Source organism: Camelus dromedarius, chromosome 5 (genome assembly GCF_036321535.1).
Source record: "Camelus dromedarius isolate mCamDro1 chromosome 5, mCamDro1.pat, whole genome shotgun sequence".
Classification (NCBI taxonomy): domain Eukaryota; kingdom Metazoa; phylum Chordata; class Mammalia; order Artiodactyla; family Camelidae; genus Camelus; species Camelus dromedarius.
The window spans coordinates 1,320,085-1,604,633 of record NC_087440.1 but is presented as its reverse complement, the minus strand read 5'-3'; the positions used below and the strand labels follow the sequence as shown (position 1 = coordinate 1,604,633).

Sequence of the window (284,549 nt, the reverse complement as noted above, 5' to 3'; positions counted from 1 at the left end):
TATCTCATTTCCCCTAAGCTTCACTGACCCGGCTTAGAATTGGGGAAGCCTGGTGCCACTGATTAAGACATTTCTCAGTTCCCAAGTGGAGAATGTTCAGTGAGCTTTTTGAGTCCATTCATCGTCTTAAGATACTGACACTGTGGCCCAAGGATAACAATTGAATTTCAACTTGTATCAAATTCCACCCACCGGTAGTAGCTACCTAGTGTGTCGTGTTGAGAAGGATTCTGAGTCAGTATAAGTGCCACGATTGACATTTTTATGTCGGCATCACGGTTGACTGTTGATGTCTGCCATGGGCAAAGGGTGTGTTTACTGTGCCCACTGTAGCCTCAACGTGCAGGTATTTTACCTGAGATTCTCTCGGCTGGCATGCTTCCTTGTGGAGGACACCAAGTTAGCACCTACCACCAGGGACCTGCCTCCTAGAATTTTGGACATTTGCTTGGTCAACACCAACACAAAGAGTGCAGCTTACCCTGCCCCTCATGTAGACCTGCCTTATTTGGTTCCAGTTTCTGTCTGAGAGCTTTGTTTCTTTTCCAAGTAGTGACTCAGATGACTTCTCCCACTCAGGTGCGACCCCTCCCGGTACATAAGGGCATAACTTTGCTTCTGCAAGCCCGTCTGTGTCACCATGCTTAGCACATTCATGCAGCAGGAATTACCGCCGGGCTGTGACATGAGAGCCGGTGATGGAGTGCCCGCTGTGTCACGTGCCAGGCGTTCTGCATAGTGCTTTGTGTGTGTCAACTCACCGGGCCCTCACCGGGCCCTCACCCACGACCTTGTTATCGCCACTTGTAGATACAGAAACCGAGACCCCAAGAGTTTATACAGCTGGCTACCTTGTCAGAGGCACAGGCACGATTCAAACTTGGACTCATACCTATGTTTTTCTTTCTCAGCCGCTGGAACTACTAGTTTGCCAGGTTAGTCAGCCACATCCCAGTCAGTTAACTGCTGTCAGCTTGGAATGTGTTCTGTAATAACCCTGTGACGATGTCATGTCATTATTTGACGTTATGCCTTTTGCTGGGGAAAAAAGGGGCTTGACGATTTTATGTTAACATATATATATATAAATCTGTTGAAGAAAGACCTGTGTTGTCTTGCTGCTCCAGCTCCGCGTTCATACAGCCCTTTTTCTCTTCTGTTGACCTCTGCCGTTCCAGACATCCTTGTTTGGGGAAGGGACCTACCTCACCAGTGACTTGAGCCTGGCCCTCATTTATAGCCCCCATGGCCACGGGTGGCAGCGCAGCCTCCTCGGCCCCATCCTTAGCTGCGTGGCCGTGTGCGAGGTCATTGACCATCCAGACGTCAAGTGCCAAACGAAGAAGAAGGGTGAGTGAGCATTTGGCCCAGACCCAGGCTGCCGGCCTCTGGGTGTCAGGCTCTTGCCTTTGGCCCAGCTGTTGGGTGGAGCGTGCTTTGCACACCAATGGGTGGGCTGCGTCCAAAGCAACGTAGAACAAGGCATAAGTTACTCAAGGAGTAAGTCATCTCCTTAGGGCCTGAACACACAATGGAAAGGACATCCCTTACTACAAGGTAGTCGGGAGGGCCGGGTGAGGGTGCTGATGAGGTCCTCGGGGGCAGCTCAGAGGAAGGAGCAATCCCGGTGGGTCCAAGTGCTCTGACAAAGCATTGGGCTGGAGGAGATGAAAACGAGTATGTGAGGCCAGAGCACAAGCTCCTCGAAGACAGAAACTGGGTCTCATTCATTCTTGGGCACCTGGTGTCAGCACGGAGACATTCAACATACATTTGCTAAACTGAAGGTAAAGATGTGGGTCCACACCCCGTCCCTCCAGGCTGTCTGCTGTGTGCTGGAGCCCCCGGAGGATGTGAGGGGCATCTGAGGCCATGGGAGTAAATCCCGGGCTCTCCAGGGAGCGGATGACGAGTGGGCCGCCTCAGTCCACTCCCTGGATATGTCCCTTACGTCTTCGCCCTGTGCGACCCCCTCTTCGGCCTTCAGAGGCAGAAGAGTCACAGAACTGTGGTTCTAATCCCCAGAGCTGGCCTGTGGGTTGCACTGAGAAAAGGAGAATTGAGAAAACCGTCTGTTCCTGGCGCTAATGTAAAACAACTGGAATCCCGAGGATCGAGCCCAGGTCTGACGCCACTCTCCCAAAGCAGAGCGTGTGAACGTTCGCATTTATGATTCCTGGGAAGTGTGCTTCCAGGGTGACATTAAACATCGGGACAGAACCTCCCAGAGTCTGCTGTTATGCAGCTTTGGTCTCTTGTGGTTTTTTCTTGTTGTTTTTTGGTTCTTTTTGGTAAAGCTCATGTTATTAAAAGAAAAGGTTTTGTTTTGTTTTGTTTTTTAAACAAGTCTTGGTACAAAGGGTGAGAGATAAGTGTTCTAAGAAGCTCAAATCCAGGATGGTTAATTTAAAATGCCTGCTAAAAGGCTCGTTTCAGACCAAGTCCTGTTTCCAGTCTCATGCTGTTTTTTTGTAATGGCCGTCAATCTGCTTCTTCCCTCTGCTTTCCCTACTCAGTTTTGTTTTGTGTTTTCTCTTGTATCCCTTATATTTTCCTGTTCCTTTTTCCCTCTTCCTGTTTTTTTTTTTAGGGGGAGGTAATCAGGCTTATTTTTTATTTATATTTGGAGGAGGTACTGGAGATGGAACCCAGGACCTCGTGCATGCTAAGCATGTGCTCTACCACTGAGCTATGCCCTTCCCCCTTTCTGTCGTATTTTTCAGTCCTGCTTCACGTACACACACGGGGCTTCTCCAACCTCAGGACCAGGAGGCTTGACCTGTTCCTGTTCAAATTTTGCTGCTTTTATTATTGAGTTTTTCCCCTGTGAAGTTGTGCTTTCTCTCCTTTTTCAGATTCCAAGGAGATAGACCGCAGGAGAGCGAGAATCAAGCACAGTGAAGGGGGCGACATCCCTCCCAAGTACTTTGTAGTCACCAACAACCAGCTCCTGCGAGTCAAGTACCTGCTGGTGTACGCACAGAAGCAGCCCAAGAGGTGAGAGGGATGGTCCCCGCGTGGGTCCAGGAGGACGACTGAAGGCTGGGCTCTTAGTTACCAGCACCCCGTCTCCCCCAGCCGTAGACGCCAGCATGTACAAAGTGTATAAAGCTCTCTGCTCTATGTGAGGGGTATGAGGTGATGAATACATGTTGAATGAAGTGTGGTCCTGGCCCGAAGACTGTATATTCTAGTGAAGAAGAGCTTTGTTAACACAAATAACTTGAGGGACTGAATGAGGCCAAACTGGTTGCCACAAACTGTGAAGCCCCTCAGCTGCCCAGGTTTCTGAAACCCACTGACTGGGGCAGGGCAGTGCCTGGGTCTGGCTGGGATTATGTGCTGCCCAGCTCAGTCACTTCCCACAGTGGCTGTCGGACCTCCCCCTGCTCCTCTCTGGCCCTGAGATGCCTCATCGTTATCCCTAAAATGAGTGTGTTGAGCCCAACAGCAGACGAGGCCCCTCAGCTCCTAAGGACCGTGGCAGATTTGCCACCCCGTCTCAGCAGTGTGGTGCTGGGGGCTGTGGCAGGGCTCTCCAGGTTTGGGGGTCACTTTGGGATCTTGCTGCATTGTTGAGGTCGATGGTAGAGTTCCTCGTGGGGCTGAGCAGCAGGTGAGCAGGTAAGACAGGAGTGGGTTATTTTTAATTCTCTTGACTCCTCCTCATACACACCAGTGGTTTCCACGCTCCAGGATTTAATAAACCAGTAAAATCCTCCCTCTCTTAAATCTGGGAAATCTGTACACGGTTCCTGAGTTTGGGGGACATTATCCTTTGGTCTGAAATCATCTGGCTTTTTCTACTTGAAAATTCCATTCCTTTCCCACTCCTTCCTGGAGTGTCTCTTCAGTGCACACTTGGATGGCTTAGATCATCTCCCAGCGGGCTGGAGAGGATTTCCCTCGCGCAGAACGATATCTGTACATGTCTGAAAGTGAAAAGCCTTCTGCTAAATACCTTGCCATCTGCTGCCATCTGGTCAGACACCCTTAACGAGGTCATTCTTCTGGATACCAAAGCCTCGCTTAAGAAAAGATGGGTTATAAAAGGTACAAGAGGGGCTATAAAAAAAAAGATCAGGATGAGCTCATTGCATAGCTGTCTTTGTACATTTAAAAAATGTTCTGGTGAAAGGCGTGTCAGCACCAGGGCAAACAGCCCCAGACTTTTTGAGCAAAGGAGCACGCACGAAGCTTCATTTCATGGCTCACCCAGAGGATGAAATTCATCATTTCATCTCCTCTGAGCCAGGAGTTGTTGCATACACTTAAAAAAATGTTTTTCTCTTTGTGCCAACATCATTCTTTCTTCCTCCTGAAGCAGGGCTTCAAGCCAGCTCTCCTGGGTTTCCAGCCATTGGTTTACGGTCATGATATCCCTGTATCTGCTGCTGCTGCTCATAGTGAGTGTCATCAACTCCTCAGCTTTCCAACACTTTTGGAATCGTGCAAAGTGATAATCTTTCTGGGCCTGGTGTAGGGGCCACCTCAACCACGTGCCTTAGGACAGCTCGTCCCGTACCTCCCGTGTCCCACATCCAGCCAGGCTGAGCCTGGGGGCCGGTTGGGGACCACAGGACAACGTTCACATGCCATAAATGTATCAATTGCCTTTGATGATGCTCTCAGCCATGCTCTGGTCAACAGGGGCTGCTGGCCCCTCACTCTTAGGTTTTGGGGGAGATATCCTGTCTGCTCCTTCCTAAACAAGTCTTAGGGAGGTGGCTTTTTTTTTTTTTTTTTTTTTTGCCAGGGCCAAAGGAGAAGGTCCTGCTGCATTTAAAAACAAAGTGTCCAAGCTGTCAGTGGGATGTTTACAATCGCTTCTGGCGGACGTTGGCCCTTTCTCTAATGCCTTCTGGAAGGCGGAAAATGTGTAGTGGGGACTATAAATCACTAGGCAGTTGCCTTGTTTTGACTTGAGACACCCAAGAGGAACAGTCATGTTTCTCATAAAAATCGGTGGGATCGTTTTGAATTCCTTCAGGCTTTGTATGTGAGTGCAAAACACTTTTCACAGTTTTCTCAAATCAACAAACAGCGTTCTGCTGCAGCTGTAACCCCTCCGCCCCAATCACGGATGAGAAAGGAAGGAGTCCGAGACCTGAAGAAAAAATACGAACTTAACAATGAGCAACTCAAGTCGTCTTTTTCTAAAAATTACCAACTGCTGATGACAGCTGAAACGGAACCAAATGTTTGTTTTCTGATTTTTTTTTTATATATATAGCTATTTGACAAATTCGTCTTTGCGAGCTGAGTAAAAGGGGAAATTTCTAAACCTAGAGCACCATTTGGCCAATGTCCGTGGCCTCTTTCCTAGCTGTATTTTAGAGAAAAGGACTTGAGCTGCAGGCCTGCCTCCTGCTCTCGTTCTCACGAAGCTGCCTTGATCGCGGCCTGTCGGCCACAGTGCCACACTGCAGGCCTTCTCCTCTGGGCGGCGGCCTTTGAGATACAGGCCTCCCTTAGTGTGCCACAGATGTGTGTGGCCTGAGCCTCCCTCACAGGGGTCACAGGGCTCTGGGACTCAGCCTGGGCTTTAGATGTGCAGGAAAAGCCTCTGACTGCCCAGAGAGGGCGGTTCCACCTGCTGTATCCTCTGCCCCTCCTTCCTGCCCCGTGTCAGCCCTCACAGAGCCCTGTCTGATTTAGGGGGGAGATTTCTGTAGAGAAGGTGGAAAGTCATATTTCTATAATTTGTAAAGTTGCGAAAAAGCCACTGTCGTGGTTTTTACATTGAATATTGGAACATTTCAAAAATAATAAAGGTATTTTCCTAATTTCCAAGTTGCCTTTGTGACTGCTTTCAGCCTCAGCATGAAACCACCGTGTATTCATTGCTGTGAGAACTCATCCTCTCTTCCTACCTTGTTCGAGGTGGCTGTTTGCTGGACAGTGTTTATCTCCAGGATATCTGTAGGCATTGGATTTCTAGTCACTGATTTACCAAATATGAGCACCTACAGTGTGCCAGGCACTAGAAATAGCAGGCTCAGGTCAAAATGCCCCTGCCCTCACGGAGCTGACAGTCTAGCCAGGTAGGCAGGTGGACAGACATGCTCCAGGAGTGAGGCGGCATTATGTGGTATTATAATGGAATTTTGGAAAATACTTGGCAAGGAATCTTAACATGGTCTGGGGTCAGGAAATGTGGAGGCGAACCATGCAGCACTGCAAGGCACCTTCCACGTACTGATTTCTTTAATCCTTACAACAGATAAGAAAGGCAAGTCCCAGAGAATAGCTTGCCCAAGGTTACATGGCTAGAAGTGGCAGAGCTGGGAGGTGACCCTGGCAGACTGGTTTCAGGGTCATTTTCATAACTACCATGCTGTCCAGCCCCTTGGGCGTCCCAGGAAAGGTGATGTTGAACTGAAACCTGAAAGAACAGTCGGTGTGAGGCTAAGAGGTGCAGGGGAGTTTCAGGCAGTGAAAACGGCACACGCAAAGACCTACAGTTCCTGTTGGAGAAGCTAAAAGTAGGATGGTCATGAAGGAAGAGGCTGTGGTGAGAGGTGGGCGGGGGCCAGATCATAAAAGACCTTAAAAGCTGTGGGCTGGGGAAAGCCCTTAGGTTTCAAGCAAGGAAGTGATGTGATCAGATTTGGTTCACAGAAAAATCATTCTGGCTGGTGGTTGGAGAATGGATTTAGGGTTATTTTGAGGATTAAGAGAACTGACAGTTAAAACAGCCCAGCACAGAGCAAGTAGCTGATATGTTTCAGCTGCTATTATTATTCTCATTATTACTTGCTTTTTAATGGCCCAGCAGAGGAGAAGAGCATGCAGAGGAGAGCGAGCAGCAAGTCCCAGGGACAGCTGAACAGTGAGGTGTCACAGAAGTGAAAAAGGACGTGGAAAGGCTTGATGAGCAATGTCAAACACTGCCAAGCAATCAGGATTGTTCCTGAGAAGTGTCTATTGGGTTTACTGAGTTGGAGATCATTGGTGAACTTGGCCAGAGCAGTTTCAGCAGAGTTCAGTGGAGGGGATGCAGGCAGAGTCCACCTGCACAGGCGTGAAATATTGTGTGCAGTTTCCAGGGGTTCTCATGCAATATTTATTTAAAACCCAATGCCCTTTTTCTGAGGATACACACACACACACACACACACACACAGAAAAGAGGCAATGCAATACCTGATATGACTGTGGGGCAGGTGCGGGGCTTATGAGGGGGGACTTGAGGACGGATGAAGAATGGTCCTGTCTTCCAGGAGCTGCCTGGCCAGTGGGGGCCATCGGACAGGTACATTTTGATATGGGGGGAGGAAATCTCTGGAGCCTAGAGGGTTGGCATGGACAGGAGGGAAGACTAGGACAGGGCCATATTGTGACTTCCACGAGCCCTGGGCACTTTATCTTTTATACTTTATGACTGTGTTGGTATAAATATGAATGCATTACTATTATGTACCAAAATGTTTTCTTCCACTTAAAAGCTCATTTTCCCCCCTTCTAATCTTAAATGGAAGAAAAACATTTTTGTAATGAAGACTTCAGGCCCTGTGCCTACTCTGCCGAGTGGATGAGACAGCCCTGGACTGGGGTTATAGGAGACAGTGTGAGATCCCTGGGTACCTGGGGATGGAGAGACAGGAAGGAGACAAACCCTGAAGACTTAGTTCTATTTTGCACCAATCCCACATCTAAGGCAGACCCCATAGGCCAACCAGCTCAGGAAAGGGCAAAATTGGGTTCTGGGTGTTGAGAGCTCAGTGGTTCATGCTGCAGACACCTTCACGGAGGAGGAAGCATTAGTCTCTTTGCTGACAAACTCCCTGTGGACCAAGAGCTTACCAGGCAGCTGATGGCAGAGGAGACCAGATGGTGGTTCAGGTGGAGCCACCTCACATTGGAGCCCCAGCTGCCTTGGTCTTGTCAAAGCAACCCCATCAGCCTTCTGTCACTAGTGTCACTGTCAGGGGCACAGTTTTGGGAGGTGGCAAGTGGACAGGCTAGGCTGGGAAGTGCCAAGAATCTCATGAGCTGTCAGCTTCCACCACAAAAGGAAGGATTTTACCCTGTGGGCTTTTGGATAAGTGTGCATGTGTGTGTGAGAGATGTGGTTCACTATTGTTTCTGATTAATTCATTTTATTATATACTGATTGCCTGTAAAACCAGGGGTGGGTGGGGAGGTTGTGATTTTAAAAGCCCAATTCAGATCTTTCTCTTTAGAACATGGCCCATGCATCTGAGCCCATTCCTGCCCAGGAGGTTTGTGTTGGCTTGGAATCAGCCATATTCACCCTCCCCATTGCCATGGTGATTCTTGGTAGGGGATGGGGTGGGGGCTGGATTCAGCTCCCCATAAAAAACCCAGGACTAGGTCCCTTCCACAGCCCCCACCAGTCTTTCCCTCCACTCCCCTCCTCTCCACCCTGCCCCACCTCGTGAGTTTTCCATCTCTTGGCCTTTGTTTGTTTTTACTTTTGTCAGTCTCTCCCCTGGATGAGATGGGTTTCTGTTTGTTTCCAAACTGTCTGGGGCTATGCACCATGGAGACAGTGTCCTGGCCTGCCTCTAGCCCTGATCTGGTTAGAATAAGCCCCTCTCCTGTGCATGAATCTCCAACCCGACATTTGGAACATCCAAAACAAATCATGACATTCTGAAATAAGATAGAAACCACCATCTCCACCCACTCCTGCTGGCACTCTTATCCACCTGGAAAGGATTTTGAGAAAATTTCCAGTGTTCTACTGCAGTGCCCACATAGTACAGCCCTGAGAAGGGGAAGCAGCATTCACTGAATACCTACTGTATACCAGCCACTGGAACAGACTTTGCTTGTATTAAAAATCTGATGGTGAAGGTGACATTTCCTGCACTAAAACTCAACTGCAATGCTTAAGGGCAGGGCCCAGATCATGTTAGTATCTAAATAAACCTGAGCATCTAAGATATGGCGGATACTCAGGAAAAGTTTGTTGAGTGAATAAATGAAAGTATGCAAGAAACTTCCTTGCCATAGTAGAGAGAAATGGCTAAATGTCAGCAAAGGTGACTGAAGTCAGACTTGAGAAAAAATTCACTGGCAAGCCAGTGTGGATGGGTGGGGGTTTCAGAGAAGGTGTGGACATTTGTTGCTTGATTTTAGGAAGTCTCTTTTGCTCTCTGTCACCAAAAATATGTTTTGGGAGTCGAGTCCGGTGGACAGGACAGAGTCTTTTAAAAGTTTTATTGAAAAGGCTCAGACTTAAAATACAAATGGTTCTGAGAGAGATGAAACTATTGATTTGATGTTTATTCATACACAAGTGTAAATGACTGATGATGAAGCCTTTCCTAAGAACAGGTATTGGTAGGAGTTTTGAAGGTGGTGATGGTGTAGGGGAGGTAGTGGTGAGAGAGAATCACTGGAGATTCAAAGGTAGGTGGAGCTTTGACCATGTGACAGCAGATGGGGAGAGGGCTGAGGCCACTAGAGTCAGTCTCCCTGCCCCATAGTGAAAACAGCCATGTAGTGCTGACAGGCCTTTCCAGCCCCGGCAACATTGTTCATTTCAGTCAAACTGCCTGCTAGCGGGCAGGAAGAAGGCCAAGTCAGTCTGAATTCCTGGGAAGTATGGTTTGCAGACCGGTTTAAAGATGTAGTTTTACCATTCCTAAGGTAAGTCCAGGCTGTCCCAAATGGGCCCATAACACAGAGGTTTGGACCCACTGATTTCCTGTGTTTGACATCTATTGTTCTTGTCGCCCCCAGTCTATTCTCTATCCTGGTACCTACCCCTGCTTCTCTGTGGGGAACCAGCCTCTCTTCGCTGTCGCTGGATCTCGCTAAAGCCGACCGCCCCTCCCCCCACCCCAGGCGGTGAAGCAGTGGCTCAGGCCGGAGCCAATCAGTGAGTCACATCCTCCCCTCTGCCTCAGTGATTGGTTCCGGCATGAGCATGTGACCCAATCAGAATCCACAAGGAGACTTTTGCTGGGGCTGCTGAGAAAGAGAGTGGCTTTCCTCTTGCTGCCATCTTTGCTGCCGCGTGAAGCCGCAGACTGACGCCAGCACGGTGGAAAGCAGAGCCAAGAGAGAAAGAGAAACACTCCTGGTGGTGGTGTTTGAGTACTGAATCCAGTAGTGCCTAAAGCCAGACTAATCACTTAAGTGACAGATAAATTCCTCTTTATTAACAGAGTTTAAATTGGATCTTGTGGTGAGTAAAAAAGGAGGGGGGAGTCCATAACTTAACACCCATTGTCATCCCGATGTTCCATTATTTTTGGTGTAAACATTTTATTAAATATAGAAATATGAGGTTTTGCAGACGAGTGAGTCTGGATTGATGAAGTTTGACTGTTTTCACCCCTGGGCTCTAACCACAAGGTCACTCAAACCCGTGCAAAATGAGAATTGGGCAAAACACCCAAAAAACCAGCATGTTCTGGGGCCTTCTGTAGCCTCAGCATCAAGGTGCTTCCTTGGGTCACCTTGGTCTCCTCCCTAAAGTCTTCTGGCCTGGGGTGTCCCAGAGCACTCAGGTAGAGCAGCAATAGGTGGATGTGACCAGGTTGGGGTGTTATAAACTACACTGGAGGGTTCTGGCCTTCAGGAAAACCGGAGGTTGGGTCTGTAGCAGTAGAAGGAGTGAGGGAGAAAGGCATTACCATTTATCGTGCCTCCTGTATGACAGGCATATTGAAAGAATTATTTCACCCTCACAATATCCTTTCAAGGCAGATCTATCACCTTTATTTTACAGGAGAAAAAAAGGCTTGGAGAGGTAACTGCCCAAGATGAAAAGGCCTGAAAGAGGCAGAGCCAAAGCTGACCCTAGAGCTGAAATCATAAGAAAAACAGGTAAATGCAAGGCTGAGCAAAAAGGATCTGGGCTGGTGGTGTTGGGAGGCTGGAGTGAGCAGTCCCAGTCCCAAGGCGTGCCAGATGAGCTCCCTTCCCAGGCCAAGACTCTTAGCTCTGCCATGTCTCATAAGCAGGGGTACCTGGATGCTGAAAGTGGGACCACGGAAAGTCCTCCCCCCACCCCCCCGACACCCACATTATTAATGAGAGCTCTGGGCTCAGCTCCATCTGCCTTTCCAGTCCCTTCACTGCAGACCCGGGAGGTGAGCTCAGAGGCGCACATGGCACTGAGTGTGGGGCAGGGAGGGGTGGCCTCTCCCTTCCATCCCCACTGCCTGCTCAGAGCTTGGGTCATCAGCCTGTTCTGATTAAGTTGACTTTTTCTAGGCCTTGCATCCAGGGGCTGCCAGCAGCCAATCCCCCTGATTGTCTGAGATGTTCCCGACATCAGAGAATAAACAGTCTCCCCTGTCCAGCCAGCTGCGCTGAGCAGCATTCCTGTCTCTCAGCCCGCTCAGCTGGGTGGGGCTGCAGCCCTGTGTCCACCTCCAGCAGAGGCCTTGGGGACCTGGTGGATGGCTGGAAGGGGGAGGGGAGGTGGCCATCTGTCTTCAGACCGCACAGGACATTCCTGTGCCTGCATCTCCATTTTGCTCCAGTGCCAGCACCTCAGCCTCAACCACTCCTGGCACAAGCTCTGTGTTTACTATAATGATTCTGTGACTTAAGAAGAGGTCAACACCAGGCCACCGTCCCTGGGTTTGGAGCCCCTTCACCCTTGCCCAGGGGCTGCCCAGGGAATTTGAGACTCCTACATCATTCTAGCTACATCTGAAGGCATCACACCCATGTGGCTTATTTTACAGCGGTGGATGCAGCGAGTCAGCTTAGAAGTGGGACTAGACCCTGGGTCTTTCTTGCAATCCACTACCTTGAGATGCTGTGGCTAGAATGACGTGAGCGGCTCTGAATGAGAGGGGCGGCCCCTGTTTTTGGAGAGGAACAGAGGTGTTTTCATCCTACGCCTGTTTTGGAGATCAGGCTTGTGGCCGAGCTATTTCCTGAGGAAGCAAGGCCTCTGGAAAAGCACTGTTCACCAGCCCCTCCTAAATCATCCTGTTGGAAGTAGAGCTGGGGCAGCAGGACCTGAGTGGGGCTGTGCTACCGTCCAGAGCCCAGTGCCCAGTCTAGGCTTGGCCAGGCTGTGGGAGGTGGCCACAGCCGGAGGGCAGATTACTTGGGAAGGGGGAGCCCCCCCAGCACACACCATCTGCTTCTCTACCCTAGGGCTCTGGCCTGGGACTGCGGGGGAGGAGAAGGAACAGCCTTTCTCAGCCAGTCTGCAGAAGGAATTCCTCTAGGAGCCCCTCTGGCCGCAGACAGGAGGGGGAGGGAGACAGACAGTGTGGGAGCCCAGGGCAGCCAGGGGGTCTCTGTGGACAGGTGGCTCACTCTCAGTCTGTCTTGGGCCTATGGCTTTGCCTAGCTGCATGTGTCAGTGTGGATTCGTGTGGCTGTTCTGTGTTTGTATGTGTAGGTGGCTGCATTTCTGGCTGGAGTTGGGTTCAGTGGGAAAGTTGTCCTTCTGTGTTTGTCTGCATGTGTGAGCTCATATATGTGGGTATCTTCAAGGCAAAGTGTGGGCTTCTGTGTCTTGGCATAGATGAGTGGGTCTACACCTGACTACATGTGTCTGTGGGAGTACACATGTGAGCATTTAGGTTATTTTGGTGTGAACATACACCTGTCTTTGTAGATGTGACTTTAAGCATGTGTGTCTTTGGGAGTGTGGGCATTTATTTGTCAATATGTTAGTGAGTCTCTGAAAGCATGTATACTTGTCTGTTTATATTTGTGCAGAAGGATTCATTCACTCAATCTTTGATTCATTCTTAAAGTGATTTGCTTATTTACTAACAGACATCTTTAAAGTGCTTGCGCTGTGACCGGCCCCACACTGGGCACTGGGAATTTAGAGACGTGTCTCAGGCAGCTTCTAACACTTGAAAGACCCAGGGCAAGAGTACTAATGAGGGCTTATATCCATATGTCTAAATATTTAAATGTTATATAAAAGTCAGAACAACAAACTGCTAAATAAAAGACTCAGTCCTAATACCTGGAGGGCTGGGTTTGATTTTAAATTCCTAACTCCTCCAAGTTTTGTGCTGGAGCTCAGCAACACAGAACGAGTGGCTGCTTCCTCTCCTTCCCCATCTCGGCTCCATCCTGTACCTCAAGGGGACTTGCCTGCATGTGTGACTCCTCACATGTGTCCAAACTCCATGCATGCACTCCACCCCTGGGCCGCCCTTTGGATCTAGGGGTGCCCATAGCATTGGCAGAGTCTGCCCAAATGGCTCCAAGAAGGAAATCATGGGGTCCCATGTACCTAGAATGGGCTGTGGGCTCCTGGTGGACCTATCTTTTTAACCCCAGGGACTTCTCACCGTGTGGGGTGCAGTGTGACCATCTAAAAAGTAGATCCCGTGTAAGGGCCCTTCTTGCTTGTTTCCTTGTGGAGCTATGTCTCTGCATGTCTGGCTGTGTGGATGTCTGGGTATGGCTATGTATGTGTTTCTCTGTTCATCTTTGTCTTGTCTTCTAGAGGGCAGAGCCCACAGGGTTTCTCCCACTCTTCCCTCACCTGGCTTGACTTAGGCTATGAGACAGGCTGGGGTGGTGGGAGGAACACTGATCTAAGTCTGAGTCTCTGTCGTGTGCTCAGCTCAAACGCTCTGTGATCTGGCCTCAGTTTCCTAATCTGTAGAATAGAGGGCGGTATGGCCAAGTCTTTAATTTACAGGCCTTGCTTGGTTTACAGAAGGAGTAATTGATTTCCTGAGTTAATTTCTCAGTGTTCAAATTGGGAATGCCTAATTGTAGAAGGTCTGGGTTCAGACAGAACCAGGTTTGAATCCCAGCTCTGCCATATATGAGTTGTGCCTCCTTTGGAGTTACTTAATCTCCCTCGGTGTTGTGAGGGTTAAATAAAATAACACATGTAAGCATCATACAGGGCTCACAATAGATGTTCAATAAACATTAACTTCTGTCCTGATCTGAGGTCTTTCCAGCTTTCATACCTTACAAATTCTGGGTTAGTAGACATGTTGACTAGTTGAATCATTGGAACCACATGTTTAGGGAGTTCTGGAGCTGTGTTCGTTGGGGGGGCGGGGGATAGGGACAGTTGGGTGAGAAAGTCTGTCTCTTTCTTCAGTGCCTCTAGGAAGCTGCCAACCCAGATCTGTGTGTGAGCCACTCCCTCCACCACATTCTCTGATGTGGACCCTTGACATTTTCGCAGTCTTTCGTAAAGCACTATGAAACACAGATTCAATGCCCTCTTCTGACCTGATTCTGCCACGAGCCCATCCCTGGTGCTGCAAGACGCTGAGCTAAGTAGGATCAGGTCACAGGGAGGAGCTGGGTCAGGTAAGGCTCCCTGACATGTCTGGGCCTGTCTGAGCAGCCCCAGTAGTGGGCAGATCCTGCTAGGCAGAGGGAGGGCATCTGTCTTCCATGATTGATACTCCTGGGAGGGCATCACTGCTCCTGGAGCAAGTGGCCTTTGGGTCCTGGAGCACTGGGGAGACTGAGGAGACCTCCATAACCCCTGTCTCCTCAAGTCTTCTTGAATGGCTAAGTTCCAGCAGGAATAACACAAGAGAGTTGGGGGAGAGCAGGTGACAGCGCCTCTCAGCCAGGGCGGTTGGGGGTGACCATCTTGGGAATCCCCTGGAGCCTGTGAAAACTGGCAGCTCTTAGGCTCTCCTGAAATATCCCTGACCCGCAGGGAATGAGGGAGGGGTCTAGGGCCTAGCCAGGGTTGCTGAGTTGAGAAATGCTCTGACTGTGACCTCAGGGTGGCTGAGGCCCTGAGAGAGGCCTTCAAGGAGAGGGTCTACCCTTGAGGTCATGCTGACCATCCCTCTGACCTTCCCCACACACGGGTGACTGAGACTTGGTTTGATGTTCTCCATCTCCAGGGATTACAGGGGAAGTGCGAGCAACTAAACCTGCAAAAGGCCTTCTGAGAGTCATTGTGATCTCCCCTCACCATCGCTGGGTTGCTCTGTTTGGGGCCAGAACTGGGAATTTTCCTCTTTAAAAAAAAAAAAATTGAAAACAAGGGCACAAGTGGGTTGAGTCCAAAGAAATGTGTTTAAGGAAATTTCTGCTTCATGCTGGCTAGGACAGGGAATGTCTGGTCAAAGAGCTGCTGACGGCCAGGGTCTCTGTGAGTAAACAGACCGCCTCCGTCGGCTGCCCTGAGCTCATTTCCCTCGGCCGTGTGTGAAGAGGATGATGTCACTGGAGCAGGGCCTCCTGGTCATGGAGTCTGCCAGTGAGCAGGATGGGGGCTCAGTGATTGTTGGTGGCCTGGGTGCTGCTGCTCAGTTATTGCAAACAGCTGCCTCCCTCACCAGAGGTTCTGACACCCTCCTACACATGCTCATCTGTGATGAGCGTCCAGCCACATCCCTGACCCCACAGCCAGGGTGTTCCTGGGGAAACTTTGGATTAACTGTGAAGTCTCCAGCTTCTGTTCGAGGCCTCTTCCTCACCCAGAGAGCCGGGACCCCTCTGGTCTATGGAGAGGGACACCTAGGATGGGTTCATTTGCACTGAGTGGCTCCCAGAACCACAGGCCCACATCCTACCCCCATGGAGAGCACCACTGCCTGTCTGCTGGGGCCAGACAGCCAGGTTCAGTAGGGGAGTTTCCATGAGCAGAGGGCCCAGGTCAGGGGAGGTTGGGAGGTGGGGTGGAGAAGAGGCCACAAAGCCCTCTCTGTGTCTTCTGCACAGGCTCTTAAGCACAGCAGACACCAGGTAAGGTTTTTATGGGGTTTGGAAGCCCTGCAGCAGAGTTGTGGAGGATCAGCTGCCAGAGATTGGGTCAAGCTCTGTAGCCTTACCCCTGTTTACCCTGTACCACCCTTGCTTCACCTCCTGGCTGGGCAATTGGGAGCAATGAGCCTCCAAGTAGACAGGTGGCCAGAAGCTTTCAAGGGTAGGCCTTGGCTTTTCATTTCTTTGTGGCCCCCAGAATCCAGGGCTGACTTCACAGGGGACTCTTCAGTCACACAGACCTACCCCACAGGGGGAGTTGTCAGTTGATTTTTGACAAAGGTGCCAAGGCAACTTTGGGAAAAAAATAGCCTGTCAACAAATGGTGCTGGAACAACTGGATATCTGTGTGTGGGAAAAATATGAACCTCTACCCTCACCTCATACCATACACAAAAATTAATTCAAAATGGATCACAAACCTAAATGTAAGAGCAAAAACTATAAAACTTCTAAAAGAAAACATGGGAGAAAATATAACTTTGGGTTGGATAAAGTTCTCAGATACGACCCCAAAATTGCTAATAAAAGAAAAAGGTGATAAACCAGACTTCAGTAAATTTAAAACTTCTGTTCTCTGTAAGATACCACTAGGAAAATGAAAAGATGGTCACCATTGGGAGAAAATATTGGTAATACATATGTCCAACAGAGGACTTGTATCTAGAAAATATTTTTTAAAAACCTTTTTATAGACCTAGAATACATGGAGAAAGAATTTGTATCTGGAATATTTTTTAAAATATGCAACTCAATAGGAATACAGAAAAAAATCCAAATTTTTTCAATATGAGCAAAACTTGAAAAGACACTTCTCCAAAGAAGATATACAAATAGCAAATGTGAACATGAAAACATGCTCCTTGGTTATCAGGGAACTGTAAGTGAAAATACAATTACACATCCACTTTTAGGAAAGCTAAAATTAAAAGACTGATCTTACCAAGTGTTGAAAAGCATGTGAAACATATATATACATAAAATATTATAACACTCCTGCCCTGCTGGTGGGACTGTAAAATAGTGTAAACACTTTGGGAAACATTTTGGCAATTTCTCAAAAAGTTAAACAAACATCTCCCCCTTGATTACTCTTCTAGGTATTTACCCAAGAGAGATGACAGCTTAATTCCACACAAAGTCCTATATGTGAATGTTTATAACACCTTTATATATAATATCTAAAAGCTGAAAACAACCCAAATGTACATCATCAAATGAATGGTTAAACAAACTGTGGCATATCCATACAATGGAATACTACTCAACAATAAAAGGAACAAATTACTGATATAGTGAAAAACATGGAGAAATCTCAAAATAAGCCATATAAAAGAGAGTATATAGTATACTGTTCAATTTATATACAAATTCTAGAAAATGTAAACTAGTCTATAGTGACAGAAGACAGATCAGTTGCTGCCTGGGGATGGGAGGTAGGGGAGGGAGGGTTCAATTTCAAAGGAGCATGAGGAACCTTTTTAGGGCAATAGGTATGTTCTTTATCGTACTGATGATTTCATGGAGGTATACATATGTCATAACTTGTCCACTTTAAGTATATAGTTACTTGTATGTTGACTGTACCTCAATACAGTTATTTAAGAAACTACAACCTGATCTAATTTTTTAAACTCACTCTGGCTACTGTAAGGAGAAGGGACAGGAGAGGGGATAAGAGTAGAAGCTGGGGGTTGTTAGGAGGCTGGTGCAGTCATCTGGGTAAGAGATGCTGGTGGCTGTAGTGACCATGGAAAGGAAGAGGAGTGGACAGATTTGAGAAATATTTTGAGACCTAAACAACAAGACTTACTAGCAGACTTACAAGATATGAGGGAAATAGAGAAATAAATCTAGGATGGCTACCATCTACTTCCAACTTAAGTGGCTGGGGATGCCTGGCCGGGAAAATTTGGGGATGGAGGTGGGAGTGGACCAGAGTCTTCTTTTCATCTGCATGAAAAGATGGCTGAACTTCATGTGAAGGCCCTAGGTGGAGATAAAATTTGGAGGATATTAGCAAATAAATGGCTTTTTAAGGCCACGTGAAGGGATGAGCTCACACAGAATAGACAAAGAAGTCTGAAAATGGAGCCTTGGGCGTTCCAACACTTGGAGGTTCCCTGAAGGAGCCACTAAAGCTCAGCAGGAAGGAACAACTAAAGAAGTCCTCAACTCTATTAATTTCTTTTGGTTGCTCTAACAAATTACCGCAAACTGGTGGCTTAAAACAACCAGAAAGAAATTTATTCTCTCAGTTCTGGAGGGCATAATTTCACAATCACATCACTGGGCTGAAATCAAGGCATCAGCAGGGCCGCATTCTTTCTGGAGGCTCCAGCTTCTGACAGCTGTTGGCATTCCTTGACCTGTAGCCTCATCACTTCAGTCTCTGTCTCTATCACTCCCCATTACTTCCTCCTCTTCTGTCCATGTCAAATCTCCCTCTGTCTCACTCTTTTAAGAATATTTGTCATAGGATTTAGGGACCACCCAGAAAATCAAGGATGATCTACTCTTCTCCAGATCCTTAACTAAATTATGTTCATATATGACTTTTTTTCCCCCAAATAAGGTGACATTCTCAGGTTCTGGGGATTAGCATGTGGACATATCTTTTGGAGGCCACTATACCACTGTACCAACTGACTGGCAGACTAAAGTGACTAATTGAGTAATGCAAAATGGCAGGACTTCCTGCCTGGGAAGAGGGACCAAAGAGGTCAAATACAGGGTGCAGGAGCCTAGCCTAGCCCAGGAGACACAGAGCCTAGCCTGCTGCGGCCTGGGCATGTGTGGGTGAGTCTCATGGAGAGGGGGAGTGCTGCAGACAAGAGTCTCCCAGTCCTTCCAGACCTGACTCAGCATCTGGCAGGGGCCACCCACACAGGAGCCAAAGTGATTTTTAGATGACAGATATGTTCATATCACTCTCCAATGAGTTACCCTTCAGTAGCTTTCTGCAGCTTTAAGGCCCGAAACTAATATTCTCACTTGGCCTGAAAAATCTGGGAGCCTGGCCCCAGCCCACCACTGCAGCCTTGTCTTACACCACCCTTCCCTGCTATCTGCCTCCAGACACACTGGCTGCCCCTCAGGCTACCTCGCCTCCTGCCCTAGGGCCATGGCCTAAGGTTCCCTCTGCCTAGAAGGCTTTCCCTCAGCTACTTTCATGGAATTAGCATCCACTCATGCTTCAGATCTCAACCCAGATGTCTTCTCTTCTTCAGGGAATTCATCCTTGGGTCCCTGGTCCAGGTCATACAAATGTGTAATACAGTTTCTCATGGTGGCTCCCTGTACTCATCTTCCAGAGCACTGTCAAAGTTTACAATTGTGTACATGTTTGTAATATTATTTTATTAGCATTTATCTCCACCACTAGACTGTAAGTACCATAAGGGCAGGATTTGTGTAACTCACCCAGTCTGTCGCAAGAGCCTTGTCCAGTGCTTGGCACACAGAAGGGACGTGTGGTGGTTTTAAAACATGTCTGCACATTTTTTGATACTCTTCCCATCAAGACGTAGAAGAAGTCCTCAACTCTATTGACCTCCCGTTAAATGCGGACTGGTCTAATAACAGAATGTGGCAGAAACAATACAGTGAGATATCGAGGCCTAGGCCGTGGAAGGTAATATGGTTTCCTCCTGGTGTGCTCTCTTCCTGAATCCTCCCTTTCAGTACTCAGCTGCTATGCTGCGAGGATGCCCAAGTCACGTAGGGAGGACACACATAGGTGCCCTGTCAGCTAAAGGCCCTGCTGAAAACTTAGCCTACAGCCACTATCAACTGCCAGACATGCACTGAGGGAGGCTTTGAGATGATTCCAGCCTCAGCTGACATCTGATTACAACCACATGACAAACCCTGAGTGAGAATTACCTCGCTGAGCCCAGTTACTCTTAGAGCCACGAGAGATGAGAAAATGAATGATTGCTGTTATTATTGTATAAGTCACTAAGTTTGGGGATGATTTGTTATGTAGCAGTAGACAGTAGGAACAGGATCCAATAAATACTCACTGAATGAGTAAATGTGGAGAGGTCTGGTTGACAGAATACTGCCTATGCTTTAGTCTGTGTAAGTGCTGGTTGACAACTGTCAAGTTTCTCCTTCCCTAAGAGGCCCCGGAGACCCTGGAAGACCCAATTCAGAAACTCAAAGGTCTGTACCCCTCATACTCACCCAAGAGAAGGCTCTTGGAAACTCTGCTCAGGGCAGAGAACATGGCGTGGCCAACAAAAGTTAACTTTGGCAGGAGCCTCAGAGAGCATTCACATCATTGGAGAGTCTTAATCTAGGGCCCGTGCGTGGTTTCAGGGGAGCAAAAACATAGATTTCCTCTGTGTGTATTTTTCTGGGGAGAGGGTCTCTAGGCTCTAATTTTTATCAAATTTTTTTAAGGCCTGTGTCTCCCAAGTGTTAAAAATCACTGATTTAGCACAACATTCTCAATTTCTAGGTTACGAAACAGAACAGTTCATTTCTGGTAATAAGGTAGACGAGGTACACTAAATAAGCTTCCTTCTGCAAACAATTCTGGATAAGATGAAAAAACCAACTTTGTAAAAATACTCTGATGAGCTGGCAAGAAAGTGAGGAATACTCAGGCCAAGAAACTTAAGAATCCGGAGAGGTAAGTTGAGCTATTTTATTCGTTCATTTGTTTATACCGTGGATATATATAGATAGATCACGAGATCTACCCTCAACAAAATTTTTAGTGTACAGCACAGTATGGTTAACTATGAGCACAGTGTTGTACAGGGTAGATCCCTAGGACTTTTTCATCTCAGACAACTGAAACTTTATTATTTTTATTTTTTAACTCAGTAAACTTGAACTTGGTCTCATAGGGGTGGGGTGATTTGAGAGAAACCAGTGGTGTACTAGTAACTGACTCTCCAGCAAAACAAAGTACCCTGTTTTTGTGTTTGCTGATTTCCATGGGGTAAATACTCCCACCATGACCAGTTTCAAGCTCCTGATGGTACCAAGAGGGCAGGCGCAATTCCTAGATATTTGGTGGTTCTGTGCTGGTAGGAGCCAGTTCCAGCACACGACTGAGAGACACTCAAGGTGGGAAGTCTGATAAGACCTTCCCCATGAAAGATTGGGACTTTAGAGAATGATTAACCAGAGAGAAGCACCACCACCTCCAAACAGACGGAAGAGAAAAATTCCCACCTTTATTTCCCTCTTCTCAGGAGAGAATAAAATAGCCCCTGCAAATTCAGAACTATACGCTCTACCTATGTCATTTGAAGCCCAAATGCACACTACTTAGATGGTCTGAAAAATGTCAATCCAGCATTTAATTTAAAATGGGCTCACTCTGGTAACACCATAAGCATCTGGTAAATCAAATGCAAACACTCCTGGAAAAAACCTCTCCATCCCAAGCCTCAAGGATTCCCACAGAGGAAGCTCCAAAGAAATAAGTAGCTCCTAGTTGAAAATTACAAAACACTCAAGGAAACCACAGATGGTGGAAATAAATCTGCATAGACTCAGATATTAGAATTATCAAATAGTATAAAATAACTGTTTAAAATGCTGAAAGAGTAGAAAAGAAGCTTGAAAATTTAAGCAGGGAACAAGAGACTCTGAAGAAGGACCAAGTATATTTGAACAAGAAATAGGATGTCCTTCTAGAAATTTAAATTATCACAACAAAATCTACAAATTCAAAGGTTGTGTTTAATGGAAGTTTATACACAACTGACTCTATCAGACACAATAAAATTAGAACTGGAAGACAGACCTGGAGAAATTCTCTAAAATGAAGCACAGAGAAATTTAAAAAAAAAAAATGGTAAATATGAAAGAGTAGTTAAAAGACATGGAGGATAAAGTGAAATGGTCCAAAATACATATAATCAGAGGTTCCAGAAGGAGAGGAGAGAGATTATGGGACAGAAGTAATATTTGACTAGTTAGTGACTGAGACTTATCCAGAAATCCATCAATTCATACATTCAAGAATCTCAGTAAATCCTACAAAGAATCAATAACAAGAAATCTACAAGTAGACACATAGTACAAATGCAGATTACCAAAGACAGAAAGTGTTAAGAACAGATTGTTTTCAAGGTAGTGACAATTAGACTAAAACAGCTGATTTCTTAATAGCTGGAAGATCGTAGAATTATATTTTCATTGTGCTGAGAGAAAGTGACTTTCAACCAAACATTCTAAAACCAATGGAAAGATATTTTAAGAGTAAGAAAAAATAATGACATGATGAGATGACAAAAGCTGTATTTGCCACCAGCAGAAAGAAAGTGATGGAGTGAAAGACAAGAAGAAATGCAGAGCAGAGAAAGTGGTACCTACATGAGTTAAAGCAAATATTGTATAAACAATACTAACAATGTCTTGTAAACTTAAAGATAAAATTCAAAGACATAAAAGCAGTGGTATATGAGCTAAAAGAGCGGTGATTAGAATTAGTTCCAAGTTCCTTTTTTATTTAAGAAAGATTTAAAGATACTGATTAACTTTAGGCTTAGACAAAATGTGCATATTAAAGTTTCTAGTATAATCACTAAGAATAGCAAAGAAAAGGTATAATTTGCAAACTAATAAAAGAGAAAAATGAGAAAAAATAATCAAGAAAGCAGGAAAGAAAATAATCAAGAAAGCAGAAAAAGAAATCAAGAAAAGGCAGGGAGAATACAAAATAATAGGGTAGAAATATATGTATACACACATAAATATATAAATAAATATATAAATGTATATATCAGCATTTTAATAAATGTGAATGGACTAAATGGTTCAGTTAAAAGAAGGCTGCCAAACTAGACAAGGCAAATGTATCCAGCTATAAGCAGTTTACTTACTTATTTTTGTGGAGGTACTGGGGATTGAACCCAGGACCTCATGCATGCCAAGCACGCACTCTACCAGTTTAGCTATACCCTCCCCCAGCTTTTAGTATTTTTATGGGTGGGAATTTTAGTCTCATTTTATAGATTAGGAAGCTGAGAGACTTGGAGAGGTTAAATAACTGGGATAAGGTGCTCCTCCTCAGAAATCTTTAATGTCAAACTCCACTGCCTAACACAGTCTTCGACAATCCTACTTGTGGACAACCTTAATGCCCCTTAACTTTTTTTTAACTTCCTGGAGACCTCTGGTCCAGTCTTTTCGCCCCTTCTCATCAGGCTTCCTCCTTTCCCAGCCTGAACCTCTGGAGGGTCATTTGAATCCTTCCCTCCCCAGTAGCTCTGATTCACTTGCTCCCCTGTCTTCCCAGGCTCAGCCTGTCCTTGAATCATGCATAGAGCCCACCTTTTCTGCTCCTGAGATTGGCTGGCCTGCTGAGCCCTGCTCCAGAAAGATGCCCATCTCTACAAATTCTCCCAGTTCCTGAATCCCATTCCCCTCATGAATTCTGGGATCTTGCCCTAGATCTATAAAACTGTGTTCTCTTAGCTCCTTCTCCTTAGGCCAAGAACTTGCTCAAGTCTCTTCCATTCTACAAAGGATCCTCTCGTCCTCTTTCTGGCCACCGTGTAACCCTTCATTCCTCTCCCCATCCAAGTTTCTCCAAAGAGTAATTAACAATGTCTCCACTTCCTCACCTCCTGTCCTTCCTCATTCTTTGTAGGCTGGCTTCAGCCCCCAACACCCCCCTGAAACTTCTCTTTCTAACATGATTCAGAATCTAATTATCAAGTCCAATAGGTATTTTTTCAGTCTTATAACCTGGGCTCCCCAGGCTTTAATAGCCTTAGGATATAAATGGAGCTACATGAATAAAAATGAAACAGTAAGCACCAATTCCACCTGTTGTTTGCATCCCCCTGCTGAGGTGGGTGAGGAGCCCCTCTAGCCCCTGCAAAGTCCACCCACATATTTCTGACAGTCCTCAGGTCATTGATCCTGTGGACTCACAAGCAGCCTGATCCAGTAGGCAGGCCAATGGCCCTACCTTTCCCTGCCTTGACTGAGTCAAAGAGCCCTTCTGAGGCCAAAGCTGGAAGGCTACCACTATGGAGGGGGAAATGTTTCTCTTTGCTTGGTGAGTTCCCAAAGTGGATTTGTTTGCTCTTTGAAGTCCTTTTTATTTTTTTCATTACACTAGCTCCCTTGGTGGGTCTCAGACATGAATGAGTCCAGTGGGCCAGATTAGGAGGTGAATCTGAATGCAGACTCAGAAGTGAACTCAAATTCGTCATCCTCCCACTCCCCTGCCTCCCCCTGGCACTAAAGCGTCTCCTCTGGGTCAAGTTCATAACTTGAGTTATTCCCTCAGTGAAGCAGGCCTTGCTGCTTGGCTACCCAATGGCCATTCCCCCTTCCTTTTGTTTAACAGCCCCCTGACCTTTCCTGGGCATCCACTCTCCTCTGAGAATGACTTTAGGGGACGTAGGGCCTAGCCCCATGGGGAGAGTCACCATTAGTCTATTGTCATCAAAGTTGTCCCAGTTCCTCCAGCTTGGGATTGTTTTAAGCATGGAATTCTTCTAAATCTTGTCCCATTTCCCTGAGGCTGAAAAACTGAGACTCATGTTTATTAAGTTCAAACAATGTCTTCAAGGTAAAAGCTGATCTCATTGCTTAGAGTCCATTGCCCCTAAATTCTAGCTTTTGTTTCTGTCTGGCCTGAGTAGTCCTTACTTCATTGCCAGCCAGTATGGGTTTTCACACAAAATTGCACTCCTTCTTGGCTTGTTCCCCTTCCCCTACTATCCTGATTCTTCTTCTCCCTTACCAGTTTCTTCTGGGGACGTTTCTTTACTAAGTCACTTACATGTGAATCTTCATCTCAGGACTTTCTTCTGGGAGAACCTGACTTCGACCTACAGCATGGGTTCCTTTGTGAATCCGATGAAAGTTATGGACCCTGTGCCCAGAAAAATATACATACACATGTTTAAAATGTTATACCTTTTGCTCTCCCCCCACCCCACCATCTGTGGGCCCAAGATTAAGAATTCTGGACACAATGATCTTTGGGGAACCTCCATACCTAACTTTGCCGTGTTCTCTGTCCTGGGTGGGTCTGAGCTGAGCTTTGAGTTTATGAATTGGGGCTTTCAGGAGTGGGGCATCCAACATCCCTTTGTCAATTTCTTTTCTGTTTAATTAGTCAGCATCAGTTTCTGTTGCTCTCAACTAAGAATCTTTCTTCCTTCTTCTTTTTTTTTTTCCCCAATAGTTCATTTCCCCAATAGGTTTATTTATTCTTAGAGGAGGTGTTGGGTATTGAACCCAGGACTTCACGCATGCTAAGCAGGTGCTCTACCACTTGAGCTATACTCTCCCTCCTCAACTAAGAATCTTGGCAGAGACACTGCCACGTGCTGCATCTTCCAGCACCTCCTGACTCCTCATTAGCAAAACCTCCACACATACTCATTTTGCTGATGTTGTCTTCCTTGCCCAGAGTGCCCTTCCTCTTCCTTTTTGTCTAATTGCCATTCATTTTTTATACTCAGCTATCATAACACCTCCTCCACGAAGCCTTCCCTGAGACTCACTGTTGGGAAGATGTCCCAGAGGGACCCCAAGACAGGTGGCCCACACCAACCCATGCAGTGGTCTCATCGTTTTGCAGGGTCCATCTCCCTATCTATGGGGTAAGTTCCTCAAAGGTTGGGGCTGTGCTTTATTGTTTTCTATACCCCCAGCACCTATCTCAGGGCCTGGTACATAGCAGAAGCTCAAAGTATTTGCAGGAGGAATAAATGAATACAGGCAGTTTATGGTGGAGACAGGGTTTAATTCTCCACCTTAGACAGCAGGGTGAGGGGGCAGACTTGTTGAGACTGGAGTTTTTCCTAACTCATAGTCCCCTGTTCCCCCTGCTGAGGCTGTGGATGCTTCTCTGGAGGCCACAGCCCAGCTCCAGTGTCCCAGAGCCTCACTGTGCCCCAGTGCCTACCTTAACATGCCTTCAGTTTGAAAATGAACCTGAGCAGGATGGCACTCCCTGAGGTGGTGGTCGTGGCCTCTGTTCTTCCTGGGCTTCCCTCTGGTGGGGCCCAGTCTGGCAGCTAAACCATCCTCTCCTCCTTCCTGACTTCTGTGCTGGACCCCCACACCTCACTCCCCATACCTCCTTCTCTCCCTCCCCCTCCCTCCAGCCAGGAGCCTAGGACCTGGGCAGTGAGTAAAGCCCTGAACAGGGTCTCCAGCGACCAGAGCTGCTGAGGACCAGCAGCCTCCTCTCCCCATGGCTGAGGTCTCCCAGGGTGGTCTAGCCCCCTGGCCTGTGTCCTGCCCCACTGCAAACCTGGGCGGGGAGGCTGAGGGTTCTGGCCTTGGTCGGGGAAGTTGGACTGTGGCTGTGCGGCCCCCTGGAGAGAACCCCTCCTCCTGCTTTTGTCCAAGGCCAGGCGCGTGGGGCCCAGGTGCTGGGGGGTGAGCACGGCCACTGTGAGAAGTGTGTTATTTCCACCCGCCCCCCACCCCTCCCCAGGCGCCTGACTCTCCAGCTGTTTTCTTCCTCTGGGCTGTGGAACCTTCTGCAGATCCTCTCCCAGGACGAGGAAAGCAGATGTCGCTCTTCCCCAGCAGGCCCCTGAACACCCTCCCCCTCTCCCCACAGGGCACCTGGCTCTCTCCCTGCTTAATTCTCCAGTGACTGCTGCCCTTCACTGCAGCTCGGGGGTCGGGAGCAGGGTGACCTTGGCCCCCAGCTCCACTCTCTGGGCTCAGGGCCTGTGTCTGGGGAAGGGAGGCTCGGTTCCCCTGGGGAGGACCTGGCTGCCCAGCAGAGGGGTCACCAGGCAGGTTTGCTGGGGCCTGGCCTGTGTCTGAGGAGGCTGGGGGCTCAGAGGCCTCTGTCTGCAGGCAGGACTGGCTTGGAAAGTCACAGGGCACACGTGCAGGGCCCCTCACCAGCATTTTCAAAGTGCTTTCTCTCCACCCAGATATATTCAGGAAAATGGGGTGCAGTGCCTTCCCTCATCAAAGCAGCAGCGGCACCTGTCAAGAGTCCCTTTAGAACGCGCCTTCCTTCCCCATCAGAGCAGTGGGTCTCAGCTACGAGAGAGCATCACCTGAGAGCTTTTAAAATCTACCGATGCCCAGGCCGCACCCACACCAGTTAAATCAGCATTACCAAGGGTGGGCGCGGCAGGGTGTGTTTTAAAGCTCCCAGATGATGTGAATGTGCAGCATTTGGGAGTCACAAGGACCCTGAAAGAGGTTGCTATCATCATCCTCACTGTATAGGCGGGGACCTTGGGCTCAGAGAAATGAAGCCACTTGACTGGGGTCAGAGGGCAAGTGGGAAGCGTGGGACTGGAGTTCTAGAGGGGCCAGGACAAGCAGGTGGTGCCCTTCTGGCAGTGGATCTGGGCTTCAAGTGGGGCTTCGAGTGGGACCACGAGGCCTCAGACCAGCCCGGGAGCTCGTCTCCTCGGGCTGGGGAGACATTTCTGCCACCTCTTTCTCCAAACTGCTGGGCTGGGCCTCCTTTAAGCCCCAGAATGAGGTGGGTCACCTCCACTCACCCTGCCCGGTTCCTCTCACTGGAAAGGCGCGCCCTTTGGTCAAGGGGAGGACGCATTTTTGAGGTGAAATATTGTATAACAGCCAGGAACGGAAAATATTAAAAGCCCCTGGGCGCCAGCAAGGTTCGCGCCAGGGCCAGAAAGTTCAGGAGAAAAGGAGGAAGTCTCCCTGTGGTGGAGGCCCTGGGGTGGGGCGGAATCAGCCAGGCAGTCCACACCCTGTATCCCAGGCTGCCTCCATCTTCAGGGTTAGAACAAGCCTTGCCTGGGCCTGGGGAAGGTCCTAGGGTGGTGACCCCAAGAGGAAAGCCCCACGGGTGTATTAGGTTTGATTTACCCTGCACTGCAGAGGGCATGGTGGGCGTAGGGGAGTGGGCCATTGAGGGGGCAATATCTTACTGGGCGCATGGGAGGCCAGGCCAGCCCAGTCCACAGACAGGTTCTGAACATCCCAGGTGCTGGGATGCTGAGGGGATGAGACATGATCCTTGTCCTCTAGGGGTTTCACCATAGAGATGGGGCAGGTGAGAACACAGACAATCTAAATAGAATGTGCTGAATGCTCTGCTGGAGGCGTGCATAGGACACAGGGCTCTTAGAAGACAGGAGAAGGGCAGTTAGCTCAGCGCAGGGCTACAAGGAAGGGTTCCTGGAGGAGGTGATACAGACTGAGTCTTGCTTACAAATAGATATTGTAAGAATGTTCACAAAGCTGGAGTATGGGTACCTGCCCTTAGGAGCCTATCTCTGTGTGTTTGGAAATCAAACACAGAGATCTAAACATAGGGACCCATTCTCCCTGTGGGGCCCCTGCCATCTCTCCCTTTCCCTCTGACTGTCACATGCACACCACGGTACAGACACACTTGTAGTCACAGACAGTTACACTCAAACACATACACGTGGCCAAGGTAGTGGAGAATGTACCTGCATTCTTCTGGGGAGAGAGCTGTTCCTGTAAGCGAAAGGCTTTAATAAGAGCTGGAGGTAGAAGATGAGGCCCCTGGTAAGCTGGGGATCTGCAGGGAGGCGGGTGTTAGAGGCTGGGAGAGCTGCTCTGCTGAAAACAGGAAGAGGGGTCTGGAGGGAGGTTTAAGGAGCAGTGGTGGCGGGGGAAGAGGAGGGAGCTCTGGAGCCTCACCCTCTTGTTTTACTGTGGAGGAAACTGAGGTCCAGAGAGGGAAAGCAAAACGCCTAAGGTGACATTATACTTGGGGATCAGAGCTGAGTGCAGGCACACACGCATCACAACGTGCCCACTCAGGCTTGCACGCTCCCTCTTGCACAGCCACACATGCTACACACTTGCAGAGGAGGCACACAGGCTGGGCTGAGCAGCTGGTTCAGCCTGCCTGTCTGCTTCCCTCTCCCACTGCAGCCCTCGGATCCTGAGGCCCATAGTGGGAAGCAGAACATTCAGGAACTTGGGGTCAGGCTGACTGTGGGTCTGCTCTGAGCATCCCCTGGAGGCTAACCTGAAGCAGGACAGGAGGTTCATTCCCAGGACTGACTCAGGGCTGCCCAGGTGTCAGGGGTCAGGGCTGGGGCTGCATCCTCAAGGGAGGATGTCTCAGTGTCTCAGGGCAGAGCCAGTGGCTTCACATCTCAGTGAGATGCCAGGGAGCCTACTGGAGGCAGACAGGAGCCTAGATGTGGCAGGAGACTTGGGCTCCACCCTGGCTCTCTCCCTCCTTCCATGAATGGCCTTGGGAAGCCCCTTCCCCTCTCAGGGATCGACAAATTTATGACATTGAGCCAGGTGCTGGGGCGGCAGAGATAAAACACAGCCCTTGCCTTTTAGAAGCTCACAGCCCAGTGAGGGAAGACAGCATTTCCAGGTGGAACAAAGAGCTCTTCAACTCAGGGTGAGACTAATTGGGAAATGGTGAGACTGGGGCCAGGGCAGCTCAGAGGGTGGAGAGAGCTGTGGGCTGGAGAGCTCAGGGCATGTGTCTGCCTGTTTGAGATATGAGGATAAGCTCCCGTATTGTGCTTGTAACCTTGAGGGTGCCACCACACCCCAGATCCCCTCCTAGGCATAATTGCACATCCATCGCTCCCTACTTAGGGAAGCACTGTTATTGTGGTATTTGGCTGGGAGTGGCCACTGATTGGCTCAGACTGAGCGTCCGACCTAAACCCAGGCCATCCATCCACTGGCAGTTGAGCAGGGCTTCTTGGGAAAGGCTCCACCCACTAGCTGAGCCAATCAGAATGACTCCTGGTGGAACGTGAACTAGGAAAATGCAGGAGATGGACCCACGAGGAGCAAGGGGCAAGTGGGGCTGCTCCATAGAAGCAGATACACCACAGACTCCTGACTTCGGCATCTTTACAAGCCTCTTTTTTTCCAGAATGGCCTGAGTGAGTCATGGTTCTTGTTCCCTGAAGTGCATAACCAGTTAAGGAGCCCCCTCACCTCCCTGGCATGCCAGAGAGCAGCCAGCTCTCTCCTCCATCCTGCATGAGAGGCCACTGTGAGAAATTGGAAGAGCAGAAGATGGGAAATTAGGAGACTCAGCCTGGGTTTGAGCCTGACTCAAGTTCCTAAGCTTCCCCAAGAGCCAGGTCTTGGCAGAAGTCTGTTACACCTTGCACAGAGTGCTTTCTCCTTCACTGGTTACGATCAGGCGCAAATGAAAATCCACAGCAACTCTGACAGATGAAAGCAGCCAGAAAAGCAAAGGCAGCTGCTGCCTCCTCAGGGCATCCTCCCGCTGTTTGATGGAGGCTGATTAGTTGGGTGTAGAGGATCCAAAACCTCTCTGGCCAAGGGGCCTCAGGAGAGATATGAGAGTCTTTGGAAAGGAGGGGCAGTTCTGGACCCAGAAATGTGCTTGACAGTCTTAGTCTCCTGGGGCAGTTCTTAGCAGACTCATGTGAGTCCTGGGGAGAGCAGAGGGGCTATATGTAAAAGCTAACATCACTGTTCCCCTGAAAAATCTGTCTTATTTGGGCATACGCAGTCCTGTTTTGAGATCAGGCAAGAGAGACATTTTTTCCTGCTATGCTTCTGACCTTTGTGCATGGAAAAAGCTCTGGGGTGCTGGCACCAATGCCTTGAAGACCCACTGTTTAAAAAAAAAAAAGGCAGGGGGAAGCTGGTCAATGGAGAAAAACAAGTCTTTTCAACAAATAGTGCAGAAACAATTGGACATCCACATGCAAAAAAAATGAACCTTGCACCATGTGCAAAAACTAGTTAAAAATTAATCCTAGACCTACTGGAAAAACTGAAAAAATTCCTAGAGAAAACATGAAAGAAAATCTTTGTGACCATGGGCTAGGCAAAAATTTTTAGATCCAACACTAAAAGCACAAATCCGTGAAATTAAAAATTGATAAATTGGACTTCATCAAAATTAAGAACATCTGCTCTCCCAAAGACACTGTTAAGAAAATGAAAAGACAAGCTACAGACTGGGAAAAAGATACTTTCAAAACACATATCTGATAAAGGACTTGTATCTAGAGTATATGAAATTCACTCAAAATTCAATAGTGAGAAAACAATAACCTAATTACAAAATGGGCAAAATATTTGAACAGACACATCATCAGAGAAGACATAGGAATGGCACATAAGAGTATGAAAAGCTGCTCGACATCACTGGTTACCAGGGAAACGCAAATTAAAACAAGACACTTTACAACCGTCAGAAAGGCTAAAACAGCCAAACGCGGACCTTTGACAGTATCAAGTGTTGACGAGCGCGCTGAGCAGCTGCAACTCTTGTATTGCTGGTTGGAATGTAAGTGGTGCAATCACTCTGGGAAACAGTCTGGCAGTTTCTTATAAAATTAAGCATACATTTAATGTACAAGCTAACAATCGCACACCTAGATGTTTATGCAAAAGACATGAAAAACATGTTTACACAAAAATCTGTATGCGAATATTTATAGCTAAAATGTAATTGCTAAAACCTGTAGACGTCCCACATGTCCTTCAGCTGGTGAATGGATGAGTAAATTGTGGCACATCCGTAGCATAGAATATTACTCGGCAATAACAAGGAACGAACTACTGACAGGTGCAACAACATGGGTGATTATACTTAGTGATAAATGAAAGAAAGCAGACTTAAAATGCTTGTTACCAAAGGATTCCTTTTATAGGACAGTCTCAAAAAGGCAGAATGACAGGGAAAGAGAATAGATCCGTGATTTTCAGCAGCTGGGGGTGGAAGGAGTGGCTGACCACCAAGGGAACTACTGAGGTGATGGAAGTATTTTTTATCTTGATAGTGATGGTGGTTACATGATTGTTTGCATTTGTCAAAAATCATAGGACTGTCCACTCTAAAGGGTGGATTTAACAAAATGAAAATTATGCTTCAATTTAAAAAAATTGTGGGATTCAAATTCCTTCTTCCCTTTCTTCGCCTTCCCTGTCACTGACCAACATTCTGTCCTGAAAGCTCTTGGTCTCCTTGGGGGGAAGAAATGCCCCAATTCAGCCACCCTGAACACTGCTTTGCTTCTGGGGGCAAAAAGTCAACCCACTAAGAATGGTCTCTGCGGCCTATGTGTCTCTTTCGCTCCATCCCAGCCTGTCTGGCTAAGCCTGCTCACCAAGGCCTTTCTAATGTCTGTTTCCCCTTCCCTGCCTGCTCACCCTGGCCATCTGGAGTCCGAAATCCTTACAGCTCAGGCGTCGTGTGATTGAAAGATTCTGCTTGGATAGAGGGAGGCTCCTCACACTCAGTTTTCCACAGCACTAGCCCATTAAACAGCCACATGTCCCGGGGACATGCGGCCAGAGTGACCGCCCCCATCACTGCCGCAGGCTCTTCTGGGCTGCCGGCATCTTGGTCAGAGCTGAAGCCACACCACACCCAGAGCCACCTGGGGCCTCTCAGGGGAACCATGGAAAGAGTCCTCGGGTCACCCGCAGCAAGCGGCAGAGTCTGGTAGATGCACTGGGGCAAGCTTGCTGAACAGCAAGGGTGAACACACCATGCCGAGTGTGACTAGTCAAGGAGGGGAGTGTGAACACTCCCTGGTAAGTGCTCACCCCCTAATCCTATGCAAAATCACGAATGTGGGTGTTGCTGAGAAACACAGGGAGGCACCGTGGGGACGCCATGATGTCCACATATGGAATAGTGTCACTGGTGTGTGTAGTAAACACTGCAATGTCCCTGGGTGGGAGCAAACTATGGCAGTGTGGTGAAGGCACTATGGTGACTTTGAGCGTGGCATGACAAGCTGGGGGAACAGCGTGGCAACATAGCAGGAATACCCCCATCAGTGGGGAAAACACTGGGGCTTCTGGGTGTGTGAGCACATTGTGGTAAGCAAGGTGAACACTAGAGATGCCGTGGGTGAACACAGACTGTGACCATGCTGAGTACACCATAGGGACAGTGAGGTGGCCTCTTTTTTTTAAGCTTTTGGAGCATTCTGTGATGACCGCAGTGAGCATATTACACAAGGTGGAGGGCTGTACCGGACGTGTTTTGGGGTATCTGCCAGACCATGGCCCATTCTCAGGGAGTGTGCTCCCACCTACAACCTGGGTGGAGTAAGCACACCCTTACAAGAGCAGGTGCTGACCTGCAGGCGACAGTGTGCGCAGCAACCAGCGTGGCATGCGTAGTTCCGAAGTTTTCTTTCTCTTTCTTCCATTTTCTAAGCTGGAGTTGTTATTAAAGTTGTTCAGTTTTGCTCACCTCTTCGGGGATGTGTTGATGTGGTTACGGGGTAAGGGGGAGTCATACATGGTGAGTTTGCAACAGAACAAAGTGGGGTCGGGGGGAGGGTATAGCTCTAGTGGTAGAGCACATGCTTAGCACGCATGAGGTCCTGGGTTCAATCCCCAGCACCTCCTCTAAAAATAAATAAATAAATAAATAAACCTAATTACCTCCCCTCCAAAATGAAATAAATAAATTTAAAAATTAATGTATAAAAAAGCAAAGGGAGGACGAATGCTGAGGTTGATAGCTATTAAAGTGGTCTCGACATCAAAACTCAACGGGTGGTATCAAGGTTAGTAGTTAGACATTTCGGCATGACTCCTACTAGGAAAGGGGTACTTATGTTCGTGGTTGTATTTTTAGTGGGCACATGTCATTTTTTGCTTCCTAGCATCCATTCTTCCTGCTTCTGGTGACAGCACCACAATTTTCCTTTGGGAGAAATCAGTCCATCTGATCCCAGTGGGATGACCTACCCCTAGCTTCAGAAATGGGCCAATCAGAGCTTTCCATCCCCACGGTTACAGGGACGGGGTCAGGAATAGGCCAATGAGAGCCCTTCCCAGGACCTTTCCTGGAACAATGAGGGAAGAGACAAGCTTTTTCCATTGGATGTTCAAGATTTGCTGGAAGGGGGTCTGGAGCTTCTGAAAGATACTACATGGGATCAGTGTCTGTTCCAGTTACTGTTGCTGTGTAACAAACTACCTCAAATCTTAGTGGCTTAAACATTAATCATTTTTATCATATCCCCTGAATTCTGTAGGTCAGGATTTCATTTAAGGCTTGACTGGGCAATTCTACTTTTTATAACCTTGATTTGAGACCACTCAGTGGCACTCATCTGGTAGATGAGATGGTTTAGTCCGGAGGGTCCAATACAGCTACACTCACATGATTGGTGCCTTGGTGGTAAGGGCTGGAAGGCTGGGCTCAGCTGAGACGCCTCACCAGAACACCTACATCAGGCCTCTCCAGTGTAGGGAGAGCTGCAAAGAATTTCTGGCCATATTTAATCCACCACAGTATGACAGCTGGATTATGTTAGATGGGGACATTTTTGAAATTAATGTGTATATAGGAAGCAGGATGTGTGTGCCAGGCAGGCAAAGCCAGAGTGTTCTAGCATGTTCTCACTGAAGAGCATATGATTGGAGAGGGATATCCACAGTGGGTCCTCTGAGCTGAGGGTGCCCCATGACAAGGTCTGTACTAGATCACGGATTCCCAGGGGGCAACTCTGAGTTGAAGGCTTGCTGTGTCTGAGTGACTTCACCTTTCTGAGCCTCGGTTTTTTTTCCTCTGTAAAATGAGCATGATCATCCCAGCCTCGCAGATCAGCTGTGAGGCTGAGGATGCGATGACCATGAATGTGCTTTGTAAATGACAGCACGCTCTCCACATAGGACTGAACATTGTCATCTGAGATCTGAGAAGGAATAGTTGAGGTGGGCCTGGGTGGTCAGAGAGGGCAGGAAGGAAGAGACCGAGATGGAGCATTGAAAGATGGGGACATTCACACAGGTGGGGAGGCAGGGCTGTGTTTCAACATGGGCAGCTGAAGAATAAAACTATAAAAGCATTGAGTTGGAAAAGTGACAGACTGTATCTGGGACAGGGAGGAGAGCGACAAGGTCAGAGAATAAGCTCTCCCACTGCTGGAGACTCTGGGTCTCTAGGCTCCCATACGCACTGGGTCAGCAGCCCCTGAGGGTCACTCAAAGCTGCACTTAAGTCCTCCAGTCTCCAGGAATCATCCATGGCCTGTCCCTACCGAGGCCTGCAAAGGCCCCTGTGGCCACGGGGGGGCGATGATGGGAGCATGGGAGAGTGGTCAGAGAGAGAGAGACAGAACACCTTCCTCTGGAGCCACTAGCATTAGGTCAGACCCCTCCCAGTATTCCCAAGCTTCTGTTCCCTCAGCAGGGTGGGGACCCCTGGCCATAGGCTTGGGTCACAGATGGCCTGGCTAAACTGGGCTCCAAGCCCCTCGATCCCCTGGATAGGGGTGGGGGTGATTGATGGGTTTCCAGTGTGTTCCAGGCAGGGGTTTGGAGCTGCTGCAGACTAGCCTGGCCTGCAGAAGCCCCAGATGGCCACTCGTGGCTGAGGCTGACCCATCTAGGCCAGGCCCTGGACAGTCCAGATCTCTGGCCACCTCCCAAGTCCTGACTATCCTAAGATCCTGGCTGCAGAGAGCAGCAGCCTCTCCCTCAAAGGAGTCCTGAGAGCAGGGGATGGGAGTGGGCTCAGATTCCAGCCCTGCGCAGCTTACAGCTCAGTCCCACCTGGGGACAGGAAGGGATTCTTTGATGGGGGGAGGTGGGAGGAGATGAGGAAGAGGGGCACCGATGGCTGGGACACACAATCAGCACACAGGGATTCTAGCTTATGGTTACTCAGCCCTGTGCCAACCGTGACAATACCCTCTGGCCATTTGGGGCCGGGTAAGTGGGGGCCTCATTGTGAGTTCTGGGCAATGAGACCCAGGCAGGAATCGTGGCCTGAAGGGCTTTACTTTGCCAAGCCCTCCCCACATAGGCTTCCCTGTCTCCCACACCGGAGAAGAGAGGGGTGCAACTGGGGGGCTGGGGAGGCCTCCTTCACACACCCTGGGGTTCCATGGAGAGGAGGCCTTGGAAAAGAGAAGATCACCCTGACCTTGACCTCTGATCCTATGGTTTACCTGCACCCACTTTCCTCTCCTGTCTACCTGGTTCTCCTTAGCCAGCCTCGGTGGGCACGTGGCTTCCCTGGCCTGCCTCCTGATCTCTGGCAGCAGGACTTTTTGGAGCTGTCATTCTTTCCTTTCTCTCCTCCCTGCAGTGTTTGTTGTCAGCATCTTACCAAACCTCGCAAGAGCCAGTGGGGGCCTGGGCGCTTGCTCAGTCCAGACTCCTGTTGCACAGGTGGGGACACTGATGTCCAGGGTCACTTGGGTTGTTACATGTCTAAGATCACACATCAGAGTTAGCAACAGAGCCAGGACTAGGCTTTTGACTCCCAAGATCCTGTTTTTTGCCTGTCCTTTGAACAGACTATTGTGGCTCAGCCTCTGTCTGTCTGTCTTCCTGCCTGCCTGTCTGTCCTTGGACCAGCAGAGTTCTTATGGGCTTCACTCAGTTCAGACTTTGCCTTCAAAACTATGGCTGGAGCTGCTTCATGGCTTGGCTCTGACAATACATGAACCAGACTGGGTCTAGCTACAGGATCTAGGGCTAAGAGCTGGGGGCCAGGAAGGAGACCAGGCTCCAGGAGAAAAAGCAAGCCAGCTCTGTGCCCCACATCTGCTTAAGGGCTGTCACCGCGCAGCATCTTTCCTCTACCCATCCACCTGTCCCCCATCAGCTCCTGTCCAGGGTGACGCTCAGAGAAACAGAGCTCCTCAACCCTTGCTCACACACACACACACACACACGTTCACACAAAGAGAAAGACACGGACAGCATATACACAGGCGTATACATACAGAGAAAAGCACACACACACACACAAGCACATACAGCTCTCTGGATGAGGGTCTGCACTTCCATCCAAGACTATTTCCTCTGAAAGCATGGATGTCACCTCCCTCTGGCATCTCAGTATCCAGCCTAGAGCCTGCCCGTTCTGGGAGCTCAATGAAGGTGTGTGGAAAGAGTGAGCTGACACTGGTGCGGAGGGCCACAAGGGCCAGGCCTCTGCCGCCAGGCCCGGGCATGAGGCAGAAGGCCCAGCCTGGGCCATGTGAGCCTGGGACGTGAGGCAGACCTTGGCAACTTCTGCTGTCTCCCTAGTTCACTCTCTCCTCATCTTCTGCCTCCAGCTGGGACTATCTCCTTGTGTGGTCCATGAACCAGCCCCCTCAGAATCACCTGGGAGCCTATTAGAAATGCAAGGTCTTGGGCCTCACCTCAGACCTACTGAACTAGAAAGTCTGGGTGCGGGGCCCAGCATCTGGTTTAACAAGCCCTCCAGAGGCTTCTAATGCATGCTGAAATTACAGAGCTGTTGCCTATGACGGCAGGCAGACTCATGCCGGGAGGGAGGAGGGAGAAGTCTGGAAAGACGGGCAGCTGCTTGCGCCACCTATGGGTAGGGCTGCCGTCCATCGCTGGTGGGTGCCCATACCTGAAGTCAGACACGCTCACACTCGCATATGTATGAGCATCTGGCAGGACCACAGAGAATCCACATGCAAGGGCTCCTCTGGGGTCCAGTGGGTACAGGCAGGTACCCAAATGGAAGTAGGAAGGGGTAGGGAAGAACTGTTCTCATCTCTGCCCCTCATTCCTCTGTCCCTTGTCCCTTCGGACGTTCCCTGAGTGTTCCCTCAGAGGCCAGAGAAGCTAAGGCATTGCCTAACTCAGATCAGGCACTCCCAGCTGAGAGGCCAGGTGACCTGTGTGCCTAAGAGAGTCTGGGGTATGTGCTAAGGCCAGCAAAATTTTTTCTCTGTATGGGCGGGCCAGGGCCAGGGGAATGCAGGGGATCAGCAAGCAAAGCTTAGGCAAGAGCATACCACCCCCTGAGCCCTGAAATGCTGCCCAGATGTAGAATTCCCCTCGGCCCCTTCCCAGGGCTGCTCCCAGCGCCCACCCCGCCTCCCCACCCATCCCTCTGCTCTGGCAGTTGGAGCCCCAGGCAGCTGCCCACCTGGCCCCTCCCCAGGCCCTGTGGCATCTCCCTCTGAGGATCTGGAAGTGAGATCCGGACCTCTGGAGGCTGCAGGGGATGTGGGGAGGGGAGTGGGAGGCTGAGCTTCCTCAGGCTCAGATCTGGTTTCACTGCTGCTTCCCGTGGCGCGCTGCCACGGGCTGAGCCACCAGCTGTGCTATATAAGGCCCGGTGGCCGGACCGCTGGAGAGAGGAAGACGTGGACCCCCCAGCTGAAGAGTCCCGCTCAGGACACGGTGAGCCCCACTCCTGCTCTCCTCAGCCCATCCCTGCACCCCACTGCCCGGCTCAGCTCTTCCTGCCCTCCCCTGATCACCCTGCATCTTCCCCTTCCTGCTTTGGAGTTCTCTCTTTTCCCTCTTTAGCCCACAGTCTTCTCCCTCCTCCACCTGGGGTCAGGGACCCTCAGATGGTCCCAGGCAGGAGCTCTGTACCTCTGGGCGCTGTGCTTGTTTCCTGCGGTCAGCCAGTCTTCTTTGTCCGAGAGCTCTGAGGTCCACGGGATGGGGAGTCTCACCAGCAGAGCATATGCTGAGGAAACTTCACTGGGCTGCCAGATGGGAAATGGTTTTTCCATAAGGTGCCTCAGCCACCTTGGCCTCCCAGACAGTCCCGGATGGGTCCTGGACTGAATGCTGTGCATGTCCGCGGAGCCTGCAGCTCTGCTCAGAGCCCGGGAGCCTGGGGTAGGATACGCAAGGGCTGGAGACCTTGGGGACCCTGGTGCTCCGTCCCCTTGGCTGAGAAACAGGTGGTGACGGAATTAGTGGGCTTAGAGCTGCATGGTCTGCAGGGTGGGATTGCTCTGTTCCCTTGGGACAGCTAAGTGCTTTTGAATCTTTCTTCCAGAAAGGAGGGATCTCCCTTTTCCCACCACACCCTGGACTTTGGAGGTTGAAGGAAACCACTTTCGAATCTCCGGGAACTGGTCAGATTCTGGGTTGGCCAGAGCTCTGGGGAGAGAGAACACTGAGCAGGAGCCTGGACCACTCCCTACGGGTCCTTGCTCTATTGCCTCTCCCTGCTCCTGCAGCCCCCAACCCGTGCTCAGCAGTTACTGGGGGGCCCTGGCCTCTCCCAGTGCACGCCCCCTGCTCTCCCTAGCAGGCTCCTGGCTGTGTAACTCCCAGCCAGGCCCCAAACAAACAGGCCAGAAATGTGTTCCAGCTGCAGCCTGTGCACATCTGGGAATGTGTTCATGGAGGTGGTGTGTCTGAAGCATCTGCACCCTCCATCCTGCCTGCCCTGTGAGGGGCCGCTGCTGTTGGGGTGGGGGCTGCACAGCTTAATATGTAGCCCTGTTGTGTAACAGCGTGAATCCCACCAAAGGGCAGTAAATCATGCCCCCAGGCCCAGGTCTGGGAAGTCCTTGGCTGCTGGGGGTGAGCCCAGGCCCCTCCTCATTGGCAAGGAACTTCCTCACTCCTACTCCCCCGTAAGTCCCACCTCGATGTGGGGCCCTGGCACCTGGACCCAGGATTTGAATCCAGGTCTGCTTCATTTGAACTCAGATTCTGACTCTGCATCTCCCAAGCTGCCCAGATTTGCAACTTGGGCAGATGTCACCTCTCACAAGACTTCATTCTGTCCCCTTCACCCTTGATAGGTCAAGAAATAGTTCTGCTCAAGCCCTATTGGATGTGGAACCTAACGAGCTTTGTTTCTTTGCAGGTCATTGATCTGAGAAACTTCTCAGGGGACCACATTCCAGGGACAACTGAGCTCTGAAGGAACCCTTGCTCATCTCCTGCCACCTTCCTCATGGGACCTGGGGGAAAGATGGTGGGGACCAAGGCCTGGGTCTCCTTCTTCCTGGTCCTGGAGGTCACCTCTGTGTTGGGTACAGGCTGAGTATCTACTATCTCCCAAATCCCCTGCTTCCATACTGAAGTCACATCTGGTCTGGGAGCCAACTCTGCTTCTGCCTTAAGCCACAGCAGTGGCACTCAGACCTGAGGCTGGTTTGTCTATTTATTCATAATTTACACCCTGTTTGTTTTCCTAGAGGATTTGAGATGGTTCCCAATATTAAAACTCACAGAACAGAACTTTTTAAATGAGGAGAGGGATAAACTGTCACTGAGAAGGAGGAAAAAAGATAAGAGGGTCACCGCTGCCCCTGAGTGCTAATTTTAGCTCTGAGCTCCCTGATAGCCAAAGCAAAAGGGAGTCACAAGGGATCGCTGTGTTTTCACAAGCAGATTTGGGATTTGATCTGGTTTCAGTTTCATGAAAATTCATTTAGACCCTGTAGCCAAATTTCACAGAGACACTAGAACCCTTTCTGGTCTCCTTGTCCTCTGACCTCTGTTGTCTGGTGACACTGAGTTCTCAAGGGAACAGGTAGAGAGAATTTGCCTGGTGGGCTCCCTGAGGTGTCTAAACATCAGAGCTCACAGCACTACCCCAAACACCCTCTGTCTCGCATCTCCCCTTCCTTTCCTGATTTCTAACCGCATATTCAGGTAAAGCAAAAAAAAAAAAAAAAAAAAAAGCTCAAAATCCTCCCTTAAAGCTGCACGCACTGCAGGCTTTGTGAGCACAGATGCAGGAACAAAGGCTGTCTCGGCATCAGGCCAAACCCTGTGCGTGCCCACCTCCCGCCTTGCTCTTTCTACCCTGACAGCTGCTGGTGACGAAGATGATTAACATTCAGCTGTCTGAGGGGAAATCAGAGAAGTTTGATTAAAAGAGCTCCTATCACCCCAATTAAGCAGCATAGAGAATTCTGATCTAGCTCCTCACATGAGAGTTAATTGCCTTTCAAAGCTTTTGCAGCCCTCCGCTCTCTTTTCTCCCTCCCATCTTGGAGCCCCCAGCCCAGCCACAGGTGGAGTGGGGCTGGAAGCTAGCTGCCTGTGGCCTGAGGTCCCTGTCCCAATTCTCAGCCAGACTCCAGCAGCCTGAGGTCAGAAAATTGAGAGCCACTCCTCCAATTAGGCCACATCAGCCCTTTAGGGGAGGGTAGACTCCCAAAGCCAAACTTCGCCCGGAGAAGGGAAATGGACGTCTACTGTCCAGGCCTTGAGCTAAGAGAACTGCTAACACTGAGTGCTAGGCATTGTTCTAAGTGGATTTTATGAATGAGCTTATTTAATCCCCATAATCCTCTGAGAGTGGAACTATTATCATCCTCACTTTATGATGAGGGAACAGGGGCCATATGAGTTAAGTATCTGGCCCGGGGTCACACAGTCAGAAAGTGTGGGCTCTGTCTTTGTATACTTCAGAGGTATTTACTTGTGTTATCTCTTGGAATCCTCATGCCAACTGGACCACTGCCTGTGTGGTGGAAATTCATATCTCCATTTTACAGATGAGGAAAGTAAGGTTTCAATCCACCAAAGAGGACAGGCCCAGACCCTGAAATAGGAACCCCAGCCCACTGGCTGCCCGGCAGCATCTGATGAGCCATTTCTAGAACAAAAGCAAAAAGAGAATCACCATTTGTTGAACATGCACCGCATGCCTGGTCCCTTTACCTTCCATAAGTGGCAGAGTGAGGATTTGAACTCATGCCCAGTGCTTATGCTCCACCCCTCAACATCACACTGCTTCCTTACGTCTTGAGGGACTGGTAACAGGACCCTAACAGTCTTGGCCCCTCACTTCTCCTCCTGGCCTTCAGGGAGACAGATGTTGCTCACTCAGTCGGTGAGAAGAGTCCAGCCTGGGAAGAGGACCTCCAGCACCTTTGCCAAGCCTGCTGACCCCCTGGATGGTAAGTTGTGGCTGAAGGAGGGGAGGGGTCAGGAGGGGGGCTCTTTACTGAGCTTGCTAAGAGAATCTCTGCAGCCAGGGAACAATGTCAGTGTTCCACAGAAACCCACTTTTAGAAGGCATTTGGCCTACATCTATGTCCAGGCAGAGGGACCAAGTATATAGGGCAGCTCAGAATCACGAAGCTGCCTGATATATTCCAGGAATGCTGTAGGGCTTGCTGGGGCCAGAGCACAGAATGACAGGGAAAGAGCGGGGAGGTGAGGATGGAGAGATAGCAGGGGGAGGCGCACCAGCATCTGAATGCCTGGCTGAGGGGGTTAAAGCCGGGAGTGATGTGGGCCAATCCACAAGGAGAAAGCTCACCCTGACGCAGTATCGAAGATGGGTGGGGATGGGGTGAGGGGAAGCTGGAGGTAGAGAGACGAGGCAGGAAGTTACTGACCTGGTACAGCAGGCTGCTGAGAACTTTAACAGAGCCTTTGGCAGTAGGCTGTGCAGAAAGGTAAGAGATTGGAGAGATGCTGGAGAGAGAGATGCAATGGGGCCTGAGACCAGTGAGGGTTGGGTGAGAGGTTTCAGGGATGACTCCCCGGGGTGGAGCTCACCTGGGGCTCTAGGGCCCGGCTCCCCTCCTACCTGGCTCTGTCTCTCAGGTCCTGGGGAGTGGACAACATGGTTCAACATCGACCACCCAGGTGGGCAGGGCGACTACGAGCGGCTGGATGCCATTCGCTTCTACTATGGGGACCGGGTGTGCGCTCGGCCCCTGCGGCTAGAGGCTCGGACCACCAGCTGGACACCCGCAGGCAGCACTGGCCAGGTGGTCCATAGCAGCCCCCTTGAGGGCTTCTGGTGCCTCAACAGGGAGCAGCGGCCGGGCCAGAACTGCTCCAATTACACTGTGCGCTTCCTCTGCCCTCTAGGTGAGCTCGCATGGCCCCCACCCCCTCTGTCCCAGCAGCCTGGGCACTGGGAGAGGCCAGGACCTGCCTGGGGCCCCGGGAGCTCTGGACATCACACGCTTCGCCTCCGTAATAACCCATTAGCGTCATGAGAACCATAATCTTCCCATGAGTGTTCTGTGTTTTGGGGTGATTTCCTTTCAGTCCACTTTATTTATGTGGCATGGTGGTGAAGACCTCAGACTTTGGAGTCAGGCTGCTTGGTTTCAATCCTGGACCTGCCCTCTCTACTCTTTTCCTTAGGCAGGTTCTCTGAAGCTTTCTGAGCCTCAGGTTTCTCACATGTAGACCATGGGTAATATTAGCAAATCTTCTTGGGGGTTTTTGTGAGGATTCAATGAGATAATGAAAGTAGAGGGCTTAATGCAGGTGAATGTTCACTAAGTGTTACTTTCTATTTTAGTTCCTCTGGGCCATACACTGTGCTAGTTATCTGCATGACTGAACTTTAACAACTGACTTGTGAGGAATCTCCATTGTGACAAGTTATTCCAGGTTCAGAGAGGTTAGGTAACTTCTTGGGACGACACAGCCGATAAGTGGAAGGCTGGGATTTAAACCCACGCCTGTGTTTGCAGAGTCCAAGAGTCGGTGCTCTTTCCGACCTCTCTCCCCACTCTGGGTAATTCTGAGCCAGCTGCAGGCCCGCCCGCTTCTTGGATGCGCACGCTCCCCTCCTGGGCCTCCGCCAGTGCACAGGGCCTGACCTTGTAGCGGGTCTTTAGTAGGAGCTCAGGCTGGACGGGGTCTCCTGGGCGAGGTCTCAGGCCCCTGTTCTCACACATAGGCCTCAGGCCAGAGGTGAAGACCGTGCAGAAGGGGGCTTGATGTAATTGAGGCCCCAGGCCCTGGCTTCCCAGGGGGCCCTTCTGGAGGAGCACGGGGTTGTTTCAACACTGGTGGAGGGTAAGATGGTGCTACCCCTGCACATCCTAGGACAGCACAGTGAAGTCCCAGCGCTCGGCCAAGAAGTCCCTCTCAGGGCCACCCCAGCCCATTCAGTATCTTTGTGAAAAATAGAGACGCTACCTCCTCAAGACTCTTAACTTCCATCTGTTGGAAAAGTTATCACAGGAAATATAAATATCAGTGACATCGATGACATAAACAGAGGCCTTGCTCTCTGAGAAAAAACAGCCTTAGGGTCAGATTTCCTGACAGAGTCCCCTTGGGAGGGAAGTCAGACCGTCTGCTGATCCTGCTTTGCAGGATCCCTGCGCCGAAACACACAGGGCATCTGGAGCCCGTGGTCCCCCTGGAGCAAGTGTTCTGCTGCCTGTGGTCACGCTGGGGTCCAGACACGATCACGTACCTGCTTGGCGGAGTCGGTGTCACTGTGCGATGAGGTTGCTGAGGAGGGCCGGCTCTGCATGGATCAGTCCTGTACAGGTACCTCCTCTGCTCCTGGTACTGGGCAGGGCATGGGGCTGAGCCTGGAATAGGTTGGTGGGTCAGACCAAGACAGATTCATTCATTCATCCATTAAGTGTTAACTGAGCATCTATTATGTGCTCTGATGGTGGGGGTGTAGAGGATAATATGGGAGCACAGAGCAAGGTCAATTATTATAGCTTAGGGGAATCAAGGAAGGCTTCCTAGAGGAAGTGTCTTGAAGGATGAGTAGGAATTAGTCATGCAAGCTGATAGGGAAGGGTAACAAAGGCCTAAGGAGGAGAAGAAGCATGTGTGAGTACACAGACTGGGACATGGCTGAAGGAGGACCAGAATTCATATAAGCCCTCCTGATGTGCCCCTTTCTTCCACAGCCTGTGACCTGACCTGCCCCATGGGCCAGGTGAACGCTGACTGTGACGCCTGCATGTGCCAGGACTTCGTGCTGCATGGGGCTGTCTCCCTCCCTGGGGGTGCCCCAGCCTCAGGGGCTACTGTCTACCTGCTGACCAAGACACCTAAGCTACTGACTCAGACGGACAGCAGCGGAAGATTCCGAGTCCCTGGCTTGTGTCCCGATGGCAAAAGCATTCTGAAGATCACAAAGACCAAGTTTGCCCCCATCAAGCTGACAGTGCCCAAGACTAGACTGAAGGCAGCCACCATCAAGGCAGAGTTCATTAGGGCAGGTACTTAAGTTCTCTGGGATAAGGCTGGGGAGGATGGCTGGACTTTTAAATAAAGGGATTACCGTGTTAACAGCTGGCTTCCCAGCTTGCACAGAGTAAAACTCAAAACTCCACAAGTTTCAACATCACATGCCCCTCCTCCATTGTTTCTCTCTTCTCTTCTCCTATTACAGTCCCCTCTGCCCCCACTGGGTCACTCTACTCCAGACGCAATGGCCTCCTATCTGTTCTTCAAACATATTGGCACATTCCTGGCTCAGGGCCTTTGTACTTGCTATATACTCTGCTTAGAGTGTTCTTCCCCCAGATATTGGCATGTATGTATTCTTTCCTGGTAACCTTATGAAACAGTCAATTATAATACAGTGAAATATTTAGAGGTCACAGAGAGAGAAGCGAGGGGAATTCAGAAACAGTGCAGAGTGGCCAAAAAATTCTGCTGGAGTCAGCAGAGCAGGAATATCACACTATTCAAAACAGCTAGCTCTGTCTCAGAGGCAGTGATTGGAAATCTTGTCTGGCACAAGGTCCCATTGGTTCTCCCCTGCCTCACCTAAATGCTACTTAAGAGGCCACAGGAGCAGGTCCCAGGCTGAACGGATGGAAGGTATAAACTCCATTCTGGACCATTTCCCTTATTAGGACCATTAGAGAGGGGCTGGTAGCGGCTGTGAAGCATACAATTTTAACACATGTCAAAGAATCTTAGGGAGCAAGGCTCTGGAGAACCTGTCACAAAGAGAAACCAAAACACCATTTCTCATCTTTTGTCTCAGAGACTCCATACATTGTGATGAACCCTGAGACAAAAGCACGGAAAGCTGGGCAGAGCGTGTCCCTGTGCTGTAAGGCCACAGGGAAGCCCAGACCAGACAAGTTTTTCTGGTGAGTATTCTGCCAGCTACCTGGCCCAACTGTCCTCCTGAAAACCAGCGCTTTCTTGCATTGGGTCTGGGCTTATTAGTTATGACAATAACCAACAGAATAAAGTTACAAATAAGGCCTTGGTGTGGAGCCCAGAAACGAGCACTTGCCAGTGGGAGGCAGCAGGGTTGAGGTCACCCAGACAACCAGTAAGCCGTGTTGTCCTGTTGAAGCTGGTGTCCTCACAGAGCATCCTGGGCTTGGGGTCCTGTCTTGCATGTCAGGACGCAGAACAAGGGTCTCCTGTCCTTTGCCCCAAGGGGGGCAAACAAGGTCAGAGTCCCCAGTGGCTGTGAGTCTTTTGTTCCCCTTTTTTTTCCCTTAATGGAGGTGCCGGGGATGGATCCCAGGACCTCGTGCATGCCAAGCACACGCTCTATCACTGAGCTATACACCCCCACCCACTGTGAGTCCTTTACCCTTCACAAACATTTCACAGCCATTATCTGGTTTGACCTTCTCAACAATTCTGTGGCGTCAGCTAGGAATCACTGCTCCCACTTCATAGAACGGGAAGCTGAATCTCAGAGGTGAAATGATTTGTTTCAGGGTCTACAGCCCATTAGTGGTGGAACTGAGACTCAGAATCAAGTCCCCTGACTCCCAGGCCAGTCACTGCTCTGGGATGAGCTGAGTCAGTGGTAGTGCTGGCATCTGCACGGACCCATCCACCATCTGCCTTGCTCCTGGCACTTCCCGCTCAGGCTGTCCCTCTCCATCCCTTGCAGGTACCACAACAACACGCTGCTGGACCCCTCCCTCTACAAGCACGAGAGCAAGCTGGTGCTGAGGAACCTGCGGCGGGACCAGGCTGGGGCTTACTTCTGCAAGGCCCAGAGCGACGCTGGGGCTGCAAAGTCTCATGTCGCCCAGCTGACTGTCATAGGTAAGCCTGTCAGGGCCCCTGGGGAACCCCTGCCCCAGGGCTGGGGAGCACCCCAGTGGGCATAACTGGGCAGTAAAAACTTGGGTTCCTCTGTGCTGTGCTTCCTGGGACACAGAGATGGCACAGACGTCCATTCTGCCCTCACACAGCTGCCACTCCAGGAGGGGTGAAGAAATGTAAATATGAGACAAATCGATAAAGATAGAAAAATGCAGCTAAAACAAGAATTAGGGGCCTTGGACTCTATAGATGAAAGACAGAGGCCTTCTGGGTGGGAGTGGCCAAGAATGGTTGCTTGAGCCTTACATAGCGGTTCTCAGCCTTGGCTGCCCACTGGGGTCACCTATTGAATTTTTAAAATTTCTGATGACTGAGTCTTACCTCCAGCAAGTCTCATTTCATTGGTTTGGGATGTGGCCTGGGCACGCACAGGTTAAAACTCCCTGAGGTGATTCTAATTTGTAGCCAATGTTTGGAAGTTCTGGTCTTAAAGAATAGCCAGGGTCAGTCTGTACAGAGATGGGGGGCGTTCCAGACCAAGGGGCCAGCCTGAGCAAAGGGGTAGAGGTAGGAACCTGGTTAGGGGGTGGGTGGTTATAGCTCAAGTGGTAGAGCTCTTGCTTAGAATGCACGAGGTCCTGGGTTCAATTCCCGGTACCTCCACCAAAAAAACCAAATAAACAATCCTAATTACCTCTCCCCTTACAAACTCCCCACAAAAAAAAAAAAAAAAAAAAAAGAAGAAGAAGTAGGAAACTGAGGGGGCTTTACAAGAAAGAGTGACCTAATTAGAGCTGGCTTCCAGAAGTGATCTGGAGGAGAAGAGCCCTGGAGGCCAAGACCAGTCAGGAACCTGTACTTAGACAGTGAGGGAGAAGGAGGATATCTTAGCAGTTGGCCTAAACAAAACCAAACCAAAGGCAGAGGGAGAGAAAATTTTGTTGGGAGGATTCTGGAATATTTCACAGACTCCAGGAAAGTTGAGTGACACACATCAGGACAGACAGGACACAGGACACTTGGATCCTGGTAGAGGAGATGTGGAGCCCCATCAGCAGTGGGTCCCAGGTCCTTATACCAATGCTCCCCGTTTGTCTCAGTTATTGTTCATACTTTAAATTTTTAATATTTTAAATTTAAAAAATAGTTTCACTATTGTGACATTCAATTTATAGATAACTAAGTGTAATTTCTAAATATATATGCACATAGCCCTAATAACATAAAAGGGAAATACAAAGAAAATAATTTCAATACAAAATAGTATGTATTTCAATACGTACATGCTTTGGCATAATGACACAAGAGTGCCAACCAAGAGATCGGACAATCGCACTTGCATCCAGCCACCATGCTTGTGACAGCTACAAACCCTGATGGGTACAGGGGCATCATTTCACATTCCATGGGCAGTGTCGTAGGTACGTCACTTTTCTGAGACAAGAAGCAATTCTTGGTATTTTTGCAAGCTAAACCAAGTACAGTCTTAACTTGATTTATACAGTAGTTATATTCTTGAAAAATTCAACATATGGTAAAACCATGTAGACAATACCAGGCAAAAATAAAAGAAAAACAAACCAAAAAATGAAAAAAACTAAAAGAAAAAATACCAGGCTCAGGTCATTTTAAACAAATTTTCCACCTACATGGATGTCTGGTAGGATATGTGAAAGTCAAACAGGATGCAGAAAAGTGCCTTATGTGGGCCATGCTGGGCGCTGTGGGAAACACAGCAGTGGTGCCCCCGCCCACTCTAAGCCAGGAGCACTCCCAATTTTGGTGGTAACTCAAACACCCTCACAAATTTTCAATACCCCTCCAAAAAGAACTATTACACGAGTGGTCTCAGCAACCGACTCTGCTTCCCCATGTGTCAGATGGGATCAGTCACAGCTGTTCTTCCTCAGAGGAGTTCCGTGAGAACTGGGGTCATGGATACGCAAGTGCCTTGAAAACCCTAACACACAGCAGAGAGGTGAGGGTGAGGTCCCCTTTGTACAGGATAGGAACTTACATTTAATATCCACACTATTTCCCTCCATAGCCCCTGATGAGGCTCCTTGCAACCCAATCCCCGAGAGCTACCTTATCCAGCTGCCCCATGATTGCTTCCAGAATGCCACCAACTCCTTCTACTATGACGTGGGCCATTGCCCGGTCAAGACCTGTGCAGGGCAGCAGGATAACGGGATCAGGTGCCGGGATGCTGTGGAGAACTGCTGTGGGATCTCTAAAACAGAGGAGAGGGAGATCCAGTGCAGTGGGTACACGCTGCCCACCAAGGTGGCCAAGGAGTGCAGCTGCCAGCGGTGTACGGAGACCAGGAGTATTGTGCGGGGCCGTGTCAGCGCTGCTGACAATGGGGAGCCCATGCGCTTTGGCCACGTGTACCTGGGGAACAACCGTGTGAGCATGACTGGCTACAAGGGCACATTCACCCTCCATGTTCCCCAGGACACTGAGAGGCTGGTGCTCACATTTGTGGACAGGATGCAGAAATTCGTCAACACCACCAAAGTGCTGCCCTTCAATAAGAAGGGAAGTGCAGTGTTCCATGAGATCAAGATGCTTCGGCGGAAAGAGCCCATCACCTTGGAGGCCATGGAAACCAACATTATCCCCTTGGGGGATGTAGCTGGTGAAGACCCTGTGGCTGAGCTGGAGATCCCATCCAAGAGTTTCTACAGGCAGAACGGGGAGCCCTACACAGGAAGAGTAGAGGCCAGTGTGACCTTCGTGGATCCCCGGAATATTTCCACAGCCACCGCTGCGCAGAGCGACCTGAACTTCATCAATGATGAAGGAGATACCTTCCCACTTCGGACATACGGCATGTTCTCTGTGGACTTCAGAGATGAGGCCACCTCAGAGTCCCTTAATGTTGGTAAAGTGAAGGTCCACCTAGACTCAACCCAGGTCAAGATGCCAGAGCACGTGTCTATGATGAAACTCTGGTCACTCAACCCAGACACAGGGCTGTGGGAGGAGGAAAGTGACTTCAAATTTGAAAGCCAGAGGCGGAACAAAAGGGAAGACAGAACCTTCCTGGTGGGTAACATGGAGATCCGAGAGAGGAGGCTCTTTAACCTGGATGTCCCCGAAAGCAGGAGGTGCTTCATCAAGGTGAGGGCCTACCGGAGTGAGCGGTTCTTGCCCAGTGAGCAGATCCAGGGGGTCGTGGTGTCTGCGATCAATCTGGAGCCCAGGGCTGGCTTCTCCTCCAATCCCAGGGCCTGGGGCCGCTTTGACAGCGTCCTCACTGGCCCCAATGGGGCCTGTGTGCCTGCCTTCTGTGATGACCAGTCCCCTGATGCCTACTCCGCCTACGTCTTGGCCAGCCTGGCTGGGGAAGAACTGGAAGCAGTGGAGTCTGCTCCTAAGTTCAACCCAAATGCAATTGGCGTTCCTCAGCCCTACCTCAACAAGCTCAAGTACCGGCGGACAGACCACGAGGACCCACAAATTAAGAAGACAGCTTTCCAGATCAGCATGGCCAAGCCAAGGCCCAACTCAGCCGAGGAGAGCAATGGGCCCATCTATGCCTTTGAGAACCTCCAGGCATGTGAGGATGCACCGCCCAGTGCAGCCCACTTCCGGTTCTACCAGATTGAGGGGGATCGGTATGACTACAACACGGTCCCTTTCAATGAGTTTGACCCCATGAGCTGGACTGAAGACTACCTGGCATGGTGGCCCAAGCCAATGGAGTTCAGGGCCTGCTACATCAAGGTGAAGATTGTGGGGTCACAGGAGGTGAACGTGCGATCTCGCAACATGGGGGGCACCCACCGGCAGACAGTGGGGAAGCTGTACGGAATCCGGGATGTGAAGAGCACACGTGACAGGGATCAGCCCAATGTCTCTTCTGCCTGTTTGGAGTTCAAGTGCAGCGGGATGCTCTATGACCAGGACCGCGTGGACCGCACACTAGTGAAGATCATCCCCCAGGGCAGCTGCCGTCGAACCAGCGTAAACCCCATGCTGCATGAGTACCTGGTCAACCACCTTCCATTGGCGGTCAACAATGACACCAGTGCATACACCATGCTGGCGCCCCTGGACCCCCTGGGCCATAACTATGGCATCTACACTGTCACTGACCAGGACCCTCGCACGGCCAAGGAGATTGCACTTGGCCGGTGCTTTGATGGCACATCTGATGGCTCCTCCAGAGTCATGAAGAGCAACGTGGGAGTGGCCCTCACCTTTAACTGCGTAGAGAGGCAGGTGGGCCGTCAGAGCGCCTTCCAGTACCTTGAAAGCACCCCGGCCCGGCCGTCCCCTGCAAGCACTGTCAGCGGAAGAGCGCCCTCCAGGAGGCAGCGGGCAAGTAGGGGTGGCCAGCGCCAGTGGCTCGGAGGGGTGGCCTCTCCGGGGTTTCCTGGGGTTGCTCAGCAGCCTCTGAGCAACTGAGGCTTGTGGTACTTCTCCTCTCTCCCTCCTCACGTGACAGCCATTGTGAGACTGACGCCCAAACTGTCACTCGGTTAATTTAAGCCCATCTGTTCTGGTGCAACTTGCTTGTTTTTCCTTCATGCCTTTACTTACTGTCCTTGTCCCATGATACAGACTGGCACGCAGCCTCCAAAGTGTCAAAATCAAGCCCCTTTGTCCTGTTCTTACAAGAAACACAAGAAATTGGCCATTGGCAAACTCTGTGGCTTTGACCGTTCTTCATTCAGTGCCATTGATGGAAATGTCCTTCCTTTTCTTTTCTTTTTTTTTTTTTTTTTTTTTTTTGTGATTTTGCCCACAAAAAAAAAATGGTAATCTGATGTTGAAGATTAAATAACCAATATAAAGCATATTTCTTGTCCTTGCTCCACAGGACGTAAGCAAGGCCTCCATCACAGTTCATACTTATAAAAGGTGGTGAAATAAAGGAATAAACTACGATATTATTACTTGAAATGTAAATAACTTATTTATTTCTTTGCTGATTCTGCAACTCTAGTGCAAGTTTAATGTTACAATGTTGAATATAGGGTAATCGTAGTTCCTCTGCCAAGTCTGGAAAAAAACATCTCCTGCTATCCTTGACTGCACCAGGTTGCTAATTATATTAGTGTGTTTCCCTTTATATTCGCTTTTGTTCTTGCTAGAAACCCAGTGTGGCCCAGAACAGATGTCAATAAATGCACATTTTGTACTTGATTTTGAGGCCACTGTCCTGTCTATAAACTATGAAAGTGAGCCAACTGCTCAGAGGGACAGAGGGGTCTTTGGAAAGTGGTCACAAGGTGGCGTGAGGCGTCACACCACCCACCCCCAAGTTACAGGGCTGGGTGACTAGGCACACACTCTAGTGATCAAGTTTGTTCTCATGGGTCACATTTTCCATTTGCAGAGAAGAACAGAGATTCTTGGAGTCTGAGCATGTTCTGGGCCCCTGAACAAAGCTGAAAACATGTCCTGATTTCTTTCTTTCTTTCTTTCTTTCTTTCTTTCTTTCTTTCTTTCTTTCTTTCTTTCTTTCTTTCTTTCTTTCTTTCTTTCTTTCTTTCTTTCTTTCTTTCTTCCTTCCTTCCTTCCTTCCTTCCTTCCTTCCTTCCTTTCTTTCTTCCTTCCTTTCTTTCTTCCTTCCTTCCTTCCTTACTTTCTTCCTTTCTTTCTTCCTTTCTTTCTTTCTTCCTTCCTTTCTTTCTTCCTTCCTTTCTTCCTTCCTTCCTTCCTTCCTTCCTTCCTTCCTTCCTTCCTTCCTTCCTTTCTTTCCTTTCTTTCCTTTCTTTCCTTTCTTTCCTTTCTTTGACTGGGGAGCTTATACAATGGCTTGGCCCAGGGTCCGGCAAACTGGCCAAGTGGTCCTTCAGCCACCCCCCGCAGCCTGCCGACTTCTCCAGCTGGGCTGGCTGAACTCACTCCAAAGTGATGGGATTTTTCTTTTTTATTCCAAGCTCTTCTAAACACGCTCAGCTTTTCCAGACTCTAGATATCTGTTGTGTGTAACAGCCTCTGTCCCTTGAGTAAAGTGACGAGTCCAAATGGACAAAGTTTTGTTTTTGGAAAAGGTGTTTGGTTTAAAATAGTAAATCAAAGGCCACTGGATGTTGCCAGAGTGACCTTGGAGGCTTCAACAGCCCGGGTGGTAGGGTGTGGGGTTGAGTGAGATGCACTGACTGCCTCTTTCCCAACCCCTCCAGGATCTATTAGGAAAGAGGCCAAGGGGGTTGGGGGGCAGAGAGGGCACCGCTTACAGTTAGAACAAAAAGCTGCCCTTGATCCCCTGGCTGGCACAGTGAAGCTCTTTTTGGCCACCTCTGGTCCAGCCTGGATTTGTACTCTTGGCTTAGCATCTGCCTAGCTCCCAGGGATTTTCTTCATAATCAATTAGAAATATCTCTGGCTAAGCACCCATCCCTATGACCTATAAGACAGTGAGCATATGCAGGGCTGGGGCCTGGTGGCCTTGTGATTGCTCCTTGACCCACCTTCAGACTGCACTTCCCAGGGAGTAGCTCCCACTGACTGATCGGGAGGGCTTGACTGCCCCTGCCAAGGGGTCAGTGGTCAGCTCTCTGTAGCACAGATGCCTCGCTGCTTCAGGAGCGAGTGGGTGCTGCTTCATCCTGACCATCCAGGTCCCTTCAAACTCACCAAAAGAGGCCGCTGGGAAAGGTGGGCTGACTAGGCTCCTAGCCCATGGCCTTCCCTTTCTGTTCTCCGTTGAGGGCTTGAATAAATGGACTCCAGCAGGCAGCGGCTGGTACTTGACTTTTTTCCTCACTCATCAAATATTTATTGAGTGCCTATTCTATGCAAAGCCACGTGTGCAAGTAGACAGGCCTTCATGAGTATATAACATATACTACACATCGTGGCACCAGACTTCAATGGGGTGGTGGTCAGAGGAGGCAACATTTAATTTGAAGTCTGAATGATACCTAGGAGCTGGCTTGCTGAAGGTGTGACTGTTAGGAGCAAGGGGCACAAGAAGACACAGCTTATGCAAAATCAGGGGGTGGAGGCTGGGAGGGGAATAACTCTCTTTTAGATAAGGAAACACTGTTGAGTTGAGCTCATCACATCTAATTTCTAAGCGTCTTGCATCCAAAGACAGCTGTGCTCCCTGCTGTTCATAATCAATTAGAAATATCTCTGGCTAAGCACCCCATCCCCATGTGTGACTTCGGTCATTTTCCTCACCTATAAATGAAGGGGTTGGTTGTACACCTAAAACTAATACAATGTTATACGTAAATTATACCTCCATTATAAGTAAATAGGAAAAAATTTAAATGAAAGAGTTGGTCTAGTTTAGAATTTAAACCATCTCTAAAGTACTTTCCATGATTTTCAGTGAGGCTAAGAGCACAGTTTCCACGATGCCTTTGCTTTACCCAATAGCTGATGATTCACCGGGTGTTCCCTTCCGCTGTGGAAACTCTGCACACCGGATGGACAAAGCGTTCACTTCAGAAAAGCCCCAGGGTTTTGATCTTAGCCTGCTGTACCCTGGCTGATAACCCAGTTACTGAGGGTGAGCTGTAAGAAGATGGACCCCAGATGGCAGGGAGGAAGGGCACAGGTAGGAAGAGAGAGGGACCAATCAGGCTGCTTCTGCTTCCAACCACGGAATTTCTCCAGGCAGAATGCTCTCTACAGTTTGGAGAGCTCTAGCCACTGGATTGATAGAGAAAAATGTCACCAAGATCTCAGGACAAGGACAGAGTCTTGGAAGACTGAGAGGATTTAGATAAGCCAAGATGGAGGCAGCGCAGGACAGGAGTTTCAGGCAGAGGGACTGGAGTTTCAGGCAAGGAGCAGAGGTGGGACTGCACACTTGAAGGCTTCTGGTTACAAGTTACAGAGGTGCCAACAGACATCAGGAAAGGCCAAAACCCAAAACTATAAAGTCATCAGAATTTAGGCCATCACTCTCTGGTTTTCCCCTCAAGTTAATTAGGACATAGCAATTTGGTAAATTATATTTTTGTAAGTAGAAGTGAAACATTTATATTTCTCTCTATCTGATGCTTCCAGAAATTGGAAACTGTTAGGTTCCCAGCAGCTTTACTGGGCAAAGAAAGAAGACTACTTCCTAACAGGTGTAGGAGTCTCGAGATATTTGGGGGATCTTAAAAGGAGAAGAATTCACCCAAATCTATAGATATCGTAGGCAGAGTCTATGACAAGCCCTTGGCATGGCTTTCATGCCCTTGAGAGGTCTTTTAAAAGTTCAATCTGAGATTCCTTGTAAAAATTTCCAGCACAGCCAACTTAAAAGAGCCTGTGTGATCAGTTATACTTATGTAAATAATCAGGCCACGTTTACTGAAACCTGGTTTACTTTGCAAACAAATTAGTCTTAATTTGACTATACTTGGTAGAAATGAGAGTAATTTTAGAGAGAAAAAATTATGTTTCAGTGGATATTAAATTCTAGTTTTGTTAATTGAGGTCTATATTTATTGCCAAAGACTCACTACTCAGATGGCTCCTTGTTGCTCATGCTACATAATTGTGAAGTTTGTTTCTGAAGCTTATCATAGTAACCTATCTTTGGATGAAGATCAGATGTGCCCTGACCTGCAACCAGGAGATTATGCATACTGGAAAAGACATCAGATAAAGGACTCCTTACAGCCACGTTGAAAGGGACCAAATCAGGCCTCCTCTCCTCAATCAGCTGCAACTCCTGTTTCTGACTCCTGATTTTGACTAACTAAGACCAACACTACCTATGAGACCAGGACAAGAAGATGACATCTGAAGTAGACAGCTGACACAAGCTGCTGGACCAGGCCTGTACGCTAATTACTTAGACAATTGCTCACACTTTTTGCTTATGATCCAAATGTATTTCTTCCTGGGGCCCAATCATTTGTAAGTTTCAAAAAAAAAAAAAAAAAAAATCTATCCAATTACTGGGTTGTGGCCAGTTGCCATGTCTAGTACTCCTAGGTTACCTTGATGGAGTTCTCCTCTCCAAGGCTCTTATTGGATTGCCCTTAGCAATTTTATTTTGCTGTCTGTCTGGGAGCTGTCTGGCCTTTGAGGCACAATTTCTCATCATCAAGTTGGTAGCCTAATTCAGAAAAGAGATACAATATGAACAACTTTCTGAGGACAGTGCAGTGGATTGGATGTGTGCTGCTTCAGAGTGTAGCTCCCCAAGGAGTTACCCTTGGGTTGGTTGACTATGTTACATGTCTCTGACAGTCTAAAAAGGTTGTGGGTGCTCGGTGTACAAGATGATCAGTTTTTATATCGTGTGTCCCCGGATAAGCAGTATTTACTTGTTGGTTGTAGTGGGCTTCCCCTGTAGGACCGCTGCAAGTCATGAGGATTGACCCTCAGTCACCTGACAACACGTTGTGGCTAGAAGAATCAGATGTCACTTGTTCTTTGGAGCTGAACTAATTGTCCTTCATTTCAAAATAGCAAATGTTTTGTTCACACCATGTACCAACCTTTTTTTTTTTTTTAATTTAAGCCAAATTTAATAGAAACCCAGCCATCTATGTTTCCCTGGGCCTCCTGCCCCAAACCCCCCAGGTCCCTGCCTAGGAAATTCACCAGTGGGTGCCCCTTAAGACTCCAAGTCTTAAGTAAAAACAGCTTGAATAAAATTTAGGGCATCATCACTTAATAGCAATGAGGTCCAGATATCAGGAGAGCTCACCAGAACACCTAAGGAGTACCGAGAAGACAGAGGGGCTCAATGGGTCTATGCTGGTACCAAGTGCCAGTCTAGGGGTAGACTCCAAGTGTCCTCTGGAGAGTATCTCTGCTATCCTGCCAGCTGCACCACGAATATGTCGATGAAAAAAATTAATTAATAGTTGATCTAAGAAGGAAGTGGAAAATTTCATTCAAGCCAACCTGAGGATTATAACCTGGGAGTCTTTCAGAAAGCTGCGAGGACTGTTCTGCCTGTTAAAGGTCAAAACACAGTTATATAAGTTTTAGAGACGAAGGTTTACACGTCAAATGATGTATTACTGATGTTTATACAATCCAGATCTACATGTTCAAAGCATGGTTCACGGGTCATTGCGGCCCCTTAAAAGATAAGAAGGAAGGTTACCTCCTAAGTCGTTGTGACCTTTTATGAGATTAAAAAGGAATGTTATCTCCTAAGAAGGGCTAGTTAAGCAGATGCACAATACATACTAAAGGGGAGGAAGGAGGCCCAAACAGGCAGAGAAAATTTTTATTTAAATTTCGTCAAGTCTGAATTTTATTTCGTTGTTGACAGTTTAACTCAGACTTGCTCTACGTGCTCTATTTCTCAAACTGTCTCTCTGACTCCGTTTCCCTCTCTTTCTAAGCCCCTCTCTCTAGTCAGTCTGTTTTTCAGTCTCCCTCTCACTATGTGGTCTCTTTTCTCTGCAGGAACCCCTGGTTTCTTTGCAGATCAGCTTTCTCTGTTCCCCAGCGTTCGCAGAAGAGGTGGCCATCTCTTCAAACTAATGAAGAGCCCTGATGGAAGCCTGGATTCCTTGGAGAATCTGATTGGCTCATTTTGAATTGGGGCCCCACCTCTAGACCAATCAACAGTGGCCATAGTGGGGAGTAGGGTATAAAGGGCAGCCTTATTATACAGTCATGGTTGTGAGGGAGGTGGTGCAATTCTCAGCGTTGAGAAGACGCCCCAGAGGTGAATACTTCAGTAGGACAGTGAGCAGATCATTGTGGGTGTGTGTTCAGGCCATTGAAGGTGGCTGTTCTCTTGCTTTCTGTCCATCCCCTGCTCATCCAGGCCCTGCTTCACTCTCATGACTATCCAATCCTCTTAATTATAGGGCTTAATTAGTAACTATCTACATGCTTGCCCACTGCCCCAGCAGCTGGTTTCCCTGCAATGAGTCAACCTGACTTTGATTCCTCCTGTACATGGTACCTCCTTCTCCCCTGAGTAGCGAAGATTGCTGCGGTGTCCGTACAAGGTGGGGTGTAGCTCCAGGACCCTTTGTTTTGGCCGTGTAAGATCCCCTGTCCAACAAACTGTTAATGTCTCTGTCACTGTCTCCAGGCTCTTGAGCTGGGTTACTACAAGGCTTGCCGTCCAACAGTGAGTTTACTGGGAGTTTAGTTTTTCATGACCAAGTATCAGGGGACATTAGATACATCAGATGAGATCTATGTGGTACCCATTCTTTGAAATCTGTCATATTACTTCGTGACCTAGTACTTGGTCAACTTTTGTAGCTTCTATGTGCAATTAAAAAAAAAATATATATATATATATGGTTTCTAATCATTGGGTGCAGGGCTCTATATAAGACCATTAACTGATACTTGTTTAGTTCCATAAATAAGAAGTGTGTTGAAATCATCCATTAGATGATGCACATCTCAGTTTCTCCCTGTGAGTCTTCTATTTGGCTTTATATATTTTGAGGCTATTTTAATAGATGCTCATTATGTATTGAAGTGTCATGCCTTCTTGTAAGTTGAATCTTTTATTATGTAGTTATGTTCTTTGTTCCCGTAATGTTTTGTGTGTGTGTGTGTCTTAAAGCCTATTTTGTCTAATAATATAGCTCCCAACTTTCTTTTGGTTAGTATTTGCTCAGAATGTCTTTTTTATCTTTTTTACTTTTAAGCTGATGTGTCTTTTTAAAGATATTTCTTGTAAATAGCATTATAGCTGAATATTAGCTTATTTTATTCAAACTTACAATCTGCTTTTTAGTGATTCAAGTGAATACTACATATGGTGCGTACAATTACATTTGGACTTGTTTTTACCATTTACCTGGTGGATTTTTAAAAAATCACTTTTATTGTCAACTTTTGGATTGACTAATATTTTTCTTATTCCAGTTTTGTTTCCTTATATTGATTTGAGTTTTATACTTTTTCTATTCTTTTAGTGCCTTCTCTTTAATTTTTATCATACATACCATTTCTAACAAAATCAAAAGTAAACAGTATCAGTTAAACCCCCTCAAACAATAATTCCTTTTTTTGCCCTTCAAAATATTTATTATTTTATACAATGTTTATTTAGATATATTTACATGTTTATCACTTCAAGCCTTGCTTTTAAAGTAATTTTTCTTCTTCCTAAAGAATATCTTCTAGAAATATTTTTGTGAAGGGCCATTGTTGGTAGAACTATCAGGTTTTAAAATGGAAATATAATTCATATAACATAAAATTCACCATTTTAAAGTATACAATTTAATGGCTTTAAAAACACAAAGTTGTAAAAACCACCATCACTGTCTATTTCTAGAATATTCTCATCCCAGAAAGAAACTCCATACCCATTAGCAGTCACTCTATCCCTCCTCCCCCAAGGCCCTGGCAACTACTTTATCTTTATGGATTAGCCTATTCTGGACATTTCATATAAATGCTGTCCTACAATATGCACTGGCTCTTTTCATGTTTTCATGGTTCATCCATATTGTAGCATTCATTGCTGTGCCATTACTTTGTATGGCTGAATAGTATTCCATTGTATGGATGTGCCATGTTTTATCTATTAATCAGTTGATGAACATTTGAGTTATGTCCATTTTTTGCTGGTTTTGAATAATGTTGCTATGAACATTCCTGGACAGGTTTTAGTATGAACATATCTTTTCAATTCTCTTGGTATTACAAGAGTGGAATTGCTAGGTCCTGTGGTCATATAGTAAATCTATGTTTAACTTTTGAGAAACTGCAAAATCATTTTCCATAGCAGCTGTATCATTTTACATTCCCACCAGCACTGTATGAGGGTTCTAATTTCTCTACATCCTTGTCGCCTCTTGGGTATTTCCTGCTTTTTTGAGTTACAGCCATCTAGTATGTGTGAAGTCACATCCACTATTTTGATTTGCATTTTCCTAATGGCTAGTGATGTTGAGCATCATTTTTACCTACTTTTTGGTCATTTGTATATCTTATTTGGAGTAATGTTTATTCAAATCCTTTGCTCATTGTCTTAATCCATTTGGGCTGCTATAAAAAAATATCAAAGACTGGGTGGCTTATAAACAACAGAAATGTATTTCTTACAGTTTTGGAGGTTGAGAAGCCCAAGATCAAGGTGCGGATATATTTAGTGTCTGGTGAGGGTCCACTTCCTGGTTCATAGATGCAAGGTGGGCAGGGCAAGAGAACTCTCTGGAGTCTCTGTTTTAAGGGCACTAATCCCACTAATTAAGGCTCCATCCTTATGACCTAATCACCTCCCAATTATCCCACCTCCTTATACCATCACACTAAGGATTAGGTTTCAACATATGAATTTTGGGAGGACACAGATGTTCAGTCTGTAGCACCCCCTTTTTAAAATTGGGTTGTCTTTTTACTGTTGAGTTGTAAGAGTCCTTTATATATTCTGAATACTAGGCCCTTATCAATGCTTGATTTGCAAATATTTATTCTATAGGTCATATTTCCACTTTATTGGTTGTGTCCTTTGAAGCACAAGTTTTTAATTTTGATAAGGTCCAATTTACTTATTTGTTTTTGGTTGCTTATGTTTTTGGTGTTGTATCTAGGAAACTGTTGCCTAACTCAAGGTCAGGAACTTTCATCTCTATTTTCTTCTAAGAGTTTTTATAGTGTTAGCATTTGCATTTAGGCCTTTGATTCACTTTGAGTTAATTATGTATTCGTATATAGGTAGAGATCCAACTTCATTTGTATGTGGACATCCAGTTGACTCAGCACCACCTGATGAAGCTTCTTCCTCCCACTGTATGGGTTTGGTACTTGTTGGAAATTGACCATAAAAGTGAGGGTTTGTTTCTGGATTCTCAATTCTATTCTCTTGCTCTGTATGTTTCCTCTAATGACAGTATCACTCTGTCTCAATTATTGTAGCTTTGTAGTAAGTTTTGAAACCAAGAAGTGTGTCTTCCAACTTTGTTCTATCAGTTTTTGTTACCTGAAAATGTCTTTTTTTGTCCGAATGCTTGAAGATAGTTTTGCCACTACACAAATATTAACTCAATTTATCCATATTTTACCAATTATATTTTTCATCTCAAAAGGTTTTTGTTGTGGTGGCTCTTTTTCAAAACTGTATGGTCATTTTTTGGTTTGGTTTTTTTTTTTTTTTTTTTAATATGGTCACTTTTGATAGCCTTCAACTGCTTGCTCACTTTAAAAACAATTCTTGAATTTGCTTTTGATTTTTTAAAACATTTTATATGACAAATTTCCATCCTTTATAGTAACATAAGAGTTTTCATGCATGTTCTTGGAAGTTTTTATACCTTTTAAAAGCTTAACATTGCAATAGAAAATTTATTTCACCCAAGAGGATCTAACAGTGAGCCCTGCAGAGTAGAGCACCGTGGTCAAATGCGTGACTCTAGAACCAGACTACCTGGCTTCAAATATGGGTTCTTTTACTTTTTGACAGTGCAGTCTTGGACAAGTTATTTAACCTCTGTGTGCTTCAGTTTCCTCAACTATAAACCTGAAGAAATAATATGTACCTCATGAGGCTATTATGAGGATCAGTTGAACATATGTATGAACACAGTATATGTTAGTAACTAAAGGTTTGTACCTCTTAATCCCCTTCACCTACTTTCCCCACCCCGTTGAACACCCTCCCTTCTGGTAACCACCCATTTGTTCTCTGCATCTATGAGTCTGTCTTCTTACTGAGTTCTTGCATCTATTTGTCTGTTTCCTCCCTTTTTGTCAGGCTCTTAGACAAGAACCCTTTGGCTGCTGTTAACATGCCTGCTTCCAGCACCTCTTTCTAATTTACTTACTCATAGGAAGGGGGTCCATATGCCCAAATCAATGCTTTAAGTGAGTAAATAGACAGTGAGATTCTGAAGGCTCAGGTATGAGCAAAGCTCATGAACTGTGAATTGCCAACTTTGCAACATCTATTTTGGTGGCTCAGAAGCTTTTCTCTTCATTTCTTCTTATTGACTAATTTACCAGTGGGTACTACTTTACACACAAAGCCCAGTGGATGCTTGTGTATAATAAATATTGCTTGCAAGTATAAATGATTACAATTGTTACTGAAGCATAAATATCTCTCATTTTCCAATATCATGGCTAATGCAAGTTAATTGCAAATTGTAAAGGACTTATAAACCAAGGGTCCATATCCTCTCTCTTTCATCTCTCTTTCTCAATTTTGCATTTGAAATCAAGCAAGCTCCTTCCAGTGCCAAGGTACAATGGAACAGGCTGATGTCATCAACAAGTTGGCCAGGAAGTACATAAAAAAGGAATTTTTTACAAGCCTAAAAGGAAAGCCATAAATAACAGCATTGTACAGTAAAACAAACAAACAAACAAACAAACAAACAAAAAAACACTTTATTTATTAAGAACCTACTTGGTACTAAGGGTCATAGAATCATTTATTCTTCACATTAACCAAAGGAGGTCAACAGCACTCCAATTTATAGTTGGAAAAACAGGCTTATAAAGTTAAGTAACTGGCCAGAATACACACTGATAAGTGACCCAGCTAGGATCCACACACCAGTCCTCCACCCGACATCTGTGCCCTTTAGAAAATACTAAACAAGAAGGGTGGGTATAACTCAGTGGTGGAGTATATATTTTGCATGTGTGAGGTCCTGGGTTCAATTTCCAGTACCTCTATAAAAAAATTTTTTTTCTTTAAAAAAAAAAAAAAACTAAGCAAGTATTTCCTAGCACAGTCTTCAAGATCTGGTACACCAAAAGCTAATGGATTAGCTTTAAAAACCCTTCACCTACCCTATCGCCCCTCTACCCTATGGATTCAGAGGGAAGCCATGGTGAATTAGTGCCATCTGCTGACCACCTCCCTGAACATCAGGGTAACGGACTGCTCCCTAATTGAGGATAAGGTAGTGTTGGTGGAGGGGCACTTGTGCTATCTCAGGTCACCACCAGTTCCCAAGGCCAGGCCCGGGAGGATGGTGAGCATCTTCCTGTAGAACTCTTGGTCTCCCTACAATACCAAGGCTGGGCAGTGACTCACTGAGGGAGAAAGTGGTGGTAATTAGAAGGAGCCTTAAAAAAAGGCCTTGAGAAACCAAGGTGTAGGTTTTTACCACCACAGTGAAAACAGTCTTTATTCATTTTTGCAAATAAACCTTAGCATCTCCTGATTCTAGTATTCTAGCAATATAGATTCCTGAACCCCATTCCAGACTATTTTATCAAACCATTTAGGGGAAGGGCCTAGGCATATTTTAACAAATACACTAGGTCAATCTTAAAAGAAGGAAGGATAGGGGCAAGGGTCGTCACTGCCTTAATAAAATGGCAGTGTTTGAGTCCCTGTTGTGAGATATTTCTGAGTAGGGAGTAGAGCTTCTGCAGACCCCTAAAATCTTACCAACTTATGGAGGAAGGCATAGGGAAGTAATAGAAACAGTAGTGGAGATTATTAGGGTGTGAATCCTGGTTCTGCTGGACTCTTTGGCAAGTCACTTAAACTCTCTGTGTCTTTTCTCAGCTGCAAAACCAGAGGGCAGATAATGACAGCACCTCACTGGATTGCTGTGAGAATCAGATGAGAAGCTGGGTGTGAAAGCACTTGTAAAATTCCATATGATGTTGTTAGTATTACTTTGAGTTTCATACTACCTACAGACATAGTCTTTATTTTTTTCTGTCTTTATCTTTTAAAATATAAGTGTTGAGTTCCTGTTATGTGCCTGGCAGGATCAATGTCTACTGATCTGAAGGATCAGTGTTCAGCCATGAAAAAAAAGTCTTTATTCAGAAGATACAGTGATTCTCAACAGAATTGTGCTCTCTGAGAGGCTGTACCAGAATCTCTGGTGAAGGAGAAGGTAAGATTTTTCCGTTTATCAAAAGGAGTCTTGGCTTAAAAAATGAAAATATTAAAAAACAGAGTTTTTAAAATTAGGAGACTTGGGCTCTAGTTCTCTTTTTGTTTCTGGCTTATGGTGTGACCTTGATCAAGTCCCTGCCTTCTTATAGGCCTGTTTCTTTATCTGAATAATCCAGTGCTATATTGGATGACTTGCTGACTCTAACCTATAAAAATACTTTTCACTTAGCAACTCACAATGTTCACAATCCTGGGAGGTAGAATCGAGTATAAAACATAGGCATTGTACTTTTAGCTATGTAGTTCACAAAAAGTAAGTAACTCAAGATGAGGAGTCAACTCAAGTGAAACTGCTTGAGCTGGAAAACTGCATTTGACTTTACTTTTTAAGCACCATCAGCCTATGCAGAAGAGAGATAAAAGTCGGTGTGATGTGGAAGTATTTTCTTCCAAAAAGCTGATAAGACCACGGAGTATTTGCCATCACTTTCCTGACAGAGGATTCATTTTATCAAAGAGAAAATCTCAATCGACTCTGCTTCCAGATCCAGAACTTGAGGGGTGGCCTGATAGGAACCTGACCAGAGGTTACCCATGAAGTGCCAAGTGAGAGAGAAGGGTCCTAGCGTGCATTTGTGTAGTGCCCCATTGCTCTTTGCCCAAACACACACTAAACTCTGCTCCATCTCATGGCTACCTGGCCATACTCGGGAGCAAAGACACTGTCCCAACCTGTGATTTTCATGTCAGGGAATGTACGCTTATAAAACTGAACATGCTCCTTTGTCAAATAGACAAGTGGTTCATGAAAAGTGATCTTTTACATGTGAATCCTTTCCAACACAGATGTTATTTAAACTTGACATTCCTCTGTGCTCAAATACCAAACGGAAGTCTTGGTATATCCCCATGGTACCAATTCCCCACTTTGAATTACACTATAAGATTTACACCACCAAAGAGCCTAGCACAAAGTTAGAGTCCCAATCCAGGTTTGTTGGGTACTGACCTTAACAATCCAGGTATATTGACCAACAGAGCATAGTTTTGGGGTGATGCATTTGAAACTACCAAATTCTTGTTGCCTGTGTGATGAAACCACTACCAGTCTGATGCCAAAGCCACCTGACCCTTGCTCACATCTGAGAAAAAGTTAAACTGAGTTGTGTACAGCTCCCTTTGTTTTGTACTTTCTAGGACAAAGTCTACACTCTGTTAATGAGGCATTTCCTGAGAATTCCTTCTGGGACACTCAATTAGTTGGATTAACCACTGTATAAATTTGTAGAATTTGTGTCTATTAACAACTTTTGTCAATTATAATTTTTTTCTGATTATATGTCAGATTTTCTGGAGACACCATCCCAGCTTTCTGCCAAGCAAAAGTATTGTTGGAAGGTAAGTACTTAATCAAGTATTGACTGAATTTCTACTGTGTATTCAGCCCATGTATATAATGAAATACCTGCCTTCAAAGAGATCAGAGTCCAATTGGGAATACAGGCTAAATACACAAAACATCAGCCCATAAATAAAATTAAATGCTCAGTTGCCATGGGAATGATATAAAAATATATTACAAAACAATATAGTGGTATTACCATGTCATCATACCAGTGGCACATATTTTTGTTTTACTTACTGTCTTACCTTTCCCTACTAGAATGGAAGCCCCATGACTGAAACTTTTTTTTTTTTTTTTTTGGTTTAGTGCAATTTCCTCAGTGCCTGGCATGTAATTGGTGCTTAATAAATATTTGTTGACTGAATGAGTGAGAAGTCAAGTGCTTAGAAGTGACAGAAAGGGAAAGCTCCATGGAGTGTCCCCAGATGAGCCTTGGCTTAATTATGATTTTTTTTGGCTTGCTTTGTATCAATCTGTAGATTTTAGCAAACAACTTCTTTATTTCTATAATAATAAGAAAATGTGTGTATAATTGAAATAGAAGGTGGTGTGAAATGAAAGAAATTTAAATTGGGTGTTTCAGTCCATGAGACCTGCTTAGCTTAAGGCTAAAAGAGGTTTGACCTAGAATCAGTAGTTTTCAAACACGATTTTACAGCAGAACAACTATATTTTCAAACAAAACCTCAATAAGTGAAATAGATAAAAGCAGAGCTGCTCTGGTTGACTTTGGGGTGGCTCAGAGGAAGAGGAGACAGGGAGGTCCACCCTCTTAGTCCCCTCAACTTCGCAAAAGACCTATGGCTTCTGAGGGATTCTAGGAACACAGTGTGAACTTTAGAGTCTCTCCTCTCTCAAAATTCTGTTAGTGAAGGCAGCTGAATAGGACCTGGACTCCCTCCTGGACTCTGTCACTTTAAGCTGAGGGAGTACCAGGAGTCAGCTCCTGGAGACACAAACAACACATGTGACCTGGGCCAAGGCCGATGCCCCTTCTCATGGCCAGACCCAGGGAACTAGAAGCCACATTTCTCTGATCAAAGATGCATTAGGGTTAAATAACTCGATTGTGGCTTGCATTAGCGCTCCCCTCCCCACCAGACCCTCCCGCCGGCTCAGAACTAAAGGTATCCAAGATCACTTGACAATTTCTCTGGGCTTTGGAGTTGATTAGAATCTTATTCACAAAGTAAATACTCAGGCTGGTGCCAACCCGGATGGGAAAAGAATCTGTTTCATTTCTCAACATCCTCCACCTTGTCAGCTAGCTGGTTGATCTGCTTTAGATATCCAGAGAGGAACCAGCCACACAGACAGATGTCCAAGGGTAACAGAAAAGAATTTAATGAAGGAACTACTAACCAGGGTGTGGTCAAGTTTAAGGGAACCGACAAAGGGTTGTAAAGCACCGAGGGGCTAGCAACGTCTGGAAGAGTCATCACCCCTAGGCTTGAAAGAACAAGTTAAAGAGTTGTCATGCAACAGTTGTTGCTCAGGTAACTTGGTAAAAATTCCACTTCCATGTTACAAGAGAAGTAACTAAAGATAAGGAAAAGATAAGGAACACAGGATGTTTAATCCCCGGGAGAAGGAACTTATTTAATTGGCGGCTTTCAAGACTCCTCCTGAGGCCGGCTAAGCTATCTGTCTCACGTTGAATTTCCCTGCCACCAGTCGAAAACGACCAGTTTACTGCGACAAGTTGGGACTACAACTCCCAGCACGCACTTCTCCGCTTCTACCCCACCCCCAAACTTTTCAACACTAGGCTTAAAGGAACTTCCCGAAGAATTGTATGCAGGGACTCGTAGTTCTCCATTTGCGGTCGGCCGTCCGCCTTAGCGCGCTCATTGGAGCCCGGGTCGCCGCCCCCTTCCCCTCGGCGCACATCGGTGTCTCACGCACGCACACGCCGCGCGTGCCCACGCCCCCTCCCTAGCCCTACGACGCAGGCGCGCGCACGCTCCTCGGGCCCGATAGGCGGGGAGGGGGGCGGGGGGAGGAGTAGGGGGAAGGGGGGGGGCTAGGTGTCTATTGAGTAGACGGCAGTGGGGCACTAAGAGCGCGAAGGCCTTGCTGCCAGGCGCGTGAACTCTGTACTGGGCCTACAGCAGGCAGGAGGTTCTGGAACCAAGCCAGAGAACCCTGCGAGTAGGAGTCGACCGCCGAGACCCGGAGGGCAGCAGGGGGCGAAGCCCCGGCCTAGGCCCCGCGGAGATGTCCGGCTGCGGCGCCTGTACTTGCGGCGCGACTGCCGCGCGTCTCATCAGCTCCTCGCTCGCTTCCGCGCAAAGAGGTAACGAAGTAGTCCCTCACCTGAGCCATTGACCCCGGAGGGTCCCGGCCGACGGTGGGGACCGCGGGGAGGGCAAGAGGCCTATACTATCTCTTCGGGGTGTGAGGGGATGCATGGCGCTTCGCTTCCTCCCCGCCCTTTCCCCCTTGGGATGGGGCTCTGCCAACCTCTGGAGCAGCTGTTTCTCAAATTTGAGGTGAACCCCTTGTGCTCCTCCGCCCGCGTGCTTTCAGGCCTTCTGACTTTGGGGCTAGAATGGGGCCGCTTCGCAGAAACCCCTAAAGAGGCACGAAATGCTCCGTTCGTTAAAAAGTGTCCCCAGACCCCACTCGGAACTCCGCCGGGGGCTGCCGCCTGCCCTGCCTGCGGCTCCTCTTCCAGAGCCCGGCAGGGTTCCCCTCGGGCCTGCGGAGGGCTGGGGGAAGGGCTCGGCTGAGGGGCTGCCACTGTTGGGGGTCCCGCGGGGCGAGGAGCCGGCCGTCCCGGACGCAGGCCGCGCGGGACCCGTCGTGTCACACACAGTCATTGTGCGGTCGCTTATGCCGGGACAGAAAGGGGACTCGCAGTACTTGTCGGGACCCGCAGGAAAGCGCCCGAGGAAATGGAAATTCCCGCAGAAGTTGTTTTTGAAATACTTCGGCGTCTCAGCAGCCGTTTGCCGGTTTTCCTAACTTGACAGTCCCAAATAGTTTTTTTAAGAGTGGCGCTTGTTTACATTTCTGTTTATCAGGAGCTGTGCAAGACTGGCACCCCAGCCAAGAGATTCCGGAAAAGAAACCATTTTTTCCCCCCTAAATCTATGAATATCAGACAGCGAGGCTAGATCCTGTTAGAATCACTAACTTGTAGACAAAATTCGTTTCATTTTGAATTATCCTCTTATGCCCTCTGGATGAAAAAACACCATCTTTTCCAATTTTTTGCTTCATTGTGAAATCCTCACCATTTACTAAATGTGTATTTTCTGACAGTTATTTCACAAAGAGGGATTACAAGAAGTAGTGTGGGCAGAAGCATTTTGTAAAATGGTACATAAATATAAAGGAGTGAATTTAGTCCCAAGACACTGTTAAACCTGAGCAAGTAGCTGTCCCTGTTCCAGGAATTTGAGTTGCAAACAATTGAAAGTGACAGATATTTAAATTAAGTTGTTTGACATATTTGTTGAGAATCTACTGTGTGTCAGGTCCTGTTTAAGTGCTGGAGAGGGAGCGGTGAGCAAGTCCTTACCTTCGAGTTTACATCTAGTGGAGTTGACAATACCGTTTCTGGTCGTTTATAAGGTATATGTGTGTTCTCTTTGGTCAGGAAAGACTTCTTTGACAAAGCTCTTCATCTCTTCCTATCATTTGTCCCTGGAAACTGAATTATAAGAGGCGTGCAGTTATTTCTTTATTTTTCTTTTCAAAACAACTACTGCTTTAAAAATTAAATCTATCGTGAGGTAGATAAACATAAATTAATGGCTTATTTAGGAATTACCTATTTGTTTTTCAGTTAATATAAGTTGGCTAGAGGTTTTCAGAAACACCAAACTGTAACTTCCACTGTAAGGGAGTAAATTAAGCTTAAAATATGAGACATTATCCAATATCACTATAGAATTTAATATTTTTACATGATACTAAAACAGCAACTAGCTTTCACATTGATTTAAGACTTTTCCAAGGCTGGTGGGAATGCAGTTTGGTGCAGCCATTGTGGAAAACAGTATGGAGATTCCTCAAAAGGCTGAAAATAGACTTACCATATGATCCAGTAGTTCCACTTCTGGGCATGTATCCAGAGGGAACCTTAATTCAAAAAGACACCTGCCTCCCAAAGTTCAAAGTAGCACTGTTTACAATAGCCAAGACATGAAAACAACCTACATGTCGATCGACAGATGACTGGATAAAGAAGTTGTGGTATATTTATACAATGGAATACTACTCAGCCATAATAAAATAAAATAATGCCATTTGCAGCAACATGGATGGCCCTGGAGAATGTCATTCTAAGCAAAGTAAGCCAGAAAGAGAAAGAAAAATACCACATGGTATCACTCATATGTGGAATCTAAAACAAAAAAGACAAATGAACTTGTTTACAAAACAGAAACAGACTCACAGACATAGAAAAAAACAAACTTATGGCTACCAGAGGGGAAGAGGATGGGAAGGGATAAGTTGGGAGTTTGAGATTTACAGATACTGACTGGTATATATAAAAGAGATAAAACAAGTTTATACTGTATAGCATAGGGAACTATATTAAATATCTTGTAGTAATTATGGTTTAAAAGAATATGAAAATGAATATATGTATGTTCCTATATGACTGAAGCATTGTGCTGTACACCAGAAGTTGACACAACATTGTAAACTGACTCTACTTCAATTAAAAAAAAAAAAAAAACCAAAAAACAAAGACTTTACCAAGGCTTAATTACATGAAATGTTTTTCCATGGTAGAAACTCTAAAAGTATATGTGAATCTACAAGAATATAGAGATACTTTCTTTAAGGATTTAAGAACCTCCAGGATGGTTCTTTTTCCTTAGGATTCCCAAAAAGAGGAAGAAAGATGAAAGATAGAAAAATCAGAATTGAACTTTAGTTAGTTTATTATTCTTATAAACAGTAGAGTTAACAATTTCAGCAACGTTAATTTAAATAAATAAGAATTTCATTAATATAGTCTTCTAATAAATTATACAATGAATTAAGAATAAAAGGGGAGATTTCAGAGCTCTGAAATACAGTGGTATTCTCTGTTTCTGTTGGCTTGTCTGTCATGTTAGACTTTAAAAATTTTTAACAGTATTTTGAAAGATTATTTGCTAAATTGTTGTACTAGACACTGAACCGATTTTCTTTTCCTGATGGGCTGTATGTATCCAATTTAATGTAGTTCTCCTCACTATTCCCTTTGAATATGAAGCCTACAGTAAAGTAAAAATTTAAAAAATTTTTTCTACTTGAATTCTGGCTTTCAATATTGATGTATAGTTTTAAAAATGTACTTTGCGTATATAACAGTCAGTTTGCAGTCTAAATATGTATATTCAGAAATGCTTGATTGCATTTCCAAGTGACTAGGTCTGAATTTGGCCTTGTGCAAGAATTTTGGGATCCTGTGTAACTCCCTTGATTTCTGGATGCTTTCTGTCCTTGTCCATTTGCAAGGGTGTCACTTCATGTGGGTGTAAATGAAAATTGAAGATGCTCAAACATGTTGGTTGGCGTCCATAATTTTTATGATAGTTACATAATCTGCCTACCTTAATAGTTTTTAGTTAGATTTTAGTTACCTCCCTCCCTCCATATCTCCCTCTCTCCCTTTCCCTCTCTTGTAGTTAAATCCAGAACAAATTAAATAAGACAAAATGTGTAAATGTTAGAGCATCTTTATTTCTGGAATTGCAGACTATTTCCTAATCAGCATTTCTCTTTTCTTGGTGAAAACCTATCCAACATTTTTAAACTTGAGGAAAGCGCTCATAGTAGTGATGTTATTTTTCTTTATTAAGAAGTATTCAGAATTGTTGAGACAGTAACTTGGGCATAAAATGAAAATTTGAGATTAAAAAGCAGTAAGCATCTAGTAAGTTGCCAGTATTGTTTGTGAGTTTTTGTTGAGTTTTTTTTCCAATTTATGTTAGAGGTTAGAGGCCAAGTGTTCAAGTGGGCATTTAACCTGATTTGCCATTTCATCAGTTATTATATACTTAACTATTGTCACTACAAATAGCTAATTTTTAATTTTCATTAGTTCTTTTGCTGTATTTCTAAAATGCAAATTAAAGATAGGTTTATCTTTTAAGCTGAATCATTTGTATATTTTTGGAGAATGCTTAGTTCAAGATTGAATATAGGAAGTCAAATACTTAAAAATAGAAAAAATTACTCTAGTTTTTTTTTTTTACATTTTTTATTGAGTTACAGTCATTTTACAATGTTGTATCAAATTCCAGTGTAGAGCACAATTTTTCAGTTATACATGAACATACATATATTCATTGTCAGTTTGTTTTTTTTTTTGCTGTGAGCTAACTCTTCTAGTTTTCAATAGTCCTAAAATCATTGTACCTTATTCTAATACTTTTTTTTTTAAAAACAGCTGCTCTGAAGCTCAGAGCTTTATTCATATGACAAAAGTTTTGTAAATGGTTTAACTTTTTAACTGTCTTCTGTCGTTGTTGCCAAGTAGTCTTTTGAAATATACTTTACAGAAATACTTCCCATTTTTGGCTTTTAGGGTGCTTTGTTTTGCTGATATCTCAAAATATTGTTTATATTTTCCACTACTTTGAAATCATGGTACTTATTTAAAAAGCTGTTAGATCTTATATAATCTTGTTAGTTAAGAAGCATATTTTTATAATATTTTGATAACTTCTTCAGTATAATTGGTTTCCTCTGTTATGTATTTTATTCTATACATTTAAAAACATTATTCTGAATAGGCTTCACCAGTCTGGCAAAGGGGTTCATGGCACAAAAAGGGTTTAAAAACTCCTGATTGGTTTCATGCAATGATTTCTATAATATAATAATATATAATAAATAATAACAAATGAGGATGTCAGATGATTAGTGAATGACTGTTCATTTTTTTTTTAGTAAAGTGGCTTTAAAAAGTGTGGTCCCAAGACCAGCAGCAGCATGATTACCTGGAATCTTGTTAGAAATACATTCTTGGGTCCCACCTCACACCTTCTGAATCAGAACCAGGGAAGATCCCCTGTAGTCTGTGCTTTAACAAGCCCTCAAGGTGATTCTAATGCATGCCCAAGTTTGGGAACCGATGGTTTAGTATTTATAGCATCTTGTTGGTATAGCCCATAGATTATAGAATGTTAAAATAGCACTACAGTACCATACCAGCAGGGCGAGCAAAGAAATTTTTAAATTTAGAAGTTTCAATGACATGAACATTTTTAGATAGTATTTTCTGTGATGACTGTATGGTTGCGTTGGCTTCATACATTACTTGTTATTTAAGGTGAAGGACTTAACTTTTCTTTCTATCAAGTAGATGTTAAAAGGATCATGCTCGTAATTTTTATTTCTCTTATTAAATTCCCAAAGGTAATTACTTTTTAGCTTATTTTCTAATAATACTAGATGCTGTGAATTGTTGAACACTATTTTAAAAAATGTATTTTATTGTAGGTGGGGCTAAAACATTGTATGTGATAACTTCAAGGCTAAGTATTGTTCTAAATAATCCAAGTACAAATAACCTCACATAAAGCTTGTTATAATTGTAGTTTTCTTTGTGAATACATCGTAATGGTTCAATTAAAAGGTAACACTTGTTACATAGATTATAATTATTTATTGTATCATGCTGCCTTTGATATAAATTTACTACGGATGTTTTTGAACATTCTTGATTTTATCTATCCCTCTTCCCCATTACTTTTTTTTTTGACTTGCTTTTTAGATGGACAGTCTTTAAATCACAATATGTCCTTGGAAAAACATTAATGTTAAGCTTCAAATTTGTGAACTACCTTAGATCTCATTCTAATGAGAGTAATGGCTATCATCATTTGCTGTAAGAAATGGAAATGTTATACTTGAGAAAATTTGAATTGTCTTTTGAAAACATTGCTTAGTAGGAAAACATCAAATGTCGTTTTTTTTTTCCTCATTAATATTTAAACTTAGTAGTGTTAAGCAAAATTTTACAGTCTTCGGATTGGGGCCAGGGTGTCATAAACCTTAATCCTTTTTTGGTGTTCTTTGTAAATTTATATAGAAATGAGACAGTTTGCTTCCTCTTATTTGTATCTTTCCTAAGTAGTTTGGTGGCTTCATTTTTGTACTTTGTGAAACTGGAGATGGCTTACCATGATAAGTAAATAAATAAACTACTTGTTCTAACAGTGTCCAGAATTGTGTTGGAAAATGGGAGTTAGCAAAACAGCGAATTATATAGCTAAGCAACTGTTTTTGAATTATTTGAAGTACATAACTTTCAACCAGTTTTTGCATTTGGATACAATATATACACATGTGCATGATCTCTTAAAAGCTCTTAATAGGTGTAGAAATAAAAATTTAAATCCTGAGTTGAGAATTTTGCAGGGAATAAAATGAGAGAGGCAGAATCAGTTTCTTAAATTTATTTAACTATTAACTTTACCCCTCCCCACTTTTGCTTGTTTATTACCTTCTAACAGCACTCAGGTAAACCGCTTGGAAATTTCCTTCTTGGCGATTCATTAATGTACTTTAGCTTATGCAAGGTTCTGAGTAACCCTACAATACTGAAATCTATGGAATTTTGTTTAACCTACAACCATTCAATTTTCTCGTGTAGAGAACACTCTTTTAAAGACACAGTTTGGGAAACGCTGCCTCACAGTATATAGTATGGCTTTTTTGCCATTGACTGTAATTTATTTGGGGGCTTATTTTGCATTTATAGAGAAAAAGCAGGGGTCAGCAAACAGTGACTCTGTGGACCAAATCTGGCCACACTCATTTGCTTACATATTGTTTACATTTACTTTCAGGTTACAGAGAGAGTAGTTGAGACTGAGACTACATACATGGCCACAAAGCTGAAAATACTTACTATCCTGGTCCTTTACAAAAAAAGTCTTCCAGCTAAGTCAGTGATCAACCTATATCCTTTTTAAGAATTTTGACTTCAAATATGGCAAAAGGTTAAAATGTTTGAAAGCAGGATAGTGGTTACACAGTCTGTTTTATTGAATTATATTTATTTTTTCTATAGGATTGAAATATTTCATTTAAACATGTGTTTTAATGAACAGCACATAACTTTTCAAGGAACATTTGAAATTTGTTGCCATTGTTGCACATATTATCCCCATATAACCAAAGAGACAAATAAGAGTTCAATTGTTTACTCTCATTGTTAGAAATAATATAAGAAGTATAAGAATATAGGGCATAAATGGTCTTTTTCCCCTGCAGATGAGATAGATGCTGAACTACTTATCTCTCAGACTTTGGAAGAGCCACTCATTGTTCTGACCTGGGTGGTCGCTCCTCACTTCCAAAGCACAGGTCTGGCCTATTTTTGAGGATGGTGTTACCAGTTTGTACTACTGCTGTGAAAACTATAGCTTTTTCAACCTCCTCTATGCTTAAGGAATTTTTGTTTCCAGGGGATTTATTGAAGGCATGTTAATATTTGATGTGTGAACTAAATAAATTTCATTATCTTTTCAGGTATTTCTTGTGGTCGCATTCATATACCCATCTTAGGAAGGCTTGGGGCGTTTGAAACTCAGCTTCTACGAAGAGCTCCTTTTAGAGCCTTTACAGAAACACCAGCATACTTTGCCTCAAAAGATGGAATGAGTAAAGATGGCTCTGGAGATGGAAATAAGGTATTTTATCTTTATTGGCATCCATACATATATTTGACTTCCCTCATTTAAACAATTGATTATAGTAATAGTACTCTGTATTTTGTTGGTTTATATGTTTTCTGTAGGAAATGTGAAATAAATAAAATGATCTAAAAAATTTTATGTAATTTTATTTTGTGTTTCAGTCTGAACCATAAAGTAGTTTGATAAGCATTGCACTTAGTAAGCAGTAGTTAAAATTTCTAACAACCCAAAGCAGTAAAGAAGCTTCATTAAATAATCTATGTAGTTAGTCTGTGATAGTTGGATTAGGAATAGCCATCATTTTCTGCTTCCACACAGCTCTCAAAACTCAGGCTAGTATTAGCCTTACTTCATCCTCTACCTGAAACTCTTGGATATCTGTATGACTTAATGTTGGGCTGCTCTCTAGCTAGCAAGTAGGCAATTGGTGATTGTATTGGGTCAGTGAATTATCAGGTTTTTTTAAATTATGTGTATTTGACTAACACTTGAGTTAATAATATGTGTGAGAGACAAAATGCTAGGTGATTTCATACCCACACTTAATTCTAAAAATGACTCTAAAGTAGGTAAAATTATCCCTATTCTAGAGATGATAAAAGTTGGATTCAAGAAAGTTAAGTCACTACTTGCCATGATTAATAACTCCTGATTCAATTTCTTTAAAATGTAGTTTTTTACGTATAGTAACTTTTTTTCCTAGAGCTTATTGATTGTCATTGAAAGAAAGCTAATTGTTATGCACTCTGGCATATACCATGGAAGGAAGGAGTACTGTAAATACGTGTTTACTAGAAATTATATTTTTTTTTTATAACCAGTGATCATAGAGATTTAAATTATACTAATAATTCTATTCTAGAAACTGTAAAGATTAGAAGATTGATTATAAACAGTAGAGTTTATATTTGAGTTATATGGTGGTTGCCTGAAAGTAATAATTGACACTTTATTTTTTTCTCCTCCACGAACATTAGAAATCAGCAAGTGAGGGAAGCAGTAAGAAATCAGGCTCTGGGAATTCTGGGAAAGGTGGAAACCAGCTTCGCTGTCCTAAATGTGGCGACTTATGCACACATGTAGAGACTTTCGTGTGTAAGTATTACTTCTACTGTTATTTTTTTCCCCTGCCTTTTATATAAATCATTAATTGCGTAGAAATATATAAATTATATAAAGCAGAATTATTTTCTTCCTGAGCTTACATGACTCTCTGTTATGTTCACCAGATACTAAAAATCCCCAAGACTAGTTAGTAATACTTTGTACTATCGTGTAAGAGAAAATTTAAGAAAACTATTTACTTCTTTATTTTGCTTACATGTGTTTATATAAAATTTGGATTTTGTGAGTTTTTATGTAGTAACCATTAAGCTGTAGGAGAAGCAAGGCTTATTTATTTTGTATTTATTACTTCATTCTTCAAATACCTATTAAGCATCTCATATAGCTAGAGAAGTCAGACATTCAAATATGAAGGTATTTTCCATCTCTGTATACTAATCAGGGGAGCTAAGCCCTCAATTTTAGGAAGTCTCTGATAGTGATTAGTGATTTAAACACTAGAGAAGGAAGAAATCAACAGTTCTATTTTTGCTGTTAGTGTCAGTGACTCTTTCTGAATTGCAGAGATGCTACTGCTGATACTTGATGAATCAGATAACTAATTTTCTACATGATTAGAATTAATGGTAGTGATTCAAGAGTACTTTGCACTACTGTGTCAGCATGGTACATGCAATACAGTCCAATTGTGAAAAGGTTGATGGTCAGGTTTCGCAGAAGTTTTGGTTTCTAATGACTAGTTGGAGAGGATTCTTTGTATTCTAACCCAAATATTGAGACTTCAGTTACAGTTTCACATTTATCATTAATGTTAATTGGTCACTATATGGAAAAGTGTTACAAGTAGCGTGTCTTTACAGCTTTGAAGAGACTTTTAAAATGTTTCCATTCTGTAGCTGGAATGTTGAGGTTCTCTTTGTGGTTGTGCCTAGTAGGAGATCAAAGAGAAGAATCAGTCAATGAAAATTTAGATTGCAGCATAAGATGAAAGTAGTAGACCTGGATGATATAATTTCTAAGTAACATTTGCTATTAACAAATTTCATGCTATATAATAAAATTTCAGTAAGTCTGAGGATTGCTCAGTTCATACTGGCAGTGTTGTATTGCATTTATTTTAATCAAGAAATTTTCCTCTTTTTTTTCCCCAAAGAAAGATTTCCACCTTTATTAGGCCTATAATTCTACTCTTCTTGGAGTAGAAAAGGAAAGAAACTAACATTTAATAAATGCCAGTATATGTAATTTTATTCTTGCAGTCTTATTTTTGTTAGGACAGAGAATATCCTCATTTTTATAAATGAAGAAGCTGAAGTTGAATAAGTTTCAGTAAATCATCCAAGGTCACAGAGCAGTGAAGATTTCCTGTTTAGAAGTTCCTTTCCTATTCAGAAATTCCTAAGTGATACCTTTCTACCAACGGGAATTGTTTCGGGATAAACTAGGTCTTCCTGAGATTAAATTTTTCTCTTATACAATGTTTTCAACTTCCCAGATTGTATAAGTCAGTGAGGGTGATTGTTAAACATACAGATTCCCACCTTCCCATTAAGATTATCTAGATGTTTGAAAACAATTATAGGTATGTTACATGTATGACTGAAACATTATGCTGTACACCAGGAATTGATGCACCATTGGAAACTGACTATACTTCAGTAAAAAATAAAAAAAGATTATCTAGATGTTGGATGGGGTCCTAGAATCTGATATTTAACGAGACCAACTGTGAAAAACACTATAGTTTAGTGTTATCTAATCAACTCAAGGCTGTTTGGAATTCTAATTAGGGAGGGGTAAGTGGGAGTAGAGAATGTGGAAGAAAAGAGTAAAAGAAGAGTACATACTTATACATAATTTAGTAAACAAATACCTGTTAAATCAGACGGTGCTCAGCTGAGACCATACACAGATGAGCATGACACTGTCCCTGTCGTCTGGAGCTTTGCTACGCAGGAGTAGGAGGCCCCAGCAGTGTGTTGAGGCCCTCTTCCCTTGGTTTTGCTGGTCCATAATAAAAGTCTCTTCAGAATACATCCCTTTTGAATACTGAGGATCTTCTGTGTCTGCTCATTGAAAATTGGGTCATCCTAGTTCTAAAGAGTTTTGTTTGAATCTGCATCTCTTTAGTTAATACTTCATAAACATCTTTTTATATGATTTTTGGTCCTTTGTAATCTTTTGTTTAGGCCTGTTTAGGTAATTATCTACTTTTTCATCATTTAAAATTATTTTTAATTACCTGAGAAATACATGTGTATATCTCCCTTTGTTAAAAAAGTAGAACGTTATAGTAATGCTAAAGATATATTTCTGTAATGTATCTTCATCAAACATGTAACTTTTAAGAAGCATAAGTGATTTAATAGTGTTCATATTTTTGCAGATTGCTTTTTTTCAATTCAGCAATGTTTTGAGAGCTAAGTATGTTAATACATACAAGTCTAGTCCTTTCCTTTTTAAAATTTTAAATTTTTTATTGAGCTATCATTCGTATATCATACAACTCACCCTTTCAAAGGGTACATTGCAGAGTTTTTAGTATATTCATGAAGTTGTACAATCATCACCAGTATCTAATTCCAAGACATTTTCATCACCCCAGAAAGAAACCCCATACCCCTTGGCAGTCACTTTCCACCCTTTCCTTTCCCAGTCTTGGCAACCGTTAACCTACTTGCAGTCTCTATGGATTTGTCTATTCTGGATATTTCACATAAATAGAATTATACATTATGTGACATTTTCTGTCTGGCTTTTTTCACTTAATGTGTTTTCAAGGTGATCTGTGTTATATTATGTATCAATACTTTATTGCTTTTTATGGCTGAATAGTGTTCCATTGCTTATTCATTCATCAGTTGATGGACATTTGAGTTATTTCTGCTTGTTGGCTAATATAAATAATGCTACTACAGACATTTGTTTATAAGTTTTTGTGTGTACATGTGTTTTTACTTTTCTTGCATATATGCTTAGGAATGGAATTGCTGGGTGAAATGGTAACTCTTTATTTAGCTTTTTAAGGAACTGCCAGACTTTTACACCGTGGCTGTACCATTTTACAACTTAGCTAATGAAGGGTTCCAATTTTTCCACATCCTCTTCAACATTTATGTTTTTTTTATTGTACCCACCATAGGGATATGAAATGGTATTTTATCATGGTTTTGGTTTATGTTTTCCTAATGAATAAAGATGTTAAGTGTCTTTTCATGTGCTCATTGACCCTTTGTATATCTTCTTTGGAAAAAAGACTTTAAATTTTTTGTCCATTGTTAAATTGTTTTTTTTTTCTATTGTTGAGTTATAAGAGTTCTTCATATATTCTGAGTACTAGACCCTTATCTAGATAGGTGATTTGCAAATATTTTTTCTCATTCTGGGGGTAGTTATTTGCTTTTAAATACTGATAGCAGGAGTCAGCAAACTTTTCTATAAAGGCCAAATAATAAATATTTTAGACTTTGTGGGACACATGGTCCCTGGTGTGACTTTTCTCCTTTGCTGTTATAGTGTGAAAGCAACCACAGACAATGTAAATGAATGGGGATGGCTTTGTTCCAATGATATTTTGTATATGGGTGCTGAAACATACAACTTTCAGTGTCATTTTTTTCTCAGATGTAAAAACTATTCTTAGCTCACTGATCTTGCTGTACGTACTTTATCTCACAAGTAATTTGTAATCATTTTTATTTTTTTTATAGTATTACTCTTGCTTGACTAACTTTGTTGAAATAAAATACCATTTTTATAGACACTGTTACGAATATAGAGAAGATCATTAGAAATTGAAATAAGAATAATACCTAAGATTGTTGATCACAAGGATATATACTATTTCTTTCATTTTCCCCTGCTCATTTGAAGAATAACTTGTCAAGGATGATTAGTTCATCTACTTTTATTTAAGGTAGAGTCTTAAGTAGTGGTTAAGTAGTAGTAGTAGGTAGTTTTTATTTTTTTGTGTCTAATACTTTTTGAAAGCTTACTATAATTGTATGTCTCATAGGTTAGGAATAAACTTTTCTGCAATGGCTTAGGGATTTTATTTTGGACACTGAAACTTGTTCAAAAGTGTGAAGAACTTTCATTTAAACAAATATCCTGAAAAAGTTCTTACTAAGGTAGTCTTTCTCACTACCAGTGAGGTATCACCTCACCAGTAAGAATGGCCATCATTCAGAAGTCCACAAATGATAAATACTGGAGAGGGTGTGGAGAACAGGGAACCCTCCTACACTGCTAGTGGGTATGTAGTTTGGTGCAGCCATTATGGAAGACAGTATGGAGACTCCTCAAAAGACTAAAAATAGACTTACCACATGATCCAGCAGTCCTACTCCTGGGCATGTATCCAGAGGGAACTCTTAATTCAAAAAGATACATGCACCCCAGTATTCACAGCAGCACTATTTACAGCAGCCAAGACATGAAAGCAACCTAAATGTCCATCGACAGATGACTTGATAAAGAAGTTGTGATATATTTATACAATGGAATACTACTCAGCCATGAAAATAATAAAATAATGCCATTTGCAGCAACATGGATGGACCTGGAGATCGTTATTCTAAGTGAAGTAACCAGAAAGAGAAAGAAAAATACCATATGATACCTCTCATATGTGGAATCTTAGAGGAAAAAGAGGGCATCTACAAAACAGAAAGAGACTAACAGACATAGTAAACAAACTTTTTTTAAAAACACCTTTATTGTGGTATGGTTCCTGTAAACTACACATATTTCAGATATACAATTTAATGAATTTTGATAGATGTATACACCCATGAAACCACCACAATTAAGATAGCTAATATTTCCAACATTCCCCAAGAGGTGCAATTTTTGAATTCTCAGTTTATTCCTTCCCACCGTCTTTAACCGCTGGTAACTAAAAGTTTGTTCTCTATGTCTGTGAGTCTGTTTCTGTTTTGTAGATAAATTCATTTGTGTTTTTTTTTTTTTAAGATTCTACATATAAGTAATATCATATGGCCTTTTTTTGCTCTGGCTTACTTCATTTAGAATGACTATCTCTAGGTCTATCCATGTTGCTGCAGAAGGCATCATTTTATTCTTTTTTATGGCTGAGTAGTGTTATATATATATATATATGGATATGTATGGAGATATATGGAGATAGATATATGTGTGTGTGTGTGTGTGTGTGTGTGTGTACATCTGTACACACCTTCTTTATCCAGTCATCTGTTGATGGACATTTAGGTTGCTTCCATGTCTTGGCTATTGTAAACAGTGCTGCTGTGAACATTGAGGTGCATGTATCTTTTCGAATTAGAGTTCCCTCTGGATATATGTCCAGAAGTGGGATTGCTGGATCATGTGGTGTGTCTATTTTTAGTTTTTTGAGGAACTTCCATACTGTCCTCCATAGTGGCTGCACCAATTTACTTTCTCACCAAGTAAACAATCTTACGGTTACTAGGGGAAAGGGATGGGAAGGGATAAATTTGGCAGTTAAAGATTTGCAAATATTAACTACTATATATAAAAATAAACAGATTTCTTCTGTATAGCATAGGGAACCATATTCAATATCTTGTAATAACCTTTTATGAAAATGAATATATATATGTATGATTGGGACATTATGCTGTACACCAGAAATTGATACATGGTAACTAACTACACTTCAATTTTAAAAAAAGGTAGTCTTTCTGTTGTTGGTAATACTATACATGCAGGTTTATTGGAATCAGTATTCTGTTTATAAAGAAATACAGGATGTGTGTAGTAATCGTTTAAAGGAAAGAGGTTTTTTAAAATCCCCTTATAATTTAACAGAATTAGATTTTTGCCCCTTGGTTTTAAGAGTAAAAAATACGCATTGCAATGTTTGTTTTTCTGACAGTGAAACTAAATCCTTGAACTTGGGTATATGTTGAACATGTTTCAGTGTAAAAGTGTATTGCAGATATTCAGGTAGAATTTAAGCAACTCTTCAGCTAAGCAAAGAGGAATGTTATTTTGTCAGTGTTTAATCTCTTTCCCTTTGACCTAATTTCTTCAAAGAAATATTTTGTTCTTGTGTTCCTAGGCCAGATTTTCCCGTCACACAGCCTAAACTAGATCAGAGGCTTCTTTGCCCTTTAATCCTTGCCCTGTTTACCATCAGTAACAATTATAAGCTGGTGCCTCATCATGAAATAAAGACACTGTCTTTCCCATTGATGGAAAATGGTGATAATGTATTTGGGTTTGTGTTAATTAGAGGTACTTGGAATAGCTTGATCTTTAGGGAAGCACTTTTTTTTAATAGGTGATCGATAAATAGAATAGATGAATGATCCCTTGTCTCGTTTAAAATTTGTGACTGGAATTTGTCTAAAATGTATTTTTGATTGGCCTTGTGTTTAAGAGCAGACATCTAAGAATTAAATTGATTGAATCAATAGTTAAATTTATTTTTTTTAATGTGACATTGTTTTTTAAAAATTTGGATTTTTTTTTTTGGAAGATTGAGATGTGCTTGCCAATGCAGTTTTTCCTTTAATCTGTATATAGGTAGTTTTAGTTTTCCCAAAGGAGAGAGATTCCTATAGTTTTAAAAATTCTTTTTCTTTGCCTTTTTTATTTGTTTAGTTAGGTTATACAAAGGTAACCCAAAAATGTATTACCTAGACTTGCCAGCGTGTGACTAATTCCTATGTATCTTTTGCACTGTATCTGTTAATAGTCTGTAATCTAATAGTCTAATAGTCTAATATGGGATTCTCTTCCCATGCTGCTTTCTGAGGTCCCTGGTTACCATTGATAGGATTAGGTTTAGAGAAGTTTAAGAATATATGTTCATATGTCTGAATCCTAAATGAGAGAAAAGAAGAAATCAGCTTTGGTTTAAACACAGGGTGCCCGTAGCTGAAGCCTTGGCATTGAGAAACCCTTTTTACCTTCACTTAACTCCCCTTGTGTTATTTTCAAAAGCTGTATGATTAATACAATATTGAATTAATAATTCAGTATGACTGAGAATATTGTTATTTTGTTTCTTAGTGGTTTTTAGGTCAAAGAAATAGGAATTAGTGAAGTAGTTAAAGTTGAAAATAAAGAAGGTATGATTTTATATATTTACCAAGTCAAGGTTTTAAAAATTCTTACAGGTTTGAAAAGAACCTTAAGAATATAGTTTTTAGGGATTAAAATTGATTTTTCTTTCAACTTTTGTATATGTTTATAATTTTTTGTAATAAAATATTGGAAAAATAGAATAATTTACTTGTACTTTGCTTTTTTCACAGTTTATTTGTCCAAGTATTTCAATAAAATAATTACTTAATATAGTGTTAGAGTTTAGAACTTAATTTTTAAAATTTAGTGAATGGGGAAGTTGAAAGGATTTCAACCAATCTTTTCTGTAGATGAAGTCTATTACAAGTGAAAGAACCTAGTTGAAATGAGCAAAATGTAGTTATCTGAACTCATCTTTATCATTTATCTAGGTGTAAACTAGGCTGTTTATTGTGGCTTGTGAAGTGAACTACAAGCATTCTGTCAAGTACACGGTTTTCATTTTCAGTGAATCTTTAAGGTTAAACACAATTTGATTTATTTTTCTCTGCTGACCTTTCTTTTACAGCATCTACCCGTTTTGTGAAGTGTGAAAAATGTCATCATTTTTTTGTTGTGCTATCAGAAGCTGACTCAAAGAAAAGCGTAATTAAAGAACCTGAATCAGCAGCAGAGGCTGTAAAATTGGCATTCCAACAGAGGCCGCCTCCTCCCCCCAAGAAGGTATAGCTCCAAGCTCAGCCTTACAAGCATTTTATCTTGAAAACATTTTATTGCTTCCCTCTCTCCAGTTTACATTAAATCTTAATACTAGTATCTAAATAAGTATTATAAGTTCTTAATATGGACTATATCTTGCGGAATTGTTATCGATATTTGATACTTGAAATTTAGGTGTGGAGTCCATTGCTGTTTTCCTGTGTCATGATGACTGTATTCAGTTATAATGAAATATAGCTGATGATGATTAAAGTGGTATTAATACTAAATAAATCTAGTGCTCACTTCAGCAGCACATACTCTGAAAATACTAAATAAATCTAAAATGATATCCTTAAAATAGAGCAACTATGGATTTATTTTTATTAGTTTGGGCCTGTAATACCAACCTGCAGCTTTTCATCCTTAGATTAATCTAAGGTAGATTTTTTTTATGGTAGAACAGCTTCAGGCGAACAATAAAAGCACACAGTTTTTTTCATAACCAATGTGCCAGGGCTCTCCTGTATAGCACTCTGGCTTGTGGTATGGGCTTTTTCTAGGAGTCTCAGACAGATTGTGATTTGTCCGTAAGAAACACAGCAGAGTGTACCACCAGCTCCACTGGGTCGTTGTCGTGCGCTTTCTGAGAAGGAGGAGCCCTGCTCCTGGGCTGTGTGCCCTCTGTTCTGGCCATACATCAGATAGTTGCACACTTAGTTATTTCTCACCTATGTCTGCCTCAGTGTGGCTTTCTTCTACTGTTTAGATGCTAGTGTATTTGTCTCTAATTCCAAATGTGCTGTGGCAGATTTAATAATTCACGGGTATAATTTGTGAGGAATGGCAATTTTTAAACTCTGTAATAAAATGCATAGAGTCAACAACTAAGGAATTTGTCGTGTAAAGATAATATAGTAGAAAATATAGCGAATTTGTGTAGACTTTAGACATCTGAGTCAAAGTTGTAGAAAATGAATAAGCAATTTTTTGCTTATAAATAATAAATAAAAAAGCTATTTTAAGGAGTTAGTGAATATTAACAGTTAATTTCTGTTTACTAAAAGTTGAAGGAATTCACCCCAGGTTCGAAACTGTAGGCAGTATCCAACTTTCAAATAAAGCTTTAGTTTCTACCAAGAATAGGTCTTTTAGATTGCCATGTAGATAAATGCATAGCTTTAAAGTGAATATCTGAGAAAAAGTTAAATTTTTGAGTATTAAAACATTTATACTGGTGATTTAACTTTTTATTATACTGCCTATTTTGAAAAAGGTAATTTTATATATTATCTTTGTGAAGAATATTATTCGTATGATTGTGAAAGGTGTAGAAAGGATTTTTTAAAGTAATTTACATTAATGATAATAACTTTATACCCGTGGTAGCAAGTGGAGGTGTTCTAAGTGACTTTAATATTAACTTTCAAAAATTAGGATTAATGACATTGTTTATAGAATAGAAACTGGCATAACACTATAAGAGTACAACGATACCTTTTTAAGCTAAAGAGCAAATAAACTGTGTTTTTGTTCCTTTAGGGTTCGGGGCCTCTGTATCATTGCTACCTGGTGTATCATGCCCCTGGCATTTTGTTTTGATGAGTCTTTGTTCAAATTTTAAACTGTAAGCAAATGAGCTCAGTATATGACTTTTTAATGTGTATTTTTGTGATAGCTCATAGTAAATTATTAATATGTAATCATTTTTCAGATTTATAACTACCTCGACAAGTACGTTGTTGGCCAGTCATTTGCTAAGAAGGTGCTTTCAGTTGCTGTGTACAATCATTATAAAAGAATATATAATAATATCCCAGCTAATTTGAGACAGCAAGCAGAGGTTGAGAAGCAAACATCATTAACTCCTAGAGGTTAGTGTTTTGATAATTGACCAAAATAGAGATTACTGTGCCTAGAGTGCAACTCCTTGCTTTTGTCTTAAAATACTTTTAGTATAGTATAACATTTTTCAAAATGCAGGTCACTTCCCATTAGTGGCTCATGAAATCATTTTGGTATGTTGCCAATAGCATTTTTAAAAGAAAGTAAGTGTCAGTAGAAATTACCAGAGTACTTAAAAACTTGTAGTTAAGTATTGTTTCTTAAAACTTTTGTTTTCAGTTTTATGAGCTTGGGTTCTTAATCACACAGTAAAATGTATCTCTCAACAAGTGTCTTAGTGAAAAATGAAAGTCACTGGGGTACAGATTGAGACATCATTTTTGAATTGTAGACTTCACTACAACTAGCTCCCCATGACTGGATCATTGCAGTGCTCTGTACAACTCTGAGTTCTTCTCTTTTGGGTTCAAGATACAGAATTTAATTTGCTTAAGGCAGAGGTATATGGAGATGATAATTTACAGAACATATCCAGCACTCTTTCCTTTTTGGGCCCTAGCTACAGAGTGCAAGGTTAAGGGCAAATTTGTAAGTGACTCAAAGTATAATTCTTGTTAATGATGGATTCTAACATACCAGTATACTGTGTAATCTCAATGTACCGTGGACAGTAACGTGTGTTATATTAGTATAATTTTATTTTAAAAATGTGAATATTAATCATTTGAAGTGTTTTTGTTTGGTTGGTTTTTTTGGTCAAGGAGCTATGGTTTCTTACTTAGTCCTACATACAGCCTATTGTTTTAAATTCTTTTAGTCATCATTTTACAATTTAAAGCTTTTTTATTGTTTGTGGGGGGAGTAGGTAATTAGGTTTATTTATTTATTTTTAGAGGAGGTACTGGGGATTGAACCCAGGACCTTATGCATGCTAGGCATGCGCTCTATCAGTTGAGCTGTACCCTCCCCCCCATCATTTTACAATTTGAAGGAGTTCTGCTAACTACTTTTCGTATTGAATTACTTTTAGTAGCTACTATATATATAACTAATTGGCTCAATGAAGACACTTGTTCACTGGTTGAACCTACTGCAAAATAGTTACGTAGTAGTATCAGTTACTTTATTTTTAGAAAGTGAAAATCACAATAACTAATGGAAGACTTGGAACCTTCATTTTTCTAAGGTCCAATAGCACTGTTTAGTCATGGAGCAAAATGATTTTTTCTGATTCCTTTAGTCAGCAAATCAATAGTTAGGCTGTTCTAGGTGCTGGAAAGCCAATGGGTATATGGTATTTATAGTATGAAGGATTTAAACTCTTACTGAAGACTTACATTATTGCTACTCTTTTCTTATAAATATCAACTTTGTATTTGACAAGTGTGAATATTAGCGACTGGACAGCCATCATTAAGCATGTTTGGGTTTTTTTAATTTAGAAAAGCGTTAGCAAATAAATTTGTTAATAATGTGAAAAGCTAAAAAAACGTTAATGAACATAGTCTTTAAATATATTTGGAAGAGGGGAAGAAGTGGGATGCTCCTTGTTTGTTCCCCTAAACTAAACAGATATATATTTTCATGTTGCCATTTTCATCCTCTTTCTTAGAGTTAGAAATAAGAAGACGAGAGGATGAGTACAGATTTACAAGTAAGTGACCTCTCCTCAGGTCCTCCTCTGTAATCATTCTTCCTTTTGAGATTAACCTCAGTGAAGTATGTCAGCAGTAGTAACAGTAGACATGCATTTGCTTGTGTTTTACCCAAAAAGATACTATATATTATCTAAAGCTATTTATCGGACATGGTATATATAACTTTGGAACAGTTTTGTTCATAGCTAATTTGTGTAGTTTGTAGATGTTGGGTTATTTTAGATATGTGATTTAATCTTTTCTGTTGTGATATTTCTTAAAAGCATAATGTGGAGAGATAAAAAGTATTATATATAGTTTTCCTTTGTAAATATAGATCTGCATATTAATGGGAGTTGTATTTTTAAAAATCCATAGCTTGAGTTTTATATCCTTTTTTTAACCATACAATTAGAGTTGGCCTACTTATAAGTGACAGATTTTGGGAGAGGCAGATTATCTTCCAGCTATTCTTTGCCAGGAACCACACTGTTTATTTTTTGGTGTTTGTGAAACATAGTATATAGACTTGCAAATTCTAAATAAGCCCCAACTCACTGTTGCCAGCCCTAGATTGCCCCATAAACATCAGATGGTCTGATGGAAGTTGTGAAAGACCTGGGACACTAAGGCTAATGGCTATTATGATATCTTGCACCCATTTCTTTGGAGGTGGATATAGTTGCTACACAGAGGGTAAAGGTTTCAATGGTGTCATAAAAAGATTCACATGGCCTTTTGTATTCCAGTAACTGTAGTAACAAACAAAAGAAGACAATAGATAAGCCAGCATGAACATTTTTCATTTAAAAGTTTGATAATTTTACATTTGCCTTTGAACCAAGTGGTATTATATATCGACTTTTTGAGGTGTCCTGTATATTCAGGGTGAGCCATGAGAACATAACTTGTATACCAGCTCTGGAATGAGATTTATTACATGTAATAAAATGTGCTGTCAATACTATATTCATAAATTTGAGCAGATGGCTAGTGAAACTGCTATGAATTAGTAAAGTCTATAGTGAATATTTTGAAACAAATATCATAAGTGTAGTGATGTTTTTAATGTATGTAGTGATTTAATGTAATTTAAATGTTAGCAAGTAACAGTATTTAAGAACTTAGGTAAAAAGCGAGTTGTAATTATATTATTGATTGACTTGGAAATTAATATTTTGAGAGTTTAAATAGAATTAATTTTCATGTATAGTTTAGTTTTGTCCTATGTGGGATTTTAAGTTCTAAAGTTAGGGCATTAGGCCAAAATCATATATAATCAAAATATTCTTGAAAGTTCCTTTGGAAATCACATGTTAGAGATCAGCGTGTATCTCTTTAACATGTTAAGACTGAGGGTTTTTTCCATTATCATTGGAACATAATGTTTTTCTTAAGTTAAACACTAAATTAAATAGTTGGCTTGTGCTTAAGGGCCATATTATTCAGATAGTTAAACAGTTGGAAAATATTAATTCTAATAGCAGGTGCTTCTAAAGCACTTAGAAAGCTATCTCCCAGGCACTGTTGTAAGTGTTTTACATGTGTATATACTCATTTAATCTTGCCCAAACCTGTGAGATAGAAACTAGTCTTTACATCACCATGTTAACTATAAGAAAACTGAAGCACAGAAATTTAAAGTAGTTTGCCTAGGGCCATATAGCTGATGAGCTCCACCCAGCCAACTGAGCTAGCCTACTTGCTCATGGTCCTTCTCATTATAGAGAACTGCTTATGCGGTGAGAGAGATGCAAGAACAGAGACAACTCAAAGAACAGGAAGTTTATCTCAAGTTTATCCTGAGGCATATTTTCATAAAATGGAATGGAATACATCATTTGTTTTGTATTCTTTTAATTATTCCTCTTTATTAAACTTAAATCATAGAGTAAGTTAAATATGTGTCTCATGTGATTGCATTGTAGTTAATATGCTTCTTGCAATTTTGTTCAAGTTATTCACCTAAATCATTTTTTCCCCATTGGGTAGACCTACACTTGAGCCAAGCACCTTTTATATTGTCACAATTCCTAACTAGATTTTGCTGAAATTTAAATTTTGTGTGTGTGCATGTGTATGTGCTAGAGACAACTAGCTAACTGAACTCATATAGAAGACTGCATTTTTTGCCTCATGTGGATTATAATGAGACATAGCATTTATTAGAAACAACCTAAAAATAAACCCAGAAAATACAAGCAACTATGTTATAAGCACAGATACCTTAAATGCTGAGAGCCAGAAGCAGTATCTATTTGAAAATTTGACTAATTGAAAAGACTATTGGGATTCTTTCCTTCAGCCAAGAGAGGGAATAAGATTTTTTTTAAGGGACCCAACTGATAAAATGTTAGTTCATGAGCAATGTCAATCCCATCTAGTTAAGATTATGTCTCCAATAAAAGGACTAGAAAGATCCAGTTGAGATTCTGTAAAATCAGAAATTCAGACAGGGCCAGGGATAGTGACTCTTTGCATAGTTGGTTTCTCTGGTAGACCCACAGGATCATTTTTAGATGTGGAGGAGACTGTAGAGGTCATATGTCTCAGTATTTTCACTTTATAGGTAAGGAACCAGGCCCAGTAAAGCTAAGTGACTTGCCATGGTCTTACAACACAATGATAGAACCGAGAGTAGAACCCAAGTTCCCTATTTTTCAGGTCAGTGTTTTCCCCTTTCTCTACAGCCCTGATTCTTTTCCTTTGTACTGAAAAAAATAATACACCTTTGTTTGTCTTTCAAAGTGTCTCCAAATCAATTGTGTTTTGTTTTTACACTTTACAAAGATGTGTTTGAAATTGATAGGATGGGTATTATTGCCATCTTATGGATTAGGACTCAGAAACACCAAGTTTATATGACTTGCTCAAGATTATAGCTAGCTATTTAGAGACAAAGACCAAAGCTAAAGCTTCCTGACTCGTAGCACTGTTCTATTATACTGCCTTCTTTTGAGTGAAAGGGCATTCTTCATACAGGTTTGTATAAATAAGGAGGGTAAAAAGAATGCATTTCTTTGCTTGGGATTCCCTGAATAATCATTATGTATTGTACATTTGTCACTAGATAAGTTGAGGTTTTCTTCCTTTTTAGGTAAGAAAGACAGTATTTAAATTTTTTCTCAATAAGTGGTTTGAGATGTAGGGTTTATTGGGCATTTTTTCAAATGAAGCTCTGGTAAATTCCTTTGGCTTTTTTTTTTTTTTTTTTCAGAATTGCTTCAGATTGCTGGAATTAGCCCACATGGTAATGCTTTAGGAGCATCAATGCAGCAACAGGTAAATCAACAAATACCTCAGGAAAAACGAGGAGGTGAAGTATTAGATTCTTCCCACGATGACATAAAACTTGAAAAGAGCAATATTTTGCTGCTTGGACCAACTGGGTCAGGTAAATAACTTCCTGGGAAAATTTACTACTCATTTAAAACATAGGATATAAATAATTTTGTAACCTGTGTCTTGTGATTGGGGGGGTTCTGGCTTCTAAGAAGAAAATCTAAGACCAATCTTATAGATACATTACCAGAATGTATACAAGGCTTCAGGCTGAACTTGAGACATTGGTATTGCCCTTTAGACCTTGACAGGAATAATAAAAATAACGTACCATTAGATCTAAATAATGGTATGGAAAAGATGTAACCATAATTTTTTTATTACATACTATTCAGATTTATTTTGCATTTCTGTAGAGAAATCGTACATCAATATTTTTAGTAAAGTTTCGGTTACTGGTTCTACTTGTAGGTAAAACTCTGCTGGCACAAACTCTAGCTAAATGCCTTGATGTCCCTTTCGCTATCTGTGACTGTACGACTTTGACTCAGGCTGGATATGTAGGTGAAGATATTGAATCTGTGATTGCCAAACTGCTCCAGGATGCCAACTATAATGTAGAAAAAGCACAACAAGGTATGTTTTCAGCACAGCTTGTCTGTCCACAGATGTAGTCCCCAAATGTAGGGAAGCAGTCTAGTAGTAAGAGATAATATAATTCTTAATTTTGAGTCAAAGAGTAAAATTCTATAATTACATAAAAGTAGCTGTGTTAAACATTTTCTAGCATACTGAATAAGGGCCACAAAACTTGCTTTGCCTTATTGATAAGATGGCTAGTAGGGTGAAAATAGGCCAGATTACTATTCTGTTAGATTTTTAATACTATCATTGTTTTTCCTGTTCTGATTCTCCTCCAGACTCCTAATGCTGGTGTTGGGATGGGGAGGGGATAAGGCAAGAGAGTACCAGATGAATATAGAAACAGATGATGAGCCTGTTGACCTGCAGGATGTCATAGATGCTACATTTCTCCTTTCCCCATCTCTTATCTGTCCTTGTTTTCATGAAGAACTTGACAGCCTCCTCTCTAGCTTCCTTTAAGACAAGGATGTAGATGGGAGAGAGTAAGCTAAAGTTTTGCTAGCACAGGCACTGTATCTACCTCCTGTTTTCACTCTATAGCTCTATCTCAGCTTCCTAGAATAAGGAACCTCAAAACATTAGTGAGGTAGATAACTGTGGTCATACCCATAGTTCGTTATCATACCCAAATGATATTCTGTGGAGTAAATTATAAAACATTTGTACAAAATGACGAGTGGAAAAAGTAGCAGTATATTTTTATAATATTAAGCCATTGCATATGTTAAATGTGAAAGATTGAATAACCTTGCTCTCTAGCTACCTAGTCTTTTAAAGCTGAGATTGTCTTGTGTATATCTTTTTCATGTTATAAATAGAATCCTCCTTAAATTATAGGAATTGTCTTTCTGGATGAAGTAGATAAAATTGGCAGTGTGCCAGGCATTCATCAGTTACGGGATGTAGGTGGAGAAGGCGTTCAGCAAGTAAGCAGTTGAATATTTTGTTCAAGCCCACTAAAAGGAAGGGAATACATCAACCTCCCAAATATTGTACGTTTGGTTTCACATTCAGTTAGATTGTTTTGTTTATTTCTCCCACCCCAAAACTCCACATACCATTTAGTTCAGCTAAGAGAAAGCTGTTGGTGATTTTAAATACCAAATTTCCTTTGTTAAGAAATTAAAAAGTCTTTAAAGAACAGAAAAAAAATTGAAGTTTAGTTTTTGTTGGTTTTATTCCTCAAAGGCCCAATTAAACATTTCTAGAGGACTCTTAAAGTTCTGGTTCCAACTATACATAAATGAACTACGTACAAGTATCTTACTGTATGCGCTTAGTTAGAAGGTAAAATAGTGTTTTATTCCTTGTAGAGTCATAATTAAGTCATAATGATCTTTGGTCAACCTGACCTTTTACTGGTAACTAATTATGACATAAACTGCAGGGTAAGGAAAATTGCTTTTAATTTTTTTGACCAGAGAGAGGTGCAATCACACTTATAAAATATGCTGCATAATTTCTCATAAAGGCATCTCAATAAAAGTATTCTCAAAGTTTAACACTAGGAGTAGAACAGAATTTTAATTTACATGAAATACAAATCTTCAAATATTTTCAAATTCTGAATGTTCCCACCATGGTTGGGTAACATCTTACAGAGTCATATTTCTCTTTATGTCAGAATTATGTCCTTACCATCAAAAACAACCTCTCAGGTTAATGGTAACAGTTTCCTGAATACATAAGGAGTCCAGTAACTATTCCAAATAAGTTTATGAATTATCGATGTGATTTGCACTTTAGTTGTGGAAATGTGGGAGGTTTCTTCATTTATGCTCATTGACCATAACCACATATTATTTTCCCCATTGAGTCCCGTAATCTTAAGTATAATAAATAATACACTTACATGATTATTCCATAAATCATTCATTTTTTATTTAGGGCTTATTAAAACTACTAGAAGGCACGATAGTCAATGTTCCAGAAAAGAATTCCCGTAAGCTACGTGGAGAAACAGTACAAGTTGATACAACAAACATCCTGTTTGTTGCATCTGGTGCCTTCAATGGTTTGGACAGAATCATCAGCAGGAGAAAAAATGAAAAGGTAAGTTTTTCTGAGAGGTTACTAGTAGAGAGAGCATTTTTAGTTACAGAAGATGGACCCTCAGTTTCTAACCTCATATCTGCTGGCCGCCAGCGGTGGATTTTTAAGAGTTAGGTTTTCTTAGATTATACCAGAAATATATTCCTAGTTATTTTTTAAAATCTCAGAGTAGTAAATTGGAAAATTTCTAAATATCATCTGTATATGAGCATTTTTAAAATATAACTTGACGATTTTGATTTTATATTTCACTTAAGGGATTCTTCTGTTATTTGAGGTAGCTGCTGAATCAGTAAAATATATATTCATTCATTTCTCTTGCCCAATTCACTGGAGCCCAGTAAAGAGCTTGTCTCCATTGCCCCATCCTTAGAGTCAATTGTAGATCACTGCTCACTTTCACAGATGGAGGAAAGCCCAAGGGTGTATATAAATAGAGAAATTATGCTAGCAAGCCTGCTTGTAACCCCTCAAGCTGAGTTGTGATCTCATCTAGTTTTACAGATGTTTCTTAAACATTCTTCTAAGCCTTGATTTTAACTATTTTAACTGGAACTTATTTCTTCATATCCTCAAGGTCTATGCCCAGTAGCTATTTGTTGGTACATTTGATTGATTACAATAAAATGTAATGCCAACATAGTTCTTGCCCCCAAAGTGCCTATTTTCCATGTTTTTCTGTTTTATGTAATAGCTAGCCACAAATGATCTCTTTTATATATTATTTTCTATTTAAATGAATATATCATGGATCCACTTTTTTCTGTATTGCTTGCTTTAAGTCTCGTTGGCCTTGCATGCACTAGTTTAAGTAGCAGTAATAGTTAAAAAAAAAAAAAAACAGCGCTGCTAATGGGAGGGTTGCCTGTGGTAATTCTTCTGCGTAACCCAGATGAGAAAACTCTTGTACAAGTACTGAGCCATGTAGTGCTCTTATTCCTCAGTGCCTGGCCTTACTCAGTGTGGATAAGGTTAGATTTTAATTTTTCATAGTAGTTAATTTATGTTTTTCTTGCTTTTGAAATTCTGCATAAACTAGCCTAACAAATTAGAAAGAAGAAATTATTTCTTTGCATGTGTGCACGTGAGAGAGATGAGGGGAAGAGAAAGAGAAACAACTTAATATTTGAAATTTGCAACCAAATGCAGGGACCATGTTCTGATATTTATTTATAATTCATACTTCCAAAAAGAATTTGAAGCTAGAAACTTGTAGAAAAGAACAATTAAAAGTAATGTTAGAAAAGAGATCAGAAACATATAGAAGGAAGGTTTAGGTCATAGTTTCAACTTAATGGAAATTGTCACTCCATTTAGCTTCAAACTTCTTAATGGAAAATAGGGAGAAATAGTGAGCTGGTTTTTATTGCCTGAAAGAGGAAGGGTATTATGTCTTTATGAGACATAAAGATTTAAAAACAGTTTGTCACATAGATTTTTATGAAAAGAAAATAGAAACATAAGAGAGTCTTCAGCAGTGATTTTATAAAGGATTAAACACATCCATTTGGCTGTTGTTTTTATCAAACCTTGTTGAAAACCAGGGGTACAATATTAAGTAATATATTCTAACCATATCAAACTGCTTGCAGTCCTAAGTTTTATTCCTATTGCCTTTGCTCATGCCCCTCCCTGCCTCAGTCTGGTTGGCAAACACTTGTTTATCTTCTAAGGCTCAGTCTGTTAAAAAAAAATTAGGCGACTCCTCTGTGAAGGCTTTCTTGATCACCTCCTACCCTCCCTCCCTAGTATGTGCCTGTTTTCCTCCTTTCCACTGCCAGGGTTTCCTGCACAGTTGTCCTTCATTACACCTATGATACTTTAATATCCTCGTGTGTTCTCACTGTAAATAAGCCCCGTTAAGGTAAGGGCTGTCTTCAGGTCTGTATCCTCAGTGTTTTACAATAATGGTTAATAAATGTTTATATATATATGTGTGTGTGTGTGTGCGCGCATATATGTTTGTATTACCATATGTGCTTACATGTGTATACAGTAAATGCTTAATAAGTATTTATTGAATGAAAGGTATTTTGTTTTCTGATACACTAACTGTCCGCATACAAAGCTTAGAGACTCAGGAATGGATTTTTAACTTAGGCTGTTTTTTCACATACCATGTAACTTTTCTTGTACTTTTGACAAGCTGTATGACATATCAAAATTAAACTTTCTGACAGTTGTCTGGAGTATGGTTCTTTTATATTGACTGAAGCAAGATCCATACACCTTGGATACCCAACCTTTTACAGCCAAGTTACCATTTTTGTTTTGTATAATCTTTAAATGTTGTTCTTTATAAAATCTAAATTATTCTAACTCATAGGGTAATGTATATAACCCCAAATCATGATTTTAATAGAATGCTTAGCAATGACTTAAGACATTTGTCGGTAATTTCCTTATAAGGCTGCTTATTCCATAGACCCTACTCCTGTTTAGAGTATTATAAAATTGACTCTGGTTATAAAAAAATTATAGCCTCCATTTTCACAGTTCTTACACATTTTGGAAACCACACTAGTCTAGAGGTCTTAAAAATCCTGCAACATTATTATCTGAGTTTAAGGGACTTCCCTTCACAGTTCTTACTTACCTACTTTTACTAGAATTCAGTCTTTGAAAATTGGTTAGGTTTTGAATTCTGAAGGCAGATAGACCTGAGTTCGAATTCTGGCTTTACCACTTAGAGCAGCAACAGCTTAGTCAAGGTACTCAGCCCCTCTAAGCCTGTTTTCTTCATTGTAAAATATGAATGATAGTAGACCTTCTTCAGTGGCAAAGATCATATGAGATATGCATGCAAAATGCTTAGCATGATGCAGCTTCATTCTGCTGTTTGTAATATCTGTCTTTTCTTTGGCAGTATCTTGGATTTGGAACACCATCTAATCTGGGAAAAGGTAGAAGGGCAGCAGCTGCTGCAGACCTTGCCAACCGAAGTGGAGAATCAAATACTCACCAAGACATTGAAGAAAAAGACCGTTTATTACGTCATGTAGAAGCCAGAGATCTCATTGAATTTGGCATGATTCCTGAGTTTGTGGGACGGTTGCCTGTGGTAGTTCCTTTGCATAGCCTAGACGAGAAGACACTTGTGCAAATACTAACTGAGCCACGTAATGCTGTTATCCCTCAGTACCAGGCCTTATTCAGCATGGATAAGGTTAGATTTTTATTTTTTATGATTTATGAGGTTTTTTGCTATTTTGAAACTCTGTATGTATCAGCCTAACAAGTTAAAAAGCAGTACTCCGCATCTGGAATACCAGCCTATTCTTCACTAGATACGGATCTGTTCATCTAGGAATCACAGAAGGCACATTGTGTTATATTAGACACTTAACAGTTAGCTGTATTTTTTTCTTCATTAAAACTGACATTGTAGCTTTTAAAACCCAAGGGTATATATAAATGAGAGAGAAATTATGCTAGCAGCCTGCCTGTAACCCCTCTAGCCAGGCACACAGGATTGTCTTTTTAGCCTTGATATTCTAAATGCTTCCATTGTGACATACTTTGTATACTTTTTTCTAAAGTTAGCTCTCACACCTACTTCTCTGCAGCCAGACCTGGAGATCACTTTAACCCACACAACCAATCAGATAGCAGATGTTTTGGGTTTTATGAACTTAGTGTCTTGAAATACCAGTCTCTCTGTGGCCACTGTCCCTACCTCAAGGCAAGCCCATTTATAATTCTTCACGTTTACCTGTTCCTTTACTTCCTACTTGATCTCCCTATCTCAAGTCTGTCTCTGACCACTGCCACCAAAATATCATTGTCTTCCATTTCCAGAATGGATCTTTTTAAAATTATTAGACACAGTGCCCAGCAAGTAGATATTAAGTTCTTAATAAATATTTATTGAGTGAATAAACACAAAGCTAATTATTTTACTCCCCTCCTTAAAATCCTCCAGTGGGCCCCTAGCCTTATTTAGGTGCCCCCACTCTAATGCTCTCTTAGCACTGTGTGCAAACACTATGCTGTAAATGCTGTTTTGTTAATTTGTCACCACCCAATAGACTTCAGATTCTTGAGGGCAAAGGTGATGTCTGATTCATCATTTAGTCTCTAATATATAAACACATAGAGGTTCAATAAATGTTGAACGAAGTCCTAGAAAATACGTGTTAATCTAGAAAACCTCTTTAGAGACTGAGGACAAACTTGTGATTCATACTGATACCTTCTCATAGGTTAACTGTTACAAATGCTTTCTGAAGGCAAGGTTCTAAAGCACCATGAGAGATAATTACCTCACTTAAATTTTACATTTTCTGCAGGTGGAAATTAATAACCAAAAGTTTAATACCAAGATCTTGTGAAGTCTAATGTTCCAAAGTATTTTGTTTTTTGGGGGGGGTGGTTGGTGTATTAAATTCTCAGTAATTTTTAAAATCTGGTAATTTAGAGAGGCTTGTCTAAAGTTTTATCTTTGTTCCATAGGATGAGTTGGTAACGCTCTTTAAAATGAATGTTTTCCAGAAAGAAAGTGATAACCTAAAAATGCCTCAGTCTGAAAAGGAATAGTGTCAATCAGAACATGAAGATTCTGACCCCATGTTTCTAAGTATTAGTGAATCAGTGTACTTAACTCTCTGAAACTTATATCTTTATCTGTAAAGTCAGGGCATTGGTCTCTTTTTGTTCTAAAAAGACCAGTAATAGTGGTAGGTAGTAATTGTTAATAGATCAAATGCTGTATGGTTATATTACAAAAGTAAGATTAAGTATTATCTGAGCTATTTCTTTTGAATATATTTGTAGTGTGAACTGAATGTTACTGAAGATGCTTTGAAAGCTATAGCCAGACTGGCACTAGAACGAAAAACAGGTGCACGAGGCCTTCGGTCCATAATGGTAAGTTGGCATTAGTATACAAAAAACTAGATTATTTCTTGGTCTGAATTTCGAGAATATTAAACTTACATGTCTTTTGTTTGGAAATACATGCAGAGAATTAGCCTAACATTTTTTTGTGATTTTGTTTTTTTGTTTGTTTTGGTCGCAGTAGATTATATTTTTCTTCTTTCTAAAAACTAACTTTAAAGGTGTTCGTAACAGAGGACATACACATAATATAATTAAAGAAATAGAGGAAATCAGGATTGTGGGAAGGAGAATTTCAGAAAAGTCCGCATAGGCCTTTTGACTAAGCCCCAGAGCACCTTCTCAGACTCATTGAAATCTTTTTTTTTTTAATTCTTAATTTTAATGAAATGTAGTCAGTTTACAATGTTAGTTTCAAGTGTACAGCAAAGCAATTCAGTTATACATATACATACATATATATGTGTGTGTGTGTGTGTATATTTAGATTCTTTTCTGTTATAGCTCTTACATTATAAGAAATTGTATATCATTCCCTGTGCTATACAGTAGGTCCTTGTTGTTTATCTGTTTTATGTAATAGTAATATCTGTTAATCCCAAACTCCTAATTCATCCCTTCCCTCCCTTTCCCCACTGGTAACTACAGTTTGTTTTCTGTGTCTGTGAGACTAACTGAGATCTTAATTCTTGTTTGTTTGAAAATAAATTGTAGATACCATGACATTTTACCCCTGAATTGTTCAGTATGGTATGAACTCACTTTTAATTTTGTTACAAATCCTAGAGACCAGCCTACTTTCAGCCACCACCCACTCTCTTAGCGTTCTCTCCCTGCCTACAGCTATGGCTGTACAGTGGGTTACCATTTCCCTACATGCTCCCCAAACAAACAAACACATGTTCCTGTTCTCTTTTAAGGATTTCACTGCTGAATATTACCTCTCTCATAAAAAGTAGGACTTTCTGATTAGATCTACACATTCATCACAGACAGTTTGAGATTATAGTCTCTCTTTTTTTGTGTGTTTTGTTATTTTTTAAATTAATTCTTAAAAATTGAAGTGTAATTGATGTTCAGTGTTGTGTTAGTTTCAGGTGTACAGCAGAGTGATTCAGTTATACATATCTATTCTTTTTCAGATTCTTTTCCATTGTAGGTTATTACAGGGTATTATAGTTCCCTGTGCTCTGCAGTAGGTCCTTGTTGTTGAGATTATATTCTTTAATGAAGGTCTGGACTTCAGGTGTTAATGACAGATTTATAAACATGCAAACTAGAAGAATAAATAATATAGTGGACATTTTTTTCCAGCAAATTTGGTGTACTCAACCAGTATTTTCCTTAAGATGGAATATAATCCAGCCCCTACTCGTAGGCAAAACTAGTTTTCTTTAGTAAATAACTTTAGATCTACTGCAGCACTTGAGACAAATACTGTTTGAAGTCATAGCTTGGTAGAGATGATTTAGGATTAAATCATTTCCAAATTAAGGATAGTAATCCTCCTTAATTGGTCCTCCTTTGGTCATAGCGTATATCAGATGCTTCTGAGTAATATCTGAGTCTCATACAAAATGAAAGTAGTCTTTTTGTATGTGCATAGTGACCCACGTAGGCAGAACTACAAATAGCCTTCCCTTATAGAGTCATTTCTCTCTGAATTTAGTTAGAAGCTATTTTAATATGAAGAATATGAAAGCTTTTACATTGACTTTTTCAACATTCAGTTCCTGGTGCATAATAGGGACTCAGTAATACTTGCTGAGTTAATGAATTTGATTGATAACCTGTAGAATACAAGTACTGTGTATGTAACCTCAGTTTCCCATGTAACTCATTACTTTATCATTTTAGGAAAAGCTGTTACTAGAACCAATGTTCGAAGTCCCTAATTCTGATATAGTATGTGTGGAAGTTGACAAGGAAGTAGTAGAAGGAAAGAAGGAACCAGGATACATCCGGTAAAGTGTATTGTCAAACTAGAACAGATGTAAAACTTAAAATCCGTTCTTTATTGCTACAGTCTATTGGTTGTCATAAAATTCATAAAGGAAGCAATTATCTCAAATTTTCTGTACAAAATTTTTTAATTTTGCTTATAAAATAATATTTTGAATCTTTCTGAAAATTGATCTTCAAAATTAGCCTCCACTTTTTTCTCTTAAGGATGAAGTATCAAAAAAGACATAAAAGTAATCCAAATGAAGAGATTCTAATGAACCTTCCTGCTAATTTTGTAATTTGTGAATGACTTGTTTCATGTCTTTCATAAGACCAAAACTTTGTTGACAGAATTTGTCATATCTTATCAGTTGACAAATTTGACGTATCTTTGATTGCTTTATATAACTATTCTAGGGGTCAGCAGGCTTTCCTGTACAGGGCTAAATACTTCAGGGCCATACAATCCTTATTGTAGCTACTCAGCAGTGTCCTCATAGCTTGATAGCAGCCAGACAATCCATAAATGAATGAGCATGTCTGTGTTCAAATAAATCTTAATTTACAAAAACAGATGATAGGCTTTGTTTGGCCTGCAGGTTGTAGTTTAGTGACTGCAATCTATTCAGTAAATATTAAACAGGGCTTGACTTTAATGTTACCTACACAAAAATTAGGTTTCTATCACAAAGTGCATTATGTTTTGTTTATCTTCTAAGATAACTTATGAGATGACTGGTTTTGAACAACGTTGCTTATTCAAAGAGACATAATCTTTTACTGTTGTTTGATACTAATAGAAAGGAATTGTGATGGTTTGACCATAATTTTCACTAATTTGAGTCATATTGGTTTGGTCAGAAGCTTTCAACTTCTTTGCCATTGATAGATGCTAAATGTTAAAGATTTGGGTTGAAATAATAGATTCTACTTTTTTGGTGAAGAAATGGATTTATTTTTAAGCCTTCATAATGGAAGCCTCGTTGTTGATTTATTTCAGTAAAACTTTTATTAGGGAAAATGTTAGAAAAATTACTTGCAACTTTTGGTTGTGTGCTCTAAATGTCTCCTGTATGTTATCAGTAAGCAATCTTAATGTTAAAGGTGCTCTTAATATTTTCTTTCTTTGGGTAGCTTGTGGATTAATTTATTATTTTGTTATTAATTTGTTATTTATTTTTTGAGAAGTTGTGTTTACCCATAGTTCTTTTTTTTAAAAAAAACGCATGGCTTTTCATTATAGGGCTCCAACAAAAGAATCCTCTGAAGAAGAGTATGACTCTGGAGTTGAAGAAGAAGGGTGGCCTCGCCAAGCAGATGCTGCAAATAGCTAAACTATCAGACTTCTGTCCTGTATATAAAGTTTTCCTTCTTTTGTTTAGGATCGTAACTGTCTCAGCAGTCTGACATTAAAAACATTGGATCTGTCTTGGATATCACACATGGTCAGAAGCTTTTAGGATAAAATTCAGATCATGTATATTATGTAACATCACATTGATTTATACAGAGGACATTACGTGGACTTTAATGACACAGTGTTCAGAGATAAAATGTACATTATTTTCGTTCGGTTTTTTAAAAATATGCTTTAACAAAATTCTTAGGAGTTCTTTTAAGCAATGCAGATGTTGCAGTAACTGTGGATTTTACAATAATGTTACTCTACAAATGGGAAAATAAATTCTTTAAAATTGAAGATTGAGATTCAATTCTTTAGTTTAATCTTCTCTACCCATACTTGTTTCCTGAAAATATTTGAATTTTATTCATCTTAAAAATTAGAACAAGTAGTTTCCAAGTAGTCAGAAATTTCATGGAAAAAGTACCCTGAAGAACCGTGTTTTGATGACTTGTTTAGTTGTATACTTACACATGACACTAACTTCCCAATTGGTACTATAAAAAGGCCATTCTCTTACTGACTTGTCTGATTTATTTGCCATTTTTGATCCATTTTCGTACCATAAGTGAGCAGATGGAACTGAAGTCTGCCTTAAATCTTCAGAGAAAGACTACATCTAATTCTAAATGTAGCTAGCATGCAGCATCAGTCATAGTGACAGCCATGTGCTGAGGTAAATAAAACATCCCAATGTTGTACACTTCCCAAAGTACCTAGCTAGTTTTCTGTTTTGTTTTTTTTGCTGGATATTTGTCCAATTCTTTGGCTTCATAGAACGTTAGAAAATCTATGCTTTGCTATCAGCAGAAGTGAAGTGTTCATACTAAAATATAAGTTATTAACTTTGATTATATAACAGAACTAAACAGTGGGGGAAATTTGGGGGCTTAACGATGAAAATTATTTTATTTGATTCCATGTATATTAAAATATTTAGGTACCTTTTAAGTTTTTTTTCTTTCCTTCTGTGTTGATGGAAGTTTCTGTACTATTCATTCAGTTCAGCCTCATTTGAAATTGTTTAAATGAGAGTACATTTAAATACTTGTTTTCAATTTTTGGCTTATAAATGCTTGAGTTTTCCTTTTAGCCCCTTTTTCCTAGGAAAAGAACCTTAAGCTATTAGCAAATTCTAAATCTTGTTGATGAAGAGTTGGACTTTCTGTGAAGTAATAAGAGACATAAGGTAACTACTTATGGCTGGGGTAGGACCAGAAATGCACTTTTGCAAAGTGTTTAAGCCTGGTTGCTCTAGTATGGAACAGAAACAGGTATCCTTCTTGGTCGCCCTAGCAATGGTTAAAATTCTCCTCAGGAAGTCTTTCATATTATAACTGTTCACTGTCTTTTTCTTACAGCCTCATGTTCCTTTTTGTAGAGTGAAAATTGGAGTAGCAACTAAATATATTAAGGGTACTTGTCCTGAAATAGACTGGGAGACATTTTAGTCACAACAAGTTACATTTGGTTTTGGAAGTTGTTAACAAAGCATAATCGATGTTTTTAAATTAAACACAACTGAGTATAACTACGATTTGTATCTTGAAACTTGTTTTGGCATTTGAATAAAACAAAAGGATTAAACGAAGGCCATTGTAGTGGTGTATCCATAATAACAGTACCATTTTTAAAAGGATGCAGATATCTGAGCTGCTTTAGTCTAGTGATTGGTTGATCCTTGACACTTTTATATTCCTCTAATAAATTCTAGTTGTAGATTCCACAGACAAAATGTCTGTTATTAAGGTTTATGTTAAACATTGATTGAAAACCCTTACTGAAATATCCTACATGGGCCCCACACTAGTAAGCTTTCCAAGAAGCACAGTAGTCTAGTAGAGGAAGCAAACACAAACATCAGTACATTATAACAATAGAAGTGAGATGCCAGGTATGGTGGCACAAAAAGGTGGTAGCCCAGATGGATCTGGAAGAACAAGTAGGAATTTGTCAGAAAGGAATAATGAAAATTAAATAAAAATCTCAAGAAATGTGATGCAACTAGGGAGCTTTAGGAGTTGAGAAACAGGCAACATATGACTTAAATATTACTCCTCTGACACGAACGTTGAATATGTTCTCTCCCCTCTACATCCAACTTTGCCTTTCATTAAGAAACCAAATGATGGAACCATCAAACCTATAAAACTATACGTGCTTCAGCACCCAACCTTTCTCTCCAATTACAGCTGAAGGATCCCTTTAATCAAAACTCAATCCCTCCACATCATTATGAGGGATCCCATCGTCCCTGTCATTTCTCAAGGCCTTCAGTTATTTTGTTAGTATCGTTACTACGTTATTGGTCTCCTTCCTTCTGAAACATTCCCAGCAGCATCTAAACACTGACTAGAATGTCTTGTCCTATAACAAACCTCCCAAGCTTATTTTTCATTTGTTTGTCTTTCTAACTACTATAGTCCCACTATGGTGAAGGCCATGCCTGTTTTCTTAACTATAACCAGTACCTACCGTAGTGGTTTGGTGTGCCATACATTTATTTTTTTTAGAGAGTATCTTTTATACCAGGTTAAGTTGTACTTTTATGCAAAAAGTAATAGGGAGCTATTAAAACTGCTTTAAGCAGGAAAGTTGGCCATCACTTGATGTGGGTCTTAGATTGTTGGGAAGGGAAGGCTTTGAGGAAAATGGAGGGAAACATGACTGGAGGCCTCCTTGTGGAGATTTCTTCAGCACTTGTCCTCTAACTCCTACCTCATCACTTTTCATCCCACTTTTCGGATCAGTTCTCATTAGCAAACAAAACAAACTCCCTTGAACCCCTAGATGTTGATCTTGCTGTTTCCAGTTCCCTTCCAGACTTTGATTTTGAATGAGGTGAGAAGTTGTTGGAAGGCTTTGCACAGAGGAAAGATAAAATAAGACAATGTTTTAAAAGGCCTCTGGTTGCAGTATAAGTGAACAGACTATAGACGAGCAATGATTGAATAAGGGACACTCGGGCGCATTGTAGTCCTACCAGAAGATGATGGATTAGACTAAGATGATAGCAATGTAAGTGGAAGAGTGGACGGGTAGGTATTTTTGCAAATGTGTCTGCAAAGTGGTATCCCATGTTCTTCAATGGGGAAACTCAATATTATAAAGATGTCTGTTATCCCTATGTTAATTTATAAATTTAATATGCCAATAAGATACCAATAAGTTTTAAAGCTAAACGAGGCAAAGGGATTCTAAAGTTCATGTGTAAAAATACACTGGTAAACAAGCAGAATGATAATGCACACTCATAGTGCTTACTCTGTGTCACTGTTCATTTTAGCACAACTATGAGGTAGATGGTATTATCAGTCCTTCTAGATGATGAAACTCAAGCCTAGAGTGGTAAGTAGCTTTCCCAAAGTCACACAACTAGTAAGTAACAGCCAGGAATTAACCTCAGGTAGATTGGTTCCAGAGCCTCTCCACTTAACACACCAAAAGAAGAATGAGGAGGGACTGCATCTTGTATTTTTAAAATAATGTAAACCTTTAAAAATTTAAGTGTGTACCAGTGTATGACAGATCAATGGAAAAGAATGTAAGGTCTGGAAATAGATCCCCCCCCCAAAATACACACACCCACACACACACATACACATACACACATATATATATGAATTTAGTATTAGAAAAATTAGAAAAAACATGCAATAAATTACATTGAGAACTGAGTATCCATCTAGAAAATAAGTTACATCCATACCTTACCTAATACATTTTAAGATGAAAACTGAAGCCTTTAAATATTACATACAGTATTACATAATTACTTAATATATAAGATATAAGTAATTACTATGTAGAATATTACAAAGAGTTTCTGAGAAATACTAGAAGTCCCTTGGGAAGTGGGGTCAGGCTCTGATTGGTTCTTCTCATGATACAGAGCTGGACTCTTACCCAGGGTATCATCTATTGACTGCTTTTAAAAAGTAAAGATCTAATCATGAGATGCTAGAGCAATTGGATATCCAAAGTTGGGGCGGGGGTTGAGGAGGACACCTCAACCAAAGTCTCACACCTCATACAAAAATTAACTCAAAAATGGATCACAGACTTAAATGTAAACCTATAAAACTTTTAGAAAAAGCACAGGAGAAATTTTTCAGGATCTAGGACTGAGTTCTTAGACTTGCCTCCAAAAGCGTGACCCATAAGAAGAAAGACTCATTAAGTTGGACTTCATAAAAATTAAGGACTTTTGCTCTGAAAAAAAGGACAAACCAAAAAGCATGTTAACAGGATGAAAAGACAAGCTATAAACTGGGAAAAATATGTGCAAACCACATACAAAGGACAAGTATCTAGAGTATAAAACGAACTCACAAATTTCAATAGTAGAAAACCAAACAATCCATTTAGAAAATGGGCAAAAGACATGATCAGACATTTTAATGAGGAGGGCATACATCTGGCAAATCAGCAAATAAAAAGACACTCAACATAACTAGCTGTTAAGGTAGTGTAAATTAAAACCACAATAAAATAACACTACATACCTATCAGGATGTCTAAAATAAAAAATAGTAACACAAAATGCTGATGAGAATGCAGAGAAAAGGGATGATTCATATATCTGGTGGGAATGTACAGTGCTGCAACCACTGTGGAAAACAATTTGGCAGTTTCTTTAAAAACTAAACATTTAACTGGCATATGATCCAGCAATTATGTTCCTGGGCACTTATTCCAGAGAAATAATGGTTTGTGTTCACACAAAAATCTGTATACAGATGTTTATAGCAGCTTTATTCATGATAGTCCCAAAGTGAAAACAAACCAAATGTCCTTCAGCAGATGAGTAATTAAACAAAGTATGTTTTCATTTTATCCACACCTTTTTTGCACACTTGATTACAATGATAAGGTACACTGATACAACCACCTGGATGTAGTTCCAGAGGATTATGCTGAGTGTGAACAACAAATCCAAGAAGGTTATGTACTATGTGGTTCCATTTATATGACATTCTTGAAAGGACAAAAGTTATAGTAATGGAGACCAGATAGTAGTTGCTAGAGGTTTAGGAAGGAAAGTGGGTGGGACTATAAAAGGGCAAATAAGGGATCCTGAAAGTTTGGAAATGTTCAGTATCTTGACCATCAAGGTCAACATCCTGGCTGTGATATTGTAATACAGCTTTGCAAGATATTACAATTGGGAGAAGTTGGGAGAGTACACAGGATTTTGCTGTACTGTTTATTACAATTGCACATGATCTACAATTATCTCAAAGAGCCTTCCGTTACCCTCCTACTAAAAACTTAAGATATGAGATCCTGGACGCTACGATCTCTGTCCAGCTCCCAGGATCACCAGGCTCCGGTCGGACTTTCTGTACTCTATCCACCCTGGCATTCTGTGAGTTTCCGCAGCAGACCTACTCCTATAGTCTAATAGGGGGCTTTTGTAAATGTTGTTCCCATCTGAACTGTGCCTCCCTCTCTTCCACTATTTAACACATACTTACCCTTCAGGCCTCAGATAAAGTCTCAAACAACATTCCCCAGCCTGCTTAACTCAAATTCTCCTTTAAGCTCCTCTTGCCCCTTTTTCCTCTTTGGTAGTATATATTCACTGTTGCACTTTTGCTTTTTTTTTTTTTTTTTTTCATTATTACTTGATTAATGAATTTTCTTTACTGGACAGGTAGTTCTACGAGGAGCGGAACTGTCTGTTAGTCTCACTGTAAAGCTGCTAGCTCCGCATTTGGACTGCACTGTAAGGACAATATTCATAAACGGAAGGATTGAATGAACGACCACCATTCGCCGGGCTCTCTGGGTCGGGTGCGTCAAACTGGTGTCGCGCGTGGTACTACGTCATTTCCTCCCGGAAGACACTATCTTGAGGAACCACTCAGATTCCTGTCACTTCTCAGAATCCCTTCGTCGTGGCCATGGCTCTGCCGCCCTTCTTCGCCCCGGGTCGCCCGGGCCCCCCACCCCCGCAGCCGCCGCCTCCCGCTCCCTTCGGCTGTCCGCCCCCGCCGCTACCCTCCTCGGCTTTCCCGCCACCTGTTCCCCAGCGGCCCGGCCCCTTTCCGGGGGCCTCCGCCCCCTTCCTCCAGCCCCCGCTAGCTCTGCAGCCCCGGGGCCCCGGGGAAGCCTCCCGCGGCGGCGGCGGCGGCGGCGGAGCCTTCTATCCGGTGCCACCACCGCCGCTGCCTCCGCCACCGCCACAGTGCCGGCCCTTCCTGGGGACCGATGCCGGTGAGCGCCCGCGGCCGCCGCCTCCAGGCCCGGGGCCGCCCTGGAGCCCGCGCTGGCCTGAAGCGCCGCCGCCGTCCGATGTGCTCGGGGACGCGGTCCTGCAGCGCCTGCGCGACCGGCAGTGGATAGAGGCGGTGTTCGGAACCCCGCGGCGGGCCGGCTGCCCAGTGCCCCCGCGCGCGCCCGCTGGGCCCAGCCTGGGCGAGGTGCGCGCCCGGCTGCGCGGGGCCCTGTGCCTGGTGCGGCGGCTGCGCGACCTCTGCCAGGCCCTGCGCGAGGCCGAGGCCGACGGCCCGGCCTGGGCACAGCTGCATGCGCAGGCCGAGCCGCTGCGCGCCGAGCTGGCCGAGAGACTGCAGCTGCTGACCCAGGCCGCCTATGTGGGCGAGGCGCGGCGGAGGCTGGAGAGGGTCCGGCGCCGCAGGCTGCGGCTTCGCGAGAGGGCCCGGGAACGCGAGGCCGAGCGGGAGGCAGAGGCCGCGCGGGCAGCCGAGCGCGAGCAGGAGATTGACCGCTGGAGGGTCAAGTGCGTGCAGGAGGTGGAGGAGAAGAAACGGGTAAGAACAGCGGGTGCACACGGGGGGAAGGGTAGGGTGTTTGGCACCTGATGGGGCGTGGGCTGTGCGCTGTCATTTCCCAGGTCTAAGCCTCTTTTTTCAAATTCGTAAAATAAAAACACAAGTTGCCTTTCCGACCTCGTATCTCCATAATGGTTGCGTGTTAATGGTGTGTAGTACACAACACAAATGCTTCAGGTGTTCTGCAAAGTTCTCTAAATTCGAAATGTAGGATTACACGGTCGTTTTTCAGGGATGACAGATCTGTCTCCTGCTCCAACGTTCTGTCCACTTGCTAACATTCAACACAAACGAGCATCTGGGTCCTTGGGTCTTGTACTGCCCTAGGTGATTTTAAGAATACAAAATAAAGAGAACTTGGAGTCTTGTCTCGAGGAACATATACCCTAATTAGCTGATGGAGTAAGAGGTGATTTCTCCAGGATTCCTATGTTTACAAGTTTTAAACCACATATTCCCCAGGTTCAACAATGGTGTTTTTGAGCACTTACTGTATACTAGGCACTATGCTTAGGTCCTTACATATGCCAGATCTCGAATTCTTGTCTACCCTGAGAGGTAGACAGTATTAATCCCAGTTTTACAGATTAGGAAATTGAGGCATAGAGAGATTAACTTTCCAACAATCCACACAAGAGGTCTGTGGCAGTTTCACACCTTATTTGAGCCCAGATTGTCACATTCTAAAGCTTATTGATCTCAGGTTCTTAAGTTGAGGGCCAGGGTGAAACTGGAAATTGGTCAAATATTTAAGGCATTCTCATTACTTTTGAGTGCCTCTAGGGACTCCCTCTCCCCTCCACTCTCCACAACCAGCTGGTGTTTCCTCCCTCTTCCCTGTGTCTGTTACTGCCCTAGAATCTGGTACAACTACCCTCTGAAGTCTATTGACGGCAAGCTTTCTCTTCATGCCTCCAGGAATATATCAGTACTTTAAAGGAAAATACTTGGAGGCAATACCTTAATCCAAGGGATTTTGAGTTGGTTCAACAGACTTAATGAGGGGCCATTATGGCAGACCCAGTGCTGGGTGCTGGAGATAGAGATGAATAGGACATAGTGCTTGTCCTTGAGGGACTTAGAACACTGTTGGGGGAACATGTCTGTATTGCATGGTGTGTATTAGGATTTCAACTATAGGTGCTATAAAGCCCAGAGAAGGAATTTCTAATTCATTAAGGGAAGGTATCAAGGAAGTCTTCCCAGATGATATGGTGATCTTGAACTGAGTCTTGTAGGAAATGTCAGAGCCAGGTGAATGCAACAGGTGCAGTTCCAGAAGAAGGAGTAATACAAGCAAAAGAGTGAAATAGCATGGTGTATCTGTAACAGTGAAATTACAGGCGTTTATTTGCCAGATGGGAAAGAGAGCTTTAGTCAAAAGGGTCCTTCCTGCCACTTACTGTCAGGGTACTTGGAGACAGAGTCCTGTGAGTAGCAACTTGAGGAACCAGGGTTGTTTAGTCTACATATGAACCAGCTTAAGAAGAGTAAGGTTGGGTCTTCAGATGTTTGAACAGCTGTCATATCAAAGAGATCCTTGGGACCTTAAAGCAGTGGAACATAAACTGTGCTTAAGTTGTCAGTGAGAACGTTATAGAGTTCTGGGCCTTTCCAGCCCCATTCCTTATCTTCCCTGCTAGTCTGAATCTTTGGATCCCCAAGTCTGAATTTTTAACAAGGGAGCCCCAGCTTAACAAGACAAATTGTATATAGATGTTCCTTGGACTACACTTGCAGAAGCTCTGAGGAAGAAACCGAGACAAGAGCCCACATGGAGGCTGCAGAGAAAATAATCCGTTGGCTGAACCAGTGTGGAGGGGAGTTGTGCATGGTCTGGGAAACTGGGATGCAGAGCCAGTAGAGTCTTTCTTAACCCTGGGACTGTCTGGTCCTCTGAAATCTCCCTTCCAAGCAGGGTTTCTCTGCTGAGATAAGTTGTTCCTTATACTAGATCTCATGGCCTCTCTTTGTCCCTCAGGAGCAGGAACTTAAAGCTGCTGCTGATGGTGTCTTATCTGAAGTGAGGAAAAAACAAGCAGACACCAAAAGAATGGTGGACATTCTTCGGGCCTTGGAAAAATTGAGGAAACTCAGGAAAGAGGCTGCAGCAAGGAAAGGTAACTATGGCTTTGCATTTCTTCTTCTGTTCCCCTGTTCCTTCTCTTTCTTTACCCTAGCATCCACCACCCTCTCAAATTTTTGAAGGAAAAATGCTTGATACTTCATTATTTTCACCCAATAGGGTAACTAAACTTGTCAGCAGTACCTCAGAACTTTTGAAGCAGGAAGCCTTAGAAGATGTTTATCCCTGGATAGCCAAGATTAAAAAGGATGTGGGAACCCACTGCCCTGTCTTCCTCTTGACTCATCATTCCCACCCTAGGCATTCCTGGCTACGCTTTTTGAGTGAGGTTGGCATGGCTGGTCAACTTTGCCCGTATGTTAAGGTGAAAGTTGTCCTTTCTTTACTTGGTACTTCAGAAGGTGTGGAAAACTTAGCATAATCCTTCAGATACATTCCAAACCTGAAACATTGATATTTGAAGAGGTAGGATGGTTGCATGGGGCAAGGAGTGCCCTGCAGACTGCATGGTATGTCACTTTTGGACTCAGAAAACCTCAGTGGTCTCCTCTTGCCTCTAGAGGGAGCACTGGTTTTCTAGAAGCTCCCAGCTGTGCTTTTTGTTTTCCTGTTTGGATCTTTGCTCTTGCCAGTTTGTTTGTCTGGAGAGTCCCGTCTTGGCCATTTTACGCTCTCACTATCCTTCAAAAGTAAATACAGATGCAGCATCCTCCATCCTTCTCTGATCTGGGCCGAGGTGACCTAACTGCTCCTTCTCATTTGCACCTGGCTTGGGACAACATGCTGCCTTGTTGAGTGGGCTGTCGGCCATACACATTCACCAGGGGTATTTGAGAGTACACAAATTAGCAAGTACCACAATAACAAATAATTTTCCTTGTGCAGTTTAAAATATAACTCCAATTCAGACCCTTAATAAAATTTTGTTGGGACATGTGCATTCAGTCAGGCTCATTCATTAGCTAAGTGATTAGCTTCTGCATGCCAGCCTCCGGACTGGCTGGCTCAGATTCAGTCTCAGAATCAGATGATCCCACAGGGCATTCATGAGTCAGAGGGATGTTTGCATCTACTGGGTCTTCCTATATCTCTTCCTTATAAGAATGCAAAACCTGAGGGCTGCTATTTAATATTCCCCTACTTCATGTCCTCCGTGAAGTGAATGTTCAGTAAACTTTTACCAAGTGAATTTACCAGCATAATTTTTCACTATTAGTCTTCCTCACTTTTGTCGAAAAGAAGGAAGAAATTTTAGGAGAAATTATACTCTAAAAATAAGCAGGCTCAGTAGAGTTAACTGACTAGAATGTGAAATGATTTAGTATCTAGTAACTGGTTTTGTTAGATACTTTAAAAAAAACAGAGCAACTTTCTGACTTCTCTCTTTAAGGCGTGTGCATCTCCAAGTAAGTGCTGAGAGAATGAGCTTGGATGTGTAAGAGGGCTATGTTGCAGAATGTCTTATGGGCTAGGCTAGACATCTCACCCATGCTTAAAGCTGAGTGGAAAATCTTCCCAAGGGGAAGATTGCAAGCAGAGAGTGAAACGATGACAAAGATCTGTGCTGGCAGAGCAGAGCAAAGTTTGGGGTTTCTAGGAGTGAGGAAGAAAGAGAGAGACTGATAAGGCTGCTGTAGTCTGGGCAGGGATAATAAGGGAGTGTGAGCTAAGGGTCAGATGGTGAGTTGGGGAACAGTAAGTGGATTTAAGAGATATGAGTAGTGTGTGTATGTGTGTATATCTAATGGGGAACTCAGCATGTGGGAGCTGAAGGAAAACAATGACTCAGGTTCTCACTTAACCTATTGACTGAATGATGATCCATTCTGACTGACTGACCAGCAGATCAGGAGGAGGAACAGGCTTGGGGCTGACGAGTTCAGTTTGAGGCCTGTTGTGTTGGTTGTGCCTGTGGTGCATCCTGGATAAGAGTTCATCAGGATGGACCCGTGAGGAGGAATGACCTTAAGGAGATTTTGTAGTGTGAGATGAGGGCCAAAAAGACAAAACCTAGGGAGTGTCAAAATCAAGATGGATAAGGTGAAGGCCACAAAAGAGATCAAGGGAGCTCAGAGAGCTAGGAGGAAAGGACCTTCTGGAAAGTGGTAGATGCTCAGAGAGATTGTGTGATCTTGAGCCTTGGTTTTTCCTCATCTGTAAGAAGGGAAAAAAGTACCTATCCATGGGGGTCTTGCGATGATTAAATTAGTAAACATGCAGAAAGTGTTCAAAATAGTCCCGGCATATAGTAAGTACTGTGTAAGTGTTACCTTTTTTTTTTTTTTTTTTTTAGTAATATAAAGATTAAGAAACATCATGGCATCATGGGAATTAGTACCAAATAGATCATTAGTGACCTATGTTAGGTGCATTTCAGTGGGGCGGTTTGAGTAGAAGCTGGACTACACTCAAAGAGGGAATAGGAGGTAAGAAAAGCAAACAGTGAGTTTAACTTATTAAAAATTTGCCTGTGAAGAGAAGCAGGAGGGACAGTTGATGGCTCAAGGTCCTGCAGGAGGTTGGGAGATTCAGATCCCAGGTGGAGGGGTTAACTTAAGTGGAGAAGGACCCATCTTTCACTGGAATGAAAATGAAGACAAGGGTGGGTAGTAATACGCAGATAAGTGAAGTCAGGGGCAGAAAGTTAAGGGATTTCCTGCCTGATGGCCTGTTTTCTCTGGGGAAAATGCTACATGGTTTGCTAAGAGTAGAGAAATAAGGCTTCAGGAGAGCAGTGAAGGTTTGAAATGATTGCTGTGAGGCATGAGTGAGAGCCAACCAGAGACGCACGGAGTAAGGCTGCAGGGAGGTGCTATTATGGGTCCAGCGCATAGAACTGTATGCTGGCACTAGGTCACATAATCAATTGACTCTGACAGGCGAACACAGAGCACAGGGCTCTGGGGTTTTGCTTTATGAGTGAGAATGAGTGGAAGAAGGGTGGAATCTGATATATCAGAATGGAGGTTTTAGTGACACTGACAGTCTTGGAAAAGAAGGAAGTTAAGTACCCAGAGGGTAGAAAGTCAGAGAAGAGAATAATTGGATCTGTGACTTCAGAGGTGGACACTTTTTTTCTGATCATGCCAAGGGCCACAGACTGGGTGAGGCCTTAAGTTCTGGGTGGCTAAAGGGGGATAAAGAAGAAGGCATTAGTACCCAGGAGCTGCAGGAAATAGAGAAGTTGCGGTTAGAGGTGGAGGGAACCTAGACCATGTCAGTACTGGGTGGGGGTCCAAGGAGGATTGGGTGAGGAGTGCCCTTTCCGAGAGAGTGTGTCATGGTGGGCAGGCGTGATCCCTGAAAGGTTGAGGGAAAGGGAGGTTGGGGAGCGGGGCGCAGGCCCAGCCGATCAAGATGGGAGCAGGCCACACCTTCTCATGGGTCTGGAGGCACTTTTAGGTTGATGGAGTGTCTGTATTTTTGCTGTACTGGCAGATTTTAGTACTTGCTACAGAGACCGTATGACCCACAAACCTAAAATATTACTATCTGGCCCTTTGTAGGAAATGTTTGCCCATCTCTGGTTGAGATAAAGAAATTAAACAAAACTATGCAATTATTATGAAGCAACATATTGGCAGCTTAGATTTCTCAGTGCATACAAATTTTATGTTTTGGAAGACATTGGCAACTTAGTAGAAGATGAATTTGAGTTAGTAGAGTTTCCATAGGTGGGAATGAGTGGATGAAAACTTGTTCAACCAAAGAAATCGTAAGAAAGTGATCTGGAGAAATATCAGCTTTGGAGGTAAAGACAGGAGAGCTGCAGTCTCTGAGGCAGAAAAGAATCAGACCTCCAAATCAAACAGCTTCACAAGACAGAACTGCTGTATTTAAGGAACCATTATTTTGTGACATTTATCAGCCAAAATTGAAAATCGAGTGCTCAAAGCTGGCAATATTGTACCTGACTGTGGCAGCATAAATTGCCAAAACTGTTGATAACCATTCATACCTTGAAGACATAAATGTTTATTACTTTCTCTGTGTCAAATGTTAGATACTGAGTAAATGTATAATTCTTTTAGGAAACAGTTTTGTACCGCATTTAAGTTAGTCTTGGAAATATCTGTAAACATTTCCACTCTTGAGAATTTCTTTTATGGAAATAATCCATGGGAAGGAAAAAGTAAACATGCCCAAGAGTATTCATTGTAGCCTTATATGATAACGGGACATTTGGAACAGCCTAAGTTTCCAGGAGTAGGGAGCTTGTTAAGTAAATTATGGTGCAATGATTTGTAATTAAGTAATTATAAAGATTGGAAAAGAGTGTAGAGAATGGAGATGTGGAAATTACACACATATCATGTTGAACTATATGGACAAAAACACCTGGAGGTTTAATGTGGGGAAATAAAAATGGTTGATTATGTTAGTGGGTTTAGGATTTATTTTCTTCCTTGTATCTGGTACTGTTAAAATGCTTTCCATAATAAATAGATTTTCCTTTATAATCCCCAAGGACTAGCAGGATGGACCACACCCATATTACTCCAGGATGAATCACCTCGCAGCTTCAGCAGCTTTTATCCTGCAGGGCCATTATGGTAATGAGTACACAACTGCAATCCACCTAAGTATTCATTAAATTAGAAGTTTTTTCCTCATGAAATTTTATGAAAAATTTCAGACGTGTACAAAAATAGAACACCTAAATAAAACACCCATCATCACCTATGATGCCATTATCACACCTAACAAAATTAGTGGTAATTCTTTGATATCACCTAACAATTAGTCTGTAATCAAGTCTTCCCATATGTGACTCTCGCCATGTAGACTCTACTGTTAGCTGACTTCACAGTTAAATCAGGGTGACCAGTCATCCCAGGTGTCCCAGGACACTGGGCTTTCATTCCTAAAACCAGGCAAATGAAACATTTGGTCGCCCTGCTCTCAGCAGCAGACTGTGAGGTTATTGTGGTTGGGTAAGTATATTTCTTCCTCATTGTCCAAGTGTCCAAGTTTGTACTCTGTCAGAGGAAGAATTGTTTATTGGTTGGGTCTGGGAGTCTGTGCTAAAGAAATTTTACAATAAAGAAGTCAATGACAATTCCTCCCTTTAGTGGAGGAACTCTCCAACTGAAGGATCTAAATCAAAGGTTAAGTGGTGTGATCCAGAAAGAGGAGTTAGCAAAAATCAGGTTAGAGTCAGATTAGTTGAAGACTCAAGAAGATCAAATCGAGCCTTTGAAGATTGGTTAGAATTTGTAAACTCTAGCCAAATTCATACTGAAAGTAGGACTTTGAGTCTGCTCTTTAGAGCATGAATTTGTGGACAAGAAAAAGTTTGTGTCTAAAATGCCATTTGGTTGTCTTTGCTCAGGGGTTTGTCCCCCAGCCTCAGCGGATGAGACTTTTGAGCATCACCTTCAGCGACTAAGAAAACTCATTAAAAAGCGCTCTGAACTGTATGAAGCTGAAGAGAGAGCCCTCAGAGTTATGTTGGAAGGAGAACAAGAGGAGGAGAGAAAAAGGGAATTAGAAAAGAAACAGAGGAAAGAAAAAGAGAAATTTTTCCTTCAAAAGCGTGAAATTGAGTCCAAGTTATTTGGGGATCCAGGTAAGTTCCTCTGTACCCAGTGGAGAAAAGGAAGACACTAGACTGACAGCTCTTTTCCTCATGGATGACTGTCACTTAAACTAAGAGGTGGTAGGTGACAAATGTTACCCTTAAGAGTTGAAATTCTAAACTGTACCCTGGAAATCAGGATTAAAGATGAAACACATTTGATCCTATTGTATAATCATAGGCTTGGTCCCCTTGCCTTGAGAAAGGCACTCTATATATGAAGTGTGATGACATGGTATTGTGCCTTTTCTTTTCCAGATGAGTTCCCCCTCGCTCACCTCTTGCAGCCTTTCCGGCAGTATTACCTCCAGGCTGAGCACTCGCTGCCAGCGCTCATCCAGATAAGGTCAGAGGGCCATTCTCCATGTCTTCTCTCCCTTAGGTAGCCAGAAGTAGTTGACAAAATGCTTATGTTGTGGAGGTCTACTGCTGTATCATTTTTTTTTTAAGTTCCTTGTGAGTTTATTTAATGTTTCCAAGTTTGAAGGATGCCACATACGTCTTATTTAATCCTCATCTATCCTTGAGAAGTAGATGTCCCTATTTTAACAGGTGAAGACGCTGAAACTCAGGTTGTGACTTGCCCTTTGTATTATCCCGTGCTGCAGTGGGTCTGTTGACTTAAAGCATTGGCTTCATTTTCCTGATTCTCTTCTGCTGCTACACAAACCAAGGAAGAGAAACCCTCTGTGTATACTTAGGTGTTTAAAGCTCACACTGACTTGTGAGTTCCTATGGGTCAGAGCCAAGAGAGCTAGGAACAGTCCCATCTTAATCTGCAGTTACTGGTGAGTTACTGGTAAAGTTTTCAGCTGAGTTTCATTTTCCTCACCTATAAAATGAAAATAGTGGACTAGAATGTGGCCTTCAAACATGAGCAGTAGGACCCTCCCCAAATGCAATCTTTTGAGAGATTAGTTTGTACGATAGAATGAATGAATGGGTTCCGCAGACAGTTTAAGTCTGTTATCAACTAGGGAAGCACTTTGTTGTTTCTAGACTCCCCAGAACATCTGCTTGGGGCTTAAGAGGTCTTAAAACTTGGTTTGAAAGACCACTGAGCTAAGTGATCTCTGAGGTTCCTTGCAGAGGTCCAACAGTGCTCTTTAGCAAACCAAGTTTATGTTCTGGGAAAAATGTACTTCCGGCTAGTATACAAATATTAGTGTTTAAATATAGTTGATTCTCATTATTCACAGTAGCTGTATTCTATAAAGCTGCAGACGCTGAATTGGAGAACACTGAAGTGATGCTCCTAAAGGAGATGCAGACTTAGGTTCCTGGGAGCCTACTGACAATTCGTCAGCCGATCAACACATAACATTGAACTCGTAGCCAACAGCACTATAACTCATGCCTGAAGGTCGCTTGTGTAACACATTCTCTGTAAGGCACATCACAGCCTTCTCATGCTAGCCAGCACTTCAGCACTATTCTTGGAGAAGATTTTAAACAGCAAAATGTCAATAAAAAGCACCAATGTGACTAATATGGTACTAGATAAACTACAAAAAAGACACTTGTTTACAGTCAGAGAGCTGAAAACCAGAAGGCGGGATGTCACCTTGTTCCGCCTCGGTTGGAAACATGCCGGTTGGTGACTGATTTTTCACTGCTCTGTGCATGTCAGCAAGTGACCACGGAAACACCATGAGTAGTGATTTTAGGCTTACAAATAAATTTTAGTGAATAGGCAAATTTGCAAATACAGAAGCTGCAAATAATGAGGATCAACTGTATATTCATTATTTGGTTATCCATAAGATTGTAAGTTCTTTGTAGTTTTTTCCTCTTTATATGTATATTTAAGAAACAGTCTTTTGCATAATTCCTAGAAAGCAAGTTCTTTAGTGGATTCATATCAGTCATTTGAAAGCTAAGTCCTGAAATAGAGTATTTAGTTGCTAACATCTTGCTTCGAATAAAACAAAAAATAAATAGTTGTTTTACAATATTCTTATTAAGGCATGATTGGGATCAGTACCTGGTGCCATCTGATCATCCCAAAGGCAACTCCGTTCCCCAAGGATGGGTCCTTCCCCCGCTCCCCAGCAACGACATCTGGGCAACCGCCATTAAGCTGCATTAGTAAAGATGCTCCAGGAGTGTGGTCCAGCCAAGGCTCTTTCCAGCTCTAAATATTAGTGATGGTGCCATCTTCTTGTGCTGTAGACTAAACCACAACCTTTAAACTCCATTTGGCATTGCCCAACCCAGAAGTTACATTTTCCTTCCGTGCTCTGTCCTGGCCAGAGGTGCCTCTTGAATCAGATTAATAAGGTTCTTCAGGAAAGGACCTAGTTGAACTGGGGTTATTATGACAGGCAGTGACCCTGGTTCACCGAATTCGCCTCTGTTTTGAGGGGCTTGGTCCAGAGTGACTTGTAAGTTTATTCTTATCTTCCTTGTGAGTTGATGGGTAAGTACACTCTATATACATATGCAGTCGACACAGGTGTGCACTGGGCAGATTTAGCAGGCCTTTCCCTAGTCCTGGTTGTGAAGGCAGGCTTGATGCAAGACCTCCTTACCGTTCTTGCCCAAACAGCCCTCTGACTTCCAGGAAGGGAGGTCAGAAATGCTTTATCTTTGGTTTTGTGAATCCCACTTTTGGTGCAGCTGGAGAGGCTGCAGGCTGGGCTGCCGGAAGGGCTGGTGGCCTCGTCTGGTAGTCATGTGGAGAACCTGGAAAACCTGAAGACTACCTGTACCCAGACTGGATCATGCTTTAATGGATGATGGCTGCATTTTCCCCATGTTAGATGGATCCTGATGAAAGCACCTGCTTTTTAAGTTCCTAGAGATCTGGTTGATCAGAATCCCCAAGGATAAAAATTAATTTCCCTATGGGAGGGGAACCTTGATTAATCTCACTCAGTCACATTGTAGGGGCTGGTATAGTTGTGGAATTTTTTTAAAGAACACAAGCTTCCAAAAATATACATGTAGTTTAAGCTGGGAGAAAGCAGATAAAAATAATAAAATTTATTTTTTATATTCATTAATAAATACTGTTGTGCCTGGAGCTGATCAGTCATATAACATGTCAGTTTTTTGTTTTGTTTTGTTTTCCTTTTTATCATTAATTGTTATTTATATTTCCAAAAAGCTAAATAAATGTCATTTTTATTTTTTAGTTTGAGCCTTTGCCCCCAGTTTGTTGCCTCCCAAATCACTACACATTCTTCCACGTTGATGAAACACATTTACACTGCAGAGTTCAAATTTATTAACTAGGCATTTGCTACAGGAAGGTGAATGACAAGCAGCAAACTTTGTTTGCAGAATCCAACTCTGGATAAACAGGAAAGGATACATCGACTTTGGAAATGATTCATGTAACTGGAAGTTCTTGGGTACAAGATGCTAACACCTGTGTCCTTTTTTTGTTTGTTTCATTTGCCTTATTAAGTTTATATATTATGCATTACAGAGTTAACAGATAGGGTATGAGGTCCAGCATGCCTCCAAGTGTGTCTAAACTCATAAGCCTTAGAATCTGATGTGATAAACCACATAAAACCCCACAGGCCTGTGTGCCCTTTTGTTGTAAATTGCCACCATTTGCTCTCTGATGAGATGCAGGAAGAGTAGAAATAAAACATGAATTGTATAATGTATGTTTGGTGTCCAGACAGCCTTGCCACTAAGATCCCTGCGTCGATGGGGCCAGGAGTGTGCAGCAGGGACTCAGGAAAACTCAGGCAGCAGAACCCGAGGAGAAGAAGGTATCTAACCGCAGGTGGAAAAAACCACTCCCTCTTTCCTCTCATTCAGCTTCTGCAGCGTTTTAATAAAGGAACATTATTTTTTGTTATTTGGTTTTTGTTTTGTAAGTTTTTGGTTTATTGCCCTAAGTAGTGGTGGTGGCAACTTTATAGGTTTAGAAAGAAAGACTTAAACAGTACTGTCTTCAACAAATTGTACTTCTGAAAATATGAACAGTATCATTATAATCTTATCTCACTATCTTTTATTTTAATTGTGGAAAATTTCAAACATATTCAGAGTAGTATAATTTTTTTCATCATCTGTCTTTATATAATTGTCAACTCATGGCCAATCTTGTTTCATCTGTACCCCTACCAAACACACTGGATTATTTTGAAGCTAAATCCCAGACATCATATTACTTCATAAGTGTTTCAGTATGAAGCTCTAAGATATTTTAAAAATTTAACCACAGTGCCATTATTGTACTTAAAGAATAACTCCTTTAGTATCATCAAATATCCAATCAGTGTTCAAATTATTTTACCTCATAACTGTGTGTTTCACACTTTGTTCCAAATCAAGATGTGCATGCAATCTATGCATTGTCAGTTGATGTGTCTCTTAAACTTCTGATAGCCCATAGTTCTCACTCCTTTCTCCTGTGCATTCTTGCACCCTTTCACTCCTTTGCAACTTATTACTTGAAGAAAATAGATCATTCTTTCCCCAGAGAGTTCCCAGTTTGGATTTTGCTAATTGTATCCTTGTGATGGCATGTTCCTCTGTTTCCATTATTTCCTATAATTTAATGATTAATCAGCTGTACTGTCCAATATGGTAGCCATGTATGGCTATCGGGCACTTGGAATTGAGAGTTTGAACTGAAATTGAGTTTGACTTGAGTGTACAATTACACATGTGGCTCACATACTTCTATTGGACTGTACTGATCTGGCGCTTTAGTCACATTAAGATTGGACTTTTCTGGCAAGAGTACTTCATAGACCTGGTGTGTATTCCATTCAGGAGAACTAACTGGTTGTCTCATTTTGTGGTCTTAGCAGCCATTGATAATCAAGACCTAGACTCATTCATGTGGGTTTGTAAAACAGTGATAGTTCAATCGTGGCATTGTTTCTTTCATTAGCTGGGATACTGAAAAGAGAAACATACCCTCATCAACTATTTGGTTACCCGACAGTATAATTTGTATAGAAAAGGTAAAAAGTAAATACGTATTTTTTCTTTATTTACTAGTTCTCAAAATAATGAGCTGGTTCCGTAGCACCCTTCAAAGGTGACCAGTGGATTTTGGTTTTAAGTGTCATTATGAACTCAGATCTAAATATATTTGTCTTTCAACCTATTGTTGGTTTTTTAAAAAATTGATTGGTTCATATTTGGCCAGTGGGAGCCTCTTTAACTCTGCTCCTGAGTTCCCCTCAATCCCAGTATTCTGTTCCTAGTGTATCTTGTACATTTCCTATCCCAGACCTATGCCTATATTCTCTATGTATTGAACATAAATTAATGAAAATAGAGAAATAAATTCCTTCAAAGACTAATCAAAAATGTGTTGATTCATCATGTCCTACATGCAAAAAATTGTTCATCTTATCTCTTAGTAGAGTAGACTTTGAATTTGTGAGAAACTCTAACAAAAGCATTATTTTCAAGAAATTAAGTAAATACAGGGAAGATTGGAAAATGAAAGAAATTAATTGTATGTTCAATACTAAGAGTGTTTCGCCGGACTGCCTGAGCTTATGACGTCAAAGAATTTGCTACAGCCAACCGACTTAATCACTCTAAAACCACTTGTGCTCCTATGTCCACATGACTTTCGTGCAAGGATGTATTGAGAAGCTTAGCTGGGATTATACCATCTGTGGCGGCAATTCATGTCTACAGGTTTTGTCCACAGGAACGCTGTCCTGGGAATCACAAGGTAAGTACAAAATATGTCTTGTTCCATCCAAATAAGTGTAATATGTAATATATAGAAGGAATGTGACTGCCGTGAAGTATTAGGAGTGATATTTTTAGAGGCTAGAGATTACATGAGTCATTTCCAACTCAATTTTTAATTGCTTCCAACAAATAAGCTGTTCCCTTATAATTAACTGTTAACTTCTGGGTGCACCCGTCAGTAGCTCCTCACTTGCCACACCTGGCTATCCATCAAGGATTTGTTTCCAATGCAGGCTCCATTTGCCTTTTGGAATAAGTTGGGTTTCTCATAGTCTCTGAAGCAAAGAATGAAGTCTTTGAGGCAGGTGGTTCTCAACTTCATCAATTCATGCTTGCCAGAATCTAGTCACCAGGATTTGAACTATGTTCTTGAAATGATTTTTATTTGCCACTTTTCCAGGTACAGTGTTAAGTGCTGGAGACATAAAAAGGAGGAAACAGACAGGATTCCTGTCCTCCTGGAGTTAGAGTAGAGAAGCTTAATGATTATACAGATAGAGTCAGTTTTAATTGTGATAAGTGCTACAGAGAAAAAGTGCCTCATCACAAATTTATATTTTTCATTGTTCAAATATTTATCAAGTGCCTGTTGAGGCTCAGATAACTTGCTAAATGCAAGGGCTACAAGTGAGCAAAATGTCAAATACTCCCTAATAAAAGTTTTGAGGGAGATATTAATCCAAAAATCATTAAAAAAAAATATGCCTTTAAAGGAGAGTTCTTTAAAGGAGAGGTATGGTTCTATAAGATTATTTAGGCTTCCTTTTTTTCCCCCAAGCTGAGTGTTCAGTACTGCTTTTAGGTGAAATAATACAAAATATCTATGTATCATGAAGTAAGGGTAAGAATTTTAAAATTATCATTCAGTTTATGTATGTATATGCTAGGTCACAAAGTCAAATGTATTTCACACTATGGGTCACAATAGAAAAAAAATTGAAAGCCACTGTGCTGGTTGGACCTACTCAAGTTTGAGGGTCAGGAAAAGCTTTTTTGAGGAAATGCTGTTTCAGCAGAGCTCTAAAGAATAAACAGCTATTAACTAGTGGGAAAGAGACAAGAACGTAGCCAATGCCCTCTGTTGAGACCAAGGCAATTGAAGGCCCGCATGGCTGGAGTAAGACAGTGGGTGAAGGAGTAGGGGCCTGATGCTGCACAGCTTTGGAAACCCTTGTCAGGAGTTTAGTTTTATTCTGAGAGTAGCTGGGAAACACTGGAGGCTTTTAAACAGGGGGATGACTCAGTTTGCTGTTTTGAAATGATCACTTTCATCCGAACATAATTACAATAATAAGGCATGAGAGGGTATAAGGACACTGTCCAAGTGAGAGATACTGGGGGCTTGGATCCCCATGGTAGCAGTGGAGGTAGCATGAAAGGGCTGGATTCCAGAGATTTTGGAGAGAAAACCCAGCAGGAATTTGAGATGGGCAGCAGGGAAGGAGAAGAAGGTGTCGGGGATGAGTTCCGAGCTTGTGTGCACCTCAGACATTCCTGGAGATGAGGAATCCTGGGGGAAGAGTAGCAGTTTGAGGAAGGGTAACAGCAGAGTTCACTTTGGGTATGTTGAGTTTGAGGCACCGTTCAGACATGTTGGAGGAGATGCTTTGTAGGCAGTTGTATTTATGAGTTTGATCTCAGAAGAGAACTGGAGAATTTAATGTATGAGCCTTTGGCACATAGGTTTGAAGCTATGGGCAAAGATGAAGTCATTTTGAGAGTATAGTGGAGACCTTTAAAAAATAATACTAATGGCATTGGCTGGACCCCATGTAGACCAATTACTATAATCCCCACCCACCCAGCCCTTGCCCGAGTATTAGGTACAGCCATATGGCCACAGACCTATGGACTGCTGTTGCAAAGATCCTGGATTATTCAGTTTGCTGAAGCATGCATAGACTGGCTTTACTAGTATCCCCACTTTCCCACCCTCACCCCACTGCTTCAGACCCCTTCAGTGCTTTCTCCACTGCCTACTGAATGGAATCAGCACTCAGCCTAAAAGTCAGCACCCTCCCCTGCTCCACCTCAATCTACCCCTTCAATCTTGCTACAGACTGCCGCTCAGCACAAAGGATCCACTTGAGTCAAGCATCTTGTCTCCCCTTCACTCTGCCCTGCCCCTGTTCCCTGGCTCCAGCTGTTCTGCCCCTGGAATTATGCTCTCCACCCCACCTTTTCCCCACTCACAGGCTGTTCCCCTACACTCCAGGATCCAGGTCAAGTCCCATCTTTCCCAAAGTTTCTCCAACCCCTTTAAGGACTAGAACACACCCCTTCTTCTGAAGAATATTATCAGTGATCGGAACCTGTCAGTTTGGGTTTAACAGAGGTGATCATCATTTTAGAATATGTTCTAACTAGATCATGGCTTACACTGTAGCACATGCTGCTATTAAGAAGTGTTTCCAGAATCCTCAAACTCTTAAATCACTCTAGAAGCAAGTGGGGAGCTGAGTAGAGAATACCTGTTAGGATGCAGGTGCCAGGTCAGAGGTAGGGAAACAGGAGGGTGGCCCTGTACTTGCCCATTGGAAAGACAGTTCACACTTGTGTCTCAACAAAACTGTGGTCCTTCTCCATAACTAAAAATTTTAATGATAGCTGAAAATGTGAACAATAAATCTGAGAATGCCACAACTTTCTAACTTTCCTGTGTCCCCTACAAGTCGCTGTGTCTCAAAGGTTCCCTGTAGGAACAAGCTAATGGGTCAGATAACTTACTGATCACACTGGGAGCTGTCTGATCTTACACATAAAGACCCACTCCCCAGGTGCTGGGAGACTGTCTCCCAGCATGGAGTGGAGAAGCCTTTTGAGTCTTACTTACAGTGAGACACTGACAAGAGTGGGCAGACAGCAGAAATGAGGGAATTAAAGGATTTGCCCATCTGGCCTCACTCGACCTCTCTGCACTCAGATTATCTACTGTATCTCTTAACATGATGCACTCGTGGGCATGGGGATGACCCCAGTGACCCCAAGCAGCAGGGCTTTGCACCAAAATGATAGGGGTGACATTGTATTGAGCCAGACGTACTCCCTGGTGTGGGCTCCTTGGTAAGCCCTGACTATTTGCAAAATGCCAGAGTATGCTCAGAAGTCTAGATTTAAGTGTATATCATAGGTGGTCATGAAATTGAATTCTGTGTGAATAGAGTTTTGTTTTCTGTATTAAGAAAATAGAATATTTAATGTGGTTTAAAATACATAAAATCAAATCCCTGGGTGTTGTGAATATTATTAAACTAATACTTGATTTTAGGGAAAAGGTTCAGAAGCCATGTGTCAATTTTTAATTCTTAGATTCCAGCTTGAGTAGACATTGTTGACTAATACTGGTTGGCTTTCTCACCAACAGTGCTTGAGAGTTCCAGATATTCCACATCCTCATCAACACTTGATATTGTCAGGCTTTTTCATTTTAACCCTTCCTGTGTGTGTGCACTTGTACGCGTGTAGTGATAGCTTACTGTTTTATTTTGTAGTTCCCTGATGGCTAATGAGATTAAACGACGTGTATGTTGATTGGCTATTTGGATATCCTCTTTTGTGAAGTGCCTGTTAAAATCTCCTGCCTATTTTTGTATTGGGTCTTTTTCTTCTTGATTTGTGGAAGTCCTCTGTATATATTGGAAACGAGTCCTTTATCAGATGAATGTGCTGCAAATGTCTTCTCCCAGTCTGTGATTTACTTTTTCACTCTCTTAATGGTATGTTCTGGATGGATGAATGGACGTTCTTAACTTTAACGAAACCCAATTTATCAGTATTTCCTTTATGGTTAGTCTTTTTTTTAACCTTTTAGGAAATGTTTGGCTTTTCTAAGACTATAAATATGTTCTCCTATTTTATATTCAAGCTTTTTGTTACCTTTCACATTTAGATCTACAGCCTACTCGGAACTGATTTTTTTGTATATTATGATATGAGGTAGAGATCAAGATTTTTTTTCTTCTAGGTGGATATCCAGTTGATCCAGAACCATTTATTAAAAAGACCTTCATTTTCCTACTGTTTTGCGGGGCCAATTTTGTCATAAATTAAGAATTTATGCACGTGTGGACCTGTTTCTGGACTTTCTTTTCTGTTCCATTGGCCTCTTTGTAAGCTCTCATGTACTGTCTTAGCTCATGTAACTTTAAAGTAAGCCTCCTGATATCTGATAGTATAAACCTTCCAACTATGTTGCTTCTCCTTCAAGATTGTCTTGTCCTTCCTCGGCCCTTTGCATTTCATTTAAAGTTTAGAATTAGTTTGCCCATTTACACCAAATGTGTTGAATTTTGATATGTGGGATCTCCAAATCAATTCAGGGAGAATTGACATATTTACAGCACTGAGTCTTACAAGTCATGAATGTGGTATATTCCTCCATTTAATCTAATATTTTATAGCTTTCTGGGTAGAGGTCTTATACATCTTGTATTAGATTGAGTCCTAGATAGTTAATGCTAATATAAATGGTATCTTTTAAAAATCTCTAATGAAATTTTTTAAAGATAACACTTGCATAGTTTGTTGTTTATATACATACAGTTGATTTTTTTGTATGGACCTTGTGTCCGATGACCTTGCTAAATCAATCTACTAATTCTAAGAGTTTTATTCATAGATTCTTTTGGATGTTTCTACATGTAATTATGTCATCTACAAATAATGGTGGTTTTGTTTCTTTCCAGTCCTTACACTTCTATTTTCCCCCCTCTCTTTGCACAGGCTAGTACCTCCAGTGCAATGTTGAACAGAAGAAATGAGGGGGACATCTTTGTCTCCTTTCCAATCTTGGGGGTATCTTTTAGTATTTCACCATTAAGTAGAATGTTTGCTTTGGATGTTTTAGAGATAATTTTTGTTAGGTTAAGGAAATTCCCTTCTATTCCTAAGTTGCTAAAAGGATTTTGTTTGTTGTTTCTTTAAATCATGAATGGATATTGATTTTATCAAGTGCTTTTTCTGCATCTATGAAGATAGATAATTATATGTTTTTTCATTTTTATTCTATTGATATTTATCTTTATTCCCCTTAATTAATTGTGGAATGTTAAGCCAATCACTCATTTCTAAAATAAACTCAGCCTGGCAGTGTTGTATTTTTCTATCCATAATTTTTTTTGATAAGATTTTTGCATTTATGTTCATGAGATATCAGCCTCTAATTTTCTTGTGAGGCCTGGTATTAAGGTGATGCTGAAATCAAAAGAAGTTAGGAAGTATTATCCCTTCTCTTCTTTTTTGGAAGAGTTTGTGTAATTTGACACTTCTTGCTTAACCATTTGGGTGAAAACTCTTGATGAAATGCTTTAGAACTAGTGTTATAGACCATGTTTTGAGAAACAGTGGTCTAGAGAGCAAGACTTCAACATGAAATAGTCAATTCCTGTCAGTTTGAATGCTCTTGTTTTCATTCCCTTCCTCCTTTCTGCAGCACAGGCCACTTCACTTGTTGCTTCCGGGCTGTGCGGGGCTCAGCTCAGTCACCACATAGAAGAGCACTGAGCCATTTGAGGACTCCGCCTGGTCCTCAGGGATACGCTCTCTCTGTCTGCCACCAGGCGGCCTGCCCCAGCCCTGCTCAGCCATCTCCACACTCCTCTGACAGAATGAATGCCCTGGAGGGTGTCCCCTTCAAGGTGCCCAAGGGCTTTGTGATAGGCACAGAGCCCCTCCCCGGGCCAGAGCTCAGTATCCCAGACTGCAGGGAGCTTCTGCTGGGTTCTATGGTAAGTGTATCTCTTGGTCTATCTCCTTGTCCCTGGGTCTGCCGTTCTGACATTGAGCCTCATGAGGCCTTGTTCCTTGATTTCAAATGGCAACCAATCCTGTTTTGGTATATTCTAGGAAGTCTGGAAATAACCCAAGAGAAAAAGATGTTTCATGAAGAAGACTGATGGCCTGCTGATGAGGGTTATTTAGCAGGTCTTATTTATTTATCTATTCATTTATTTATTTTTGGAGGAGTACTGGAGAATGAACCCAGGACCTTGGGCATGCTAAGCATGCACTCTACCACTTGAGCTATACCCTCCCCCGCAGTGGGTCTTATTTTAAGTTTAGAATAACTGGAAGATTGCCTATATGAAGTGACTGAGAGTCACTGCAAGGATGCTCCACTTCCTCTCTTCCCTATCAACCCCACTGCCATGTCTAAAATTCCTTTCCACCATTAAAAAAACTCCTTTGGGCTAAGACACTATCTGCAGAATCCTCTGTTAAAATGCAGTTACATGGGACACATCAGAAAGGACTACTATTCCACAGACCCAAAGCACATCTACCCTGGGGGCACCCTTGAAGCACCCCGTGCCCCATGGCTCACACACTGGGATATGCACCCAGTGTATGTGGTGGTATCACACACCCTCAGCATAAAAATGATTAACTTCCAAGTGAGTCAAGTTTACTTGAAGATTTAAGGGAAAAGCTATTGCATTCATACCGTAACACAGATGTATCATGAGGTCGAAGGCAAAATTCACGTGAATTTTTTTAATGAGAGAACAGGGTTTCAAAGAATGTGGAGCTGGCATTGGGCCTCCAGGGACGAGCCTTCAGACTCTTGTGTGCTCCTTCAGCACCGTCTGTAGGGTCCTCTGTAGGAAAGTTTGAAGATCTAGTTCAGCTCTCACTCATTTTGCACATGAGGAACTTGAGGCTCAGAGAAGGAAATGATCTGTCCAAAGTGAGAGGCAGTGGCAAGACTAAAACTCAGGCCCTGACTCCAGAACTTTTCACGTTAGCTGAGAGCAGGATGGGCACATGAGAGACACCAGGCAGGTGAGGTTCGAAGGCAAGAAGAAAAGGCTTGTGGGAAGTGAGGTGTAGAGGGCACAGTCCAGGAAGGAGAGGGCTGGGGAGGGTCAGGTAGAGGGGCTTGAGTGGCCTGGGGGCTCAGGAGCAGGGGACTCGTTAGCTGACCCTGGAGTTGCACTGAGGCTCCTCAGGACTGAGGTTTCCCGAGCGCAGCGTCCAGCAGCCCGTGCTCTGTGGGGCAGGAGCTCTCACTCTCCCCGGGCAGCCTGTGCTGCGGGCCCTCACTCTGCCAGTAGGGCCTGTGGGGTTGGAAAGAGGAACTTGCTTTACTCAGCTCCAGTGCGGGGAGATGATCACAGCTCTTCCCTCTCTGCTGAGCTCAAGCCAGGCTGGAAAGGGGCTATTCTGAAGGTGACATCTCCCAGAAGGCTACCCTTCTGCCAAGTTGCTGTCCAGGGCCCTAGCCCGAGTGCTGACCCTGCTTCTGCCCTCTGCTCTCAGGGCGGGCATCTGTGCTCCCTTCAGCCTGTTTCTTTCCTGAGCCTCCACTTCTTTTACTGCCAGGCCAAACTATCAAATAGAGAAGCATGAGACTCCAAGTATGATTTACAGCCTCTCCTGGTCAGTCTTCCCAGTTCACTAGGCTGTATTCCCAGTGTTTGGAACTTGAAACACATTTTCCCATAGCAACAATGCATAGATCATGCTTCAATTGCCAGATAAACCTACAGTGGTCTAAAGGGGAAAAAAACCAGCTACCATTTATTGAGCACCTGCTATGCACCAGGCCCATGCTTGATCTTCTTTATATGTCCGTCTTCTCTCTCATTTTTATGACCCTTTCAGCAGGTGGGTGTTCCTTCCCCATGGCACAGGAAACCAAGGCTCCCACCCAGGTGATCCACAGGGTCACATGGTTTGGGAGTGACACAGCCAGGACTCCAACCCTGGTCTGACAGGCCCCAGAGCCTATGTCCATCCCCTCCACCCTGCTGCCTTCCCAAGGAGACTTGGCAAGTCTGCGTTTTGTTGTTTCATCATAGTTTCCCTTTCATTAATTTCCCTTTTGTCATTTAAATTTTTAGAAAATATATTCACACAGTCTTAAAATGAAATATATATATATATATAATAGTATATATATGAAATATATATAATAGTATAGAGCAAGGGTCGATAAACATTTTCTGTAAAGGGCCAGGTAGTAAAAACTCCAGCAGTGACTCATTCTGCTGTTGGGAGAACCGCCACAGACATTATAGAAAGGGGTGGATGGATCTGGCTGTGTTCCAATAACACTATATTTATAAAAACAAGGTTGCGGGTCATTTTGGCCCCCAGGCAGTTTGCCTTCCCTGGAAATGTGAAACCCTCCCGCTGACACCTTCCCTTCTGTCCTTTTCTCCACCTTCACTCTCTCACTGGTGACCTCTGTTGCTCATTTTTTATGTATTCTTCTGAGATTCTTATGTGTGCATAATAGCAAATACAGCTATTTCCTCCTTTTTTATCCCACAGCTAGCATTTTATATACACTATCCTTGATTTTTTCACTCAATATATTTTAAGAGCTTCCATATCAGTACACAGAAAGCATCTTCAGTTTGTTTTCACTGCATAGTTTTGCATTATATGGATATATCACACTTTATTGAATGAATCATGTCTTGATGGATAGTTAGGTTCTTCCTAGTCTTTAGCCATTACAATGCTGCAAGGAAAGGCCATAGGCAAATGTCCTTTTGAACTGAAGCATACTGCTAAATTGCCCTCCATTGGGGTTATACTGATTTACATTCAACCAGCACTCTACAGGTTGAGGTACCTCCTCCACTCCCCAACAGAGTGTCATGAGACTTTGGATCTTTGCCCAGGGATAGGCACATGGTATCTCTGTATAGTTTTATTTTGCCTCTGTCTTATCATGAAGTTGAGCAGCTTTTCATGTGTGTAAAAACCATCTGCATTTCCTCTTCTGTGGACTGTCCATATCTTTTGTCCGTTTCCCTGTTGGGCTGTTGGTCTTTTTCTTATCTATTTCTAGGCACTCCTATATTAGGAAAGATAGCACTTTGTCTGTATTATCAGTGCTGTTTCCCCTCCAGTTTGTGATTTGTCTTTGACCTTGCTTATGGGGTATATTTGCCATGCAGATTTTCACACGTGCATGTGTGTCTTTTCATGGCTTCTCAATACTGATTCAGAATGAGAAGTGTTTTTCCCACTTGAGGTTATAAAGGATTTCTCTTCTGTTTTCTCCTAGTACTTTTATGTTTTCATTTCATACATTTGAATCTTCGATCCTTTTGGAATTCATCCTTGTATATGCTGTGAGAATGGATCTAACTTTATTTTCTTCCAGCTAGCTAACACCATTTATTGACTAGTTCCTTCTTCCCATTGCTTGAGATGCCACCTAATTATTTACTAAAGTCCCAGAGGTATTAAGGTCTATTTCTGGACTTTCTATTCTGTACCTTTAATCTGTCTTAGTTTTAATTATTGAAGTTTTATAATATATATTAACAGCTGGTATGGCCAGTCCCCCACTTCTCTTTTTGTCTCCGGACTTTTTCTGGCTATTCTTATTTGTTTGTTTTTTTCGTCTTGCTTAGTCCCACAAATCACAAGTGTTGGTATTTTTGTCAGGTCTTTGTGTCCTTTTATCCCCTAAATCCTATTGTCTCTTTATCTCTCAGTCTCTTTCTCTCCCTGTCTGCCTCATAAGTTCTGAAGTTGTCTTTTTCCCTCCTCTGTCCTTCACAACCCACTTATTTTGCTCCAGTTGCTTTCTCTAACCATTTATTTGGCACATACTTACGAATGTTCCCTTGGGGCCAGAACTGCCCTGGGCTCTGAGAATACAGAGAGGAATAAGACACAGTCCCTGACCTCTCTGTCAAGGAGCCACACTTAGAAGAACTAACTTACGTTCCTGTCCCCAACACAGGATCATGTCAGGGGTACGAGGGGGCAGTGCCTGCAATCTGCATCTGAGTGTCCCATTCTCACACACACCACTTCCTCCAGCCTCAACTGCCCATCACAGAGCACTGAAATTGCCTTTTAAGAATAGATATATTTTTTAGTGGAGCTTTATATTTCCAGTTCTTAATTTTAAAAGTAGGTAACCGGAATGTTTTATTTTTGCCTCAGTTATAAACTCTCAACTTAGATTATTCATGTTGGCTCCAGATTTCTTTTTCAGGTGGTCTGATACACAGTACAGAAAGCACCACAGTCAGACAGACCGAGGAATCCCAGCTTAACCACTCACCACTAACCTGACCTCAAGCAAATTAAATTTTCTGAGTCTCATTTTCATAATCTGAAAATAAGAATAACACTAGAACCTACCAAGTAGAGCTCAACAAAAGTTAGCAATTTTTTATATTTCCTGGGCCCCAAAGTAACCTCGGATGGCAGCGAAGGGATGGGGGTAAGTCCTACTCGGCAGAGAGGTTTGCGTGCCTCCAAGGCTGATTTCTGAGTGGCAAATAGTGCTGCGCTCAAGTGAAAGGTTCTTTGCTAAGAACAAATTTTGTTGGAGAAAATTTTGAAGCCGCTGTTTTTCAATTACATAATGAATGGCAAAGGGACTTTGATATTGGATTTCACTACATTTCATTCTATTAACCTATTCCTCATTTTGTCCTTCATGCGGCTTGCCATTAAATTGTTATTGATAGCTATCGACCCCCGTGCTAGCTAAACCCGAAGATGAGGACAGGCAGCGATAGATGCCTGGGGCTTAGAATCAGAAACAATGCAGGGCTGGTGAGTCTCTGGTTGAGCAGGTCTCCCGGAGGCCAGGGGTAGGGGTGCTCCCAGACCCTAGTTTGCCTGGTGGAGCCTCACTCTCTCCTTCTTTCTGCAGCACGACTTCAGCCTGGAGAGAAGGACGCTTTTCTGGGTGGAGGCTGTGGTCCAGGGACCCTGCCCGGTCCAGTGCGATGCCCCAGAGGCAGCTTCCGCCCCTCCCGCCTGGCTCTTGCTGGTCAGCCCCGAACAAGGGCTGGTGCCCACGCCTGCCGCAGCCGAAGGTTCTGAAGCGGGGCCCCGGGAGCAGCCTGTGGTGCAGGAGGAGGAGGAAGAGACGGAGGAGGAGGAGGAGGATCAGGAGGAGGAAGAACCCTCCTCTGCCAGGGAGGAAGAGCCGGATCCCTGCAGCCCCCAGCCCAGCTCCCCGGGGAGCCCCAGCCCGGGCCATCACCGGTGCTCACTGGACGTGCTGCGCGGCGTGAGGTCGGAGCTGGCCGGGGCGCGGAGGCGGCTCTCCGAGGGCAAGTTGGCCGCCCGCCCCCGCGACCTCCTGCACCGCATCCGCCACCGAGCATTGAGCCTCTGTCCCGAACCCGCGGCACCCCTGGGCCCGGTGCCCCCGCTCCCCAGCGCCCCCACGCCGTCCCCAGGTCCCGCACCATCGCTCCCCAGCACCCCAGTGCTGCCCCCGCGGCCCTCCACGGCCGGTGCCATGCCCCCACTGCGGAGACACAAGCCCACGGTCGCGGTAAGGAACCTGCCCTCTCGGCCAAGGCCACAGCCTCAGGCCCCTTCTCTCCGTGCTCCACCTCCCTGCCTGCTCTCACCTGGCCCTGCCCCACACACCCTTCCTGCTGCCTTTTGCCTAGAATATTCCCTGCTCGGAGGCCCCATTCCTTCTATTTCTCAATATGCCTCCTTTGCTTCTATTAGGGCGCTTGTCACAGTAATTGTAATTACCCAGTATCTTTCTCTAGCGAGTTCTTTAAGGGCAGGGACTGGATCGCATTCATTTTTATTCCTAGAGCACCCAGCAGCTAACTTGGCCCCTAGAGGGTGCTCAGTGAATGTCTGTTGAATCAGTGTCTGTGGCTCAAATATAAGGCTTGCCACCCGGCAAGACTTTCTGTAGGATGAGGGAGCTGGAGGTTCAAGGAATATTCAGTGTACTTCCTGCAAGAGACTGGATTGGAAGAGATAAGGTCAAAAGCACAGGACAGGGAGAGTTGAGCAAGGGAGTGTGAGACAAGGCAGCACTGTATAGTGGGAAGAATCAGGTACTGAGAGAGAGGGGTGAGGGTTGCTGCAGGCTGGGAAGGCTTCAGGACAGAGGATGTGCACCAGGAGGAACTCGGAGCAGAAATGAACATATGGTGAAACCAATGAAGCTTAAGCCTTATGCCTTTCACGTGGCTCCTTCCAAGGCCTTGTACCTAATTTTATATCCATAACTGTGTCTTTTTTTTTTTTTTTTAAGAGATCCAAATGGTGTAATTATCAAACTCCATAAAACCTGGATCTGGCGCAGATGGGGTAGGTCAGGATTAGCAGCAGGAAGCAGCAGCTGGGCACAGCTTTCTGCTCCCCAGCAGTCCCACAGTCAGGCCAGGAGATGCAATAGAATAAGGCCAAGGTGAAATTAAATCCAAAAGACAGACTCATGGTCTAGCTTTTCCCACTCACTGAACATATGAGTTTAAGCAAATCAGTGAACTGCTCTGAGCCATCCCTTCCCTACCTGTAAAGTGGGCAGCAAACCCTCACACAGGTATTTAGACGAAACAGACAGGTTACACTCACATCTCAGACTAGATGTAGATGGTCCCCATTAAATTTAACTCTAGCAACTGCCCTGTAGTGGGGTGGGAGGGATGGGGCAGATGGGGCAGATGGGGCAGCTGTTCTATAGAGGAGGAAACTGAGACAGCAGTTAAGAATCTTTTTTCAAGGTCACAAGAGTAGACTCAGATCCTAAGATTTGCATGTTTTTCACTCTAGGGGTAAAAGGCAGATCCTAGGGTGTGGTCATGGCAGGGATACCCCTGAGAAGATGAGGATGGGTAGGGCATTCACATGTCACACGTACTCTGCTTTAGGAGCCAGGCAGCAACGAGGCTTTCCTTGGGGAGGAAGGGACAGGATGGTGTGTTCAGGGTTAGCAGATGGAAGCTTCTTCATGGGGGAAGGGGTTGGGGTGATACCAGCCAAACCAATTGAAATGCCTTCAAGCCACCCTCCTTAGTCCAGGGTCTGTGTGGGTCTCCCAGCACCACAGCTGTACCCAGTTCCTACCCTGCTCCAAGCCGTGACCCAGCCAAACTTAAGAAGGAGGGTCTGCCTGGGAAGATCACCCCTGCATCCCCATCACTAAGGTGTGGGATGGAGATCCCTGGATTTGATTCTGAGTAGGGTTCAGGTCCCAAAAGTATGTTGCTTACCAGGTCACTAACTTTTCTGAACCTTGGTTTCAATATCTGTAAAATAGGATGGACCTATATTTCTCTTGCAGGGTTGTTTGAAGCAGTGTCACCTACTGGCGGTTTCTGTACACCAGGCCCTTTTGCTAATCACTTCTTTCACCTTGTCTTTAAGCCTTGTAACAACCCTGTGAGGTGTCTGGTATAACTGCCTCCGTTTTACACATGAATAAACAGTAGAGAGCTGGGATTTGAACCCAGGTCTGCAGGACTCCAAGCCCCCTGCAATGTGAGCCCTTACTCTCTATAGACAAGGTGGTATAGAAAGTCACCTTTAAAAATGTCCTACCCAGCCAGGTGTCACCTCCAGTGATAACTGACACTCCAGCTTGTCTGTGTTTCAGTCCCTCAGCCCGCACACCTGCCTGCCGCCTCCTGGGCAGGCGCCGCAGCCTCTCAGTGCCCACAGGTTGCACCCTGATTCTGCTGACCTGCTGTCCGCCCTGAGCCAGGAGGAGCAAGATCTCATCGGGCCAGTGGTCGCCCTGGGGTACCCCGTGCACAGGGCCATCGTGGCTCTGCAGAAGACGGGGCGGCAGAGCCTGAGCCAGGTGAGTGGGGGACCCAGAGCTGGGGTGCTGTGGAGCTGGAGCCAGGTGAGTGGCCACATTGTTTTTATCTTCAACTTGAAGAAATTTTGTGTTTTTCTCTAGGGGCAGAATTTCAGCCTGGAATTAATTATGGAGGGGTTGTGAGCAAGTTTCTAGATGGTAAATCTACCTTCTCCGTAGAAATTTGTCAGGATCATGGGGATCCATGCTTATTTGGAGAGTCTCAATATTCTACACCTGCCGCAGTCTCTGCCCCAAATACAAGGACTGGAGCCTCGGGCAGCCAAGGATCTCTCCAGAGCTCCTCAATAGCACTTTCCACAATGAGAGAGTTTTATACCTGTGTTGTCCAATACGGTAGCCACTAGACATATGTGGCTACTTGAAATGTGGCTAGTGTGGCTGAGAACTTTAATTAATTGTAGTTACTTTAAATTTAAATGGCCACATGTGGCTACTGGCTACCGTATTGGATGGCACAGCTCTAACCACTTCCCTCAATGAATAGTTTATCCATACGCATATCCATCTCTCTCTCTCTCCATCTACCCATCCGTCCACCTAGTCGGCAGTACTTATTGGGCACTTCCTGGGTGTTTAGATGCAGCTAGGACCTATGTGAAAGTTCAAGGTAAATAAAAACCAGTATTGTAGGTTGGGTTCCCCAGGAAGCAGACTCCGATTGAGCTTGGCATACAGGATATTTATTAAGGAGACCCTTGGGATCAACTCCTGGGGAAGGGAGAGGACAGAAGCAGGAATGGGTAGAGGGAGAAATGGAGCTCTGTAGACCCAATAACAGCCAACCCCACAGTTCTGGAGCATATATGGCCCTTCCGCATTGTCCTAAGAGGGGTTGAGATAGTTGGGCCTTTATATCTCTGCCTCTGTCAATCACTGGACATGGGAAGGGGGTGACTTGAGAGAAGTGATTCTCGGCAGTCCTGGAAGGGACAGTGAGCTGAAGGGGTCTACCAGCTCTCCCAGCGTCTGCAACAAGACCTTCAAAGAAGGCAAATCTGGAAGGTGTATCACAGAGTCTACCACACCCAGATTCTATTTTTAAAGACTTCATTCTTATAGAAAGAAGGGTGGACACCCATGATGGCATTCAAAGGGTAGCACCCCAAGCTGCCCTAAGGTTTGGGAGCAGATCTTGACCCCTAGTACAAGCCAAGAATGTAAGAACACCCACAGGAGAGTAAGAGCCCCTGAGTTGCCAAAAGAGAGGTGCTGGTGAGAAGATGTCTGGGAGCAGAAGGGATGTGCATGCTGCAGGGCTGCTTCAGTTATCTACTGCTGGGTGACAGTCACCCCAAAACTCAGTGGCTTGATACTATAACCATTTGTTGCCCATGATTCTCTGGGCTGGCAGTTTGGGGTGGAGTTAGCCAGGTAGTTCTTTTGCTGGTTTCACTTGAGTTCTCTCATGTGGCTACAGCTTGGTGACTCAACTAGAGATGAGTGGTCTAGGATGGCCTTACTCACAGCCCGGTGATGGGTGATGCTGGTCAGCTGGACCACATATCTCCAGCAAGCTAGCCCACTTGGTTCCAAGAGTACGAGAGTGAAAGCTGCATGGTCTCTTGAGGCCTGTGTTGGAATTATAGTCACTGCCACCTCATTCTATTGGCCAAATGCATGTCATAGGCCAGCCCAGATGAAAAGGGTAGAAAAATAGACCCTATCATTTGATGGGAGAGGCTGCAAAGAATATATAGACACAGAAAGATTCCAGTGATCAAGAAAGGCTTCACAGAGGTGCCATGCCTTGAGCTGGACTTCAAGGATGGATAAGATCTGAATTCGAAGGAAGGAGAATGGATGATGTTCTAGGCAAGGGGAACAACATGAGCAAAGGAGGAGAGGCAGGAAGGGCTCGGGAGGCCCTGATCCAACAGTCTCACTGAAGGCATGATGCAGGCTGGTGGGAGGTAAGACAGGAAGAGGAATTGAGGGCAGATTAAGGGTGCCTTGAAGGCTGGCCTGAGAATTTTATCAGTGACCCAGTAGCAAAAGGGAGGCATGGAAGAACTGTGAGCAGGGGCAGGGGGTGACATTGAATGCCATTCCCCCACCTGAATGTAACATCGCCCTTTGCAATGTTTTCTACACACTGGGCTCTTTGTGGTTGGAAAGCTGGGCCATGGGTATTGAAAGACCCCAAGGCAGTTGGTGCTTATTCCTTTCTCCTGTCTCTGCCCCACCACCATCAGAGGGCTTGGACGCCCTCTCCATAATCACTGATGACTGCCATATGCTGAGTCCCCGAGGTCTGGAGCTGCCTGCTCCTGGGTGAGGGAGTGACAGAAGGCCAGTGACTCAGGAACCAAAGCAGGATGTGCTGCAGGGTGAGGAGGTGGGAAATGCACCCTTTCCCACCCACTCCTGCTTCCTGCTCTACTTAGGGTTCCTCACTCCATGCCTTGTCCTAGAGGAAAACTTTCAACATGGTGACCCCCATGTGGCTAACATGGTGGGGGGGGGTAGTTGGTGAGGGTGTTGCTACCATTTATTGAGCACCTTTGGTTCAGTCCCTCAATCTGAGAGTATTCAATTAGGTCTTCTCAATTCTGCAAGGTTGCTTTTACTGTCCCCACATTGCGGATGGGGAAACTGAGGCCAGAGAGGTTCATATAACCAGTCAATGGTGGCACCAGGGTTGAGGCCAGGCTGGTTTCTTTCTGAATCTTTGTTGCACAGCACTTTTCTTTCATTTTCTGTTTGAGAACTTTCCAGGGCAGCACCCTAGGCTGATCTGATATTTAAGAATAGATCTAAAAAAAAAAAAAAAAAAGATCTAAAGTTGCCTCTGCCTTTAGCTGCTGCTGAAAAGCCAGGACCTTGGCCAAGAAGCTGACCAGGAGGGCTGTGAGGGGTCAGGCCCATGGTGGGGGCTCTGACATGCCTCCTCAGCCCCTCTAGACCCTGTGACAAGGCTGAGGTCTCAGGCCATCTCTTTGGGGGTCTGAAGATTGGTTGGAGCCAGCACAGGGCACTGGCCTCCCTGTGGGTGGGCTGGAAGAATCTCACTGCATCAGGGACATGGTGTTTCCAGGCATAGACTGATCTGTGGGCCTTCTCTGCAGTGAGCAGTCGAGGGCCAGGCCCTAAGGGGTGAGTGTGAAGGGCCACTGGATGACTTCATCTATCCTCCCCCACCAAGTTAGTATTCCTCTCTGTTCCTTGCAGTTCCACCAGTAACTGAGCAACTCCTTTGGGTTCAGATCCTTCCTCCCCTTACAAACACTCCAGTAAATCCTTTTTGGTCAGAGATAAATGACAGATGGTCCAGGAGGGAGGGCATCAGGTGATGGAGACAGGGCACCTGGAAAAACCAGGGAGGGAGGAGAAGGTACACAAGGTAAGCTTTGTCCATCATGCCTTCCTTCCTTCCACAAGGATCGACTTGTCAGTGTGTCCACTGACTGCCTACAGGACAGGCGTGGGTAGCATGTGTGAAGGTCCATAGGCCAGGCCCAGACTTGCCATGGGACTCTAGGCACATCAGGGCCCCTCTCTCACCCTACTTTCACCAGTCACAGAATGGAGGGGGAGTATGTGTTTACAAGCAATGACTGCTGGGGGCCCCATCCTGGGGTCTGAAGGTGACATCCTCACCCACCCTGGGGCTTGAGGTAGACCTGGTAACTGACCAAGCAGCAGTATCTTTACAAATGCTTGTCCCCAGGACCGACTCTGCAGGGTCCCAGTCAGTGGGTCTGGAGTGGGACCAGGGGCCTATCACTTTAAAAGAACTGCGGATGGTTCTGATATGCAACCTGGCGTGGGTCTCCTGGTACTGACTGAGGCAGAGATTCTCTGCTTTGGCTGCACATGAGAATCACCTGGAGAGCTGTAAAAATTGTAGTGCCCAGGCTTCCCGCAGCCCAGTCATACCAGGGTCTCTGGAAGTGGGCACCAGCAGTTTATACTGGATGCCAGCAGTTTTAAAGCTCCCAGGTAGCTACAGTCAGCACCGAGGCTGAGAACCTTTGCTGTAGATGAACCAAGAGGTGAAGGGAGCATCCTCTGCCCTCCCCTGTCCGGGTTTTCACTTTCAGAAACCCTGTCTGCTTTCAAGCCAGCTCACAGCCCCTCCTCTGGCAGCTGACCCCTGATGGACAAAGCACTGGCCAAAAGGTCAGGTGATCTAGGCCCTAGTCCTGGGGCCCTGGGCAAGCCGCACACCCTGCCTGGACCTCAGTTCCCTCAACTGTGCAAGGAAGGCTTGGCCAGGTGGTCTTCAAAGTGTGCTCAGAGCAAGGTCCCTGAGGTGGGCGCAGTGGACTCCGGGCTCCCTCCATGTCCTGCCCCCAATTCTTCAGAGCACCTCTGACCTGACCCTATTACTACTGAAGTCCTCCTGTGCTTGGACAGTTCAGAGGCTAAAACAGCTTGAAAACCATTAACCTATGTGATCTGTGTCTTCTGCCCAGTTCTGAAGGTCTGCAGAAACCTGACCTGTTTCTCCTCCACTCATCCCCCAAATTCTGATCTTCTAGAGCCTTCCTTTGGCACTGACTCCTGATCAGTCCTGCTTTGATTGGCCTGGCATTCATGTTTTCCTGTATCTGGTTTATCTCCCCCACTGAGCCGTGAGCTCCTGGAAGGTAGTTCTTAATTCATTTTATAAACATAGCACGCATTTACTGAGCTCCCTCTGCCTGCCATGCTGGGTGGTGGGGACACAAAGGTGAACAAGACGGACACAACCCTCCCCTCGTGGAACAAAAAGTGAGTGGATGAGGGAGATGAGAAAGACAGTAGAGCAATTACAAAGTTGTGTGTGAAGGGATGCACGAGTGCTGGGGGAGCCCCAGGGAGGCAGGGCAGAGCGGCTCCCCTGGGAAGAGGGGTGAGGCTGGCCTTGGCTGAGGAGCGAGCCAGATATGCAGGGGCCTGGGGGTGCTGAGGGAGCAACTGAGCTGCTGACTGGGGCAAGCAGGCCTGTGAGCCCCGGTTGGTAAGCAGCACTTTATCCTGACAGCAAACGCAGCCCCGATGACTAAGCAGGGAGTGGCCAGAACAGGTTTTCAGCCCTGTGGGTGTTTTCTGTTCTCTCCCCTTTCCAGCACTGGTGTAGGACTGTTGCAGAGTGGGGCCCGCAGAGTCCTGGATCACAGAGATGTTACGTGTCTTGGGGGTGGGTGGGGTGCACAGGTGTGGGCGGGACAGGAGGCACCTTCACCCAGGTAGGTGCTCACCAGGGAGGGTGAGCAGGCTGGGTGGTGGGTGGTCACTTATGTTTGAGGCTTGGCCCGTTCCCTTATCCCACCTTGACAGCCCTGTTCCTGGATTCCAGTCCCCAGCTTGGGACAGTTGGTGAGGCTTTGCTGTCCACCTGTCCCCAGGTCCCCAGAGGGCCCCTGTTCTGTTGGCTCACAGGTCTCTGGGGCCACGTTGTGTGTGATGATTTTACCAGTCAGCCTGACCCTGAGCTCAGGCTTTAGTGAGGCCCTTGGGTGCCTCCTTCACCCCATCCTCTACTCCTGCCACGCGTCTTACCATCCTTCCCTCTGCCCCTTTCCGGCCCAGTTTCTCAGCTACCTTAGCGCCTGTGACCGGCTGCTGCGACAGGGCTACGAGGAGGGCCTGGTGGAGGAGGCCATGGAGATGTTCCAGTTCTCCGAGAGCCAGGTCAGCAGGGCCTCCTGCCTGGGCCCCCGGGGAGGGGAGGTGTGGCGTGCACACATGAGCCTGGGGTGCAAGCGTGGACTAGTGCCAGAGGCAGCCTGGGAGCCACAGCAGACAGCCTGTTTTCTCTGCTCTGAGAAGGAGACAGCCCAGCGAGATGATCCAAGGGAGGGGGAGGAGGTGGGGAGGAAACAGGAGTCAGGGCGTTAGTGTTATTTAACTGAATCCTCACCACAAATACTGATTGCCCACTCTTGGTCAGACACCCACTTAGGAGCCAGATAGGCGGCACAAAGATGCTTGAACTCTCTGCTCCGGGAGTTTGCCACCTGCCTGGAAACCCAGAGTGCATGCCACTGTGGTCCCAGGAGGACATTCTAAGTGCCCAGTGAATGCGACGTGTCCACAATTGGCAGTTGGCCCAGGCAGAGCAGCTCTTCACAGAAGCTAAGGGAGGGATGGAGGGGCAGCAGGGATGCTGAGGAGGACTGGGGAGAGGCAGGAAGTTTCAAGCACTGAGGCCGGAGGAGGAGGAAGGCAGGCAGAGGCCATGCTGTGCGAGACCTTGGCAGACCAACCTGGACAGAGACCCCGGGCTGTGTATCCTCTGGGTACCAGTATGCAGCCTTCCTCTTCCTGCCCTAGTGCGGCGCCCGAGCACAGGGAGTCAGCAGTGAGCCAGCAGTGAGCCGGACTGGGGTAGTAAAGCCAGGACAGAGAGCCGTCGGCCAGGCTGGGGCCTCCTTCCTTGGCATAGGAAGGGAGGTCTGAGTCCTTGTCACCTTGTGTCACCAAAAAACCACAAGTGCTGCCCAGGGTCAGGCTTACCTGGCCTAGGGGGCGGGGCAAGGCTTTCTGGGAGTCTGTACAGTGAGCACCAAGGAGGGACTCCCCAAGGCGGAGACCCAGCCTCGCAGAGTCCCCAGCACCGTCTCTGCCTCCCCTTTCTCAGGCAGGGGAGTTCTTACGCCTCTCGGAGCAGTTCAGCGACATGGGCTTCCAGCAGGACCGGATCAAGGAGGTGCTGTTGGTCCATGGCAACCGCCGCGAGCAAGCCCTGGAGGAGCTGGTGGCCTGTGCCCAGTGACCCTGGGGGCAGCTTGCAATGCCCGTGCATCCTGGTCCCATGCTAGACCTGGCAATCCATCCTGGCTGTATTATGAAGATCATGTAAGGATAACAAAGCAATGCAAGCTCGCTGTCAAAATGCAAACAACGCCAAGGGTGGGAGCAAATACTGTAGGGGAGGCAAAAGTTTACCCACCTTAGGATTTCAACTGGGGCTCTTTAACGAAAAGACAGATTAACAAGAAAAAACCAAAAGTTTATTAATGCATGTGGCACACATCATGCCCGAGAAACTTCAGTGAAAATAAGAACTCTGGCTTATATAGCAGCTTCAACAAAAGACAGTCCATTCGTAGAGAAATGACAGGTCAAAGGAAAACAGTTTTGGCTTCCAACGATAGCAAACTGCGAAGGTAAATATGTGGGAGGAAATTAATGGAGTAAGTTTTGTTTGCATCTTCCCCTGGTGTAATTTTGGGCTGACAAGAATCTGTCTCCTGAAAAGAATTTATATACTGCCTTGAGGCAGCAAAGAGGGGAAGGATAGAGAGAGCTTGTCCCGCACTTGCTGCTTCTTAATTGCCTTCAGTTCAGAATAACTGTTACATCAAAGAGGCATGTTTTGGAGTGACATTCTGGTTTCCTTCAGTACCAAAAAATCAGCTCAAAGAGATGAATGTGGTTCCTTATGGGGAAGGGCAGACGGGGGTACAGAGACAGGAACTGTGGTTTTTAATACAAGCTTTGTAAAATGACTGATATTTGACTCTTTGAACTGTGGGCATTAGTAACTGAGTTTAAGAAAATCAAAACAAATAAATGATGGAAGACATCATTTCTGATTTTGGTTCTGCTGATGACTGGCTCAAGGCCTCTGTGGGCCTAAATTTCCCCAGGACAAGTGGAGTGATCAGATCTGACTGACCTGGGGAATTTGTTAAAAAGAGTTCCCGGCCCCACTCCTGGATAATCTGGTTCAGAAAGTCCAGCTGGGTAGCCTGCACGAATCTGATTTGTTTCTGTAAGAAGCTCTCTGGAGATTCTTTTTCCTTTTCCTTTTCTTAATTGCTTTTTTTTTGTTGTTACTGTTGACCCCCTTCACCCATTTCTCCGCCCATCCCTCACCCCCTGCCTCTGGCAACTACCAATCTGTTCTCTGTATCTATGAGCTTGGTTTTTTGTTTTTAGTATTCCACATATAAAAGAGATGATATAGTATTCGTCTTTTTCTGTCTGATTTCTTTCACTTCTTATAATGCCCTCAAGGCTTATGCATGTGGTCACAAATGGCAAGATTTCATTCTCTTTTTTAAATTGCTGAATAACATTACAGTGGATGTATATGCCACAGTTTCTTTATCCACGCATCCTTAGGTGGGCACCCAGGCTGTTTCCATATCTTGGCTATTGTAAATAATACTGCAGTGACCGTGGGGATGCAGGTATCTTTTAAAATCATTGTTTTGTTTTTTCTTTTTCCCCTTTGGGTAAAATCCAGAGGTGAAATTGCTGGGTCATGTGGTAGTTTTATTTTTAATTTTTTGAGAAACCTCCACACTGTTTTCCATAGTGGCTGCACCAATTTACATTCTCACCAACAGAGCACAAGTGTTCCTTTTTCTCCACATCCTCACCAACATGTCATTTGTGGTCCTTTAGATGATGGCCATTCTGACAGATGTGAGGTGGTATTTCGTTGTGGTTTTGATTTGCATTTCCCTGATGATTAGTGATGCTGAGCATCTTTTCATGTACCTATTGGCCATCTGCATGTCTTGTTTTTTGTTTTTTGTTTTTTTGGCGGGCGGGGGGGAAATGTCTATTCAGATCTATCGCCCATTGTTCAATTGGATTTTTTTTTTTTTTTTTTGCTGTTGAATTGTGTGAGTTCTTTATGTGTTTAGATATTAGCTCCTTATCAGATGTATGATTTACAAATACCTTCTCTCATTGTATAGGTTGCCTATTCACTTTTTGGATGGTTTCCTTTGCTGTGCAGAAGCTTTTTCAGTTTGATGTAGTCCTGCTTGTTTTTGCTATTGTTGCTTTTGCTTTGGCTGTCAGATTCAAAAAACCATCAACAAGATTGATGTCAAGGAGCAAAACTTCCTATGTTTTCTTCTAGGAGTTTCACAGTTTCACAGCTGGCATTCAAGTCTTTAATCCCCTTTGAATTATTTTGTTTGTGTGGTGGAAGATAGGGGTTGAGTTTCACTCTTTTGCATGTGGCAGTCCAGTTTTCCCAACACCGTTTATTTCCCCCATTGTATACTCTTGGCTCCTTGGCTGTAAATTAATTGTGTATATATATATATGGGTTTATTTCTGGGTTCTCTATTCTGTTCCATGGATTTATGTGTCTGTTTTTATGCCAATAACTCTGGGGATTCTTACTCAATGTCATGGGCCCATAACCAGTATGTCTGACCCTGAGGGCCAGTGATCTGGGCCTCTTCTGCTCTGACAATCTGTGGTCCTGTGTCAATCTTTCCTCATTTGGGGAGTGGGCCGGTTGGGACCACAGTTGTCTCCAGTCACCCCAGGCCTCTCTTCTGGAGGTTCCCAGGGACTGAGGCGATGAGTTGCTGGAGCCCGTGAATCAGGCAAGCAGAGGTCAGAAGACAAGATGCTGGTGTCCCCGCCCTTCCCAGCTGGCCCTGTGCAAACACCTGCAGCAGTTAGCACAGACTCAAAACCGTCAGCCCCTCCACCCAGCAAACAGGGCTGGACCTGGAGCTGAGGCCTGTAAAACAAACAAACAAACAAATGAACGAATAAAATCTTCCATGTTTCTGATGGCTTCAACCCAGTCACCTTCTTTGAATATGTAGTGAGGACTTCTGCAGGCCGACACAGGCCTGAACAGCAAATTCGGGACCAGAACCCAGGTCTCCTGAGGCCCCTCCAGCCCCTGCGTATTTTCCACTAGCCCCAGTGCCTGCCAACTTGAAATTACATTAAAAATATTCTTTGGCCTTAAAACTTGCTTTAAATAACTTGCAGGCAACATTAAACTATTTGAGAAATCAGCAAGATGACATTAAGTTAGTCAAAAATAAAACTGCACTTGGAAGAGACAGTAAAATTCAAATTCAATTTCTAAGATGCAGTGTTAAATCCAAAGTTATTTACGTTTTGATTAAGGAAATCTGGCCTTGGTCTGCCACTTTATTAAATCCCCTTGATTAGAGGCGACCAGTTAGCGGGCCCTCACTCACATGGCAGGGCCTTCCCCTGTGTCACTCCTCCCATCCATCTCCCAAAGTTTCCCATCCCTAGAAAACTATCACTTGATTAAAAATGAGATAGCAATGGGCACATTGTTAGCTTAAATTATTTTTTAGGAGGTAGAATAGTGTGGTAGTTTAAGGCATGGACTCTGAAGTCAGATCTGGGCTGAAACTACAGCCTTAGTACTAACTAGCTGTGTGACATTTTGAAAGTCACATAACCTCTCTGTGCCTCAGTTCTTATCCATAAACTATGGCTACTAAAACTTCCCATTTGGGATGGTTGAGCAAGATAGTGCACAGGAAGCTTGTGGCATGGTATCTAGTCACTATTTACTTATTTATTCATATTTCTATCCTGCCTCATTCTGTAAGCACTACTACCTTTACTCTACCATCCTTCTCATTACTGTTATGGTTAACAAATCTCCAGCATTTATAATCAAACTCAGAAAACCTGGGAGAACCTCTCCCCCAGTGACTTCGCCTCTTTGGTCAGCAGGGTTTAAGAAGGTGGCCGGAGCAGAGGATTCTAGGAATGCCACCCGGGAGAAGGACAGTCTCTGCAGCTCATACTAAGGGTCATTGGTGGCCCCTTGAAACAGCAGCAGATGACACACGTAGCTACCTGAAGGCAGGGTCTAGACAGGATGACCCTTGGAGAGGAGGCCGGGGGGATGGTGAAGTCGGAGGACCAGGTGGTAAACCAAGGCCTGGCCCAAGGATGCAGAAGGAAGCAAGCTCTGCCTTAGGTTTTCCTTTTACTTCTGTGCCTGTATACCCTGTCTCCTCTTCTGTGTCTCCCTCCTCGACCCCACCCGTGCTCCCTCAGAGACCCAGTACCAGCAGGTTAAAGAAGCCCTCCTGACTTTGATGGGGAGGGTGCAGTGTTGGGTCAGGCCCGGGAGGGGACCCTCATCAACTTTTTCAGGCTGAAACCTCAAGACCTTTGTGTGTTTCCTTCCCAGGGATATGTGTGCATTGCCGTCTAGCTAGTTGACCCTTTTGCCTCCTTCTTATAAGGACGTTTGTGATTACATTGGACCCACCTGGATAATCCAGGCTAATCTCCCATCTCAAAATCCTTAACTTAATCACAGCTGCAAAGTCCCTTTTACCATGTAAGGTAGCGTTTAATTCCAAGGATTAGGAGAGGCACGTCTTTTGGGGACCATTATTCAGCCTACCACAGAGGGGCAATGCTTAAGCCAAAATAATATGTGACTGATGGTGGAATTTCTGAGAGTCATATAAGGGAGTTTTGTTTACACAAAACCTTGTATATTCTCTCTTTATACAAGGGACATTTCTATTTTGGAACAGCGTGACAGTGGAGCAGGCCTTCCTCAGACAGAGGTCAGGGTGTCAGGCAAGTCTGGGCCCTCACCAGGCTCAAGCCAGCACAGCTGGCTTTGCTCTTCTCATGCCTCTGGGGCTCTTGCTTCAACTTGAGTCAACCTTCTTCAGCTGACAACACTCTCCTGGCAGGAGGAGTGCCAGCTGAGGGGGCTGTTAGAGGCTTCTCTTGGCCCTGACCCTTCCCCTCTGAGGAGAGCGGAGGAGGACGCATGCTCAGGTCACAGTTGTCCTCCGGGGATCCCTGGAGAGGTCAGGAGCTTCCTCTTCCTGGACCCTCCCCCTCTCACCCCCTTCCTTCCACTCCCCCTCCCTGCCCCGCTCCCCAGACATCTCTCACCTGGTGATCAGAGAGGTGATAGGCGGCCCCTGCAGAGAAACTCCCTTTGCCTTTTAAAAAAGGATTTAGGGAGATGGCAATGCTTACCTCACGAATAGTGGCTTGTAAATGACAAGGTTTAGGCCGAGTAAAAGCTGGCACAGGACCTGGTGGCTGTCTGAGTTTTCACCTCCATTGACCATCCATTCTGTCTCTTTTATGACTCGTTTTGAGGAGAATCTGGGGCTTTCGGGAGCTCTAGAAAGAGTCTTCTCCTAATGTGAAGTGGGGGAGGCTTCCAGAGCCCCTCCCTCAGGACAGGGCCTCCAGTTGCTCACCTCTCCTCACCCTCCCATCCCAAGGTGGGGGCGACGGCTTTATTCCCAGATGTGCTGGGGTCAGAGGAATGCCTCGACAGCCAGGCCTCTCCCAGCCAGGCCTCTCCCCGAAACTCTCTCTCTCTTACACACGCGCACACGCTGTCCTCAGGAGGAGTGAGGCCCTTGCCACAGGGATGCTCTGGAGGAGTTGTGGCATGCGTGTGCATTCATGTTGGGGACAAAGATGATCCTGAATGAGGTGGGAACTGATGGCTCAGCTCTACTCAAAGGCAGGGCCCACACAACCACCCAGCCCTCTGTTAATCCTACTAAGCTATGCGCTGGTCTCGCCGAGAAGGAGCTGCTCCTGTGTTCCAGGTACCACTGTCCAGTTGATGAGCCGAAACCACCACCAAAGAACCATTCACTTACTAATTCTTCCACCCAGCAAAGCTTTACCGCAGCTGGGGGCCCAGCCCTGCTGGGCCAGGAAAGAGGGAAGGTGGGAAGAAGAATGAGAAATGGCCTGTCCTGGGGCGGGAGGGTTCTCAGTGCGAGGCGGGGCGGGGGGTTGCTCAGCGTGGCAGCCGCCTGAGAGCAGGTCAGTGCCTGTGCTGGTGACAATGGCAGGGAAGGCGGAGGGACCGGCGGGCTTTGGCCCCACTAGGGCCTGCGGAGGTGGTACTTTTCCAGCTCCTCTTGCGGAACTGGGTCCTGGCCAGCACCCCTGCTGGCTCCACTCCCAGCCCAGCGGTGGGGCACCCACCCCCTCTCTCCTTGGCGGGTGGCTCTGCCTCCTGCCCATTCTCCTCCTGAACCTGTCCTTATAAGGCCGCCCGCTCAGGAGACGTGTGTTCTGTGTCCTCTGGGAAGTTGCCCACACAACGTCATCTGCTGTTTTACTGCTCAAGATCTGTAACCTATGATTTTATTTATTTATTTATTTTTGTCATTAAGAAAATGTTTTTAGGCTGAACGGAGACATTCACTGGGTGCCGGGTGAGGGTGGAAGGATGGAAGCCAAGGGGGCTGGGGAGCCAGGGACCCAGGACAGACCAGCCCCAGGACATGACTTGATCACAGATTCTGAAACCCTCAGCAGCTAAACAATTCCACGAACCTCAGCCGGCCCTGTGCTGGGCACCAGGAGGAGATAAGGGATGGAGGGGAGGGCATCAGGGGCTCCACCATGGGGACAGACAGCTCATACGCCACTGACTCTGGTGCAGTGAGGGCAGTCTCCAGGCAGAGGTGAGCCCCCACCTGCAGCAGCTTGAGCCAGGCTGAGAGCTGAGCCTCAGGCTGGCACGAGGTGTCTTCCAGGAGGGGGCACAACTGAGCTGGGCCTTGCAGTGTGGGCAGGAGTTCTTCACGTGGAAAAGGAGAGGAAGGACATCCCAGGCAGCCGTCACCCAGGCATTGTTAACAAGTCCAAACTTGTTCTGCTCGCCACATGACAGGCCAATAAATCGGGAGATGAGGTGTTGGGGCAAAGAAAAACAACTTTATTCAGAAAGCCGGCAGACTGAGAAGATGGGGGACTAATGTCCTGGAGAACCATCTTCCCCAAGTCAGAATTCAGGGTCCTTTTATACTAAAGAGGGTGGGGGGGGGTGTGGTTGGTTGTTGCAGACTTCTTGGTGTCAGAGTCCTTTGTTCTTGCAGCTGTCCATGTGGGTCAGGTCAGTGTCCCTGCAAACCTCCAACAAGACAAATGTTATTTTTCCTTCTGCAACTTTTATCTTTATATGAATGGGAAAGTATTATACTCTTATTAAAGGTCAGAGCCTTGAGAACAGGCTCTCCTGTATATTTCAGGCTATAGGCAACATTCTTTTACAAAAAGTGCAGAGCCAGCAAGACTAAGCACAGGAGACAGAGCACAGGGTTAGAGCCAAAGGAACAGATCTAGTATGGAGTCAGATTTGTTCTTCCCTGTGAGACGTGCGACAACCCGGGGTGGGAGGGGAGTGGTGAGCTCCTCCGTGTGCCTGGAGGGTTGTGGCTGCACCTTGGAGAGTTTGGACTTGACTCTGCAGCCAGGGAGCGATGGAATCGACACAGCAGTGCCAACACGAGGGATGGAAGGGAGACCATAATGGCCGCTGCTGTTTTCTGGCCCAGCTAAGGGTCATTCCCTCTTATTCTTAAGTGATAGCCGGTGAGCCTGGAGGAATTACCTCCCCGAGCTGTGGGCCATCTCAGTGTGTTGTAGTCAAAGTGCCCTGTCCTCTCCTGACCAGGGAGGGGGCATAAGTCACCCACACAGGGCCAGGCCGACTCTGGCGTGGAACCTTGGAACCTCGAGCACATTCATTCTGTCCTTTCCCAGCTGGTGCTCCAGCCTTCCCTGGGAGCCTAGAGCTACCTAAAATCCATCCACTAGACTCCTGCTCTCCTTAACTTAGCTAAAGGCTATTTCTCTTGCTGACGACCAAGGCACCCTCCTGGATGCACTGAGAGAAAATGAGCAAAGGCAAGTGCCAAGACGGGGCAGAGTGTGTCCTTTCCACCCCTTGAACCTAGAGAAAGATCTGAAACTGTAAAGCGGGATGAGAGAAAGATGGGCCGAAGCGTGGGCTGCCAGGAGGTGTGGAAGTCCTGTGTGTCACCGAGGGGCTCATCTCCAACAGGGACACCTTGTGGTCCTGTGATTGCTGGCGGGGGGGGGGGGGAGGCGGGGGGGTCCTCCATCATTCCATGTGAAGCCCTAGGGGCAGGGACTGAACCTGCTTTGTCTCTCTGCCCCCTGTGCCTGGCACAGCTTGTGGTTAGAGGAGATGCTTGGAATGTTTGCTGAATGAAGAGGGAGGAAGGGAGGAAAGGAGGGAGACCATGAAAGTTACCTCTCTCCAGGGAGGCCATGCAAGTGTAACTGGCTTCCGAAGAGGTTTCACTGAGTTGCAAGGTGACAGACTCACCAGAAAGGATTAAGGGAAGCTCTGGGTACTTGAGACGACACTGTCAGTTAGAATCCAGAAGTCTGAGCTAGAGGCTGGAGCACCCGGCTCCCCTCACTGTGGGCCTGCCTTCACGTCCCCTCACTGACCACACAGCGAACGTGTGCGCTATTGCCTTCACTGACAGATGCAAAGTGGTGTTCAGAGAGGTAGTGCAACCAGCCCAATATCACCCAGCAAATGGGTGGCAGGGCTGGGCCTGGAGAAAAGGTCTCTAGGGCTCCGTGTTGACTCCTGCAGGACCCCCTGGTTAAACATGGTAAAAGTCAGGTCTGACCAGGGCAGTGGAGAACCAGACCTTACCTAAAGGCCGGGGCTGCAGACCTGCCTGGTCCCTCACTTGGGAGGGGGCAGCAGAAGCTGGGCTCCCTAGAGCCCACGCATTGGGTTCTGTTTCCATTCCCAGCCAGTCCTCAGAGAGCTTCTAAAGGTCACTTTTTTCCCCTCCAATTCAAGTGGTTTGGAAGACAAGGAAGCTTCCGGTCACTGAGGCACCACCCCTTCTGGTAAGATGTTTCTCTGGTTCCCATCACTGTGTAATCAGGCCAAGATACTGAGATGGACATTTTCCAGTACAAGCATACCTCAGAGATCTTGTGGGTTCAGTGCTAGACCACCGCAATAAAGCAAGTCACGTACAGATTTTTTTGTGCATATGAAAGTTATGTTTACACTATATAGTCTATTAGTGTGCATCGGCACAATGTCTTAAAAACAATGTGCATACTTTGATTAAAAAGTACTTTATTGCTAAAAAGTGCAGACCATCCTCTAAGCCTTCAGCAAGCCATACTCTGTGCTGGGGTTGGGGGGGGGAGGTCTTGCCTCAGTGCTGCTGGCTGCTGTGCTTAGGTTGGTGATGGCCCAAGGATGGGACGGCTGTGGCAATTTCTTAAAATAAGACAACAATGAAGTTTGACACATCGATTGACTCTTCCTTTCATGAATGATTTCTCTGTAGCATTTCGCCCACAATTGAACTTCTTTCAAAACTGGAGTCAGTCCTGCTGCTGCTTTATCAACTAAGTTTATGTAACAATTTAGATCTTTTATGGTCATTTCACAATCCATTAAGTTCGCCGTCTTACATGGGTGCAGTTCATGGCATCCCCAAACAGTTCCCACAGTAACATCAAAGATCACTGACCACAGATCACCACAGCAAATATAATGATAAAGTTTTGAAATACCGCGAGAATTACCAAAATGTGACACCGGGACGCGAAGATGCTGTTGGAAAACGGCGCCGACACTTGCTCGACGCAGGGTTGGCACAAACCTCCAGTTCATAAAAGACGCAACGTCTGGGAAGCAATGTGCAATAACACGAAGTAAGCCTATATCATTTGCTGGACCCAGACCAAGCCACTCAGTGACAGATGCCCAGAGAGACGAGAGCCAGAGGCACAGGGCACGTATCTTGGCAGGAAAGAAATGGCACAGTCAAATCAGGTCATTAGAGGAGACTTGAGGAAAGAGGCTGTTTACTAAGGGTGGAGGCTGCCATGGTAAGGATAGTGCGGGGCTAGTGACGGGGGGTCTCGCCACCCCCAGGCCTGCAGGGTGAGGGGAGAGGTGGACACCGCATCCTGGAGACTGAGAGGGCGGCACAGAAAGGGCCACGTGACTGGAGCTGTGACTCTGGCCAGTGGAGGAAGAAAAGTCAGTGTGAGGGCAGCCCTAAGGGGAGGGAGAGAGCAACGAGGACCCCTGACCTCCCACTCCCATTGGGAGCCAGCGCCAAGAGCCAGTGATGTAACCCAAAAGATCGGCCTCCTGGGGGAGGCGGGAGCAGGAGAAGGGGAGAGTGGATCTAGAGGGGCCGACAGGGCGGGTGAGGGGCTTGGTTCCGTCTTGCATATTCATCACCTCAAACGCTTGCTGGGACTCCCCACTTCCTACAGAGTAAGGCCCACATTCTCAGCCTGATTCAAGGCTCCAAGCTCCCTCCTTACTGGGAGAGCTACAGGTGCTTCACGTGATCTGTCTGCATAGCAACTCTGTATACGGTTAAGTCTTATCATCCTCAGCATTTTATAAAGAAACCGAGATTGCCCAAGATGACTCAGCTGGCAAGTGATAGAGCTGGAAGAGGAACCCAGGTCTCCTGATGCTAAAGCCAATGTTTACCCTTCTGCCAACCTGCCCCCTCACTGAGTGACGAGTACACAGACTGCAGGACCGTGTTCGGCTCATCCAACCTGTGCCTGCTGCACGGACAGGGTCTCAATGCAGAGGGAAAAGTTGGGGGGGGGGGGTGAAGAGGTGGGGAGGAGGAAGGAACATGGATAGTGAGCATAACCTGTAGTTAGGTTCTCATTCCACTCTCGTAACCATCCTCCAGGGCAAGAATTATCCTCCCAATTTAGATTTGAGACACCATAATATCAGAAAGGTTAAGGAACTTCCCCAGGGTCAGAGAGCAGTTACTGTCAGAGCCAGGGTTTGACTTCAAAACCAGCTGGCTGCCTGGTGGGCGGAACTGGCCCCAAGGGACTCAGATCCTCAGTCCCTTGCTTCCATCCCAACCCAATGCTGGCTCCCTTTCTGAGCACCTGAAATTCCCTCTGTGGGGTTAGGCCCATTCATGGAAGGCCCCAGGTAGAATGCAAATATGTTACTGGAAAGAAAACCATACTGGATCAATGTTGTCAGGCCATGCTTAGAGTTGTCAAAAGTGTGAGTGTGTGTGTGTGAGAGAGAGAGATGTGAAGGGCCCAAGTGCTCCAATACCACCATTAGAGACCAACTTTTTGTCTCTATCTGCTGAATGAAAGCAGAGTGCTGAAATAAGGTGCCACAAGAGGGGTGAGGTTTCCGGGAAAAAATAAGGATGGAGGTCTGGGATCAGGGAGGGCAGGCCTGATGGGTCATTCCGGGGAACCTCCCTCACAGGTGTCCTGGAAGGTAGCACAAGAGACGCAGCATGGTGTGGTGGGAAGAGGATTCTGGAGATGTGGGTTTTAGCTCAGAGTGGTCCATGCATTGCTGTGTGTCTCCAGGTGAGTTACTTGCCCCGCCCCCAGCCCCGACTTTCCTTTCCTCCCTGTAAAACTGAGGGGTTGGACGAGACGCTTATACCCTGCTCCAAGACCCTGTGGCCCTACAAAAGGCCCCTTGTACCTTTTGTTAGTTGCTGGGGCGCCAGTGAGAGGGGCTCCCCACTCCAGGTGGGGCAGAATCATGAGGGATGCGGAGGACCCTGCGGGGATGAGTCCCGGGAAGTCTCCCCTCCCTGGGGGTCCCATAACTGTGCCCATGATGGGCATGCTCAGAGGTGGCCTGTCTGCCGACAGCTGTGTCTCCCACCAGCACAGTTTACTTGCCACCGTTCCTGGGAAGTGACAGCAACTTGAAGCAAAGCAATTAGGATGAAAAAGAGGCCCAGCTGCTTGGGGCCAAAGAAAAATAAACAGACCAGCCCTGTGTGTATTCCACCGCCAAGAGGAGCAATTTTTCACAGGATGATTAGCACTTCCAATCCCAGCCTCCTCCCCTCCACTGGAGCCAGGGAAGCGGCCTCTGAGAAGCTGCTGCTCTCAGACCCCACTCTTCCCATGGTGGACTGTGGACCCCACAGCCCATCACCTCTTCGTGAAGGTCTCCCCAGTCACCTGCCCACCCCGCCCCCTGCCAGCAGTACACCCCTCTCCTCTGAAATCCGACAGCCTCTCTCCATGGCTTTCTCCTTTGATTGATCATTTGAGTCCTTCATTCATTTGACATCCATGGAGCACCATTCATTCATTACATTTTTATTAAGCCCCTGCTATGTTCTGTTGACTGTCCTGGTGATACAGCAGTGAACAAACAGACAAAAAGTCTCTGCCCTCGTGGCGCTCAAGTTTTACTAGGAGACACTAAACAAGTGAAAACATAGCATGGGAGGTGATGCTAGATGCTAGGGAGATAAATAAAACAGGAAAAGGAGTAGGGAATGCAGAAATGGGGGGGGGGGGTAGATTTTAAGGAGGGTGTCAGGAAAGGCCTCAGAATGAAAGCAGCATCTGGGCAAAGGCCCATAGGAGTGAGTCAGGCGGCTGAGGGAGTCAGGCGGCTGAGGGAGGGAGGTGTGCCCAGCAGATGGGCACCATGCAAAGGTCCTGAGGGGGTAGTGTGCCCAGTGTACTTCAAGAAGGGGCTTCTGAAGGGACTTTGGCTGTCACTCGAGTGAGATGAGGAGCTCCCAAGGGTCTGAGCGCAGAAGCAACAAGGTGTGGCTGGCATATCATGAGGATGGCTCCGACCACGTGAGCAGACAGAAGGGAGGCCAGCAGGGGAGCAGGCCCTGGCTGGAGGGCGGATAGGTCTGACGTCTCCTTCTGCCTCTGTCAGGCAGGTTACATAAGCAAGCCAGGATAATTCCCATGGAGAGGATAGCTTGGGGTGCAAGGTTTCCAGAGTCAGGGTCAGGGTTTAGTAACCCCTAAGTATCGCTGTAATTTGCCCTCCTGCACCTGGCTTGTGCTCCCAAACATCTTCATGCCATGGTTAAGTCTGGATGCCAGAGGCTGAGAATCCCAAGTCCTGGTCCCGGGTCCTTGCTCTTCCACATGGCTGGCTGTGTGACTTTGGGTAACTCATTTCAGCTTTCTGCTGACCTCCTCACCCGCAAAGCAGGTGTCATAACCATCCTTGCTGAGGGTGGCGGGCTGGAGGAGGAAACAATGTGGCCTGACCTGTGAAGCCAGGGGAGAAGGTGGGCTCGATTATGAAGACCTCCCCTACACTCGTGAGAGGCAGGGAGTATCTGTGAAAGTGCAAACACCCCCCAGGGTGTTGACCAGTCATTTACACCCTCGTGAAGGAGGTCTTTTGTCTCCCAGTTAGATCCTAAGGCAAGAGAACCCAGAACAGTTAATTTACTGTCCAGGGGAGCAGATGAACCCCAAGAGGAGGTGCAGAGAGAAGGGTGCCAGGAAGGAGCGTGTAAAGGAGACTGGCAGAACCACCCTGTCCATCCCAGAATGTCGGCCAAGCAGAGAGGCAGCAACAGAAAAGAGCACGTGGTCCTGGTTTCAAAGCCGGGTTCTGCTACTTCCTCCTCATGCCTCTTCTAGTCACGTGTGACCTTTGGGTGTTTGGGATTTTTCTTCTTTATCTTCAGGAAGGGAGTGGGGATGTTGCTGAGCTCCTTACCACTAAAAATTCTTACAAAGCTTAAACAAGTCAACTGTGGGAAAGCGCTCTGTGAACACTGTGTTATTATCACACACAAAAGGCATCTCAGAAAGGGTTGCTCTGGACCGAGGAACGACTGAACCCCAGGAGCCAGCAGGCCAGTCTGGGCTGATCCACGCAGCCAGCTGCAAAAGCCGACAAAGAAAGCTCTGTGGGTTGAGAGAGAGGTGAGCTGATGGATCTCGAGATTGCAAGTGTGATCAGCACTGGTCAGGAGGCGTGAGCAGGGAGAAGAGTGCTCTGCGCTGTTGAGAAAAGTTATCCATAACTTGGAAATAGACAAAAGGAGGACTGTCTGTCCTTTCAGTGTCATTCTGGGGCAGGGTTGAAGAGCTAAGAGTTATTTTTCTAGGGGACTGTACCTTTGTTCTACAACTTACTATTGATTAGGGTCCTGATTTTGTGAAGTCACATGCTAACTTGTAGCTGCACGTACAAGGATGTATGTGCATGTACGTGAAGATGAAAAGGACTTTAGTCCAGTAGAGAGTCACGAAAGTTATGGTTTTATTGCCCTGTAAGACATCAAGCAGCCTCATCTTTACCTTAGCAAACTTATTTCAGTATATCTTTTCCAACAAAATATACAAACACCTCTTGTCTCTCAGACGCTCCTTTGAACCAGCTTTACCATTCTTTTGGTTCCCTTATTAACAAGTTAAATACATCTTTTGACATGTGAATGAAATTACACTTTGACAGAACAAAAAAGTGAGAGGCTCTGCCATGCTTTGGCATTGCACCCGGCCTCTGAACCTCACGTATGTCATCAGCTGGGAGGAGGTACCCAATTCCCAGGACTGAGGTAGGGCTGGAGTGGGACCAATGTGAAACTACTTGGTACATTGTTCACAGGATGCAGAAGTTAAGATTTATTATTATGACTCCTAAGATTAGGTTACTCCAGGCCTAGAAGGCCCCAGGCTTCTGTGGGCAGCATTCGCCAGGGCTTGGGACATAGGTCAGGGGAAAAGGCAATGAGGGGCAGCCCAGACACTAGGCTCCATGCCCAGGAGGTGCCAGGCTGATGCTGCATTCTCCACTTGTGATGAGGCCAGGATTTCCCATGGGCTTCAGGTCCCGGAGGATGGAGACCATAGGACCACTCAGAGAAGTCTGCCCAGGAACATGGAAAAGCTGGAGGACTGAGCTGGGCATATGACTAGAAACCAGGGTGGGGGTAATCTAAAGCTAAGAGACCTCATCTAACACCAGAAGTCAGCACCAGGTCCCTAACTAGTGGTCTCTATCTCCTGGGGTCTTTCAGGACCTCATCATTTTATTCAGTAGGTGAGAAAGTGCCCCAGCTCAGCTGACAGCACGACTGCTATCTGCATATGTGCATGGCTGCATGCACGTGCACACATGCAAGAAAAATGACGTCAGCTAGGGGTCCACCGAGCAAAGCAGGCAGCCAAGGTCGGGAACAGCCAACCCTGCGCAGAGGAGGTAGGCAGAAGAGTCAACAAAGAGAGAGGAAGAGGAACGGCATTCCAGGTCCAGGGAATGGCAGCAGCAGAGGCTAGGAGGTGAGAATTCACCTGTAGAACGTAGAGGAGGGGATACACTGAGGAAAATGAGACAGTTAGACCTGGCCAGGATTAGGCTCATACCTTGAGTGACCTGAAGTCATGGAAGTTAACAGTCCACTCACCCTAGGGTGATGGCAAAAAAAGCAGTGGACAATGGATTTCCAACTGGGTTCCCCTCTGCGGGCCCACAACCCATAAGGAGGCGTGGGAAACCCTTTCTCCCTCACGGGTCTCATTCCAGATTCAGCTCAGTTTTTGTCTCTACAAGCCAGTCCACCCTGCCCCCGTCCCAAAATGCCTCCATCTACAGCTGCTCTGCCTTAAAGACAGGGCTCACAGAGACTCTCCCCATCTGCTCCAACTTTCCCCATCTCTCCTCTTTGAATCTCTCTTTTCAGCAACTAATTATGTTGCCTATCTTCTGCATACACTTTGTATATTATTCTCCTTCCTGGAGTTAGATTTTTCCTCTCTCTATTTTCCCTTTGCCCTGATTTCTTTAGCATTTTGTTTCATTATATTGTGGGGGTTTAGGGGGTTTTTGCTTGTTGCCTGGAGGCCTCTGTGAATGAGGACATATGTGTGTAAACCTTTTGTCGTCCTGGGCTAGATGCTAAGCTTTGTGGACCCCTGTCTGGCAACTACAGCCATATTAGGCCCACCACTGTGCTGGGCACACAGGAGGTGCCTAATTCTTGCCTACTTACTGATTGGCAGTTTGATTAACATCACTTAATCTACTCCCAGCCAGTGCTCAATTACTGGCCCATTCATATACAAGCCTGGATTTCTGAAATCTTACTCCCCAACCCCTTCCACTGACATTGTGACCCACCAGCTTTCAAAAGAGCCCAAGTATTTTAGGGCTGAGACCTCAGAGTCGTTGCTCCCTGAGATTCTTGGATATGTTCACACCACCGGAAGGCACAAGACGCAAATGTCTCAAAGGGAGGCGGGGGTTAGGGAGAGAAGTTCCCAGCACCTCCTGAGGCCAGCCTCATAGACTCAGCCATGGCTCAAGGAAGGCTCTGGGCATCCCATCCTAAAGTCGAGCCCAGGGGTCACAGTTCCGGCGTCGTCGATGCCACAGGACCCCGGGAACCAGGAGGCAACCTCAGGAGAAAGGTCTGCAAGGAGCCGGGCCGTGGGAAGCCTGCCTGCTCCCTGAGCAGCCGCCAGGTGCCGTCCTCGATGGCATAGAGCAGCGTGAACATGCGGTTGACCGTATACACGGTGTCACCGCGCACCACGGCCGTGAAGAGCGCGCCCTTGCTGTTGACGAACTGGCCGGGCAGCGCTGTCCACTGGCCGGTGGCCAGGTTGAGGCAGTCGATGGCGCAGTGCAGGAAGTCGTCCTTAGGCCCGTTGCGCACCACGTAGAGGCTGTCGCGGTGGGCCACCATGCAGTGGCCGTAGCTCTGCGGACGCCGCAGCTCGGCCACGGGCAGCCACGTGTCGCCCTGTACTGTGTACTCCACCACGGCCGTGGTGTCCGCCGGCCGCCACAGACACACGAAGAGGCGGCCACGGGCCTGGGCGCAGGGCACGCCCGCAGCCGGCTGCGGCAGGTCGGCCACGAAGCTCCAGCAGCCCGCAGCTGGGTCGTAGCGCTCCACCGAGCTCATGGGCATCCTCTGGAACTCGCCGCCGATGGCGTAGAGGTGGCCATCGAAGCCCACCAGCGCCGTGTCGTAGCGCGGCTGGTGCGGGCTGGGGAACTGGCGCCAGGAGCCGCCGTCGGGGTCGTAGCAGAAGCCCAGCTCCACCACCTCCTTGTTGGGGCCCCGAACGCCCCCCACGATGTACAGCTTGTTGCCCAGCGTGGCCACGCCGGCCAGCAGCGTGCTGGCCTCCAGGGGCAGCGCGGCCAGCGTGCGCCAGGCGTCCTCCTCCTCGTCCAGGTAGCACATGGTGCGCGACGCGTCCTCCAGGAAGCCGGGCGCCGGCGCGTGCGTGCTCACGGCCACGTAGCTGCTGGGCCGCAGCGCCGCCACGTAGGCGCGGGCCTCGGGCAGCGCCAGCTCGGCCGCCAGCTCGCGCGCGCCGTCGCGGATGAAGAGCGCGGCGCTGCGGAACACGTCGTGCAGGCCGAAGGCGGCGGCGGCGTCGCACAGCAGCGCGCAGTTGTCCGACGTGAGGCTGTGCTCCAGGAAGCGCGCCAGCGCCGGCGCCTGCAGGAAGGCGGCGCACTCCACGGCCTGCAGCAGCTCGTCGGCGGCCTCCAGCGCCGGCCGCTCGCCCCGCAGCACCCGCAACGCGGTGCAGAAGCCGTCCGGGCTCAGCACGCCCAGGCGCACCTCGGCCGCGCGCGCCTCCCGCATGCCGGAGCGGAAGAGTCCCCGGAAGAAGCCGCAGTGCTCCACCAGCAGGGCCCGGTCGGCCTGGAAGAGCTGGCTGCCCACCCACACCTGCACCGAGGCCTCCGAGGCCTCCGGGCCCCGCGGCATGGCGGGCCCGAGAGGCAGAGGCCGCCTCCGGGGGCCTGGAGGCGGCGGCCACCCACTCTGGGGCTCCCCCGTAGCGGCAAAATCTTTCCCAGGGGATATAAATATCTCCCTGGCTAAAGATAGTACGGCTCATGTGATGTGGTGGCCAGCAGGCTGGATGGCTGCTGGCCTGGAGGGCATCCGGAGACATGCCGGGTCACTCACTTCCGTATGAGAAATAGCAATAATAGTGACCATATACAGGGCATCTAGTGCATGCAGGGCATTGTGAGGGCAGCTCGCAAAGCTATCCCATTTAACCTGCACTAAAGCAGCTGTAAGCCCTTGTGCGGGCACCCTAACTCTGACCGTCTGTTTTCTTGAACGGGGCCAATAACAACACCTATTTCACGGTACTTGGACAATATCTGTAAAGTGTTCGGAATGAGGCTCAGAGAATTTACATGACTTGGGCAAAGTCATTCACCTGGGAGAGTAAGGACAGGATTAATACTTAGTCCGCCCCATCGGTTCGTGGGGCAGGTGTACTTGGGCAGAGGGAAAGGCAGAGGTAGAGCAAATAGAGTGGGTCAGCCTGGAGTCCAGAGCAGGTTCCCTTTTTGCCTGGGCCTCTGCCCCTGACTCTGACCTAGTCCAACCTCTTTTTGAGCCTTGATTTCCTTCTTTGTAAAAATAGGTGGGTAGCAGGTGAACTTCCAGGTAAGTCCCTGAATGGGGATGTATTCCCTGACTCGGGATGGGAGTGAGAAGCTGGTGTCTGTTCCCCACTTGCTACTCTCCATCGTCCATTGCTGCATAGCTCAGACTCCGGGAAAAGGAAAGCAGGGCTGCGGAGGGGATTCTGTGTCTGTGGGTGGGAAGGAGAAGGGGATTTTTGAAATAATAGTTAACACTAAAACTGCACTGTCAGGGATTTTTGTGAACAATTTTAACTCCGATAATCCTTGCAACAGTCCCATGAGTACCGTTATTTTCCCTCATTTAATAGGTATTACCATTTATTGCTTACAGCACACGTGAGTCAGATATGATTGATTTCATAGATGTGAAGACTGAGGCACCAAGAGGTTTACCCACATGCCCAAGGTGACATGGCCACAGAGCAGCCCAGCTAGGACTGGAGTGCAGCCAGTCTGACTGCAGAGCCTGTGTCCCTAACTGTTGTGCTCTCCTTCCTCCCTGTGCTACAAATGCTGGACAGTCACTTTGTGCCAAGATTGGGTCATAGTTGGGAGAAACTTCAGTCTCCTATGGTTCAACCCCTTCCATTTACAGTGGAGGATCAGAGAATTGCCCAGGGTTGTGTAGCTGGAAGCAGGCAGCCCCAGGCCTCCTGCTGCCCACCTTGCACAGAACTTTCCTGGGTGACCAGCTAAGTCTCTGGGTTCCAAAATGTCAGCTGGAAGGGAGCTTAGTGATTAACTTCTCCTGCTACCTTGTTCTACAGGTGGGTTAACTGAGGCCCAGCCCTGTAAAGGGTGATGTCTGCCATTCAGGGGATGTTCAGCTGCAGGCCTTCTTCAGGAAGATGGAGTGGCTCAGTGCCTCCCCCCAGGACACACGCATGCAGATTCTCACGTATGAATCTGTAGAGTCAACACAAGTGTGCCTCTCTTGCCAGGGAACTCCCACCCAGTTTACCCCCATCAAAGCAGGGCTGGGATGTAGGGACCACTTGTGTGAGCCTGGGAAGCCAGAGGCCTGAAGGCGGCAGCCAGAAATATCCAGGATGCTCTGCCCTAGAGATCAGACAGGAAGAGGAGGAGGAGATAGAGGGGGTGGGCAGGAGTCCCCATGGATACTGTCCCAGGCCCTCGGCCAGTTTTTCTCCTTCCCTGAGGCTAAACGTTGGCTGAAAACATGACAGTTCCCCTCTTGGAGAAAGGTGGGCTCTGCAGTGCCCAGTCCTGATTCTGTCCTTGCTGGTGGCCTCAGGGCTAGGGAGAGGGTGTCTAACTATTCTCATTTCACAGAAGAGGAAAGGGAGGCCTAGAAATGGGATGGACTTTTCCTTGGTTATGAATGAAATGTGGGATGGACTGAACCCTGCCGGCTGACCCCAGGCCCCAGCCCAGCTGCCCCTCCTCACCTGCACTAGCCTTGTCTTACGGAAGAGAAACAGCTGCCTCCTGTCAGGCTCAAGCTAAGGGGCAGAGTGGGGAAGCAGCTGACATCCTGGGGGCCACAGTTTCCTCCCACATGGCCTGTTCCAGGCACCTCGTAACGGGTAGACAAACAAAACCACTGCCTGGACCTCTCCTGAGAGCAGGAGTGGGAAGGAGAGCAAATGCCTTGTGGCTGAAGTTTGCTCCCAGTCCCAATTTTTCATAAGCCCAGCCCGGCTTCAGTGGGTTGGGGCGCTAGTGCACACACCCAACTCCCACCCTTGGCAGTCAGGAAATGGGGGGGGGGTAACCCAAGGTAGGGGGGTCATGATTCTAAGGCTAGACCGAGGATCAGCACTTTGGCCCCGCTCCCAAGGCCCCAGTGGGGTGTTTTCTGCAGCTGGTGAGAGTTTCCTCCACCAGGACAATGAATGTCCCTCTGGGACTTGGAGAGGACAAGGAACTGTCATGGCTGTGGGCAGCCCACGGAGTTCCCAGGCCCTGCCCGACCCCACACCAACCTCCCTCTCCACTTTGCAAGGCTGGGGGTGGGGGCAAGGAAAGGGACTCTGTGTCAGACTCTGAGCCTTACTAGAGCACACACTCAGCCTTGTTCATCTCTCTGTCTGTAGTGACTGACACACTAATGGGACTGTTAAGTGGACTCCTGGGCCCTAACCTAACCTAACTGGTGGACTCACCAGTCTGAGGGAGGAGATACAACCCCTGACCCGGGAGAGCTTGCAGTCTGGTAGAGGACTGGGCCTGGCTACTTGACCCTGGGCAATTCCTTTTCTGATCCTCCACTGTAAAGGAGGGGCTGAACCATAGGGGACTGAAGTTCCTTCCAACTGTGACCTCCTGGCTCTTCTGTCAGATGGTGATCCCTGGCCTTTGCCTCCCATAATGGTGTTTCTGCACACACGGTGCAGGAAGGAGCTTGCCTGGACTTGAAGAAGAGCACTGGACTGGGAGTCAGGGTTCCTGCTGGGCTCTGATGCTGGTACTACCACTGACTTGCAAATCTACCCAACCTGTCCAGGCCTCAGTTCTTCATCTGTTAAGAGGAGCTTGGATCTGACTTCCAAGGTTCTGGTCAGTTTTGACATCTGAATTTATCATTGAAAAATCACAGAAGTCATATTGTGCCTCCAGGGAATTCAGGGACATCACAGACGGGTCCAAAAATGTTAGTTGTATGTGGAATGGCTTCTGGGAGGGGGTGGTTGGCAAGGGTAGGACCTAGCATCCAGAAATCCTCCCCAGCCCTAGACCTGTATATGCCCCACTCACTCACTGTAGAGACATCTATTGAGTACCTGCTGCAAGCCCCCTGCTGGGCGAGGCGCCACACCCTCTGCATTTCAAGTGCTTGAGGGTTCCTTATAAAACCTCAAAGGTGGGGAGGTGGTGTTTAGGAGGGTTGGACTCCTGGCCCTAGCAGAATAACCTCTGTTGACCGAACCTGCTCAAACTTTTGGTCATTAAACAGTGGTGGCTTCTTAGTAGGTGGGTGAGAAATGTGAGCTGTTTGTGTCCAGGGGAGTGGAGGGAACTATCATTTGCTATTTTGGGCTACAGACCACGCTCTGGGTAGAACATTTTCATATTGTCTCTTTGAATCTTTAATATCATCCCTATTTTAAAGATGAGGAACTTAGGCTCAGATGGACATAGCTTATTCCAGGGTCTAGCAGTAAGTGACTGATTCCAAGGGCCTTTCTGGTCCACAGCAGGTGGTTCTGGGTGCTGGACAAGCAGCCCACAGATGAGGCTGAGGATGGGGAATGGGAGGGGTTGCAGTTGTGAGGTGGGCCCTGTTTTCCTCCCAAGCCTCTTAGGAGGGGCAGACTTTGGGCATTTAGCAGTCACAGCTGAGGGCACGAGTAAACAGCAAGCAACCAGTTCAGATAATCTCTGAACTAGAAAGGAGTTAAGAGTCATCTCGTCCCATCTTGCATCTTGCAAATCATTATGGTGTTTCCTTACAACACCTCCTTGAAGTGATCACCCCCTTTGTTGCCTTCAGTGTCAGGGGTCTCACTTCCCCCAAAGACAGTCCCTTCTAAGTATGGACAGCTCAGATAGAGTTCACACTCACACTGAGCAAGAATCCACCTCCTTGCAGCTCCCATCTACTGGTTGGTCTGAGTTTTAAAAATAAGGAAAGTAACTCCCCCAGCATCCCACAAGTGGGGAAGTAGCAGAGCCCAGGTTTACTCCTGGTCGGGCCTGTGGGGATCCACAGCTTGCCCTCTCTCCAGCCGTCCTCCAGTGAGACTGGGTTTCCTCACAGACCCCATCCAGAACCAGTGTGTCCTCCCAGGACTGGGGCCAGCCTAGGGATATGGCTGGCACTTGGCTCCCACTTTTTCTCCTTCTACAGCTCAAACGAAAACCCTTTGCCATTAGCTCTGTGAGCAATTCTGGCCTGTGGGTGTAATCTAAACAAATTCCTCCCAACACCTTAGAGTCTTAATAACACAGCTGGTTTACCATGATCTCCCAGAAACACAATTAGGCTGAGTCAGTATTCATATCCTGCCCTGGAAAATGATTTTCCCTCTTGGCTGAGGAGACGATATTACCATCAGGCTCTGACTCCAGACCCTCTGCCTGCTGACCTGGGTTTTCCTGGATTCTTTTGCACGTGGGTGGGTAGATTAACTTGGGATATTGGGTAGGGGTTTGGGGTTGGAGGGAGAAGGGCTGCAGTGAGAAGTCTCTGAGACTCCCGTATCTTTCCCTACTCTAGCCTAGAGTGTATTCCAAAAGAGAGGTCCTACATGGTTCTAGAAAGTACTCAGAGCTCTAACCCAGGGCTGATTTTGTCACTCTTTTAGGCCTGAATCACATATGGAATTTTGGATTTATTTTCCCCTTCCTTCAGCATTATAGATGGGCACACCAAAGCCCAAAGAAGTGAGGTGACGTGCCCGAGGTCACCCAATAAAACAGCTGGCACTAGATCCTAGATGTCCAGATTTCCCGTGTCAGCCCTTTGCCCTGCCTCCTGTCTGACCAGATTTAGCATGGGTTTCAAGTGAAATGACAGGTGACCCCACCAGGCTCATCCACCAATCCCAGAATCATAGGCAAGAGGGAGTGCTAGGTTTTATAACAAATAAAATGCTCCATTTATACACAAGGCACAAACACATGTGACTCATTAGCTTCCATCAGGAAGAAAACAGCAGTCTAGGATGGGTTAGGTTTCTGGAAGCTGGACCCAGTTTGGCCATGAAATCTTAGTAAAGAGGCCTCTCCCTTCCCTTCCCAGAAACTAGAGTTCTTTCTAGGTTCTGCAGTGATGCCTGAGAGTCCCCACACCGAAGGGTAGGGTAATGTGTTCTGGGGATTGTGTGCCAAGGCTGAGCTGGCTTGTGATCTACAGAATGGGCAAGGCTGAGAGTTGAACCCGGCAGGCTTCCCGGAGGAGGAGGTGGTGCCAGCTGGGGAGAACAAAGGGAGGGGTGTATCTTCTTGCTGTTGGGAAAAGACTGGAGATTTCATACAAGGCTGGAAACATCCCCTCTATCCCCCCTACTCCTGGCCTCCCTCTCTCCAGTCCTTGTCCCTTCCCGCGGGGTCTGGGGGCGCCCCCGACGGTGACGGCACCCCGGCCCTCGAGGCCCCCCGTGTCCGTGGGGTACGCGGCGGGCCGCGGCTCCCCTCTGCGCGCCGGGAGCGGGGTGAGCGCGCCCCGCGGGGGGCTCCGCGGCCCTTACAAGGAGTTCGGCGGCGCTCGGGGCGGCCCCGCCCACCGGCCTCCGGCGGCCCCTCCTCCCCGCCCAGCCGGGCCGGGCCGCGGGAACGCTGCCCGCTCGGCGCTCTGCGCGGGGCCCGGGACGCGGACGCCGACGCGGCCGGGTCCGCGAGCGCCAGGGAGCCCGGCACGCTGCTCCGGGCCCTTCGACCGAGGACCCGTGTGCCTCACCGCAGCGTCGCCATGTCCTCAGTGTTCGGGAAACCCCGTGCGGGCGGCGGGCCGCAGAGCGCGCCCCTCGAGGTCAACTTGGCCATCCTGGGACGCCGCGGGGCGGGCAAGTCCGGTGAGTGGGGCGCGGGCGGCAGGGATGGGAGAGACGGGGACTGGCGGGAGGAACCGGGCGCTACGGGCTCGCGGGCAGGCTCTTCCACTGGCTTCGGGAGCTTTCTGCGCCCAGGTGGGTTGGGTGAGTCACCATGATTTTCTTTGCCTCAGTTTCTCTGTGCTTGGCTCTCTCTCTCTGCTTTGTTCTGAGCTCCTCCATCTCTCAGCTGTCTTCTATTCCTTGTCTGTCTTTCCCTCTGTGTCTCCCCAGTGGGTCTGTGACCTCTGCTTCTGTGACCCACGGTCTGTCTTCCGCTAGTCTCCCCCTTGCCGTTTACCACTCTCCATCTCCTCTTCCCAGGCCAGCCGTCAGCCCTGGTGACTGGCACAAAAGGGACCTGTTAGGCACTGATCCCCAGCGCCGGGCCCCTCTCAGCTTAGTCGCTTGCTGCTCCTTGATTTAGGCCGAAGTGAAGGAGCCTGTGGCCCATGAAGGGAGGTGGTAAAAGTCACTGGCTTTTGGGATTTCCCAGGGAGAGGCCACTACCAACTCCTCGTCCCAGTTCCCTTGGATTCTGGAACAGAGTGCAAATTCTTATCAAATGTATTTGTTTCAACCCAACCCCTGTCTTGACTTTCTGGAAACACGCTGGACTGTGGTCCCAGGTGCCTGGGACTTGTCCTTGATGAACCAAGATCTTGGACTTCTACTGAGACCATTTCTGTCAACACTGAACTCTGCCTTCACCATTCTTGGCATCTCTCACCCAGCTGGAGCCCAGGGGGTTGAGGTAGGGGTGTCACCACAGGCAGAGACCCAGAAAAAGGGTTCTGCATTCTCCCCGCCACTCACAGTCCCAGGCAGCTGAAGGTGGGAGGACAGAGGGGGCACCTCCACTGGCTGTTTTCCAGTTACAGCCATTAGTGAATGGCCATTACTCAGTTAACTGTGGATTTCCTTCACCAGAGTGTTCTTTGAGACTTGCAGGGGGCCAAGTCTCCACTTTGAAGCCAGCTCCCTGGCCCAGAGAGAGGACTCTGAATCATGCTTTCCTACAGAAAAGATTTGCCCTTTTCCCTTTGAAAATTAGATTATTATCTGTAGCTCTGTCACTGGTACAGTTTAGCCAGTGACTACACGAATGAAAGAATTTAAATTTTAAAATATGTATTCCCTGGGCATTAGTTTACAGACTGACATTGTTATGAATCCTGGGAAAGAATTTTAAGGATTTTCTTTAAAATATTGCATTACTTTTTAAGAGTTCAATATAATAGTGGGCTGGCACTTGGCTTTATGTGGCTAAATTCTGAACAAAATCAGAGTCCTGTTAATGCATTCCACCTGGAGAAGACTTCATTTTAGAGTTTTTTATTCTGTGAGACCCCCATGGTGAGTGCAGAGGCCTTAAAGCCAAGACTTGAGGACTGAGGACTAGAGTATGTTTACTTGGGACTCAGGGGTTCACACCCCTCCCAGAGATTACCCACTGATCAATTCAGCTCTTACTCTCTGTTTTGTAGCCAAAATGGGAATAAATGCCCCCACAGTTCAGAGTCTTTGTGTCTTGTCCAGGGTGGGGGATGTCTCTCTCCAATTTGAGTCTCACCAGGCTGACCCTAAAGTAACTGGTTGCATGAGTCCAGACCCCTTGGTTTGGGTCTTCACAAACACTGCATAGGCTTACCTCTCATTTCTTTTCTTGTCTCCCTTTCCCCCAACAAAATCCCAGGATTCAACTGGGAAGGACATGGTTCCCCATATTTCTGGTTTCCTCTAAGCCTCTCAAATCAAATTCTCAGCTCCCCAGCCACATTCCACCAGAGAGCAGAAGCTGGTGTCAGCCAGGGGTCACAGAGGCTAGATAAGTCCTCCCTAAAACGAGAGGGGCAGCCTCCAGGGCCCGCAGCCAGATACGATGGGGAGGCTGAGCTGACGTCTTTCTGCTTCTTGCAGCCCTGACCGTGAAGTTTCTGACCAGGAGGTTTATCAGCGAATATGACCCCAACTTGGGTAAGGACCCACTCCTCCCCACTCCTCCTCCTGTGCCCTTCTTGGGTCTTCCCAGCACACACACCTATGCCGCTGCGATGGGACCAGGCCTGACGAGGACCGCACATCTCAGGGCAGAGGGGAGGAGCCAGCAGGATGACTCAGCCCATGGGGCAGAAAGTTCCGGAAATATACCCTTCCACAGTGCACCCCAGACAACCGGGAAGTTGGCCCAATTAAGAGAACCTAGAAAAGCCAGTGTGTGCTAAAATATGAGTTATAATGAGACTAAAAAAAAAAAAAAATCAAACATCATAGAACAACCACATCCATTAAGTGTTATTCTTTAATGTAGTCACTCAATGTACTTTTTCAGAAAAGCTGGAAGACATTTGGGAAATTCCCTAGTGATACTGGCTTCTAAACCAGTTTTATAACCACACAAGAAAACTAGTCTTGTTTTGTAGCTATATCATGGTATATTGGGGGAAAAAGGATGCTCTGGTGTCAGTCAGAGCTGAGTTTGAATCCTGGCTCAGCCACTTATGGGCTGTGCCTCTTTGAAGGAGTCACCTAACCTTTCTGAGCTTCTGCTTCCTTATCTGTAAAATGGGACTAAAAATACCTATCTCAGGGAGTTACTGTGAAGATTAAAGAAATAACACATGTGAAAGTTCTAGCCTAGTACTCGCCCCCCAGGAGACGTTCGGTATATATTCACTCCTTTTTTCTTCCTCCTCACATGGCTTCCCATCTGTGGTGGCTGAGATTCCCCCAGGTTAATCAGATCAATTTCTTAAAACTATTTTTAGCAGCAGGACATTTTCCTCAGTACCCTCCTACATGGAACCCCAGTATCTGAAATAAATCAGAGCAGAATTTTATTAATGTAAACGTAACTTAAAGCTCACATTTATAACATCTGTTTCTTGCCAGCCTTCCACTGAGAAAACTCGGGTGTCTGGATGCTCTTTGCTTTCTGAAAATGGGGATTTTAGTCTTAGGTTATTTTCTCCATTCATAAGACTTGAACAGAGCATAGGTGGGACTCCCCCACCCCCAAGGGCCCTCTGAGGAAACCCAGGGCTCCGGGAGGACCCTCGGGGGTCCTACAGATTGAAACCTCTGCAGTGCATCACTACTGCAGCAGGTCTCTGTTGGAATGCCCCCATGACACCTGGAGGAAAGAGGGCCTTAGCCCACTGGTGCCCATCAGCCCCAGTAGAGGGGCTGGAATGTTGAATCCCAGTGTTGGAGCAGGAAGGGACATTAGGGCCTTTTAGCCCTATGGTTTTTAGAATTTGCTCCTTAAGTAGCAGAATCCCTTCTTCCAAAGAGGTCTTACACATGACCCAGGGTGTCAAACAGCAAAAGCAGCGGGGGTCCCCTGGCTAAGTCAGGAGTGCAGGGCAGGCAACTCACTGGCAGTCCCTAAGGGGTTTGTTCCTCAAAGCTTAACTTGACCATCTGTGTTTTGACATCACCCCTCAGCTACAGTGGAGGAAGTAGGCCCAAGGACCTTTCTGGGCCAAGGTCACCCAGCAGGTCTTAGGGGAGCCCATTTGATTAGCAGAGGTCAGTGCCCATGGGAGTGGGACACAGGATGCGATCGTGTGCTGGCCCCGGGGGAAGTGTCGACAGAGGCCAGAACATGAAATCAGAGTAGGGACATCGAAGATGGGGAGGGGTGGAGGGGTGGAAGGAAAGGCCCACAGCAGGGATGTCGGGGAAGGGAACGTGGACATTCCCCAGGCTGCTGCTTCACAAGACAGATTCTGCCTACTTCAAATATTGCATGAGGCATACATATACTAAAAATCATTAGCTGTTTATCTGCAATTCAAATTTAATGTGTCATCCTATATTTTATTTGGCAACCCTCCTCCAGTCTCTCTTCTTCCTGTCCCACAATCCATACCCTTCGTGCAGGGTCCCACCACTGGAGCCCATTACAGTGCTGGTTTGAGCCTTCTGATTGAGCAATTTTGGAGTTCTGAGCTGGTAGGGAATGCGCAGTCAGACTGTCTTGCAGGGTGGTGGCAGACCAGCAGCAGTTAGTCACCTTAGCCTTTGGGCTCTCACCCCATCCTGAGAGCTTCTGAGCTGGAGCGATGACCAGACGCTCCCCTCTCAGCCATTCTGGGAGGCCAGTGCTGCTCCTCGGGGGTCCTGCCCACTGTCTAATTCCGGCCACTATCCCATGGCTGGTTTCAGTAACAGCAGGACTCTTGGACAGAGCCTTTCCTTCTGTGGAGAAGTGAGTGAGCATCCAAGGAAGAGTTAGCCATCAGGAGATGGAAAACAACCCTCTCCCCTCTTCAAAAGGTCTCCCAAGAGCTAGAGCTCAAAGGGAGCCTCTTGAGGGTGGAAACCTGTGTGGTTCCTTCTCATTTCTAGCTCGGAGTGCAGTGCTAGGCACAACGTAGATGCTCTTAAACATGGGATTGCATTTTGGTTTTAGGATTACCCTTTAAAGAAGCACTCCTATTATTGCCATTTTACAGGTAAAGAAACTGAGGCAGAGAGGGCTCAGTGACTTGCCTAAGATCATGGAGAAACTCGAGTACAAAAGAAGATGAGACGCCACTCCAGTTGCCCTCCACTAAGGGTAGCCTTATGCTGTACAGAGCCTGGAGTCAGATGTCTGCGTGACACTGGGCTCTCTGAGCCTCAGTTTCCCCATCTGGAAGATGGGACTGATGGACTGTGCTCTGTCTCTGTATGAGTTGTGTTATGGATTGGGACTGTTAGAGCTGGTAGGAGCTGAGAGATTCAGTGCCTGTGAAAGGGCTTTGCCTGTGCAGAGCACCCCAGGAGGGGTGGGGGTCTCCAGGAGAACCCGCTCCTCTCACAGAGGGGCTGGAGGCACCTCACATGGTTTGCCCAGGGCAGAATGACAGCTTCTCATCTCTCTTGTCCCGCCAGGATAAGGGCGCCATTTCTGAGGCATCATCCTACACGCACTCCTACCGGAGCTCCTTTGGTGACATTTTAAAAATTAATACTGCAAATAAGAGAAAAATACTTTGGGGAAAGGATCTTCTCTATGCATTAAAGTCTTCAGAATGTTATTTGGAACTAGGAGTGATGAAGCCCACATTTATTAAAGGACTCCAGAATGCCCCGAGGGCAGGGACTTTGTGATGGGGAGGCAGGCCATTATTATGACTTGGAAAGGTGCCCTCCCCACCAAGACACCTCACTTACAAAGGGGGAGGAAGCTGAGTAAGAGAATCTCATGATCTCTGAGGGGATCCCAACGTAGAGACAGCCCAGCCTAGAACCTAGCCCTGAGTTCCTGTTCCTTCCCATAGGGTGCTGTGTGGCCCAGGACAAGTTCTCTCCGTCTCTGGGCCTCACCTCCTTGTCATCTCTGTACAGCGAAGCTAACAGCAACCTCAAAAGGCTATTTATTGTGCTATAGGGGACTGCAGGAGACCAAGGCTGGGCTAATATTTTCCCTTGGGCTGATCACAGCACGGTGCCTGTGTGGGTACAGGAGCTGTGGCGTACCTCAAAGGCGTGCACCAGACAACTTTGGCAGGAAGATAAAGAAATATCTGAACAAGATGTAGGCATCCAGGGGCAGCCAGCTCTTCTTGCACCAAATATAGTTAAACATTTAGGGCATATTTTCCATTAGGTTTTTTGGTTTTTTTTTTTTTTGTCTTTGAATAAGAGTGGCTATTTATCCAAGTCCCCAAAGCAGGCTGGAGACGGGAGCTGTCTGTGATTCCTGCTGGCTGCTAGTGGACCTGGCGTGGGTCCAGGCCTGGCTTGGCTGCCAGTGGCCCTTCAGAGAGAGGTGTTTGTGAACTCTGCTAGGGTTGGGGGATACTCCTCTCACAGTACCAGCAAGGCAGAGAGGGCCCCCATTCTGCCCAGGCCGTTCTTCTTTGGGATCACTTGGGGCCCAGGGACACCCACCCCCCCTCCAGGGAAAGGTGAGGGCCAAGTGCATTCACACAGGTGGGCTAGTGGCAGAGGGGAAAGTTAGGGTAGGGAGAATGATTACCTGTGACAGTGAGGTCCTCTTTGCAGGCCTGGCCGCTTAATGCTTCCTCAGGTTTGAAGTCATGAGAACTTTGAGGAAAAAAAAAAAAAGTAAAAACTTACGGAATCCAAATAAGGTCAGTGATTTAGTTCATAGTATGGTACCAATGTCAGTTTCCTGGATTTGATCATCGTACTATGGTTATGTAAGGAGCTAACACTGAGGGGAGCAGAAGGAAGGATACACGGGAACTCTCTGTACTATTTTGCAATTTCTACATGAGTCTAAAATTATCTCAAAAAAATTTTTTTAAATCACCCAGGAACGTGAACCTGCTCTGAAAACTCTGGAGCACTATGTCCCCACTGTCCTTTACCACGCATTTGTGGAGGGCCAGGCCCCACGCCTAGGGGCCCATCCAGTCCTCATGCAGCCCTGTGACATGGTGCCGGGATAAGCATTTAGCACGGTGCCTGGCACGGAATAAAAACTTGTAAACTGTTAGCCAGTGTTATCATATTATCCTCATTTTAAAATGAAGAAACAGCCTCAAAATGCTAAAATGACTTGGCCAAGTCATACAGCTAAAAAGTAGCTGAAGTTGGGTTTGATTCCACATCTCCAACCTAAAACTTCACACTACACCAGATTCCTCTGCTCTTATTTTTTTTTTTAAAGCATATGTTTTGCTTTTTTGTTTGTTTGATGGTGGGAAGGTAATTAGGTTTATTTATTTATTTCTATTTGGAGGAGTTACTAAGGATTGAACCCAGGACCTTGTGCATGCTAAGCATGCGCTCTACCGCTTGAGCTATACCCTCCCCGTTCTTTTGCTCTTATTTTGACAAGGTAATTATTTGTAAAAACTTTCTTGAGACATCTGAACAGGGTGTGACCCCTCTCCCTTAGTCACATTGTATGCTGCTTCTTTCCTGTCCCTTCTCCCACTGGGGGCAGGAGGATTGTCCTGATTGTCCCTGGGGGCTTCTGGTGGGCCAGGTAGTGGTTGGAGGAGAAGAGGGTGGAGAACCTTGGGGTTCAGGAGGGAGGAGCCATCAGTATCTCTTCTGCTCACTGGGCCTGCGATCCACACACTCCATCCATCCTGCAGGCCTGGTGGGTGGACCCAGAACACAGTCCCGTCCCCTGCAGCGTGTTCTGTGAGTCACCTCTGACGTCCTGAGCCCTGACAAGTGAAGTAGCATGTCCTTGGTGGGAGGTTCTGCCCATGTCCTCCATGTGAGGGAGAGCCAAGGCCTTTCCAGTGGTCCTGGCTCAGCCAACCCCAGAGCAAGTCCCCCAGGGGTACACAGGGGTCCAGCACAGAGAGAAGCAGGGACTCAGACCCAGCCCACCATCGGTTGGCCTGCCCTTCCACCGACCATGCTGATTGTGTGTTGCAGAGGACACCTACAGCTCAGAGGAGACCGTGGACCACCAGCCTATCCACCTGAGGGTCATGGACACTGCGGACCTGGTAACATTTCCCCCATTACCCATGAAGAGCTGAGAGTCAGTTTAGCCTCTTGAGAAATCCTGCTCCCAGAGTGGTGGTGGCCGCAGGGAGAGGGTCTCAGATGGCAATTTGTAAACCTTTTAAGCTCCAATTTGCAATGTGACCCTGATTGAGGCACTGACCTTTCTGGGCCTGAATCTGTTCATTTGCCAAATGAGAAGGGATAGGACAAGGCCTGGGGGTGCCTGGGGAGACCTGATGATTGCTGGCGTCAGCTCTGCGGTGTTGTGCTCTGGAGCTCGATGCCTGCATACACATGGAGACAGGTGCACAAACATGTGTTTACACAGAGGCTCCCCAGGCCCAAGTGCCCCCGCCGGTGCATATATCTCCCTGTGGCCAAGGCTGGATGCCAGTTATTCTTGGAATCCAAAGGGGCTCCATGAAGCTGACCCCAAACCAGCGGTGCTCAGGCACAGCCAGGTCTCTGTGGGGGCCATGCCAGAATCTTGGCTCTGTGCCCCAGAGGCCAAGGTCTCCAAGTCTCTGGGTGGTGGGAGTGAGGCTCAGAGACAATGTCTGCTTTCACACCAAGCCAAATCCACAGTCAAGTGCCCCTTTGAAAAGGGCCCTGCCGGGGAACAATATACAAAGACCCGGGGAGCAGGGAGGTGAGATGAGACTGCTCAGGTGAAGGCCTTTCCCTCGACCTCCTCTGCCCCTGACTGAGGCTGCCCTCCTTTGCCCCAGGACACGCCCAGGAACTGCGAGCGCTACCTGAACTGGGCCCATGCCTTCCTGGTGGTGTACAGCGTCGACAGCCGCCAGAGCTTCGAGGGCAGCAGCAGCTACTTGGAGCTGCTCGCCCTGCATGCGAAGGAGACACAGCGCGGCTACCCTGCTCTGCTGCTGGGCAACAAGCTGGACATGGCCCAGTACAGGTGAGCGCGGCGCTCCGTCCCACATCTGGGGCTCGCCTTCCTCGCTCGTAAAGGCCAGTGTTTTCAGGGATTGTCCAGCTGCTAAGAAGAGTAATCCCCTCGAATGTAGGGGAAAGGGGATGTGATGTAAGGGAACAGGGAGCAAGTTTTCCAGGCAGCCAAGGACAGGAAGGGAAAGGCATCTGGGCTGCACAGAGGCTGGACCCCAAAGTCAAAAGAGAGGTCACTCCTTCCACCCTCCTTAGGCTCTGAGATCTCTCAGCCCCACCCTTTCTTGCTTGAGACTGTATGGCCTTCCATTTCCACTCCCCACAGCTGGCTGGTCATTCAGTGCCCAATTCCAGTTCCGGGGAGAGAGGCTGTCATTGGCTGCTTGGGTCAGGTGTCTGCTCTGTTCCAAGCGGCTCTTTCCTCATCCAAGTGAGGTCCCAGGCTCACTCCCACAGCTGGCTGTGCTGAGGGCAGGTTCTCTTACAAAGAGTTGGACTTGAATCAGAGGTCACAGACTGGGCCAGAGGGCAGGAGACCACTGAATACTGCAGCCGTATTTTGCTTGGCTGGCACAGTGTTCTTAAAAGACCTGGAATTGGAATGCTTTGAGGCGGGGTGTGTGTTCTCCAGCTAACCACAGACCTCGCACTCCCCATGGCTTGCCTCCACCCTCCCCACACATTCAAGTTGTCCAGCTGGCCCCTGAGGGGTTTGGGACTGTGATGCCTCCACCTGATGAGTGATCCCACTAGCCGTCTTAACACTGACGTCCTTTCTGTGTGGCCAGTCCACGTACGAGGTAGGCCACCTTCCACCAGCCTTCCTCCCATCCCTCCCTGCTCAAGGCGGGTCACTCTTGCTTCCCCAGGCCCCAGAGGCTCATTGACCTGTGTTAGCAAGAAGGGGACCCTTGGTATAGGACAGGTCGGATGGGCATTGGGAAAACGGGGCTCATGGTAGGGGCCTTCAAGGCGGGCAGGCCCTCAGACCAAGACAAATTACATCTCGGGGAATGAGGCAAGTGTGATCTTAAAGCCAAAAGGCAGTCTGTGAGGTTTCACAGAGATGCTAGAAGCTACAAGAGGGATCGGAAGACTGGATTGTGAATAAACCAGTTTTAAATATGAGGAAAAAACTAGGCCACTGTTTTGGTTCCAGTATTTGCCAAAAGGATTGTCTGAATATGGTTTGGGAGCAAAGAGCAAAGCAGCATCAGTTCCCTAAGAGCAAGTCCTTACAGTTTATCCCCATTTCCTTCCTTGATCAAGTCCCAAGGTTAGTAGATCAGGGTTTGATGGGCACACAGTGAATCTAACTTTTAGCTGAGCGTTGGTCAGTGTCTCTCCCATGACTGTCTTGTAGCTAAAGGGTAAAATGTGGGTTAGAGGAGAGGTTCCCAAACCTGACAGAATTTTCACTAGGCTGCAACAGAATAAGAAAAGGGATACTGTTACCTGCCTGTGTTGCCCGTTCACTCATGCATGCACATACGGGGTCCTCGTTTCTGAAAGCTCATTATTTACACCCCACAGTGACAAAGTATTCTTCAGAAAGGAGTTTCTCAGGAGCTGACAGTCAGGGCACCAGCCCTGGGTGGGGACTGGCTTAGATGCTCTGCCCTTTTTTGCCCCAGTCACTCTCTGTCTCTGATACTCCCCTGGACAGCTGGCCCGCTCCCAGCCTTTGCTCCTGCCAAATTAACCTTGGCTCAGAAACCTTTTCCCGCCAGTACCCCCCCTGTGTCCCTTCTCATGTCACCACCGGCTGTGCCATTGTCCTCCGGTGGAGCCACTCAGCAGTGGGGCTGAGCCACTGCAACCGTGGCCTCCAGACCTCAGTGACCCCCCTGTCTCTTGCCTTCTCTGGACATCTGACCTACCCAAGGGCCAGTCGTGTTTTACTCCTCACCCTGAGTCCCATGGCTTTCAGGACCTTTCCACTTACGATTACTCCATCCCACCATCACTGGAGGCGGTACAGGACGGAGCTGGGAAGAGGTGCGGCTCCCTCTCTCATGTTGTCACCCCTGCTCCCTCCCGCCGCTCCCCTGAGCAGGCAGACAGAACTTCCCACGAGCCCTGATTGCTCTGCCGACCCGCAGGGCCCTGAGTCACCTCGGCCCACAGGCCTCTGTAGACACTGGTCTCATATCCTCTGACAAAACTGCTGCCTTTCTCCAGAGCTGATCCCACAGGCCAGAGCTGAGTGTGGCTCATTTCCTGACCCAGGGACCCATGTTGGAGTACAGGAGACACGGGGCTGCAAATGGCCATCTTCTCTGGCCACAGGCAGGGTCTAGCCAGGGACTTCGGGCCAGTTTCTCCCTTCCCCTCAGCCTCGTTGTGAAATTCTGCCTTTGGCGACATCAGCCACCACTTACTGAGCGGGGACTATGCTAGGCACTTGACACAAATTGTCTTTCTTAACCTTCTTAACAACCCTGAGTGGCAGCTGTCATTATCCCATTTTACTGATGAGAAAACTGAGCCTCAGAGAGATGAAGATGGCTCCAGGTCACAGAGCTAGTAAGTGGGGAGTGGGATGTAGGCCCAGGCTTGCCTGACTTGGATGCATGCTCCTGACCCCACCTCATCCTGCTTCCCCGCCAGGCAGGTCACCCAGGCAGAGGGCGCAGCCTTGGCGGGCAGGTTCGGGTGCCTGTTTTTCGAGGTCTCCGCCTGCCTGGACTTCGAGCACGTGCAGCGTGTCTTCCACGAGGCAGTACGGGAGGCACGGCGGCAGCTGGAGAAGAACTCCCTGGCCCGACCCCTCTTCATCTCTGAGGAGAGGGCCCTGCATCACCAGGCCCCGCTCACAGCCCGGCATGGGCTGGCCAGCTGCACCTTCAACGCACTGTCTACCGCCAGCCTGAAGGAGATGCCCACCGTGGCCCAGGCCAAGCTGGTCACTGTCAAGTCATCCCGGGCCCAGAGCAAGCGCAAGGCACCCACGCTGACCCTGCTGAAGGGCTTCAAGATCTTCTGAGGGCCCCTGCTCAGGATCCCAGGCTCAGCACTGGGCAGTCCCCAGGGCAGGGGCTGGCTTCTCACCACCGGCTTTCCTTCTGATGGATCAGCAGCCCTCGCCCCCTGGTGGACAGCTGACCCCTCCACCAGCACCAGGCAGTGTCCCTGTCACCCAGTTCACTCTACAGGCAATAGGGACAGGCAGGAATGCTGCTCCTTTTCCCTCCAGGCCTTGGTTTCCATAGTAACTACTGCATCCCTCACCCTGATGGGAAACAGCCACTGTGACAACCCAGGGACCTGGGGTCAGCCTGAAATGGAAGGAAACTGCAGTGTCGTCATGGCGCCGTCACCTCTTCCTGCTCCAGCTGCAACCAGGCCCGATGTGGCCCCTAGCGGACAGCTCTGCGTGGACAGCTCCTGGAGGCCTGAGAACATCCAGCAGGAGGGACAGTCTCGAGGTCCCAGCACCTCCTGGTGGGCTGGAAGGGCAGGGCGGCTGCAGGTTTTGGAGGGCCAGAGTCTGGCCTTGTCACTGTCTTCTGATCTCACAGAGGCCCTAGCAACAAAGCCTGTAGTTTATCCAAGTAAAACCTACTTGAAATAATCCTACGGGACAGCCTGGGAGAAGCAGAGGTGTCCCAGGAAGGGCTGTTGCCTCTCAATGAGGGTAGAAGGTGGGAGCTGTGGGTAGGCCAGTGTAGGGAGCCTCCAGTGTGTTTTTACCAGGAGGCAAGGCCCCCATATTTTCCCACCTAAAATCATGGGCTCTGTCCACAGACCCTGAGGACCAGCCTTCTCAAGTTTAATGATCAAAGCTGCAGAACAAAGTCATTCTCTGCAGTGACATTCACCCAGGACTCCAGGGAGCCCACAGCTGTATCAGACGTCCCGTGGGCACTCACAGGGAGAAACACAGTGTACTGTTTGTACTCTGGTCCGGTGGGACCTTTAGCAATGGGCCTGCATGTCCAGAGTCTACTTTTGTAAGATAGAACCTAAAGCATTTTGGGTTCATAGAGCAAATTTTTGCATAAATTATCTGGGGTTGCCACCACAGCTGTAAGCCACAACACTGTGGTTCAGACACAGGATCAGGACACTCCCACTCCTCTGGGATCCCATGGTTCGTGGGAGAGGGGTCTTAGAGGCAGAGAGTTTCATAATTCTCTAGCTCTGTTTACCACAGGACCCCTGGTCCAAAGGAAGTCTTTCATGGACCCTCAGCAGTTAAGCAGGTAAAGGAGAGGGCTGGGTAGGGGAAGGAGGGGAAGGGGGTTCTGAGCCCAGAATCCTGCCCGTTTCCCCCTGAGCCCTTCCAGGAGCTTGGATAGAAAACCAACAGCTCAAGCCCAGGCTTCAGCCACATTCTATAGATGGAGAAGCCGAGGTCAGAGGGAGGCTGCGAACCCCTCAAGACCACTCAAGGAGTCCCGGCCAGGCTTCCTGACCCACAGGCCAGCTCTGGATTTCATGCTTTTGCTCCCAGCCGCTTATGTGTGGACCACCGCCATGTGAACAAACTATGCAATTCCAACTGCCCACATCCAGAAGCGTTTTAATAAAAAGGGGGTTATTTTGGTTCATTTTTTTCATAACAGAATTTTAGTTTGATTGCAGGTCACTCCACCTGCTAACAACTCGGGGACCCTGCCCTGCACCCTCACTAGCTCTCAGATTCTCGTGGGTCTGGAGGAAAGGCCAGAGGCACATCACTGTTTTTTAACTCCATTTCCACCTGGGCCAAATTTTGCTTTTCTGAGAGCAAAGTCTCTCTTAGGGTGGTCAGGTTGCTGTCTTCTTTGGTTCCATCCTCGGCTAAGTATAGGGCTTCTGGAGTTTGTTTTTCCTGTGGCAGCTTCTTTTGATTTCTGGGAGGAGAGAAAACATTGTAGAATGTGAGTTCCCCGAGCTAGGGTACCGAGTGGTTGGGGGCAGGACTGGGTCTCCCGAGTGGGTTAGCGAGTTTAAGGGGGAAGCCCAGCACGCGGTTCTGGGAAATGCTGGAGGAGAAAGCTGAGAGGGTTTGGTGATTTCTGGCAGAGAAACGTACTTGTCCGTGCATCGTCTCACCACATCCTCATTTTCACCTGTGAGCTCAACTACTATTGCTCCCCTTACAGGTGAGGTAATATGACTCAAAGAGGCCAAAGAAACACATGCCTGGGACGTGCGTTTAAGCTCCTGACTCTGAGTCCTGTGTTCTTTTCACCAAACCACATTTTCTCATCCTGCTTAATGCAGGTCCTTGTTACTCCACACCCCATCCCCAGACGAACTACCACAAGAAATTCCTAACTAATCTTCCTGCCTCTAGATGCTCGCTTCTCCCAGCCTACACGCACCAGTCATGATTCTAAAGTCCCTGTGTGCACACATCACTCCCCAGCTCGGTGGCTCCCCACTGCCCACTTCCTTAACCTGGCATTCAAGATCCAGTCTTCCTCCCAATAACTCTCCTAATTGTCCTCCCTCTGTGGTGGTTTTACTTAAGGTATTCACCCCTAGACTTCCTGGCCACAGTGGAAGGACCCCGCTGTGGTGAGAGCGGACCACCCAGACAATCTGCTTGGGCCATGGTGGGAGCAGCTCAGTGTCTGCTGCTCCCGAGGACACCCACCTTGTCTCTGAGGTGACAATGAGGGCATGCTTCCTGACAGGGTGAGAGAGGCAAGGTCACCTTCTTAGAGGCTGTACTTCCTCAGGGTCCTTCTATATCCTGCATCCAGACCGATCTTGCTAAAACACAGACCTTTCATGTCCCTGTGCAAAGCTCTTCTCTGGTTCCTCAAAGCCCACGAACTAGAACCTGAACGCCTTAGGACGGCCCCCAGGGCCGGCACGCTGGGCCCTGCTGCCTCCTGTCCTCAGTCTTCCCCTGCTTTCCTCACACGCCACGCCACAGCCCCACGGGCCCCCCTCCTCTGTCTCTAGCTTGGTGTCCCCTGTTCTGGAAGGCTTCCTCAGCCCCCCGCCTTTTTTTTTGCCCCACAGACCCCAGATCCCACCTCTGCCCCCACAACACTCTATATGTCCCACAATCACATTTCTGTCACTCTAAACTACAATCATCTCCCCACCAACTCCATCAGGCTGGGGCTGAATTTATCTTGTCCAGGCCTGTGGCGCCCACTCTTAGCATGGAGCTTGGTCCCGAGCAGGTGCTCAGCTCATTTTGTGGGATGAATGACGAATAGGCACTCGGTGATTTCTTTTTGACTTTATAGCTGAACTGTGAGGAGGATTCATGGACCATGTAAAATATAGCATAGAAGGAAGAGCATGGAGGTTAGGCCAACCCTTCCATGGATCCTTAGTGACCTTATTCTGTACAGCGGGAATAAGCAACCTGTGTCTGCCCCACCTTACAGGGAGAATGTGGAGAATGTGATGGTGCCTTTAAAATTCTAAAACGTGATACGGATCTCAGGGTGGGAGTCTCATGGTTGCTGTGTGAAAGTTAACTGCTGTAATGACTGGTGGGGATATAGTAGTTATTGAATGAATGAATGAATGAATGATGGGAAGGAGTGAACCAAGCATTTATTGAATAACTTCTAGAACCAGACACTGTGCTAGTTGCTTGGGGAAACAAAGTTGAGTCAAATGTGGACCCCGCCCTCAAGGAACTCTCAAAAGTTAACCCTAGAATCATCTAGAGAGTTTAACAAAATGCCAGTAGTCCCACCCCAGACCCTTTGTGTCCGAGTCTCCAAGGTGAGGCACAATATTCTGTGTATTTAATATTCCTCCTCAGATGATTTTGCTGTGCATCCGGAGTTAAGGAGTATTGTTGTCATAAAGATGTCAAAATTACCCCAAGGAGCCCTGGCTGATCTTGTATTTGGCCTTGGAGCAGGGCAAAGCTTTCCCCTTTAACAACACCCCTAACTCTGCAAAGCCCCCACTGAGCACGCCTCACAATCCTAGCAGGAGGGAATCCATTATTATTGCCTTTTGTGGAAGGAGAAGCTGGCTTGGAGGTACTGGGTTTCTTGCCCAGCTAGTGAGTGAAAGAACTGGAATCTGAACCCAGGCCTTTGTGACCCCAGAGCCAGAGATCCTGACTTCTGGGACACACCAGCCCCTGCCCTGCCTGCTTGCTGGCCAGGGTCAGGGAGTGGTCATCGGGGACAGTTGTGAGTTTTTCAGCAGCTTTGGGTTCTCAAAGGACCCTGAAGGCTGCATTTTGCTGTCCCAAAGGGTGGACAGCCAAGGCCCCTAGATGACCCCTCTCTAGATTTCCTTTGGGAGGGCAGGGCCCCCACCCTCCAGAGACCACCCCCAGACCAGCTCCTCACCTGTTTGCCTGGATGCTCCTTCTCAAGAGGACCATGCTTATCACGACCACCACGGCCACCAGGGCAAACATGGAGCTATTCCAAGGAGTTGCTGGGGAGGGACACACATGACAGACCCTTGAGGAGGGGCTGGATGCCCCTCAGGCCCACTAACAGACCAGCTCACAGCATCAACTTTCCCCCGCTGTGGGCCAGGTGTGGTAGAGAGACTAACTAAGCTGAAATGAGCCCTTTGCCAGGCGCAGAAACCCTAAGTCCGGTGTAGGGGAGGAGGGGATAAGATCTCTGCTCTGAAGAAGTTCTCATCTACCTGGGGAGACAGCACTGCAGCTGGATAATAATAGTGGAGAAAGGAGGCATATGGATGAAGATAAATGTCACAACCTTCAGAGTTTTGCTAGGGGCTGGCCAAGTGCAGTACCAAGGAAGAAGGGAGGGAGGGATGGAAGAAGGGAGGAAGGAAGGACCCAGCTTCAGAGCTTTTGCGTTTGCTGTTCCCTCTACCAGAAATGTTCTTCCCCCACATAATCTGCATGGCTAATTCCTTCAGCTCCTACAAGTCTGTTCAGACATCCTTCTCAGTGAGTCCTTCCTTGGCCACATTACATCCTGTTGCTGCACATTTCCTATTCCCTTTCTTTGCTTAATTTTTCTTCTTGCTCATCCCCAGCACGCTGTGCATTTTAGTCATTTGTTTATCTTCTCTCTCTTTCCCTGGAATGAATGCTCCATGAGGGCAGAGATTTTTGTTTTACTCACTTCTGTAACCCCAGTGCTGAGAACAGTGCCTGGTGCACAGAAGGAATTTAGTAAAAACTGGTGAATGACTGTGTGGATGAGTAACATGAATGCCCAGCCCTGAGAAAAGGAGGGTGCCATTCAGCCAGACCCCTCTGGGTAGTCAGCCCCCTCAGCCTCAGTCCCTGCCTTGGAGGAAATGTGTGGCCTGCCGCAGAGGAGGGGACCATGACAGGGGGGCTTCAGCCAGATTCCTCTCTTTGTGCCAAGAGCACATCCCACCACCCACCAATCCACCGACCACTTACCATCTTCTACCCGAAAAAACCAAAGCATTTCTTCCAGCAGCTCCTGAGACACCTCGGTGACAAGTGGGGCCCCGGTAACCTCCTCACTGTAGTTCATGCCCCTGCTCCTGGTTGGGGTATGTTTCTGACAACCAAGACTTTTGCTCCCAGCTGCCCTCCTGGCCTCCTATGTCCTGGCCCTTTGCAAAGCCCTGAAGACCCCTGGAAACAAAACAGAGAGCATGACAAGGTATGCCACCCCAGTTGATCCTCCCCTCCCTGCCCAAACCCAGCTCTCCTCGGGTCCAAAGTTGACTGAAACAGCAGGAACTTCCAGAGCTGGAGAGCTGGAGAAACAGAGACCAAAGAAGTGGAAGTCACTCAAATCTTTATTAAAACTCTTCAGGTCTGGGGAGGAGCACTGACCCAGGAGGGAGGAGGACTGAGCCCCTGACAGGCTTTGGGGCCCTTGCTGGGGACATGTCCTGTTGTCGCCCAGCGTCCTGGTCTAGCTTCCTCAGCCCTACAGCACTCCTGCACCCGGGTTCCTTAGCATAGATTTTCTCGTGCTGCCCATTCACAGGCGCCTGCCTCCCCACGTGACGAAGGCTGGGCCTGTCACAGGCTCTCTCCTGGAGGTTGACACGGCTGGGGCCCCGAGCTGAGAATCCAGGAAATGCCGGGGAAATGTAGTCGGGGGCTTCTGCTGCTGAGCGCAGAGAGCTCCCTTCTCGCTACCAAACTCATCCACAAGCCTGATTGGTCAGTGCTGCCCTCTGTTCAGTGGTAGTTACCAGATTTGTTTCCTGTCGTTTGCAAAGGAAGAAACTGAACCCATGCTACCTGGATAAATCCCTGCCTTACTTTGAGCCTGTTGCCTTAGCTACAAAATAAACAGTTTAAGCTATTTGTGTTTACTAAACCTCAGTCTCAAAACAGTCACAGATTTTGGCATATTTTTCTACTACCTATACCAGTAATACCTAATGGAAATTTTTCTAGTAGCCACATTTTTAAAAAAGCAAAATTAATTTTGACATTTTAAAATCCAATATGTCAAAAATATTATTTCAATGTGTAATCAATATAACAATGATTTAGATATTTTTCTTTGTACTAAGTCTTTGAAATTGCGTGTAAATGTGACACTTAATTGCATATCTCTGATGAGATTGATCCAAAGAAAGAGAGAAGAGGCAAATAAAATATAGAACCAAAATAAGACCAGAGATTATAAAATACAGAAGCGTCTTTTGAACTATATGCAATTAAGCTTCACAACCTAGATAAAATGGATAAATTTGTAGAGAAATATAAAATACCAAAATTACTCAAAGAAGAAACAAGAAACTTGGAGACTGATAAGTCATAATAAAGAAATTGAAAAAATGGTCTAAGACTTCCTGTCCAAAAATCAAGCCCAGGACTAGCTGGCTTTAATCATGAATTCTAATAAATTTTCAATAAACAGTTAATTCCAAAAATAAAAAGCACAAGTTTTACTGCTCATTTAACAATGGTTTCAAAACTAGATGAGGACCATACAAGAAGAGTAAATGATTGGCTCATTCTTTTGTGAAAGTAGATGCAAAAATCCTAAATAAAGTCTTAGTAAACCAAATTCAACAATTTATTAAGAAAATCATTATCAGTAAGTGGAAGGAAAGTTTGACATTAGAAACTGTATCAATTCACCACATTAATAGGCTAAAAGGGAGAAACCATATGATTGATATATATATGACAAACACTTAGTAAACCTGGAGTAGAAAGAAATGTCTTCAACTTGGTAAAGGCAATAGATAAAAATCCTCCAGCAAACATTATGTTTAATGGAGAAACGTTAAATGTACTCCCTTAAAGATAAATGGCAGCAATTTGCTGGTTGAATTTGGACCATTACAGTTTAACATAGTCCTGGAGGTCCTAGCAAGTGGGACAAGGAAAGAAAAAGGAGTGTGAGACTTGATAGGAAAGAGCTAAAACTCACAGTTTTCAGAGGACAAGATCCTCTACCTAGAAAAGTAAACATTTGAAATAATAGAGGCATTCACTGAAGTTACTGTCTACAAGCTCAGTTCTCATATTAGTGAAACTGGAAAATTAAATAAAAATAGGATATCATTTACAGTAACATCAAAGCCATAAAGCGTCTAGGTTAGTTTAACCAAGAATACAAAAGATCTCTATGGAGGAAACTTTTTAACTCTAGGATAAAATAATATAATAATAATAATAATAATAATAATAATAATAATAATAATAATAATAATAATAATAATAATAATAATAAATGATCTGAATAAATGGAGAGATTCATGTTTTTAGATAGGATAAACTTACAAAGATGTCACTTATCCCCCAAATAATCTGTAATTTCAATGCAATTTCCATCAAAATTCCAATTGGATTGTTTTGAGGACCTTGATACACTTATTCTAACATTTATATAGACGAAGTAAGTGTCCAGAAAAAGACTAAGAGGAGAGACTGGCCCCACCAGATGGTGAGACATAGTAATAAAAATGTGGTTTTGACACAAGACCAGATCCCTATACCAAGGCGTCAGAATAGAAATTTCGTAGAGACCTATGTTCACACAGGACCTTGATACACGATAAAGGTAGCTCTGCTCACCAGTAGGAAAAGGAGGAATTGTTTAGCAGGTGGTGTCAGAAAAACCAGAGAAAAGGAAGACTGGATGCACATCCAACAAACAAGACATACAAAAATGGACCCCAAGATTAAAGGCCTAAATGTAAGAGGAAAAAATATAAAGTTAATAGAAGTGGGGCAAGACTTCTTCAAACCAGAAAAGCTCAACTCATTGCATAACAACAGAAAACTGATAGATTTGATTATATCAAAATAGGATGATCTGTTTGATGAAGGATACCATCAGTACAGTAACAAACACATTTCCGATTGGGACGAGACACTTGTGATGCTTAAAACCAAGAAGAGATTGATGTCTACAATATACAAAGAATTGTTGCAAATTAATAAGAAAAAGACTGGAATCCTAATAAATAGATCAAGGATACAAACAGGCAGTTTACAAAACAGGAAACCCAAAAGGCCAGCTAAGCATATGGAAAAAATGCTCAAACTCTTTGGAAATCAGAAGAATGAAAATTAAAACAAAAATGAAACACCACTTGACATCCATGAGATTGGCATAGTTGGGAAGGTGGGTAATGCCGAGTGTCGGCGGGGCTCCCGCACCAGAAAGTGTAGACCAGGGCAGCCACTGAGAAAGCAGGTTAGTCACAGTCAGTGTGCACATGACTCAGCAGCTCTGCTCCGGAGTATTTTCTATCCCAAAGAAAGCATCCCCAGGGTCATAAGGAGGCATGGCATACCATTTATGAAAATCCAGGAATACATGGCACAGAAAATAACAACACATGTTTTACAAAAACACATTTTAAAAAAGACAGACTCAACACAGAAAAATAATTATCTCTGGGGATGAAGAAAAAGGAAACAGAAATGGAGACAAAAGTAACTAAAGACATAAAACAGGAGAAGGGTTTTGAACAGTCCAATTGTGAAAATCTGTCATAGGGCTCAGAAGACAGCAAGGCAAAGAGAAAACAAGGGAGGCCCGAGGCTGTCTCAAGTCCCCTGCTCTGACTCTGCCTTCCAACCCCAAACAGCCTTTGGAGGCTCAGCCAGGAACATCCAAAAACAACCGGACAGCAAACATCCAAACAGAAAAACAGGGTACTAAGGAAAAGATTGACATCAGCATTTTCTTCATCTCTAAGTGCTCTGAGAAGACTGAAGAAACATCTACAGATTTTGAAGGAAAATAGTTTGAGACAAATATAATAGTGAGCTAGGTTTTTCATATACAAATGATCTTTCATGTGTCAAGACAGAGATGGAAGTCAGGGAGAAAGAAAGGCTTTTTTTTAGACTTTCAAGGACTCAGATACCTACTACCTTACTCAGTTAGGAATATATACAAACATATACTGAAAAGGGGACAAAGTTACACAGATTGCAAATTGATGTGATCTTGCGTTCCAGCTCCAATCCAAAGCACTTGCTAAGAAGGGTTGTGACTTTCTATCCAATCTCAGATGCAAGAGTGACTGGATTAATTGGCCGTAAGCCCCTGTTGCGTATGCAGACCCTCCCATACCCACAGAGGAGAGTGTGGAGGTCAAGATACCAAATACCAGCTCCCTCTGAGTAAGTGGGATGGGGTCTAGACCTACGGGACATTCACTCTGAACACTTCTGTATTGTATACATTTCTTGTGAGCGTGTAATAGTGTCATGAAAACAATACGTGTAATTACATTTTTTAAATGTATGTATTGTGTATGTATATTCTAAATATATATTTTGTATATTTGTACGTATTTCTAAATATATGTATATATTATCCGAAGAAAATGAAAATACTAATTCGAAAAGATACATGCACCCCAGTGTTCATAGCAGCATTATTTACAATTGCCAAGATATGGAAGAAACCTAAGCATTCATCAACAGATGAATGGATAAGGAAGATGTGGTGTGTGTGTATATATATGTGTATGTATGTGTATAGGTACATACAGTGGAATACTACTCAGCCATAAAAAGAATGAACCTTTGCCATTTACAACAACATGGATGAACTTGGTATTAGGCTAAGTGAAATAAGACAAAGGAAGACAAATACTGCATGATATCACTTATATGTGGAACCTAAAAAATAAACTAGCAAAGATAGCAAAGAAGAAATAGACTCACAGATATAAAGAACAAACTGGTGGTTACCAGTGGGGAGAGGAAAGGGGGGAGGGGCAAGATAGGGTAGAGGATTAGGAGGTACAAACTACTATGTATAAAATAAATAAGCGACAAGGATATATTGTGCAGCACAGGGAGACACAGGCAAGAGTTTATAATGACTATAAATGGAGTATAACTTAAAAATTGAGAAGCACTATGTTGTACACCTGAAACGTGATACTGTAAATCAACTATACCTCAATAAAAAAAAGTATGTATATATTATATTTATACCTTTCAAGCCAGCAGTTTCAGTTTTGGGTGTTTAATTAGTGGAACTAATCAAGATATCAGTTCTCAGTTTAATACAGGACAACCCCAGTCAAAATCCCAGCAAGTTATTTTATGGGTATCAACAAACAGAATTTAAAGTTCATACAAAGAGGCAAAAGACCGAGAATCGTCAACACAATGTTGAAGAAGACCAGAGTCAGAGGACTGATGCTACCTGACTTCAAGACTCATCATAAAGCAATAGTAATCAAGACAGTGAGGCATTAGAACTAATCAGATACATGTACAAATTTGCATGAGTGTACAATTTGTACAAATTTGTGAGCTGATGTCCACAGCTGAATGTGTTTGAAAACATGGATAACATTGTTATAATAAACATATACCAACAAATAAAATAACAAGGTGGATACAAATCCAGAATGGAGAGTCAGCCCTCCCTGACTGTGTTAGAGGCCACAGACACGAAGGGCACATTTCCCTCAGACCACTCATCCAGTTTCCTTCTAGAGTGAGCATAGGATTAATAGCCCAGCTTTTAAGAAATTATTAACTAAACTTCATGATTTATTTGCATTTCATTTTTCCGTTAATGTCTTTTTCCTGCTCCAGGTACCCATCCAGGATACCGTGTTGCATTTAGTTGTCATGTCTCCTCAGGCCCCTCTGAGAGATTCCTGAATTTTAAACAGGACTTAACCATCTGCCATTGGACCGTGATTCCGACCCAAAGCCCCGGACCACCCATCCCTGAGGGAGGTTGAAGACACTCACCCTGGGTCCTGGGTTCCTGGGACTTGCCTGATCTGCTGTTGGGAGCAGCACTGGTTTCTCTCTTCCTCCTCCTCTCAGGGGAGCACCGGATGGTCTTTGCACCTGAGTTGTCCGCACAGCTGTCGCCTGGGAGGCAGTGCTACAGAGCCCGTGGCAGCCGGGCCCATCCGGTAGCTCTGCGTTTAGCACACGCCCAGGTCCAGAGCCTTCTCTGTCATTCAGGGGTGACTGACCTCTTGAATGAATGGCCTCACATGGCAAACAGGCTCCATCTGACTTTCGCAATCGGAAAGAACCAGGAGCCAATGCCTTCCTTCTTGTGTGCTGGCCTCAGGTAGGAAGAAAGCATCCAATCGTTCTCGCCGGCCCAGAGAACAGGCTGGTGAGGGCCCTCGGCCTGGGGGCCCCATCCCCGCAGGGGGATGCGTGGCGTGCTGGCTCAGGCCTCTAGTTCCTGGCGTTATCAATGTTTAACCACGGAGCAGGGAGCCAGGTCTGGCCTTTTACAGCCTCACTGTGCTTTGTCACAGTGAAGGTCATGGCCTCATTTGAATTCCTTACAAGAAGCTATAAAATAAGACCTTTGGAGGGCCAGGGGTAGGGAAGGCAAAGCACTTGAGGCCGTGTGAGTGACCCAGAGAGGAAGCAGGCCAAGTTGAACAGCCTTGAGCGGGAAGGGCTTGGTGGGCGAGCAGGAGAGGAGTGAGGGAGGCGCTCCCCCTCCACCGGGCCAAACCCTTTCAATGCTGATCAGCAGTGGGCTCTGGGCTTTTCCGCCCACGCTCCTTGTATCTCCAGCAACTCTTGGAGTTGACTTGGCAAGGAATGGGTTTCCCATTTCACAAATGAGGAGACAGAGACTGAGTGAAGTCGTGTGACAGGTGAGGCTCCTCTGTGAGTTAACACTGGTTAATGGTCTGGACTGCAGAGACAAGGGGATGCAACAGGGAACCTAGGGCCTGAATGGGACTCCAGCTCCACATCATTTCATGACTCATTCATTCAGTAAATATTACTTGAGCACCTACTGTGTGGACACATAGTAAACAAGACAGGCAAGGACCTCGCTCTCCTAAAGCTCAGACTCTTGGGGACAGACAGGCAACAAAAAAAGTAAGTCAAACATAAATAAGATAATTTCAGCTCGTGACAATTTTTGTGAATAGTTTAAACAAGAAAATGATACAGAAATAGATAGGGTGGGGAGGGGGCTATGGTTACTATATTACTTTACTAAAAAAAAAAAAGAATGATGAAGAATTAACCATGCAAAGACCTGGGGTGGCAGGTGCAAAAGGCACTGAAGAAATAATGAGCTTAATGAGTTGGACAAAAAAGGGCAATGTAGCTGAAGGATAGTGATGAGGGGAAGTGGCATGGAATAAAGGTGGAGGTAGAAACAGATCGTGCGGTAAAACAGGATAAAGAGTATGGATGTAGGGGAAGCCACTGGTGGTGACATGATCTGCCTGACATTTATCTATGATCACTTGGCCTGCTGGGTGGAGAATGGTTTGTAGGGGAGCAGGAGAGGAGACAGGAGACATTGGGAGGCTGTTACATTCATCCCAGCAGGAGACAGTAGTGGTTTGGAGCAGGATCATGACAGCAGAGCCAGTGAGAAGTGGTCAGAGTCAGGATGCATTTCGGAGAGGAAGGCAGTGATAGACTTCAAGAGAAAGGAACTCAACTCTAACTTTCTTAAGCACAAAAGGAATTCAAGAATTCATTGGCTCATCTAACTGGGAAGAGCAGAGAGGGGCTGACCTTAGGGGTAGCTGGAACCAGGAGCCTGAAAATCCTTTGCTCTTTCTCTCTCTGGGTCTCTTCCTGCTTCTCTCTGGGTATCAGGCTCAACCCCACAGGCTGGTCATCTCCAGGTAGCTGCACCAGGCTGCAGAAAATCCGGGCTAACACCCTGACAGCTGGAGGGGAGGGAGTCCTCAGTTAGCTCCAGTTGGACAGTTCCTGGGAAAGGACTCTGACTCTCTTAGCCTGGGTCACATACCCACCTTTTGGATCAGTTGTTACGGGGTGAAGGGTGAAGTACCGTGGATGCCAGCTCGAATCTCTTGCCCATCGAATAGCCAAGAGAAAAAGGCTATGAGCTGGCTAGTCATGCCCATATATGTCCCTGAAGTGACCCCCTGACCACAATCCGCCCTGTCTGTCTTGGGGGAGTGTCACTGGGCTTTTAAAGGGAACTGAGTCCCCTTCAAGGGAAGCCTGCCCCACTCCAGGCTTTCCACTCTTCTGCCTGTTTCTCTTTTCTTCCTCTTATTCTAGTTCCCTCTTCTATAGCTTATGATTCCATGCCCGCTGTGTGCCAGGATGATCCCAGTGGTGGACAGTCGCAGGCACTGTCCCTGGCTTCATGGAGACTGCAGTCTAGTGGGGAGTCACGCACGTGGTCACACCAGGGATCGTGTCGTTGTGACTGCTGTGTGGTAAGTACCAGGAAAGAAACGTGCACACAGAGATGAGCGCACGTTACCAAGCCCTCCCTTCCTCATAGCCTCAAATATCACTTCTGGACAAATGAATCCTACCTTGGACTTTCCTTTCCTGACCTCTCCAGTCCCTCGTCTCCCTGCCTGGAAGAGGCTGGGCAATTCGTATTGGAGTGCAGTAGAAAGGGCTTTTGGCTTTTCCCTGATGTTCTAATGTCTTCCACCTCATAATTCTTCTAGTCTCAGCTTAAATATCATCTGGTCAGGGACGCCTTCTGTATCAGTTAAGAATTGTGTTTGGCTCTGGGTAACAAAGGCTCAAGTTCATTGGTTTAAAATACATAAGGGTTAATTCTCACATACAAGAATTTCGGCAGGAGCCAGTTACTGATGTCAAAAACTCAAGGAAATCAGGGCTGACATTTCTGAGATTTCCCTCATGGTCCCAAGAAGGCTGATGCAGCCCCTGCCATAATGTCCAAGCTTCAAGGAGAAAAAAAAAAAAAAGGAAAAAGGAAAGAAGGACCAAAAGATGTGGCCATCAAGTATAATGGACAAATGACCTGCCAGAGAGCATGGGGAAGCACAGACAAGGGCGGCATTTCCATAGAACAGTAGCAGGGCAGCCTGGTAGGCTAACCAGGGAAATTTATTTCCAGGGGAGTCATCCCAGGTTATGCCCAGCAGGATTTGATAACTGTCGTGGCTCAGTGAGTGCTGCACAGACTGTAACAGCGTGCTTACTGACCCCAAGAATACATTCTTCCTTCTTCCTTCTAATAAAAGAACCCTCTGAATTTCAGAGGCATATGGCCACTCAGCTAGAGACTGCATTTCCCAGATCCCTTGCAGTTTGGGGTGTTCCTTTGACCGAGTTTTGGACAAGAGATGAGACAAGCAGTGTGCTACTTCTGAATCACTTTTTTTTTTTTTGCAGTTTATATAAACTGTTCGGTTGAAATGTAACATACACGCAGAAAGGTACACAAATGCTAAGCTATGGCTTAGTGGATTTTCACATGTGAACACACCCATGTGTAGGAACATACCCTATCCAGATCAAGAAATAGAACACAGCCAGAACCCAGATGTCTTCTCACATCCACTTCTGGTGACTGTTTCCCACAAAGGCAACCCCTGTCCTGACTTTTAATACCATTTATTAGTTTGCCTGTTTTTATATTTTATACAGACAGAATCAACTAATGTGTGATCTTTTATGTCTGGCTTCTTTTTCTCAGCACTGTATTGTGGCACTCATCCATGTTGTATGTAGTTGTAGGTCACTCATTCTTTTTTTTTAACTTTTTTTATTGAGTTATAGTCATTTTACAATGTTGGATCAACATTAATTCTTGATTTCAGAGTATTTCATTGTGTGACTATGGCACTATGTCACTATTTTTATCTGGGGATCCTGTTTTTATGAGAGGAATTTCAACCCACCCACTTCTTTCCTCTGCCTGGAACATGACTATGTTGGTGAAAAGTACATCTGAAGGCAGGAATCATTGGATTACAACCCATGGGTCAAATCTAATCTGCAGCCTGTTTTTGTAAATACAATTTTATTGGGATATGGCCATTCGCATTTGCTTATGTAATGCCTTGGTTGCTTTTGCACTATATTAGCAGAACCGAGCAGCTGTGACAATGATTGTATGGCCTGCAGGGCCTAAAATTCTTACTTCTTGGCCCTTTACAGAAGAAGTCTGTGGACCCAGGCAACAGGTTAGAAGGAATCTGGGTGCCTGAATGACCTCATGGAGCAGAGCAGCCTACTTGCCCTGGACCAGCTGTCGACCTCCGGAGTGTTGTGTGTGAGAGAGGTAAGCTTTGGTATGATTTGAGGCACTGTGTTTGAGATCTCTTTGTTATGGAAGCTTAGCCTGTAGTGTAACTAAAACATGCATTATTTATGCTCAATCATTGCTGAATCAGTGAATGCCATGGCTTCAGAAGAACTCAGTCCTAGTCTTCTTCATCTTTACTACAACCAGCCATACGACCTTGGACCTTGAACCTCTTTTTCTTATCAAACCATATAAGCTTCAAAGAGGAGTAAAAAGGAAAGGTATCTGAGAAATTATTACCAGAAGAGGTCAGTTGTGTAATAACAAAAACCCCAGGCTCTTTAAATTCAGGAGGTTTTCACCTGGGGTTAACCAGTTAGCTTTTCTGCTTAATAGGTATATAGGTAAAAACCCAATGAAGGGGGAACCCTTTTCCTAAGAACAAGGGTGGTGAAGGTAGGGAAACACCCACTGAGCTGTCCAGGGTTCTGACCTTCAGTTCAGGGCTCTTTAATGTGAGCCCAGGGTTAAAGTGTCAGGTTGGGTCCTACCCTGAGCTCCAGGGCCCTAAGGGTAAACATTTTCCTGCTTCTCAACCTCCCACCTCCCCGCACTGAAGGTGTGATGCCTGCTAGGCTGACAGCCAGCAAAGGCTTCAAGGTGGTGGAGACTGCTCTGTGTTTCCAGGTCAGGGTGTTCTGTTCCTCGGGGTGGGCCATCCATTGTCAGCTGGTGCCAGGATACCTTCATTTTCACAAACATCACTTACACTCAGAAGCCCATTTAATCATTCATGCAGCTTGAACAGTAATTCTGCCAAGTCCCCAAGAGCAGCACATCCTCTTCTCTGCAGAGAAATTTCATAGAAAATGAAGTGAAATCCAAAGGTGGTGATATAAGGAAATGATAACACACAGGATAATGCAGCAGAGATATACGTACAAGGATGTTCACTGCAGTATTGTTGGAAAAGATGGTTTAAAAAATCTAAATGTCCAAGAATGGGGGAGGGTGAAATTATGGTACCAATGGAACCAATATTTCTTTTAGTGGCCAATTTTTATATTAAATCCAGAGAAGGGAAGCCTATAGTAGAATTAGTAAGGAAATTTTCTGAAAAGGTACATAAATTTAGTCCAAAATTTTTGGTGCTTAAGCACTGACTCGATGCCTCCATTTGAATAGGGTGGTTGAGAAGATGGATAGGTACCCAAGGGGAGCCATCCTTACACTGAAATAAAATCATCTCAGTGATCAAATGCTTTTTCAACCAACCTAGATATTGCTGGAAGCACTTCAGGAACATTTGCAAAGTATTAGAAATTTGGGCAGAAACTGGCGTGAAACAATGGTACAAAAGTATGTACTTTCTCCAAGAAAGGACATTCTGCAGCCATCACTTTTATCTGGGCTGTAACACTGGAAACTTTCTATGTCATTGACCCTTATCTGCCATCCTCAATTATATGTCTTTGACCTCTTGCTCCTGGTTATAATATAACTAAATACCTTCTTCAGTCCCTGACTAAATCAAAGTCCAAGAGTAGAATAAAATCAAAGTCTATCAGCCTTTCATTTTACTCATATGAGGTACTTGAAGTTTAATCATTCTCCTACACAGCAATCTTTGAATAGCTTTGTCTTGAAGAAAGTTGCTCTATAATGTGTTTGAGAAATGTCTAACAACTTGGTAAATGAGCCTGGTGTGTTACTTTGTCTGAAACTTCTTGTTCTCACCTTCACAAGCAAGTAAGCAGTCTTTCAGGAGAACTAGGTGGCATACAGTTGACCCTACTGTTAAAGAAAACACTGGAGACAATTTAGTTAGGACCACTTAGTTAAAGTTTTATCACAATCCTGCTGTCAGGGGAAAGGCCTCTGGTAGTCCCGAGTTAGAAAAGCATTTTGGTGAGCGGTTAAATAATCGTTGTTGGACTAGATTTAAAACACAAACAATATTCAATTACAAAGTTATTACAACTCTTGACTGATGTCAGTTGGGTGGATGGGGGACTAAGTTTCTAGAACAAGTCTTAATCCTCTTAAATTTATCAGAAAATTTTAAAAGCATTTTTTTTTTACCAAGAATTATAATTTCTTTCCAGAAGGAAATTGTGAATTAAATCATTCAAAAAGGAAAAAAAAGTTTTGTCCTGGATCAGGTTTGGGACAATTTTTCTTTTGGACAACCCTTTCTCTGGGCTCAGATCATTTTTAAAGATCTGTCTGTGTCAAAAAAAAGGACTCCTGTTATGTTAATTAAATTTCTTGCCTAGTTGATCACTTTTCCTTTTTTTTTTTTTTAATTGGAGGCAAGTAGTCATACAAAAAAAAAATACACAACTATCATTGCCAGAAGTATTTGTAGCCATATTAATATTATTCTTTTCAACCAGCCTCCTATATTTGGGGGAATTTCAAAACAAATACTGTATGTTGTTTCAGTCTGTTGGTAACTATCGCATGTGGTTTATGAGCCTGAATTATGTCAGTGTTATTCTGTGTGTCATGTTTTAATTCAGGGGCGCAACAGGAGGCACCTATAAACGCATGAAGCCTCTTTGCGTTCACTTATCAGTGTGTTTGCTCTGAGGACGAAAACCAACTATCATCTAACTCACCTCACCAGGTTTGGTGATCAGTTTCCACATCTCTTTTCCAGCTGCCTGAAGTTTGTCAATGTCGATGCCTAGAAGTACCTGTAGGGTTATGACTCTCTAAGCCATTTCCTTGAAGGGATTTGTAGCATCATTTCCACACATAAAATGCAGTGCTTGTGTCTTATCTCTGGGAAGGTTCAAACCTCATGAAAAGAAATTCATCTCTCAATATGACCCTCCTGGCTGGGCTTGGTTATACATTTGGTTTTTCCAATCATACTTTGGTGGGAAGGAGAACCAATTCTTATTGAATGTATGCAAATCACCTCCCTGGAAAGCAAGGGCCCTCCTGGCCTCCATTCTAGATAGCGCTGCAGAGAAGGTCAAGCTATGTGTCAGATTTTCAACAGAATCTACAGAGACTCTCTCAAGGGATCTATTGACAAATATGACTTGGCTATTTGCGGGTTGACTATTGTAGTTAGGATAAGGAAATTGTGAAAGGAAAATTTTATTTTGTTTAGCTTAACTCATTTTAAAATGAATACACTTTTTGGAGGCATCAACCTTAAATTCATCTGAGTATTTATTTGGGTTAAAATTTCTGTTTAAGATTTTCTACAGAGTCTTGTCCTCCTGGACAGGACATTTTATACATTCTGGGTCCTATGACAATGTGGGGCGCTCATTCTGAGGCATTTGACCACTGGCTTCTGAAAACTGGATGATCGGAAGTGCACAATACTATTTCTCTCATGAACCTTGAGGGCTCATCTGAAATAAGGTACCAACTAAGGGGAAGGATTCACGAAGATAATAATCAGGGAGATTTAGGGTAATAGTACCTTTACATATTAGAGAGAGAGTTCCTTTCAGTTTGAACATTTAAAGCCTGCTAATTTGAGGGTTAGAGATGCAACAAAAAGGTCTTAAATCATATGCCTAGCAGAATACAGAACAGTAAAGAAAAATGCTAAAAACATTCTAAGACAACACAATCCAAGTTCCATCACTAATTTCATTCAGCCCTACGTGGTGGATTCTCTGTAGGCAAATATTGGGTCAGCTATCCACATTCACAGATTTATCTGCTTCTAGATAAAGGAATTCCAGAAATTCTGAGATTTAAGTGCTCTGGTACAGTCTGCCAGGTAAGATCAACTCACATGAAAAGGCCAGAACTCATGAGTTAATGCCCTGAAGTATCTATAGATAAGATTGTTCCACACCATCATGCACTGCTGATGGGGATGTAAAGTGGGGCAGTAGCTTTGGAAAACACCTTGGCAGTTCTTCTAAAAGAGGAATGTGAATTTCCCATCTGATCCAGCAATGCCACTCCTAGGTCTGTATCCAAGAAAACTGAAAACATGTCCACACAAAAACTTGCACATAAATGTTTATAGCAGTATTATTCATTATAATTAACAAGTAGAAACAACTCAAATTTCCATCAACTGATGAATGAATAAGCAATGGAATATTAGTCAGCAATATAAAAAGAAATGAATTACTGATATATATAACACAGATCAACCTTTAAAACTATATAATGAAAGAAGCCAATCACAAAAGGCCACATCTTATATGATTCCATTTATATGACATGTCCAGAATAGACAAATCTACAGAAACAGAAAGTAAATCAGTGGTTGTCTAAGGGCAGTGGGGGTTGGGGAGGGGTAATGGCTAAAAGGAATGAGATTTATCTGAGAGGTAATGAGAATGTTCTAAAATTGGCTGGAGTAGTTGGTACCCAACTCTGTGAATATACTAAAAGCCACTGACTTATACATTTTAAATGGGTGAATTGAATAGTATGTGAATTATATCTCAATGAAACTGTTCAAAAATAACAAGAGTATCTGATACAGCCCTTACCACCAAGACTGTAAGATCTTCCTTTGATATTTCTTGCAGAAGCTGTGATCTCTGACTTATATGCAAAGGTATTTAGGCAAATATGAAGAGAGAGCAAACACCACCTGTTGATGACAAGATTAGTCAGCTCTGCTTTGATTTATTTATTACAATTGCAACTACACCAGAATGGAAGAAGGTGGAATTCCCCACTGGAGAGCAGGATGTAAGCAATGGGCCTCTCCATAACGTTTACATAAAGACTTAATTGATCATCACTCCCAAAGGGAAGGATATATTACAGACTGTGAACGTTTTAACAAATCTCCAGGTATGACACTCTGTCTTATGAAGTGTAAAGTGAGTACCACAATCACCTCCAACTGACAGAGTTACTATAATTCTAGGAGAAATCTTTTTAGAAGCAAATTTATTGACAATCTTTATGCATGAACAGAAATATATCTACTGCCCGACACAGGATATATGATAACATACCCACAGTGGCACTTCACCTGTGGAAACATACAGGGTAGTTTGCGCTTCTCCTTTTGATTCCACAGCTTTCCGCATGTTCTGAACCCAATAAATAGAGAAGGTTGCTATTAAGGTAATTGAAAACCGTGGAGTGTGTCAGTCACATGCAGTTATTTCTAGCATCCCTCTTCTTTGTGATGCCACCTGAGGGTACAAGGTGAAGGAGTGAGGCTTGGATGCTGTCTAGCAGCTCTCTAGGAAACAGCAAAGACGGTTTGGGTATAAGATTCAGGCTAGCTATTTTATTACTAGCTTTTTTTTTTCAGAGAAGAACAGCAGCGAAAAGGACTTTCAGATAAGAACCCAGGTGTCCAAGAACAAGAAATGGCCACGGCTTGAGCTGTTTTATTAACTGGAGTTTTGCGGTGCTTTGTAACACTGCAACAGAAGGTAACACAACAAACAGGAATTCCAGCTGCTCTAGAAGCGAGAAATCTTTTACAGTTCTGTTTGTTTGCTTACAGTCATGTGTGGATTTTATATTTCCGAAAGTCATGAAACTTAGTTAATAGACTCTTTTAATAGTATACATTTGGGAAGTTACAGCAAAAACCTTCTCACATCAATGCAAAAGTACACATTTATTTCACTACCTCACATCGAGAACAGACTGTGTATTAATGATCAGATACATGATCGATGTATAAAGCTGGATTTTTAGTACTTTAGTATACATAAACGTACCACTTATTTAATTAATTTTAATATATCTCAATACATATATATTTGAACATGCAGCCTGAATAGTGATAAGTACATTATTTAAAACTTTAAATTTTTCTTTAAAAATAAAATTAGCCTGATAAACATATTTTAAGACACTTTTTATTATGTTGGTTTTATTCTTGTAATTTGAATATGATGAAAAACATACATTCCATACAGACAAGAGTACATTAAAAACATACGTTTTAAGAGTTTCATTGAGATGTAATTGACACACCATACAATTCACTCATTTAAAATGTGCTCAGTTCAATGGCTCTTAGTAAATTCATAGAATTGTGTAACCATCAATGCAACCAATTTCAGAACGTTTTTACCAACCCTTAAAGAAACCTTGTGTCCCTTAGAGGCACCCTTCAATTCTCCCAGCACTCACCCCTGCCTACTTAGTATCTCTCTAGATTTGCCTGTTCTGGACATTCATATAAATGGAATCATACATTTATTTGGTCCTTTGTGGTCTTCTGTGACTGGTTGTAGAAAGGACTGTGGTCTTCACGTACTTGTATGCTTTCTGTCTCTATTCCTTTCAACTTCTTAAATTCTTTTCAGATAACCAAAAATCATTTCTTAATTACTTTAAATTAATATGTCTAAGCCCTTAAAGTTAGTGATCTTGGAATTACTATTTAAACTGACATGAAAAATCATTGATCACTGTTGGTATTAAATACACACCCTAACTTTTACTCAGGTTTTTCAAGCAGAGCAATTCTGTGCTTCCACATGATTTGCAACACTGACTGAATTTTACATACCACACCAGTTATTATAATTAAATTTAGTTAAGACCCTATGTTTATGTCTACATGGTTTTATATTTTTGGTGTAAAGAATGATTATTTGTATAACCTGTAAGAGAAGCGTGAGGACTTTTTAAGAAAATTCCAATTAATTAGGCTTATCAGAATATAAATCCAAGCCTTACAAGAGTTAAAGTGTTACATTGGTAATTTACTCATATTGTGATTAAATCAGAGCCTTTTAAAAAATTGAACTTGTCTTTTGGTGAATATGTGTACACTAGGAATAGAATTACTAGGTCACAGGATAGGCTTATAAGTTCAGCCTTAGTCGATACTGCCAAACTATTTTCTAGAATGGCTCCCGCACCAATAATGTGTGAGAATTCCCGTTGTTCTACATCAGGGCCAACATTTGGTATTTTCTGTCTCCTCAGTTTTAGCCTTTCTGATAGTCATGTGTTTATATCTCACTGTGGCTTTGATTTTCATTTCCCTGATGACTAATATGCTTATACATTCTTTGAATATCCTTTTTTGTAGAGTGTCCAACTCTTTTTCTCATTGTGTTATCTACCTTTTTAAAACTGATCTCTGGGAATTCTTTATATACTGTGGATATGAGCCCTTTTCCAGATATACACAATAGCTTTCTCTTAAACCATGTTTAACAAAGCATATTTAACTTTGATTTACTATGATCAAAAGTATTAAGTGAAGTTGAAGTTTTATATAATTCTATTTGTTTATCAAGTATTGATACAACTTTTAATATGTTGGTTAAAAAGTCTTGTACAGAAAGATTTCTTAGAGCTAGCCTAATATCTACTTGGATATCTTTCATTCCCTATGTCATCTTAGTAATCAGGCACTTTCTATTAACTAAAATGCCATCGTTCTTTTCTGAACCCTTCTTTCTTCCTCTTTTTATTTTCCCAAGAGTTCCTGAGACTTGTATTCTAAATTTATGTAAATGATTACCAGTCTCTAGACAAGTAAAATTACGAGCTTCATTAAATGTAGGAGGCTTTACTATCTTGTCAATTTCCTTGTGTAGGTAGGCAAAGGTACTTTATAAAAAGAAATTACACTCCTTCCCTTTAATACTGCACAGCTCTTTTGCCTGGGGAGAAGGGGTTGAGAAACAAATTAAAGAATTTTTGATTTTATCTCTTTAAGCCTATTTTAATATTTACCTATCTTGATATTCACGATCAGCTGCAAAGAGAAACTTTCTTATCCTTTTGTCCTGTCCCTAGAAGTCCCTGCTTCTCATTCCTGTTAGTACCACGTCTAGCTTCCCTTCTTGGGACTCTGATATACTTCAGCTGTCATGTAACCTCGCCAGTGTCTCTCCTCAAGAACACCCAGTCCTGTGGGCCCATGCTGCCTCTGAAGCTCTCCCCGGGACGCAAAGTCATCTCAGGCTCCTGGTGGCGGAGTTTGTTGCATTTGTGTGTCATCTGTAAGAGCTGGGGCCGGTGTGGAGGTGGCTAGCATGTCCCGGTCTTTCCCCTGCGCGTGGTTTTGCAGACCCAATCCTACTTTACCGAGAGCTGAACAGATTAGGAAGTGACATCTATTGAGACCACAAAGGGGACTAACAACACAGACAGCCTAATGGGAGTCCGAAGCTCTGGAGCGTGTGTGATTGTCCGCCACGCTATGACGGGAAGTTAGTGCGCAGCGCCCCCTTGCAGACTTCTGCTGAAACCACAGGCAGTAGATGGCAGTAAGTGGAACTTCGCACTGAGGGGCTGCATCCCAAAAGACATCACTGGGTTGCGTTCCTTGGTTCAGTTCCTGCTGCTGACGCGGGCCGGGTACCTGTGCGTGGCAAACCTTCCCCTGGTCACATGTGGCATTGCCTCCCAGGCCACACGCAGGAATTCTTGCGGACTCAGGCATCCCCCACCTTACCAACCAGAGCTCTGATGATTTTCCTCTCGTGCCCCTGCTCCGTTTTCCACAGGGCTCTGGCAACAGTCAGTTATAACAGGCTAATTACATACACACATTCTCTCTCTCTCTCTCTCCCTCCCTCCCTCCCTCCCTCTCTCTCTCTCTCTCTCTCTCTCTCTCTCTGTGGCGGTTCTCCCCACTCCTCAGAAATCATACACACATAGGTTTAGTGTGGGAGGACGGGGAACAGAGGAGATGTTTCCTGCTTCTTTCCACTCCCAGATCTGCTCTCTCACCTCTTCCCCCCAGTTACAGAAGCCAGTCCCACATTCTAGATTTCGACAAAACATCTCCACTTATCACTTTAGTTTCAAAGCATTCAAGGCTGAAACATCATCATGGTCACCACTAAGCAGTTCTTCCTGTCTGTCAATGATACTGCTTTTGTCTTGTCACTCAAACTCAGAACCTGGAGTTATTTGGTTGATTCAAATGCACACATATTCCATTCATCAAGGGAGAGAAATTGCTGGAAACTGGAGCACCAGCCAAATTAGCATTATCTGGGTTCTATTATAGCCCAGTCTTCTTGGATGTGCTTTCTGAATATCTTTTTTTTTTTTTAATTAAAGTACAGTCAATTACAATGTGCCTATCTCTGGTGTATAGCACAATATTCCAGTCATGCATATACATGCATATATTCATTTTCATATTTTTTATTAAAGGTTATTACAAGATATTGAACATAGTTCCCTGGGCTATGCAAAAGAAACTTTTTTTAAAAATCTATTTTTATATATACTGGCTAACATTTGTAAATCTCAGACTCCCAAATTTATCCCCTCCCACCCTCTTTCCCTGGTAACCGCAAGATTGTTTACTGTATCTGCACGTCTGTTTCTGTTTTGTAGATGAGTTCATAGTGTCCCTTTTTTTTTTTAGATATCACGTATAAGTGATATCATATGGTATTTTTCTTTCTCGTTCTGGCTTACTTCACTTAGAATGACAATCTCTATGTCCATCGATGTTGCTGCAAATGGCATTATTTTATTCTTTTTTGTGGCAGAGTAGTATTCCGTTGTGTAAATATACCACAACTTCTTTATCCAGTCATCTGTCGATGGACATTTAGGTGGCTTCCATGTCTTGACTATTGTATATAGTGCTGCTGAACATCTTAATTTATTACCTAGAACTCCTTGCCATTAGAGGCTGACATCTTCATCTTCTCTGTGTGCTTTATAGTAGCTCCAGCTGTGGATTTGTCTAGACTTGGAAATGGACACTCCCCCTCTCCTCCGACCACCCCATATATCCCCGATTTACCACCAAGAGCTTCAGAAAGAGTTCCATTTTATCAACCTGGGAAAACTTCAGCCATTAAAATAATAACATGTTCAGTTTTTCAAAAAGAAGTTTGCTAAAAATCAAAAGACCATCCACTAGAAAATTAGATGTCAATGGTAGGAGGCAACTCTTCCGAGGAAAGAAAACAAATTGGCCTTGGCCTCTCAGACTGGGCATTCTCTATGTGTTCGGCAGAGGGCTCTGTGAGCGACTCCAGGCAGCTCTGTGGGGTGGGGCGAGGGGCGGGGCTACAGCTGTGAAGAATTTGGGCTGCTGAAAATTAATTGTAGCATAACGCAGGCTAACTCAAGGAGAGAAATGACATAAACACAAATATAAAGAGTCACACTTTATAGAGCAGCCAGATTCTAAGGAAAAATCCCAAACGACTATTTGGGTTGTATTTATAGGTCATGTTGTATGGGAAAAGACTATTTTAAAAATATTAGAATCATATTCCACTTACCCTAAGAGAGGACACTAGAAGAGAACTTGATTGGAGGAATAGAAAGTTGAGATCCCATTTCGCTCCCCTTCTCATATATATGATCAGATGAGCAGAATCACTGGAAATACACCTCCCTTCCTCTTTGCCTCTCTTTTATTCAACACAAGGGCGAATTTGTCAATGTCTATGTACACACTAGACAACTCCCCTCAGTAATTCCAAACTGTGTGAGAAGCAGAGCATTAAAAGAGCACATAGAGAAAGACATTAAATCCACGCAGGCAAGAGCTCAAAGCTTCAGGGAGGACTCTGAACTTAGCATTAAAGAACAGATAGCACTGGAAGAGAGGTGGGGAGCGCAGTGTAGGAAGAGCAGCATAAGTAAGGGCATGGAAGCAGGGATGTGCAGAGCTCATGATTTGGGGGAAAGGACTGGTCCAGGGTCACTGAGCCAAAGACTGTGTGATGCGGAAAGTTGGTGAGAGTAAGACTAGAAAGGAATCTGCTGTCCGTAATTCTACAACCAGGATGTGTGACCATACTCAAGGAGAAGGCCATTGCACGGGCCTCAGGAATACAGAACCTAAGCACTAAAGGTCTTTAGAGGTCTTCTGAGGACAGCTTTCCCTGCCCATTTTTCTTAAGAATCTCTTCTATGTTAACCCTTTATATGGGAGGGAACCCCCAGGGAGAGGCAGAGCGGGCCTTTGATTCACCAGAGCCACTACAAGCAAGAGTTAAGCCTCAGTTGCCCCAGGCGCAAATTGGGGATATTGACTTCCATAATACACAGGATTTCTTCAAAGGCCAAATAGATTCACAGGCTTTGGAGCAACATGGGCTAGCTGTGAGGACCTTAGATAGGTAACTACCCAGACTTCACGGGGCCTCAGATTCTCTTCAGTAGAATGGTTGTAATAATATCTACCTGGTATGGTTGATAGGCAGATTAATAAGGGAGACAAAATGCTTAGCGTGGCATCCAGTAAATATGAGTTATAACGGCTGAGAAAATAACACAGAAATAAATAAATAAATAAATAAATAAATAAATAAATAAATAAATAAATAAATAAATAAATAAATAAATAAGATTTCGTCGTCTGAAAACATATGATTTTTTCCCAAAAGAGTTATTTAGGGAGATTGGCTAAATCGTGCAAACAAATGCAACAAAAGTCACGGAGACGCTTGAACCCGAGGTAAATTCCTTCATCAGGTCCAATCCAGGCGGGCCACGCCTCCAATCAGACAGGCCCCGCCCCAGTCGCTGAAAGACCTGGCCCATCGGGTTTCCGTCCGGGCCCCGCCCCTCCGGCCTAGCGCCCTCACCCGCACCCCGCCGCGCCTGCGCAGGGGGGCCGCCCGCGGAGGCGATGAGGGTGCTGGTGCGCTGCTGCTGGGGGCCCCTGCCGGTCGGTGGCTGCGCGGGCCGGAAGCCGACCCCGCGGTGGCGAGCGCTGGCCGGGCTGAGCGGGTCCTCTGGCGGGGAGGACGGCCGGGGAGCTCGAGTCCGCGAGAAGCCTCCTTGGAGGGTGCTTTTCTTCGGCACTGACTGGTTCGCCCGCGAAACGCTGCGGGCGCTGCACGCCGCCAGGTACCGGGCCCGGGGGTTGGGAGGCCCAGGTGCTGAGGCCTGTCGAGCCTTTGCGGCCGGCCTCGAGGGACTGGACTCCTTGCTGGGGAAAGCAGTGGCGCGGGAGGAGTGTGGGCCCAGGTCTCGGCGTCTCCGGGAGCCCGGAAGGTGCGCCACCCGCGGGCTGGGTCAGCCCTTGGGGCGCCCGCCTGGTTCCGTCCGGCCCACGCGCCCCACTCCGGGCGCAGTCTATCCGCGCTCCAGGCGCTACTGGGCGCCCCGCGGTGCCAAGCCCGCAGTGTCAGCTTTACATGTATCACCTCCGTCCAATCCCACCGCCTCCCTGCCCTTTTTACGTGTAAGGAAACGATAGCTAGGAGGGTTAAACAATTGCCCAAGGTCATCAGCTGAGCAGGTTGGGACACGGGAGTCTGACTTAAGAGTCCTTCCGTATCGACTTCTTCGTACTCACCTAATTTGCACCGTCTAATCCTCTGGGCTTCTTACCAGGCGCATGCATCCCTTGCACACCCGTGTCTCACTCCTTCACTCCCCATCTCCTCCCTGTATACAACCGGATCCAGTTGTCTGGGAATGAATGGAGACATAGTTCAAAAACGATCTGTTTTCCAATGGATAAATTTATAAATCAGAACTCTTAGGAATATTTGTAGTATTTCTAAAATTTAACAAGTCGTGGTTCCTGGAAAAAAATTATTTGAAAGCCAGCCCATCCTGAAAGTCCATGGTATGTGGTGACGATACCCGTATATACTGCTCTGCCTTCTTTCCCCCAGCCTCCATTTTTTATTTCCTCACTCCGTTTTTTCCTGGTGCTCCCTCGTGCTCAGTTCTGTCATCTTTTTCCGTCAAATCTTCCCTGCATATAGTCTACAGAGCAGACCCTCATTGTTGACTCCTTCATGAATCCCCTTGTATTCCCCCCTTGACCCCCTCCCCTCTGTAACACACCCTGAAACACTCCCCTCTCACACGTTCTCTTTGCACACCCTCCATAATGCACTTTTCCCTTCTGCCTCCTGCATCTCTCACTGCATGTATCCTGGCCATTCTGCTGATGCTTCCGACGGTGGCTCCTGTACTCCTGTGCTTTCTCTTTTGAGCCCTCCTATCTGCTCCTTTTCTCATAATTCCTCAACAGGTGATGCAAAACCTGCTACATAAATGAATGAACAGTCCTCAGGCACTGGGACACTCTGCAGCAGGTTAATAAAAATGAGGTGGTGTTGCATGTACTGTCATGGAATGATGCCATGGTATATATTTTTGTTTTTAAAAAGTATTTAGTGTTTGAGTAACACCTGGTTGTGGTACAAAATTCAAAAGCTTCAGAGGATATGCAGTGAAAAATCAGTTCCTTCCACCTCTATCTCCCAGTTCCTCTCTTCAAAGACAAGCACTGTTTTCAGTTTATTCTAGAAATGTTCAGTGCATATACAAGCAAATGTATCTTTAACTCATGTTTTAAAAAGACTCACATAATAGCATACATAGTGTTAAGAGAAAAAATCAAAATGCTGAGCAGTATATGTAATATCCCGATTGTGTAAAATATCTGTACTGTATATGTTTTGGTATGCACAGGAAATTTCTAGAACCATGCTATCCAAACAGTAGCCAGTAGGAACATGCGGCTCTTTAAATTTAAAACAATTAAAATTAAATGTAAAACAAAACCTTGTTGTAACTCGACTGTACTTCAGTTAAAAAAGAAAATTAAAAAAAAAAACAAACCCTTAGTCTCTCATTTGCACTAGTTTTAATCATTTACTCTTAAATATTTCATGAATTTAATCATAAAAATGCCTTAGAAATGTGTGAAGTAGTCTAGCTTTATGTTATTGTCTTAACACTGTCATGTTTTCTTCTAATCTTTCCAACTTAGGGAAAACAAAGAGGAGGAGTTAATTGAAAACTTGGAGGTGGTCACAGTGCCCTCCCCATCACCAAAAGGATTGCCGGTGAAGCAATATGCCATCCAGTCTCAGCTTCCAGTGTATGAGTGGCCAGATGTGGGATCTGGAGAATATGATGTTGGAGTGGTAGCTTCATTTGGCCGACTTCTGAGTGAGGCTCTTATTCTTAAATTTCCCTAGTAAGTTTAATTTGTAAGGAAGTACAGTTTAGAGACCTCGGTCTTTATGTTTAGACCTGGTATCTGAAGTGCAGTAACTTGAACTCTAATTCTGCTTCCTTTAGTATTTTCTCTTAAAATGAAAAAATTTATTAGTGGCATGAATTGTTAAAATGCACGATGCTCTTTATCACTATCTATGGGCTCTCACCACCCTCATTTAAATTCCACATATAGGCTACAACTGCCATATTTGTCCCTCCTGTTCAGGTCTCTCCCTGAACACCCAGTCCCTGGTACCCACCACCCTCCGCAGCTCTGATAGGCACCTTACATTTAAGATGTCCAAAACTACATTCCTAAACTTTCACTCAAAACCTGCTCCTCCCAGAATCTTCATCTCAGTACATGGCAACTCCAGCCTTCTAGTTGCTTGAACCCAAAGCCTTGGCATTGTTCCCAATTCCTAATCTCACACCACACTTCCAGTCCATCAGGAAATCTTACTGGCTCTGCCTTTGAAGTCTGTCTAGAATGACTATCTCTCATCAGTTCCGCTGCCACCACTCTTGGCTGTTGTGCAGCAGTAGCCTCTGGGTGATCTCCACTTCTGTCTTTGGCCCTCTCTGTCTTTTACCACCCCACACCAAAGTGATCCTTTTAAAGCGTAAGTTGGATCATGTCCTCTGCTCAGAATTCTCTGGTGCTTTTCCATCTCAGAATGAAATTTAAGTCCTTACATTGGCACATGAGGGCAGATTTTTTTTTTTTTTCTATTTGGTTCACTGTTCTTGTATCCCCAGCACTTAAAACAGTGCCAGAACATGGACTGTGCTCAGTAAATATTTGTTGGATGAACAAGACTGGGCTGAACCGTGGAATTTAGAATACAGGACTCTCCAGTGCATGCTCATGCTGATGGAGACATCATTAACTGATTAGTAAATTAGTTAACTAATCAGTAAATTAGTTAACTAATCAGTAGATCAGTAAATTATTTAAATTGCTCATTAATGGGTTAAAGGTATATTGGGATAAACAGCAACGGTGAATGAATCATTTGATGGGGATCTAATAAGCTTGTTTGAGGAATTTATATGCAAACTATGTGAAGTGAGGGTAATTATGTAACTAAACTATAGGTATAGTTCACATTAGCCGTGAAATGCGTGATTGGGCTTGAGTGGTTCTTCTCATACAGTAAAAAAAACACATTTTTTGTTTTCATTTAAAAACTCCAGACATCATGAGCTGTTGTGGAACATCTTTGAAACAATGAATAGTTGTTCTTGCTCTGTTTTTAATTGTCATTGGTCTTTTATGGTAAGAGAGTGAACTTAGCTATGGCTCCCATTTCAGATGGTATAAGACTAAATTTAACTGGTTTTCAAAATTTCTGGGGAAGTTTAATGATGAAAAGGAACATATTAGTTTAAGTAGCAGTAAACTAAATGGTAAAAAGCTCACTGGCATACTAATTTCTGCCTTTTCTAACTCAGTGGCATATTGAATGTCCATCCCAGTTGCCTCCCGAGGTGGCGTGGTCCAGCCCCTATCATCCATACCGTGCTTCATGGAGACACAGTTACCGGAGTAACGATTATGCAAATTAGACCTAAAAGGTAGTGCATATTTTCTCTTCTTGAGACTTTTTGTGATTTTGAATGTTGATATCAGTCTGCCTGGGGGGAAGTGGAAGGAAATGAGTGAGTGCTGCTCAATTTTTTCTCAGATTTCCAGTTTGGTATTACACAGTGTCTCTTTAAACTTGTTAACTGAAATAAATTACATTATTAAGTGGGTTTCTGTAAACAACACTATATAAATGAGAGATCGATATTTGTACATTAGTTGTTACGAATCTCGGTGCTACTGGCCTTGGTTTCTATGGTCAAAAAATTTTTCGAACCTGAAGTAAGAATATGTTGTTTATCAACGTGTTATATAATTGTCTTAAATCTGTTTAATTTTTTTAATGATACCTACAGTCTAAGAAACAGTTACTTTAAATTGTTTCAAGCATGTATGAAGCCTCTGCCTATTATCACCTAACAACCCCATAGAAAAGAAAAATTCAAAAGTTTGCAAGAACAAGTTGATATCTGGGATTTGCTTTAACTTCAAAAAAAATAAAAAAGAGGAGGGGCGGATGAAACAGGAGTGGCAGAACTTTGGTAATTCTCAAATCTTATGGTGTGTATATGGGGATTCCTTAGACTTCACTCTATTTTCGGAATGTTTGTAACTTTTCAAAATAAATATTTTATTAAAGCTCATAGGTTAAAAGTAGAGTTAACAAGCCACAAAATTAAATATTGAAAAGAAAATACATATGGAGCTTGATGTAAAATGTAAGACTTGTGGAAACGCAACTACACTTGAACTTCCTCAAAATCACCAGTGATTATAATTCAGGCAAAACTCTTGTCCTTTGAGAAAGGAATAATTATGAATTCCTTAATTGTACTTCCTTGGAAAATAAATTCTTTGCTCTATGCTTTCATTATATAAATAGAGATTTTTTCATACTCTTTACTACTAATGATAGAATTATTCATAATTGCAATTAAATCCCTGATATGCAACTTTATACTTTTTTTTCTTTAGGAAAAAATTAACTTGAAATCTGACTACAGGCTAGATTTTGCTCTCCTTTCTTTCACACTGACATTTCTCCCTTGCCGATGGCTAACAGTCATGGCCAGGGTTAAACTATCCTTGTAGAATGTAAACACTCATGTAGACAAACGTATTGATCTTAAGAAATCGTCAGTAATTGTATTATTATTTGCTTTTGATTTTTTGGTAGGTTTGATGTAGGCCCAATTCTCAAACAGGAAACGGTTCCTGTGCCGCCCAAGGGCACCTCCAAGGAATTGGAAGCACTGCTGTCAAGCCTGGGTGCCAGCATGGTCAGTTCTCCAGTATCCCCCTGCTTGTTATTCACTTAGTAGGTTTCCTAGGTGGTTGTGATGAAAAGAACAATTATGTGATGTTCTTTTTAAAAAGTTATTCCCATCCCTGGCTTCCTAAAAATTAGCTTGGCATTTGTGGTCTTTGAGAACTTACAGAGTGGGTACTTAATAAAGGCTGTTGAGTAAAATGCATGATTTTATAATGTACTATGTAATGTATTACATCATGTACTAGATTTTATAGTCTGCTGCATTTCACAGTGCGGCTTTTAGACTGTTCTTCCCAATTTCACTCTCCTCAGTCTCACAGATACACCATACATCCCTGTCAGACTGAACCAACAGCATTTCCTAAGTGAATCTCAGCTTTCTTCCCACTTCTGTACCTTGCCCAGTCATTTGCATCCAGATGCACTGGAATTCTGCTGACCCCTAGCTGGAAATGAACTCTGTGGCTTTTTCACTGAATCTGCATACAGTAGGGTCTGAGTAAATGCTTAATGACCAAATTAATGACTTTCAAATGAACTAAATTTTCTGTAGAGGAAGACTCCCCACCCCACCCCCACCCCCACCCCCAGCTGTATAGATGCTGCTTCCCATTCTAGGCACTCTCCTTGGAAATGCTGTCATAACAGTGGGTGTCATTTACTGAGCACTGGCTTGTGTGCCAGGATTGTTTTAAATACTTTTACAGACATTTTTTTGCCCTCCCAACAAACCCTTGGGGTAGCTTTTGTGGTCAGCTGTTTTATAGATGATGGCATTGAAGGCCACAGACAAGTAAAATAACTTTTCCACAATGACATAGCTAGCAGGTGGTGGAACTGGGATTTGAACCCAGAACTGTGTGACTCCAGAGTACATTCTCTTTCTGTGATTTTCCACTGGCTTCCCTTTTGCAGAGTGAGTGCAGATAGCTGAGCACAGGCTGTCCAGACACCAAAAGCTTGCACAGGCACGCAAAGCTCAGCATTCTCTGGAAGGAAGTCGGTGACCTGTGCTCTACAGAGAGCAACATCTCCACTAAAACTCCACCATGTAGATGGATCCTCACAGCTAAAGCCAATTTACTGCCTTACCCTCCCACACAGCTCTTTTAAAACTATACATAATTTCATGGTACTGAATTGTAATGGATTTCTGTTTTTGTTCTTTTCATCTTGAATATATTGCTCTTTTTTTTTTTTTTAGCTTATTTCAGTTTTGAAAAATTTGCCTGAAAGTTTGAGAAATGGAAGGCAGCAGCCCACTGAGGGGGTGACACAGGGTAAGTGAAGACTTCTACATCTTTCCTAAGGTTTTCTTTGTTGTGATGGCACCTGAACCCTCTGACTTCTTCACTTGCACATGTCCCTTAATTTTGACTAAGGACTGAGTGCCCACTTGCATATCCTCTTCCAGAGAAAGACTGGTAAGGTCTCTCTCTCCCTTTTCACATGTAGCCTCATGAAAGATTAGAAAAATTTTCTCTACTCTTTATATTGAAAAGTACCAAACACAGAGGTAAGTTGAAAGGCAATGGATACCTGTTTAACCCAGGGTCAACAGTTACTAATGTTGCCATATTTTCTTTCTCTCTCCCTGTCTCTCTCTATATGTTTATTTAGTGTATGTATTTTAATTTCTGCTTAACTGTTGGAAGTATGAATCATATTTTATAGCTGTATGTTTTTCAGGGTAGGATCCAATTGTAATTAGTTGTATGTCTCTTCAGTCTCACTAGAGTCTTTCTTCCACTATTTCTTTCCCCTCTATGTCATTAACTTTTTAAAGAGATCAGGCCAGTTGTTTGTTTCCTTCCGGTATAGTTTAACTTGTTTTCCTAGTCCTTAAAGTCCCTGTAAGTTGAAAGTTCTAAAGGCTTGATTAGATACGAGCTTAAAGTTTGTGGAAAGAATATTTCATAGATGATACTATGTTCTGGTGATAATTTTTTCAGTCTGTTTTTAACTTTAAGGATTGCTTTTGGTTTTTATTGATGATTTGATTTTATGTCTTGACTATGTAAGACAGTTACATGACTCACAAGTTAAAGCTATTTAAAAGGATATACTCAGAGAAGTCTCATCTCTGTCCCCTGCAGTCTTGGAGTGTCACATCACTAAGCTGTAACACCAGTTTGCGTCAAGGCTAGTGAAACTAAGTTTGATTACTTGGTTGAGGAGGGGACCTCCAGATCTTCCCCATGTAAAGTTGTGTTTCTCCCTTTGCAAATGTCAGGTAGTCCATGGGGTAATACTTGGCACCATGCAAATATCTGGTTCGTGACAGCCGTTCACGTGACAGTTTTAGCATGGACTGATGCTCCTTCCCTGAATGCATCTTTTCAATGAAAATCAAAATAATGATTTTCCAATTCCTTTTACATTTAATAGTTGGCATTGCTCTGTGAAGAACTTTTCCTCATTAATTGTGGGTGAATTTTGATTCATCCTAAAATGGCAGGATAAATGCTTAATTCTTTCTCTAATTATCAATTTTTTTAAATAAAGAGTTGGTGCCATAATCACTTTCAGTTATGGTGGCAGTGAGTTTTTTAAATTATCATTTGATTTGTGGATTTTTATTTATCATGTTTCATAATTAATTACATTCATAATGCTTTGTGCAGCTCCAGTTGTCCCAAATTTGGCTAGTGGGAGCCCCTTAAAGTTGGCTCCTGTGTCCTATATCCAACCCCCGACCCCCAGCTAGTTTTTGAGTGCTGCCTGTTTTCCATCACAGGATGTGCCAGGCTCACTGTGTAAATTCTCTGCCCCACACTGGAATCAGCAGTCTCTCCCTGGTTCATTTTAGTGGGGTGGGAGGAGGCGTGGTATTTAGAAACCATCTAATACAATACTGTGTTCCAGGATGAGGTGTCAGTGGACAAGGTGTTATATTTTAAAATATATATTTGAATCCATATTGATTCAAATTTTAAATTAGAGTTTTGCTGGTATTTTCTCTTACATGGAAAATCTTTTTAAAATCAATACTAGACTTTTCATTTGCTGTACATAAAATAATTTCAAAATTACAACACCAGTATTACTATAAAAACTATAACTACCAAGTAAGAGTAAAGATTTTTCTGCAGGTTTTTTTGTCCTTAAAATATATCCTACTAAGAGTATATAGTCAGAGCACTGTGTTCGAAACTTACTGGAGATAATTATTCTTTCCATGTGGTTTTGTTAATCTAGTTTGATGCATAGTTAAGTTTATGTGTTTCAATTTGTTTTTAATTTTCAGGGTTGCTTTTTTCCCCTTTCCAGTTAAATCTTATTTTTGAATCATGTAAAACATTTACATGATTCGAAAGTTAAAATTATTTGAAAAGGTATGCTCAGAGAAGTCTTGCTTCCTTCCCATCCCCGTCTCCTCCAATCCTGTTTCTCTCTCCCTCTACAGTTACTAGTTTCTGATGTATAGATTTAATTTCTGATTTAGCCTTCCATTTGTTCCCTTTTATCAAAATAAGCAAAAACGCATATTTTAAAACTGATTTTTTCCTTTTTTCTTCCACAAAAGATAGCACAAAGTATACACTCTTACACTGCATCTTTCTTTTTTCACTTAATAGTGTCTCCTGGTGTTCATTTCCTATCAGTGAGAAGAGACTTTCCTGTCCTTTTTTCTGGCAGTATAGCTCTCACTTATGGGGTTTATCATAATTAATTCAACAGATCCCCTATTGGTGGACATTTGGATTGTTTCTAATCTTTTGCTATTTCAGATAAAGCCACTAAGAATTACGTTAAGCATATGCTAACCTCCTAATCTAATAGATAAGAAATTGTGTCTTGGAGTAGTTTTGATTTACATTACTTCTTGAGTGAGGTTGAGGAGCTTCTCATATGTTTAAGAATATTTGCATTTCTTTTTTCTGAGAAGGATCTGTAATATCTTTTGCCCATTTTTCTATCTGGTGTTTGGTCTTTTTCCTCTCACTTTTTAGGAGAACTTTGTGTAATAGATGTAAGTAAATCTATATAATAGGTATAAAGTTTCCTAAATATAAACATATATTTCATAGATATATAATAATAATTGTATATAAATATTTATATTTATTATATAGATATAGCTCTCATAATAGACTGTATGTAAATAGATATAAAGTACTGTGATATAAATTGAAAATACCTTGTTTGTCCTTTGTTTTTAGGCCTGACTTAGAGCATTTCTTTTTGTCTTATAAAAGTTTATTTTTATGTGGTCACATTTATCATTCTTTTCTTTAATTGGTTCTGGATTTTGAGTCATAGAAGGACTTCTTTCTGTTCCTAGGTTATAAAGAAATTCACCCATGCATTCTTCTGGTACTTTCATTTATTATGTATGTATGTGTATATTTATTTTTACTTTATATTATAGAAAATTTTAAACATATAAAAGCTGAGAAAATAATATAGTGAATTCTCTTGTGTCTGTCATTCAGTATCAATAATTACTAATTTATGGTCATTGAACCTGATATTCATTCTTGCTGTTGGCTTTATCTTGTAGCCCCTAAGATTTCTGCTGCTACCAGCTGTATAAAATGGGAGGAACAAACTTCAGAGCAGATATTCAGACTTTATCGTGCTGTTGGAAATATAGTAAGTTGAAAGTCAAATTGCAGTTTTACCTAATTGTGTGTGTAATTTACTTTTGATGTATTTTTATTTAGGAATAACTCTCATAAACAAAACTTGAGGTTCCTGAAATTCATTTTTTTAAAAAACCATTTTTTTATTGTGGTAAAATATACATAACAGAAAATTTGCCGTTTTAACCATTTTTAAGTGTGTAGTTCAGTCATAGTAAGTATGTTCACATTTTTGTGCAACCATCACCAGTATCCATCTCCAGAACTTTTTCATCATCTCAGACTGAAACTATACCCATTAAATAACAACTCCCCATTCCCTGCTCCCCACAGTCTCCCTGGTAACCACTGTTCTACTCGCTGTCTCTATGAATTTGCCTGTTCTGGGTACCTCAGATAAGTGGACTCTTACAATATTTGTCCCTTTCTGCCTGGTTTATCTCACTTAGCATGATGTTTTCAAGTTTTATTCATGTTGTATCACGTATCAGAATGTCTTTCCTGTTTTAGGCTGAATATTCCGTTGTATTTTTATAGCACATTTTGTTTATCTGTTCATCTGTTGATGGATGTTTGGGTTGATTCCACCTTTTAGCTAATGTGAATAATGCTGCTGTGAACATGGGTGTACAAATATCTATTTGAGTCCCTGCTTTCAATTCTTTTGCATATCTGACATTAATTTTTTAAATATTGTTTAAACTTTAAATTTTTATAAGTCCTTCAGAATTCACAAAGCACTTTAAAGTATACATTTTGCCATTTCCCATAACCAATTTCTGTTATCCCATTTCATGGATGAGAGGAATGAAAATGAAGTGACTAACTTCGGGTGCCCAGTCACTAAATAATGAACTTAAATCTTGTAGCTCCTAATCCAGTGCTTTTTCCAGTATGTCTTTCTGCCTTTGGCAAGTTTTTTACAATTTAATTCTTAAATTCTTGATTTCTACATATGGCATACAAAGTGGAATTATAATAACTTGTTAAAATATGTGAATTAAATTCTCAGTTCTTTGACAAATTAGGCAAGGGAAAAGGAACAATGTAAAACTCTATTTGCGGATCACATGATCTTATATTTGGAAAATTATAAAGAATCCCCCAAAAACCTAGAAGACTTAATATTGTCAAGATGGCACTATTCACCAAATTGATCTACAGATGCAACACAATTCCTATAAAAATCCTAGTTGACTTCTTTACAGAAATTGATAAACTTATCCTAAAATTCATATGGAATCCCAGGAAACAAAGAAGAGCTAAAAAAAAAAACACACTTTGAAAAAGAACAAAGTTGGAGGACTCATAGTTCCTGATTTCAAAACTTACTACAAAGCTACAGTAATCAAGGCAATGTGATACTGACAAAGATAGACATATGGCTCAATGGGATAAAATTGAGAGTCCAGAAATAAACTCATACATTATTTGTCAATTGACTTTGATAAGGGTGTCAAGGCAATTTGATGGGGAAAGAATAGCCTTTTTTCCACATGGAGTTTGGACAACTGATATCCACAATCAGAAGAAATGCATTTAGATCCCTACCTCACACCACATACAAAAATGAACTCAAAATGGATCAGAGACCTAAATGTAAGAGCTAAAACTATGCAAACTCTTGGAAGAACATACAGGGGTAAATCTTCATGACCTTGAAATAGGCAGTGGTTCTTAACTATGATGCCTAAAGCCTAAGCAACAAATTAAAATTAGGAAATTGAACTGCAAAATTAAAAACTGTTGGGCTTCAAAGAACATTATTAAGAAAGTGAAAAACAACCTACAGAATAAAAGAAAATATTTGCAGATCATACATCTGATGAGGGTCCAGTATCCAGAATGTATAAATAACTCTTACAACTCTATAGCAAAAAGATAAATAACATGATTGGAAAATCAGCAGGGGCTCTAAAAGACATTTATCCCAAGAAAGTATATAAATGGTCACTAAGCATATGAAAAAGGTAACCAATTGCGTTAGTCAATTCCATTTGCAAATGAAAACTTCTGAGATACTACTTCACATTCACTAAGATTGCTATAATTGAAAAAAACAGACAATAACAAGTGTTGACAGGGATATGGAGAAATTTGGACCCCTCATTCGTTGTTGGTGGAAATGTAAAATGAGGGCAGCTGCTTTGAAAAACAGTTTGACAGTTCCCCAAAAAGTTAAACACAGAGTTACATCACTGCATAATCGTTATCTTCTGCAATTCACCTTTCCTCTCCACTGAGAAAAGCTTGTGCTGTCACAGGAGTGCTTATCTTGGAACCAGAAGATGAGATTTGATTCCTACAGCTGCCATTTCTTAACCAAGATCAAGACCCTTAATCTTCTCTGAGCTTCTGCTCTTTTACCTCTAATATGAGGTTAATGACCAGATCCACAGCTGTCAAGATCAAAGGAGATAAACTGTGAATTTAAATCCATGCAAACATATGATTTTGACAGTAATGACATGGACTCTGAAATGGCTATATTCTTACCATCCCTCTCCTTTCTGCAGTGCTCTGATGATAAGGTAAAGACGAGCTTTACCTCCTCAAGAACAAGAACGTATATTCTGATTCTATGCCAATCATATTTGTAACTCAGCAAATGTTTTCCAGTCAGTAAGCAAGTTTCAAAAGTATTTTGAGTTCTTTGAAAGAAAAAAGTTACATGCATGTAAATCATTTCATAACTTTTATTGAAAGCAGGTGAGAGAAAAATCAGTCAGCAAATTATAGAAGAGGATTTTGTACCAAAATAGGGCATATAAAAGGTCATGAACACGTACGAACTTTTCTTCAAATTTATTTAATTCTCTGACTTACCGTTCAAATCTTTGAAACAACCTAACCATTCTGGAAAATTAAATGTCCTCTTTAGAAGGTGTTGTAAAAAGAGCACTGAGCTGAGAATAAGAAAACAGATTCTGATCCTTGGCTCTGCCACTAACTAGCGGCGTCTAAAACTTGGGAAAACAGTATTTTTCCCATTTCTGCATTTCTCTAGGCCAGTTTTCTTTCCTGTGAAATAGAGGACTGAACTACAGTCTGAAAAGCAGTTTATTTACTTTAGAAATTTGAGAGAACTTATTTCCTGGTGTTGTTTAGTTTCTGTTAGTCTGTTTAAATCAAAATGTGATTTTGCAGCAAAAGGCACTGTCCCAGAAAGTAGTGTTGGGACAGCTAGATTAGCCATTAGAAGGGGGAGCCCTCAAGTCTCACGTTTTAAAATCAAAATAAAATCTAGATGGATCAAGGATTTAAATGTAAAAAAAAAAAAAAAAAAAAAACTGCAAAGAACTGGGAAAAATCACTGTTGAATAATTTTATAATATTTGATAATCAGAGTGTGGCTAGGCCTTTTTTAAAGCATGACATGAACCATTGAAGTCATGAGAGGAAAGACTGATAAATATTACTCCATAAAAATTAAAAACTTATTATGCATGGAAAAAAATTACAGGACCCAGGATTAAAAGTTAACAAACTGGAAAAATATTTATAATACATCTAAGAGTTAAAGGGCTAATTTCCTAAAAATATAAAAAGCTTTGTCAATTAATAAGAGATGAATAACTCAGTTTTTTAAGGGGCCGAGGACATAAATCAGCCTGAGAAATAAATAAAATGTGCAAGTAAACATATGGAATACTCCTCAGCCTGATTAATAATAAACAGCAATAGGATGCCATTTTTTCCCCTCTTATGGAGGCAATTTAACAATAGAATGTTGATGTTTTTTGAAATCTAAGTCCTCAAAGATATACCTACCAGACTATTTCTTACCACACTTAAAATTTTTTACATTGTAAAGTATCCATCATAAAGATACTGGTTGCATAAATTACAGTACATTTCATAAAATGGAATACTCTGCAGCAGATAAAAAGGGTGAAATAGATCAGTGTGTACTGATGAAAGTTTGTCCATGGTTTATGGTTAAGTGAAAAAAGTTCCTTGTCAAAGAGTATGTTGTAGATTTTTCTGATAATTATATTTATAGAAAAAAAATACAAGGCTGTACACATCAAACTATTAACAGTGGTTACTAACCTCTGGGGATGAGAGTACAGAATACTTCCACTTCTAATTTTTTAAAATATAGTTGTTGCAATGCTTGCACTTTTTATAATGAGCATACATTTTTAGCTAGAAATACTAATAAAGATAGAAATATTTTTTTAAATAGTGTTTAATTTTAAGATCTTGTAAGTCCTGGAAACTGATGTAGAGAATCATGTTCTGTTCTGTTCCACAAGGTTTAGAGACTGAGTTCCCAATTCCTCTGTAACTGGGAGAGAAGTCAGACCAGAGTAACGTAAAATGGTAGTTGAAAAGGGTTTGGGGGTTGAATGTAGCTCTTTATCATACCTTCTTTAATTTTATTTGCAGATTCCGTTGCAGACACTCTGGATGGGTAATACCATTAAACTTCTGGATTTGATAGAAGTTAATAATTCCATCCTCACTGGTACTTATTTTTGAATAGCTGACATGGAAAATATTTTCACTATAGTCTATTTGAAAACATATCTGTTTTACCATAGGTCCCATTTTCTAAAAATAAGGATTCTTTTAGTTTGTTTCAGTTCAGTAATGGTAATACTTTACTTTCATTTAGTCTTATTCTTTGCAGTGTCCATTCACATGTATTCTCTCTTTTAATCATCATGAGAACCTGGAGAGTAGGCAGAGCAGTGTTACTATCCCATTTTAATCTCTGTGATTTTCTCTACTAAAGTTTTAGTACAGAATGACTTGTTTGATTTCACTCTTGTGAATATCATAGTGAAAATCATCTGGGCATCTCAGTGAGAATCTTAGGCCAGGGTGTAGCATTTCATGACACTGGTCCATTCGAAAGCCCATCAGTGCCCTGCTGTCCTGGTAGACTGAGGAGGGTGAGCCACAGAGGGAGCTGGCGTAGTTCAATTCCTCAGGAATCTAGGAATTGGAATTTGGTCATAGATGGAAGGGCCAGCTTAGATCTAAGCCTCTTGTATGTCTCTCCACTGATAGCTAGTTATCTCCCCTGTATGGTCAAAATGTCTAGATTCAACATTTTAGGTTGATCTCCGGGACACTGGGTAAAGACTCATAGCTTCTTGTGTGTATGGAAAGCTTCCCTTTGGATTTGAGATACACACAGAACATCGTGGCTTTACCTTAAGTTTTAGATTATAAAGTCAGGACATCAGCAGATATGTCCCCTCCCAAAATGATTTTTGATTTTTAAGAAGCACCATGAAGTTGCATCATTATTTATCTTGTCTCTCATATCCCTTTCCCCCCCCCATTCTTTAGATCCAAAATTAACAGGACAGGCTATTACTCCAGGGTCAGTAATATACCACAAACAATCACAGATACTGCTGGTTTGTTGCAAGGTACGTTTTCCTTTAATTTCAAATTAAATCAAATTAAATTTAAAAACTTGTTTTACTGTGTTTACAGTTTGTATCATTTATCATTTTAACTTTAGTTAGTTATTTTTAGTGGAGGTCCTGGGGATTGAACTCAGGACCTTGTGCATGCTGAGCATGTGCTCTACCACTGAGCTATACTCACCCCCCATTTATCATTTTTAGTTGGGACTTCCCTGCCTATCAGATTGAGCCAATGGACAGTTTGATTTTCTTAAGAAACAGTAGAATCTCTAATATTTTTTAAGTGATGAAGTTTTGCCAGAGCATTATTATTACTCAGACAATGAAAGAAGATTCAGTGCTTTCTTAAAAAAAAGCTTTTATATTCTCAGGAATCTAATTTAATTAACAAATCATTGTGTTAACATGACTATCACAAAAGATAGTCCTATCAAAGTAGCTAGCTGAACTACAACAGAGCTTGCATCCTACTTGCTTTTACTGTTCAACAGTGGTTAGACACAACATTGTAAAATGACCATAACTCAATAAAAAATGTTACAAAAAAAAAAAAACAGGAGATTTCTTAACTATTTAAAATAACTTTGGAACCATCATTGTTGTATAAGACAATGGCGTTGTCCTGAGACATGTTCCACGTTCCTTCCATTTCCTGAGTGTTTTCCGTCCTGTGGTGGTTATGTGTGATGTTCCATGCTCAAGAAAGGGTATTTATATAATGTGTGATGATGGATTGCTCTGACCTACACAGACTGTAGACGCAGAACTCCTACAGCAACCTCTCTTCATCTCTCTTCAGCTTATCCTGGAGTAGCATTGGGTGCACATGTCTATGTTGCACATCTGCAGTTTGCTCTCATGGAAGAGATGGGTTGTCTCAACATGTGAGTTTGAGTCCCACCAGTTGTGTCTCCTCGGACAAATCACTCTCCGTCTCCAGGCATCAGTTTTCTCTTCCAAAATCAGTTTTCTCTGGGGATAATACTGGATCTGCCGACTTTTTAGAGTGGTTATATTTTGACAGCCAGTAACAATAAGATACATGGACACACACTGAAAATTGTAAAGCACCACACAAATATAACATACCTTTTTCTTTTGCCCCTTCTGTGTTTAAACAGGTTTAATTAGGTCTGTACATTTGTTATCACTCCTTGGTAATGAACTTGTAGTGTCAAAGAATCATATATGTTACTTAGTGCTATTTACAGTTAGGCATTTAGTAAAGATTTGTTGTTGTTGTTGTTATTGTTGTTTTTCATGATAAAAGTTTTATAAACTAAAATTTACCACCAGTTTTGCCAGCCCTGCCTATTCACTGTTTGTCTTTTGCCCCTTAGGATGGCTGGATTGGTGTTCAATCAGTGATGCTCAAGAAAAAACTAACAGCTACTGATTTCTACAATGGATATTTGCACCCCTGGTACCAGAAAAATTCCCAAGCTCAACCAAGCCAATGCACATTTCAGACTCTCAGACTTCCACCGAAGAAGAAGCAGAAGAAAAAAATTGTTGCTATGCAATAGTGCGTTAAGTAGTAAGGAAGAAGATGGACAAGATCCTACTGTGTATTTATAATTTGTTAAAAGCCTTATTTATATGGAATTACCTTGACTTTCAAAGAATATGACACTGTTGGAAGGGAAGATTATTGTCAAAAAGATGAATTACCTCACTTTTCACTTTTCGCTTAACAGTGATTAAGAACGGCTTTTTCTATTTGAATAACAAAAGAAGCTTTGAATTAAATTTTTATTTATAATATCAAATTCATGGAGACTATCTTTCCCTAAAAGTGAGTACAGCTAACTGGTATGTGTATACATACTGAAGAGAAGTTCTTTTAAAAAGTGTGTCTATTAAATTTTTTAAATCATATATTCCCTTTGGCTGTTCTTTCAGCAGTATTTAATCTACATTTCTGATTTTCAACAAGGAGTAAAGTCAGCTCTTTAAATTTATTTACCATCTAGTCACCAAGTAGTAAACATTTATAATATGTAATAATCTCTGTCACATTGATCTGTACAGTAAATTCGTATTTTACATCTAGATTTTATTAAAGTAGGAATATGCTAACATTCTTCAACTTACTTGTGCAGTAAAGGTTACTGAGCATCTGGTCTGTGCAAACTCAACCTTTCTATCTCCAGGGGAGTCCGGCACTTCTGGAGGAGGAAGGATGTACAGCGGCCAGCTGTTGAATTTTTGAAAATCTTTACAGGTCAGCTTTCCCTGCCTAGATTCTATCAGTTAAAAATTTTCTCCAATGATTAACTTATCCATTCAACAACATTCACTGATAGGGCGATCTTATAATTGGTCACCTAAACTGGGACATGTTCTTGAATAAAAGTTAGCACTTAAAATAATTTCTCCTGGACAACAGGCATAAACAGGACCCTCCCAGGTTGTATGGACGTTGTATTTATTGAACATTTGCTAAGTAACTCGTCTTTATTGCTGATTGCTGGAGATTCAGAGATTAAATAATATTTGGTATCTTCAGTCTGCTAGTGAGGCTACATAAGCAAATATATAATTTTGTTACAAATGCCGCAATGGAAGTATAATGGAAGCATTAAGTCTCCTTCAAGGGAGTCATTGGAGGGCATTGGTATTCATTTAAAAATAAATAAACGTAATTACCTGCCCTCACACCCCCCCAAAAAAACCCAAAATGTAGATTGCTGTTCCAGAGCTTGAATCATAATCTGGATTTTTTTTTTTTTTTTTTTTGCACATGGAAAATGAGACTCTGCATTTTATCACACTCAACAAATATGCCAGAGCAATAACAGCTTTAAGTAGCTTAAGAGGAATAGGGAGCCACGTGCTAGCCCTCAGGTCCCAGGTCCTCCCAGGCAGGGTGGACCACTGCCTATTCTGTGCTCTGGCTGACAGGATGGATTTGCAAATACACTGCCTCCTTATGCAAGATGCTTCTGCTTTGATTCTTGTCATTGCTGAAAGAACATCAGACTCAAAACAGAATTAAAAAAAGAAAAAACAAACCAGAATTCAGTTACTCATTACTAGTTGGGTGACCTGGGACAAGTTACTTAAAATTTTTAAATTCTAATTTCTTAGTTTAAAAACATAGGTAATACCTACTGTGCAGAATAGAAAAACATATAGACTATGCCCAGGGACGTGCGTGGCACACAGATGATAAAATGGTAGCTATTTTTGTCACCACGGTGTAATAGTGCTATAAGGCCTTCTGCGGGCCTGCAGCAGTATTTCCTCCTGTGGAGGGCAGCTGTAACTTGCCGAGATGCCTTTAGATGAACAGGAGGAAAATAATTTGAGTGGGAGAGGGTTTTTAATTCAGTACTCACAATTTCAGTTTGGAGATGATGAAACAGGTCCAGCAGCAGCTAGCTAGTGACAATGCGAGGATTAGAACCCAGAGACTACAGTAGGTTTCGTTTAAAAAAAGGATTTTATTTTTGGTTCGATTTGAGGGACAAAAGAAATGGTTCTGAGCATAAAATCAAGCTCTTGAGAAAGGCCACTGCAAAGGGATGTTTATTGCTTTTAAACGTTGTATTTTAAGTCAGTACAACCTGTTTTCACCATTTTTCTTTGTATTTATCAAACAATTTCAAGATAAAGACACATGATTTGAAGAGGCAGAGTCTTACATTCAGCTAACATGGTGTAGGCCCTGGCCTTGCTACTGACCCTAAGCCTAGGCTGACTACTCACCGTCTCTGAATCTATTATCTATGAAATGAAAACGGTACCTACTTTGCAAGGGTTCTCAAGAGGAATAAAAATAATGCATGTAATTCACCTAGCTCGGTGCCTGGAACACTGCAAGTTCTCAATACCATTATTATTTTTTTCTGTGTTTTATTTTACTTTTATTAACACTTTCATTGTAGTCAATTCCATTATTATTAGCCAACATTTATTGAATGCTAGCCACGTTTCTAAGGACTTGACCTGAGCTATCTCATTTTATGTTTACAGTAACCCTGTAAGGCAGGTAATGTTAATGCTCCTCATTTTCCCAGAATGTTAAGATAGCTAATAGGTAGTGGAGCTAGAATTCACATTCCAGTAGTCTGACACCCATCTGTAGGCCTAACCACTTTGCTACCCTGCCTTTATTGCAAATGTTTTTATCTCGATCAAGGAATTTAATGTATTAGACTTCGGTGCTCAGAAATGAAGAAATACGAGCACATATTGAGTGCCCATTATATGCAGGAACCGGGCTAGACAATTTCAATAAGATTTTCCTATTTTAGTTAGTATTTAATCACTGTCTTTATTACTTCTAAGAATTCATAGTTTTCTGGAACCCTACAGATAGAAGCTGCTTTACTTTGCAGTATAATAGTGCAGCCCTTCTTTCCCAGGATTTTTTTTATTGCAGCTCTTCTTTGAGAAGGTAGATTATCACATTGTTATTTATGGAAGAAACATTAATGAGATGCTAGGTTGGCAGATGATACAAAAGATGTGGAACCTTCGCTTAGGGACTTTTATTTTACAAAGTTAATAACGGTCAAACATTAACTTATCCAAGAAGTCAAAATACTGTTTCCATAAGGAGGCATGTTGGGGTGGAGGCTACTTTTTTAAAAAGTTTGATTGGAAGGGAGTAGACGGGGTTAACAGAGAAGAGCAGCTTTGAGGAAAGGCTATTGTAAAGATTCTGTAATATAGCTCTCATAAGTACACAGTCTAAAATCTTAGAACTGATAAGAACTTAGAGATCATTCAGTTTAAGCTTGAACTCATTTTACAAAGAGGGAAACCACATCTATAAAGAGGAAATGTCTTGCCTAAAGATAGAACTCAGGTCTTAACTCCCAGATGATAATAAATTATTAATGCTAAATTACTGTATATAACTTGTTTGATAGGATGTTTAAGTAGGTAGCAAGCTATAGAATAATCACATCAGTATCCCCACTCTGTGTCTGATCCCTGTTACCCAGTGTACTATATATATGATACAGACTGGGGCTGGCAGTGAGGAAACAGCATTCGTTTTCAGTCTTGGTTTTCAGCATAATTTGACATATAACACTGTAGTCAGTCGTACCCTGGGAAGCTTTAAAAGGATGGTATTCCAAGAATTGATATTCGTATGAGAAACTAAATGTTTTTCTCCTTTTTTACTTTTTTTACACATGGTTCCTGGGGCAAAATAAGGGTAACTGACTGATGAGTCAGGTGGAGGGAGGCACTCTGAGTGGAAGGAAGAGCATATACCAGCACCTAGAGGTTTGAGACCTCATAGGGTGTTCAGGGCCCTTTGAGAGAGTTGTATCTGCTCTAGCCTATGCACTTTGGACTTTAGCTTGAAGGCACTGGGGAGCTATTGAAGAATTTAGAGCAGGGTTTAGAGCAACATTTAAAGCATGAATATAGTTGCTTTTAAGTAATTTTTTTATCACAGGATAACATATGGATACATGTTTATATAAATTCAAATACTAAGTATAAAGCCAACTGCTCCTTCACCACCCCTTGCATTCCCAGTTTCTCCTCAGAGGTAACACTACCCTAATGTATATACATGCAGAAGAGCTATACCTTGGATTATTTCACATGTGTGTTTTAGAACAAGTATTACCCTGTCAAAAGATCAGTATGAGGGAAAGAGCTTGGGTTGGCCAGTTCTGAGAACCAGCTGGCCATCTGTTTACTTTGCTTGATGTTCACAGTATATTTTGTGAACATTCCAGTTTGTAAGTGAGATTCTCACGCAGGGATTGGTGCTGTGGGAACTATCTGGCAGACCCCAACCATGACAGCTGCAAACTGTCCCAGCCGTATCTACCAGGTCTGCCAGCACTGTGGTCTCAAAAAGTTTGCTCTCTGCAGCTGTGCAGTTACAGGACAGCTGGAATTCACAGATATTAAGTGTTCCTTGTTCAGATTAGGGAACGGACAATGTGTTTGCCGTGTGTTATGGAACAACTGAAGATCCAAACATGACCATGGTTTCCTTTTCCAAGGGAAACAAAACTTTCATTATTTTGGGTTTGACCTTTTAATAAAATTATACATAAAACAAAACATCCACATAGTGAAGTGGTTTTCCATTATCAGCAGTCAAGTTAAAAATTATTACCAAACTAACAGAATAAGGACTTCTAATATATTTGGGCACATCTATAGATCAAGTCTCATTAGGGTTGATACTCAAGTGAGGTCTGGAATGTGGGATCTAAGGACTACAGCTTGAGGAATACATGGGAATAGATTTTTTTGTTCACTCATTAATTCATTCAGTACACATTTAGTATCCATTATGAGCCAGGTCACAACAGCTAAGGCACTGGTTAAATCACTCTGTTCCCTTTGCTCTAAATTAAAGCTCCCAACCTACTGGGGGAGATGGATAAACCATGTAATGAGTACCCATAATGGGTTTTACATACAACCAGTGATTTGCCAGTTATTCCATTCATTAAACTATTCCAGGTTTTTGAGGAAAAGTGCCAAGTTTAAAAATCTTCTGAGGAAAGATCTCCTCTATGGCACCTATGTGGTGCTTATAATTAAAAAACCACTTTCTGTTACTGACTCAAAATGTGGGAAAGGTGATTGGTGGGTGGCAGAAGGCGGATATATTACTGTGGTCTTGGGAATGCCTTCGGGATTAGTCCAAGTTCTAGATGGGGATCCAAGGGTCCTGAGTAGGAGGGCAGAGGTCTTGACTTAGGAAGCAATTTACTCGGATTCTCCTCTTGACCTTGACAGCTGCCTGGGTAAAGACAAAGGTCTTTAATAGAGTACAAGTTTTTCCTAAAACTGATTAGGGAGAGGCATTTTCAGCAGGACCTTGTTGCAGGATCATTAAAAAAACTCCCAACAAGGAGATATACATGTTATTCACCCTTATCATACCTGCATATATTTTACTGAGAAAGAGTCGTGACCTCTGCAACATCTTACTTAAGACTAATTATTATAAATATATTAATAGGCTCTATTCCTTTAAGGGAAAGTGATGAAGCTGGAAGCTCGGTGGGCTGTTTCTGGAAATCCCCAGAACGTCAGCACAAGCCTGGAAGGGAGGTGGGGGCGCTACAGTGGAGGATTATGGAGGGCGTCTGTAGCTGTGCCAAAAGAATTAAAATCTTGCTAAGAAAAGAGAGTACACAAAGCCCAGTTTATCAAAGCCTGCAACACGAAGGGGCCCCCTCAAAGCCTCACATGGCGGAGAGAAAACGTTCGGCATCTGCTTCCTCCAAGAGGGCGCGAACTGCAGGCAGAGACAGGCCCCAGGGGTCAGGCTTCTTCCACTTCCACAACCTCTCCCTCGGTGCTCATGTCACAGAGGTGACCTAGAACTGACCCAGAGTCTGCTCGTTCTTCCTCCCCGCTCACGCCGCCACCGTGGATGCGGACTCCGCACCCAACAACACGTAAGAAGAGCGCCGGAGGTCCCACCCTGTGGGCAAACCCGCCCCGTTGCCATGGTGACCACCGGAGCCACGCAGCCCCGCCCCTTCCTCGAGATGTGGCCCCGCCCCTCCGAACCCGGAAGCGCGAGGCTCGCGCTAGCTGCGCGAACAGCTCGGAAGGAGGGAGGGCGGCGGCCCAGGCTCGCTCGGCCGCGCGCCCCGCCCCTCGGAGGCCGGCCTTCCAGCGCACCCCCGCCGTCCTTAGCGCTTGCGGGGACCGAGCGCCCAAGCTGCCGGCCGCGACCCGGGCCCAGCCGCCTCCCGGGCCGCACCAGTACTGGAGGGAAGAGCCGCCCTGGGGAGGAGGGAAAGGGACCTGGGGGCGGCCACGGCAGGTGAGGGGTGGGCGAGGCCCTGGGAAGCGGGGGGTGTGGATGTGTGATGTGTTTGTGGCTGTAGGTGAGTGTGGTTAGTAGTGTGCGCTACCTCTATCGGTGTGACTTTGTGAGTGTGGCCCCAGTGAGTCGGTTCATGTGACCATGCACGTGATTGCACGTCCCTGTGTGTGTGTTTGTGTGGTGTGTGTGTGTTGAGGCCGAGTCTGAGTTCATGCGGGGAGGAGGGGTCGGTGTGCCTGTGATCCTGCCTTTGTGTGGCCTGTCACTGGTGGGGTTGGGAGAAGGCGGAGGTCAGTGTGTGGGTTGCCTGGGGTGGGAGTGGGGGTGGGGAGCTCTTGACCTGGGCATACTGCTATAATTCCATCCTGGGGCTACACTGCTACAGCCCAGGAAGGTATTTTTCAGTAAACTTTTAAGAACTCTGAGCAGAAGCTAGTTATTTCGGAGATTGTACCTCAGCCTGAAAGCGACAAATGTCTTTGTCATTGCCGAGTCCGGGCCAGGTGTGAGGCTTCTGAATGGGGCATGAGGAAAGTAGCAGAGCTTCTTCTCCTCCTTTTCCTGGGGAGTCATAAGTTCTGCATTTATGCTGCTTCTTTGTCTCCACCTACAAGGTTCCAGCTCCTTTTGGCACAAAGATTCAAGAGACTGAGGGGTAATTGACTAGCTGTGTGCAAATTTCCAAAAGCTTTTATACTAAGACAGATTACAAAATGAATTGTCACAGTTGAAATGCCAGGTAGTCAGCTTTTCCCCTCATGAGGTTTAGAAGATTTTCTGAAGAAGAAAGGGATCAGTCTTCCCCTGAGGAAACCTAAAAAAAGAATGGCTGTGTCCTGCTGTGGTGAGGTCTGGAGGCTTGCATTAAAATGCCAATCGCATCACTTGGAGACTCTCAGGTTCTAATATTTTGTTACTGCTGGTGTTAATAATAATCCCAGATTGACCATATATATAGATCATATGATTGAGATAAAGGATCAGAAAAGCTCTGACTAGTTGAACTGGTTTTATGACTTAAACACTTGTGAAGGCAACTTCACTGACTCTAGATTGGCAGCTTCTGTTGAAATCTTGAGGGATAAGTGGACTGTAAACTGGCTGGTTCTGTTGAAACCTGGAGAAATAAGTGCACGTAATTCTTGGTGCACACTCCCACCTGGCAGTCCTGTTGTCGAGCAGCACAAGGGCCATAGAGGATGGAGTGGCCAGAGCATTCCTCCCGGAGGGATTGTCATTTCCTTAGGCAAGATTAAGGCAAAATTCCTGCAGTGATTTTCCCACCAGCATGAACAGGTGCTTTCATTTTTGTGAAGAATTGCGTTGTGAGAGATCAAATCACTGTTGAGCTCATGGTCCGCACATTCTTTGTTATTTAATACTGACCAGTTTGGTCACAATCTCAGTTGACCTTTTTTTTTGCCATATGCAGAACATTCCCCTTGTGACTTGGAAAAGTATTCCCCTGTAGTGGAGGAAAGAGGGCTGGGAGAACAAACTTCCTTTTCATACCACTCACAGCTGCTTTCCCTTTGCAGCAGTTTTTTTCACTTAGACGGCAGTTGGTCAGATGCAGCATTTGGTATCTATCTTACCTTTTATGTACTGCCAAGCTAGCACAAGTGTTAAAACCGCTTGCCTCTACAAAAAATGTAGTCACAGTTGGGTGGAATCTCAGGCAGATTAGTTATAAAATGTTATAATATTGGCTGGTTGTGAATAATACTGCAGACTGGGGTAAGGAACATCTTTCTACTTACTACTGAGGGAAGAAGTAGATGCCTGAATGTGTGTGTCTGTGTTTGATGTGTGTATGTGGATTTGTGTGGTACACTGCAACTGGTTCCAAACTATGAATAATTTATTTTATCCCAAGTTTAGTGAATCTAAAAGCAAAGTTTCTGGCCTTTATTACCTGAGGTGTTTTATAAGTCTATTGAGTAGATTTTTTTTTTTTTTTGCTAAACATGTTTTTTATATTTCCTCCTGCAGAATAGTAATTGTTTATAGAAAATGTCTCCATTAGGAAATATTTAGATGATATAGGAATATTTCAAGTCTCTCCAGGTAGAAAATATTCCAGAATTAGGTGTATGTGCTAGTTGCTTTCAGTTAAAAGCAGTTACCAGCTTAGAGAAAGGCTATAGTTCAAATGGCTTTGATTTCTTTAACATGTTAATACTTGTTAAGAGAAAATAGATACGCAAAGAATGATCTTCTTTACTTCAGTCCATCTGTGCACACTTGATTTTCAGCATAAGCCTGGCAGACTATTTTCTTTAGTGGTACTTTAGGGCCACTTTTCTGAAAGTACCATCCTAGCCTTAAGAGACCATTATTACAATGTCAGCGTTGTAAATCAAGCTTAATATTTGATGTCTGCATTTCCCATCTCATTGGGGTTCAGCTTAGTAACCCCCTCAAGGTTGGAGGTAACAGTTAAGACTGCTGAGTGCCCAGTGTTCCTACGGAGCAGATGTGGTGGGCCAAGGAGGAAGATTAATTGGCTTTAGAATCCCTTGTTCCTGGCCAGTTCAGAGTTAGCCCAGGACCTAAGTCCTAGGGTCTCAAACTCATCCTAGCCCTGCTAGGAAAATCCAGGCTTGCCCTGAGGTGGAGGACATGATGCAAACAAGCATTTGAATCCTACCAAACGGATGGATGGACGTTCCTCATTTGGCAATAAGAATCTGCAACAAGGAACTATAATTTCAGGTTCCTGTTATGACATAACACAGATGCCTGAGCAAAGAGGGGTGGCCTTTAAATTGAAGATGCTCAGCCAATCCAGTGCTCGTAGGCTCGTAGGGTTAAAAGGGACTCTGGGATTGCCTAGTTGGGTCTGCTTCGGGTGTAGTCGTTCACTTAGGCAACAGATAATGCCTGCTGTGTGCCACGCACTGTTCTGTGCTTTGGAGATACAGAGATGAAACAGTCGTAGATGAGAAAACAAGCCCAAAGAGGGTCAGTGACTTTTCTGAGGTCACAGAGCTATAAAAACTGGAAATCACTAATCTCACAACAGAAAACCACACTTTTTTTTTCCCCCTAAAGGCACTTGTTTTGTTTTGTTGCTAGTTAGCGTGCCTTCAGGTCTGTTCTGGTATCTTACCCTAGATCTTTCAGAGGGACATTATGTCACTTTTAATCACATGCATATGAACAAGTTTTCCTGTATTTTGGTTTAAAAATTACGTGTGAGTTTCTGAAGTTATGTTCCCACGGGAGTTAGATTTATGGCATTTTATGAGTTTATCAGGAGGTTGGCTTACATTAACTCCTTTTTCTAGAAAGTGTGAATTGTTCCCTAGAATTCTCTCTGACAGGACCATCTTTATTGCAATGGATTATTAAGATATTGTCAAAAAGTGATACTGCTGCAGTTTGGAATCATTTAACTAGGACAGGCAGTCAGGTGTAGAAATACTGTCCTGCATCTGGTCCTGGTTTCTCAATAGCTGTAGGATCTTGGGTAAGTCACTTACATTTTCTAGACCAGATTCCCCTTCGGGAGGAATGAAGTAGACTGGAATAATTCTCTCTTAGGGCCCTTTGTGCTCCATGATTTTAGGATTTCATCAAATTGTTTTCTGTAGTTTAAGTATATATTGACTAGATAAAATAGCTCACTTCCTTGGTTTCACCCTTTAAAGTATTGTTGGTAGAGCTCGACCAGACTCTACATTTAGTTCTGATGTAAACGTGAATTCTTGACATGAAACATCACATGCTTTTATTTCAGGGTTAACCTCCATTTCAGCTAATCATGGGAGAGATTAAAGTCTCTCCTGATTATAACTGGTTTAGAAGTACAGTCCCCCTTAAAAAGGTATGTATGGTTTTACTACACCTCTTATTTGCAAAATCTTGTATTGTTTTTATGTGTGATGTAGACATTATGTCTTCGTAGCATTTGGGAGTAAAGGTTGTTGCCAAGTTTCATGACTCTGGGTTGCAGAGCATAAAGTTCACCCCTTCCCTGTCCAGTACAATCAACTTTTTTTTAAATATATTTTTATCGAAGCGTAGTCAGTTTACAATGTTGTGTCAATTTGTGGTGTACAGCACAATACTTCAGTCATATACAATCAACTTTTGAGGCTCATTCAAGAATAAAAGCGAGAATAATTATGCCCATTATTTTATAATTGCTTTTACAAAATCAAGCAAACAGGAATATGTGTACTCCTCCGTATAGCTCAGTAGAAAGCTTACAGCAACAGCAGCTACACGGTGAGTGCTGTTACTTATTAGAAAGCATTTTCCTGTTCCTCGGATGTAACATTTACAGTGGGTCACATAGTAGCTCCTCTGTTTGCAATGACATATACTCATTCTGCCGTAGTCATCTTCTGGAAGCGTTCTTTGCCTGGGATGTCCAGAAGCCCCAGACACGTACACTGAAGTTTGACCGTTAACTCTGAGTCCCAAATTAATCCCAAATGTTTAGGGATTACACTAGACAGAAGTTGTTCAAGCCACAGAATAAAATCTTTGCTGATCCCCTTGCAGAAGTATTAGAGAACTGTGATCTGAAGATCATCTGTGTCTCTGTTAAAATTATTTTGTCAAGGTAGAGAGCTGTGGGAGTATCATGCAAGTTTGAATTAATAAGAAAATTACTCTTTATATAGAAATTTGAGATACAGTCTCCAAGTAGAGACAGAATACCTACTGTATACCTGGCACTGTTGTAGGAAGTCCCAGGTGTCTTATTTAATTCTTTTAAAGTTTAACCAAAGGGTAGTGGCATGCCCATTTTACAGATGAGAAAACCAAGATTCGTGGAGATTAACATGTTAAAGGTCACACAGCCTGGTAGAATTTGGATTAAAATCAAATTAATCTGGCTTCAAAGCCAGAACTACTTGGCTGCTTACCGAAAGGAGCCCCCTTTTCTTCTTGCTACCCTGGAAACCACTGCCCATGCTAGAGGGAGCATCGTCCCCCTGGAGTCCCTCTCCCTTGTCCCATCCCCTCAAGTGACTCACGTGAGCTCCTGCTGATGGACTTGCTCAGCAAGCTGCTCGCCAGACCCAAAACAACACAAACTTACCTAAATATTCTTGGCAGTAGTTAGAGGAGGTAGTTTCATTGATGTAATTTTCTCCTCTGATTCTTTTGGTCCATACGTCATGAAAAGTTTGCTTGAAATTTCATAATGCTAGATTTTAAATCATCAAACAGATGCTGAGTCTTCTAAAGGGATTCTGACAAAATTGCCATTCAGAGAGCTCTGAGGAAGTTGAAGCAATAAACAACCTTCAAGTATTTTATGGTTTAGATTCAAAACATACACAACTCATGGGGTGGGGAAAGAAGGAAAAAAAGAACATGCTACTTTTATTCCTTTTCTTCCAGACTGTATTAGCAAAATAATTTCCCAGAAAATTTCAAAGATCTCTGAATATCTTATCGCATATGAATTTTTTTGCTACAAGGTTGGAATTTACTGTATACACTGTCGAAGTTCATTGAAATTTTTTACTATAGTAGCAAAAAGAAACATGAAAAGCAAAAATGTGAGTGGCAAATACAAAGGGCAAAAGCATAATCATGAGATATATTGTCACCTGGGGAAGTCCAAAAGGTCTTTGTTAGGGCCATCTGGACTTTGCCCGGCCCTGTTTGTCTGCTCCCAGTGATGCCAGTGACCCTGGTTAGTGAGCGGCCACCACATTGCCACCTTGGGGCTGCAGCTCTGTCAGCTAGAAGCTCTCCGAAAATAGAACCTTGAACTTTTTAATGTAAAAGTCGGATGAGTATTGATTTGCATTGGCAAAAGTTCAAGCAGTTAATGTACTTTTCCAAACACCACCAAAAAGTCAGCCAAAGAGAACAAAAATTAAACTCTCATGCAGTGAATACCAATAGCTAACGCTATGGAACATTCCATATCTGCCAGACTCTGTGCTGCACACCTGATTTGTCTCAGCTCATTTAGTGCTCATCTTTTCCCCCTGTTGGGTCAAGAACCACTAAATCTGGAAGGTTCCTGATGACCTTCCTCCATCCCACCCCCTTTTCCCCAAAAAAGCCAGTTTTTCCCTGAGCCCACTCCCCACGTCTGACTGAATGGTTTGAAACATTCTCACGGGGCAGGGGGGCAGTGAAACCTACACCTGCCTCATCCCTCCTGTCTAGCAGAGGGCTCCCTCCTCAGAGGCTTGGTCTGCATCAGGCTCCTGAAGCATCTCCCGAGTGGCACCATCTCTACCCAGTTTCTCCTGGAGCCTGGAGTCTTTTTTCCCTTATTCACACGCTGACCCTGCAGATCCCAGCCCGTCCTCTGGGCCAGCACTGGAGAATGACTCTGCAAATCGCCCTCCTCCTACGTGCATGCACGCACGCACACACAGCCAGAAGTATGGGGGAGAAATAAGATGCCATATACAGTTTACTGTTTAATGGTAAACAAAATAAACTTGGTACAGTCACGGATGGGAAGGAAAATTACAAGCTGATAGAAAAAGCAGCTCTTGGGAAGAAGCATATAAAGCAATTCCATGGACTGTGTCAGCACTGAGGAAGGAAAAGGAGAGCAGAACTATTTATTATCCGTGCTAGTGTGGGGTGAACCCCCACTTAGCTGGTAACAACCAAGGCAGTGCTATTAAAACTGTCAGCGAAAGTACTGTGTTGAAATAACTATATAAAACCAAATCCATGAGGTTTTTCATTTTTTTTCTTATAACTTTCCCTCCAGATCATCGTGGATGATGATGATAGTAAGATCTGGTCGCTCTACGATGCGGGCCCCAGAAATATCAGGTGTCCCCTCATATTTCTCCCTCCGGTCAGCGGCACTGCAGATGTATTTTTCCGGCAGATTTTGGCTTTGACTGGATGGGGTTACCGGGTTATAGCTGTAAGTATCATTGATTCAGGATGAAAATGCAGGTCCGTGTTTTCTGGTTTTGTGTATGTGTGAGTACGTGCTTCTGTTTCTGAGTAACTATAGTAATGGGCAGGTTTTTTTTTTTTTAATCGAGGTTGTATACTGTTTTCCTTTTTTAAAATGTGAAAGGGAGTTTTTTGAAGGAAGGTGGTATGGGGCACGGACATACAGAGGGGGACAAACTTCTTCTGGAAGCCTTTTCTCTTCCCAGCTTGTATGTGCATTTTCTGAATGAGTTGAACAGGAGTCCAGAAGCATTGTCCTTGTTTATAGATGAGGAAACTGAGGTCCAGACCATTTTAGTGATCACCGAGTGTCCCACAGCCAATAGGTGGTTGAGGGAGAACCCAGCCCAGTCTTCTGACCCCATTCCCACTCCCCTTTATTACCCACCTGCTTCTGGGGGCAGAAAAGGGATCCGCTAACATCCAGCTGACTGAAAGCTTGCTTTAACGCAAGTCTTTGACAGTTGAGGTGAGGTTCATTCATTAGCTCATATCCCTAGCACTGGGTTAAGAAGTTGTTTCTAATTGTTACTTTATGACTCAATTTGGTCTAAATCTAGTTTTGCATTTATCATTCTTTGATCTCCTCCTCTGGGAGAAGGGCGTAGGTGGGAAGGCACTTTTGCTCATGACAGAGTTTTTGGCATGCCCCGGCTGGGTGAGGACAGTGGACATTGGTTTCCTAACAGCCATTATTAGACACTCTATTTACTACCTAAAGGAGAGAAAACGTAGGCCAGATCCCTGCTCTTGGAAAGCAGTTGAAAATTCTACTGGGGTTACCACCAACTGGGGTCATATAAAACAAATCTAATTCCTCTCCCTCCTGACAGTCCTTCTCTTTCTTGAGAAAGCGAGTTACTGCCTGCCCCACCTACTGCCTTCCCCACAGGTCTCTTCTTCCCTGGCTGTATCTTTCTCCAGGTTTTTTAACCATTCCTCGGATGGCGTGTTTGAATCCCCACAGCATAGTCCTCCCTTGTTCTGGGTTTTCAGTAATCCCTCTCAGTGAACAGCACTCCAGGAGAGCAGGGCGGTAACCACCCTGACCCCAGACCTCTGCAGCCTGAGTCGGGACACTTCCTGTCCTAGTGGCCACTGCTAATCAGCCAGAGTGGGGAAGCCGAGCAGCGTCCACAGGTCCGTCTCACTTTAGAGCACTGTCCAAAGCGGACAGTGTTTATCGCTCCACATTGGCATTCACATAGTCTTGCCTTCCGGCTGGACAGTTCTCCTTGCCCTCAAGCTTCTTGATGTGGACCTTCCCTCCTACTTAGCTGGATGATGACTCAAGAAAAGGCCTGCCACGTCTTCAAAATTACTTTAAGACTTGAATACCCAGCCCCATGACGTTCTGAAACATACTAGGTATTTGTTAGTATCTAGCTGTTAAAATACATGGATCCTTTTTTTCATTTAAATTTTCATTGCGATAATCATAGATTCACAAGCAGCTGTAAGAAATAATAGAGAGAGAGCCATTTTATACTTTACCCAGTTTCTCCTAATGGTAACATTTTACAAAACTGTAGTAGGCTATCACAACCAAGATATGACGTTAACATAATCCACTGACCTTATTCAGATTTCCCAGTGTCACTCATACTCCATTGTGTGTATGTATTAAGCTATATACAATTTTGTCACTTGCCTAGGGCACAGAAATTTTTAAATTAAAGGAGTCCTAAAAATGTCATCTCCTTTCTTTTAGGCTATCATCTGACTCAAATTGTAAAATTTTCTGCTACGGAGTGTCTGTTCTCCATCCTGCCTCAGAATAGTGGAATCTTATTAACAAATGGAATTTTAATAGTAAAAGTAACATAGTCCGTCAAAGCTGAAATTATCCCATAATTTACATGACAGTATCTATTTCAGTGATTTGTCAATGACTGAATCTAAGTGCTTAAAACAAGCCAGTCAGATGGGTTTCATTTATATTAAAGACAGGGGAATTCTTAGGTGACAAGCCTGAGTCCCCTAGAAAGGAATTAGTGACTTGTATTTCTTTTTCTTCATTTTCATTAATAGGCTACTCAGGGTCAAGCACCTGACTTTTTTGGTCACAAAAGTACTACAAGAAATCAGATAGAATAACTAAGTCAATTAAAAGTAGAGCTATGATTTTTTTTTTGAATACTCCTTTAAAGAAATGCTACCAAAGAGAGGAAACTCTCCTTGGAACAGATTTTATATCTAGTTCTTTGAGCCGTAATTCAGAATGAAATTGGATTAAAAAGAAAACAGCATTTCTTTACTTGATGGGTTCTGCTCTATTCACCCTTGAACCTCAGAGTTTCTCAACTATTTGGAAAGGAAATCGAGGTGAATTGAAATTGTTGTGTACATTCATAGTATCACTAGAGTGTGCTTTTTATTTTTATTTTTTTAATTGGTCTGTTGGATAAAATGTGAATTTGATAAAATTTGAAGTTTAGGAGAAGTCGAGAGCTTATTTTCATATGTTTTGAATAAGGAGCAGAGCTTGAGCAAATGAAAAATATTGGTATGAGAGCCCTAAATTTTTCAGATATATATTAGTTGCATTTTACCTCTGTAGTTTTTAAAATAAATTTTTAAATTATTGTTATTATTCCAGTTGCAATATCCAGTTTATTGGGACCACCTTGAATTCTGCGATGGATTCAGAAAACTTTTAGACCATTTACAGCTGGATAAAGTGAGTACCTTGAAACTCATTACTCGTGTGATTTTAATGCAGCATTTACATTGTAAAGCCTGGTGTTGTCTTTCGTTTTTTAAAAAGAGCTCTTTTGAGGTAGAATTCCCATCGCATACAACTTACTCTTTGAACATGCGTAATTCACTGATTTTTACACATTCAGAGATATGTGCAACCATCACCACAGTCAGTTTTTGAACATTTTTCACCCTAAAAGTAACCCCATACTTACTTAACAGACACTTTCCACCTTGCCTCCCCTAATCTACTTTCTATCTCTATGGATTTGCCTATTCTGTTTATTTAGGTGGAATCATAATTTGTGGTCTTTTGTGACTGGCTTTTTTCACTTTAACATAACATTTTCAAAGTTCATCAATATTGCAGCTGGCATCAGTACTTCATTCCTTTTTGTTGTCCAGTAATATCCCATTGTTGGATATAACAAATTTCATTCGTCATTTGGCTTGTTTCCATTTTTTAATTATGAATAATGCTGCTGTGAACACTCATGTACAAGTTTTTGTGTAGACATGTTTTCAGTTATCTTGGGTATGTACCTAGGAGTAGAATTGCTGAATCATAGTTTCATTTTTTTATTCTTTCTTTTTTAAAAATTTTATTTTTTGTGTGTAGGGGAGGTAATTAGGTTTATGTATTTTTTAGAGGAGGTACTGGGGATTGAACCCAGGACCTTCTGCATGCTAAGCATGTGCGCTAGCACTTGAGCTACACCCTCACCCTGAATCATAGTTTTCTTAAACAAACTATAAAGTGGCTTCATTTTCTACTGTAATCTGTAAATATTTTTTAACATATAATTTGTATGCACAGTTGTATTTTCTCTCAACAGGGTGTATACGTTGTTTTTAAATACAGTATTTCCTTAACATGCAAGCTGTAGATGTTTCAGTCTAACGGCAGGTGATGACATTGTATTCTGTGGTTGGTGAGAATTAAAACGTTTTTTTGATGCTTATGTTCAGGACTGATCGTTGGTTTAGGATCTGTCTTGTGTTTGTTCCAATTAGGTTCATCTCTTCGGGGCTTCTTTGGGAGGCTTTTTGGCCCAGAAATTTGCTGAATACACTCACAAATCTCCCCGAGTCCATTCCCTCATCCTCTGCAATGCCTTCAGTGACACTTCTATCTTTAACCAAACATGGACTGCAAACAGGTAAGAACGTAAACATTCTGCCAAATTTATTATTATTTTTGTTCAGTGGAGTTTTGAAAATGTTGGCTTCTGAGTTTTTTGATGCATTAGGGAGGGGCCATACTTACTTCTGTCTTCTGAAACCATGCTGGGTTTTAGGGGTTTTCCTGTTTGGGGCTTTTTTTGGTGGGGGGAGGTAATTAGGTTTATTACTTTTAGAGGAGGTACTGGGGACTGAACCCGGGACCTCATGCATGCTAAGTATATATGCTCTACCACTGAGCCATACCTCTCCCCTGCATGCTGGCTTTTAAAATTAGAAATGATCACCTTTGTAATAGAAAAGAATTGCATGAACTCTAAATTCAGCTGTTTCCATTCGTCTAAATCATTGTCTGCCTTTGTTTCCTATACATTCATACGCCTTAACAGTTTCTCTTTAGTGCATGTGTAAGGGATACTGTGTTCCGCTTGTTCCACTTAGACTATTTTGTGTACAGTTCCATGTGTTGACTGACACAGTGTTTTTAAGGCATCTGGCTTCTCCCGACTTTTTCATCATGTTCTGCTGTAAGTCTTTGTACAAATGACTTTTGTTCCTTCCCTTTCTGAGTTATTTCCTTGAGTTATGTTCCCCAAACTGGAGAGACTAGAGCATTTAGTCTGTCAGCTGATGGTCTGCACATCCTGACACTTACACAACAGGAGTCTGCTTTTTAGAAAGATGGAAATGGTGAAATGCTTTGCAGGGCAACCAGTGGGGTATCTGCCTCCTCTGAGTCATCCCTTCATGGATTTTCTCTTCTTAATTAGTTTGGTAGTGTCTAAGGGTACCTTAAAGCTGACTTCATGTGCATTTCTTTCATTGCTAGCAAGGCTAGGCTCTACCCTAAAAAGTAGCCCAGCGACTAACCTACCTGTGTGAGCAGATTGGTTTTTCACGTAACATTCTAGGTAAACATCTTCACGGTTTTCACACCTACTTAAGATTGCAGTCTGATTTTTTCAAGAACTTCCCCTGATATTTTCTCAGTTGTTTACTCGGCATTCATGCAGCGATCTGTTGTTGTATACATTAGCCACAGATACCCTTCATGTCCAGGTGCTGCACTAAAGCTCATTGATTATTTGTGATGATTTTTCATGTTGTTTTAACTGTCAGAAGTCAAGACTGCCCCCCACTTTCTGCTCTTGCGTATCAGCTACTATTTGTCAAATGTCTGAGTGCCTACTATGTGCCGCACTGGGGCCGCAGGGGTGAGCAGAGCCGGCAGGACACCGTGCCCCCCCCCCCCGCCCCCGAGCACACCTAGGCGTCATTTAGAAACTAAGAAGCTGTCAGAGGTGGGGACTAACTTAGAAAGGTCACTGAAAGATGGCCGCTGGTCCTAGTGAGGGAAGCTCACTGAGAACACGCAGCAGGAGGTGGTCTGCACCTTTTATCAGATATTTTCAGCACAGGTTGAGAGAAATATGTCATAGCTCTCAGTGTAATTAATGGAATAAATAATTAACTAAAGATCACATATAGAAGTACATCAAGACTGAATTGCCTTGAATTAGCCCAACTGACTCTAATAGTAGCGGTAGGAGGTACAGTAAGTCTTTCATTTTGCTATTTTGAAATCTGCTTTAAAGGTGATTTGAACCTTAAGATTTTTATGTTAAGTGCTGAGTTTTCCAAAAACAGGTTAACCATTGGAATTAAGGCCAATTAGAAAACAAAAGCTTGGAATCATCAGAATGTCTACCTCCATAAAGGCGTTTTGAAATACCGCTTATTATTCCAGATTCTTAAAAGTTGAATCATATTAAACTGTCACACTTTTGGAGCTTGGGAAAGTGTATATGAAAACTGGATGCTTCAAAACTAGCTCTTTGAAGGAAGGGACGAAGTCTTTATCTCTAGATCCCAAGAACCCAGCTAACACAGAGCTTCAGTGTTGAATGATTGCCGTTCACATGTAGTCTTGCAAGTTTAAATGATCGGGTCTTTTTTTTTTTTTTTCTTTCCCTGCAGCTTTTGGCTGATGCCATCGTTTATGCTCAAAAAAATAGTTCTCGGCAACTTTTCCTCTGGCCCAGTGGACCCTATGATGGCTGACGCCATTGACTTCATGGTGGACAGGGTGAGGACACCTTGTCCAGGGAATTCACATGTCTGCTTGGTTCCTAAAGAAATGGCTGTCTCGCTGAGTGTGTATTAGAGGTGTTCGTTAAGTAGTTTTCCATACTAACTTTAATACATCCAGGCAGATAGTCCTGCTGGTAAGTAATTCATCAGAATCACTTGGGGGAGCTTTTAAAAATACAGATTCTAAGGCCTCACACCAGACCACTGAACTGGAATCCCTGGCCAAGGCACCTGGGACTCTATTTTCCCTCACTCCTCCTCCTCTTCCACCTCCCCCAGGTGAGTGTGACGCAGCAGGTCTGTAGATTTGCATCTCAGAACTGCCAGGATAGATTTTTTTTCCTGAGGCCTCTCCCTGCTGTAAGATCACTTAGATGTCTCCGTTGTCTTTGAGCTGCTGGAACTGGCCTGCTGCCCACAGGCACCTGGTTGAAGAGGCAGCTCAGGTTGAGGGCTGGGGAAGGGCCCCGTTCCCAGAATAGAACAATGTTACCACTTGAAAGGCCCAGTTCTTGGTCTCAAATACATCGTGTTTCCTCGCTGGTGACCTTACTGGCCCCACCACACATAATACCACCTTTCTAAGCACAAATATCATCTGTGGATTTAATGTAAATGTGAAAAACAAAATTCATTAAAAAAAAAAAACTTTACCTGTGTTTGTTTCCACAGCTGGAAAGTTTGGGTCAGAGTGAACTGGCTTCAAGACTTACCCTGAATTGTCAGAATTCTTACGTGGAACCTCATAAAATTCGGGACATCCCTGTCACCATTATGGACGTAAGCAAGCTTTATTTTAAGTAGAATAGATACTTTGCCTTTTTAAAATGTCTATATCAAGATCCACCTTATAATTATTTTACCATTTTTCAAAGTGCCTCTTCAAATGCTGCCTTGGATTTTTTCTTTTTTATTTTTTACTGCCCTACTTTCTCAATTCCAAAATAATTGTTTTTTCTTTTTGCTTAACCTATATTTTTCCTGGCAGGAATAACACCATTGAAATCAATGTAAATTTAAACAAACATAGTAGTCCTTACTCATTTTGGTTTGTTTTTGCCACAGACACCACTCTTTAGCTGTTGCACATCTCTGGGCAGCAAAGTGAAGGTGCCTTATGAGGGCGGAGAATTCAGAATTCCATAAAGTCTAACACGAAAGCTTGCTTCTTATATTTTTTAATTGTAGTGAACTATATACATAAGAAAATTTACCATCTTAACCACTTGTTAAGCGTACAGTTCTGTGACATTAAGTCCATTAACATGTGGTACAGCCACCACTGGTATCCATCTCCATCACTTTCTGTCATCCTAAACTGAAACTCTGTACCCATTAAGCAATAACTCCTCATCTCTCAATTCCCCTCAGTTCCTAGTGACCTCTGTCCTGCTTTTTGCCTCTGAATTTGCCTATTCTAGGTACCCCATATAAGTAGAATCATATAATTACCCTTTCGTATCTGGCTTGTTTCACTTACTTGGCATAATGGTTCCAAGGTTCAGCTGTGCTAAAGCATGTTAGAACATCATGCCCTTTTACGGCTGAATAATATTCCACATTTTATTTATCTTTTCATCTGTTGCTAGACATCTGACTTGTTTCCACCTTTTGGCTATTGTGAGTAACGCTGCTGTGAACATTGGTGTATGAATACCCACTTAAGTTCCTGCTTTCAGTTCTCTGGGGTAGTCTATACCTAGATGCGGAATTGCTGAATCATTTGGTAAATTCGCTGTTTAACATTTTAGGACCTGCCTTATCATCTTCCACATGGGCCGCTATATAAGGCTTCCAACTTCTCCGTATCCTTATCAGCACTTGTTAGTTTCTGTTTCTGTGATCGTAGCCGCCCGAATGGTTGTGAAGTGGAATCTCTCTGTGGCTTTGACGTACTTTTTATTTCAACCATATAACTGTCCTGTCTCACGGATTTATCCCTAAATGCTGAGAATATGGTATTTTTAAGAATCAATTTTTATCAGGAAGTTACCCACATACTGTAACTTATTCTCTACTGTAACTGCTACGTTCCGACATTTAGCAGTGAAATATTTGGTCCTCACGTTGCATTTGCTCTGCTTGCCCTTTCAGAGCCGTTCGTCACTTGGGTATGTGGTCACATAATACCGCCTACAAGCTTGAGCAAGTTGGAAATGCACCTATTTTTATTTTCATGGGGTTTTTTGATTTCTTTAAATTACTCTTTGAAAAACTTTCTGAATGTGTGGATAAACATACATACATTTGTGTGGGTATTGAAAGTTATATAGTCACAGACTCCAACCTTCTAACAGTGGCTCTCCAGGAAAGGATTTGGACTTTTTGTCTTACACTCTTTAAAATTTTTTTTGAATTTTTTTTCACTGAGCATATAACTATTTACATAACTTTTAATAAAATTAAGAAGTTCTTTGGGGATTTTGAGATCTTTTGAAATTGCCATTTCCACTAATGATTGTTCACTGTTAATATTCTGTTAAGTCAAAAGTCCATGAACAATAAATGCTGGAGAGGCTGTGGAGAACCCTCCGACACTGCTGGTAGGAATGTAGCTTGGTGCAGCCACTGTGGAAAACAGTATGGAGATTCCTCAAAAATTGAAAAATAGACTTACCATATGATTCAGCAATCCCACACTTGGGCATATATCCAGAGGAAACTCTAATTTGAAAAGATACATGCACCCCAGTGTTCACAGCAGCATTATATACAATGACCAAGACATGGAAGCAGCCTAAATGTCCATTGACAGATGACTGGATAAAGAAGTTGTGGAATATTTATATAATAGAATACTACTCAGCCATTAAAAAAAATAAAATAATGCCATTTGCAGCAACATGGATGGACCTGGAAATCATCATTGTCAGTGAAGTAAACCAGAAAGAGAAAGAAAAATACCATATATCATTCATATGTGGAATCTAAGAAAAAAATTTTAAAAAGGACACTGTGGATTCATCTACAAAACAGAAACAGACTTGCAGACATAGTAAACAATCTTATGATAACAGATACTAAATTTTGAAGAAAAAAATATTCTACTAATTTAGTTAACTGTGTTTGAGAAAAGATGGAATTTCATGGTAGATTTTTTTCCCCCAAAGAATGCAAGAGACATTTGGCAGTAAAGTGTGTAGCTAACTTTTTACCTTGGAGTTGGAGTCACAGGGATGAGCAGGAGAGGGTGGCACTTTGCTACTGTGAAAATATACTGAAATAACAGTATCAGCCTCATTTTTTTTCTTTAAGGTGTTTGACCAGAGTGCACTTTCAACTGAAGCTAAAGAAGAAATGTACAAACTGTATCCTAACGCCCGGAGGGCTCACCTTAAAACAGGAGGCAATTTCCCGTACCTGTGCAGAAGTGCAGAGGTGAACCTTTATGTCCAGGTAGGTTGGAACCCAGAGTCTCTGGTTTGAAACAAAAAGGTTTGTTGGATTTTTTTTTGGTGGCAGAGAGTAAGAACTACAGAATTCTCTATAGAAATGAAGCACTGACTTATAATAGATTCTATTATATGTGACAGATAGATTCTAATAGATTCTAGGATAGATCGATCGATAGATTCTGCTAGACTCTATGACAGACAGACAGACTGGGATTGGGAGGACGAGGCAGCAGCGGCTTACCTGTGCCCAGAACAGAGATCTGCTTCCACAGGCCTTGACTAGAGGCTTCTTGGCAGGAGGAGATGCTTGGGCAGGCACGTTCTTTTTTTTTTTTTTTCGTATGAGTGTGGATTTCTCAGGTCACCCCTGCCCTGTGAGAGGGAACGGTCTCCCCATGGTCCCGGGTGTGGGGGTTCACATGCCCCCGCCAGGTGTTGCCACAAGGTCCAGGGTCTGTTGCCCAGGCACCAGGGTAGGGAGCAATTTCTCCCTATGGGTTTTAAAAAGTTTCTTTAGCGCTCCTGAAAACTTAAGGTTATTTGTAGTGGTTCCTATGGGTTAAAAAAATAACCCACAATAATTCTCACGTTCTAACTGCTAAGTTTTTTTATAAAACAGCTTTAAAACCAGTTTTTAAATAAAAAGATCCTTACCTGGGGTATTTCTGGACAGTAGGCTTATAAAGGATGTTTATTTTCCTCTTTGTGCTCTTTTGAATTCTAAGTTATACAATAAACACAAAAAGAATTTTCCTTCTTTGATCAAAACATATGCACATAAACACTTCTTTAAAAGGAAGACGGCCTAGATACAACACCTCCTTGACATTCACAGACTTGATACTTGCCATTTTAACTATCTGAGGAGGAGGCCCAGACAGGTCATTACGGCGTTAGAACAGCAGAGGACTGAAGGACCGGATTCATCGTGGCAGGCGGTAGGGGTGGGGGTAAACACCTACCTGTGAAGAGCGTGCCGCAATCTTGCAGTTACCTAGAAATATCCAGACTGGTTACACAGTAAATGAGGAACAAAGATCTCAAATTGTGGTTTTAAAAATTATTTTTCGACTTTTCTGTTTTCCAGTTTTTCTCTAATTAGCATGTATTACTGGATTTTTTAGCATTGATATATTTATTTTTATTGAAATATAGTTGATTTATAATATCATATTAGTTTTAGGTGTATAACAGTGATTCAACATTTTTATAGCAGGGGAGGGTATAGCTCAGGGGTAGAGCACGTGCTCAGCATGCACGAGGGCCTGGGTTCAATCGCCAGTACCTCCATTAAAAATACATAAATAAACCTAATTACCTCCCTCCTCCAAAAAACGAACAAAAATGTTTATAGATTATACTCTATTTAAAGTTATTATAATTATTGGCCATATTCCCTGTGCTGTACAATATATCCTTGTAGCTGATTTATTTTGTACATAGTAGTTTGTACCTTTTAATCCCCTACCCCTATCTTGCTCCTTTCCCCATCCTCTGTAACGTCAGAAGTATAGAACATTTATATACAACAGTGACGTTTACAATGATTCTGCAGATACACCTGCTACAATTCCACGGAACCAAGTATGCAGCCATTGACCCATCGATGGTCAGTGCCGAGGAGCTCGAGGTGCAGAAAGGCAACTTCGGCATCAGTCAGGAGGAGCAGTAGCCGGGGCGTCGGCTGTCAGTGGTGAGTGACCCAGCGAGTCCGCACAGTGACATCCGTTCCCGCCCGTCGGCCTCTCCGTTCGCCAGGTTCACCGCTTATCACTGTGTTTGGAACGAGGACCGAGTGTCGACTTTGTGACAGGCGGCAGCTCTTCTAAGCCCGTGTAACTATTCCCTCTTTGGTTTTTTTAGCTTTTGAATTTAAAGAAGTACTTTTGAAGACACTCATTTTAAGACTTGTGAAAATTTTGCTACCAAAAGTCTTCACTACTATGTTAAGTTAACGTTAATTTTGGAAGTTCGGGATTTGTGGGGGTTTTTTTCTTTCCTTTTTCTTCCTTTTTGTTACTTGCTGTAAATGTTGCATATCCACACCGTGTGTCAGAAGGACACTGGTTATTTTTATGCTCCTCTTGGTTATAAGCATTATCAGTGCCAAGGCTGTCACCTATTGTTGGCTCTCCTGCAAATCAACTACTTCTAATTTCCAGTTAAGCTCGTTGTTTTCCGTTTTGGCTGTGGTCTTTCTACCCATTACAGTCTTTGGAATAAAAATTCAATTTCAGTGGGTGGCTCTTGTGATTATTGTAGCTGCCAACTGGGCTTCGTACACGCAGGACTTTCCGAGAAGCAGACTGGAGTGTCTGCCACGCCTGTGCGACTTTAGGTAAGTTACTTAATCTCTCTAAAGTGCGGCTTGCTCATTGTTAGCAGCTTAATAAATGACAGTTACTGTCACCTACATACCATGTACTTTTCATACCTTCTTTTTTCCCCTCGGTGGAAAATTTTAAACATAAAGTAGAGAAGAGAGTACAATGAACTACATCCCCATCACACAGCTTCAAAAATGATCAACTCATGGGCAGTGTTGTATCATTTCTTACCTCATCCTCACTTTTTCCACACATACTTCCATCACCGGAATACTTTAAAGCAACTTCTGATACCTTATATTATCTTTAAATATTTCTACATGTACCTCCCAGAGCTAAAATAATGCCATTATCACACTTAAAATCAACTCTGTTGCAGAACATCCATTGATGAAAAAACACAGAACCTACCAGAAAAGATCTTCTGTGACTAAAGATACAAATAAGGAACCACAGCAAGACGCGTAGGAGGGGTGGAGTCGCAATATAGTCCAGTCCCATACCCGCAGGTGGCAGACCCACAAACCAGAGAACTACAATTGCAACAGATCCTCCCTAGGGAGTGGGGGTGGGGAGGTCTGAGACCCACATCAGGCTCCCCAGACCAAGGGTCCTGCACCCAGAGTATCTGACTTTGAAAGCCCAGTGGGGCTTACTTTTGGGAGTCCCAGAGGGCTGGTGGAAATAGACACTTCACTCCTGAACAGTGCACACAAAAATTTCACCTGCTCCAGGCCTCGGGGCAGAAGCAGTCCTCTGACAGGCGCCTGGGTCGGACCTACCTGCTGCTCTCAGTCTCCTAGAGAGGCAGGCGGCTACTGCAGCTCATCTGGACACACAGACACTGGTGGCAGCATGTTGGGGAGACTGTGCTACCATGTGGACACGGGCTGCCCAGCGCCACTGTGGAATCCTCCTTCCAGCTTATTAGCTCCAGGACCCAGGCAGACCCTGGCCCAACAGCCTGTAGATGCCAGTGCTGGGACGCCTCGGGCCAAGCAACTAACTAGGCAGGGACACAGCACCACGCACCAGCAGTCAGGCTGCCTTAAGACACCCTGAGCCAACAGCCAGGGTGCTTGCTCTAGCTTCCAGACCAACCTGATCCAAGAGGGGGCAGACACCAACAGCACTGAAGGAAAAAAGCAGTTCCACAGCTGTGGACCCAGACTCCCAACAGCTGTCCAGGTCTTGCACTGAGACCCGCTGGGCCCTGGACCCATGCACTAGCAGGCCAACATGAACTTCGGGATGCCCAGGACCCTGCAACCAACTATATCGGGAATAGGTCCCACCCACCAGCAATAGGACAGCAACCAGCTCAGGGACTCCTGGGCCCCATGACCAGATTCCAGGACCTAGCTCTGCCTGCCTGTAGGCCAGCACTAGCCCCAGGATCTGGCTTTACCCACCAGTGGGTGGGCAACAGCCCCAGAGCCTCCTGGACCCTGACTGCCCACCAGTGAGCTAGCACTAACCCTCGGGGCCCCCCAGAGTCCCCCGGAGTTCCACAGTCAGCCACCTTGTGACCCAGTTCCACCAACCAGCAGTCAGCAGCCTCTGCACAGGGATGGACTCAGATTATCATATTAAATGAAGTAAGGCAGACTGAGAAAGACAAATACCATGATATCACTTATATGTGGAATCTAAACAAAATGATACAAATTCTATTTACAAACCAAAAACACTCACAGACATAGAAAACAAACTGGTTACCAAAGGGGAAAGGGCAAGGAGGGATAAATTAGGAGCTGGGGATTAACAAACACACATCACTATATATAAAATAGATAAACAAGGACCTACAAGGACCTACAGTACAGCACAGAAAACTATATTCAATTTCTTGTAATAACAGAAAAGAATTTAAAAAAAGATGTATATATGTATGTATATGTATAACTGAATTATTTGCTGTACACCTGGAACACTATAGATCAACTACACTTCAATAAAAATGCTTTTTAAAAAGACCAAAAGCCAAAAAAAAAAAATAATAAAGTCTATTTGCTTAAACACACACACATACACACAAAACAAAAACAAAAACACTAATTCAAAAAACTATATGCACTGTGATGTTCATAGCAGCATTATTTACAATTGCCAAGATATGGAAGCAACCTAGGTGCCCATCAACACATGGATGAAGACGTGGTGTGTATACACACGTATACATACATACACACACACACACACACACACACACACACACACACACAGGAATATTATGCAACCTTAAAAAGTGAAATGATGCCATTTGCAACAATGTGGACAGATCTGGAGAGTATTATGGTAAGTGTAATAAGTAAGACAGATAAAGACAAATACCATACATTATCACTAACGTGGAATCTAAAAAATAAAACAAACTTGTGAATATAACAAAAAAGACTTCAGATATAAAGAACAAACTAGCAGTTCTTAGTGGGGATGGGGGTGGAGGGACAAGACAGAGGTAGGGAATTAACAGGTACAAACTATTATCTATAAAATAAATAAGCTACAAAGATATATTGTACAACACAGAATATAACCAACAGTTTATAATAACTATAAATGGAATATAACTTTTAAAAACTGAATCACTATGTTGTACAACTGAAAGGTATATAATACTGTACATCAGCTACACCTCAATAAAAATAAAGTTAGCTCAGCTCCACCCTGCCAGTCCCTCCACCATCCTCCTCAGACAGAAAGGGGGATCAAGTTGGCAGAGTTAGAGGATGTGGAGTTCACCTCCAACACACACATCAAACATGTATCTACAGGTGGGACAATTCTCTTGGAAAACCAACTGGAAACTGGCAGAAGAGCTCCTATACAACCAAAGTTGCAAGAAAGATTTCCATATAACCAGATAGGATTGGGGGGGAAAGCCATCAAGTTTGGACCTGTGCCCCTAGAAGGATCTGTAAGGAAGAGAAGGTCCGAACGGGCAGACTCTCACCCTGGGGAGCAAGCAGGTTGAGCCGCAATCTGGGCATCCCAGTTCTGGGGTCCTGCATGGAGAAGACAAGCCCCCTTGCCTGCCGGGATTTCACTGGGATAAACAGAAGGTCTGGAGAAGCCTAGATCCTCTCTCAAGGAGTGCACACATGATGCCTTGCTAACAGTAAGGGTGAAGAGAGCCTTGTGTTGGTGGCTGCCACTGCACCGCACTTCCCAATCCAAAGAGGGGAACACATTGGCCCCGCTCCCTACACAGCACAGCCTGGGCTGAGCCCTGAGAAAAGGCCTGGTCTAGCTACACTAAGACAGACCAGGGCACCCGGTGTGTAATTCAGTGGAGGCAGGGCGGCCACTGTCAGCGTGTGCACACCCGCACCACAAGAGCACAGCCACAGCTAAGCGCTGACTCTCAGGCAGACAGGCCCTGGGAGAGGACTTGATTTAGCTATGCAGACACTCCCCAGAGGACCTGGGGTGTGGTCCGGGTGGGGCAGCGATGGTCATTGTCAGTGTACGCAGAAGTAAGCAGCGGTTCATCTCCCTACAAGAGCGCCCCAGCTCTGCCCACTCCACACGGCAGCTTAGCCCTAGGTCTGGGACAGACAAGTGCTGGGAGAAGACTGCCAGAGAGGCAGCCCAGATCTCTGGAGGCAGCAGAACCACCTCAGTTCCCGCAGCCACACACCCCAACACCCAGCCCTAGCCTACTCTACATCATAGCCTTGCACTAGATCTGAGATGAACACGACAGAGGAAGGGAAACGACCTTGGGTTGCTTCTGAGCAGAAATGTGTGTGCATACACAGGTGATTCACAGGTAACTCCTCTGTGATCCCAAGGGCCTCATTTGTTCCAACAATCACCCCATTTGCAGCAGGACATGTGGCCATGGGCAACAAAGCATGGTTGAACCCGATCCTCAGTGCTTCTACTCCAACAACTGAGAAGCAGACCCCACGCTTAACCGGACTGTGACAGCCATGGAGCAGAGAGAAAGCCCTGCCTCACACCCTGCAAGGCTCTAGACACTAACACCAACCACACCTTCTATTAAGAACCACATCTCCTATAATGGGCAGCACTCCCTGAGGAAAGGTCTGGCTGTCATCCATGCCTACACATCAGTCCTCACATCAAAAACATCAGACACACGGTCCGCACAGGGATGCTCCCACATAAAAACACCCCTTCAAGACCACAGCAGACAACTATTTCTCCTAAATTCATAGAGACAGAGAACGTTAAGTAAAATGGAAAGGCAGAGGAACTACTCCCCATTAAAAGGGCAAGAGAAACTCCCTGAAAGAATAAATAATGAAACAGAGCTCACCCGTCTACTAGACGTGGAATTCAAAAACTTGGTAGTATGCATTCTGTTCATTCTTATTGTGTGGTTGGCTTTATTCCTTTGATATTTACTTAAGTTTAAAAAGCTAAAGCTCTAAACTGTTCTTAGACACCATGGTCAGTACATATATGTAAGCCAAAAAAATGTGCAGTATATTGTATATATATTTACATGCAATATATTGTATATGTGCAGTCAAACAATTCTACCTAATAAAACTGAAAAAAGGTAATAAAAATGGTAATTGAATTAAGATTGTTGATAGAAATGCAGATCACTGTAAGAACTAAAAACTGTAAAGATGAAATAATCAAAAATAGACAATTCAATTGCTGAGATAAAAACCAATCTAGAAGCAATGAATAGCCAACTAAATGACACAGAAGAATGAGTAAGTGACTTGAAAGATACAGTAATGGAAATCACCCAATCAGAAGAGCAGACAGAAAGACAAATGGAAAAAAAAAATGAAAGCAACATAGAGGATCTATGGGACAATATAATATATGCCACCAACCTATGCATAATAGGGGCTCCAGAATGTTAAGAAAAAGAGGACTGAAAATGCACTTGAAGAAATTATGGCTGAAAACTTCTCAAACCTAAAGAAGGAAACAGACATGGAGGTACAGGAAGCACAGAAAGTCCCAAACAAGATGAACCCAAACAAACCCACATCAAGACATAATTAAAATGGCAAAAGTGAAAGATAAAGAGGATTCTAAAGGCAGCAGGAGAAAATGAAAAGTCACTTGCAAGAGACCCCTCCATAAGGCTATTAGCTGATGTCTCTGCAGAAACTTTGTGGGCCAGAAGGGAGCGGTATGATATAGTCAAAGTCCTAAAAGGGAAAAACCTGTCACCTAGGATAGTCAAGCCCTGCGCAAGATTATGATTTAGAATGGAAGGAGAGAGAAAGAATTTCTCAGACAAGGGGAAAGGGTATAGCTCATTTGGTAGAGCGCATGCTTGGCATGCATGAGGTCCTGGGTTCAATCCCCAGAATCTCCTCTAAGAATAAAATCAGTGAATAAACCTAAATACCTCCCCCTCCCACCAAAACAAAAACAAAAACAAAAAAAGAATTTCTCAGACAAGCAAAAACTGAAAGACTTCAGCAACACCCTAAAAGAAACACTGAAGGTCTTCTCTAAATAGAAAAGCAAAAATCTATAGGAAAGGGAAAATCACAATAGGAACGGCAAATATATAAAAGGACTGAAGATTGCATAAATAAACCAGTACACAGATTAAAAAACAATTTAAAAAATTGTAGAAGTGATTTTAACTACTGTAAACAGTAAAAGGATAAGCAGGAAGATGTAAAACAGGACATCCAAAATTACAAAATGTAGAGGAGCGTAGTAAAAAAAAAATGTAGGTCTTTTAGAATGTCCTTGAATTTGAATGACTATCAGTTTAAAGCAAGAAGATTTAGTTATGGGCCAACATACTTGAACTCCATGGTAACCACAAATCAAAAATATACAACAGAGTCACAAAAAAACAAAAAGAAAGGAATTCAAACATACTAAAAAAGAAAATCATCAAACCACAAAAAAAAGAGACATGATCAAATAGAAAACTGAAAAACAAGGATAAAAATGGCACTAAGTACATACCTATCAATAATTACTTTAAATGTCAATGGACTACTGTTCTAATTGAAAGGTATAGTGGCAGATTGGATAACAATACAAGAACCTGCAAAATGCTGCCTATAGGAGACTCACTTCAGGGTGAGAAACATACACAGAACCAAAGTGAGGGGAAGGAAAAAGGTATTTCCTGCAAATGAAAATAATAAAGCAGTGGCAGAAATACTCATATCATACAAAATAGACTTTAGAACAAAGACCAGAAAGAAAGACAAAGAAGGGGATTATATAAAATATATAATAATAAAAGGATCAGTACAAGAAGAGGGTATCACATTTGTGAACATATAAGCCACACCTAACATAGGAGCACCTAAATATATGAAGCAAATACTAACTGACACAAAGGAAGAAATTAAGGGAATAACAGTCGGAGACTTAACACACCACTAACATCAATGGACAGAAAATCAATAAGGCAACAGAGATCTGACCAAGTTGGTGAAAGACTTATATGCAGAGAAACTACAAAACACTGATTTAAAGAAATGGAAAGATATCCAATGCTCTTAGATTGAAAGAATATTGTTAAAATGGCCATACTACCCAAAGCAATCTACAGATTTAATGCGATCCCTATCAAGATACCCATGACATTTTTCACAGAACTACAACAAGCCTAAAATTTATATGGAATCAGAAAAGATCCAGAATTGCCAAAGCAATACTGAGGGGGAAAAAAAGAATGAAGCTGGAGGAATAACCCTCCAAGACATCAGACAATACTACAGAGCTACAGTAATCAAAACAGCGTGGAATTGGCACAAAAACAAACATACAGATAACTGGAACAAACAGAGAGCCCAGAAATAAACCCAAAGAACTATGGTCAATTAATCTTTGACAACAGGGGCAAGAATATACAATGGAGAAGAAGACAGTCTCTTTAGCAAGTGGTGTTGGGATAACTGGACAGCTTCATGTAAATCAATGAAGTTAGGACACTCCCTCACACCATACACAAAAATAAACTCAAAACGGCTTAAAGACTTAAACATAAGACAAGATACCATAAACCTCTTAGAAGAAAACATAGGCAAAACATTAGCTGACATCAATCTTAGCGATGTTCTCCTAGGACTGTCTAGCCAGGCAATAGAAATAAAAGCAAAAATAAACAAATGGAACCTAATTAACCTTATAAGCTTTTGCACAGCAAAGGAAACCATAAGCAAACAAAATGACAACCTACAGAATGGGAGAAAATATTTGCAAAAGATGATACTTACAAGGGCTTAAATTCCAGAATATAGAAACAGCTCATACAACTTCATAACAAAAAACCAAACAACCCAATCCAAAAATGGGCAGAAGATGTAAATAAGCAATTTTCCAATGAAGACATACAAATGGCCAACAGGCGCATGAAAAAAATGCTAAATATCACTGATTATCAGAGAAATGCAAATCAAAAACTACAATGAGGTATCACCTCACACCAGTCAGAATGGCCATCATTCAAAAGTCCACAAATGATAAATGCTGGAGAGGCTGTGGAGAAAAGGAAACCCTCTTACACTGCTGGTGGGAATGCAGTTTGGTGTAGCCATTATGGAAAACAGTATGGAGATTCCTCAAAAATCTAGACTTACCATATGATCCAGCAATTTCACTCCTGGGCATATATACAGAGGGAACCTTAATTCAAAAAGACACACGCACCCCAATATTCATAGCAGCATTATTTAAAATAGCCACAATATAGAAGCAACCTAAATGTCCATCGACAGATGACTGAATAAATTGTGGTATATTTAATGGAATACTACACAGCCACAAAAAATAATAATGCCATTTGCAGCAACATGGATGGACCTGGAGATCATCATTCTAAGTAAAGCTACAAGGAGAAAGAAAAATACCATATGACATCACTCATATGTGGAATCTAAAAAAAAAAAAAAAGGACACTATGAACTCATCTACAAAACAGAAAGATTCGCAGAGACAGTAAACATTCTTATGGTTACAGGGGGAAGAGAGTGGGAAGGGATAAATTTGGGAGTTTGAGATTTGCAAATGTTGGCCACTATATATAAAAATAGATAAAAAGACAGATTTCTTCTGTATAGCACAGGGAACTATATTCAGTATCTTGTAATAACCTATAATGAAAAAGAATATGAAAATGAATATATATATGTATATGCATGACTGGGACATTGTGCTGTACACCAGAAATTGACACATTGTAACTGACTATATTTCAATTTTTAAAAATCTCTAACCAAAGAAAAATAAATTCAGACCAAGATACTGAGGAAAAAAAAAAACAAGATGGTATTGACACAAAAATAGACATATAGATAAATGGAACAGAATAGCAAGCCCAGAAATAAACCCACGCGCCTATGGTCAATTAACCTATGACAAAGGAGGAAAGAATATACAAAGGAGAAAAGACAATCTCTTCAACAAGTGGTACTGGGAAAGCTGGACAGCTATATGTTAATCAATGAAATTAGAAAACTCCCTTCCATCATATACAAAAATAAACTCAAAATGGTTGAAAGACCTAAATATAAGACATAACACCAGAAAATTCCTAGAAAAGAACATGAGCAAAACACTGACATAAACTGTAGCAATTTTTCCTTAGATCAGTCTCCCCAAGGCAAAAGAAATAAAAGGAAAAATAAACAAATGGGACCTAATCAAACTTAAAAGTTTTTGCACAGCAAATGACACCATCAGCAAAATGAAAAGACAACCTACAGAATGGGATAAAATATTTACAAATGATGTGACCAACAGGGGGCTAATATCCAAAATATACAAACAGCTCATACAACTCAGTATCAAAAAACAACCGAATCAAAAAACGGGCAGAAGATCTAAATAGACATTTTTCCCAGCAAGACATACAGATGACCAACAGGCACATGAAAAGATGCTCAATATAACTATTAAAAAAATGTCAATCAGAACCACAATGAGGTATCACCTCACACTTGTTATAATACTTAGCATCAAAAAGTCTACAAATAGGGGGAGGATATAGCTTGAGTGGTAGAGCACAGGCTTAGCATACATAAGGTCCTGGGTTCAATCCCCAGTACCTCCTCTAAAACCGAATAAATATAATTACCTCCCCTAAAAATTAAAATAAATAAATAAATAAATAAATTTTTTTTTTTAAAAGTCTACAAATAACACATGTTGGAGAGGATGTGGAGAAAAGGGACTCCTAGTACACTGTTGGTGGAAATGTAAATTGGTGCAGAAACTATGGAAAACTATGCAGGTTCCTTAAAAAACTAAAAATAGAGCTAATATATGATCCAGCAATCCCACTCCTGGGTAAGTATTCAGAAAAGATGAAAACTCTAATTTAAAAAGACACATACACCCCCAAGTTCATAACAGCACTATATACAACAGCCAAGACATGGAAATAGTCTAAGTGTCTATCAACAGATGAATGGCTTAGGGTGTGTGTGTGTGTGTGTGTGTGTGTGTGTGTACACAAACATACATATATACATATTACTCAACCATATATATACATATTACTCAACCATATATATACATATTACTCAACCAAATAATAGAATGAAATACTGGCATTTTTAGCAACACGGACAGACCTAGAAAATATTAGATTTAGTGAATTCAGAGAAAGACAGACTATCCACATGTTGTCACTTACACATGGAATCTAAAAAACAATATAAATGAATCTATATACAAAACAGAAACAGATTCACAGACGTAGAAGACAAACTTTCAGTTACCAAAGGGGAGAGGGAGAGGTGGGAGGGACAAATTAGGGGTATGGGATTAACAGATATAAATTATTATACATAAAATAGATAAGCAACAATGATATACTGTAAAGCACAAGGAATTGTATTCAGTATCTAGTAATAATCTATAATGGAATATAATCAGAAAAAAAACAGTCACTATGCTATACACCTAAAATGAACACAGTATGGTAAATCAACTATACTTCAATAAAAAATTACTGATCTAAATATTTTTTTAAAGTTTTTAAGAAACATTGAAAAGTTTTAAAAAGTTGTTACAGGTTGATCAAACAGGCAACAAGAGTTCATTCATGGAAACCTTGTAAATCAATCTTGTAAATTCTGTTTAAAAAAGCAATCCACAACAGCTTGTTTCAAATTTTGCCACTAATCTCCCAAACAAAAGTGAGTATTGAATTTGCGAGATATATTTCAACATTTCAACTTTATTTAAGAACTTGCTTTTCTCTCTCAAAAAAATACAAAACTCATCCAATTACGTGATCTACGTCCCATGTGGTATAAAATAGTTGTTCATCCCACTGGACACATCACGTTTCAAGTGCCTGGGAGCCGCAGGTGGCTGGTGGCAGCCGTTTGGATAGCACAGATCTGGAACATTCCCATCCCAGTCAAGCCAGGCCTACCCCAGGGAGGTGACCCTTTGCACAGGACTCAAAACAGGGAGAGTGACAACCAAATGCAACGTGTGATCCCAAACCGGATCTTGGTCCAGAAAAAGGACCGCAAAGGCTCAACTGACAAAATTTGAATAAGATGTAAAGAAGAATAGTATCGTATCAGTGTTCATTTCCTGCTTATATAAGATGCTAATATGGGGGGAAGCTGAGTGAAGTGTATTTGGAAATTCTTGGTATTATTTCTGCAACTCCTTTTGTAAGTCTGAGATGATTTCAAAATTAAAAGTTTACAACTTTAAAAAATTATAAAACAAGAGGGGGAAATAAGAGTGCGCGCCTCCTATAATTGGCAAAGTGTACAAATAGGCGTGGGAGTAGAAGCAGCTGTGAAGTAAGCATGGCATTCGTAAAAGCCAGGGATTGAATTTAGGGTGATCCCTTTGTAAGTAATGGATGGAGCCCTTCGCTGGGTCGGGGATACAGGAATACTGGGTTTGGCCCTTGACCTCAACACCTGATTAGCTTTTTACCCCACTCACCTGAGCCCCAGTGTCCTCTCTGAAAAGACACCCCTTGACCTCAGGGGACTGCTGTGGGGCTCCGATGAGATGCTGGAGATTAAAGTGAGCCGAGAGTTGTGGGAAGGGATTATCTGCAAAACCTGAGAGAGGCCCCCGAACCAATCCTTGTGACAAAGATAGCAAACATCTGCCTGCTGGTCCTGCATGACTGTGGGTTCCAGTGGAAGCAGCTGGAGGTCTGTTTACAGTGATTTTTTTTTTTTTAAAGCCCTTACATGGCGATCCTCTTTTCAGTGGCCCCTGCTTTCAGGTCCCATGCTCCTGCAGGTCCAGCCCCTCTAGTTACATGGCTGTGCACCTCCTTGGGGCACTCGGGTCATCGTTTGCTTTCTTCCTGATGCTCTCTGCAAAAGACAAGAATCCCATTGCCTCATGTTGCCTAAGCTTTGCCTCACAGGGTTGGTCTGATGTTTTCATTGCCTGCCAGGGTTTGTGTTTAAAAAAAAAAAAAAAGATGCAACAATATTTAAGAACATTTTAGAAAAAGAACAAAGTCATCCCTAATTCCTCCCCTCTGAAAGGACTGTTTTCCCATCTTGCGTGCGGCAGCTGTGGGAGACCCACCACACAGGGGACCTTCACTTTGGTCCCCAATAACATGCTATCAACACTCATCCTTGTTGCCACATGACTGATGTACCTTCATTACTACGGGTGACTGCCTAGCACCCCATCCTGTGGTTGCCCCATAACGCACCATGCCTATAAACATTACAGAGTTTAAGCATTTTTCATCATGGGCTGATTTCGTTTTTAATGAGGAGTCAGTAAGAACCTGTTACTCCGCTTGCCTGATGGTTCCAGGTGGTGCTCTGAATTCCAAACCTCCAAATCCCAAAAAAAAGCTTTTGGGATTGACAGACTCAAATAGGTAGTGATGGCCTCAGAAATTTTATTTGACCAGATCTGACTGGTTCAACTCACATTAAGCCAGTTCTGGCCCGTAAGCCTTAACGTTTGTGAAAAACAACCCATTAGGCTGTTTCCGCCTTATTCCAAAATGGAAGGGGGAAAAAATCAAACTGGTATAGAGAGCCGATAGGAAGAGGCTGTTACTTCAATGGCTTTGGGGCTGTGACGGTCATAGGGATCACCTGGGCCACCCTCATTGCACAGATGGGGAGGCTCAGGCCAGGAGGCACTGTGAGTGGCCCCAGACTCTGCCTGAGTTTTGGAAGGAGGCAGGGCTAAGACCAACAACCCGGAAGGTTCGGAGCCAGCGCCATGGCACTGAGGTCTGAGCAGCCCTTGGAGGGCCTTGCCACATTTAGTGGGGCCGGGCAGCTCTGACCCCTGGGGCCCACGCTGCTCTGAGCAGGGCAGGGGACATCCTTACCAGCCAGGTCCCTCCTGCCAATGGCCACGAGGCCCTCGAATAGCTCTTTGCTGGGGTTCTCACCAGCCGTGACCACGCCATGCAGCCAGATGAGCAGCATCCGGTGGCCGTGCTCCCGGTAGCTCTTGGTGCCTGAAGACCGCGAGGGGAGAAAGAGATGAAGAAGGCATCAACCCCGTCTACCTTACCTGAGCCAGGTCTGAGCGTGCCCCACACCGCCTCTGGAACAGCAGGTCCTTCTCCGAGCTCTGCTCAGCCCAGAAATGAGGAGGGGAGGGGAGGGGATGCGCAGCCTCAGATGGGTTGGGGGTGGGGTTTTCTATCAGGGACACCTGGACCTCCCCCGCCCCAGGCTTTCTCCTGAGCATCCACCAAGCATCCCGTTGGTGTTACTGAGAAGAGAGAAAGAACTGGCATTCGCTGTGGTACCACAATGTACGTGACTGTACTGTTCATCTCTCTGGCTGCTCACCATAATCTGTGCCTTGCATGCTGGCGGCCCTGTCTCCAGCTTAGTTAGAGACAGAGCTGGCCATGTTCTTGCCCCTGCCCCAGGGCTTCTCGGCCATAAATGTTCATTGGAAACACCTGGGAAGTTTTAGAAACTTGCCACCTGGGTCCCATCCCACCTCCCGCAAGATTCCTACACACTTGGATCTGGGTGCAGCCTAGGCACTGAGTGGTGTTAAGGCTTCCCAGGTGATTCCAAAGTTTGGAGAATAGGTGCCCACACTCTTCAGTGCTGGTGGTGGAGTTCACTGGTTACTGAAGTCTGTGACCAGGTCTGCTCTCCCAGCTGGGGACAGACACTGGGGCACAGCCATCAGGTCCAGGTCATCCGCCCACTGTGTCCGCTGATGTTCTGGCCTCTCTGGGCCCCCAGCAGGCACTTCCTCCGGTGCTTCTGCTCCCTAGCAGTTTCATTTGACCCTTTTATTCACTAACCCTTGTCCCCAGCCCCGTCATTTACCAGTGCTCCTTTATTGTCTATGAAATCCTCATCTCTAACAGAGTTTACTTTTGGACTCTCTGCTCTATTCCTCTACCTGATTTGCATATGTTTAAGTCACGTAGCTCTCTGTTAATTATTTTAACTTTCTAAGGTTGATTCTGGTTGAGTTAGACCCTCTTCACTTTTTCCCCCCAAATATTCACTTACATATTCCCTGTTTATTCTTTCAGATAAACTATAGAAATCCTTTAGTCAAGGACTACAGAATCCTTTAGTCAAGTTCCATAAAACCTCCTATTTTGATCTGATTAAAACTGGATCAAAGCTTTAATCTAATTTGGGGAAAATCAGTATCTACACAGCACTTTTTCTAGCTGGGAATACAGAAAGTCATTCCATTTACCTAAGTCTTATTTTATATAGTTCAACTACTTTTTAATACCCTCCTCATATGTCATTCATATATCTTTTTAGAAACACATACTATTATAAATGAAATATCTTTTAAAAAATACCTCTATATATTTTGCCCATTTATTGATGGTACACAGGAACACTGGTGTTTGTATATGTGATCATACATTTAGCTATTTTATTGAATTATTTCAGTCTAAGAGTTTTTCCATTGGTTCTTCTGGACTTCCTATGTATATAATTATAGTATCTGAAGTTAGTCTGTCTCTTCCTTTCCAATACTTACACTTTTTGTTTCTATATCTGTTTCATGCCTTAATACCAGGGCCAAAATTTCCAAACAGATATTAAATAGTTTCAACGGCAGCTCTTCTCCTTTAGCTCGATGTGTGGACACTGAGTATCGGCTCCAGCTGTTACACGAAGGATGTGAAGTTCACAGGTCAGTGCGGAGGGAGGGGCAGAGCACCTCGCCTGTGCAAAGGCCTGGAGCGGGGAAGAGCACTCAGCGTGTTGGAAAGGCTCTTGGTGAGGCTCTGCTGTGGGTGCATAGGTTTTCCCCCAGAAGCACAGACACCCCAAGTGCCCCCACGCCTCCACCCCGGTTGCTCTGGAATGCTGAGGCAAGGTGGTACCTGTCCACTGTTGCTCGATGGCAAGGACATGGGCCTCAGTGAACTCCCAGCAATAAGCCAGCTTCTTCCACTCATGGGGCCGCAGGTACCTGGAGGCCAGTTGCCAGAGCACGGAGCGGAGTTGCTGCGTCTCCTGCTGATGGTCCTGCTTAAAAGTCAAGCTCTTCCCACAGGGGTCACTGGGGTCCCTGCACGAGAGGCGGTCCTGTGGGGCAGACCCCAGAAGTGCAGCAGCCATCTGGGGGAAATCCCTGCCAGTCTCTCCCTCGTGAGCGTGGACCCAGAACTGGCATCATCACAGGCCTGGGGCTTAGTGTCCATCACTCTGGTTTCTGACTCCATGCTTTGCTTTGAATGTTGGCACCTGAGCTGCTTACACCGTGTCTCCATCCAGAATTCCTCTTCCCACCTCCCTGTCTCTCAACCCCATTGCCAAAGTCAAAAGACCGCCTACATGCTACCTCTTCTAAGAAGGCTTCCCAATTCCTCTCTTTTCTTTGTGTTCTTATAGCACAAGTATCAGTAGAATGACTGAGCAGCTATGGCTAAAACTAGCCAAGCCAAGAATCAGGCAGTAAGTAGACTTCCTGAATCCCAACAAGTAGAAAAGGGCGGGGTTACAGAATCCTTTCTACACAAAGCAGATGATAAAATGAGAGGTTATCAAAAAATTATGTAATAACATAAGTTAAACCCACAAAAGCCTAAGTTAGCCCCTCAAAAAGATGTGGATGCAGAGTTCTGGTTGTTAGAAAGATCAGATGAGTTCTGGCGTCTGTAGCGCCAAAACTTACATCCGGGTGAACAGTGCTGGCTGGTGACCTGGGAGGTGATGATCTGGGAACTTGCCTCTCACCGGGGGTGGTAAAAGCCGTTTCCTTAGAGCAACGTTCTCAGCTGCATCTTACATTGGGATCATCCGGGAGCTTTAAGAACTGCAGAAGCTTGGCCCTCACCCCTGAGATTCCGATTGAATTGGTCTGGGGGTAGGAAGGGGGGATTTGTGATTCTAACTGCACCGCTGCTTTAGTGCTGAGAACTTTTAAAGCCTGGGGTGCTTTAAAGTTAAGTATAGACATGAATAAGTTCACCAAACCATTGGTATTAATATTTAGGAGTAATCTATTGTATGCAAAGGGGTTGTAATGCTTACAAGACTCTAGCTTGCTGGTGAAAGAAGATGTCTTATGATTCCTATGGAAATTTATTATCAATCAATTGACTTTGGAACAGGTGTAAGAGAAGGTTAGTAAGTCTGTAATCAATAAGGGAATGTTTACGATATTTCAGATTTACTTTATAGGTTTGATTTATTGAATTTACTAGGATAATTTAAGAACTTAGGGTGCATTTGAAGTGCTTAAAAAGAAAATTTATTACATTAAGTGTATCCATTCAGTTAAAATGTTTAAGGTGGTTTAAGTTTAAATGCGGGATCTCCCCTTGAAGGGAAGGGTGTAGCTCAGTGGTAGCGTGTACACTTAGCATGCACGAGGTCCTGGGTTCAATTCCCAGTACTTCTGTTAAAATGAATTAACCTAATTACCTCCCCTCCAAAAATGAAACAAACAAACAAGGCTTCTTTGAAAGTGACTGTTAAAATTTACTAGTTGTATGAATACAATAATGTTTTTTAAATTAATTTAAAAGATTAAGGAAAACTTGGATTTAAATTTTGTAAAAAATTTAGTACTAATTTCTAAAACTGAAATAAATGCCAAAATTTATTTCCTGTGTAGAAACACAACCCTCAAGACACCAAAAGACTGCACCTACCCCCATTTGCTGACATTAGAACTGTAAATGAATAACCTTACATCTGCCACTCCTCTGTCCCAACATTGCCACAGACATCACTAGTCAATCCCAGCACACCTTCCTTCTGGGTTCAGAAACTTGCCTGAATAGAATACCCCAAGCCACAATTCCAATCACCTGGAGCTGACAGTGAGTCGGAACCAACTTGCCATCGCTTTACTCACACCTGTGTGCATTCCTCCATCAACCAGAAGTTACAGCAGTGTCTAGTAGGATCTCCACATTGGCATGGAGCTCAGTCAGCCTTATTTCAGGGTGGTTTCAGTGCTCACCTATCTCTGGATGCCCCCAAACCACCCTGATGGTAGGTAAGGCAGGAATTATCACTCCTTTGGAAAATGAGGGGTCCCTGAACTGGTCAGGGCTAGGGTTCAAAGCCAGCTCCGCCTGGAGCGACGGCCACTCCATCTCCAACACGGAGAGACCAAGGGCAGGGACTCAGTACCTTCTCCCACCTGTAGAAGCGATCAGCTTTTATGATCATGTCCACCAGGCTGACGTGGTTGCTGCGGGCGGCCACTGCCAGGGCAGTTTTTCCTTGCTGCAGGTAAGAGACGAGAAGGGAAGCCAGAGTTTCTAGAAGAGGGTGTAGGGTGGCCTCCAGCACTGAGTACAGACCCTGCTGCCCAAAGAAAGCCACTTCCGGCAGTCTACACTGGAGAGCAGAAAGGCTTTCCAGGCATGACTCGGGATGTGGGAAAAGTCACAGGCAGAATAAGGCAATAATAATAATTCCAGCCACCACCTCTTGTGTTGCTTTAGAGTAGGAAGACTTAGTGCTTATGAAACTCAGCCTGAATAAACTCTTCAACATCATCTATGGGTAGATGTTACCAGCCCCATTTCTCAGATGAAAGCAGAACCCACAGAAGGGGCTTGGGCCCCTGTGTCACGCTTACCACCTCCCCTCAGGCTCCCAGGCTTCCCGCACCGTGCTGGCCTCAGCCCCCTCCAGGGACCTGCAGGGAGACGGGAAGCTCCTCTCCGCACTTGGCCGGCTGCCCTGGGGGCCAGCTCACAGCGGGCCGCCCCTCCCAGGTCCAGCCTCAGGGCCAGTTCCCTGCCCCCACCTCTTGTCCACAAAATCCCAAGGGCTGGACCACAAGTGCAAGTACCCTCCCCTTCATGAGCCTGTGAATCCTCGGCCTCATACCAAGTCTTCAGCTCTCCTCAAACCTCTGACCACCTGAGGAGTTAGTCACCCCAGAGGCACAATAACCTGGGAAACCTATTTGACACATAGGGAGTTGTGGGGTGGTGATGCACTGTTCCTCAAGCCCCTCTCACTTCTCCCCACCAGATGACTCTAGGAGCTCAAAGTCTGACAGGGACCATGAACAGAATACGACCATATCACAGGCCAAGACCAGGAGAGGGAAGGGCCAAGTGCTCAGAGGAGACAGGGGAAGGTGGTGGAAGGGCAGGAAGGCTTCCTGGAGGAGGCTGCATTTGAGTTGACATATAATGGATGAGAGGCCTTGAACACTCTGGGAGCAGGAGGTGTTTGAGCAGGGTCTCTGGCAAAGAGAGAGCTGCGAAAGTTTGAAAGGGAGGCTGGTTGTGAGCAGAAGTACCTTATCTCTCAGGTTTAAGTTAACCCCAGCAACGAGGAGCATCTCTGCTATGTCCTGCCAGGCGTGCTCTGCAGCAAGGTGCAGGGGTGTCTGCTGCCTCTGGAGAAGAAGCCAAGGGGACAGGGAACAGAAAAGCATGTAGAGATGGCCCACGGCTCAAAACCAGGACAGGACCAAGGTGGGTACACGCCCAACTGGGCCTGAACAGAGTTTCTCAAAGAAGTTACAAGTGAGGGTAAACTGGGTTTAATCATAAAATAATTCTCAGCAGAGAAAACTTGGTAAAAACAAAAAAGTGGAAAGAACAAAGGAAAAAACACCGCTCACTAGCCCACCTAAGTCAACCTCTGCAATGATCCTAGTGCCTTTCATCTAGTTTTTTCTTTAATGCAGAAAGGTTTGTTTGATGGTTTCACAGATCTGAGATCATCTTGTGTATACATTTTGCATCTATAAAACTTTCTGCACATTATAAACTCTATAAACACCATTTTTAATAGCTCATAAGAACTGATCTATGTCTAGACCCTCATTTACCTATGTTTCAATTATGATTTGGGCCATTTTTGAAATGGAAACTGATAAACAGTGCTGCAATGAGGAGTATCTCGGTCCATGAGCTCTTAGTATATTTCTTGAGGCTCAACTTTCAGATGTGCAAATACTGACTGCCTTAAAGGTATATGTTATATTCCAGCAAACTGCTTTCCACCGCGAGTGGTTGCGTGTGGCGGCACCAGTTGGGGGAGTGGATTGTGGGGATGGGGGTTTAAAAGTGCTCCTAACTCATCACAACTTCAGGACTCAGAGGCCTCTTGTTACACAAGACAGTTCCAGTCATCCCTGCCCTGGGAATTTTCCCTAAGGAAAAAAAAATAATAATAATAAAAGGAAAAGGTTGAATGTAGGCAGATGCTTACTGCGGTGTTCTATATATCGTGACAAAAACTCAGAAATACCCAAACGTTCAAAATAGAGAAACGGTTGGGAAAGTGATGCTAGCTTCCACAAATATTCAAACAGTTTTTACAAATAAAACAGCAATTCCTCAACTCTGGGCCAGGCTAGTAGACCACAGCCAAGCCCTGGCTCTCTGCGGCCCCGACGGTTTCTGCAGCCACTTACATGGTCAGTGGCGTCCAGGTCACTGCCGGAGTCGATGAGGAGCTGCACCAGGACTGGGAAGTTGTGCCTCACAGCGAGGTGCAGAGGAGAGGCGCCCTGCTGCGGGGGAGACACACAGATCAATGGATAGCACCCTCCCAGGACTGCCCAGCTGCAGGTTGGGGCTGGAAGATGGGAGTTGGGAGGGATATAGACAGTGCTTCTGAGTCTGACCCTTGTCGCTTCTCATATGACATGAGAGGCCAGAGGCATTTATAGCCCAAAGCCTGAATCCCAAACTGATCCCTGTAGTGTGCAGGGGGCCAGAAATCCCAAGTTGGAGACCTCGCTGTGCCAGGAACTCACTACATGACTTTGGACAAGTCATCTGGCTTCTCTGGTACTCTTCATCTGGCAAGTGATGTTTGCTGAGGTCCCTTCTAGCAACCACACCTTAAGATTCTCTGATATCCCACCTACTCCCATTTACTCGTATTAAAGTAGGTAGAAAGTATGTAGAAATGATATTATTCTTATTAGTACGTTCATCTTACAAATGAGAACACTTAGTGAGTTCAGAAAACTTACCCAACTCTTGGGGAAGGTATAGCTCAAGTGGTAGAGCACATACTTAGCAAGCATGAGGTCCTGGGTTCAATCCCCAGTACCTCTTCTAAACATAAATAAATAAATGTAATTACCTCTCCCCACAAAAAGAAAAGAAAAGAAAACTTACCCAGCTTACCCAAGGGCACGTAACTAATAGAGACCTTGTGTTATTGGACTTTCTACCCCCAGAACCTAGGCAGGTGCCTGACAACTATTTTTATATGAAATGAATGAAAGAGAGAGCCAGCCGGGACCAGCAAAGAGGCCTCACTCCAAGTCCAACATCCATCCAAAGCCTCACTCAAGGCTGGAGAACTCCATCCCCAGTGGTCCCCTGTGACTCCTGACTATGTGACAAAGTGGAGAGACTGACTGCCACCGCATCACTCTAAGTGATATGGTGACACACATGCAGTGTAATAGTACAAAGCCAGAAAAACCAATGGTATAGATCTATACTTAGTGTGGAAAAACACCCTCACATACTGAGTATTAAAAGGTTGTAGAACAGAACACACAGACATACAACCAAAATGCCCACTATTGCCATTACTAGTTTAGACCAGAAAAAAAAAGTTTACGTATATTGAAAAAGAAGATTTAAACTATATGATTATTTATAGGCAAAGTGATTATATATTTAGCCAGATTATGCAACATTGTAAAATGACTATAACTCAATTAAAAAAAAGTTTTTAAAAAATTAAATACATAAAAAATAATTTTAAAAAATATTTAACCAGATTAAAATAGTTACTATAACCCTCCCCCCAAAAAAAACTCTAGCAAAATTAATGAAAAGTCACATAGAAGATAAAAATACTAAAGTCGGATGTTGGGAGCCAACCAGAATGTCTACTACCTATTAAAGTATTTTTTGAAAAAACCCATTCCTCTTGTGGGGAGGGTATAGCTCAGTGGTAGAGTGCATGCTTAGCATGCATGAGGTCCTGGGTTCAATTCCCAGTACCTCCATTAAAAGTAAATAAATAAACCCAATTACCTCTATCCCCTACAAAAAAATAAACAAAAAATTTAAAAAGAAAAAAAGATTAGAATATAATGAGTATAATAAAATTATTAAAAAAATACCAAAGTCAATAGCATTCCTATATTGAATGCCTTCAAGAAATGACATATTTTTAAAAGCTATCCTGTTCACAATGGTCAAAAAATATAAAGTACATATGAAGAGTATAATTGGAAATAGATATTACAAAGGCAAATGAAAAGACTATAGAACATCACTGAGGGATATAAAAGAAGACATAAAGACATGGCAAGGCATGTTCCTGGTGAAAAAATAAAACATTGCAAAGACGACCATTTTCTCTTACATTATTTACAAGCTTAATGTAATTCCAAGCCCAGATTTCAAGAAGTACCAAACAGTATTCTAAAACATAGCTAGAAAAAAAATTTAAAACCCAGGTAAAACTACCTGGGTAGAATTTCAACAGTGTCCTCAGATCATTGCTAAGTAAGTGAAATCAAAATCAGGCCAAAAGAAGGCGCGCTGTGAGAGTGAACGGGCAAACACTGGGAACCGGCTCCAGAGCCTGACACAGATGAGCCTGGGAACTTATCAGAGCCTGGCTCTCCAGGAAGCGGCTGGCCACAGGGATAAAATAACCCAGCATGCTGGATCTGGCCCCCGCTGTCCTGGAAACAGGTCTGGGGGAGTGTGGTGTGGCGAGAGAGTAATGTTGCTTTTCATTGTTTTACATTTTATGTATAAAAACCAAAAGAACCAAAAAAAAACAAAAGGTGTCTGGTGAAAAGCCTTCTTCCCACCCCAATAACCCAGCTGCTCAGTTCTCCCCACTCCCCAACCCCGATGGTAACATCTTACGAAGATCCAAACCGGAATCTTGACATCAATAATGCTCACCATCTTAGTCAGATCTCCCCAGTTTCACTGGTAGTCATTTGTACACGTGTGTGTTCTATGTAATTTTATGTAGGTTCGTGTATCCACTACACACACAAGATACAGCACAGTTCCATCACCACGAAGATCCCTTGTGTTGCCCTTTTATACCCACATCCTCCTCCCTCCTCTGCCCCAACCCCCATCCCTAGCCCCCAGCAACCACTAATCTGTTCTCCATTTCTATTTTGAGCAGTGAGGTTGGGAGATTCTGCAGTGGAAACCCCCCTTCCATCCTGACCCTGCACTTACACGATCAGCCACGTTGGTGCAGCCTCCTGCGTGGATGAGGGCCCGGGCCATGACCTCAGAGCCACCGAGGGCTGCGTAGTGGAGGCAGCTCTGCTTTTTCTAGAGGGAAACAGGCATCAATGCAGCCTCCTGAGGACCCCCAGCAGCGGGGTTTACAATGCATTATGGGATTCATTATTCCATTTGCAGCTTACAACCCACCTGGGGCTATTACCCCCATGAAACCCTGAGGCGGGAGAGATCAAGGGCTTGCCCAGACACACCTGGTGGCGAGTAAAAGGCATTCACTATGGTCTCAGGCTTTTCCTCGCCTCCCATCACAGGCCAAAGCCTCACAATTCCTTAGCCAGTGCAGGCACGCAGAGTATAGACTCTGAGAAGATGGTTTTCTAAGAGAGGGGACTGATAAGATTCCTGCCCACCCCACCCCACCCCACATGCACTGCCCAGCTGGAGCTGGTCTCGGAGCTTCCGCAGAGGAGCCTGGCAGGGCCAGACCAAGGGCTTTATCCTGGATAGGTGTTCATCTCAGGCAGGACCCACTGGGCGACCAACTGTCCTAGACCGCCTGGGACTGAAGGTTCCCTGGGATGCAAGACCTTCCGTTTTAAAGCCAGGACAGTATGGGGCAGACCAGGACAGGCTGGTTGCCTTCCCAAAGTCGCATCTGAGCCGGCACACAGGGTGGGTGGGAACTCACCCACCTCTCAGTGGGAAATGCAATCACTCTGGGTTTGCCCCCTCCTCAGAGACCCTGCCACATGACCCTGCGAGGGCGAGGGGTGGGAGCATGGGAATGGAATGTGGTCTCTGCCAGAAACCTCAGATCAAGGCTGAAGCACAAGGCCCAGTGGAGGGCGCAGCTCCAACCCACCAGTGACCGTCAGCTGGACTCAAACCCCCAGTCACTAAAGTCTGGTGCTGTTAATATAGGGGAGGGGGCCACGGCATGTCACGTCTTTGCCCTCTCCCAGGGCCTAGTGCTGGGCACAGAGAAGGGGCCTTGCTGACCAAGGAGCAGCACCCTGCTGATGGAAAGACATGGCTGGGTGCCCTGGGACAGCCACCTTCCCTCTCTGGGTGGTGGGGATCCCACCCCAGCACCCCTGGGGTAGTAGTTCCCACACTTTCAAGAGTTCTGCAAATTAAATATTTTGTGACTTACAAAGCATTATTCACATTTAGGGGAATTTAAGATTGATATTATTATTAAATTTCCATTTGCCATTTTGCTATTTATTTCCTGTCTTTTTTGTTCTATTTCCCCTTGACTGCCTTCTTTTGTGTTAAGCAAGTATTTTTAGCATACCATTTTAATCCCCGTTTTTAAACTATTTTGCTATTATTTATATTATTCATTGATAATATTATTTTTGCTACATTATTGAAATTTAGAACAGAGAATTCTAGACCCTGAAGCCACTCAACCAGCTAACAAAGATGATTTGTCACTGATCTAAAAATGAAAAACAAAACAAAACACCAACTCCCCACCTAAAGAAAGGCCACAACCCCTGTTTTCCAAGGACACAGAGAATTTCTAATGGCCGACTTACAAAATGCAGCGGTGAGGGAGAAGAGGTCTGTCCCAGAGTCCCACTCAGGCCCCAGCTCTGAGAGCCAGGCTCCTGCTAGGGACCCTCTCACTGGGCAAGGCAAGCATTTCAGGCCCTGAGCTCTGGAGTCAGAGGAATAGGCTTCCTAGACTCAGCTTTGCTTCTTATCAGCTTGAGACCTGGGGAAGTCACTGAACCTCTCCCATCTGTAAAATGGGGGGAATTCTTCTGAGGTAACAGTTATAAAAGGGCTGTGTGAACTGTCAGGTGCCCAACAATAAGACACTAGTGGGTACTGAGCTCCTGTCACGTCCTGGTCTCCATGCTAGGCATTAAATCCACACAGCAGTGTAAAAAAGTAAGTATATACTATCCCCAGTGTACAGGTGGGAAATGAGGCTCAGAGAGGTTGAGTAACTTGCCCGAGGTCACAGAGCTCAGCAGTAGAGACGCCTAGTCCAGAAGCTGGGCTGCTGCCTCAGAGCCTCTGTTCTGTGCACACAATGTTCAGGAATCACACAGTCTCAGCTCGGCAGCCGAGGGCAGACATGAGTCGTGGGGAGGCCTGGCTACCTGGGTGAGGGCGTTCACGCTGCTCCCAGCCCTGAGGAGGAGCTGCACACAGTCGGGGTGGATCCGTTCAGCAGCTGCGTGCAGGGCAGTCAGACCTTCCTGAAACACAGGACAGAGGTGTGAGGACTCCTTGCACCATGGCTGCAGCTCCCCGCTGCCCTGCTACTGAGGACAACACCTGGTTATCTGTGATTCCCTGAGCCCTGCACCCGATTCTCACTTGGAGGGCAAATGGTGCATTCACTCCCTCCGCGCACAGCTCTGCTCATGTCCTCCTCCCCATCTCAGCCGCCTCACCCCTGCTCTATTTCCTCCTACTCCAGGAAACCCTCCCTGCCAGCCTGGCCACAGAGACCTCCCCCTTCTTTAACACACACCACGTGCACAACTTTTCTGAAATCCCTCATGCCCAGTGCCCCACTGAGCCTGGAGTTTTGTGCTGCTGCTCATCTGTCCTGCTGGGCTGTTAGTCTCAGAACATGTCCTCGCTCCTGGCTTCAGGGGCCCCACCAGGGGAAGGTCAGACTGTACCACACGTGGGCTGTGGGCTCCTCAAAGGCAAGGAGCAAGCCAGTGTCACACATCTCTGCGTCCCCCAGGCGGTGACTCACCGCATTCTGCTCCTCCAGGTCCAGCCTGACGTCCACGAGTCGCTGAAGCACAGCCAGGTGGCCCTGGCGGGCGGCCAGGTGAAGGGCCGTGTTCCCTTCCTGTGGGGAGAAGGGCTCCTGAGGGGCCAGTAGAATCATAGACCCTCAGAGGCCCTGGGAACCCACCGAGGTCCAGAGAGGGGAGACACAAAGGTTCACAGAGCAAGCCTGTGACGAGCTACAGCTCTGTGTGCTGGGCCAACGCCACCCTGCTCTGAGAACTGTACCCAAAATCTGAAAATCAGGGGCACTTTCAAGGGCCAACTTCTAGTCTCTCTTTTCTTACACTTTGAGACAGACACATTACTATTTTTTTTTTTTAATCCCTATTTTTTATGCTCCTGTCTAAGCTGGTCCCAACTCGGGGACTCCAGATCCATCCCCTCCCTCTGCTCAGGCCAAGGCCCCAGCGACTGTCCTCACACTTGGGCTGCACCCAGGCAGCCACATGACCCAGCCGCTCCCCTCCTGCATCTTTGCTCAAGACGTTAGCTTCTCATTCAGTGGGTGCGGCCCACCCTGATGGCACTGTTTAAAACGGCAGCTCCCAGCCCCTGTCCTCCTAACCCTAGTCTGCTTCTCCTGTTTCCCCAAAGCACTGACCCCCTGACACACTCCACAGCCTACTTGTGTACTGTATTCACCGTCCATTGTCTGACTCTCTCTGCTTGAACCCAGCACCACAAGGGCAAGGATTTCTATTCGTTCTCTAAAGTTTCCCCACGTGCCTAAAATAGGACCTAGGGCACATGGCTGACACTCAACAAGAGGTTCAATGAGTCAGAAAAGAGATGGAGAGCTTGACATGTGTCTGGACTGGGAATAGCCTCCCCTCTCCTTGAGAAGTCTAAAGGTGACAGTGACAGAGCCAAGAGAGGTGGCTCCACTGGGCGGGTGAAGGACACCATGTTCTTTGTGTTGGAAGCAGCACCGCGGAGGGCAGCCTGTTCGAAGTCATCCTTAAAGAGACTTGCTACAGAGAAGCAACAGGAAGGTGAGGGGCCTCAGCGAAGAGGAAGCAGCTGGATGTGACATGCCCGAGAGAATGTGTGTCCCTATAGAGGACCCACAGACGGGGGTCCCCAGGAGGACCCCACAAGAGCATCCAGAAGGGAAGACCCAGCTCTGGCCATTCATCGCTCCCAGAAGGCTGCGGGGACATAGTGAGCCGAACCAATCATGGGGCCCTCCCGGCTTTCCTCCACCCTAGCCTGTGTCAGTACCTTCCCCAGGAAGAAAAGAAGACACTGAATTTAGGCACAGATCTTTAAAGGGCCCACTGAGCATGTGAACACGTACCAAAGCCAAAGCAGTACTTACAGCAGTTAAAAACATACCCCACCTCCCATGAAAGATACACACACACATAATCAGCTGTTACTACCGAGGATCAAGGATGAAACATTTAAATTTACTTTATGATCATCGTCATATTATATTAATAAATAAAATTAAGTTTAAGAAATCCCCTCAACAGCTGTGTTCTGCTCCTGTCCCACCGGCACTGTGGTTAACTCACTGCTGCAAGCGGGAATCAGAGAATCACGCTGGGGAGATGTAGCCACAGCGTGAAGCCTCTTGTGTTCAAAGAGACAGGAAGGAAGCAGGTGAACTGTGGGGGGCCGACATGTGCCCCTCAGTTAGCTGAGACAGGGTAGGGTTTTCCTCTTCCTTCTGGATTATAAATATCCACTTCCTGCCCTTTGAAGCTGCAGGTGGCATGGACCCCCCACCAGGGCACTCTGCCTGGACAGCGCAGGGAGCTGGGTGGAAGCGGCATTCGCTTTGGGCCTGGTGCCCTCTCGCTTCCACCCACAGGGATGTCCAGCCTCTCCACCTCTGTCCCCCCATGCAGGCTGGGCATTCCTAATAGAAGTCAGATCTTCAGTGGCCCAAAGCCTTGAAAAACTGATCGTGCCCGCTCCCCAGATGAAGTCCAAAATGAAAACACTTCTCAGCTAAAAACACAAAGCTTAACAGGGGCATGCAATTTTAAAAGCTTCTTCCTAGAATTTGTGATTGCAAGATTCTGGGTAAGGTCACCAAAGCTAGACTTTTCTTGCTTTCTGGTTTTGATGCTCCTGGGGCCCTGAATACATTTTTCTTCCTTCCTTTCTTTCTTTCTTTTAATTAATTAATTAATTAATTAATTTACTTATTTATTTATTTATTTATTTTGCCTCATGGTAGATATGCCCTTGCAAGGGCCATCCTTTACCCATCTCTGTTTACCCAGTTCTGGCCCAGGGCATGGCACAGAGCACGACCTGCTCAGCCCACGTTTCTAAAATGAAGGAAATCAGCCTGATCTGAACCTCAGAACCTTTTCATCCCATAAGGATGTGGACAGACAGATCAGGTGGAGACACCAAGGACTCAGAGCCCCAGGAGGCAGCCAGGTGAGAGGGAGGAGCATGGGGCTAGGCATCAGGATGCTGGTTATAAACCCAGCCTGATCTTTGGTTTGCGGTGTGACCCTGGCTAAAGAATCCCCCTCTCTGGGCCTCAGCTTCCACATCTGTAAAATGAGAAGGGTGAACTGGCCCTTGATGAAGACACCTTCCAGTTCTAGGGCCTTGTGGTCTGTCTGTGAGCTCTGTCACTAGCTTATGAACAGGACTCCTATTCTGGTTAAGCACATTAATCAGAAGATTAACAATGGAGTCCATCCCTTTGTTGGAAGCATTGTTTAGAAATTGCTGCAACATATTTGCTTAATGATTCGCAATGAGCCATAGATACAAGTCATTTGTAGGGCCGTCCCCTCTGGTCCCCATCCCTCACCCCTTCTCAGCGTACTGGATTCCTGCTTGGAAGCTCTCCACCCTGAATGCACTGCTCCCCCCTCAGCGCTCTCGTCCCACCTTTGTCATAATCACAGTAGATGACTAAACACAAAGCAAGCAGCTACCCAGCGGGTGTGTGGCTACCATCCCCCTAACTCTTCCCCATTCCCCCCAACAACAGACATCTGCAATGGAATCGCAGTCCCACTCAAACCCACTCCAGACTCCTAATCAGATTTGCCATCCTGGCTCCCCACACTCTTTAATAGGACTGTGGCATTGAATTCCTTGAGTAAGAAACTGTGTCTTGGGCATCTTTGTGCTCCTCACCCATAGCATGGGACTGGCCCATAGTGCGTGCTTGAAAAATGCCTGCCCCATGATCATCGAACACACGCGGGTCTTCGGGGCACCCATCTCTCAGGCACATGCGAGTTGGAAGTAGGTACAGGTGAGCTGCAAATGACCATCCTGGTCAGGAGCCCAGAGTCTTGCCCTCCCCTGGGACCCACAGTCACAGTACCTTGTCTTTGACACTGTGGTCACAGCCAGAGCCCACAAGGAAGTCCAGAGCATCCAGCTGCCCGTGCTCCGCAGCCTGGTGAAACGCGGTCCTTCCCAGCTGGCGGGGGTGGAGAAGGGAGTGAACCTTTCTCATCCCATCCACCTGGCCTCAGTTTCCCCAGCCACCCTGGGCTTGCAGTGCCCCAGACGCTCTCCTGTTCCCTTGCCCAACACATCCTGCCTGGAAAGCCCAGACCCAACTTCCCAACAAGACCCCACTTGGGAAGGCCCCCTCCCTCCCTGAAACTCTCCTGTGGCTCCCTGCTGCCTGCAGAATAAAGGACCCATTCCTGAGGCTGGGGCTTGAGAGCTCCACCTGGACACCCAACAACCTCTCGGGCCTTCACTTCCAAGACTTCAGTCCATCTGAACTTACACACAAAGAGCCCTTTTCCACCTCCAAAGCTCTAGCAAAAACCTCTCTCTCCTCCATTTGGAATGCCCCCCGTTTTCTAATCATAGCGACAAAATCTAGTTCATACACCGGATGCCACCTCCCCCAGGAAGCAGAAAGCAGCGGCTCCTTCTCTAGCTTGTTTAGTCCCGATCAGAGTCTCTCTGAGGGAAGTGACCATGTGTCCTACTGGTGTCCTGCTCATTTGTGCTTTAATGCCCCTTCTAGCTCAGCAGCTCCCTGAGGCGGAGTCCCGTACACAGTACCCGTGGCTCAAAGGATGCACTCAAGGAATGTGCAGCAGGGAATCAGGAATCCCAGGCCCCAGGGAAGGACTCACAGCCTGTGGCCACACTCACCTTGTCAGCCTGGTCCAGGGCCACGTCCTCCAGGTCCTCCATCATGAATGCCAGCACATGCACATGGCCTTTTTGGGCTGCACAGTGTAGTAAGGTCAGACCGTCCTGGAAACAAGCCCAGGGCGGTCCCTGCAGTCTGCGAAGGGAGGCCCCGCTCACACACTGGCTGTCTCCCAGATGGTGAGTGTTTGGGACCAGAACACAGCTTTCCGATGGAAACAACACTGAAAATGGGGATGGGCCCCCGGGAAAACTGAGGCACCCACTTGGCCTCATGGGGGCTGGTGGGGGCCAGGATGCCACAGTTCAAATCCCAGCTCCAGCATTTATCAGCTGTGTGGTCTTAGGCAAGTTACCTGCACCTCTCTGAGCCCCTATTTTGTCACAGGTCAAATTAGAATAATGCAGACATAACTCGTGTTACTGTGCTTAGCTTTACTGAAGGTCTCTTAGCCCCTGAAGCAGTAAGTGCGGGAGGTTTGCAAATCCCATGTTTATAACCCAGAGCTTCAACCTTGACCTCGCATTACAGCTAGATTATTTGGGGCACATTTTTTCAAATAGATTGCAACCATCAACAGGTCATAAAAATCAATAGAACGGTGTTCTACATCTTGACAGTGGTTTGGGTTACATGGGAGCAGCATTTGTCAAATCACAGTGAGTATAAATTTAAGATTTGTGTATTTCATTGTATGTAAAGAATGTGAACTCTAGTAAATAACATGTATGCTGAGGTATTTATTTAGTGTGACTTGTACACTGATGTCTGCAATTTACTTTGAAATACACCCAAAATTTATAAAGAACTCTAAAAACTCATCAGTAAGAAATTAATACAATTAAAACATAATTTGAACACCAAAGAAGATATATACGTTGCAAATAAGCACATGAAAAGATATCTGACATCATTAGTCATTACTGAAATGCAAATTAAAACCACAAAGAGTTTCTAACAACAGAGACTGGAAAGGCAAAAATGCGAACATTCCAGTGGAGAAACCTGGCCAACGCCACTTTAACCAAGTGGTCAAGCGTGGAATTGTGATTTATAATAAGAAATACATATTTGGTCTTCTTCCTGGTTCCTGGTACAGAGCTCCTAAAACCTTAGGAATCTCCTAAATGGTAAGTGATTATTATGTTAATGAGGTGACTTGAGACACCCCTAGGTACTGGTTGCCAGGGAAGCAACTGTGGTTAGGTTAGAACTTTCAGTCCCACCTCCCCACCGCTGGGGAGAAGAGAGGGGCTGGAAGTTGAATCAATTACCAATGGCCAAAAATTTAATCTATTGAGTCTACATAATGAATCCTCCATAAAAACCCCAAAGGATGGGGTTCAGAGAACTTTCAGGTTGGTGAACTAGAACACATCCAAGCTCCACAGGGACAGAAGCCCCCGTTCCGGACCTTGCCCTATGCATCTCTTCATCTGGCTGTTGATGAGCCATATCCTTTAATATCCTTTGTAATAAGCCAGTAATTTAGTAAGTAAACTGGTTACCTAAGTTCTGAGAGTTGCTCTAGCCAATTAATCAAACCTGGGAGGAGGGTCGGGGGAACTTCTGACTCATAGCCAGGCAACCACCTGGCCTTCTGATGGGCACCTGAAATGGGGACAGTCTTGTAGGACTGAGCCCTGACCCTGCGGAATCTGGCGCTATCTCCAGGCAGTGTCAGAACTGAGTTAAATGTGTGGACACCGGTCAGTGTCCACGGAGAACTGAGCTAACTGCTTGGTGATAGAGAAAAAACACACATTGGGATTGGTGTCAGAACGGGATCAAGATGACATCACCAGTGACAAGTCACATTGGTATCATATGCCCCCAGACAGGGGGCGATAAGAAGGGTACTTGACCTTGGTGGTCTTCTTCCCCACATTCTGTGGCCCCAAACTACTCATGAGAAAATAGACAAACCCAAATTGAAGGACATTCTTCAAAATACTTGACCAGTGCTCTTCAAAAGTGGCAAGGTCATGAAAACCAGGACAGATTGAGAAACTGTCACAAGATCAAGCAACTAGACTGTGCTAATTTTCTCATCAGGAGGAGGAATCCAGTATTTTCCTCCCCCTGAAACAAGGATGACCCTGTGTTGGGCTTTGGCCAGTGGAATGTGGTGGAAGTAACACTTCAGGAAATCCTGCCACTTCCGCTCTTGCTCTTGTGATGTCCTGGGGCAGTCACATGAGGAAGTGTCCAGGACCAACATCAGCCACCACCTGGCCACACCATCCCCAGCAGTCCCCCTGCCTGCAGAGGCCCCAGGCATGTGCTGACTGTTCTCAGAAGTGGGCCCTGGCAAGGCCAGAGCCACTGACCAGCCAATGACATTAGTATGAAAAATAATAAATCATTGTTACTTTAAGCTACTACGTTTTAGGGTGGTTTGCTACCAAAACCAGAAAATTAATACCAAGTGGATCTGCTTAAGTAGAAGAGTCCATTACTCAGAGCCCTGCCCTCCGCACACACTTAAAACCTGGCCTCCTTCATTCTAGAACACGGAGGCTCCTTCTGTGTTTACAGCAAATTTCATTGCAACAGCCCCTGGATTCCCCAGGGCCACTGAGCAGCTCTAAGGCTAAGCCAGGCACACATTTTCATCGGGCTGTTGATGACTCACATTCCTCGTGATAAAGCAGTAAATTAGCAAGTAAACTGGTCACCTAAGTTCTGAGAGTTGAGGACCCTCTGGTTGAACCTGGGTGTCTTCACAGGGTGCCCTTCTGAGGGCCCCTCTCTCTCTCACTCCCACATTCTGGGCTCAGGCCCTGTGGCCCATAACCTAGGGACTCCCTCACTGGGAGCCATCAGACATTCCCACCGCTGCCAACAAGATCCGGACAACGGCCCGGGGCAGACTTCTGTGCCATGGCCCTTTCTGGTGTCTGGTGAAGCCTGTGGACCCCTTCTCAAAATAATGTTTATTTAAATGCAAAAAAGAAAAAAACATTGGGAAAAATTTGATCAAACATGCAGGCCTACAATGGCATTTTAGTTTCATATTGCTGCTAACAAATTATTATAAATTTAGTGGCTTAAAACAGTGCCCACTTATTATCTTACAGCCAGAAGTCTGAAGTGGGTTGGGAGAGCTGCTTCTCTTCTGGACATTTCTAAGAGAATCCATCTCCTGATCTTTTCAGCTCCTAGAGGCTGCCCACATCCCTCGGCTTGTGACTCACATCCCTCCAACCTCTGCTTCCTTCAATCACATCTCCTGTGACTCCCCTGCCTCCCTCTGTCCCCTGAAAGGACAGGTGGGCACGTGTGGATAATCCAGAATAATCTCCCCATCTCAGGGGCCTTAACTAAATCACATCTGAAAAATTACCTTTGCCGTGTTAGGTTGTGGAGTTCACAGGTTCTGTGGATTAGGATACGGACATCTGGTGGGGGAGGGTGTAGCTCAGTGGGAGAGCGCCTGCCTAGCATGCACAAGGTCCTGGGTTCAATCCCCAGTACCTCCACTAAGAAATAAATAAATAAATAAACCTAATTACCCCCCAAAAAAAGAAAAACCCAAAGGGAAAAAAAAACATTTAAAAGAAAAGGACATAGACATCTTGGGTGGGGGAGAAACACTATTCTGCCTTTCACAAAAGAAAAACGATATTGAAATAGAATTATCAAAACATTAAAACCCCAATTTTAAATCTAGTTAATATGTGTGCTTGACTAGTCCATTAAACAACAGGATGCAGTGAAAGGTCTAATAATAACTGCCACAATTTCAAAGTAATCATGAGCATAAATCATATTTTGAGATAACTGCAGAAACTGTGATGTGATATGAAAAGAGCTACATTTTGTCCTAGTGACAAAGTCACAGGTAATGCTTACACTACCTACATTCATCATTAAAAGAAATGCTAAATATTCAAGCAGAGGCCAGTTTGAGAAAAAAAAAAGTACTTTTTTTCCCCCACCCAAGTCCATGGTTCCCTGAATTCTCTCTCTCTCTAAGGACCAAGATTGAGAACTCCTGGCCAAAGGTATTTGGCCCTGAAGTGTTGGCATTTTCATAAGGCCACCGATCCCCTAAAAGGTGAGACACCAGGGCAGGGGTTCTGGGCACTGTGACTCCCTGGGGCCCTCCTCCTTCCAACCACAGGGCACACCAGTGAGCAACAGGGGGCTGCCAGCTTCCCTAACATGCCAGGCGCTGAGCCAGGTGCTTGACACGCAGCACCCCACCTGCTTTTGCCTCAGCTCGGAGGTGGGTACTAGCGCTCTCATTTCCAAACGGGAAAATGGAAGTTCAGAGCAGTAACATAACTTGCCCAAGGTCCCAGAATTTGTTAAAAGGTGCTTTGCTCCTTCCAGCCCGCCACACTGAGCCTGAGGGAGACAGGGCCGTGCAGGAGGGCGAAGGCCCCACCTCCCTCTCATTTAATCTTCTGAGGCTGTTACTTTGAATCCTCTTTGTGAACAGGAGGCTGGCCAGAGGGGCCGGGACGGTCCCACCATCACAGAGTGGTAAAGGGCCCCGGGTGGCGAGGGGAGAAAGGGGCTTTCAGTGTTGATGGAAGAGGCATCTCCAGGCCCTTCTCCCAGCCCCAGTAGAAGCAGTGGGGGTCCCAGCTTCACCGGCCTGAGCTCAGCTGTGGCTTCAGGAAGGCCGGGGCAAGCTGGGGCAGGCAGAGGCACGTGGGAGGACAGAGGGGACAGCGATGGGGACAGGCAGCAGAGGTGGGGGCAGACCTGTGCAGCCAGGGGCAGGGGGAGCAGGAGGGCTGCCAGTCAAGGCCCTACCTTGTTCTCACAGTGGATCTTGGCCCCAGAGTTGACCAGGATCTGGAGGATCCGTAAGTGGCCAAACCAGGCAGACAGGAGAAGCGCATTCATACCAAACTGGGGGAGAGGACACGAGGCAGGAAGTGAGGAGAGTGTGAGGCGTGTCTGCCTTGCCAGGACAGAGCCCTGTGGCATATCATAAGAGACCTCCGTCCCGATGACATTCCCCAGCCACCCAATTACCTGTTCTACAGCCTGTATCTCTCCCTGTTCACACAGCATCACGAGGGACTAAAAAGGTTCTCTGAGAACTGAAAGGCCCTTGAAAATGAAGAGAGCTTCATGACTGTGCAAGGGGAAAATGGGATCAGCACAGTGTCACTAGTCTCCAAAAACTCAGACTCCCTGCCCAGCCGGCATCTGTGTGTCTGTGCATCAGTGGCGACCTGGGCAATGACAGCTGGCTCGCAGACCCAGATGAGCTCCGATGCCCCGGCCCGACCCTGAGACAGACAGGCAGACAGACACGCCTCCGTGGCGGGGGTGGGGGGGGAGTCCTACCACATCCTCGTCATCCACAGCAGCTTTGTGTTCCAGGAGCAGCCGCACCGCCTGCTCATGCCCTGCGCCCGCAGCCCAGTGCAGGGCCACTCGGCCCACCTGGTAGGAGGGAGGGGAAACCGTGTGGCACCAGCTTGCTGCCTGGCCCACCTCCCAACCCTCTCTACCTCCCGGCCAGGACAGCTGGTCTGCAGGGTGGAAGGGCCTTTGCTGGCTCCGATGACCAGCTGGCTGGAGCCCCAGCCCCACTCGGGCCCCCTCCTCTTCCACGCCGCAGCAGCTGAAATGAACACAGTAAAATGCCATGTCTAGATTCATCTGTCCCCCACCTGAAACTCTTCACAGCTTCCCACTGCTCTTGGGTCAAACTCCTAACCCTGGGTACGAGGCCCCATGGGGCCCAGCACTGCCGGCCACTGCTTCTCAGAAATGCCAAACAACTTTCCACATCTACGTCTTTGTTCCTGCTGCTCCCTCTGATGGGCAGCCACTTGCGTCTGAGGGCTATTCTCCAAGTCCCCGAGGAACCCTGAGTACCTGGGTTCTGTCCCCTCTTTTCTTCAGAACCGGGCTGGAGGATTCTGACTCCCCACCTCATTGTCAAGCCAGCCTGGCAGTTCACCCTGGTCTCTGGCCCTCAGCGCATCTGAGCAGGCCCAGGGGAAGCCAGCCTCTGCCCCAGGAACCCACTTCCCTCATAGTTTTCAGCAAGTGAAGAGACAACGAAAGAAAACACGGATTTTCTGTGTGGTTCCTCTGGGGACCAGCTGTGCCCTCCTTCTGCTGGTGCTGTCCCTCTGCCTGGGCCACTGCCCTTCTTCACTGGCTCCTGCAAAAATGTCACTTCCTCGGGAAGCCTTCTGGTGGGGCAGGACCCTCCGATCCCTACATGCTCTCAAATTGTGCCAGTGAGAATGAATTGTTTGTGAGATATTCTGTTTAATGTTTGTCCTCCCGCACGAGACCACCAGCTCCAAGGGGGCAGGGTCCACGTCTGCCATGGGTTCTACTGTCATCAGCACCGAGTACAGTGCCGACCGGAGGAAGCCCTTAATAAATACTGAATGAATGAATGAATCATTCAATGAGTAAATAAATGAATGAATCTGGTATTAGCATCCCATCATCCTCCAAGTCCATGCTTCCTTGCCAGTGCCTGCCCAGGAGTTGAGACTAAGGCTCCAGTCACCAATAATGTGCTGTGTGACCTAGGGGGTCACAGCTGCCCTCTCTGTGCCTGCACCCTTCTATAAACAGGACTAATCCTCTCTGCCCTGCTCACCTCTCCAGGGGTGAGTGGGGACCAGTGGGAAACAGGTGGATGAGTGCTCTGAAAACTAAAACACACCAGGCATACCCCAGAATTCCTGCCGCTATTACTGAGCCCCCAGCGGGCTCTGAAGACCCAGGTCACATACCCTTGTCACACCAAACCAGACAGAGCAGCCTCTGCTGCAGTCAGGAATCTCGCATTCAGCACTTTCAGCCCCCACTGGCCTCTCACCCAGGCCCTGGCATCTCCTCTAAGACGCTCCTGACAGCTAGAAGCCCCAGATTAGGGAGGGGCTACCCCGGGCAGAATGGCTTTTCCCTTTGTTCCCTTCTCCAAAAGGCTATGCACCACCCCACGAGCAGACCTGAGGCTTGGTTTGCGGGGCCTGGTCTGCCTCCCTGCCTGGGCTTTGAGCCCTCAGATCAGGCCTGGGCCAATAGCAGCTTTACACAGTCACCAGGCACAGCGGGCCCTCAGAGAACTGAACTAAATTGCTGCTTCACACGTGCTCAACCTCTCTTGGTCCCAAACCCCTGGACTTCTGACCGCAGGCACCACTCCATCTTTGTCTCTCCAGGTGCCTGCCCCTATCTGCCTCTCTGCCAGCCTCTGACTCCTGAACTCTGACCCCCTGCCCTCCTGACCCTAACCTCTGTTTCTTGGGGGAGCCTTCTGGATGGATCACAGGGATTAAGAGTTGCAAGTTCTAGAAGTGCCCAAGCCTGGTTGGAATCCTGACCGTGACTTTGGGCCTCAGAGACCTTGAGACAATGCAGGCAAGAAGGACAGAGCCTGAGCCTCCCCAGGGTTAACAGGTGCCAGTGTGCCTGCCTTGGACTCTGTAAATTGTCCCTCCCAAGTGGTGGTAACACCATGGCACTGTCCCCAGCCGGTGCCCCTGTACACACGTGGTTTCTGGCCCTGACGTTGACCCTCCTCCCGATCAGCTCCTTCATCCTTCCGACATGGTTCCGGCGGGCAGCCTCGTGCAGCTGCCTCTCCAGGGGAAGCACTGGGGGGACAAAAAGGGGGGCAGGATGAGGGGGGACGGCCCCTCACACTGCACAAGGAGGAGCAGGGAACAGCCTCTCCCAGGCAGATGGACTCCCAGCTCAGAAAGGGGGGGGGGTGCCTCCCTGCCCTCTCATTGTCAGGGACTTCCCCAGACAGGCTGCTTCTCCTTCTAACGTGAGCGTCCACACGACTGGGACCCGGCAGAACCCGGAGAGCATCAGCAAGACCATCCACAGGAGCCAGGTGTGTGCCCCTCCACCGAGAGATCCGAGAGATGCCCCGTCATCCAGTTTCCATGACTCCAACTGCTGCTCCCGAGGAAGGAAGGGAATGGCATTCATTCCCACCGAAGCTGACAACTGTCTTCTCCACGGCTCTGTCCAGGGAAGGAGGCAGCCAGGGTTTACTGAGCCACTCACTGCACTGGGCATGTGCACCTGGCTTCCCTGTCCTTGCCCCTCCACCTCTTCTCTCCTCATCCCCAAATCCTAACCATCTTTCGCCTCCCGGCTCTGGGGCGCACTCCGATGTGACTTCTCTGTGGTCTCCGCACGCTTTTCATCTTCATCGCTGCACCTTCATCTCAGACAGTCTCAGACTAGAGGGAACCTCTGAGCCCCGCTGCCAGCCCCTCTCATAGGCAGCGGAGGGCTCAGAGGGTTGGAGGCCAGGCCAGGAGGACTCAGGCCTGGTGATGTGGTCCAGGGCTTATCTTACTGGCCCCCTATGCTGCCGTCACCCTGACTGCTCTTGGCCTGTGAAGACAGCTAGTCTCTTTGGCTGGACCACAAGCTCTTTGCGGGCGCTGGCCACACCTGACCCTTACTGATCCACCACAACTCCCAGCAGGCTCAAAGCTGAGCACAGAGGGGAATTCACAAAACTCGGCTTCCATGAGTGACACTGAAAATCCCCAGATTAACAGATGCCTGTCCCTCTTCCAGGAAGGCTTAGACACATGAGCACAAGGGACAGCTATCTATCTGCTGGTTTTTTTCATAATCAGGACAGAGTATGTAATTTGAGATTTTATTGCTGCCAAACCCCCATCCTGCAAGTTTGGTCCAGTGCGAATGTCCAGACCCAGCCCCTCTGTGTATCCAGGGACAGGTGGCCGGTGTCTTGGCAAGGAAGGCTACGATGTGTTTAGGTGACAGACAGGCCTGGCATCACTTTGTTTTTCCAGATAAATTTCATGTGGCTTTCCAGATACAGGAGAGGATTTGGGGCTTTCTGGGCCTCACAGATGCAACCTATGGACCTCAGAGCCACTGGCCCATGGCTGAGCTACTTTCTGGCTGTGTGAGCTAGGTTACTTAACTTTCTTGTGCCTCAGTTTCCTCACCTGCAAAATGGGGGTATGAACTGCCCTGCAGGGTTATTATAATGATTAAATATAAGATGTAAAAAGCCCCTGGCACTGGCAAATAATACCATCACCATCACTATTATTCCTCCAAAGCAAAAGATCAGAGAATAAATTTTGGTGGCCAACGATCTAGAGGTGGTAGGGCCCCCTTTATTCAGGGCCCTCTGAGCCGGTCAAGCTCCAACCAAGGAAATACCCTCCCTACCCACCTGCCTGCATTGCTTCTCTCCACAGCACCTCTCACCATTGGCGTGTGCTATATTTATACATTTATTAGGTTTATTGTCTGCTTCCCCCATTATAATATAAACCCATGAAAGGAGAAATTTCTGTCTAATTTGTGAGCTACTGTATCCCCAAATTCAGGCCGTGGCACATATTTGCGAATGAATGAGTGACACACAAATCATTAAACCTCTTCAGGGCCTTTGTACTATAAGATGTTGCCCCAGTTAAGACTCATTAGTCCCCTGGGAAAGCAAACCACAAGCCCAAGTAAATAGAAGGAAAGAGGTGTGGGGGAGGGGGTAAGCTTCACGTCAATACTTCAGGGGAGAGGGGAAAACACTGCCTTCCAAGTGGTGCCCATTGATAGGCCCACCCTCCCTCGCCCCCGAAGGCTCTTTCAGTCCAGGGTGGGCGAACGATCTGGCCCTTCAGGTGTGAGCTTCGAGAAGCTGGGGTTTAGTATCCACTCTGCCACTTTCTAACAGCAGGTAACATCCCCCTCGGGGGCTTCAGTTCCTCCGGGTGTAAAGCTGGGGGAGGGTGATCTGCTGAGATCCCTTCCAGCTCTGACTCCCTTTCTCGTAGCTGAAGCCTGGGAGGAGGCGACCTGATCTGAGCTGGCAAACAGCCAAGAGTCCATTGAGAGCAAGCAGACCCTGCAGAGCGCCAGTGAAACCCAGTCCAATCTCACCTCTTCTATCCACCTCAACCCATGCATCCTCTTTCCGGCCACATCAAACACACAGTGCACTCTGGCCTCTGAGCCTTTGTCCAGGCTGGGTCCTCTACCCAGAATTCCATCCCACACATCCAAAAGCTCCATCGCTGCACATTCCTTAAGGGATTGCCCCAGGCAGAACCCTATACTGTTTGTAGCATGTGACAGAGCCCCCAACCCCACCCCCATTCACTGGCACAATCCTTCTCTCCCCTCACCAGGCAGTGCAGCCAAAGGCCCCCAGGCCAGCTGATGCCCACAGGGATGCTGCTGCCCCGCCTAGAGGCCCTGGCACTGGGCACACCCCCAGAGGGAGGCTCTGAGGTGCCCTCATCCCCTCTGCAGCACACCACACCTCCGTCTCTGGGTCTCACTTTCCCCATCTGATACGGTCCTCACTCTGCATCCAGCCTCGACATTCTGGAGAAGCTGCAGCCTTCAGCATTTCTACTGCTTAAAGGATGAGTGACCTCGGGCAACTTGTTAAACTACTCTGTGCCTCAGCTTTCTCTTCTGCAAAATGGAGAAGACATTTTGTCCAAGCCATAGGGCCGCTGTGAAGATCAAATAACGTGCCTGTCGTGGCTCGGACTGGCGCACAAAGTAGTCAGTGAAGGATCGCATTACCATCTTATTTCTAGCTAGTGTCTCCTCTGCCCAAGCTCCCTGCTCTCAGGAGTCCCAGATGCGCAGCCAGTGTCCCCACGGCCTGATGCCCGTTCCTCCAGGAACGGAGGAAGGAAGCCAGGACGCCAGTGGCCACGCAAACCACGCCAATCGCAGCCTTGGTCGCCCTCGAGGGGGTGCGGGGTACTCGGCCCGCTCCCGACTGTCCCCCTACCCCCAAGCCCGGCCCCGCGACTCACGGCCGCCGGTCTCCCACGCCAGCTCCTCGTCCATGCCGCCGCCGCTCCGCTCCGCAGCCCCCGCGCGCTTCTGCCCGGGCGCGAGCCGCGCGTCCGCCCAGCGGGACCCCCGGGAGCGCAGGGAAAGGGCGCTGAGCTGGGGGTGGGCGCGCCGGGGGCGTCGGGGAGACAGCGGCAGCCGCTCCTCCGGACCGCTCGCCCCTCCTCGGCCCTTGGGTATGATGTGCGCGCAGCTCTGCGGCCTCCCGCCGGCCCTCCATCCCGGGCCAGACTGCAGGTGCGTCCTCGGACTCCCTCGACCTGTGCACGGCCCGGCGGGTCGGGGCCACTCGAGGCTCCGCAGGTCCCGCTGGGCGTGTCTCCCCCGCGAGCTGTCCCAGCCTCCTGGGCCCGGGTGCAGACCTCCAGCAGGCCCCTGGCTCCGGACTCGGCGCCTGCTCTGGCGCCCCCAGGCGCTGCAAGTCAGACCCCAAGCACTTGGGCATTGAAGTTACGGAAACCTCAGGCAAGCCTGCGGGCATAGGAAGAGATGGTCAGATTTGTTCATGATCAGGAAAATACAAGTTAAAATGACAATGAGATATCACTTACACCAATTAGACTGGCAAAAATGAGAAAAACTGGATAATGCCAGATAGTCGTGGGGAATGAGGGGTGTCACAGCCAGGTGCACTGCTGGCAGGAGTAGCCTTCCTGGAAAAGAGTCTTGGCTGTAATGAGGAAAACTAAACCCAGCCAACGATGACCCAAAAATCCAGCTCCATCTCCACAGGCTCATAAAGGGACATGTAAGAGGTTGTTGTTGCTGGCTTGTTTTGTGGTTGTCGGGAGTGGGAGGCAACCTAAATGTCACAGTGGGGGTGGGGGTGGATGGGTAAAATGTACTACAATGCAACTTTAGATGCAAGGGACCAGGTGTACTCAGAGTAACAAGGATTCAAACACCGAGTGGTAGAGCGGAAAAAGTGAAAAAAACAAATGAGACTAAAACACGGTATCAATAAAAATGATTGCACACTAAAGAACACAGATCTGCAAAGACATACAAACAAAAAGATACACATTGAACCCATCAGAATGGGTTGCACTTCAGACACTGGGGGATGTCCATGTCTTCTCTTCTTTGCCTTTTAGGCATTTATAGACTCTTTAAATCTGGGGATATTGGGGTCCCAAGGCATCTCTACCCCAACGTAAGAAGCCATTACTAGTTCTTCTGGGATCAGAGGAAGATAAATATCTTTATCATTAGTGCAGTTCAGAAAGGCTTCCTGGAGGAGGAAGCATTTGGGATGACCTTTGAAAAATAACATAAAGGGGGGATCAGGAGATACAGCTTAGTGGTAGAGCACA

The 284,549-nt window shown here is 44.5% G+C and overlaps 11 protein-coding genes and 1 non-coding gene across 22 annotated transcripts in view; 9 read left to right on the top strand and 3 right to left on the bottom strand.

Annotated features, from left to right (window-relative positions):
- Positions 1-5,793, top strand: part of PARP16 (poly(ADP-ribose) polymerase family member 16) — a 21,222-nt gene extending 15,429 nt beyond the window's left edge. The window contains exons 4-7 of one of the 4 annotated variants that reach the window (XM_031452856.2): positions 1,179-1,350; positions 2,856-2,997; positions 4,328-4,406; positions 4,757-5,793. In XM_031452856.2, the coding sequence (XP_031308716.1) occupies positions 1,179-1,350; positions 2,856-2,997; positions 4,328-4,406; positions 4,757-4,786 (423 nt within the window). In that variant the 3' untranslated portion in view covers positions 4,787-5,793. The other 3 variants (XM_031452855.2, XM_010993557.3, XM_064485471.1) reach the window with 3 other exon arrangements.
- Positions 5,794-37,593: 31,800 nt separating this feature from the next.
- Positions 37,594-50,730, top strand: CILP (cartilage intermediate layer protein). Of its 2 annotated transcripts, XM_010993556.3 has the most exons (9): positions 37,594-37,734; positions 39,170-39,338; positions 41,127-41,219; positions 41,875-42,144; positions 43,393-43,572; positions 43,950-44,264; positions 45,041-45,149; positions 45,917-46,074; positions 48,122-50,730. In XM_010993556.3, the coding sequence occupies exons 2-9, from the start codon at positions 39,260-39,262 to the stop codon at positions 50,488-50,490; spliced, it is 3,573 nt and encodes a 1,190-aa protein (XP_010991858.1). In that variant the 5' UTR covers positions 37,594-37,734; positions 39,170-39,259; the 3' UTR covers positions 50,491-50,730. The 2 variants fall into 2 exon arrangements, with proteins under 2 accessions (XP_010991858.1, XP_031308713.1); XM_031452853.2 differs by lacking the exon at positions 41,875-42,144 and having other exon boundaries at positions 37,596-37,734.
- TRNAS-AGA (transfer RNA serine (anticodon AGA)) lies at positions 46,664-46,737 on the top strand. The gene has a single exon. It is a non-coding gene; the product is annotated as a tRNA-Ser (tRNA).
- Positions 50,731-66,203: 15,473 nt separating the features above from the next.
- On the top strand, positions 66,204-101,888 carry CLPX (caseinolytic mitochondrial matrix peptidase chaperone subunit X). The gene is made up of 14 exons (XM_010993555.3): positions 66,204-66,495; positions 73,689-73,849; positions 74,833-74,950; positions 82,524-82,678; positions 84,369-84,528; positions 86,112-86,153; positions 89,354-89,530; positions 89,890-90,054; positions 90,901-90,989; positions 91,951-92,115; positions 94,982-95,281; positions 96,889-96,981; positions 98,809-98,915; positions 100,139-101,888. The coding sequence occupies exons 1-14, from the start codon at positions 66,417-66,419 to the stop codon at positions 100,227-100,229; spliced, it is 1,902 nt and encodes a 633-aa protein (XP_010991857.1). The 5' UTR covers positions 66,204-66,416; the 3' UTR covers positions 100,230-101,888.
- Positions 101,889-106,161: 4,273 nt separating this feature from the next.
- PDCD7 (programmed cell death 7) lies at positions 106,162-118,575 on the top strand. Of its 2 annotated transcripts, none has more exons than XM_064485470.1 (5): positions 106,162-107,073; positions 109,076-109,214; positions 114,513-114,749; positions 115,017-115,104; positions 118,393-118,575. In XM_064485470.1, exons 1-5 carry the CDS (start codon positions 106,204-106,206, stop codon positions 118,406-118,408), a joined length of 1,350 nt encoding a protein of 449 aa, XP_064341540.1. In that variant the 5' UTR covers positions 106,162-106,203; the 3' UTR covers positions 118,409-118,575. The 2 variants fall into 2 exon arrangements, with proteins under 2 accessions (XP_064341540.1, XP_010991856.3); XM_010993554.3 differs by lacking the exon at positions 118,393-118,575 and adding an exon at positions 116,724-117,894.
- UBAP1L (ubiquitin associated protein 1 like) lies at positions 118,431-141,884 on the top strand. Its single transcript, XM_031452851.2, has 7 exons — positions 118,431-118,486; positions 120,325-120,420; positions 125,875-126,169; positions 131,077-131,709; positions 133,783-133,989; positions 139,528-139,629; positions 140,579-141,884. The coding sequence occupies exons 2-7, from the start codon at positions 120,374-120,376 to the stop codon at positions 140,711-140,713; spliced, it is 1,419 nt and encodes a 472-aa protein (XP_031308711.2). The 5' UTR covers positions 118,431-118,486; positions 120,325-120,373; the 3' UTR covers positions 140,714-141,884.
- A 12,650-nt stretch (positions 141,885-154,534) lies between these two features.
- KBTBD13 (kelch repeat and BTB domain containing 13) lies at positions 154,535-158,039 on the bottom strand. The gene has a single exon (XM_010993553.3). The coding sequence runs from the start codon at positions 158,037-158,039 to the stop codon at positions 156,654-156,656; it is 1,386 nt and encodes a 461-aa protein (XP_010991855.3). The 3' UTR covers positions 154,535-156,653.
- A 5,926-nt stretch (positions 158,040-163,965) lies between these two features.
- Positions 163,966-177,104, top strand: RASL12 (RAS like family 12). The gene is made up of 5 exons (XM_010993552.3): positions 163,966-164,196; positions 166,135-166,191; positions 171,568-171,641; positions 172,371-172,561; positions 175,162-177,104. The coding sequence occupies exons 1-5, from the start codon at positions 164,094-164,096 to the stop codon at positions 175,535-175,537; spliced, it is 801 nt and encodes a 266-aa protein (XP_010991854.1). The 5' UTR covers positions 163,966-164,093; the 3' UTR covers positions 175,538-177,104.
- SLC51B (SLC51 subunit beta) lies at positions 177,057-187,077 on the bottom strand. The gene is made up of 4 exons (XM_010993551.3): positions 186,644-187,077; positions 180,866-181,066; positions 179,820-179,910; positions 177,057-177,389 (listed from the first exon to the last, which is right to left on the bottom strand). The coding sequence occupies exons 2-4, from the start codon at positions 180,960-180,962 to the stop codon at positions 177,185-177,187; spliced, it is 393 nt and encodes a 130-aa protein (XP_010991853.1). The 5' UTR covers positions 180,963-181,066; positions 186,644-187,077; the 3' UTR covers positions 177,057-177,184.
- A 15,343-nt stretch (positions 187,078-202,420) lies between these two features.
- On the top strand, positions 202,421-219,482 carry MTFMT (mitochondrial methionyl-tRNA formyltransferase). Of its 3 annotated transcripts, XR_004137113.2 has the most exons (10): positions 202,423-202,652; positions 204,538-204,747; positions 206,226-206,348; positions 207,536-207,638; positions 208,836-208,911; positions 212,136-212,227; positions 216,610-216,688; positions 217,522-217,604; positions 218,404-218,488; positions 218,945-219,066. XR_004137113.2 is itself a non-coding variant. In XM_031452847.2 (9 exons), the coding sequence occupies exons 1-9, from the start codon at positions 202,432-202,434 to the stop codon at positions 219,128-219,130; spliced, it is 1,173 nt and encodes a 390-aa protein (XP_031308707.1). In that variant the 5' UTR covers positions 202,421-202,431; the 3' UTR covers positions 219,131-219,482. The 3 variants fall into 3 exon arrangements, 2 of the variants coding, with proteins under 2 accessions (XP_031308707.1, XP_031308708.1); XM_031452847.2 differs by lacking the exon at positions 218,404-218,488 and having other exon boundaries at positions 202,421-202,652; positions 218,945-219,482; XM_031452848.2 differs by lacking the exons at positions 216,610-216,688; positions 217,522-217,604; positions 218,404-218,488 and having other exon boundaries at positions 218,945-219,482.
- Positions 219,483-225,130: 5,648 nt separating this feature from the next.
- Positions 225,131-243,885, top strand: SPG21 (SPG21 abhydrolase domain containing, maspardin). The gene is made up of 9 exons (XM_031452846.2): positions 225,131-225,375; positions 229,121-229,207; positions 232,085-232,246; positions 234,881-234,961; positions 235,996-236,141; positions 238,141-238,249; positions 238,927-239,034; positions 241,510-241,650; positions 243,205-243,885. Exons 2-9 carry the CDS (start codon positions 229,145-229,147, stop codon positions 243,319-243,321), a joined length of 927 nt encoding a protein of 308 aa, XP_031308706.1. The 5' UTR covers positions 225,131-225,375; positions 229,121-229,144; the 3' UTR covers positions 243,322-243,885.
- Positions 243,886-255,092: 11,207 nt separating this feature from the next.
- ANKDD1A (ankyrin repeat and death domain containing 1A) lies at positions 255,093-283,362 on the bottom strand. Of its 4 annotated transcripts, XM_064485469.1 has the most exons (15): positions 283,197-283,362; positions 279,910-280,013; positions 277,690-277,827; positions 277,186-277,284; positions 272,418-272,522; positions 271,624-271,722; positions 268,276-268,374; positions 267,665-267,763; positions 265,536-265,634; positions 262,766-262,864; positions 261,641-261,739; positions 260,512-260,607; positions 258,249-258,453; positions 256,248-256,379; positions 255,093-255,255 (listed from the first exon to the last, which is right to left on the bottom strand). In XM_064485469.1, exons 1-15 carry the CDS (start codon positions 283,228-283,230, stop codon positions 255,194-255,196), a joined length of 1,569 nt encoding a protein of 522 aa, XP_064341539.1. In that variant the 5' UTR covers positions 283,231-283,362; the 3' UTR covers positions 255,093-255,193. The 4 variants fall into 4 exon arrangements, 3 of the variants coding, with proteins under 3 accessions (XP_064341539.1, XP_064341537.1, XP_064341538.1); XM_064485467.1 differs by lacking the exon at positions 283,197-283,362 and having other exon boundaries at positions 277,186-277,513; positions 277,729-282,490; XR_010380807.1 differs by lacking the exons at positions 255,093-255,255; positions 283,197-283,362 and adding an exon at positions 257,900-258,026 and having other exon boundaries at positions 277,186-277,513; positions 277,729-282,490.
- Between the last annotated feature and the right edge of the window lie 1,187 nt (positions 283,363-284,549).

What these genes read in the sequence shown, in the direction of transcription:
- CILP (XM_010993556.3), top strand. Translation starts at nt 39,260, where the DNA reads ATGGGACCTGGGGGAAAGATGGTGGGGACCAAGGCCTGGGTCTCCTTC. An exon ending in GCCTGCTGACCCCCTGGATG is followed by an intron (nt 41,220 to 41,874) that starts GTAAGTTGTGGC and finishes TCTGTCTCTCAG; the next exon opens with GTCCTGGGGAGTGGACAACA. An exon ending in CATGGATCAGTCCTGTACAG is followed by an intron (nt 43,573 to 43,949) that starts GTACCTCCTCTG and finishes TTTCTTCCACAG; the next exon opens with CCTGTGACCTGACCTGCCCC.
- CLPX (XM_010993555.3), top strand. Translation starts at nt 66,417, where the DNA reads ATGTCCGGCTGCGGCGCCTGTACTTGCGGCGCGACTGCCGCGCGTCTC. An exon ending in GCTCTGGAGATGGAAATAAG is followed by an intron (nt 73,850 to 74,832) that starts GTATTTTATCTT and finishes CACGAACATTAG; the next exon opens with AAATCAGCAAGTGAGGGAAG. An exon ending in TGTAGAAAAAGCACAACAAG is followed by an intron (nt 90,055 to 90,900) that starts GTATGTTTTCAG and finishes CTTAAATTATAG; the next exon opens with GAATTGTCTTTCTGGATGAA.
- PDCD7 (XM_010993554.3), top strand. Translation starts at nt 106,204, where the DNA reads ATGGCTCTGCCGCCCTTCTTCGCCCCGGGTCGCCCGGGCCCCCCACCC. An exon ending in AGGTGGAGGAGAAGAAACGG is followed by an intron (nt 107,074 to 109,075) that starts GTAAGAACAGCG and finishes TTTGTCCCTCAG; the next exon opens with GAGCAGGAACTTAAAGCTGC. An exon ending in CCAGCGCTCATCCAGATAAG is followed by an intron (nt 115,105 to 116,723) that starts GTCAGAGGGCCA and finishes ATTCTTATTAAG; the next exon opens with GCATGATTGGGATCAGTACC.
- UBAP1L (XM_031452851.2), top strand. Translation starts at nt 120,374, where the DNA reads ATGTCTACAGGTTTTGTCCACAGGAACGCTGTCCTGGGAATCACAAG. An exon ending in AGCTTCTGCTGGGTTCTATG is followed by an intron (nt 126,170 to 131,076) that starts GTAAGTGTATCT and finishes TTCTTTCTGCAG; the next exon opens with CACGACTTCAGCCTGGAGAG. An exon ending in TCCAGTTCTCCGAGAGCCAG is followed by an intron (nt 139,630 to 140,578) that starts GTCAGCAGGGCC and finishes CCCCTTTCTCAG; the next exon opens with GCAGGGGAGTTCTTACGCCT.
- KBTBD13 (XM_010993553.3), bottom strand. Translation starts at nt 158,039, where the DNA reads ATGCCGCGGGGCCCGGAGGCCTCGGAGGCCTCGGTGCAGGTGTGGGTG.
- RASL12 (XM_010993552.3), top strand. Translation starts at nt 164,094, where the DNA reads ATGTCCTCAGTGTTCGGGAAACCCCGTGCGGGCGGCGGGCCGCAGAGC. An exon ending in CCGCGGGGCGGGCAAGTCCG is followed by an intron (nt 164,197 to 166,134) that starts GTGAGTGGGGCG and finishes TGCTTCTTGCAG; the next exon opens with CCCTGACCGTGAAGTTTCTG. An exon ending in CGAATATGACCCCAACTTGG is followed by an intron (nt 166,192 to 171,567) that starts GTAAGGACCCAC and finishes TGTGTGTTGCAG; the next exon opens with AGGACACCTACAGCTCAGAG.
- SLC51B (XM_010993551.3), bottom strand. Translation starts at nt 180,962, where the DNA reads ATGAACTACAGTGAGGAGGTTACCGGGGCCCCACTTGTCACCGAGGTG. An exon ending in GTTTTTTCGGGTAGAAGATG is followed by an intron (nt 179,911 to 180,865) that starts GTAAGTGGTCGG and finishes GTCCCTCCCCAG; the next exon opens with CAACTCCTTGGAATAGCTCC. An exon ending in AGGAGCATCCAGGCAAACAG is followed by an intron (nt 177,390 to 179,819) that starts GTGAGGAGCTGG and finishes CTCTCCTCCCAG; the next exon opens with AAATCAAAAGAAGCTGCCAC.
- MTFMT (XM_031452847.2), top strand. Translation starts at nt 202,432, where the DNA reads ATGAGGGTGCTGGTGCGCTGCTGCTGGGGGCCCCTGCCGGTCGGTGGC. An exon ending in CACTGAGGGGGTGACACAGG is followed by an intron (nt 208,912 to 212,135) that starts GTAAGTGAAGAC and finishes TTTATCTTGTAG; the next exon opens with CCCCTAAGATTTCTGCTGCT. An exon ending in ATCGTGCTGTTGGAAATATA is followed by an intron (nt 212,228 to 216,609) that starts GTAAGTTGAAAG and finishes TTTTATTTGCAG; the next exon opens with ATTCCGTTGCAGACACTCTG.
- SPG21 (XM_031452846.2), top strand. Translation starts at nt 229,145, where the DNA reads ATGGGAGAGATTAAAGTCTCTCCTGATTATAACTGGTTTAGAAGTACA. An exon ending in GTACAGTCCCCCTTAAAAAG is followed by an intron (nt 229,208 to 232,084) that starts GTATGTATGGTT and finishes CTTTCCCTCCAG; the next exon opens with ATCATCGTGGATGATGATGA. An exon ending in TTGACTTCATGGTGGACAGG is followed by an intron (nt 238,250 to 238,926) that starts GTGAGGACACCT and finishes TTGTTTCCACAG; the next exon opens with CTGGAAAGTTTGGGTCAGAG.
- ANKDD1A (XM_064485469.1), bottom strand. Translation starts at nt 283,230, where the DNA reads ATGGACGAGGAGCTGGCGTGGGAGACCGGCGGCC. An exon ending in GCACCAACGTGGCTGATCGT is followed by an intron (nt 262,865 to 265,535) that starts GTAAGTGCAGGG and finishes TCTCCCCCGCAG; the next exon opens with CAGGGCGCCTCTCCTCTGCA. An exon ending in GCTTCTACAGGTGGGAGAAG is followed by an intron (nt 258,454 to 260,511) that starts GTACTGAGTCCC and finishes TCTGCCCCACAG; the next exon opens with GACCGCCTCTCGTGCAGGGA.